The 281,318-nt window shown below is 45.9% G+C and overlaps 11 protein-coding genes and 2 long non-coding RNA genes across 19 annotated transcripts; 9 read left to right on the forward strand and 4 right to left on the reverse strand.

Moving 5' to 3' along the window:
* Window positions 1-31,145: 31,145 nt before the first annotated feature.
* SNX5 (sorting nexin 5) lies at window positions 31,146-48,069 on the reverse strand. Its single transcript, XM_065679596.1, has 13 exons — window positions 47,985-48,069; window positions 39,289-39,393; window positions 38,659-38,769; window positions 37,941-38,062; window positions 37,487-37,610; window positions 36,771-36,866; window positions 35,437-35,542; window positions 35,281-35,356; window positions 34,438-34,477; window positions 34,263-34,349; window positions 33,431-33,590; window positions 32,722-32,807; window positions 31,146-31,704 (listed from the first exon to the last, which is right to left on the reverse strand). Exons 1-13 carry the CDS (start codon window positions 48,015-48,017, stop codon window positions 31,657-31,659), a joined length of 1,194 nt encoding a protein of 397 aa, XP_065535668.1. The 5' UTR covers window positions 48,018-48,069; the 3' UTR covers window positions 31,146-31,656.
* Window positions 48,070-48,188: 119 nt separating this feature from the next.
* MGME1 (mitochondrial genome maintenance exonuclease 1) lies at window positions 48,189-54,253 on the forward strand. Of its 3 annotated transcripts, none has more exons than XM_065679597.1 (5): window positions 48,189-48,487; window positions 50,247-50,856; window positions 51,745-51,967; window positions 52,438-52,570; window positions 53,800-54,253. In XM_065679597.1, exons 2-5 carry the CDS (start codon window positions 50,310-50,312, stop codon window positions 53,998-54,000), a joined length of 1,104 nt encoding a protein of 367 aa, XP_065535669.1. In that variant the 5' UTR covers window positions 48,189-48,487; window positions 50,247-50,309; the 3' UTR covers window positions 54,001-54,253. The 3 variants fall into 3 exon arrangements, with proteins under 3 accessions (XP_065535669.1, XP_065535671.1, XP_065535670.1); XM_065679599.1 differs by lacking the exon at window positions 48,189-48,487 and adding an exon at window positions 48,501-48,582; XM_065679598.1 differs by lacking the exon at window positions 48,189-48,487 and adding an exon at window positions 49,046-49,159.
* A 4,788-nt stretch (window positions 54,254-59,041) lies between these two features.
* Window positions 59,042-67,475, reverse strand: OVOL2 (ovo like zinc finger 2). 2 transcript variants are annotated; one of them, XM_065679601.1, is made up of 5 exons: window positions 67,407-67,475; window positions 67,033-67,124; window positions 66,224-66,414; window positions 63,908-64,097; window positions 59,042-59,820 (listed from the first exon to the last, which is right to left on the reverse strand). In XM_065679601.1, exons 3-5 carry the CDS (start codon window positions 66,272-66,274, stop codon window positions 59,510-59,512), a joined length of 552 nt encoding a protein of 183 aa, XP_065535673.1. In that variant the 5' UTR covers window positions 66,275-66,414; window positions 67,033-67,124; window positions 67,407-67,475; the 3' UTR covers window positions 59,042-59,509. The 2 variants fall into 2 exon arrangements, with proteins under 2 accessions (XP_065535673.1, XP_065535672.1); XM_065679600.1 differs by lacking the exon at window positions 67,407-67,475 and having other exon boundaries at window positions 67,033-67,251.
* Window positions 67,476-77,571: 10,096 nt separating this feature from the next.
* Window positions 77,572-79,662, forward strand: LOC136014688 (protein PET117 homolog, mitochondrial). Its single transcript, XM_065679607.1, has 2 exons — window positions 77,572-77,906; window positions 79,501-79,662. Exons 1-2 carry the CDS (start codon window positions 77,580-77,582, stop codon window positions 79,648-79,650), a joined length of 477 nt encoding a protein of 158 aa, XP_065535679.1. The 5' UTR covers window positions 77,572-77,579; the 3' UTR covers window positions 79,651-79,662.
* A 261-nt stretch (window positions 79,663-79,923) lies between these two features.
* KAT14 (lysine acetyltransferase 14) lies at window positions 79,924-99,226 on the forward strand. 2 transcript variants are annotated; one of them, XM_065679602.1, is made up of 10 exons: window positions 79,924-80,179; window positions 82,815-82,933; window positions 84,988-85,109; window positions 87,038-87,219; window positions 87,760-88,179; window positions 89,478-90,049; window positions 90,576-90,712; window positions 91,217-91,392; window positions 94,330-94,520; window positions 97,497-99,226. In XM_065679602.1, the coding sequence occupies exons 1-10, from the start codon at window positions 79,924-79,926 to the stop codon at window positions 97,668-97,670; spliced, it is 2,349 nt and encodes a 782-aa protein (XP_065535674.1). In that variant the 3' UTR covers window positions 97,671-99,226. The 2 variants fall into 2 exon arrangements, with proteins under 2 accessions (XP_065535674.1, XP_065535676.1); XM_065679604.1 differs by having other exon boundaries at window positions 87,763-88,179.
* Window positions 99,227-102,275: 3,049 nt separating this feature from the next.
* Window positions 102,276-104,215, forward strand: LOC136014689 (baculoviral IAP repeat-containing protein 5-like). Its single transcript, XM_065679608.1, has 4 exons — window positions 102,276-102,443; window positions 102,534-102,643; window positions 102,791-102,908; window positions 103,610-104,215. Exons 1-4 carry the CDS (start codon window positions 102,327-102,329, stop codon window positions 103,691-103,693), a joined length of 429 nt encoding a protein of 142 aa, XP_065535680.1. The 5' UTR covers window positions 102,276-102,326; the 3' UTR covers window positions 103,694-104,215.
* A 4,894-nt stretch (window positions 104,216-109,109) lies between these two features.
* On the reverse strand, window positions 109,110-124,770 carry DZANK1 (double zinc ribbon and ankyrin repeat domains 1). Of its 3 annotated transcripts, none has more exons than XM_065679606.1 (16): window positions 124,650-124,770; window positions 123,869-124,022; window positions 122,943-123,060; window positions 122,414-122,510; window positions 121,530-121,654; window positions 120,898-120,983; window positions 120,120-120,237; window positions 118,641-118,754; window positions 117,495-117,587; window positions 115,838-115,957; window positions 114,878-115,042; window positions 114,010-114,238; window positions 112,771-112,874; window positions 110,683-110,757; window positions 109,675-109,771; window positions 109,110-109,546 (listed from the first exon to the last, which is right to left on the reverse strand). In XM_065679606.1, exons 1-16 carry the CDS (start codon window positions 124,756-124,758, stop codon window positions 109,416-109,418), a joined length of 1,935 nt encoding a protein of 644 aa, XP_065535678.1. In that variant the 5' UTR covers window positions 124,759-124,770; the 3' UTR covers window positions 109,110-109,415. The 3 variants fall into 3 exon arrangements, 2 of the variants coding, with proteins under 2 accessions (XP_065535678.1, XP_065535677.1); XM_065679605.1 differs by having other exon boundaries at window positions 118,641-118,766; XR_010612829.1 differs by lacking the exons at window positions 109,110-109,546; window positions 109,675-109,771; window positions 110,683-110,757 and adding an exon at window positions 113,318-113,426 and having other exon boundaries at window positions 112,841-112,874; window positions 118,641-118,766.
* A 2,283-nt stretch (window positions 124,771-127,053) lies between these two features.
* On the forward strand, window positions 127,054-136,182 carry POLR3F (RNA polymerase III subunit F). The gene is made up of 9 exons (XM_065679610.1): window positions 127,054-127,174; window positions 128,087-128,204; window positions 128,692-128,759; window positions 129,738-129,805; window positions 130,866-130,978; window positions 132,951-133,094; window positions 133,842-133,949; window positions 134,691-134,882; window positions 135,529-136,182. The coding sequence occupies exons 1-9, from the start codon at window positions 127,119-127,121 to the stop codon at window positions 135,604-135,606; spliced, it is 945 nt and encodes a 314-aa protein (XP_065535682.1). The 5' UTR covers window positions 127,054-127,118; the 3' UTR covers window positions 135,607-136,182.
* A 4,192-nt stretch (window positions 136,183-140,374) lies between these two features.
* Window positions 140,375-157,149, forward strand: SEC23B (SEC23 homolog B, COPII coat complex component). The gene is made up of 20 exons (XM_065679609.1): window positions 140,375-140,458; window positions 141,375-141,610; window positions 143,070-143,127; window positions 143,760-143,846; window positions 144,057-144,293; window positions 144,566-144,651; window positions 145,286-145,430; window positions 145,920-146,078; window positions 147,145-147,260; window positions 148,432-148,555; window positions 148,651-148,731; window positions 149,062-149,151; window positions 149,974-150,080; window positions 150,265-150,418; window positions 151,783-151,860; window positions 152,137-152,298; window positions 153,800-153,886; window positions 154,798-154,953; window positions 155,785-155,850; window positions 156,675-157,149. Exons 2-20 carry the CDS (start codon window positions 141,390-141,392, stop codon window positions 156,762-156,764), a joined length of 2,304 nt encoding a protein of 767 aa, XP_065535681.1. The 5' UTR covers window positions 140,375-140,458; window positions 141,375-141,389; the 3' UTR covers window positions 156,765-157,149.
* Window positions 151,825-157,586, reverse strand: LOC136014694 (uncharacterized). The gene is made up of 3 exons (XR_010612830.1): window positions 157,454-157,586; window positions 155,261-155,435; window positions 151,825-152,306 (listed from the first exon to the last, which is right to left on the reverse strand). It is a non-coding gene; the product is annotated as an uncharacterized LOC136014694 (long non-coding RNA).
* On the forward strand, window positions 157,335-159,198 carry SMIM26 (small integral membrane protein 26). The gene is made up of 2 exons (XM_065679613.1): window positions 157,335-157,508; window positions 158,551-159,198. The coding sequence occupies exons 1-2, from the start codon at window positions 157,393-157,395 to the stop codon at window positions 158,741-158,743; spliced, it is 309 nt and encodes a 102-aa protein (XP_065535685.1). The 5' UTR covers window positions 157,335-157,392; the 3' UTR covers window positions 158,744-159,198.
* Window positions 159,199-159,940: 742 nt separating this feature from the next.
* On the forward strand, window positions 159,941-169,302 carry DTD1 (D-aminoacyl-tRNA deacylase 1). The gene is made up of 6 exons (XM_065679612.1): window positions 159,941-160,079; window positions 161,513-161,603; window positions 163,721-163,956; window positions 165,502-165,599; window positions 166,750-166,926; window positions 168,696-169,302. Exons 1-5 carry the CDS (start codon window positions 160,037-160,039, stop codon window positions 166,903-166,905), a joined length of 624 nt encoding a protein of 207 aa, XP_065535684.1. The 5' UTR covers window positions 159,941-160,036; the 3' UTR covers window positions 166,906-166,926; window positions 168,696-169,302.
* A 20,637-nt stretch (window positions 169,303-189,939) lies between these two features.
* Window positions 189,940-239,342, forward strand: LOC136016002 (uncharacterized). The gene is made up of 3 exons (XR_010613448.1): window positions 189,940-190,065; window positions 237,566-237,620; window positions 238,962-239,342. It is a non-coding gene; the product is annotated as an uncharacterized LOC136016002 (long non-coding RNA).
* Window positions 239,343-281,318: the final 41,976 nt, after the last annotated feature.

The raw sequence follows: 281,318 nt of genomic DNA on the forward strand, positions 1-281,318 counted from the left end.
ATGTTGTAAACTGTACTTTGACTCTGTGTACTCAAGGGAAATATTTACCTTGAGAGCGACAATGTAAAGCTTGTCTGCAGAGCTACCTCTGCTCCTAATTGTATCCCACTCTGCCAGCCTCTGAAATGCCAATCACCACACTCAAACCTTCGCCAAGAAATAAGTGGCAGATGCATAGAATCCCAGACTGGTTTGCACTGAAAGGGACTTGAAAGCTCACCTAGTTCCAAGCCCCTTCCATGGGCCAGCTTGCTCCAAGCCCCGTCCAAAAAAGCCCCATGCAAAAAGGCTGTTCCTCCCACAGGAGTGCGGGTCTGCTTGGAGGGCTCAGAGATGCTCAAGGGGGAGAGGGGCCTGGTTTAAAAGGTGGGGGGGTTCTATCTGGTTCCCAAAGTTAAAGGGCTGGATGAGACACATTTTCCTAGAAGAGTCACTTTTCCATGAATACCCATAAAAGCAAGAACAGATACTTGTCAGCCTGCCTGAGTTCAATGGGAAGAACAAGTTACACATTTGTTTGCAAGTCTGTAGATATTACTAAGGGCACTTTGTTCCAAAGAGCAGCCTTGGGATTAAATGCACCTTGGTAGCAATTCAAGGCAGGATCATCAAAGCCTTGCTCAATCATCAAGCACCTGGGGTTGGAAGTGGCACAACCCCCCCATTCTGGGAACTGCAGTGGGGTGGACTGTCTCCATGATGGCTCTCCATCATCTTCTGGGGCTCCAAGGAGCAGGACACACAGGCAATGCAGGGGCTTAGCCCTGCTCCTCCCCAGCCTCTGCTCTCCAAATCACCCCCCTCTCACTTTGGGTTCTTCTAGTTTTAAATGTCAGGCTCTGTTGTTCTTCAGAAGGTGCTAACACCTAGAGGTAGAGCTGTTACTAGAAAACTTCCCTCATTTATTAGTGTTATGTTGGAACTGGAAAAGGGAGGAAAGGGTTTGTAGCATGTATCCATCCATGCTCATTTATTAATTGAGTGCATGGATGAAGCCACATTCATTAATCCAGGGAAGTGTTCTCCCCCTACTCATCCTACTCAGGAACAAGGAGCTTCGTGCTCAGGTGTTCCCATCTTCCCTGTAGAAATGCCTACTGTTATATGGGAAGAGGCAAGGCTCACATGGAGATTAAGGGGCAACGGCAGGCAGGGATCAGCCTGTGAATAGACAAGTAGTAAACACAAAGCAAACACATCTTCTGGGGTACCCGTGCCTGTAGGAAAAACTGTCTGAGACCCAAAAGGAAGAGAAAGATGTTAATGATGCAGCCTGACACTCCTGAATCGTCTTTATCCACACCAAATGGTTTGCAAGAAGCAAGCTTGTAGTGGATCGCGTGATGCTGTAAGAGTTACATGGGGCTAGATGGAGAAGGGGACAGCCAGGGACAGGCACAGCCCATTTTGAAAGAGCAACACCGCTCCTGTAACCAACAGCTGCCGGGAACTTGGTGCAATCGAATGGCAGGAGGTAAAGAAAAAAGCAGCCTGGCAGTAAATAGGCTCAGCAAATTCAAACAGTGAGCGAGTTCCAGGAAACAGAGATAACCCTGTAGGCACAAAGATCCTGATCCAAAGCCGGTGGAAGCCAGCAGGAAAGAAAACCATGTTAGCTTTTCGCAGGCTTTGGAGGAAGCCCAGGGAAAGGCAAGTAAGTGACCCAGTCCCAATGACTTCGTGGTTAAATAGCCACCCTAATCTCACACACCTTCCCCGGCAGCTCCTCCCCTGCAGGTTGGCCCCCATCTGGGAGTGTGCACTGGGGGTTCTCTATACATACTGACCTATACATACCTATACATACTGACTAATACTGGGTCCTGCTCTCCTGGCTGCTCTCTGCTCCCTGCAGCTTTGTCATGAGACCGAGCATTTGGTGTTTCTCCTTGAGCCTCCTGCAGTTAAAAGTGTATCTGAAGATTCTAAAAGGCAGCAAACAAACACCTTCCGCAGGCTTAGAACACAGAATCCAAAGAGAGAAAGTAAAGTCTCTCTTTTAAAGAGGACAGCCTCAATTTTCCCAAGGGCTGAGCAGCCCACTCTCTGCTTTGGGGCGCAACACCCTGGTTTAAGCAGGGCCCTTGTTTGGGCTGCTCAGCAGCCAGAGCTGAGCTCAATGCTTTACTTTTGTAATAAAAATGTGGAGGTTTAACTGCAATTGTCTGGATTAAAAAATGAGAGCAGTTACACAGTGGCTGCTCCAGAGACCACTGACATCAACTGCTGCCCTTCTTCAGTGGGTTTTGAATCAGAACCTAAAAATGCAGCCCAGCCCATCCACATCTGCAATACCGCAGTCAGAAAGGAGCTCAAGCATCCTAGAAATCCAGAGAGGCAGGGAATAGAAGGTGACATCTAGGAAAAGAAATGTGCCGCAGGTCAGCAGCTGCGTTAGAGCCTGAGGGGAGAACACAGAGCGGGGAAATCACAGTGTGGAGTTAAGAGGGACAACTGCCCTGTTAATACCAACATCCAGGCCACTCAGTTGCTCCATGCTGACAAGTTTTACTGTCCCTGGGCTGTCAGGGCAAAGCTAAACAACTGTTTTCCAACAGAAAGAGCCTTGTCAAAGAAGAAGGTGTCTTCCTAAGAGCGGTATGTTTGTACGAGAAAATACAGAGATCTGATTTCGGAGGACTCCCTTCCCCCACTCGAATTCCTAACATTAAAATGAACTGGATTGAAAATAAGGCTGTTGGGTTTCTGACTTACAATATTTATCAAAGAGAGGCTTTCATGGCTCTGGAAAGGAAATCGAGTTGAGACTTTGGAAAACTGTTCCTGGAAACAACTCCTTTTTTCTTAAAACGGTTTTAGCATGGTTTCTTAAGGCCATTAAAGCTTAAGCAAGAGCTTCATCTGCTCATCATTGCCCCTCTTTTAACATCTTAATCCACTGAAGCCTTTTAAATAGATTTGATAGAGGGTGAGAGCTTCTAAACACGGTTCCAGTGATTTCTTTGGGAAATGAGCTCTGGAGAAGAGCTCCTACAAAGCCCTCCCTCTTCACCAGAGAGGCTGGACCATCAATACGCATCAGAGAATCCATGGCATGGCAGAGATCCACAGAGACCTGGCACTCCACTGGAGTGGCACAACCATTTGGGATGGGTCTCTGTTGCAAGGGACAGGAGCCTGGATGGGCTTGGTGGATTTTTGCCTGGGAGCAACTGGGAGGGAGCTGAGCTGCAAGGACATGGGGCTTTGCCACCCACCAGACCCACAGATAGCATGTGGGCAAGGAAACAAATGAAGGCCGGATGACACAGTCTCCTTCAAGGCAGGGATGGTTTAGGTTTTCCATGCCTAGCGTCAGCTCCCTGGAGGTCACATCCTCAGTGAATGAGGCAGGCAGGGGGTTGTGACCCTCGTGCTTCCCACCCACATGCCAGCAACAGCATGCGTCCAGAGCCAGCACCAAGAACCATCCCTGTTCAGGATTACAGCCAGTAATGTAATGCACCCACTGCTGTGGCATGACCTCTGGGACAGGGATGGACCATGCCCTGTGCTCTCTCTCCCGGAAGGGTTTGGGCTTAGGCCAGGTCTTTGTGTGACAGTGTGAAGGTCTAGGCTGGGTTGTGCTAATGATGCAGGCTCAGCACTTGACTCCAGAGGAACATCCCTTCATTGCCAAATCAAAGGCAGCAGCTCTGACGGGATACAGAAGGAACAACACTGTGCAGTTCCCGAGGCTTGCTTACCTGTTTGAAGATAGCAGGATACCAGCTCCTCGCGGCATTTCAGGGAACCACAAGAGACCAGCCTGCCTGCAGCCATATCTCTGCCACTCTGTAAGCTGATGTTCTTCTGCTCATCCACCAGATCACCAGAGGAAGACCTGGTCTGCTCTATTCTCTTAACATTTTTTCCTCTTTCCCATAGCATTTTGAAGTGTCAGGAGGTTTCCTTCATACATATAAAATAGTGGGGTTTTCCCCCATCCTTGGGCAGCTCAACACCAAAGAGTAATCCTTTTACAGAAGCCTAATGGTTTAAATTACACCCTGCCTGTTCTGATTGTCATTAACAATATTGGATGACCTGCTCTGTGGCTAGACCTGTAAGGAGGAGGAGGTCCCATCATGCCCAGTGCTACCCAGATGCATGTGCAGACACAGGACCCTTGCCACTGCATTCTCTGGGAAGCTGATCTGAACCAAGGACCTGTCCCACAGCAACTGGAAGTGCTGTACTATCCTCTGAAGCAGGTTCATACTCTGCTCCTTCCAGCGGTGTCAGAAGAGAGTGGAGTAAATAGCACAAGGTATCTCTCAACATTAGCATCCTGGGCAGAAGCTGCAGGGAAGAAGTGCCACGTAGCAGTGTGCTGGACGCCACATCATCACAGGAAGATACACTCATTTCTTTTTCCAGCACCGACGCTGCCATCTGTCCATCTCCTGGGGTTTTCCTGGCCACTCTGGAAGGCCTCCGTGCTGCATTAGCCAGCACATGCTCTTGGGTTCAACACAGCATGTCATCAGGGTATATTAACCCCCTGCTGCTGCAGGCTTTTCTGGCTCCCATGGACATCCAGGGCATGCAGCAGCAGCCCCACAGCGCTTGGAGCCTCCGCTGCTTGGGAAGCATCAGTCAATATTTTAGGGCTGATTTTCTCAAAGGGATTTTAGGGGCTCATGCCAGGGGTGAAAGACATCACCTCCTTCCCACATGGACAGCTTGGACCAGCTCTCGCTGCTGTACCTGCAATGGACAGAGCAGGGTGGCTGCAACCAGGATGGCCTCAGGATGAAGGCGAGACTGTACTGCCCATGTTCCTGCAACCATGGGCTCTCCTGAGATTCCTGTTCCCTGGGGCTCTGCCTAACTCATGCTCTCACAATTTCCTATTGGCAAAAAAAGAGATGGATTTAAAGTAGGCCTGAGGGAAACATCTTCTCCTCCTCACCAACTAGCCAAGAACAGGCAATAAAAGGCCAGTTCTGCCTGCTCCCTGGTGCTCCATTTTGTTTGTCTTTCCAAGACTTTTGGCCGGATTTTCAATACCCAATGGAAGTATTTTGAACGGCTGAACCTACAGCCTTTCCTAGTTTTCCATAGGGGGGAAACACTAAATCCATCCCTGGCACCAGCACGTGCATGGAACCCCCACCCCCCCTCTTCACACATCATCATCTTCCTTGCAGTTAGAAGTACTTACCCAAACCTCTGCCTAAACACCAGCAAGCTCGTTTTTGTCTTGGATTTGACGATACCAGAAACTGCAATACTAGCTCTGAAAATGAAGCCCCATGTAGCATGTCCTGAACAAAAACAGCTTCAGAGATGAATGACAGCAGCGCTGACTTGCAGATGGGACAGGAGACAATGGCACAAGGCTCCGGCTCAGCATGGACTCCATCACCCTGGAAGACAGCTCCTGCCACAGCTTGACCGTGTCACTCAGCACGTACCACAGACACCCAGCTGGGAGGCCTGAGGAGAATGGCAACAATGGCCATGAAGGTACAAGACTTCAGGATACTGCAGAGAGGTGTACGAGATGGAAAGCAACACCCTACTTGTTGGGGAATGGGAAGATGAAGCAAGAGCTGATGGCGGATCATCAAGATAGCGAGTTGGCTGGTCCACACTGCCAAAAGTCTTGACCACCAGAGATCTGTAGCACTGTTGCTGGTGTTCCCATGAGGAACTGGCACATTGAACAAGAACCTTCACATAATCACGCAGCCAGCCCAAATCCTAGCCTCAACCCATAGTCACTGACTATGTCACTGACAGTTATAGCGATGTGCCTTTCCGGAAAGAGGAAACAGGAGCTGCAACAAGAACCACATCACTGCTGGTAGCCATTGCTGGCTGCTGAGCCCATTCCCTTTCTGTGCTACAAAGGAACAGGCAAACCCAGAGGGGCCAAAAAAGATGTGACCAAGTCCAAATAAGCCTGCCAGCAAGCAGGTTACCAAATCGGCAAGGCCACCCAGCAAGAGAGCTTGGGCACCCTGCCCAAGGGCAAGAGCAAACCAGGCTGGGGAAGGAAGTCATGAACTAGGAAGAAGAGAGGTCATGGGGAAGGGGAAGCATCCTCAGAAACACAGAAAATAAATTTAATGGGAAATAGTCGAGTAATGCAGCATTTAATGACAGAGTCCCGGGCTGGTTTGGGTCAGAAGGGACCCTAAAGCTCATCCAGTTCCACGCCCCTGCTACAGGCAGGGACACCTTCCACTAGACCAGGTTGCTCCAAGCCCCCGTGTCCAACCTGGCCTTGAGCACTGCCAGGGATGGGGCAGCCACAGCTTCTCTGGGCACCCTGTGCCAGTGCCTTAGCACCCTCACAGGGAAGAATTTCTTCCTAATGTCTCATCTCAATCTCCCCTCTGTCAGGTTAAAGCCATTCCCCCTTGGCCTGTCACTCGAGACCCTGTCAAAAGCTAGCAAAAAGCACAGAAATGTTTCTGCTTGGATATCTATAAGCAGCAGGGAATACTGCCCAAATACAAATTGCAGGTTACACCTGATAAACAGAAAAGGAAGCAGGCACACTCCCACTGAGAATCTGTCAGCCCCTAAGACAAGCCTGCCCTGTACCTGTGCATAGCCGGGCCATATCCCGTAGGTGTGAAAGTCTGAAACTCACTTTCTGAAAGCACAACACTCTGCGTGAAGAGAAGCCTCCTTTCTGGAGAAAGCATGCCTTTTTCCTAGGTGTGAATGAGAAGACCTTTACTCCATTGCAAATTCTCCCTCAGGGGCAAACATATTGGAAGGGAATACAGGTGTTCATCCATAAAGCATCACAGCAGGCACTGAATGGACAAAGAGGATTTGCATCAGTAAGGAGAGCCTGCCCTCTGCTTGCTTGGAGAAAGAGGGGTCCCTGCAGGTATAAATCACTGCTACCCACTGATGCTCGGACAGCGATTTCTGCCTCTGGCAACAGGGATGGCCAAGCCTGGATCATGCAGGGGCAGAGGTCCCCCTCACACCACCTTTGCTCAGGAAAAGCTTGCTTGGCAAAATAGTGCTGGCGAGAGCCTTGCTGCTGGGACAGGGGTGAGTTTTACCAGGGACCAGCACTGGGATGGCTGGAATTAAACCTTGCCAGAGGAACGTTGCCCGTAAGGAACTCTTCCATCCTGTGCTGCTTTCGGCGCGTGCTGAAACCCACAGTGTGCGCCAGCACACCTGCAGCAGAAATCAGCCCCCATGATGGGAAAGTCTGAAGGTCACAGATGCAAACAAATATTTGGTGAGCCGATACAAGGCAGCCTTGAACAGTGCACCTCCGGCAGCAGAGGACCCTCCTCCGCCGTGCCTGCGTGTGAATGCCCTTCAGCAAACCACCCACACCACCCCTGAGCTGCCCCGCTGCCTGCGCACCGCCGGCTTCGTTAATGTTTAGACTTCCCCTGAGAGGCCTGTCCAGGCTCAGCGAGCAGGAACCGGGGACATCAATCAGCTGCAGGCAACGCATTGACCTCAAATGCTGCTATCGCCTCTTCCATAGGTGCAGGAGCCACATTTGTGCTGAGCTTCTCTGGGTGACCTTTCCTCCGCAGTCACCCTCCCCTGGGATTGTCTGAGCTACAGCTCACCCACTCTGGATTTGGCCACCAGAAAGTGGATCAAGGGACATGGAGCTGTTGGATTGAGTCCAGAGGAGGCCATGGAGATGCTCTGAGGGCTGGAGCAGCTCTGCTCTGCAAACAGGCTGAGAGAGCTGGGTTGGGTCAGCCTGGAGAAGAGAAGGTTCCTTAAAGAGCAGCTCCAGTGACTAAAGGGGTGACAAGAAACCTGCAGAGGGGCTTTTGACAAGGGCCTGTAGGGACAGGACAAGGGGAAATGGCTTTGACCTGACAGAGGGGAGATTGGGATGAGACTTTAGGAAGAAATTCTTCCCTGTGAGGCCCTGGCACAGGTTCTCTTCTGAATTTTGTTGCAGGAGATCTGCAAATTGCATGTGCCAGTTCTCTCACCTGAGGGGAATCACCTTCCTGACATGAAGAAGAAGAAGAAAGCATTTTACTGACACCTGAGACCTGAAGGGATGGAGCTTAGCTCTTGTCTCCTGACTCAGCAAACCCCCATATGCCCCAAGTGACTGCTTGCTCTGCTGGGAGTTTTGTGGAAAGCTGGGAGAGAGAAGATGATTTAGAGTTTCTTTCTCTCTTTCCCTACCGCCCCCTAAATGTTTATATGGACAAATAAACCTGGCCATCCCACAGGCCCTCCAGCCTAATTTACTGCCCCATCACAGCATGGCAGGAGAGCGTGAGACCTACCAGCCCTTCCAGCTCTCCACCCTCAGCACAGCTCACCCAGCTGGCGCAGACTGAGGGCTCTGCCACAGCTGTGCTGGAGAAAGCCTGGTTTAAAAGGAATTAAGAGGATATTGCATCATTTCTACAGGATTAGTTTGACTGAGATGTGAGCCACGGACAGCGATGAGCTCCTCAGAAGGAGGAGCCTGTAAGACAGACCTGCTTACAAATCCCTCACAGAAGTCATAGTAAAGACAAGCTGATCCACAGTGCCAGCTTAAAACTCCCCTCCTTTCTCAAGAGCTCAGCTTTCATCACCCAGACTCCATGTACCACCTAAATCGAGAGCCACAAGATGGTACTTGCCCTGGTGAGCTGGGATCCCCCTTGCTGCAGGAACTGAGCATTTACTCGCACCAAATTCCCCCAACCCTCCTCAACATGTAGCTGCAAGAGCAGCAAAATGCCCCATTAACTATTCTTTCCCCATCATCTTCCCAGCAAACAAGGTTTGCAACAGTCTTTGTTCAAATTCTCCAGCTACGTGGCCCTTTTTAACACCCGGCTGCCCAAGCATAGCCACAGGGCTCGGTAAAGCAGGCTGAACTTTCAGCCTTTGAGGTGGTTTCGGACCTAAAACACCTAAAAGAGGCTAAAAATACACCCTCCCGCTTTCGAGAACTAAACCGGTGCCCAGTAGTCATGTCAATTTACCTGTTGGCCTGGCATTAGCATCCCCATATGTCTGCTAGGGAGCTATTTCCCATTTAAGAGGTGCGTTGTCTCCTGTCTTTTTCCATTTTTAAGTCTTAGCTTATCATTCACAATGAAGGGACCATTTAAAAAATAGCATCATACTCTCTTGCAGCAGTTTCGGGTGCTCTATTTCCTCCCAGCTGTGTGGGTTTCTGGGCAGAGGCCCATGCATAGTAGCTATTTCTATAAAAGCCTCTCAAAAATGCCAAGGGGTGGCCCAGCACCAGGATCTCCAGTCCTGCAAATGGATTTGGTCCAATCCTGCTGGCCTCAAGCACTCCAGGTATGGTGCCTCCCACCTTGGCATGGGGTAAACCTGTTGGTTGTGGACCCTGCGCAGTCCAGAAACATCTGGACTAACCTGAGACTTCCTTCTGTCTTCAGGATTTCCCCTGTACATCAGAGCCTGCATATATAAGAGGGCTGGAGCTGCTCTGCTCTGGAGCCAGGCTGAGAGAGCTGGGCTGGTTCAGCCTGCAGAAGAGAAGGCTCCTTAAGGGGAGACCTTAGAGCAGCTCCAGTGCCTAAAGGGGTGACAAGAAAGCTGGAGAGGGGCTTTTGACAAGGGCCTGTAGGGACAGGACAAGGGGGAATGGCTTTAACCTGACAGAGGGGAGATCGAGATGAGACATTAGGAAGAAATTCTTCCCTGTGAGGGTGGTGAGACTGAGGCAGAGATCAATGTGCTCATGGCCAGTGGGGGAGGCAGCAAGGGGGACTCTGGCCATGGGGTTTCCCAGCAAGACACCCTCCACCAACACATGAGCTGTGCCACACAGGAAGAGGCACTGGGAGGAGAGATGGGAGAACATCTCCCGCTCTTGCCCACAGAGAAATAAATGGATAAGAAAAGAGTGAGAAACCATCTCCAGAAAGAGTAATCCAGAAACTTTGGTTCAAGCAAACCAAAAATTAGCATCTTGGTTTGAGAGCCAAGCTGTGGAAGTCATTGTCCCCACAGCTGTCCCTGTGACCGAGAAAGCAGCTGCAGAGCATTTGGTGGGTTTCTTTTGACATGAAACCGAGCAGCAGAAGTGTGAACAAAAGCCTTGCAGAGATGAGATTTCACATATTTACAGGTAATAGGGACTCCTGGCAAGGCGTGCTTCCCTAGAGCATCCACCCATCGTTACTGGGACCTCTGACACCAGCTTCCAAGAATCATAGGATCAGCGGGGTTGGAAAAGACCTTCAGGATCATCCAGTCCAACCGTGCCCCAGCACTGCCAAGGCCACCACTAACACATGGCACTGAGGGCTTCATCTACATGGTTTGTGAACACTTTCAGGGATGCTGATTCCATCACTGCCCTGGGCAGCCTGTTCCAGTGTTTTACATTAGCTCTGACCAGTCAGACCTTGCCATGCCCTTAGGCAGGCATTAAGCATCCCTGGGGTCTTGCTTCCTGGTTCCAGTCCCTTCAATGGACCCCATCTTTCTGCTCCCCACCTCCCACCCAGCTTTGCCTCCACCCCAGGACCACATCACCCCCCACAAAGAGGGGCCTGTGCAGCAGCCAGGGGCTCAGCCATGCTGAGGCATCATAAAGCTCCTTTTAAGCCGGTCAGCACAAAGCCGAGCCTGTTCAGCCGCAGGTTGGGGCCGCTGCCTGCCCTCCCTGCCTCTGCCAGGCACCGAATCACAGCCCTGACGTGGGGCTGCCAGCCCAGCGCCGGCGACAGGAACCTGCCCCGCTCACCACTGCAGGAGCCAGGGCTGTGCCTCAGCGTGGTGCTTCTTCCAGAGATACCGAGAGGAAATATTATGGAAAAGACCCACGTCTGGCAGGGAAAGGGGCAGCCATGAGGAAGGGTCATGTGAAATCTTCCTCAGGTTTGGATTTTCCAGCACAAACCACTTTCAATGCTCTGTTTGGCATAAAGAAAGAAGGGAGGGTTTCTATCTGCTTCCTTTTACAAGGCAAGGGAGGGGGACTACTAGAAATCTGGAGAGAGGCTTTTGACAAGGGCCTGTAGGGACAGGACAAGGGGGAATGGCTTTAACCTGACGGAGGGGAGACTGAGATGAGACATTAGGAAGAAATTCTTCCCTGTGAGGGTGCTGAGGCCCTGGCACAGGGTGCCCAGAGAAGCTGTGGCTGCCCCATCCCTGGCAGTGCTCAAGGCCAGGTTGGACTCAGGGGCTTGGAGCAACCTGCTCGAGTGGAAGGTGTCCCTGCCTGTGGCAGGGGCTGGAACTGGGTGAGCTTTAAGGTCCCTTCCAACCCAAACCAGTCTGGGATTCTGTGAAAGTGGAAGATATTTTCCAGCTTGCAGCACTCACGGTGGGAGTTTCCCTCTCAAAGACTCATCGGCCAGAGTTAACACGGCAAAGAAATCTCTGCTGTTGTTATCTAAGGCAGCTCCAATACAAGAGATGCAGTCCTCTGCCACAGAGGATAAACACATGAAAATTCAGAAGTGGGTTTTGGCAATTTTCCAAGTTTTTTAAGCACTTTCATGACTCTGAGGAGTTCCTCTTTTTTTGACCCTCTGAGCTGGCAGCAAAGAGATGCTCACAGGTCAGGGGCTTTACTGGAGCCCAAGGAATCAAGGTGCTGGTTCTCCTTAGCTCCCTTGGAAAGTATAGTACAAGTTCTCTGAGAGCAAATGGAGATGCAAAGCCTCCTGAAGAGATTTAATGCGTATCATTAGCAGGCAGGGAGGAGAGCTGGAGATACACATCTTGATTTCAGTCTACCAGCTCTTAAACCATAGCAATATATAGACTAAGTAATGACAGGATAAAGCTGGGAAAAGGATCCTGCTCAGAGCCAGGAATATGAGGTAGGTTGGAGAAATGTACCCTCGACTCCTTTCCCCTGCCCATGCCTCTGATCCAGGGGCTCCCTTAAAGGCCAGTTAGCACCAGCAGGAAAGAGCCAGCAGCCAATTTCAGTGGAGGGAAAGAAGAATAAAGCCCTTGAGCACCTCACCTGCACCCAGATGTGCGAGTTCAACAGCTGGAAGCCCTGGGCTGTTCCAAAGGCTGAATCACACTCCTAAATACATCCCAACAGGCTGGTTTCACTTAGTAATTGCCTTTTTAGATCGAAGAGGGTGAGGGGGAAGACAAACAAAACAGCTTATAAGTCTGCAAGTCAAGAGAGAAATAACTTCAGCACAACCGAGATGACTCAATGCAGGCTGCAGATTCATCCTCTCCACTTATTATTTGTCTTCCTGACTCTGCCTTTCCTCTCCCTTTGTCTTCCAGGTTATTCAAGGTATGCTAAAAGCAAAGCCTCAGCCACAGTCACCCCCCATGTCCTTCTGAAAGTCTAACCCAGGGCAAGTGCCAAAGACGATTTGCTGAAACCAAACTCACTCCATTTCTGCCTCCATAGATATCAGGGGCTTTCTCCATCAAAGAAATGTTTTCCATCTGACACCCTGACGAATCGTGCCATGATCCCCCCTGGACTCACCCATGGGACCTGTTGTTCTTACAAGCATCACAGATTTTAGTATTGACCTCCCTGGTCACAACAGGCAGACCAGCTCCAGCTTTTATATATGTGCTGAGCTGATCGATGTGCATTTGGTCTCCAAGGAAAGCCAGTGGCAGCAGGCTCTGAAGGGATGAGTGGACTTAATCAGTGCTTGAATTGGCTCAGCTTTTTGTGCTAGGATAGGCACAGGTCAGCCATGGTGGCCCAAAAGCTCCAGAGCCATAAAGGGAAGGGATCAGATTCCTAACAAAGTAAAATAAAAGCAAAGTCCTGCTGTTACTGCTGTCAGGCAGAGAGAAGAGGCTCCTCTCCCCTGCAGGGCTGGTTTCCTCTGCAAAGAGGATGGGTATCTTGGGCACACTGGGATATCCCAGAGGTGCTCGCTGCTCCGACTCAGCTCCGGCTGGTCCCACATGTAACGACACCAGTCACTGCATCTCCACTGCTGGACCAGTGGCCACAGAGCAGCCCTGTGCCTCTACCCACCCTCAGGCCTGTGGAATGAGCCCTTCACCCCCTCTTTCACCTGTTTTCTTTGTGTTTCTTAACTGAAAGAGTGGATTTTGCAGGGACAGGGGCTGGAATGGGTCTCACCAATGAAGCTGTTTTAAACTAGGCTTCCCTTTGCTGTCCAAGGGCCAGCAATTCCCTCCTCCCAGTAGGATGCTCTGCCCACGCAGCCCACAATGGGCTCAAGGCACAATGGGGAGGAAGTGCTGTGAAGCCGCTGGGACTCCCAGCACAGCTCTTGGCTCAGTTTCCCCTCCCCAGCCCCCCGCTCCAGCGAGCCCTGGGGACTCTGGCCCTGGCTGGAGATGTCCAGCTGCACACGTGCCTGCCTGAAGATCCCTTAGCCCCTTCATCTCAGCCAGCTGGGAATGGCATCCCCTGAAACACATCTGGCAAATCCAAGCTACAGTTTCAGGTGGACCAAACCAGGGTTTGCCATTGAATAAGCTCCATCAGGAGCACTGCAATGTGCTGCAGGCACTCAGCTGAATTGCCCCCTAGATGCTCTCCCATCAGCCCTGAGCCCTTCATTTGCCTGAGGACCAAATGAACCTCACTGCAGTCCTTTCCCTTCTGCAGCTTCTGGAAGTCACTGTGTCCCACTCTGCAGCTCCCGGCATCCATCTCCCCCAAGCCTCCTCTCCATTTCCTTGCAAGGAAAATCCCAGGAGAATCTTATCCTTTCCCTCTCTTTAAACACACTCCTGTTTAACTTCATAACCCTGTCAGAGCTCACTGCTCTCCACAACAGATCCATGCAGGTATTCCCACCTCTAGGCAATGTGTCACCTTACAGGACTGATCTAGGATATTTTGCAGGGTGGTCTATGCTACTTCAAGCCAGGCACTTGCTAGAGGAGAGGATGGTTTTGGTTTCTCAGTCAGTTTACTCTTGCTGTAAGTGAGCACTTGGTGATCAAGTTTACATTAAAAAGATCCTTGATTTTGGTGGCAATTCTTTCCTTTTCTTAGTCACAAAAAGCCAAGCCAACCCCCGCTGCGCATGGAAGTCACTTTTAACACCTCAGGAGCAGGCTCACATGCGTGTCAAACTCCAGCCACACACTATACACAGCAGTCAAAGGGGAAACTGCTGAGGGGAGCAACAGGCACTGGTTCCGCACCTGGCTGAGCCCCCTGCAAAGCCCTGACCTGCAGCCTTCACCCAGCACCGGCACAGAAGCGCTGCCAAGCATCAGTAACTGCTCCTGACAGCCTCTGGGTTGGAAGGGACTTTAAAGCTCATCCAGTTCCAACCCCCTGACAGGGGCCAGTGCCCCACCTGCCTCGCAGGGAAGAGCTTCTTCCACCCCAGAGCACCTCCTCCAAACCCCACACTGATCGTTTTCCTTCTTCCCCCATTTTTTCCCCTAATCTTGACTTTTTGCGCAGTCTCACCCATGCTCCCTAGGGATGCTCTGGCTAACCAAGACCTCTTTGGCAGCTCAGGCGCTGTCATGGCAGTGGGAAACTCCATCTCCAGCAGAAATGGGATCTGAAAAGAAGCCATCATATCCCCTGCAAGGGAGTGGAGTCTGATGGGACATGTGTCCAGTGTCTGACGGATAGCCTCATGTATGGCAGACCTCACTCTACTCTCTTCCAGATTAGATAGTATGAACAGCCTAACTAGGATCCTTGGCCTACAGAGACCTTCCTGCTCATCTCCTAGGTCAAGGGTGTTCCTGCTCATAACCCAGCCTCCTTGAAATCCTGCTTCTGGGCACCAAGTAGAGCGGGCGGATGGGAGCAGGAGGCAGCAATTCACCCGCTGTGGGGATATGCCCCGTTGCTGTTCCCATCTCCAGCTGCTTGGAGGTGAGAAGGAAGGACTGCAACACACAGTGCCTGTGAGCCAGAGATTTCTCCCTTCCGCATCATGTTGACGTTGGCAGTCATCCTCAGCCTCCCTCCTCCTTCATTTTTCTCTCTCTTTTAAAGATTTCCCCCCCCTTCCCGTCATTAAGGCCCCAGAGGATCTCTGTGACCCCTCTAGGTGGTAGGGGGACCACAGGAGGGGTTGAAGGCAGTGGGGCAGAGATGGCTTTTCTCTGCACAAAGGTGCTTCTGCAAATCAGCCTTCCCATGTATTTCACAATAGGCAGAGAGCCACCAGCAAATGGTGCAGTGAGTGCCTGCAATCCCGGCCCAGAGAAGACAACGGAGTCTATTTGGCCTCAGAAGGATCACAGGATGTATTAAAAGAGCTTGTTAAACTCACTTTGGTCATGCTCCAAAGCATGTTCCAAAGCTCAAACATGTTGAAAGTCAGGGGAGACTGACCCATGACTGGGTTTTGAATGGGGGCTGATACCATTAAACTGTGTACTTGGGAGCTGCTGCAAAGCCAGCCAGCCCTATAGTTATTACACTGTGTGTAAGCTGTCCCTAATAAAATGAAGAAGACAAACTGGCCTCCTGTGTTTAATAATCTGCAGTGACTAATGATTCATCTGTGTCTGTTAATATCCATCTCTTACACAGCCCTGTCGTTCCCTAGCTAGCGCCCAGCCTGTCCTTCCTTACTGCAACCTCAGCCAGCTTTCCTGCTGAAGGTGAATTCCTTCCTGAGTTACATTTCATCTGCTGCAAGCTACCCCTTTAAATCCGGGCTTTTACAGCCAGTGACACCAAGACTGTGAGGACTGCCTCCCTGCTTGCTCACTGAGCCCATGTAGCCTTTTTTGGACAGGAGGAAGCATCCGGGAGGGAGGGCGCATTTTTCCCTCTTTGAATCACAGAAGGAACACCACAGCTCATTCTTCATATCCAGGCCGCTTAACCCTTCCCATATCCAAGCACCCCTCAGCAGCTCCTCCTGGCATTGGAGCCTCTCGCTATCACTTTGCCTGCTGGTCTGAAAAGCCATGTATTAGGGAAACAAAGGCGTGGGGTTTCCCCATCCTCTCAGGGCTAGAGCCAAGGCCGTCTCTCCCACCTCAATCCCGTGACACAGACCACAGTCTGACATGCAGACCCATAGAAAACCCAGAGGGATTCTTCTCTCCAAAACAAGGAAAGAGTGTTTTTCCCTTCCCACTCATCTAACAGCTGATCTCCACTGGCTTTACTGTACAGCCCTCCGGCTTAGCTGGGTTTCCAAGCGCCCTGAATCTGCATCCCTGCCACATGAGAGAGGCATTAAGCCTGCCCACACAGCTGGCAGAGAGCTCACTGGTATAAGTTTGGCTGCAGGGAACGACTTTCTGATCATAACATTACTCAGAGATTCCCCTGCCCTCTCCTCCTCCTCACACTCCCATGGGATGATGTGGCATGCCAGATCACTGGGCTGGAGAGCACATGGAAGGTCAGAGCTGTGGGACTCGGATTTTATGTATACACAGATATCTTACCTCTTCTTTTTTCCCTAGTGTTTGAATACAGGCTCGATTATTCACAGAGGCAAAGGCAAGGGTGAAGCAAAGCAGATCACATCTTCTCTCTGCCACGGCCTGGAGAGTGATGAAAGCTGGTCACAGTCAAGGATGGCATATAAAGAATTCAGCATCTCTAAGTTAAAGCATTCCCCAAGCTGACCTTTAGATATACTTTTTTTAACTGAGCTGGTGATAGAGATGCTTGCTTGGTAATAGCCCCGCTCTTCATAAAAAGAAAATCCCACATAACAAAACACTGAAAACATCCAAATCTGACAGATGTGCCTATTTGGAAGGCAGGAAGGTGAAATTACGTAGCAACTATTTTACAGTGGAAGAAACAATTGATTTCAGATGCTGCAGACTGTGGGGACTCATGGAATTATCACATCTCAGCTCAGCCACGTCAGCATCTGTCCCTGCACCCTCAGCAGTGGAGACTACCCCATGATGGAGCATCTCATCTACCCCAATTCAGGATGACACCCAGTCTGCTGTCCCAGCAAGCTGTGCCAAGAGCATCTAAGTGCTCAGGCTACGCTTCCACCACCAGAAACAGAGCGTCTGTGCACCAGACCGCTCACCAGCATCCATTGCATCTCAGTTTTGCATGGGCAAAACATTCACTTCCTACCCAATTAGCCATGGTGGTGGAGTTTATGCTGTCTCTGCACAGGGAAACAGGCACTACGTGGTCCAACAGTTAATGGGCCACAGAGACAGGCAGCTTCTGATGTGGGACAAGGCTCTGCAGTCAGCCTGCCAAAACCAGTTAACAAATCTGAACCAGAAAAGGGAGTTTGCATCGGTCATTAATGCCTAGAGTCATGGGGCTGGGAGATCTTTTTGATGCGGTTACCGGGAGCCCTGAAACCACAGCCTCCAGCCCTGGGCATGAATATGGCAAAGGACAGGAGGCAGCACAGGATTCCCCACGTGACGAGCAGCACCAGTATCCTTACCTCATTCTGGAGAGCAGAGCCTTGAAATAGTGTAGAATTCCAGACTGGTTTGGGTTGGAAGGGACCTTAAAGATCATCTATTTCCAATCCCCTGCCACGGGCAGGGACACAATAACTATGGTTGTATGAGGACCACACAGATGAACAGACAAATCTCAGCTCTTCCAACACACTGACAGAAAAGCAGAAGAGCCTGAGAAACTTAAAATACGACAGCAAAAACACAGCATGAAAAGAGATCTACACGGGTTAGTGGTAGCCAAGATGCTAAGGCAGCAGCTGCACAAGGGAATAGGAAAGCACTTCTAAAGCGACCAGACGCACTTCTGCAGTTGTGATGATTTCTGCACATGGTCAAAGGACAAGAATATTCCGTTTCCTTTGACAGCTTCATCAGCCTGCGTGTGCGCCAGGACTCCCAGCCACTCCACCACAAGTTCCATGTTCTCCGAGGCCAGGAGCGCTTTCTGCAGCACTGTTCAAGCACGCACGGCAAGGACAGCCCTGATCCCAAGCAGCTTACAGGCTGAGAACAGATGGATTGTGTTGTAAGGAATTATCTGGGAGCCGTTGGAAGAGAGCAGAAGACAGCAGCTGTTGACACAAGGCTTCTTTGCCCAGCACTGGAATACTTCTGCCTCAGGGAGGAGCGTGGCAGCTGCTTCTGCAGAGACCTTGGTGCAGCCACAGCTTGGAGTGGATGGTGGCAGCTCATAGCGAGATGCAGCAACATCCCAAGAAACCAAAGACTTCCCAGCACAGACACCAGCACATATTCACATCAAACCACAGCCTGCCAGAAGGGTGACAGCCCATTGCCCAACGACCAGTACTCCTCCTTCCAACTCAGCAAAGCCATTTGTGTTCAAGGCCAGGTTGGACACAGGGACTTGGAGCAATCAGTTCTAGTGGAAAGTGTCCCTGCCCATGGCAGGGGGCTGGAACTGGATGAGCTTTACGGTCCTTTTCAACCCAAACCAGTCTGTGGCTCTGATTAATGAAACTGCTATTACAGTCAAAAGAACAAGCACTTCCTGAGGAAGTGGGAATACACAGGGTGAAAACACACAAGTGGAGACACAGGGACTTACCAGTCAAAACACCATCTGCCTCCTGCCTCTTCGTGGGCTCACACTGGGCAACCCCTTCTGCTGCTCCCTGCCCTTTCTCTGGGTTAAAATGAAGAGTTTCTGATCCCTGTGCCAGTGTTACACCTCTCTCAACACATGCAAACATCTCCCCAGCAAGTCAACCAGAAAACAGAACATCATCAAACTCAGGCTGCTGCAACATTCACACTCATTTTGTTCCATCCTGGGGGTGATTCAGGGTTTAGGTCTTTCTTACTCTGAAATTACTACCTTCAAGAGCCAACACATCAGCAGAAGGAGCATTGTATTTCTCAAACCGCCTCTCTGATACCACCAACATTGTAGCTGTTCAGGTGAAAAGTGCCTGCGCTCAAAAGGTTAGAGCAGTTCTGGGAAGTCCACCTGCCTTCTCCGACCATGGCCATGGTTTCACAAGCAGTGTCAGCAGCAACACACAAGCCACCAAGTTTTGCTGTGTTATTTTTAGCCTGGGTCAGCTTCCCTGCTGTTTTACTCCTGGCTCCACATTGTGGCTAAACAGAGAGGCAGGAACAGGGACCATTGCTTAAGCCTTTATCGCTGCAGAGAGAATACATTTGTTTGAGCAGGGAGAAAATGGATATTCCTGAACAGCATCAGGAAATAGGCTGGAAAGGAAACCCTGTCAGGCAGAACCTGCAGAAGTTAATTGCACATTAACACCCAGGGATATAAGCAGGGGTGCTTCCCGTTGCTCCCAAGGGATGTGGTAAAGAGCACTGGAGCAGCCATCCTACTTGGGATGCTCAGTGTGGTCCAGATTGCTGCAGTCTGCACACCAGTCTGTTTGAAACCAGCTTTGTCCGAAGACTGCAATGTAGACATGCCCTTAAGGTACAGGTCTCAACTTCTACGTCATTGCAGCAGTTTAGAGCTGAGGAAATTAAGCTAATTACTTTCACTGTGCCTGGCTTGTCTCCCCAGCTATCTCCCTTTTAACATATCTGAGCGGGCTCAGGAGTCCACCAGTCTGAAAACTATCAGACACTTCATGGTATGGTGGAACAAAGTTTGTCTGGAGCTTGGGAGTTCAATCGAGGATCCATCAGGAGTGAAGGGGGCTTTAAGCCAGAGTAGATCCCTGGTCCAATCCACCATACAGCCACTGATGGGGCAAGGCTGGGCGGAAATCACATGGGTGATGACCCTCATGCTGTGGAACCAAAGCAGTACGGATGGAGAGGAGAGTGGCATTCAGGCAGGGATCACTGAGAGAGGCTCCTAAGGAGTTCAGGCTGCCAAAACACCAGAGAGAGCCCCAGTGCCTCCCTTTGCTCTAAGCAGCAGCACAAACGCTCCTGTTGCACTGGGAGTGGAAGGAAAAGCAGCGTGCTGCAGATCCCAGAGTGGCCATGGCAAACAGTGCCACCACTGGGCAATCTGGCCACAGAGAGTGTTAGAAAGAAGAAAGGTTAAATCTGCAGCCAGTGGAGCTGGTTGACTCAGGAAAGCATTAAAAGATGAGAGATTAGACACGTCAGTTTATAGAAAGCCCTGGCTCGCTGTAGAAGCCTACAAGGTGTTTCCAGCTGAAAGCACCTCTTGCTCTGTGGGCAGTCACTAGATAAGCTGAATGCCTCATAAACCCCCAGATGAACACTTCCGAGACCATGCCCCTTGGCAGCACGACACAGCAGAAGGGAACACCACTGCTTCCTTCCCACCAAGCAGCCCTCCTGCTCAGCTCCTGTGGCCAGGCTGCACACAACATCAGTTCTTCAAACATCTGTTACCTTCTCCCTGTGCAAATACCAGGCTGCTGATGGACGAGGCAGCCATGCAAATATTGACAGACAAGGCGAAGGTGGGAGCTCTGCCAGGCATTGTGCTTTGCCGGGCAGCAAACGGAGCAGCCAGGGTGCCTGTGGCATGTGCCTGCTGCAGGGACAGAACACCCAGAAGCACCAGCAAAGTGCTTATTTGGGGGCTGGTTTCAAGAATCTTGGTTTAAAGCAGAGAAGCTGGAGGCAGCCAGGGGTGCAGGAAGCAGTCCTATTGCTGCCAAACTACCCTGGTTAGGTACACAAGGGTCCCCATCCTCCCTGTCCAGACCAATGGACTCCTACTGGATCAAAGGAAGGAAGAAGCAGTTCCTGGACAGACTGGGAACTGGAGCTGAGGCTGTTTGGATGGTCCCTGGTGTGGCTTCAGCCCATGCCAAGTAACTTCATTCTGCAGGTATCCCAAATCCAAGAGACAGGATGGACCAGGCAGCACTTCCAGCAGGCAGCATGGACACGGCATGACTGTTCTGAAGGCAATTTACAGACAAACCCGGCCATAAAACACTCCTGCATACCTTCAATTTCTTTATGGCAACGTAGCCCCCTGCATTTCTCCATTTGGAGAGCTAAGGATGAGCACCCTGGGGCAGGTGGATTATCTTCCATTCCAGTTTTTGCAGGCCTGCTCATGAATCCCTCTTTGAGTTGACCTTTGCAGCCATCCAAAGCACCAGATCAGTTTCCTGGGGTTTATCCCTTCCCTAAAGCTGGAAAGACATTTTTGGTGGTTAGGGGAACACTGGCCAGGGAAGCAGAGCCTACCTTTGATGCTTAACAGGGAGAATCAGCTAGCCTTGCTTTGGGAGCATATTCCTCCCAAATATACAGCAGGAGCCCATAGTATGGAAACACGCACACTAACTAGGATAAGACTCTCCTGCCTGCTGCGGAGTCTTTGTCACAGCTGATCACCCTCCACTTGCTGCTTTTCATTTCCCAGTCTAGTGCTATGCTATGAGCAGCATCTCACTGAAACATGCCACGGTGTTTTTCCAGTCTCTGTCCTTACCAGCCCCAGGAAATGGGCCATGATATTGCTTCCACAGATCAGATTTCTGGCCTCGCTCATTCACGGCAACCAAAACCATATGGTGAGACCACATCCTGCAGAGCCCATCAGGGAGGCACAGGAGCCCAAGCCAAATCGCCAGACAAGGATACAGGACACTGGGGTTCAGGGCAGGGCGAAGGTTTTGTTTACCTTCTCCTGCCCCCAAGCTTGTCCTCCATATGGGCACTGAGTGGCTGGCACACACTTAGGATACAGAGACATTCACTTCTATGTGCTTTGATAGGAAGGCTGAGGACACGTTATTCCTGCAGCCACGAGATTCTCAATTTATTCCAGCACTGTGAGCAGCACTAGCTGTCTCTCCGCTCTCAACCTGTACTTGTGCACTGCAGTGCTACAACTCTTCTCCTTTAAGCATCCCTGCAACTCCAGGCCAAGGGAATAAACCTGTTTTCTCTGGCCAAGGCTGCAGAAGCCTCTCCTGTAGCTAGCACAGAGGCTGTCAGCAGGCAGCCAAGACCCTGGCGGAGCCTCCTCCTCTCTCTACCACTCAGCACATACCTGGCTGTGGCCCTGCAGAGCAAAGAGCTCTGCAGGTTCAGAGGGCTTGAAAAGCACTTGCTCCCAGAGAGACCACCAAGAGCTGGGATCACCGAAGCTGTGGCTGCCCCATCCCTGGCAGTGTTCAAGGCCAGGTCGGACAGGGCTTGGAGCAACCTGGTCTAGTGGAAGGTGTCTCTGCCCATTGCAGGGGTTGGAACTGGATGGGCTTTAAGGTCCCTTCCAGCCCAAACCAGTCTGGGATTCTATAATTCCTACATCTTTCCTGCCATAGGTGAAGCCTGGGGAGGGAAGAGGGGAGGAAGCTGTCACCACCTCCTCCAAAGCAATCCGTCTCTCACCAGCCATCAGTCAGGCCGCCTGTCCTCCCAGCGTCCTTGCTCCTTCTTTAGTTGCTCTGTAGCCAAACAGAGCCAGGTGGTTTATTTACAAAGGCTTGTCCACAAAGACATAGGGAAGTGTGTCTCCCACAGAGGACTCCCTGTTCGCATTGGATCTCCCTCTGGTTGCACGCACCGAGGACGCTTTGGCAGCTGAAGGCTTGCATACTCACGCCATGCTGCTGCTGTGATTAACTGGTTACTGTAGGCTACTTCCCTGCTTTAGGAAAGTTTTTCCAGCCAAGCACCATCTCTCTTCCTCCAGCACGCATCCTGCAGCTTGCCATTTCACTTAAGCAAACATTACGTGCACCACTCCAAGGGCAGTAAATAAGTGTTGCATTTGCCCTCTTCCCCTCGGCCCAAGGCTGAGGCACATCCAAGCGCCACGTTCCATGTTGCACTTGACTTAAGCCATTCTGAAGGATTTTACCACGTCAGAATCTCCAGAGCTCCTCAAAGGGTCTGACAAAGCTCAGAGGCATGTGCATGCAGAATGTGAAAGATGGGTAGCCAGACACCCATCAGTCCTTTTGGGGGGCATTGGCTCTATTGACATTGCTTTCCTCCATCCTCCTGCAGAAGGCCAGACTCTGGCTGTCTTTTTGCCAACCCCTCCACAGAGGGGGAAGACACCATCTCGGGGTCTAACGGGAGAGATGATTCATTTGCTGTCCTGAGCCATGCTCCTCTGCCTCTTCTTTTAACAAAAGGATGGCCTGGTCCCTCTAGCAAATAAAAGACAGGCTGCGTGCTGCACACAGCTGCCACAATGGCTGTCACGGACAATGGAATTGAACATCAGCGAGATCAGCTCCGTTTTCATTTAACCTGACGGAGGGGAGACTGAGATGAGACATTAGGAAGAAATTCTTCCCTGTGAGGGTGCTGAGGCGCTGGCACAGGGTGCCCAGAGAAGCTGTGGCTGCCCCATCCCTGGCAGTGTTCAAGGCCAGGTTGGACACAGGGGCTTGGAGCAGCCTGCTCTAGTGGAAGGTGTCCCTGCCCATGGCAGGGGGCTGGAACTGGATGATCCTAAGGTCATTTCTAACCCAAACCAGTCTGGGACTCTATAATCCATTTATTGCCTTGAATCCCTCCCTTTGCTACATGTGACGGACAGGCAGAGCTTCACTTTTCCACATTGTCTCATTGAGATCAGTGAGTGGTTTCTGTGCCACCTTGCACGTTTTACATGCCACATACTGGGTTTACATAAACCCAGCCAGGCCCTACACCAACAGGCAAAATGGTGCCAGCCCAGCCGCAGGGCTGCTGCAGGCTTCTACAATAGATAGATACAAAGCCTAAAAAGCCTGGTCTCACGGTGGGGCAGAGGAACCTCATCACGCCGAGGTGCAGACCTCCCAGGCACACACCGTCAGCTGTAAATGGAAAAATAAAGCAGCCCAGAGGGTGGCACTTGACTTGTACAAATACACCTAGGGAGGGCTGGTGGAGAGAGAAGGAGATGGCACTCTGCGGTCAGTCATGAAAGGACAATGTGAGTCAGGTCACTGTATGCAGACTCCAGACAGACGTCACAACCTGCCATATTCCGGGCTAGGCAAAGGCTGCCAGAGAGCCCCATGGTGTAAACCTGCCATGCGTTCATGCAAGTCAACCCAAGGAGGCCAGGTTACATCAGAAGACACTCTCCCAACACACTGGAAACAGCACAAGAGGGTTGTTTGAACTAGGATTGCATCATCCTGCACTGCATGAAAGCTGGGCCGTGGCAAGTCTGGGAACAGCTGCCAGGGAAATCCTGGAGCAGCTTTAGGAAGGATCAAGGAGTTTAACCCCCACAATCACAGCCCTGGGATCCTGATGCTGCTCCCATAGCACCAGATGTCAAAGGCGTCTCAAATTCACCCGCACCATCCCTATGAGCAATTCCCAGGATGTATCCCCAGAAGCCTGGCCGGTGATTTAACAGCATACAGCATTAGGAACATTTCTCTGCTTGGAGAAGACACTTCCCAATCCAGTCATCCATCCACAGATGATCAATAACCATTGGTGTACATCAGTGGCAATCTGCTCGTCTGGCCTCTGAAGCAGGCAATGGGGAAGAAGGACAGGTACTGGTGATGGGTTAGGTATTCATGCCAAGTAGCTCAACTGTTACATGCCTTGATTAACCCACAGGCTTGTCAGGTCTCAGCTGCTGAAGGAACCGCATCCTCCCACAGAGCCTGGCACCACCATGTCCTGAAAGATGATCCTCAAATCTCACCTCTTTCCCATCTCATAAGGACAGGCCAGCCCCAAGCCTGTAGGCGTTAGCAGATACGGATGTCCAGCTGCTGGAGCTGCACACACAGCCCGGACCGGTGTCCCCACCGCCAGCAACAGCAGCCAGGACACACGTGGGGTTGCCACGTTGAAAACACAGACCCACCTCAGCAGAGGCCTCCTGCTCGAAGGGGTCCAAGGGAAGAACAGGCAGAGACCTTCCTCTGCAAACAGTAGAGGGAAACAGGAACAAGAAGAGCTGCACAGTTAAAAGGAGAGGCAGATACTGTATGTTGGCTAAGTGTCTTATCCCAAGCGAAAATCCCGCCTGCTTCTCACATTAATCAGGGCACTTAAACTAGTCCTAACCAGCTGCTCCCACGTCCTTTGGCCATTAAGAAACAGAGCAAACATGTGCAAAGATTCGCAGACAAAACAGAGAGCTCCGGGAACCCCCCCTCCCGAAGCAGGCACCCCTCTCCCAGCTCGGAGGCAGCTGTGCTTTACAGTAGGACAGCTTCCAATGTTTTCCTTCTCTGTGCAGACGAGGGATTTCCTGTCCTCCATGGCAACAACCTTGCAGTTACTGGAGGAGGCCGTGCCAATAATCTCCACAGCAGAGTGAAGTTTTAAAGCGGCACTGCCTGTTCGGTCGGGGCTTCAGCTTCCTGATGTGCTCCACACCCTGGCCCAAACCCACCCTGCTGCCTGCCTCAGAAGGGAGTGGGGGGAGCCCTCCAGCATGGCGCTGCCTGCACAAGGGAGCTGGTGTGTTCCTCAAGCACCAGTGATGGAAAGCTTTGTGAAGATGTCCACCACCACCAGCTCCCAGCACAGCTCTGCGCTCACTGTCCAAAGCTTTTTACAACAACAGGACCCAGGTTGCTCCAAGCCCCTGTGTCCAACCTGGCCTTGAACACTGCCAGGGATGGGGCAGCCGCAGCTTCTCTGGGCACCCTGTGCCAGGGCCTCAGCACCCTCACAGGGAAGAATTTCTTCCTAATGTCCCATCTCAGTCTCCCCTCTGTCAGGTTAAAGCCATTCCCCCTTGTCCTGTCCCTACAGGCCCTTGTCAAAAGCCGCTCTCCAGGTTTCTCATCACCCCCTTAGGCACTGGAGCTGCTCTAAGGTCTCCCCTTAAGGAGCCTTCTCTTCTCCAGGCTGACCCAGCCCAGCTCTCTCAGCCTGGCTCCAGAGCAGAGCTGCTCCAGCCCTCGGAGCATCTCCATGGCCTCCTCTAGGCTGCCTCCTGAAAGGGAAGCAATGACTGGACCAGTGCTGGTCCAACAGTTTCGAAGCAGAGCTGGGCTAAGCTGAGCCTCCCCAGCAAGGTCTCCCCCTTTCCATCTCCTCACACAGGCCTGCATGCTTCCCTGCTCCAGGAACATTGATTCAGTGCACTGACTTGGCACAAAGCCCGCCTTCGCCTTGGCCCATCTCATGCCATTTTAGCGAGTTACATCAGCCTGGCACGAAGCCACATGAACATCGGGGACCAGGCCGCGGGATGCAATAGGAACAAAACAGGAGGGGAAGTGAGGCCATTCCCTTGCAGTAGCAGCAGACTCGTGACAAAACTACATCCATCACTGTCTCAAGTTTAACCAGACCAGTTAACGTCTTTGCTAACCTGCTCATTAACCTCTTCTGCCTAATGAGGCTTTGTTTAGCGAGGGGGAACAGGTCAACGAAGAGCTGGAAGCCCCTGTCTCTATTATACCACACCTGAGGTACACTTTTGGGCTGAGCCACGGCTGCAGTCTAAACCTGCGCTGTCCTACAGAGTCAGGCTTTCCTTTTCATTTCCAGATCCCCCAGACAGGAAGCAGCGCAAACTCGATCCAAACTAAACCAAACACAATAAAGCAGCATGCTGTTTGCAAAGCAGGTAGCAGGCTAGGGTTAAACAGGAACCTTCAACTTCTTTCCACCCTTATTTTATACCAGTGAATCAGACTCTCAAGGGCATTTTCCCCACACAGAACAGGGTTAGGAAAGGTTTTAAGTAACAGCAAAGCACACGCAAAGAGCATGAGAATCCCTTAACTGATGGGGTAGACTTGCACAGCCTTACCTAAAGGAAAGGAAGGTGCAAGCAGCAAGTGCACACGATCCAGCCTTTGTGCACTTGCACACACTCTGCCTTTGAGTGCTGACAAGAAGCTAAAACGTCAGCAGAGGAGCACTCACGTTTCTGCCTCACTGGGACTCCACCACCCTTGTCTTGCACAAAGTGACCTTGCAGTTTGACTGCAAGGTAAAACAGACCCACAAAGAAGAGCACCAGGAGTCACTGAAACCGACGCGTTCCATCACAAGCAGAACAGTCACGCTGGCAGTTACCCTGCCTCCACAGAGGAGCAGTAAACCACAGCCAAGGGACAGCCCAACTACAAATCACAAGCACTCATTCGACTGCTTCCAACTGCAGCGGATGGAGACAGCAGGAGCCCCGGAATGGAATTTCAGACCCAAGTTTCTGGCTCTGACCAAAGCTCTCTGTGGAACAACAGGCAGGGCACCTTTTCCATGCTCTACCTGAATTCCCTGCCCTGTAGAGCAGGCACTGTTCCTGCCTGTCTGTTCAAGTTACAAAGCAGGCCTTGCAGGGATTATTTTTAGCAAGCAAGCACAAAAGCCCAGTGGAGCTGGGCTCTGATGTTGAGCTGGGCTCTGATGTCAAGCTGGGCCTTCTCGGTGGCTTTGTAATGTGGAAAGTAAACAAAGCCCAAGGCTGAGCTCACACCAGAGCTTGGCCGCAGCAATTAGACAGCAGATGAACCACAGGTCTCAGAACACGGCTCCAAAGCTGGAGCCAGGCAACAATCTGAGGGATTAAAATGGATCACCGGTGCCCGTATCCATTCGCTGGTGACCAGTGAGCTGCCAACAGACAGATTTCAAATCCATTACAGATATTCCACTGTCACCAGTAATGACGCAGGTGCTGAAGAGCACACTTTGGAGTAACGAATAACTGCCCTCTCAGACACAGCAGCAAGTGCTGGGATAGCAGGGACGTACTGGAAGCTGCAGCCAAGAATGGGAACTCTGCAGAGCTCTCTGCTTCACAGCATAAACAAGCAGCTCCTCCCAGTCTTCTGAGAGACTGCAAGTGCCAGAAACTATTAATACCTGCCGAAAAAACCTCCCCAGCTCCATGTTTTGAGAAGTCCACATATGCTGCTATCAGAAGCGTAGCACAAATTGCTAGAGGTCAGGGCTGCAGATTAGGGCCCCCCTACGGAGTGTGCAGTCAGGAAGAAACAGGATGGAACAGAAACAGGAGAGGAGCTGAAGGAGTTGGCAGCACATCCCAAGATAAGTGAGGCTGCACCTGAACTTCTGCCCCCAGTCACAGTGTTTAGCAGGGTTTCTCAGGCTTGTAAAGCCAGCCATAGCTGCAAACCACTGTGGGAAGCACAGACCCAGCAACAACTAGCATAAAGAGTCCATACTCACTGCTCTTCCAGGCTTTCTGTATCCCAAAGGCACAGAAACCATTCTGTTTAGTTCAGCAGCCTTAGCATCAGCAATGTGTCTTCCTAGAACCGTAAGTGCCTACATAAATCAGCTCTTTCTTGAAGTACACTCAACCCTTAATCATTCCCTTTCTATGGCTACAAATCTGTTTTATTTCACCACCTGGAATCACAATTTCATACAAACAGGACACATTTATGAGCTTCTCCTATGCAACCAGGTTGGTTCCCATCCCTAAGATGCTCTCATTTTAGTATGCGTGACCTGCTGCAAGCATCAGGACTGCAGCCTTCTGCACAGTTATCCTGTTGCTAGTCTCTCCTGGGTCTGCCCTGTCATCCAGATCCACTGCTTTGTGCCTATCTTACCTATTAGCTCTAGTCCCACTGGAGATAGCCATCACCCAAAGACTTGGTTCTAGCCCGCCTTGCCTGCACCACTACAACAGCCACTATTGCTTCTCTGTAAGCAGAGATGTGCTACTCCTGTCCAAGAACACAAATCACCTCCTTACTAATGCTGAGCATGCAGCCAGATTCCTCATGATCCTTGCTTCTGCTGGAAGGATAACAAACATCTGCTTCTCCCCAACATAGAAAAGAAAAAGCTAGACTCCAAACCTCATCAGAAGTTGAAGGAAAAAGGAAGGAGAAGAAAGCATTGTATCCTATAACACTCTGTGCAGCCCAGCAGAAACATCCTTCCTTGGAGGGCAGTTTCCCATCTCCTGTGACACAGGCCACAAGCATAGCACCAAGGCACAAAGTGATGCACCTCTGCTACCAGCTCTGGTTAGACAATATGCCCTTGACTACAGGCTGGAGATTCGTACCTGCTGGGAGAACCCCTATCCTCTCTCATGCGAGGCAAACTGGATTAGCAGAGACCTACTATTTAAACTCTTGGAGAAAACATGGCTGGAAGGAATTACATAGAACCCAAGTACTTGTGCTGCAGGCCAACAACTTGCTTACCTCTAGGTAGTAGCAGTATCTGCCTTCATTAACAACATTAGAGCCAGCTACTAACACACTTCAGTAAACTTTATCAAACACTAGTTTTCCCCTCTGACTTCACTGAAATGGACAGGAAAGAACTGACATCTCTTCACATCAGTTACCATCATAGTGATGAGGCTTGGTTTTGTTCTTGAAAGCCCATTTACAACCCATAAAGCAGAGCAACAAGTTTGTAAAGTTAAACTGCTTTACAGATGTGATCATCAAATGTACACTAGTCCATCCTTGTCTGGGACATCAATGAAACTCCTCTCACTCCCCCAACCAGTCTTTTAAATTCAGCTTCAGCAATATTTCCAAAAGCTTATATTCATGTTGATGCTAGCCTGCCTTATCACACTGATGTACTTGTGTGGATCTTAGTTCTGCTAAGGCTTTATTCAAGGCCCTGCTGCAAGGAAAGCCAGGTCCAGACATATTGCATTAGTTAAGGAAAGATTTCTGTCCTTTCTTAAGAGCAGACTGCCCACATATGCAGCTAATTTCTCTTCCAGATCAACACATGTCCAGCTGCCAGGTAAGAAACTCGGGTATGCAGCAGCCTTTCCAGTACCTCATTACAACCCAGTCTGAGTAAACACCGTGCAATTAGAGTTGCCAGCAGCCGCCCCAGTCCGCCACCCACTGGCCTCCAGCGACGGGATTTGTGCTGCTACTCGTATTTTCCAAGTCAACGCGGTTCAGATGTCGAAGCTGCCTGCAATGCACTCTACCGGCAGAGCGGACACAGAACAGCTTCAGAGCAGCTGTTACTGGCAGACCGCTTTCCAGCTACCGTTTCTTGCAGTTAACTATAGATTAACTAGAACTACCATACCTATCACATTAGTATAAAGCTATAATTACATCCACTAAGTCTTTTACATACTTTTTAACCTGATCAGATTTAATACTTTAATCTGAATCGAGCTATGCCAGGAATTTGGAGTGCAAACCATGCAAGAGCAAACATTTAATACTCTAAAAGAGTATTAACAAAGGGCATCTCAGCCTCAAATACATGTTACTGGCAGTGCATGAAGCCCACAACAGTCTAGACTGCTTCTCAAGTAAGGACAATATGTTGTTTGTCATGCCTTTCCCTGGAGAATATAAGGCCCTTGAACTGGCACACCAGCAGAGCCTACGATGAAGCAGCCAGAAGTGAGGGCAAGAGGCACAGTGGGCATTTCTAGGAAAAGCCAAAACTTTGCCAGTATGAATTGCCCAGCTTGGGACCACTAGTTGCCCCGGGACAAGTGTCATATAAACTCCTAGTCATCTGTCATAGGTGACAGTGATGCCACCTACCAGCTCTCTTCTATACAGGGGCCACATATCCACAAGCAATATGCTTGTATGGCTGCTGCTGGAACAGAGTTATTTGGGCAGAAGTTGAGCATGAACTGGAGAAACCTTAATCAACCACAAGTTGAAACCATTCCTGTCAAGCAAAGGTAAAGACAATTCAGACATTTTTCAGCTAGACTGCTGCAGGATAGTGCAGCTGCTAAGAGCTGCTCAGTTGTCATGGAATACTGAAAGAGAAAAGGCAATAGGTCATGGAAAAGTAAATTACCAAATCATCACATATACTGCTGCTGAGCTGCCCATTCTCAGAACTCATTAAAGCTGCTCCAGGCAGTCTGCTCAGAGCATAGCCACATAGGTTACTTTGAGCATAATTAGAAAAGTTCAGCCACAAGAAATTAGGCAAGGCTCAGATACTCATTCAGAAAGATGCCTTTAGAAGGTTATGGCTCAGTGACCTGTATCCACATAAGCCATATGACAGCCAGCCTATAGAAAGGACCATTTCATAGGCTGAGCTGCCTCAGCTACAGCAGCATATGCCCAGTTGGCCATACCAAGTTTAAAGAGGTTTATCTTACAGAAGACTCAGGGCTGTGCTTCCTGAAGTTGTGAACAGCCTCCTGTTGCTTGCAGGAGTGAAAAGACTGACAAAATATCAAGCACTGTAAAGTAATCTGAAGGAGTGCAAGCCACCTGTACAGATCAATGCTTTGGAAAAGCTTGGTTTCCTTTGTGTGCAGCAATTGGGAAGTAAAAGTTTAAAGACTCAGATATATCTTGAAGTCCCCATATTTTGTGTCAACACCCATTCCAAGAACAATCCTATGGAAGCAAACACTTATCTCTAGTGCTCTGAATGAAGGGCTGCAGGTGATGAGTGATTTGTCGTAGTTCTATGCCTGAAACCTCAGTTTGTCATGTTACTTCCCACACAAAGTGTTGCCATACAACAGCTTGTTCTATCAGACATCTTTATTTGCTGTATTGCCCAAGTGTACAAATACTGAATGTAGTTATAGAAATCCAAAATATATTGTAATAGAAATCTGTCTGGGAAGTGGAATGTTAAAGATATTTGCTTTATAAAATTACTACACATAAGTCACTCCCATTTGCAAGTTTTAAATATATCAGGGCTATGAAGAGACAGATAACTCTGATCCTGCAAAATAAGGGAGTTCTCAGGAAACATTTTCTGCTAGATGAAGTCAGTCAACAGCAAGTTGATTTCTTACATTTGACTCATTTTGAGTTATCAGCCAGGAGGATGTTAGCTACATCCAGACAATTCATACACAATTCTCATTTATACCAAGAAAGTCAATGTATCACTATCAATATATTTAAGTATTAGTCAAACAGAATCTCAGTGACAATATTTAAGCTAATGAAGTCAAGCCAATAAGTTGCCCCTGGCCATCGAGTGCAATTGATGCTTTTTTTCACATTTTCAGAGTAAGGCGCTTTAGTTCTTGAACAAGTCAATACAGCTTTGCAGGAGAGAGACGTTGTTCTGGAAAGGAAGAGAATTAGTTTCAAATGAGTACAACTGATCATTTAACAACCTGCTTCCCACACCAAAGTGACTTCCAAACCAGTAGGTCCATCCCAGGATTTTGTAGCCTATGACAATACTAAAGAGCTTAGACTGCAAAGACAAGCATTTAAGCAGTAAAGCATCAAAACCAGATCAGAGTCTGTGATCTGCCTCTTCCTGCAGGTCTGCAACCATGACTCAGTTTATGGTCAGAAGAGGGGCAAGAGAGTATTAAGGTTTTAAGGTGGACTACACTGAGCACTACTATTGTCAAGCCTTTATGTCACATTCAAGCTCAGCAGTGAAGTAGCTACCTGTGATGGAAGTCCAGGACTCCCAGGAAAGAGGAAATTAGAATTCTTCTAAGAGAAGCTGAGGATGCACAGTTATCTCTTCCTGAGCCTTCCCGCTTTGTTTCTACATTAAGTTAACAGACCCTGTCACCAGTGTACACTTTCCTGGATTAAGCTGGCAGTACACAGTGTTGTCTCTGCAGCCTACTCCTAAGCCTGCTCAGTAAAGCCTGGCAGAGGCTGCTACAAAGCCAGTGTCCCCTTTCACTGCCAAGCTGAGTGAGAAAGGCTGACAGCTAAACCACAAGCTGCAGTATGTGCTCTCACAGCACTCAGAAACACTTGAAGCAGCAGCTGCCCCTAGTACAGGAAGGGTCAACCGCCACAGATGAGACTGCCTGATGGGAAATGAGGTGAGCTGTTACATACTACCTGCAAATTGAGATTTCTCACTTCAGTGCAATCGGCTGGTCTTGTAGGAGTCACAAGCTGAAAACAATTTCTGCACATGACAGACAAGACTGTCTTTGTATGTGCTATACCTACAGCTTTTCACTTCCATTCCTTCCCCTCTTCAGCTCTCAGCTGAAGAGCCGCACTCTTCTATTTTAGATTTCTTAGCTTTAAAAAGAACCTAGCAAATTTTTCAAGTTACTCACTGCTCTAAAGCTATGCATATTAAATTCCAACAAGAACACACCTTTGCATGTTTTATTTCCAGTTCTGCCATTTCAATTAGGTTTTTGCGGAATGCTGCTATTCTCTTCTGTTTGAAGCTCATCAGTTCTGTAGAAAACAAAGACAAAACAGACACACAAAGTGTGACTGAACTTTCAGTAAAGCCTCTGATGTTTCATGAGTTGTTGTACGGTTCTAGTTACAGTATTCAACCACAAAGAGGTTCAAGAGTTAGCCATTCTGTTTGTAGCCAGGGATGCACTCATCACACAACACTGACATCTTGGTGAGGAAACAGCTGGTCTAAGACAGAGGTTTTGTAGGAAGACAATCAGAATAAAACAGAAGCAAACCACACATTACATGTTCTCACTGAGCATTTAACCAAGAACATTAAAGGAGTAGCATGTGTACCATGAAAGCGTGTTTCCTGTTTTATACTGTCCAAAGGTATCCAAGAACGAGTTTTTGAAACTCCGTATGAGACTCAGCTGTACTGGGACAGAGTAAAAGCCTGTTTGCACAGTTCTGATTGAGATAATCAGAAGCCTAAGTAGTCACCTTCAGATGGAGGCGGAAAACAACACTTCAGTCAATTCTTAAAAGCATTTAGCTACATTAGTTTTACAGGCATCTATATTGCCCTTAGACTACTTGCTTCAGAAGCCTTCAGTACTTAAAAGTCAGGTGGAGACTCAGACTGCATTAAGATCCCCATTCAGTACAAATACCTTGTTTTGCAGATTCTGAAATCTTTTCAAACTTCTGACAACAATCCTGTTGATGTGCCTCAGCCAGCATGACGTCCTTGCTCTTTAGTCTCGCTTTATCTAGAGCTTTGTTTGAGTTTTCATAGTCAACAAGAGCCCTTGTACGTCTGTACAGAAGATCCTGAAAGTAGACAGCAATAATGCATCAAAGCCTTTAGAGAACTACTTCCCAAACTGAGGTTCAACTATCTTAGCAGCAGGTTTCACTTCTTTCAGCACCAGATTCTCCTTCCAACATGATATTATAACTTGCTATGCTCTTAGCATGGTAACAGAAGCCTTTCACCAGTGCAGTGTCAAGTTTTCAGTACAGCCACTTATGCCTGAGCAAAAAGAAGCCTGAGGGCTACTGTAGGCCTCACTTCTTCCCTTGAAGTGGCTTTATCCTGTAAGGTGGGTCTCTCCACTTAGAAGGAATAGCACTTTCTGAACTCCTTCAGTCTACTTCTATTAAGGGAAGTGTCTCTGTCATTTAATTTGGTGGAGATCTAACAGACCAACTATACTAACCTAGACATGACAAGTAGTACAGGTCTCGGCACTAATTTCTTTCTAATCTAGAAAAACTGTTTGGAGATCTCAAACAGCCCTTCTGTAAGTGGGCTGGACTGCAGTTAGCCAATATATAGTTTCTGTATTCTGCTGTGGTTTAGAAGTGCCAGGTTGCTTCAGCAAAACAAGGGTCCAGCTTACTTTAAGGTAGACTTCCTGTCTTCTTAAAGCACAAAGAACACCACAAGTGAGTCATGATGCCCATAATAAAACTAAGCTTCAAAGAGAAAACTGTTCTCACCTTAGCAGCTTCTATATTGAGCATGTAGTATCTCAACAGTTCAGAGAGCTTTAAGTCTTCATCAGATGAAACTCTACTCTCTACCTTCTGCAGAAAAGATCAACTAGTTGGTATATAACAGGAAACAGCAACATTCACATTCAGAGATTTTCTCCCCCTCCGAAGCTTCTCTTACCCTGAGTTTCTCAAAGAGCTCAGCAACTTTCAACAAGTACCTACAAGGAAAAACAGCATAAGTAAGTTGTTGATACTTCTTAGTCTGATAAATACCACGATACACAGATCCCATCAATATCTTGACCAGAACTCAGGTCTAGGCAAAGACATAGACAAAAGGTTTAACAAAAGAAGTGCTGGATTACAGCTCAATAGACTACTACAGCTAAGCAGCTAAACACCATTTTAAGTAAACACTGACTTCTAGAGCATGAAGGTCTTGTAAAGAATTTCCCTGCTACTACCCTCCAAGAGGGATGAACCATCTTGTTTACTCAGCTATACACTCTGTTTTAACCAGGTATACTCTGTTTTTCCCAGGCTATCTATTTACCAGCCTTGGTAAATAGATAGCAAAGTTTAGGAAGGTGGAATAATTCACCTTAGAGAAGCTGACAATGTTTCCATAACTTAAAAAGTGCCCTATTATTCTGGAACTTCAAAAGTCCAGAAGATAATACAGGTCCAGTGTAAGCTGTGGTTGTATTTAACAGCACATTAGAACAGATGCACAACCCCTTCCTCTCATATTCTCTGGGAGTTAGTGACCTGGAAAAAAATATCAAGGAGACTTCTGTTTAAAAGAAGCTTTGATGACTAGCACAATTCAGCTCTAGGGCACTACTGGCAAGAGATCAGCTAGTTAAGAATCACCAGGAGCAGCAGAGAAAAGAAAGTTTCAAACCACTTGCTTGCAATTCAAGAAACCCAAACCAGCTATGACTCAATCCCCTGGATTTTGCAGAAGCAACTTGATATTCCCAGACTCGAGGTATGCTTATGGACAGTTACAATTGCTTACTTTTTGATAACTGTAGGCTCTTCTAATGCCAGGCTGTTCAAGCAAGCTGAAGTATAAATGTAGTCATCTGCAACATCTGCAAGAACAAAGGCAAGGCTTTCAGGCTTAAATCAGCAAGACTGCAAGAACTTTAGGAAGGTCTTTGAAAATACTCACTTTTATGAGATCTTGTCATCTTATCTGCTTTTGCACATGCATCCTTGATTCTGTTGTAGTAGTTCACAAGAAAAGTCTTCTCTTGTTCAAAAAAGTCTTCTACTTCCTGAAAGAGAGAATGACCTGTTAAGTCAGTTATATTACTGCAGAATACAAGCACATCTCTATTTTGGAAGGGGCCAAGACATATAACCACAGCCACCTGAGCATCTCAAGGGAGACTTTATAAACAGTCTCCCACTGCCTAAAGGGGCTGACAAGAAAGCTGGAGAGGGGCTTTTGACAAGGGCCTGTAGGGACAGGACAAGGGGGAATGGCTTTAACCTGACAGAGGGGAGACTGAGATGAGACATCAGGAAGAAATTCTTCCCTGTGAAGGTGCTGAGGCCCTGGCACAGGGTGCCCAGAGAAGCTGTGGCTGCCCCATCCCTGGCAGTGTTCAAGGCCAAGTTGGACACAAGGGGCTTGGAGCAAGCTGGACTAGTGGAAGGTGTCCCTGCCTGTGGCAGGGGTTGGAACCGGATGAGCTTTAAGGTCCCTTCCAACCCAAACCAGTCCGGGATTCATTATGCCCATCAACCTCTACTGAAGAGCAGAGTTCGAGACAAGATCCTGAGCCAAGAATTTGACAAACCAAGCTGTCCAGCAAGTTTCTTTACCACAGTGAAGATGGACTTAACACTCAAATATTCAACACTGCAGGTTGTCTGAACCAACCAGTAAGCTGGTATCAGACAGCCCTCTGGGATACTAACGGTTGGTATTTCCCAGGCCTGCTACAACACAGTAGCTAAGCAGCTTACAAGCTTGCTTCACATCCACACCAAACATTATACATACTGTAATGTTTCCTGACATCCTGATTAGAACAGCACGTGTATTAGAAAGAGCTACTGTGGCAGCACCATAGAATAGCTGAAGCTGGACTAGTTGCAGGAGTCTTTGGTAGTTGATCTTGTCTAGTGCAAGCACAAACCTGTAAAATCATGTCTGTTCAGAGCTCCAAAGCAGACAAGAGCCATAAGCACATTTGCTGAAGGTGTAGTTCCTTCCTCTTCACCAGTATCAGGTGTTAAGGCAATTTTTCTGCATCCACCAGAAACTTTTAAATATGCACTTCAATTTTTAACAGCCTATAGCTTTATTGTCTTATTTCTACAAAAGACAAAATTAATCCATGCTACTCCACCCAACGTGGGACAGCAGTAACAAGGAAGGTTAGCATTAGTAGCTGAGACTTACATACCTCAATCCTAAAGCAGACATAACTAACCTCCCTAGAGCAGGAAGTAACAATCAATGAGGGTATGCAAGAGGTAAAGCAACTACCTTACCTTGACTCCAGAGAAAAGGACTTCATCAGCACTCTTTACCATGCTTTTCAAAAAGCCACCAAACATCTCTTTTGTGTTTTTCCTCCGAACACTCAGCTGCAACAGAGACCAAAACGGCTTTAAAAAGTTATCCCAAGGGGAAAAAAGTGAGGATTTTGACATATGCAATGAAGTAACATCATTTACATCTAGCATATGACAGAGCAGGCTGATTTCCCAGCTCTCCAGAGCACTTGTATAAGATGTATGAAGAAATGGCTTGACTAGAAGTTGTTCAACTATTGTGTGCCACAGAGTTTTTCCCTATTCTCAGAAACAGCCCAGTTTTTCCTTACATATCTTAGATCAGCATCTATCCCTCATCACTGAGTGCGACAAAACTGATGCAGCACTAACTTTAATAGACCTCCATTATTCCATTTCAGGACCATGCAACACACAGCACAGCTACACCTGAACCATACTTGTTCCTAAGATAAAGGCATACAAAGCTGACTTCCTAACCAACTTAACTAGAATTAAGAAACAAAGATGAGATTTATAGCAGAAAGAGGTCTAAAGGTCAGGCTGTTCACCCTTTTATCATCTCACAGAAGTACTGGCAATATCTTGCTCACTGATGCTGCACATAGATTTACATAACATTCTGACTGTGCCAGAAAAAGGGACACCTCTAACATTGTGCCTCATTCAGAAAGGAGAAAGAAGTGACTTACATCCTGGTCGTACTCCAGGAAAACATGAAAATTGCGATCTTTGCTGAGCACAGGATGAGAAGAAATCCGCTGAAGGAAGATCTCATGTGATGATACAGTCTTCTTGAAGACAGCAAGGTATTCACTGAAAGGAAAGAACACACTGAGATCTTCTCTTGTACTGCCTTCTTCAATATACAAAGAATTGCTTTAAGTTTATCCAGTGAAAATATTCATCAGCATGCCTCTGAAATAGCTAGTGGTGATAGAGACGCTATTTTCAATCCTTTTAGCTAGGAAGTTTTCCAGTTTGAAAAGAAACTTTTAGCAACTCCCAGCTCTAGGATTTTAAAGACTATGCAGCATCAGACACCCTTCAAACCAGTCACACTCAAAATCAGTTATCACCAACTAAGTTGCCCTCCCAGGAGGATTCTCAAAGTGCAGCTTTTGGCAGCAGTCTCATTCTACTTACGCTTCTAGCTCTTGCTTCATTTTGGCAAACTCTTCTTTTGTCATGGACACTTCTCCTTCCCCCAGCTTCTGCATCTTCTCTCTGGGACCATCAAAGTCAGGCTTTGAAGGTGCTGGAGGTATCTAGCCAAGGAATTTGTTAGTGATAGTGCTAGCAAATAAAGCTTTCCAAAACTATTTCTAGCCTTCCCTGGAAGGAGGCCCTTGTACCTGGTCATCACAAGCCAGGGAGGCTTCACACCCAGGAATTCTAAGGCCATTTTGATGTCTGGGTCCCTGCTTGCTCCTTCCAGCTCTGTGCTACCTCTGCCCCAGGAAGGAAACCAACCAAGAGGAACAGCTTCTATATCCACCCTATAGTCAGCCATCTTCTATGGCCCACAGGGCCTCTTAGAAAAATCATAATAGGAAAGAAAGACTATATTAAGTAGGAGTCTTTCACTGTATCATCTTCCAGCACCACCAGAGAGTCAAAGACTGCCAGAGCACCAACGTTTTTTTTGCTGCTCCAAGCTATATCAACAGCCATAAGTTCATAAGTTAACATAAGAGCCATACCACTCAAGCTGTTTGGGAATTAAGGCAAGAGGAAGTATAGGGAATACCCAAGTTATTAAATGCTAGTAATATTAATAAAGCAAGCTTCATGCCCTTACTAATATGCATTTTAAATCACTATAGTCTTTTGCGTGGAATTAAGTTTTTTAGGAAGTACTTACAATGAGTCCTGCATACTCCTCAGTTTCAGTGAGCGTATCGTGCAGCCACACAAAGTCTTCATGCTGCCTTGTAACTGAAAACTCAGGGTTTTGAAAAGCTGGCAGTGTAGTCTGGAAAAGAAGATATAGAAGCCCTACTGTTTTGTAAATTAGTAGCTTTTAGAAACAGTTCTGTCCCTTTCCAAAGGAAGCTATTTTGCCTAGTAAGAGCCTCGCCTACTCCCTTTTAGCTGAGCTGGCACTCTTTTCAGAGCCATACTCCCAAGGAGACTATTTAAAGAAAAGGCACTGTTGTGAAACAGCATTAATGCAGTTTATTCTATGAAGTTTCACAGTAACTGGTTTCTCTACCCCTACTCCCCAGTTTCCTGGTGTCAAGCTAGGATTCCTCAGCAAAGCCAACCTAGTGTACCAGCTACCTAGTCTCTATTTAGAGAGTGTTCAAGTCTCAGGAAATCTGAAGTTTCTGCATATATACACACGCACTCTCAGGCCACCTTTAAGTGGAAAAATCTCCATCTAATTAGATTTCTTTCATTGCCAAGTCCATCTTTACAGGTATGCATATTACAAATACAAACATTACTTGCATAACATTTATAAAGACTTCTTTCTACCCCATGATCTTACCTTAGTATGCACAGTGAACTTCACTCTGTCTTTTTCACTTAGGGCATCAGGTATATCAATTTGGAGAGAAGGATCAACATTCAGGTCTACCGATACAGACCTCAGCTGCAACAGAATTCACAGTATAAGCCTCAGTTCAAACATCAAGTAGGTTTAGTGAAGCTAGACTGGTCATCAGCTATCACCAAGAACCACACTGCACTAACCTGCTGTCTTCAGGATCAGCACATATGAACAAGCACAACAGACGTGACACTACCTGCAGATCACTGTGGCAAGCTTTCCCTTCCAAACACAGGAAAAGACCAAGGCTTATTAGCTTAAAGCCTGAAGAACCAATAGAACCAGTTGGTAGAACTGACACTACTATTTGGAAATACCTGCCTTGAAAAAAGCATCTTCCTTCAAGTACTTCTCCAGCTTGTTTACTTGGAACACATCAAGCCAGAGCCATTTGCCATTTAAGCAACAACCAAAATAGTTCTCTCTTCATTACCCTGGGCCTCCACGATATATGGCAGCACAGCTCCCAAGAGCCTAGTCTTGTGATCCGTTTCCTCACTCTTAGATCAGAGAGCTGCTTTAATCTAAGGCAAGAAGAATTACATGCTTTTATCTATCACAAGTAGCAAGCCCTAGGCAAGAGCCTGATGCTTCCTCACCAGGCCCAGATTGATCACTACTGCCATTCCTACCTCCCAAAACTACTGCATATATTCCACTTGCTGTGCTGACAGCTGCAGAGGATACACCACTTCTGATCTTGGAGAAAAGTGGGGTACAAAACACCTTTAGGCTCCCATAAAGTCTAAGAGCCAACTGGTTGCCAGAAACAGGGTCAAAACCCAAGAACACTGTGGCAGTAGCACTATTTGATCTTATTTGCAGGATACCTGGCATCATATTATTCATTGTGGCTTCAATTTCCTGAATGACCTCAGAAACAAGCAAAAAAAGTTTAGGCCTATCCAGCATCACTTAAGAGGAATACATACTTGCAGTTCTTACATCAAGCAGAATCACGTGTTTAGATACCAAGAAATAGACCTTCACAAGCTATTAAACACTAGTGATGATCACAAGCTTCAGTCATCTGTAGTCCGCAAGCATGGAGGAACCTCAGCCTAGCACAGGAACCACCATCATGTGAAACAAAACCAGTCTCCAAAGAGGCCATCCCTTCAGTGCTGCAGCACTTACTCTCTGCAGAAGGAAGAAGCTGCCACAGATCAAGGTCACAACACAAGAAGTTTGCTTAAGAGTGACCATCACAGCCAGGCTGAATCCCAAGGTTATCCTTTAGAGATAATTCTGAATGCCTTCCCAGGAAAGCAAGCAGGAGACTGATATCATTTCACCACCCTGCAGCATACAAATAAATACACAGAACCCACCAGCCAGGAGCTTGGCCTTACCTCCCACTAAGCACAAGCTTCAGCATCAAAGCCCACAAGCAAGCAGTGCCAGACAGCATCTAAGCAAGGCTGTCATGTCACAGATAGCTTGAAGGCTGCCTTCAGTTCTTATGCAGCTTTCCAGAAGCTTTTGAGGGGTTGCCCTTCATATGGTGAAGCTTTACATCCAAAAGCTTTGGAAACTGCTTTTCCTTAGTCTGGTCATCTGTGTGCTGCAGCCCAGATCTGGTGGAAAACAAGTCTCTGGCTGCATGCATTTGCCTCCAGCCAGCCTGTCCCTGCCTCAACTCCCACTACCACTGCTGGTTACTGCTATCATCTATAATCAGAGTCTCACACCTAAACAAGGGATAGCCCAGTCAATCCTTATCCTTCAAGCCATGCTAAAGGCTTCCATCTCCCACTTCAGCTAGTAGTTGAAGCTTGTGATTCTATGACTATGGAAAGACCATGTACACAGCACACTGAGCTTCCCATTCTGGCTTCTATAGGACAGAAGACTTTTATCCCATCCTGGGTATTGCTTTGGCAACAAACAAGAATGTTCAGCTTACACAGCATGCCCTGAAACACAGTATGCCCTGGAACACAGTTCCTAGCAGTCCCAGCACTGCTCACATCCAAATGGACACAGTGGGACTCTGAACACTACAGGAACTCCAACAGCAGTCGCTTCTCTCCAGTAACCCCATACGACAGATCATCATTTTATCCTACAGGCATGCAATTCTGATACTTACTAGGAAGGCATAGACCAAACAGCCCACATGTGCATGGTTCAGAGGTCACTGACACTGATTCAGGCAGAAGCTGCCCCATTCAAGCACTAGAGGAAGGACAGATAGAAGGCCACCATTTAGGCATTAGTCTCACTGCAAGTACAGCTCTGTGTTGGCCAGTGTTTCCCAGCCAGATAACACTAGCAGTCAAAGCAGTGACAACGATGCAGACCCCAGTGTTTTACATCCTGCTTACTTATCTTTGCTGTCCAAACAGGCTCAGCAGTGCTAACAATATGAACTGCTGAGTCTGGAAAGTATGATAAGCCAAAGGAAACTGCTTCCTCTCAGTTAAACTAAGGAAAGGATTACACCAATCAGCCAGTCCAGAATTTGTGAGCTTTCTTATTAAGTCTTGTGGAGAAGGTAAGCCATGATTAAGTGCTGTCTGCACCCCCTTCCATGCCTAGTACTTGGCTGCACAGGAGATGGGCAGGTATGGACACAGGATGGTACTACTCAGTCAGGTTAAAGCAGTTCTTGTATCACAGGCATTTCTCCCCACACACCAGGACTATAAATCGCAGAGGCAATGAGCAAGAACAAATAACCTCCAGCTTCAACAATCCCCAGGGATGCTGCTGCAAGACAGCTTATTGCCCCAGTGTGGCCTCACACAGAAACAATTGGGAGTCAGCAGCAGTGCTCAGCTGTGCATTCCAGAGCAGTTGTACTATACATAGTGCCCAAAATGTGAGAGCAGCCCAGAAATAGGAATCAAGAGCACCCCTACATCCAGTGGTGGGTTTCAGCCTCTCAAGCCTACATGAAGCCACTTGCTAAAATTAAAAAGTCTTGGTCCTCTATTACCCTAAACATATGCTATAAGCATACATGGCCCCGTATTGTTGAAGGCCACTGCAAGCTCAAGCATTAAGCACATAACTGTTTGAAGACAGTTATATACACAGGATTATCACCTCAGCACTTCAGGACTCTGGAGTTCAGTAAAGGACCTGGAGCTGTCTGAAAGAGAGAATCAAAACCACCATTCTATTTTATTCCTGTGAAGGTCACTGTGGCCTCCTAGCTCCAGGCCAGAGACCTTTAGGATTACACAATCATGGCAGCAAGGCTCAGACTACAAAGAGAGCATTCACAATGTCTGACTTTGGGAAGATAGAGCTCTTCCTTTCCCTACAAGAACATGCTGGAGCAGCATTTCTCCACTGAATTAGAAACAAGCAGCATCCCCCCCCACCTCATCTTGTTACCACAGCTCTATAAGGCACTAACCCAGCAGACACCTAAAGCAGATGTTCCACACCAGCCCTCAGTCAACACAAGCACCTGCCTCCTGTAGCATTAGCAGCTCATCATTCAGGACCTTTCATTCCACCATCTCTCTTACACCCACCCTACAAGCACAAATGAAGACCACCTTGCTTATGATCACATGAAGGCTGTGCAGAACAAAGGAATTAAGCTTTCATCATCAGGCCCCAGGCTCATTTCTTTACCATAACAGGCATCCAACCCAAGGCCTTCCCATGAAACCACTCCATCCTAGCTCTCTAGCCTGCCATGTCTGGCAGCTCCATCTCTGGAGGCATTTCTCTGCTAGGACATCATGGCTTCTTCCATGCAGTCCAAGCAGGGGGCAAGAGAAATGAAGTTTCTCCATCCCAATTACCAGAAACCACCATCACCCCCATGCTCTTAAGGGTATATAGACCAAGCTCAGCAGCTGGTAAGAGATTATTCCTTACTTGGAACTCATGTCCAGAAGAAGTAAAGGATGGCAACTCCTGGAACAGCACAGTGGGGAAACAGCAAACTGAAACACTCACTCAAGCTCAGCACAGTTCCTCACTTTCACCTCTTATTTCCCTTTCTCAGAAAAAGCTTAGACACTTCTGTTTTGCAGTGACCACAGCAACTGTTACAGCTGCTCTGACACCTTCTAGCTTCATGCCTGTAGTGACTTGTGTTGGGATCCAGTGGGGTTTGTGAGGATTGAAGAAAAACTTCTCCCTGCTCAGTAAAGATACTGTCCACCACACTCTGACCTGGAAATTAAAACAAGACATAAGCAGAGCCCTCCAGAATAACACACAGTCATCCTATTGATCCATGCTTCTAGGCACCGGGACTAGAAGACTAAAAATAGTGTCCTAATTGGTACCATAATTATCTATCACCTTATCAGGAAGCCCAAGAGAAGAAACAGCAGAGAGCATTACTGTGACCAATCCAGACACAGTTTTACAGCACTTTTTCCATTGCTTAGGGATACTAAAGGGTTGGATCATTTAAGTACAACCCATCGATTACCATCACCTGCCCTGGCTTTAGCTTGACAGACAAGTTTCTGACCAGCCTCACCCAATGCAAACACACCTTCACATTCACAGGTACCCAGGGGAATGAAATGCCCTCACCACTGAAGCTGCTTCTTTCAAGTGGCCTGAGCTGCTGGCAGTTTTAGCATCAGCTCTGGATGACTCGATGTTACTTCTGCATTCTAACAAAAGAATCTGCCAGTGCAAGCAACTGTGTACAATATCCAACTGCTAGCAAAATAAGAATCCATGTTTGTTTAGATTAATGCAGGGTTTTCACACATAGCTAGGCTCCCAGAAGAAGCAAGGAGCCCTTCCACAAGGGCTTGCATATCACAGAGCTTTCTGCTTATTGTCAGCTACCTTATAAGAAAACCTTTCTTCTTACTGATCACTTCCCTGCTGTCATTCAAACAACAGCCACAAACAAGAGTGTAGTGATTACATCTGCCACTACCCAGAATTCATTACTTTTATACAGAGCAGTCTAATTAAGCCAGTTTAAGTGCTCTCCAGAGAGCACTAAAAGATCATGATCTTTCCTGGCAGTTTATATAGAGCCCTCAGAAGGACTTGTTTCAACACCCAGGAGTTAACCAGCAAACATAGAGTAACTGGCCAGCAAGTATTAGCGGCATTATTTGCTAGAACTACGTTTTAGTCATATTTGATACAAGTGGCCTAAGTTTCCCTTTAATCAAGATACTAAAAATACATCAAAGTACACTGCACACATGCATCAGTGCAGATGCAATACAGTAGATGTGAAACTTTGATTTTTCAGCCTTTGTAACAGATACGCTGTTTGCTCTCTAACATGCAGGTGAAGCAGTATAAAGTTACATCTAGGCACTGAACCAGCCTTCTTGCACTCAGTTTTTATGCTGCTATTTACGATACAAAAAACGCTTCCCCAAATTTGTGACTTTGGACCACAGAACTCCAGCAATGCAATGGTTTAATTACTTTTGCTTAAAACAGATAAAGAGGAAGTAACAGCTCAATTTAGTCACTGCAATCACATTTCTCACCAAGTACAGTGCTTGCCAAGTAAGCAGAAGGCAGCCACTATTACCACTGGCTGTGCAATAAGCTGGCCTTGATCACTTTGCTCTCCTGTCAGAGGGATCTCTGCATCATTGCAGAAACCAAGCGGTCACACACCTTTTTACAGAGGGCAGGACATTCAAGGATCCCATATTCAAAGGAAAAGTTTCTCTAGCTCATCTTGCTCCACCAAGGAGCACATGGACACCTCCACTCAACCCACTTCTTCCTCAGCTCGAGGGGTCAAGAAGCAGCTTTGGCAGCACAGGCCAAACCCACCCCACTGCAGCAGTCTGCTGGCAGAGCACAGCCCATGGCTAAGCACTTTTAGCCAACATGCCACCTGTAACATGATGCATGCCCAGCTAAAATTGGAATCAGGCAACAGAAGCAACCCCTAAGCCACAGTCAGCATCTACAAGAATGTTTTGCTGACCCCTGCAGTGAGGACGGAACCGGTGGTAGGGTGTTTCAGCAACGCAGCCTCTCACCATGCTCTCCTCATTTCCCATGGATTTGAGATCAGATCATTAGTGCAAACAGGACACAGGCTGAGAGAGCTGGGCTTGTTCAGCTTGGAGAAGAAAAGGCTCCACAGAGACCCTAAAGCAGCTTCCAGTGCCTAAAAGGGCAGAGAAGAAAGCTGGAGAGAGGTTTTTGACAAGGGCCTGTAGGGACAGGACAAGGAGAAATAGTTTTAAAATGACAGAGGGAGATTTACAGAGGGGACATTAGGCAGTTCTTCCCTGTGAGGGTGCTGAGGCCCTGGCACAGGGTGCCCAGAGAAGCTGTGGCTGCCCCATCCCTGGCAGTGTTCAAGGCCAGGTTGGATGGGGCTTGGCACAACCTGCTCTAGTGGAAGGTGTCCCTGCCCATGACAGGGGTTGGAACTGGATGAGCTTTAAAGTCCCTTCCAACACAAACCAGTCTGGGATTCTCTATGTCCTTAACAGTACATTATATTTATCTGGTAGCTTTCTCCTTGCTGGTAGTTCATCTACCCCCTTGCTTTCAGGCCCAGAAGGATGCACAAGCAGTTTTCCTGCAGAACACAAGCAAGATCTAGTAGGCTCTCATTTTTCCTCTGTTTATAGAACATATAGAAGCTGTCTAGCATGGAGAAGTGCTGTTCAGGAGTAATAGGAGCAAGTCCCAGGCTATGGCATACCATTTTTATCTCTCTCACTGACTGTTCTGAGAAAAAGGGGCTACAATACTCTCTCAGTATTTCAATCTAGAGCAGTTTAACTGCAGACTGCAGCCTTTAAAATGCTATCAAGCCACTGACATTAAAAAACACTGAGCTTAGCTTGGCAGTCCCACTACTCACTTCACTTTCTGAAGTGCCTTTTCCTCTCCATGACAGATTACACCATCTTTCCCCGCTGCACTTCCAGTCACCCTTCTCCTACTCTTCCTCCCTCTTCCTACATATCCTGAGCCTCTCCTGCTTTGCCACCTCAGGGTCAGTTTTTAGTTTATACTTACCAATGAGTCCTATGCAAGGTTAATACCTAATGAAGTTTCCTTTATAGGCATAGGCTTTATCTACTGGCCACACACCAGTTCCACATGCTGTTTCCTTACCTAAACAGGAACAGACAAAGACAGGAGTATTTCTATTCTCCCCCTTGCTGCCTGAATCCCAAGGCAGCCCTACTACCTGACACAAGCTGGTTAATCTTTGGCCATTGAGCATTAGAGCTTAAAGCTACTCAAGCCCTCACTGTAGGAACATTTTCCCCTCCCCCCAATATTCTTGTTAAGTTCAAAATGACATACAAACACTCAAAGTTACCAATTGCTGAAAGACAGTTGATATTTTACCTTCCCCAGCAGGTCCTGCAAGCCTGTAAAGACTTAGATTCATTCTCAAGTGGCAGACACCACAATATTAAGAGATTCACACACAGCAGGAAAAAGTTAAAGCACTGGCTCATTCATAGCTCAAAACAAGCAACAGGAAAACACTTGCTCAACAAACATTTGCCTATTCTGCTGGATCAAGATTGCTTTAAAAGTCATATGGAGGAGAAGTTGTACATATTTAAGTTGTCCATATGCAAGGAAGTTACCTAGGAAAGTTGCAAGTAGGTGTATTCCTAGCTCTCAAGTCAGCCAATACACATCTTCCAAAAAACTAGAGAAAACACAGAATGAAAAGACTCAAGCTCCCTTAACAGTGTAAGGCACATCTCATCTACCCACAAGTGAGTTAAGCTTAGTCACAGTGCAAAGCTACTGCACCAATATGAAAGTCAAATAGGCAGCTCACAGACTGCTACAGAACTGGCTTACCTCCTATACAATGCGTGTTGGGGGTAGTTATTAAACTAGGTAGATTAAGCCAAGCAGCTTCCCCAGCATAGGGAATAACTCCAAGCACTGCCAACATACATGCACATTGATTCACAAAGTTCCCATTTTTGCATTCAATTTGCATTTCCTCTGCAAAGTTGAGAGTCTTCACGTTGAGCAACCCCCACACACTCCCTCAAAGACAAGACATAAGCCTCCTTTGCCCTTAAAGCTTCAACACTACTACAGAGAAAGGACAAATGAAGTCAGCTACCGTTGTGGCAAGCAAAGGAAAGCGAGTGGCCCAACCGAAGGGAGAGCTGACAGCCTGGTGAACACAGGCCACATCACCAGGAAAGCTGGGCACAGGCACACGAGCTGGCCTGCAAGTTTAAGCACCTCAGCAAAAGCACCTACAGCGTTTCACTGCGAATGCCCAGCCACAGAGCCTGACGAGCAGGTCCAGCTCCTCCATCCCCAGCAGGCCCAGGCCCTGCCTGTCATCCTGCTCCCATCACCACCAAGGTGCTCCACACACAGCCTGCACTGCCTGTGGCAGCCAAAGCCCTTCCATCCTTCCCGTTCTGGCTTTAATTCCTCCCACCCCTCTTTATCTTTCTCTGGGCACCTCTTCCTTCAGGGGCAACACCCCACGCTCACCCCGACCATGCTCACACAGGACCTTGGGTGCAGGGAACAAGCAGCACCGGGACTAAGGAAATTAACACTTTAAAGGAAACCAACCAGAAACACCCCAAGAAACCGAACCGAAGTAAAGCTCCGGCGCTGCCGCAGGCGGGACGGGAGCTCCCTCACGCTCCGCGGGGCCAGCCCGGCCGCACTCCCACCAGCTGGCCCCGGGCCGCCGCCCTCACCTTGCTCTGCGCGTCCTCCCGGAGCAAATCCATCCCGCCGAGCCACAACCCAGCTCACCGCCCTCCCCGCTACCGCCGCCGCCGCCTCATATAAGCCCGGGGCGGAGCCGCCCCCGCCTCCCGCCGCCGGCGACACACCCCCACCGTCCCGGCGGCCCCCGCGCGGGGCGGCGGCCATGTTGGGTGAGGGCAGTGTGCTGCTTGCCTTCATCCAAGATGGCGGCACGAAGTTAGTTGGGATTTTTTTGTCTTTTTTCCTTACTTTTAGAGATTCGGGTTATTCTCATAAACGGTTTTCAAAAAATAAGGCTAAAAGGAGAAAGCACCCCCTCTGCCTCTCAGCACCGCACTCGGGGACTCCACAGCCGAGCCCCTGCGAAGAGCGGAAGAACTACAAATACCAGCAAGCCGCGGTGTGCACATGTGCAGTCAGCGTGCTGGCCGTGGCTGGACCGCGCCTGCGCACCGGAGGCCACGGCGGTGGCGGGAAGTGCGTCTCTGAGGTAGCGCTCGCACCCGGTTTTCCTTCCCGGGGCTGCTGCTCGGGACGGGGCTGCCAACGGGGCTGCCTCGGCGTGGGGACGGGGAGAAGGCGAAGGCGGGCTGGGGCTGTGCGGCTGCGGTGGGGAGGTGAAGGGGCGGCTTCTCAGCCGCGGTGTCCGCCTGGCCCTGGGGAGCGGAGGGCATGCAGCGGCCTGCCCCCGCAGCTGGGCCTGCAGCTACCTCTGTCCGTGGTCGATCCCTGCACCGCAACCGGCAAGGGTGTGCCCACCCGTGCCCCCGGTTGAAACCGAGCGGGCCTCATGGCCGGACTCCCCAGGGCTGGGTGGGCATGGCCGCGGAGGGGGGCAGGCCGGCCGCGGGGGCAGCCCGACTACGTCTCCTTATCCCTGGGTGGATTTAGATGAGACATTAGGAAGAAATTCTTCCCTGTGAGGGTGCTGAGGCCCTGGCACAGGGTGCCCAGAGCAGCTGTGGCTGCCCCATCCCTGGCAGTGTTCAAGGCCAGGTTGGACATGGAGGCTTGGAGCAACCTGCTCCAGTGGAAGGTGTCCCTGCCCATGGCAGGGGGTTGGAACTGGATGAGCTTTAAGGTCCCTTCCAATCCAAACTGGTCTGGGATTCTGTGTCTGCACCCACACGTTGGTGTCACTGCAGTTCTGCTTGAGCACAGGGTTTGTCCATACAGGATAACTCCTCCTGGTATGTTTTTGTTGTCTCTGGTGCCTATGGCTTGGGCAGTGTGTGAAGTGTTGGTTAAGAAGTGTGGGAAAAACAACGAGTAACATTTAAGTGTTGTCAGGAACAAAATTCCGATGATAGTTGGCAGTGATCGCCTGCATTTTTTGTTTGTAGTGGGTGGAAGGGAACTTTATCAGGGTAAGCAGATAACTTTAAGTAGGAGAATGGGGCCTCAATTCTGCAAGTGTTTGGTGTTGATCTAAATGCCACTACTCAAGTGTTCACAAGTGCATAAACTTTTATAGGACTTAGCACAGCAGTTCCAATGCAGTGTTGAAAGCTATGCTGGGTACAATACTTCTGGTACACTGGTTTTGCTTTTCAACTTTTAAGTGTCCTGGCACACAGCCACATTTGAAACTGAGTTTAGAAAAATACTTTCCTATTTTACTCTGATTTAGTGGAATCTGAATATACTTGCAGCCCATCCTGTTTCTTTGGCTTTCCCAGTCTCACATCTCCTGATTTCATAACACATACTGCTGCTGTCTGCTTTCTCCTGGAGATACAAAAGTAAAAACATTGTTTTGTTCTCCCAAAAGTACTTTGTTGCCACAATCCCCTTAAGCTGGGCATCCACTATAGGCTTACATGGTTTTAATACCTCACAACAATGAATTTGCTTCGTTCTCTCTGCATAGCCTTTTTATTTTATTACCCTCACCCTCCTTTTGGGGGGTTGTTTTTTGCAGATCAGCTTTTTGTGTCTACTTTCATGACAGTTCTGATACTGTTGCTGTAAGACCATCCTCTACTGCAGCTTTTGCTACCTGAAACAGCTTTATACGTTTGTTCTCTTTCAGTTCTGTGGACCAGCACCAGTTCATTTCAGGATCATTTCCTCTTTTCATTGCTTATTGGTTCTTTCTCTTACTTTATTACTCACCTAAAGGAGTTTTGGTGGCATGAAGTGTATGAAGACACTTTATGACCACAGCAGTTCTCTGTTAGGCAAAGGGCAAAAATAGGTTGGTGGCAGAGTTTTATGACTCTGGAAATCACATATTTCTTTTTCCACAGGGTGGAAATACAGTAACCTACAGACTGTTCCTAACAGCAGAAAGAAAATTCCAACTACTCACAATGCTTCCTGTCAGAATGAAATTCCTACAGCTACTGTACATGAAAACAGGGAAACTAGAAACACTCTTTCAAATAACTTCTTGCCAAAAGCAACTCCCATTTATGTGTCTGGCTACCTCCGCATGTCTTCATAGTAAAAATAAAAAAGTGAACAGCTATGAACTAGTTGACCAGGAAAAATACAATAATTTGGTCTCCTCTGTGACCTCTTACAAAACCAGTGCCCAAACACCAGAGACAATATTTGAAGAAGACAATTTTTTATATGGGCCACCGAAACAACACAAACATCCAGTTAAACCTGAAACAAAAGCTCCAAAGAATTGGGTTCCTTTAATAAACCCGAACAAGAGGATTCCCCTTCTCAACAGTGATTCAAACTTCCCCATGAAAATTCCCTTACAAGAGAATAACAAGACAAAAATGCCCAGTGTTACCCATATTCTTCAACAAACTATTTCTCCACAGCAAGCCTTTTATCTAGAAAGATGGAAGCAGAAAATGATACTGGAACTTGGAAAAGATGGTTTTACAGAGTATACTAAAAGTAAGTCTAACCACAGTGTGATTCCAAAGCAGAAGCAATGTCTGGACAGCGGGTGTGCTAGCATAACTGCAGTGTCTGTTGCTACAGATCTAGTGTTTTGGAAATTTAGGGCTTGGAACAATCTGGTCTAGTGGAAGGTGTCCCTGCCTGTGGCAGGGGGTTGGAACTGGGTGAGCTTTAATGTTCCTTCCAGCCCAAACCAGTCTGGGATTCTGTGATTCTATGATTCATTTCATAAGACCTACAAAGGTGACTTCCTCCAAGCTGTAGGATTGGTGGGCATCTGGGAGGACCTGGGGGATAGAAGGTAGCCTCTTGTAGGAAGATTGACAAACACCAGAATGCTCCTCACATGAATTATTATGCTTTTTAAAACTCAATATCCTGTGTTTGTGCTTCTTGAGTTAAGCACTTCAGTGAATAATGTGGCATAACTAACCTTACATAACTATTTAAAATTTATCTTTCTTGGAATCATTTCTGAGATAAGCCTTTACTCCTAGGACTCTGCCCGCCCATTTCAGGAGGAGATTTAATTCTATTCAAATGAACCAATGCAGCAGAAGAAGCAAAAGCAGCCTAGAATAAGATTTTTAATTCACAGAAATTCACAAATGCCTTCTAATTAACAGTACATTTAAAATCATACTTTTGTTTCTGTGTCATTAGAGAGCAGAAAAAAGTAAGCATTAATATAAGAGATACTGATTTCACTGTTGACATTTCATTTGTTTTTCTGTCTCATTCCCTTTCCTCACCATATCCTCAAACTTTCAGTCCATAAACTAGGACTGGTTTATGAGCTATGTTGTGTAATATCTAGAATACAAGTCTATCAGGTATTATGAGTAGTGTGTAAAATGTGGGGTTTTTTCACATTTTTCTTAGATCTTTTCCTCCAAGGACATCTCTTTCATGCCACTTTGGAATCTATATTCCTGTCTAAAGAGATGGTAACTAAGGAGCAGAGAGAAGATGTCACTGTTTCTGGCTACTTGTCGAGTGTGGAACATGTCTTGAAAGATATCAGCGAAGTGAGAGCTCTGGAAAGTGCAGTTCAGCATGAGGCTCTTCAGTATCTGGGACTGGTAGACTGCGTGGCTAAGTATCGGTGAGGTACTGGTTCTCTAAGAAACCTGATCATGCCAGCGTGGTGTGGTGCTGCGTGGTGTGGTGCTTCGTGGCATGGGGGAGGCTGTGTCCCAGGCTGGAGCTGGTGTGTCTGGGGAGGGGGAAGCTGGACCAGATCTCTAAGAGAATAGTAATAGATGAACTCCCCTGGATGAACCTGATGTTAGAAGCGCTGTTGTGGAGAATTCCTTTAGGGGAGCAGAGTAGGAGTAGGGCAGGGTTAAGGGATCCTCAGCAGCTGGCGAGAACTGCAGTGGATATTAGTTAAGTACTCATCTTGGAGATCTACACTACCAAAATGTGGAAGAGACTTGCTTAGGCATAATCATGAGCAACATGCCATCGGTGAAGCGGGCTGAGAGCGATACAACTTTGCTGTTTCATCCCTTATTTCTTACTTATGACTAAACTGAAGTTTAAAACATTGTCATATCTTGCTCTCTTATGCAGAGGCCAGTTGTGTGTGATTGACTGGAAAACTTCAGAGAAACCAAAGCCATCTTTGAAGAATACTTTTGACAACCCTTTACAGGTTGCAGCATATATTGGAGCCATCAATCATGATGCCAATTATGACTTCCAGGTCAGTAGCCCTGCTGCCTGCCAAGACAAGCAGCAGCACCCATGTTGTTTTCATTTCTTCCCACCTACTGCCTTTAGCACTTACTGTCCATCATGGAACTATTGGTAGGATTTGTGATAAAGCAGCTCAGTCTTAGATCAGGTTTAGCTGCCATACTGTGAAATAACTCCACTGCCCTTGCTAATCCTGCTGCCTTTGCCTGTCAGCAGTCTATTTTCAGTGGTTTTAAGGAGCTGCTCAGTGGGACCGAGGGATACTCAGGGGGTCAGATGAACTCACAGTGACTTGTCATCTGGGCAACCCCCAGTGCTTAGTTCTGTGTGGTTTTTGTTTATGTGAAGAGTAGGAAGGGTGAGAAGTGAAGCAGAAGAGCCTGCAAACAGGGAAATGGGGTGGCAGGGCATTGCTAGCATCATGTGTTGCTGTATCCCACCAGCAAAAGAGGGACTGATTTACTCAAGTGTTTGGAAGCTGTGCAGTGTTTTCTCAGAGGAAGACTGTGTGTTGTCAATCACTTAACCACAGAAGACAGTGGAATAGTGTTTTTAAATACTCCAAATGCAATTGTAGCCAGGCCTGCTTGGTCTGAAGAATTGTTATTTCAATACAAAACACTGAAGGGGGAAAACAGCAGAAGAAAGCAGAGTAATTCATAGGCTGTGCAAAGAACTTTTCTAGGATACTGTAGAGGTCAGTAAACACAAGCACATAACAGGCATGATTCTTGCAGAGTGAAATATAGGCAGTAATTCTAGAATTCTGCTATTAGCCTTCTGTCCCCCACCACTTTTCACCCTGGTGGCTGTTTTGGGTTTGGATTAGATGTTTGTCAAGTATGAATGATGTCAGAGTATACCTAAGCAACCATTTCTATTCAGACTGATGCTGGAGAATGGCATCAGTCTGGTTATATGACCCTAGGCAAAACCTAGTCAGTAACTGGGAATTCTGTCAGCATCTGCAAGGTTTAAATAGACCTCATCACTCTGAGACTCAGAATTCAAGTCCTCTGGTTTGCACTGAAGTCAGTTAGAGCTTTGGACTCTTGAGTCTTCGGAGCGTTTGAACCTCAGTCTCCCAGTATTTTATGGTGAATTATTGCTCTTTCTTTGTTCCTTGTTTCTTATTTAAGATGCTTACATGTTAAGATGGGGTTTAGTTTGTAGAATTCCTGATTGAAGTTGTATCTTCATGTTGGATTTCCAACAGCTTTCTGTTTCTACCTGTAGGTAAGCTGTGGACTCATCGTGGTTGCCTATAAGGACGGCTCCCCCGCGCACCAGCATTTCATGGCTCCTGAGCTGTGCTCAGAGTACTGGAATAAGTGGCTTTTGCGCCTTGAAGAGTACGCAGAGAAAAAAACACCCAAATTAAGCTGTGCAGGGGCAAGTGGTCTGAGCACAGAGCCAGAGCAAGAATCCTGTAGTTAAATCTGTGATTTTGATACATACCTTTTGTTGAGTAACTTCGGCTAATTTCTTTATATCGGGTTCACCCTCCCTAAAAAAGGAAGAAAATTTGGAATGGGGAAGGGGGACTGTGTTTTTAATTGTGCTGTAGGTGACTGGGGTGGACCAGCCAGGACAAAGCCAACTTTATTAATCTCTGCTTTTCCCCTCATAGTTTATACAGCCTGAGGTTGATAGGAAAGTTTCTGTTATCAAGTAAAAAAGTTCAATCAAATCATCCTTCTTTTGTCATTTTTGAGACAAAAAAAAACAACTGTTGTGGAACTGAGGCTTTCAAAATGAAGTTAGTGAGCTAAAGCAAAATGACATCTGCATTGTCTTGAGCTGAGAGAAATGCAAATGATAAACAAATGAATATAGCAGACTGGGTTTCAGTCAGCTTAGTTCTTGCTCATCTCAAAGGTATCTGTTAACAGGCTTGTTGCTATTTGTGGGTTTTCTTACAGCAACAACTGGAAAAACTGTGCTAAGAATTAGAACCAAAGTTGTCATAAGCACTTATTTAAAATACTCAGGCAAGTGGTCATTTAACAGAAGTGTTAAAAGGTGTTACAGTGGCAGGTAGTGGCAGGATAAGGCTCTAAGTTGACAGAGGGTAGATTTTTATTAGAAATCAGGAAGTTCTTCCCTGTGAGGGTGCTGAGGCCCTGGCACAGGTTGCCCAGAGAAGCTGTGGCTGCCCCATCCCTGGCAGTGTTCAAGGCCAGGTTGGGCAGGGCCTGGAGCAACCTGGTCTAGTGGAAGGTGTCCCTGCTCGTGGCAGGGGGTTGGAACTGGGTGATATTTAAGGTCCCTTCCAACCCAAACCAGTCTGTGGTTCTAAGTGTCTTATCAAAAGAGGAGCAGAACTATAACCAATACAGCAAGTGTTCCAAAAGTTTTGCCTACTTACAGTGGCTCCTTCTGCAGAACTGTGAGAGGGTTGACAGGCTTTGTACATCAGGATGTGAGGCTTTGTGCAGGCCAAGGCTGCAACTGCCTTGAGCTCTCCTGACATCACTGTGGGTCTGAGCTGACGAGGGGCCTACCGGTGCGGAATGATCTCCAGTGTGAAGTTAAAGCATTTGTTACTGCGACTAAGTTCCTTTATAAAAGCAGGCTTATGACTTTGAAGCTGGGCCTTTTGAGGAACCAACTGCTGCTGGTTGGGTTTTGGGGGGTTGGGTTTTTGAGGCTTTTGTGTTGGTTGGGGTTTTTCTCCAAATAAGTTTTTGAATAAGTGTTCTGAAAACAGAAGTAATTTTGAAGCTTGTTTCATAAAATCAAATCTCTAAGACACAGATTAAGCCTTGATAATGTTAGGCAGTATTGCTTTGTGTGCTGCACACCTGGAAAGCTTTTTTCCTCCTTTTCTTTATTTTCTCTGAATGGTATGTGAGAGTTTTCATAATACCACTGCAGATTACAAATAATATGCCCAACCCATCAGCTTCAAGAAAATCAGCCAGAATGGTATCTGAAAACCTCAGTGGGCAGGCTTGCTGATGAAGAAATATAAATCTCCATAGTGCTTAAACCGCTGCTGCTCCAGAGAAGTGAAGTATGGAAACCTATGGAATGAAACTTAGTGGTAGTTGCTTATTCAAACCCAGTCTGGTGATGTTATGATTGCTCTGAGCTTAATTAGATTTCTGTCTAAAAAGACTAGCCATGGAGACTGAGACACTGGGTTTGGAGATGACTAACCACAGCAACGCTGCATTGCACGCTAAGTTCTACCTGTTCTACAAGTCTCTTCCCACATCACAGAATTTTAGCAAGTGGGTGTTTCAACATCACTGAATATGGTCAATTTTCTGTGAGAGATAGCTCCATGGATGCAAAGAGGGTGGACATAAGCAAGAGGTGAGATGTCCTTTGCGGAAGCAGGAGGTAATAAAACATGCTGTATTCCCTGGGTTGATTGAGATTGGATAAATGGGGAGAGTGTGGAACAGTTGGGCAGTGTTTGGGTGGGGTTACCTTCACCATCAGTACATTGTTTACTCTGCAGAAGAGAAGGCTCAGGGGGGACCTTATCACTCTACAACTACCTGAAAAGAGGATGGAGCCAGTTACTAGGTGGCTGGGCCCTTCTCCCAAGGAACATGGAACAGAACAAGAGTATATGGCCTCAAGCTGCACCATGGGAGGTTTAGACTGGATATTAGGAACAATTTCTTCCCCAAAGGGCAGTCAGGCATTGGAACAGGCTGCCCAGGGCAGTGCTGGAGTCATTGTCCCTGGAAGTGTTCGCAAACTGTGTAGATGAGGCCCCCAGTGCCATGGGTTAGTGGTGGCCTTGGCAGTGCTGGGAAGCGGTTGGACTGGATGATCTTGAGGGTCTTTTTCCAACCTAGGTGATTCTGTGATTATACAGCCATTAGATGTCTCTGTTCCATACAAGATTTCAGCCTCATCCTCCCTCCTAGGAAAAGAGGACAAGTCTGGAGCCTGGGCAGTGTGGGTTCCTGTAGGTTTCACTTGGGTTCATTTGTTTAACAAAAGCCTTGTCTGAGGGAGGCTGCCAGCTTCACTGGCAATGTCACTCTGTAAACCTGTCTTTAAGTCCTGGGCGAGTCTGTACCGTCAGAGAACCCAGAGAAGACAGACAGGCTTCGAAGACAGTGGTGGATTTTACTTATGTCTGGCACTTCTGAAAGTGTCTGCCTTGGGCATTCCTGTGTGAGCTCTGGAGCATCTCTGTGGAGTCACACACTTGTGCCAATTTTGCCCCATAACAGAATTGGCAGATGGCTGTCGCCAGCGTCATGCAAAATCAAACCACTTTGTGACCAGTTTAAACTAACTTGCCAGACTGTTAAATTGACGTGCCCAAGGCATCTGTTATAGGCAATGACTGTCCTCTGCAGAAAAAACCAGCCCATCAGGGCAGTTAGTCCAGCTACAGCATCCTGCTTGTCAGAGCTCTGCTCTATCTAGTGTGGTTTTAATTCTGTGTGCTTTTACCTGCTGCTTTCTCTGCTGCTGTGAATGTTTGCTTTGGCTGAGATCACATAGATGAGCCACCTCATGGTTGCTGTAGTTCTTTTAGCAGGGACATGCTTTGGCAGTGACACTGGAGGGAAATCAGAAGCAATGTCTGCTACAGGAGGAAAAGAAGAAAACACACACACATATAAATGCATCTCCAGTTAGACAGGGAGGGCTTCAGCTGCACCTCCACTGCTTCAGTGAAAAAGCTGAGGTTTCAGCAGAGCTAAGCACACGCATCCTTTGCATTCAGGTGAGTCATAGAATCATAGACTGGTTTGGGTTGAAGGGACTTTAAGGCTTATCCAGTTCCAACCACCTGCCACAGGCAGGGACACCTTCCACTAGACCAGGCTGCTCCAAGCCCCATCCCACCTGGCCTTGAACACTGCCAGGGATGGGGCAGCCACAGCTTCTCTGGGCACCCTGTGCCAGGGCCTCAGCACCCTCACAGGGAAGAATTTCTTCCTAATGGCTCATCTAAATCTTCTGTCATGTTAAAGCCATTCCCCCTTGTCCTGTCCCTACAGGCCCTTGTCAAAAGCCCTTCTCCAGATTTCCTGTTCCCCCTTTTAGGCACTGGAAGCTGCTCTAAGGTGTTCCCAGAGCTTTCTCTTCTCCAGGCTGAACAATTTAGCTCAGATGCTTTTTTTCCATGGACTTTGCATTTATTAAAGTATCCTGCTTATTTTCCCATGAAACAGGATGACAAGTTTGTTTATTACAAAGTAGCATCACTTTACTATCCTTGTTTTTAAGGTCCCAAGCACCAACAGTTGTGTTGTATAAAATATTGATATCATTAGAAATGCTTTAAAATCCACGAGAAGCTTTGTCCCCACAAAACCCCAAGCAGATGCCTGTACAAAACTGAGGCAGTTGAGAAGATTTTTATGGTTCTTGCAGAGAATTTCATAATAATTTTAGTAGCAAGGACTACAAAGGTCCTAACTGTGACTCTTGTTTTAGGTGGGTTGCTTTTTAGCTCTTGTTTCAACACCTATAGAATACAGCATATCCTCCCCCAATGTACAGCTTTGAGCACAAAATGGATTTGAGGACTTTACAAATGAAATCCATTCATTGATGGGCATTTAAATTGATGTAAAACCCTTTTAGCAGCTGTGTCCATTAAGAGACAGATGCATAATGTGCTTGGACCAGAGAACTTTGTGGTGGGTTCACCCAAGTGCTCAGTAAAGGCTGCAGCAGCTTCTGAAAAGCTTTAAAGTGTCAGGCAACATGTTATATGGACATCCCTCTCCTCTATTTTTAAATCCATAATTTCACACTCGATAGTCCCTATAGGCTACCTGCTTGGTTGTCCCGGAGCAGCTGGAGCAGGACCATAGGGGAAGTGTAAAAGCACAGAGATGTAATAGAGGTCCCTCATCACCCTCACCACCTCCATCCCTTGTAGCATCAACTTCTCTAGGAGTCTTCTAAACTGATGGTGGTTACAGATGAGAGGCCAAATTGCTGCCTACAGCTGATCTCATGAGGCACAGACAGGCCAAGCCGCTCTTTTCACTACATTGCACTGCTCCTGTTAGTGAACAGGCACTTACTTGGTCAGAGAAAAGAAAGAAAACTCCCCAAACACACACACATGCACATATACACCATAAAATACATGCAAAACTGCATTTCATCACAACAGAAAATACAAATCTTCAAGTCATTAAAGTGTTCTCTTTGGGTTTCTGGGTGATATTGACGTAAGTTAAAAGGAAGTGGGAATAGCCCCCCAAAGTGAGCGTGAGAAGTCCAGGAACATCAGAGTTATGGTTACACTTAAATCTAAACATGACAAAAGTAAGTTCACAGCTTCAAGTACCTAAAGCATGACTGTAAGTCTGCCCTGGGATAATGTCATTTGTCAGTGGAGAAGGTTTGGGAGGAAAAAGCTCTGCATCATTTAAAAGAAGTTTCAGCTTACTTTGGATCACCCTTCCATAAATCATTAGTGTTCTGCACAGGGGAGGGTTATGGTTATTTGCACATTTTAACTATTTACCCATACAATGCATTCCTTAAGACCATTTTAATTAACTTTGCATAGAACAATGCATGAGTAGCTGCACTTACACGGCACTTTTCACTCAAAACTCAGAAGTCGTTTGCACAGGAGGTAATGGTTATGATTTTTACAAAATACACCAGGGAAAGGCAAATTATTTGTCAGTGGCCTCTTGGATGTGTGGTAGAGTCGAAACAGAAGACAGGTTGCCTGGTTCAGTTCAGAAAATACTCCATCGAAGAGGTGACAGCCTCTTCCAAGCTTTCAATTTCCTTTGGCCAGATAAAAACGTCCGATGCTCACATCGTATAGGGGAGTATTTCTTTCAAGTTGAGGTTCTACCAACATCAAGAGAGCCCCGTTGGCGAAAGCATCCCTTTCATCTCAGGGATTCCTTTCCAAATTGTTTTAAAAAAATAATATATATGTAGTCCTACATGTAAACTTCATTCCTTTAGACCACTGTAATCCATTGTGTTACTCATCTTTGTCATCATCTTTGGAGTTCCTCTGCAAGACAGGGCTCAGTTTGTTTTGCAACACGGCCGCCAGTTTTTTTGAGGTCTTTTTCAGAAAGGCACTTCCAGGATGCACGTTGCTAACGTGCAGGTACAGGTCCTCCTGCGTGGGTCCCGTGTAGCCACAGTCTTCACACACATAAAGTTTATCTCGCCTCTGTTTGTAGGCATATTGCTGCTGCACACCGTGGATCTTCTTCAGGTGGGACTCCAGGGAGCAGCGCTGGGTGAAGGCTTTGTTGCAAACCTCACACTTGTAAGGACGAATCCCTGCAATGTTAAAGAGACAGAGGTTAGCATTCTGCTTTATGTTTCTTAAAACCAAGTGAGCAACCAGCTGAGAGCAAGGCTCTGGCATCAAACCAATTGAACTCAATACTCATTGAACCTATTGGCTCACTCACCATATTGAGCCAATATTTACTCTCTACAGCTACCTGAAAGGACAATGGAGCCAGGAGGTGGCTGGTCTCTTCTCCCAAGGAACAAGGGACAGGACAAGAGGAAACAGCCTCAAGCTGCACCAGGGCAGGTTTAGACTGGATATTCGGATATTAGGAGTAATTTCTTCCCCAAAAGGGCAGTCAGGCATTGGAACAGGCTGCCCAGGCCAGTGGTGGAATCACTGTCCATAGAAGTGTTCACAAACCACGTAGACAAGCCCCTTAGTGACATGGTTTAGTGGTGGCGGTGGCCTTGGCAGTGCTGAGGAATGGTTGATCTTAAAGGTCTTTCTAACCTTCTTGATTCTATGATATCGAGCAAATACCTACCAGCAGGGAGCTACTAGCCTGAGGAACTCTCTGTCCAAATAAAATATGTTACTTTCAGGCTAAAACTGTCAGGAGCGGGTTGATGTGTTTAGGCATAGAAAACCTCAAAAAGATTGGAGCAGGTGTAGGCAAGCACTGAGGACAGCAGGTGCCCATCAGCAGCTTGCTCCTAAAGAAGAAGTTATTAACTCCTGCAAAACTGGTTCCTTTAGACTCGACTTTTTGCAGTCCTGTCATCAGGTGAAACCATCGGTTTCAGTTTGGCTTTTATAATGAACACAGTATCTCAGTGAGATGTTAATTTTCCTCTTTTAGTGACCAAGCCTCAGTGAAGGGCAGCCCAACACAAACACGCAGCAATCTTAGTACTTAAAATGAGTGAGAGTGTTTTCGTAGCATATGGATTTGATGACTGAGATGACAAGCTCAAGTTCCAGATGAGAAGTGCATTGAGACAGAAGAAATATGTGTGTGTCTCCAGAAGAGAGAGAAGGGGCTGGCTTGCAATGTGAATGTCCAAGGAGTTTTGTTGAGTACAGACAACCAACATTACAAAAAGACTGAGCAGCAGAGTACCCATTTACCACCAACCAACATGATTTAAGAGCAACCCCCAGTACTTGAATGACAAACAACTGAGAGCTCAGCAATGCTTTAAAAGACAAAACTAGTTGTGATTTGACTTACTGGACTAGCCCAGTGAGTTTTCAAGAAAAGGCCAGCCTTAAAACTGATGCAAGGAGTTACCTGAACTCTTTTCCCAATGAAAGGTGAGACGAGTATGTGGAAGATCAGCCCTACAATGAGCCAGGCAAGAAAGGGCAAAGCACACACACCCACGCTGACAGATGTAACGTTCTAATCACACTATGTTAAGATCACCACTCTGTCGCTGAGCTTCCGACCAGAAATCCAAACTAGAGGTTCCAACAAACAGCATTGCAAATGCAATTATCCCATTGCACCAGCTTAAAAATATCAGGAGTAAAGTTTTATAACGCCTACTGCTGTGAGACTGCTTCAGTCACATCAAAATGCAGTTGGAAAGAAACTCCAAATCTTCATTAGAATTGACACGCAAAAATGTCTCTTTTACAAACAGTATTTTGGGAGCAGTTTCATGCTCATCTGATTGCAAGTTGAACCAAGTTGAACCACTGTCCTGCTGTGGAACCATTGGTTCCTGCTGCCAACAGAGCTCCTCAGGCATGAATACAAGCACAAGACGGCTGTGGGAACCTCATCACTACTTTTATCACTTTAAACCTTTATTTTACTGTGTATATTAATTACTTTTTAATGTTGAAGTCTGCTTTTACCACGAGGCTAGACTGGGATGCTTGGCTTCCACTCTCTGATGCTTTTGCACAGTCTGGTTACAAACTGCATAAGAATTTCCCCTGGAATTCAGCAGAGCACACGTAGATGAGTGCCTGTAGCTACAAAATAAAGCCTGCACTACCACTTCCAGCCTGTCTGCTTTTTCATGTTCAAATACACTCCAGCTTTCCTGAACAGCAATCAACTTTGAAATAAAAAGAGCCACACCGCTTTAAGAGGTGCCATATATCACCCTGGGTAAGATACATCCAATACATCACTGGTACTGCTGCAGCAGCCAAGCCTTCACCCCCTCATGACCCAACAAACCAGGCAAATTCTCTGGGATTCAGTTTCTGAATTGCAAAGGATGAGGGAACAGATTGAAAACTCACTTTAGAAGCACCAAATCCACACTTCAGCTGTACCCCAGCAGCAGCTCCCTGCTGCAACAGCAGCTTTCCTTTGGACATGACAGATTTGCAAACAAACCAAAACAGCACAAAACATGTACTTTCCCATCGAAACCAGTGGCATTGTCTTCATGAGCTCTACTGCTAAGAAACAGTTCCTGCCAACCAACACAGGCCACCCGTGTGCTGGGCTGCATCCCCAGAGCGTGACCAGCAGGCCGAGGGTGGGGATCCTCCCCCTTTACTCTGCTCTAGTGAGACCTCCCCCTACAGTCCTGTGTCCAGCTCCAGGGCCCCCAACACAAGAGGGACATGGAGCTCTTGGAGCAAATCCAGAGGAGGCCATGCTCTGAGGGCCAGAGAAGCTCTGCTTTGGAGGCAGGCTGAGAGAGCTGGGCTGGTTCAGCCTGGAGAAGAGAAGGCTCTGCAGAGACCTTAGAGCAGCTCCAGTGCCTAAAGGGGTGACAAGAAATCTGGAGAGAGGGCTTTTGACAAGAGTCTATAGGGACAGGACAAAGGAGAATGGCTTTAACCTGACAGAGGGGAGATTGAGATGAGACGTTTGGAAGAAATTCTTCCCTGTGAGGGTGCTGAGGCCCTGGCACAGGGTGCCCAGAGAAGCTGTGGCTGCCCCATCCCTGGCAGTGCTCAAGGCCAGGTTGGACACAGGGGCTTGGAGCAACCTGCTCGAGTGGAAGGTGTCCCTGCCCATGGCAGGGTTTGGAACTGGATGAGCTTTAAGGTCCCTTCCAGCCCAAACCAGTCTGAGATTCTATGACAAAATACTTGTGTCACCTCCAGCCGTTTGCCTGGTTGATGGTGCCTAAGCCAAAATACGGGCACTGCAGAGTGAGCCCAAATAACCAGCAGGTAACCACAGACCTGGCAAGTTGGAACCTGCCCAGGAAATGTGGTGGAGGTGGTTTAGGCCAGTGGTCAAACAAATCTGGATGGCTAGATCTGCAGAGGGAAAGAGCTCTGAAAAAGGACTGGAGGAGCTGGTAGCCTGAAGCAGGCAGGATGCACAAGTCATATGTGCCTGGTTGCCCTAAAGAAGCTGGAGGTACAGCATGAGCCACACACACCTCCAGCTGGTGCCAAAATCAAGCCATAACCCCATTCTGCAGGACAGCCAGCAGGGAAGCTTCCCAAGAGCAAAACCCCAAGAAACTGCTGCTCATTGCCTCTAGAGGGCAAAGCATTTTCATGCACTGCCCGCCTCTGCTCAGCCCTACACGCTGGACTTGAGCAATAACAGGGTGAGTTATCCCAGTGGGTTTATTGGAAGCGTTAACCTGGTCTCGCTGACCAGCACAGCAGCATACAGCTGCATCTACAACACATCTGGATGTCAGCCCAGGCACCCACACTGCCTCACACTGATTTCATTAATGGCTTTAACCTGACAGAGGGGAGATTGAGATGAGACAGGAAGAAATTCTTCTCTGTGAGGGTGCTGAGGCGCTGGCACAGGGTGCCCAGAGAAGCTGTGGCTGCCCCATCCCTGGCAGTGTTCAAGGCCAGGTTGGATGGGGCTTGGAGCAAGCTGCTCTAGTGGAAGGTGTCCCTGCCCGTGGCAGGGGGTTGGAACTGGATGAGCTTTAAGGTCCCTTCCAATTCAAACCAGCCTATGATTCTACAATTCAGAGAAGTCCTCAGACTTCATTAGTCCCAGGACTTCCATCTGTCCGCATTCATATCTTTCCCTTTCCTCCACTACATCCCTTCTCTGCTAATGTATTTGTATTATTTTCTTGCTGGGTTACTCACCCTCTCCTCATCCCATCTCACCCTTCTTCCACCTCCTGCTACCCAGAGCTGCCCACAATGCCCCCGGGAATGCGTTCTCACCAGTGTGGGTCCGGACGTGTCTTTTCAGATCGAAGGTGTCATTGAAGCCTTTCCCACAGAAGGTGCACAAGTGCCTCTTCACCTGGCTGTGACACTTGATGTGACGGTTGAGCATCCGCTGCAGGCGAAAGCCTTTGCCACACAGCTCGCAGCTATGCACCATAGCATCGTTACAAGTGCCGGTGGTGAACTAAGGAATAAGAGAGGATGGGGTGAGTGGGCATCGAGATGGCAAGGACCAGCAGGCAACAAGCAAAACAAGGAGGGTGACTTATTGTGGCATTAAGATTTTCTTGGGATGTATTCCAAATGAAAAGTGAAAGCATTCGGAGACTTTTGCTGGGTGAAACCTTCACGCTTCCCTTGAGATCAAGCGGGTAACTTACAGTGCACAGTTTGGGATTAATGCTAAAGCAAAGCCTATGTAGTGGCTACCTCCTAGGAGCAGGCACCCTTGTCCAACTGCATCCATAAGCTTTAAGGTCCCTTCCAACCCAAACCATTCCATGATTCTATGATTAACCTCCTCCCGTTGGTCTCGTTAATTAACAGCAGAGTGTCATTAGGGGTTACTCTCCTCATTCCCGCTCCTGACACCAAAATACATTGCGCCAACACCATGACCTAACTTGACTAAGGGAGACACTGATGATTCAGCTCTTGGGAAGAGCGCTCCTCAGAGGGAAGGCTTAATGTCTGGACGATGCAAATACTTGGCTATTAGTTTAATTACTCGAGGAGAAGCGGACGTGCTCGGGACGTGCGCAGCCACCAGCGCACAGCACCATGCGCACGCGTCCATTGGCCCTCGTGGTGCTTTTGGGGAGTTTCTGTGGCACGCTGAGAAAACCCAACTCTGCCAAAACGAGGTTTCGCTGTGACAGTTAATAGGCCAGGTTAAATTATAGGTTAAGGCTCTTCCCAAAGGAATATGTTTGGGGTTTCTCTTTCCTGAAGAGCCAGTTATTTTTCCTGATCCTCCTCCTCCGCTTACTACCAAAGCAACGCTACTTGGAATTATAAAGGTTAGAGAAAGAAGTCAGCCGTGAAACCACGAGGTGTGAAACCAGAGGGGAGCAGCTGGGAAGTATCTGTTGGGCAACAGGGAGGACTCCATCTCAAGTGGCCACATACAACTAGGGTGAAAACCTACTTTTAACCATTATATTAATAACAGGGTGACTACGGGGCTGTCATCCCAGAGAGACAGTGGGAATTTTTACAGCTCCATCCAGCAAAGCAACAGCCAGGGTTTTAACAAGGGGTTAACTAGCCACAGGTAAACATGTCTCCTTCCTAGCACAGGGGTGGCCCCTGCTGAGGATGTTCAGAGAAGGACAGTGGTCCTTCCATTCTACCTGCATCACTACTGTGCTTTGGGAGCTCGATCTTGGGTATCAGGAGGGATTTGAGTCTGGAGAGGGGCTTTTGACAAGGGCCTCTAGGGACAGGACACGGGGGAATGGCTTTAACCTGACAGAGGGGAGACTGAGATGAGACATTAGGAAGAAATTCTTCCCTGTGAGGGTGCTGAGGCCCTGGCACAGGGTGCCCAGAGAAGCTGTGGCTGCCCCATCCCTGGCAGCGTTCAAGGCCAGGCTGCACGGGGCTTGGAGCAACCTGCTCTAGTGGAAGGTGTCCCTGTGAGTTGCAGGAGTTGGAACTGGGGTTGGAGCTTTAAGGTCCCTTCAGCCCAAACCAGGTTACGATTTGCCTTCCCAGCCTGGGAAGGGAAATCACCGCTCTGCTGGCTCTGCCCAGGGGACACCCAGACAGCAAGAGCTCCGGCGCATGCAGCAGGGAGGCTCTGCAGCAGAGTTAATGGACAGCTAATTGCTTCACTTCACCCAGCCTGAGGGCCCACCTCAAGGTGGCAATGGCCTTTCCCAGCTTCAGGGCAGGACCTTTTCCTAGCTGCTATCTCGACAAGCCAAGAGGGTAGGGGGGCAGCGGGACGATTAAGGCCTGACTACAACCTCGCAGGCGGCCGTTTAAGGAGGCCCCACGTGAAGGTGTGCAATCCACCCAGGCGCGGTGGGGCAGGACTCCCAGCTGCCAGGGCTGGTCCTTCCTGGATGGGTTCAGAGCTCCTGCGGGACCCAAGCCAAACAGGTCAGGGGCAATATGTCCGAGGCAGGGATATAAGGAAAGGCAAAGGGCACTGGAAGATGACGATACATCGCTTACGAGGCTTGTCCTGCCACCCTACGGTGTGTGGGACGGCTGCTGTCACCTCTAGAGCAAAGGGAGCCCAAGGGACTGTTGCCACCCGGTGTCCCCAGCCCTTGAAGCGGGGAGGAGATGGTGCCTGGTTACCTTGATTTTCGACCTGGCCACGGGGCGCTTGACAGCCAGGTCCAGCAGCATCCCCCCGGCCGTGCCCAGGTCGCCGGGGACGGGCTGTGGCGTCGGGGGATCGCTGGGCTCCGCGTCCCGGGTGCCGCTGCTCCCGCTGCTCTCCAGGCTGCAGCTGTCCTCGTAGCCCAGCAGCACGCAGCCGATCCCGCCTGTAGCGGGGGGATGCGGTGAGGACATGGGGGGGAAATACGGGGGCAGGGGGGACCACGGAGCCGCCGGGCCCCGGTGTTTAACCTGCGGGCGGGCCCGGGCGGCGGGGGAGGATCCCCGGCTCCCGCTGCAATCGGAAACTCAAACACGAACGGTCCCAAAGTTCAAACAAGCCAGCTCCGCCGCCTTCCCGTTATACCCCAGGCAAGGGCAAGAGGAGGAGGAGAAGAAGAAGGAGGAGGAGGGGGAAACCATCACCCCCCTACCCCAGGACGTTTCTCCTTCTCCTCTCCCCCCGCCACCTTTCTCATGCAAACGAGGTTTCCCACCTTCCCGGACACACACAGACACCCCCAATGCCCGGGGGCTCCCCGGGTGGGAGATGATAGCGGGCATGGAGCCGGCCCCCGGCACCCATCACCCCTGCGTCTGGGCACAGAGGGTCCCCCCGGAGCTCCCCCACAACCCCCTCGGGGCTCCCCCAGCCCCTTCCCAACCCGCGGGGGAGCGGGGCGAGGGCTGGGGTCTGGCGGGGACCCCCCCATCCCTCCCCTCCGTGTGTTCCTTCCCCCCATCCTCCCGGCGGTGCCGGCGCGGGGCCCCCGCCGGTGCCGTACCTGGGATGTAGGTGTCGGCTCGCTCCTCGTCGGGCAGCCCATCCCAACTGCGCACCGCCGGCTGCGGGCTCCGGCGCTTCACCAGGAAGGCTCTGGGCATGGCGAGGGCAGGGGGGGCGGCTCGGAGCGGAGCGGAACGGAGCGGAGCGGCTCCCACCGCCCGCCCGCCCGCCCGTCCGCGGGGAGCGGGACCGCACGCACCGGGGCAGAGCCGCTGAGGAGCGGGGAGGGGAAGGGGAGGGGAAGGGGGAAGAGAAAGGGGGGGTGAAGGAGGGGGGGGGCAAGTTTCATAAGGTGGAATAGAAAAATGCACCAGGAAACTTGGGCAGGAGCATGCGTGCTGCCAACATAACGGTGTCAACAAGTCTGCTTACCTGTCCGACCGGTTGGAGCAGCTGAGCTTTGTTCCAGCCCTTCCTAAGGCATGAATGTTTGCAGAAGAATTTAACGTCTGGAAATTAAAAAGAGGGAAGCGAGGAGGGCAGCGCTGCTGCTGCCGGGCTGCACCAGGGGACCCCCAGCACGCCAAAGGATCCCCGAGGCACATGGGAGAAGCCGAAGCTGTCGGGCAGAGAAAGTCGGTTGATGGTGACTTTCCTTCATGACAAGGCTTTCTTCTGTTGAAAACCCAGCGCTTTATCCTGCTTCGGTCACTGATTTGAAATGAAAAACGTGCCTCAGCCATCATCCCCCCCCCCCCCCCCTTTATTTTTTCTTTCTAATTTGCTTCTTGTCCTCTCCCCTCTTCCCGAAGTGGAAATGAAACAAAAGACGAGAGGAGGACGGGGTGGAGGGGAAGGAAGCAAGAGAAACAGAAGAAAACCCACAAAAGTGCACTGCAAGCCTCTGAGCACAGCACATGGCGCGTCCCCACGGCTTAAACAGTGCCCGGGTCCCTTCTCCTGCCTCACGCCTACTCTTCAGTCTGCTTTTATCACTAAATGCAGTGGAAATGCGCTCGGTGCCTTCATCCCCAGCACATCCTCATTGTAGCAGCTGTGCACAGCGCTGGGACTGAGCACCAAGAGCTGTCACCCCACATGAAGGGGTTGTAAGGCACAGGGGAGACCTTATGACAGTCTTCAGCGCCTAAAGGGGCTACAAGAAATCTGGAGAGGGGCTTTCGACAAGGGCCTGTAGGGACAGGACAAGGGGGAATGGCTTTAACCTGACAGAGGGGAGACTGAGATGAGACATCAGGAAGAAATTCTTCCCTGTGAGGGTGCTGAGGCGCTGGCACAGGGTGCCCAGAGAAGCTGTGGCTGCCCCATCACAGACTGGTTTGGGTTGGAAGGGACCTTAAAGCTCACCCACTTCCAACCCCTGCCACGGGCAGGGACCCCTTCCACTAGACCAGCTTGCTCCAAGCCCCTGTGTCCAACCTGGCCTTGAACACTGCCAGGGATGGGGCAGCCACAGCTTCTCTGGGCAACCTCTCAGCAGGTACCGGGTAAGAAGCCACCTCAGCTGCCTCTGGGCAATACCTCAGCAGTACCACACGTAAAACCTTCTCTGTCTTTCTCTCTCTTTAAGGCTATGCAATTTCTCTGTTATGTCTCAGATTTTGCTCCGGGTCAAAATGCAGCTCCATGGGGTTTAATTGATTTTTTTTTTTTTTTTTTTTTTGCAATGCTTTCAACTCGAGGTTTCTTTCATTTTAACCACTCCTTGTCTTTTAAGCCAAAAGAGGTAGCAAACGACATCAATCACAACTCTCCCGAACCAAGAGCTTGCTGTGACCACTTTAATGTCGTCTGGGCTTTTCAAATCCCGCTTTGAGGTTCCCGTTTAGCGAGGTCCTGGAGCACACGCTTCCCTCTGAGTGCTCCAAGCCAGACATGCACTTACAAGCACGGCTGAATCAGGAACTAAATGATTATTGTTATTATCAGCTCTGGAGCCTTGACATGAGTGGTCAGGGCTGTGGTGTGCCCAGCGCCGGCAGAGGCACAGGTTGGAGAGAAAGACCTGAAGCACCCCCAGCAGCATGAAGCAGAGCATCTCCTCGGCAGCGGGCTGCCTTCCCCTTGAGCTAGAGGGTGGAAATGCAGGCCCGTGACCAAGTCTTGGTGTTGCTTCACCATAGGCTAGAAGAAAACCGTAACACCTCACCTAAGAATACCACTCCTTGGTGTTTGCAGCCAAGAGGAGCATGCTCACAGCGTGGCCCCACATGCAGCACCACATCGTCTTCAGCCCATGGACACATCACTGGGGCGGCCATTGGCCTTCTCCATACACCCACAGGAGCAACGCTGCACACAGAGCCTGAGCACCATCGTTGCTCAATAAATAACAACACCAAGGAGATAATGGCACCCAACCTTGCTGTAGGATCTTGTTTAATTTTCGGCATTAGTTGGGTGTGGGAGAGAATCCCAGTACGTTTTGGGTGTAAATCAAATTAAATGTACAAAATGCCCTGTAGGGTCAGAGCACAATGGGACCCACCCTTACAGATTGGACTACTAACATGTGTTTCATTCGACTCGAATCATTTGGGAACGAGGAGGGAGAGATTGGATCAAACAATGAATCAGCCATGTGTCCCTGTCGCAATCGCACCCAGCTCCTTCCCAAAACTAACCCCGCAGGGGAGCAGATTGATGGGGCCAGGGGGACTTGTCCCTTTGGGAGGACACCCTCTCACTGACAGCCTCCCCCCCGGTCCATATAGCACATAGAAGGTGCTTAGGGACAAAGACCTGGGTGTAGGGAGTGAGGGAAGGAAGTGAAGAAGAGAAAGGAGAGGAGAGGAGAGGAGAGGAGAGGAGAGGAGAGGAGAAGGGAAGGGAAGGGAAGGGAAGGGAAGGGAAGGGAAGGGAAGGGAAGGGAAGGGAAGGGAAGGGAAGGGAAGGGAAGGGAAGGGAAGGGAAGGGAAGGGAAGGGAAGGGAAGGGAAGGGAAGGGAAGGGAAGGGAAGGGAAGGGAAGGGAAGGGAAGGGAAGAGAGGAGAGGAAAGGAGAGGAGAGGAGAGGAGAGGAGAGGAGAGGAGAGGAGAGAAGAGAAGAGAAGAGAAGAGGAGAGGAGAGGAGAGAAGAGAAGAGAAGAGAAGAGAAGAGAAGAGAAGAGAAGAGAAGAGAAGAGAAGAGAAGAGAAGAGAAGAGAAGAGAAGAGAAGAGAAGAGAAGAGAAGAAGGAGAAAAGCTCCAACTTTCCTTCCACCTGGATGCCTGCCCTTGGTCTCACAGCTCAGCATCAACGGGCAAGGAGCCAACGTGCTCCCAGGGGAGTCACCATCCCTGGAAGTGCTCACAAACCGTGCAGACGAGGCCCTCAGTGCCATGGGTTAGGGGTGGCCTTGGCAGTGCTGGGGAACGGTTGGACTGGGTGATCTTGAGGGTGTTTTCTAACCTCACTGATTCTATGGTTCTGTGGTTCCCTCACCCTGCCCTGTGCCCCGTCGCACACCTGGAGCACTGTGTGTTGCTGGAAGGGGTGCCGTTGCCTCCGAGGGCAGATTCCCACCGGAAGCATGGCATCTCCAGCGGCAATGTGTGGATGAACACTGGCCCATGGTGCTACAGAAGTCACGAGGGGTGGGTGGGTGAGCATCACCGGAGTGGCACAGGCTGCCAGAGCAGAGCTACCGCCCTGATCACTCCTGCAACACCGCCCTGTGCCACCAGCTATGGGGTCAAGCCCGGCCGCCAGAGAGCTCTGCTTCAAGCCAGGTTTTGGCAGCTCCCAGGTCCGATGCGGAACTCCCTGACCGCAGCGGATGGAGCCAGGGTGGCTCCACGCCAGCTTTATCTCAGCAGGAGCTCCGCAAGCAGCCGTGGTGAGGAGCGCGATCCTGCTTTCCTCGGCCGCGCAGGGGAGGAGGGATGGAGAAGGTGCCGGTCGGGGGACGAGGGCTCGGCAGGCTGCGGCAGAACCTGCCCTGCCTGTGCTTCACAGCACCCACCGCGCTGACTCACCGGGCTCTGTCTCCCTGCCTCCCACGGCCCCTGCCACTCCCAGCGCCTCCCTGTCTTTCTCCACCGATACCTCCGCTTCCCCCCGGCTCCGCTCCGCTCCGCTCCGCCGGCTCGGCGCTGTCTCTGCAGCCACCCACTCGCTGCGGCTCCGCTCCCTCGGGGCGCCCGGCGTCACCCCGGCCTGCCCGTCCGCTCCCCACGGGAATGGCTCCCAGGCAGCACCACGGAGGCCGTGCCGGTGTCTGACCCCAGCAGCATCCCCAAAGCATCCTCCTCGGTGGCACCCGCAGCCCTGAGGCTTGGGGGAAGCGGCTGCCCAAGGACCTGTGCACCCCGCGCCCACCGCACACGGAGTACAGGGCGATCCCTTTGGAGAGGTGTCCTCCCCCCTGGGGTGTCAGCAGAGCCCTGAGCTCGCAGACTCTGCCATGAACCACATGAGCACTTGGCTCTGGAGGCCCTGGAGCACCTGCCCCAGCTCTGCCTGCACTGCCCAACTCTTCCTTGTCACTTGGTTTCCCGTGATCCCGCTGCCTGCCCAGTGATTCCTCCCTGGCAAGTTGGGTGTGCTCCTGCCAAGCCTGATACAGCAGCAGAGGCTGCAAAGGTGGTGAAATCCCAGGAGTTTCCTGCAAATCAGCAGCTAAATAGAGGACAGAAAGCTACTCCCTCTTAATGCTCCCGCTGTGCTTAAACATACGTCATGCACACAACCTTTATTAGACACTGGTAAATCCATGCAGGCTCTGTCGGCAGATCCAAAATCATGGAATCATAGGGTGGTTTGGGTTGGAAAAAGCTCACCCAGTTCCAACCCCCTGCCACAGGCAGGGACCCCTTCCACTAGAGCAGGTTGCTCCAAGCCCCTGTGTCCAACCTGGCCTTGAACACTGCCAGGGATGGGGCAGCCACAGCTTCTCTGGGCACCCTGTGCCAGCGCCTCAGCACCCTCACAGGGAAGAAAAAGCCACATCGCCTCCAGCAGCCACTCAGTGGTGATGGTCCTCGGTCCCCAGGGTTCCTCTGATGTTATCACAAGAGACACCTCTGTCTGCACCAAACCCAGCAGCTGTGTGGGCAGTGAAGGAATGGGACAGGAGCCACTTGCCCTTTTTGACCGGCGGTTTGGATTTGGGGCTTTCTCTGGCAGGAACTCATGGAAAGCTTCAGCCAGGCAGGTGTTGGTACCTGTGAAGATGAGCAGCTTCCCTGTCTGAGCCCGACTCCATCTCCCAAGGGGGCCCCAGGTACTTCTGGAATGCAGTGGGAAGGCCAGCACCCTATGCCCTGGTTTCATCCCTGAAAGGTGTTTGCCCTCTATGTCGTGATGCTCTGCTTCCAGCACCATGTTCCCATTTCACTGCCCAGCTGGTGCCTGCTTCAGTGGCACGATCCATGCAAACAGGAGGCATTGCCCTGAAAAATACACATTTTCCTTGCCATCAGGATGCACTGTATGTTAGGATGTGCTGCCATTAGGATACACTGCAATTAGGGTGCACTGCTGTCAGGATGCATTGCTGTCGGGATGCAGTGACATTCGGCTGTGCTGCCATCCGGATGCACTGCCGCTGAGACGCATTGCTTTCAGGTTGCACACTGCACACGAGGATGCATTGCTATTGGGATGCGCCGCACATAAGGATGCACTGCCATTGGGATGCCCTGCAATCAGGACGCACTGCTATTGGGATGTGCCGCTGCCAGGATGCACATCACATCAGGATGTGCTGCACATGCTCTCAGAGGCTGGGAGCTCAAGCTGCGAATGTGAAGCCCGGCTGCTGGGCAAGGCCAGCCTGCCCTGTTAGCTGCCGGGGACCACAGCCCTGTGCCTGAGACAGCCTCTCCCTGACAAGGCCGGCAGCGCTGCGTGTGTGAGCTCTCACCCCGGCACTCGCTTCCCAGGTTCCTAAAAATAACGAGCACACTTTCGAAACGCCTTTCACCCCCCTGCACACAGCTGGCAGAGGCTGATAAGCCACCGGGGGCTGCGCTCGCCCTGCCGCAAGCCCCACCAGCTCTGACATCCCCCCTCCAAGCTCCAGCTTTGGTGGTAGAAAGTCCTTTGTCCCCTCCCCAAGGACCTGTGGGGCCCCCCAGGCTTCCTCATTCCTGGCAGATGACTGCTGCCATAAACCCATTGTATGCAGAAGGGGTTCATGCGTTTCTTTACCATTTCAAACACCTCCCGGCTCGGTGGTGGGTGCTGTCCCGGCCATCCCTCTCCTCTCTGGGGGATAATGGGATGATTAACAGCCTGATGGAGCAGTGATAAGACATAGAGGAGCAGTGATGAGCAAGGAATAACTGTCTCGGGTTGGGTGCTTGGGGACAGTACCACCACTGCCACCCGTGGCCAAGCAGCCTTGGAGGGGAGTTCCATGGGGATTTTGGCAACAGTAAAAAGGGAAGGTGAGATCCATTTGGATTCCTCCCAGCTCCTGTCCAACAAAGAGGCCCACCAGGACAGCCCTGGCCATAGGCACCAGCCTGAGCACAAGCCTGCTCCAAGCCAGGCCAGGGGACAGGTCAGGATGTGCTGACCCCTGTTCAAACACTGCTGTGTTAAAGATGGACCCTTCCCGCTGCCCATCCTGATGCCATGGGTGCATGAGGTCAGGCTCCCAGAGGGATCCCATGCTGCTGCCGGAGGGTCCCTGCCCGTCCCTCCTGCGCTACGGCAGAGATGTGCTCCAACACGCCCAGGGTGAGTTAAGCATCAGGATACGCACCCGCTGCCTATGCAACTGCCCAGGGAGCTCAGTGGTGCTGCTTCCAGACAGGATCCTTTCTCTACAGCTCTGGTTTGACAGCTGGGGGGTGGGCTCAGTGTCCGCTGCAGCACCCATGGGTGCCTCTGCCCCCTCCACACCCACCCCGCTGAACCCCAATCCCTTTTCTCCCTGAACCCCTGCAGCACAGGAATCCCAGACTGGTTTGGGTTGGAAGGGACCTTAAAGCTCATCCAGTTCCAACCCCTGCCACGGGCAGGGACACCTTCCACTAGAGCAGGTTGCTGCAAGCCCCATGCAGCCTGGCCTTGAACACTGCCAGGGATGGGGCAGCCACAGCTTCTCTGGGCACCCTGTGCCAGCGCCTCAGCACCCAAAGAAGCCCTTCTCCTCCCCAGGGAACCCTAGGAGGGTGGGGGCCAGTGGTGCACCCCACGGGGCTCACCCCACTTTGTGTCTGTGACCCCACGCACATCCTTGCAGGTACCGGGGCAGGGTTACCTTTGCCATGCAAGCTGCAGGGACACTGCTTGCAGAATTACTCCGCCAGTGTTTTGGGGGGTGCTCAGCACACAGGTTTTTATCTCCCGGTGCCTTTTACAATGTTTGCCAGAGGAAAAGAAACAACCGCCCCATGTGAGCACTTCTGCCCTCCACTCCTGCCGCAACTCCTGCTCCGCGGGCAAGGGTCTGTGCGATTGCCGTCAATATAACGATCAAGTGCTGGGTGCACGTCCTCTGCTCACCGTGTGCTGGTAGACTTTGGCCTCTGTCTGCCTTTCAACTGCCCATCCCTGCTCACGGGACAGCAAGGGCAGCAGGGTTGCAGCTCCCTGCATTGGGATACCCCTGTGGCACCCCAAAACAAAAGGCATGGACAAGGGAACAGTGGAGTGAGATGTTGGAAGCGGAGGCAGCATCTAGATGTCCCGCCTCACTTCCCACCATCCGGGGGTGCTGGGGAAGGATCCCGATCCTCCATCCGGGGTGAAACGAGGCCGCAGCAGAGCCCACACCTTGGTTTATTCACCTGGAGGTGACCCGCTGGCATGGGGCTGGCTGAGCTGTAACCACACGTGGCCCTGCTGTAAAACCAGCAGCTCTCACATAGCGGCTGCCTCCGGCTTCTGCACCCTCCCCGCTGGAAGGAGGAAATCCAAATCCAAACTGTTTTGCCGGCTGCCCTGCCAAAGGGAAGGGAAGTTTCCCTCCTCCTTTGCTTACGAGGGAATAAAAGAAAGGTCTGTCCCTCCAGGTTTTCTCTTTGCTCCATCTCAGGATGATGCTGCCCTCCAGTAACCTGGTCAAAAGAGGGCATTTGTAATACATATATTTCATTAATCACATTGTTTTTTGAGTCCCTGCACACAAGGAAGCCCCCAGTGACCCTACCTTGTAATTATAGAGGAGGGACACGGGAACTTTAACCCATTTTCCATTTTTCTCTCTGCATTTTTCAGTGTTTTGAATGCCAACAACATGACACACACCCTCTGCCACCGAATCTGGTAGAGACGTTCACTGTGGGGCCACGGCGGCTGCATCAGGATGACCAGTGCCTGCACTGCCACAAGCAGCTCTGCCACTGTGGGACTCACCATGAGCTGGCAGCTGGAGGGAAGAACTTCCTAATGTCTCATCTCAATCTCTTCTCTATCAGCTTGAACCAATTCCCCTTTGCCCTGTCCCTACCTGCCCTTGTCAAAAGTCCCTCTCCAGATTTCTCATCACCCCTTTAGGCACTGGAGCTGCTCCAAGGTCTCCCCTTAAGGAGCCTTCTCTTCTCCAGGCTGACCCAGCCCAGCTCTCTCAGCCTGGCTCCAGAGCAGAGCAGCTCCAGCCCTCAGAGCATCCCCATGGCCTCCTCCAGACTTGCTCCAAGAGCTTCATGTCCCTCCTGTGTTGAGGGTGCTTCAGCACGACCTAACCCTCGTGAGGGAAGGGGGACGAGTGGGAACACCTCAACTACCACGGGGAAAACTGCAGACTGTGGAAGCACGGCATGAACGTTCCTCAGCTGGGGTTTTAGTCCTTCAGGGATTGATGTCAGGCTTGGGTAGAGGCTCTCAGCTTCCAGCCGGGGGGAGCTGCACCCTTCCATGGAGCCATAGGTGCTGCGCTGGCTCACACCTGCCTGCCTCCGGCTCAACTCTGTTCTTGGCACTCCAGTAGCCTTGGATGTGTTACAAACACTTATGCATAAGTCTTAATAACAGTAAACACACCGATGTAAGCAAAACTATTAGACACAATTGAAATACTATCATTCCCACTAATTTTGCCTTTCATTTTAATCACGTTTATTCAGCAGGAAGATGAAAAAGATTATAATGAGGAGGGATAAGCTTCACACGATTGGTTTTCCTCTTCCAGTCCGGGCTGGGGACGCAAACCCCACCATCCCCTCAACGGCACCCACTGCTCTGTAACTCCTCTGGAAACATCCAAGCCTGGGTCTGAGACAGGGTCTGTGGTACCTGCTGCGGTTGAGGCTCCCTGTGCCCCACCATCGTGCCTGGCAGCGAGCTGTGGATGGCTTGGAGGGAAAAGGGATGCTTGGAGGGAAAGAAAAAGTAGAGGAAGGTGCTGGGAACCAGCCTACCCCTTTCACAATAAACCTCCTACCTCCCTGTTCACTTGTGGTTTGAGGAGCTCACGAGACACGAGCAGCATCCCAACATCCAGGCTGCTCCAGGAATCTGAGCAGCTCCCTTCTGTATCCGCAGGTTACATTCAGCTTCTGTAGCACCAGGAGCAAGGACTTCCACAAACCCACCCTGGAGTGGGGCAAACGATGAATGAGTCTTGCCTGACCTCCTTCAGGGCTTTACAGACCTGGTGGCACATCCCACCGCCCCACCAGCCATCCTTGCGTCCGATCCAGTCACAAGAGTCACTCCCCTGCACCGCTGACGTGCTCATTCGGGTGGCACACAGCACAGCGACCGCTGACAAGCTCCCTGCTTCTCGGGAGCGTGACCCGAGCCTGTCTGCTCCACAGTAGCCAGGGGGAAGTTTGAGTGTTGGGGGGTAGGAGTGCCCTGAAAGGCTGAAGTCCTGCGGCCTGGAGCGCATCTGAACGTGGTGGATCAAAGTCATTCACGATAGCCATCTGTTGCCCTCACACGGGAGCACAGGGAACATAAATCCTCCCTGTCTCTAAAGCACTCGGATACTTGGGTGAGGAGGTGCCAAGGAACGGCCCCCGGGGACAGGAATAATTCTGTCTTCAGAGCACGAAAAACTGCCAAGCACGAGGCCTAAGGCCACACACTGAACAATGAGCAGAAACCAGACAATTGAAGAGCTGCTTTCTCCAGCTGCTTCGGCTGTGCAATCCGGGTTTTCTGGGCAAGGGCAGTGCAGAACTGGAGCTCTCCACTCAATAAAAGCGAAGAGGAAAAATAACCGGAATCTTTCTTGAACTCAGAAGAAACCTTCCCCCTTTGTTTGTTTTTCGGCTCCGCAGCCGCGCGGGCAATGCAGGCGCACGCCGGCACGAAGCTCCACCAACACCCCCTGAGGACAGGCCCCGGGAGCCGCCGCTCTGCTCCCTCCCTCGTGGGCTCTTCCCCCGGCAGTGCGGATGGGGCAAAGGCCCGGTGAGGAGGGTCGCGGCCTGGGCGGGGAGCCGGCCCGCCCGCAGCTCAGCGGTCCGCCAGTGCGGGCTGGGTGTGCGCACACCGCAGAGCCACGGGCTGGTCGGGGCTGGAAGCGCCCTTCCAAGCCCATGCAGACCCAAGCGCTGCCATGAGCGGGCACATCTCCAGCGACGGGCCCCCGACCCGGAGCCGCCTCAGCCCTACGGCACAGGGCCGCGACCTGCTTCCGCCACGGGCCTGGGGCTGGCCCCTGACAGCCCCAACCAGCGCCGCGGGGCGCCGAGGCCCCTCCATGTGCCACACAAGCGGCGGCAGCGCCCGGCTCTGCCGCCTGCCACCAACCCCGCCCCGGGGCGCGGCTCCGGTCCCCCCCAACCGGGCTCGGCCCAGCCGCTCAGCGGCGCTCGATTGCTCTGGCCTGGCTCGGCGCTCGGCTGGGGCGCCTGCTCTCGCCCCCCCACAGGGCTCGGCGCCGGGCCTTCTCGCCGCGGCGAGCGGCAGGCAGCGGCGCGCTCCGCCCGCGATGTCGCGGAGGTCCCGGGCCGTGCTGGCCGTGTCCGTGCTGCTCTCCGCCGCCACCGTGGCGGCCGTGCACGTCCAGCAGCGGCGGGAGCAGGAGGTGAGTGCGGGCCCCGCCGCAGGGCGGGGCGGGGGGGGGGAACACGATGCGCGGACAGCCCGGCTTCCACCCGCAGGGCAGGCCACGCCCCTTTCGCGCTAACCACGCCCCCTCACCTGGCCGCCTGGCCCGAGGTGTGCAGTGGAGCCACGCCCCTTTCTGCGTTAAGCCACGCCCCTTTTTGCGTTAAGCCACGCCCCGGCCCCTCACCTGCCTGTGGCCCTGTCGCGCCTGAGCGCGGTGGGAGGCCCGGCCGCTCCTGAGGCGCTCCTCACGCTGGGCCCGTCCCGGCCCTTACCGCGGGCCCTGCCGCAGCTCACCGCCGGCGTTCCGCTGTCCACGGACTGCCCCTTCCCCGCCGTTTGCTGCCTTGGTGTTTGCCCTTTCCACGCTCTCTCGCTGTGGCAAGTGGGCCTTTGGGAGGGTGGGAGCTTCAGGGTGAGGCTGATGGGCTTGGTGGGGCTGGCTTCATAGAACCACAGGCCGGTTTAGGAGGGCCCTTAAAGCTCACCCAGTTCCAGCCTTTGCCACGGGCAGGGACACCTTCCACTAGAGCAGGTCGCTCCAAGCCCCATCCCACCTGGCCTTGAACACTGCCAGGGATGGGGCAGCCACAGCTTCTCTGGGCACCCTGTGGGTAAAGCAAGGAGCAGCTGGGATTTCAGAGCTTTCAACACTCATTGGGGCGCTCACCCACTGGTTTGAAAACTGATGGTCTGTATTGCACAGGTTATTTTTAATCAGCACTTTGGGTAAAGGGGATATTTTCTTTACTGTAGTGCTTTGCTTTTTCACAAGCTTGGCATAAGCAGGTTGTGGGACTTTTATCAGCCATGCGGCAAGAGTTTACAAGGCTTTTGGAAGGTACTGGGGGTTGGAACTTGATCTTAAGGTCCCTTCCAACCCTAACTCTTCTGTGCATTTGTTAAGACTGAGGCATGTGTAGGAAGAAGCAGATGAACTGGAATCGGTTGCCCAGGGAGGTTGTGAGTGCTCCATCCCTGGCAGTGTTCAAGGCCAGGTTGGATGAAGCCTTGGGTGGGATGGTTTAGTGTGAGGTGTCCCTGCCCATGGCAGGGGGGCTGGAACTGGATGATCTTGAGGTCCTTTCCAACCCTAACTATTCTATGATTCTATGAAGCCATATGGCAGTTTTTCTTAAGATAATTTCCACTTTGCCACAAAATCATTTCCAAGCAGAGGAGAAGCTCTGGGGAGATCAGCTTGAGTTGGTCAAGATTTAGGACAGAGGTAACAGGGGTTTATAGATGGTGTCCATCATGCGTGGCATGGGAATTACAGGTGAATAGCATCTATTTGCTTGATAGCTTTACTACTTAGTTTACCCACCCACCTGAAGTGAGGACAATAAAGCACTTTTTGGTCTAGTACCATTAGCTTATAGGTATTGGGTATTGGCTCCTGTGGTTTTAGGTTCAAACCCCGTTAAGTGACTGTGGCTACAGGTGATGGCAGAGGACTTGCAAAGGCAGCATAGCGTGGTGAACCTGCAGGAGGGGTTAGAGCCTGGGTGGGGGTTAATCGCATTCAGCATCCAACAGGCTGTGATAAACCCTGTCTCTTGTGTTTGCAGAGGCTGCACCGTGGAGTTCTCCAAGATCTTGAGCGTCAACACCAGAAAAAGGAGAATATTCGCCTCCTAGAAGAGCAGATTGCTTTGACAAAGCAGCTTATGGAAGAAAGAGACAAGGCCCTGGTTGAAAAAGGGTCCCGGCAGTCATAGGCGCAGCCCTGAGTCCTTAAGGGTTTGATTAAAGATGTTTGGGGATCGCTGCGATCTAAGTATTTGCAAGGATTTCAGCAGGCAGAGGTAATCAGTGAAAGACTGGGGTTTTTTGTATAGGTTATAATTTACTCCCAGAAGCTATAGTGTGGTTACAGAACATTTCCTTTGTCATTGGCACTTTGACTGTGGAGACTTTGCTGGCACATCCAGTGTGGGTGTATTTGTCAATGCATAACAAGAAGTTATTCCTCCCCACAAACACCATCTAGGATGGCTAATAATGTCCACATGAGTGGGCTGCTGAGCCGTCATGATGATGAAGCCACCAGGACCTCCACCTCAGAGGGCCTGGAGGAGGGTGAGGTGGAAGGGGAGACTCTCCTGATTGTTGAGTCTGAGGACCAGGCCTCAGTGGATTTATCACACGACCAGAGCGGGGATTCTCTGAACAGCGATGAAGGTGACACGTCCTGGATGGAAGAGATGTCCTATTACTGTGAGAAGTGCCAGAAGTGGATACCAGCAAGTAAGCTTGCCCGTTGTTTTGTGTCGCATTGCTTGCATTGCTGTGGTGGTTGTTTGCACGGTGTCCTGCATGCCTGTTTTATGGGGCATCCTTTGTTGAGCTGTATTTCATCTGATGTTGGAGGAAAACAGTGTTCTGCAGTGTACCCTTGCAGCCCAGAAACCAGCCGTGTCCTGGGCTGCATCTGCAGAGCATGACCAGCAGGTAAGGGAGGAGATTCTCCTCTGTGCTCTGCTCTGGTGAGACCCCCCCCTACAGTCCTGTGTCCAGCTCTGGGGCAACAACACAAGAGGGATGTGGAGCTGATGGAGTGAATCCAGAGGAGGCCATGGAGATGCTCTGAGGGCTGGAGCAGCCTGCTCTGGAGCCAGGCTGAGAGAGGTGGGCTTGTTCAGCCTGGAGAAGGAAAGGCTCCAGGGACACCTTAGAGCAGCTTCCAGTGCCTAATGGGGCCAACAAGACAGCTATTCTGAGAAAGGCTCTCTTGGCATTGCATGGAGCCCTTCCAGCCTGATGCCAGCCAGCAGTGTGTGTTAGGCACTTCTACCCATGAACTGCATGCATGTCAAGAGCTGTAAAGAAATGGGATTGTCTTTAATTAGTAGAGAACAAGGGTAGGACTTCAGAAACATGCACACCCTCCAAAGACCTCTCACTGGTGTGTTTAAGGAACTTTAGCCCAGCAACTTGGCCTCTGCTTACTCAGATAGTGACCCCTGCTGTGAAGCTCTGTAGGGGAAAAAGGCTTTAAAAGGGCTTTGGGATGGGGTTAGTTGTTTTTTGTTTGTTTGCTTGTTTGTTTTGTATGTGATTTTTCTGGTCAGTTTGTCACATCTGTGGAGCATATGGCTAAATCTCAACCTTAGTGGTTTCCTGATACTGTGAATTTTAGCTAGCTCTCACAGAAGTGTGTCCAGCCTGTAGCAGGTCACTCTAGGAGGCATTTGGAGCAAACTGCAGAACTTGATCCCTCTGTTACTGCTGCTTGACATAAGATACATGCTGTTAGGAAGTAGGAACATGACAGACCTGACTTTACTTTGTAAATTCTGGATTATCAGGTCTATTATTAGCTCCAAAAGTTGGATATGGGTACATGATGGCTGGGGTTTGTGGTGGTTTGTGGTTGGTTTTATTATTTTTTGGTTGTTGGTTGGCTTATTTGTGGCTAGAAATAGTGAACTTTTCAGGAGGTACCTGCCTTGTGGTTAAGTCAGAGCTGTCCTTTTTGTCACCTTAGAGTTTGCCGACAGTCACAGTTGTAGAAGTCTCCACTTGGGGTGTTACTGAAGGTTTAGATGTTAATGTAGTGAAACCAGCATTATACTATTAAGATAGTATGCGGTTAAAGGGAGATACTAACTTGAAATGCATTAATAAAAGGAGCATTAAAAGTGGCATTGGGGCACTTGATGTAACACTCATTTTGTTTTATTTTGCAAAGGCGTTCCTCTCTCTTGTTGCTGTGGAACAAATCCAAAGAGCAGAAAATGCCAGTCACAGAGCAGGGGTAACTAGATACAAATGTGTCAAGTAAATGAGCTGGAGAAGGGAAATACTGTTCTCTTTGCTAATTGTTCAGGTGTCAGTTGTCACTTGTGAACATCAGCACCATGCTCAGACAAATGATCGCTTTTACATTTAATTGCCATGTGGAACTTACGTTAATCTACTCAGTGAGGGTTTTCCTCCCTGATCAGACGTAGGCGCAACTCTAATTGTCAGGTTCTGCAGTTCCCCATGAAAGCAGAGGATTTGTGTATTACAAATGCACTATCCGATGTTGTTGTACAGTAAAGGAGTTGTCATCCTGTTAGAGAAAGTCCTGATTCAGGTGGTGGTTTTTGCTCTACTGCGGAAACACCAAATTAATACCTGTACCTTTGGGTGTGTGGGATTGTTAGGGTTAGCTTTACACAGCAAAGCATGTGCTAAACTTCTCTGCTGATTTGGGATCTCACATATCAACTACAGTAAAGAGAAAATGTTTCCTGATAATGTTGGGCTGTTCTTTTGGCTCTCAGTCTGAGAGAGCTGTAAAGACGCATAGCAGTGAGTGGAAAGATGACATGGAAGAGAATCCTTGTATATTCTGATAGCCTTTGCACTCACATACTGTTTTTAATGGATCAGGTTTTATTTTTTTAGAGCAGAGGGGGAAAACTGTTATTGACATATGTAGAATCATAGAATAGTTTGTGTTGGAAGGGCCCTTCAAAGCTCCTCTAGTCCAACCCCCCTGGGGGGGACATCTTCAACTAGATCAGGTTGTTCAGAAACACATCCAGCCTGGCCTTCAATGTCTTCAGGGATGGCACATCTAGGTTATCCCGGGGAAGCAGGAAAGAGAAGTGCATCAGAGACAAGGAGATCCTTGGCTTTGTACCTGCATTCAGATGTTAAGTAGAATGCCCCTTTTTTGATGCCTGTGTTTTTCAGTTGATCACTGCTGGCTGCTGTGGCTGTGAAATGAATCCATCATAGTGAGTTCTGATGCTTCCTGTGAATTGTCTGGGTCTCTGGACTCTGGAAGAAAAAAGTGCTTATCTGCCTGATGTAGGAAATCCAGATCTCCTTTGGAGCACTTCTTCCTATAAAAGGACCGAGAAACTGATTTTTTGCCTATTGATTTTAGGTCAACTGAGAGAACAGCTCAGCTACCTCAAAGGAGATAACTTTTTCAGATTCACTTGCTCTGATTGCTCAGAAGATGGGAAGGAGCAATTTGAACGGCTGAGGTTAACGTGGCAACAAGTGAGTAAAACGTTTGTGCCGGCAGAACAACCACAGGACATTGTAAAATTGCTGTTTGTTGTGTATGTGCTACCTAGAAAAAGAGGATCCAGGTACAGGTAACAATGAAACATGAATGAACTTCAGAAATGAATTAGCTAAGGATTGTCTGCGTATTAGAACTTGGGTATTTGGCAGGTAAATGGCAGGATAATCATACAAGCCACATGCCTTGTTCTTATTTTCTTTTTTTTCTTGCCCCTTATGTTATTCATGAGTTCATGGCTTCAGGCAGGTTTGGGAAAGCAAAGTGAATGCAGTTTGGCTGCAGGGCATGAACAGCTTTTTGTGTGTATGAGCAAATGTAAAACTAGTGAGGTGGCAACATACAAACAGAAAGCTTGCCAGCTCCCTCAACACAAAGCCCCAGCCTGGCTGCTTACTAGCAACAGTCCTCGCTGGAATTTGCCATTTCAGTCACTTAAATACCTGATCAATCAAATTTGCAGTATCAGCAACCACCCTTTGGGTAGGCTGATGCAGGTCATGGTGCTCTAAGCAGGGCGCTGGAGGAGCAGTCTCTTTGGAGTGGCATGGGGAAGGGACGGACAAAATCAAAATGGGTGAAGAACACTGACTAGTGAAGGAACTGTCTCCTTAGGCTTCCAGCAGCCAGAGGTGCTGCTGCTTCCAAGTATGTTAAATTGAGCAAAGTCACCAAATCAACTTCTGTGAAGCAGGAAAAATGGGGACAGTGATTTCTGGATTTATTTGGTTTTTGTTGTATGTGGCCTCTACAGATCCTTAGTTTTGGCCATTTGGAGAGAATGGTTTGTGAAGTCCTTAGACCGTGTCCCACCTGAATTAGAAAGAAAAAACAAAAAAGAAACCCCTAAATCGTCAGTAAACAGTTATCAAACTAAAAGGGGTTACAAGGCAGAACTAGAGTACAGGGGACATTAAAGCTGTCTGTAGTTCCTCATTTTGGCATCTTCAGCAATGTATTCCAGAAGGCTGGGGCCCACTGTGAGGAAAGCCATTTCCCTGAGCAAAACACATTCAGACTTTTTGACAGTGAAGAGTAGGTCCCTGCTGGAAAAAGTGTCCACTAAAGCTGTGTGATGGTTGAAAAACCATATAATCCCAGGCTGGTTTGGGTTGGAAGGGAACTTAAAGCTCATCCAGTTCCAACCTCCTGCCATGGGCAGGGACAACTTCCACTAGAGCAGGTTGCTCCAAGCCCCTGTGTCCAACCTGGCCTTGAACACTGCCCGGGATGGGGCAGCCACAGCTTCTCTGGGCACCCTGTGCCAGCGCCTCAGCACCCTCACAGGGAAGAATTTCTTCCTAATGTCTCATCTCAGTCTCCCCTCTGCCAGGTTAAAGCCCAGCTGATTTTAGTTGTATTCAAATAAATTGGGTAAATTGGGTAATTTTAAATTGGCCCCTTAGAATTTGCATAATGAGATGTGATACTTTTTAGACCTGCCCTTTAGTTTAGGTGTTCAATAGGTCTAGCTAAATTTGGTTGTGAAGCACATGAATGAGGTGTAAATGGATTGTGTTCAATGAAGATCACCTGGAGACAAACCAAATTCTTTCAATACCCTGAACAATGAGCAGATGTGTAATTTTACAGAGAGTTTAAGGTCTGTCCAGTTTGAAATGTAGTAGTAAGTGTCTAGAGAGATCGTTGTCACTGTGTTCCTGATGGATTAGGTAGTGGGATTACTTGTGACCCTTTTTTGGAAGGACTTTTCTGTACAGGCCCCAGTTGTGATATAATTCATTTATACAACCACTGCAAAAGCTTGGATCTCAGTATAAACCTGCATAACTAGGCAGCTTGTTATTCCCTTGGGGTGCAGAAATCTCGGGGGGGAATGTGCATCTTAACAATAGAAAGACGAGAATGGGCAGCATGAAAGCGGGAGGAAGATGGATTGCAGGAGTTGCCTGTGAGATGTTGCAAAAGTGACTTATAAATGAGGGAGCGTGTGTGGCAGCTCTGGGGGGCCCGTTCAGAATGCAAAATGGGAAAGATTTTCACTTATGTCCAATGCTTTCTGTTCCAGGTTGTCATGCTGGCGATGTACAATCTGTCACTGGAAGGAACGGGCCGTCAGGGGTACTTCCGATGGAAAGAAGATATTTGTGCTTTTATTGAGAAACACTGGACTTTCTTACTAGGGAACAGGTAAAGATGTGGTGTTTCCTGAAGGTGGTTGGTGAGCCACAGGAATTAAAACGTGTTACACAGACAGACAAGAATCGGGGTGAATTTGGTGATGTCTCTGTTGAACCTCACTAGTGGGGAAATTGGAGGATTTAACATTGAGAACCTGAATGTAGGCATAAGGGGTACTCTTGAGAAAGAATAAGTATAGCGAGGGAAAACAACCCCAAGAATGTCACATAAAAGCAATGTAAGTGCATATATTCTTATCTTCCTTCAGGTAGCATATGGGGAATGGCTTTAAACTGACACAGGGGAGATTGAGATGAGACATTAGGAAAAAATTCTTCCCTGTGAGGGTGCTGAGGCCCTGGCACAGGGTGCCCAGAGAAGCTGTGGCTGCCCCATCCCTGGTAGTGTTCAGGGCCAGGTTGGATGGGGCTTGGAGCAACCTGCTCTAGTGGAAGGTGTCCCTGCCTGTGGCAGGGGGCTGGAACTGGATGAGCTAGTGGTCTATGACTGACTTCACAGCTTTTCCTCCCCAGGGCTTTCTCTTCTGTAAGTTCTAGCCTTTCTCCTTAACTGGATTGGCTCATTGGCTTGCTTTCATTGCTTGTCTGTGCCTCCTTGCTCTGTTCTCATAAATGTTAGTACTTGTCCCTGCTGGAAGCCAGGGGGACCCTGGCAGGAAGGCAGCTGAAGGCCCCTTGTCCCTCACTTAGGGAGCCATCACCTCGCAGGGTTTGCTGCAGCCTTTTGAGACCTGCCCTGGTGACTGGGCACTCCTTGCTCTGATTAAAATTCAGATGCAGTGATTATTGGCCTCAGACATAGTTTTCCCACTTTCCTGGACAAGCCACTGGTGGAACAGGGACAGCTGAACCATGTGTAGCGGTTCGAGGCATTCAATGCTTTGCTTTTTTGGCATGTTAACGAACAGCTTATCCAGACTTACTGGAACACTCCAGACTGTGATCTGAGGCACCAGAGTTTAATTTCCCACATTTTAAGGTCGGTACCCCAAGATGTGTAATTGCAACGCTCAGAGAGCAGTGAATACTTGCTCAGTTCAGCCTAGCTTGGTACTGATGGTTTTCCCAGTGGTCATGTGCAAAGACAAGAAGGAATCCCGAGATCCTGTGCAAATACAGGTTTAGACTGTACACCATGAATGTGGTTCTCCAGTTACCCGAGAGGTTACCTCTGTTATTGGCTACAGGGGCAATTTTTTAATGTTTCTTTTCACTTCCTGCCTAAACAACATCTTCGTCAGCACTTAGAGGAACAAAAAGTGCTCAGATACCCAGTAGAGTACATGGTCCTGCAGAGTGAAAGGCTTAGAAAGCTGGGCTTGTTCAGCCTGGAGAAGACAAGGCTCTGAGGACACCTTAGAGCAGCTTCCAGTGCCTAAAGGGGCCAGTAAGAAACCTGGAGAGGGGGCTTTTGACAAGGACCTGTAGGGACAGGACAAGGGAGAATGGCTTTAACCGGACAGAGGGGAGATTGAGATGAGACATCAGGAAGAAATTCTTCCCTGTGAGGGTGCTGAGGCCCTGGCACAGGTTGCACAGAGAAGCTGTGGCTGCCAGCCACATAGATTGTTTATAGGCTGGTTTGTATTGGAAGGGACCTTAAAGCTCATCCAGTTCCATCCCCTTGCCATGGGCAGGGACACCTTCCACTAGAGCAGGGTGCTCCAAGCCTCATCCAGCCTGGCCTTGAGCATTGCCAGGGACGTGTCCCACCACCCACAGGGGGTTTTTTGGGGGGGGAAAAGTGAGGGTATAATCAGCATTGGCTGCTGGGTCTCTGGTGCAGTGTGGATCTCTCTTCTGTAGGCTTGGTGTGCACCAGCTCATTCACAAAACAGTAATTGCACTGTTACCATCTTCAGGATGAAAGCAGAGCTGACAAGTGGGGACCTAACACTTGTTTTCCTCTCACCATAGGAAAAAGACCTCAACATGGTGGAGCACAGTCGCTGGCTGTCTCTCTGTTGGGAGCCCCTTGTTTTTCCGCTCAGGGGCACAGGAATTTGGAGAACCTGGATGGTGGAAACTGGTTCATAATAAACCCCCGACAATGAAACCTGAAGGAGAGAAGCTGTCTGCATCTGCGCTGAAGGCAAAAGGTAACATCTTTCCCTGATGGTGTGTAGGATCCTGTCTGGGCCAGAGCTGACAGAACTGGAAGGCAGCAGAAAAGCTTACTTAAACCCATGTGTCTGTGTGCATGGTCAGTTTCTTAGTTTTGCTGTGCTCTAACAGTAGACTTAAGGAGACTGTGGTGCATAAACTGTAGTGTGAGAAGGCTGTTAGATTTTATTAACCTTTTGCATTGTAATAGGTGATTTACAGGGTCTGGAGATTTGTGCAGGGTTTTTGTTTTAGCTGACATCTACAACTTCTCTGCTCCCCTTTACCTGGGGAGGGTTTTTTATCTTACATCACTAGGTGCAAATCCCCTTCTGTGCAGAGGAGCAAGATGGGGGCTTTAATGAGGCTTTAGTGGTGCATTGGCTTTATCCTGTGTGTCCCAGAGTGGATTTCTTGGATACATTGAAAATGCATCCTCTAAGATTTGTAGTGAATGTGTTTTTCTGACTGTGTAGAATGCATCCAGTGGCTGCAGGAGCTCAGTGTCTGTTATAATAAGCAAACTACTTCTTTAGCAGCTTCCAAGCCGCCTCTGGATCCCATCATTACGGTGGAAGGACTCAGGAAGCGGGTAAGCCGCAATCCAGTTGAATCAGCCATGGAGCTGAAGGAGAAGAGATCTCGCACTCAGGAAGCCAAGGAAATTCGGAGAGCCCAGAAGGAGGCAGCCGGCTTCTTGGACCGGAGCACCTCTTCCACTCCGGTTAAATTCTCCAGTCGAGGCCGTCGTGCTGATATCGTCCTGGAGAAAGGAGAAGTGATTGACTTCTCCTCCTTGAGCTCCTCAGATCGCACTCCTCTGACAAGCCCTTCTCCTTCCCCATCTCTGGACTTCTCCGCTCCTGGCACCCCGGCCTCGCATTCAGCGACTCCCAGCCTTCTCTCAGAAGCAGATCTGATCCCAGATGTCATGCCACCACAGGCTCTGTTTCACGGTAAGAGATGCCTTAGGTTTAGTTTAATAAACATAGAATCCCAGACTGGTTTGAATTGGAAGGGACCTTAAAGCTCATCCAGTTCCAGTCCCTTGCCACAGGCAGGGACACCTTCCACTAGACCAGGTTGCTCCAAGCCCCTGTGTCCAGCTTGGCCTTGAACACTGCCAGGGATGGGGCAGCCACAGCTCCTCTGGGCACCTGTGCCAGGGCCACACCGTCCTTACTCTGAACTTGCTCCAACAGCTCCACATCCCTCTTCTGTTGGGGGTCACATGTAGCTGTTTAGGAAGCTGTTAAAAAAAAAGTAACTTAGGATGAGCTGCAGGATCTTTTCAAGATAAGATGGAAGGTAACTGGTAATAGTCTGTCTTGGCTGCATGTAAGTCTTGATTAATTTTCCATGGCTTTATTGCCAGCTTCTAAGGACAGAAGAAACAACCATTATTGTCTTCTGAGGGATCCTGAATAAACAGTGGTAGAAGATTTCAGCATTTCTGCTGCATCACTCAGCAGAAGCATTGTGCTGCAACACAGATTACACTGTTAGAAAGCAACTCTGATTTTGTCTGTAATGGTTTTAAATGCAGAAATGTTTTTCTCGTGGCAGTAGTTCCAGTAGTGTTATAAGTTTGAGCATCCCAATTAACAGATGTTGGATTCTAGTTGGGTTGCAAAGCAGTGATGCAGGCTGAATGCTGTTTGTTCCTGAAGGAGCCAGGCCTCAGTCTAGTTGGTAGAGTAGAGAATAAAGCACTTCTTTGTGGAAGTGATGGATGGAAGGATGAATGGAAGGAAGAATAGTCAGGTTCTGCAGAGGGACAAATCGTGTGCTTCAGTAACTTTGAATCATTCCCTTAGATTAAGCAGAACTTCTCCAGGTTATGCTCACTGAAGATACATCTCACCAGCTGGAGCATTTGATCCTCAGTCTACAGGAATTGTCAACAATTCAATGTTTGTCCAAGAGCCTGAGCTTGCAGCTCAGGAGTGCTGTGTTTTCAGATGCCAAACTGCAAGACACCTTAGGAGGAGGTGTCCTGAAATCGGACTCCTGATGGTGTCTCCTGTCCAAAATCAGGAGGGCCAGAAGTATGTAGACCTCCATATACTTGTACATATACTACTACATGTGGAGTGTGTTGAGTAAACCTGCGTTGTTTCTCCTTAGTAGAGAGGAAATAGGTGCTCTTTAAGGTCCAGCCCTAACCATTCTGTGACATGTCCTGTGACAGCCTTTTTGAAATGGGGCTTTGAATTTACACTTTTAACCTGGGCTATTTTTCTCTATTGAACAGATGATGAGGAGATGGAAGGAGATGGAGTCATAGACCCAGGAATAGAGTATGTGCCCCCTCCCAGTGGGACAGGCGGTGCTGGCACTGTGATAGCAAGTAGGAAAAAAGTGAAGACAGTTGAACAGATCAAGCAAGAGGTGGAGAGTGAGGAAGAGAAAACAGAGAGGATGGAAGGTGACAGTGAAGATCCTGAAGAGTCAAATTCATCGCTGCAGGTGAGGGGACGAGACAAGAGGAAGCCGCAGCTGGAGAAGGATGCTAAACCCAGAGCTCCCAAGCACACCTCTGTTAGCATCTATGAGGAAAAGCTGCTGCTGAAGAGACTGGAAGCCTGTCCCAATGCCATGAGCATGACCCCGGAGGCCCGGAGACTGAGGCGCAAGCTGTTAGTCAGGCAGGCCAAGAGGGAAAGAGGGCTGCCGCTCTTTGATTTGGACCAGGTTGTGAACGCTGCGCTGCTCTTGGTTGATGGGATTTATGGAGCCAAAGAAGGAGGTGTTTCCAGGTCCCCAGCAGGGCAAGCAACATACAGAACTACTAGCCAGGACTTCAGGATCTTGGACAGATACCAGGTGAGTGTTTCCAAATCTAAGTGAGCTTTTGGTGCTGACAGGTGACATTGTCACCTTGAGGTTATCTGACTCCCAAAGTGAAAAGGGTTATGAGCAAGACTCATTTTGACCTGGGGCTGTGTCCCCACCAATGCTGTCACAACCCCTTTTCTTCCTGGGACATGCTCGTACAGCACAGCTGTCTGTCAGTGTCAGCACCACAAATGTCTATGTAGTTGTACTCCAGCCCTGCCCAAACACTGATGGTGGAGGCCTGGAAGCACTCAAATAAGCAGTTGATCTTTCATGTGATACAGGAGGAAGATCACTTGCAGTGCCATTCTGAGTGATGTGTGTGGTCCATAGGTTTGGGTGCTGAATCCAGGAATGCCAAGCATAGTCCTCTGAAGTGGGACCATCATGCTGTGGCTCCAGTCCATCTGGTCACATTGAAAGGCCCTTGTACCCCCTCTGTTGATGCGATTCCCCTGTGTTAAGTCATTGACTGATCTTCCTGAGATGTTCTGCACTGGTTTTGTACATACAGACAATGCTGCCTGCCATGAAGGGCTATCGACAGCAGACCACAAAGTTCCTGTATCGACTGGTAGGCTCAGAGGACCTGCTGACAGACCACAGCATCGTCAGTCCTTACACATCCCGTGTGCTGAAACCTTACATCAGGTACAGGGGGTCAGAGGCGGAGTTTGAATTTGCTCTTGGCTTGTGAACAAACAGCCCACAGAGGGGACACCGTGGCCAGTGCTCCTTGCTCATCCATATACAGCCAGTCATAACCCTGAAGGGATAGTTTTTTGTTTAGCTGAGGGTTTGAGCTGGCTCTGCACTGGGAAGGGGAATCTCCAAGAGAGAACAGATGCAGGGCTGTGAGGGAGTCACAGAAGTCTTGCAGTGGAAGTTGCACCTGCTTTTGGGTCAAAACTGTGATTTCCTTGCTCCTGCCTGTTTAGGGGAGGCTGGCTTGGCTTGCTGCAATCCAGAACATGTCCTGGCCTCTGACACAAGGGTGGTTTTGCTGAGCTGGGTGCCGTTTTCCCAGTTGAATGAAGAATCTGTTCTTTTGTTCCGAGTTAAGCGTGTCAGGAAGTATTTCATGGGCAGAACCCATTCAGCGGCAGTTACTGTTGCTCACTCCTGTTTTGTGTTTGCTTTTCATGTTACTGGCAGGCGTGATTATGAGACAAAGCCCCCAAAACTCCGGCTGCTGGCAGAAATCCGGGCGTATCCGCACAGGAATGATCTCAACTGGAAGGCTGAGCCAGAAGCACCCGTCGATTACTGCTACGTTCGCCCTAATCACATCCCCACTATAAACTCCATGTGCCATGAATTCTTCTGGCCTGGTAAGATTCCTTCAGTGCTTGGTTTTCAAAGAAGGAAGTGGGTTTGTTCAGAAAAAAAGTATTCTTGGGCTCATTTTTGCTTCAGTTGGTGTCTGGCTCTGTTCTTAGAAAACCATTATCTGATGTCCTAGGAATGCAGCTGAGATGGAGATGTGGGCTTGGTGTCTTTGTCTTTTGAGATCATTTAGAACTGGGCAATTAGGCCCGAATTAGCAGAGTGCTTAAAGAAATAGGTTGTTTTGAGTAACACTGTTGATGGCAATAGGAGTAGTCAGTTAGGAAAACTAGGCATCCAGTGAAACAATTGGGGCTGAAGTAACCAGTTTTATACCAGAGATCTACTGCTCATTAGCTTCATGAGAAAGTTTCTTCCTAGCAACCATAAGTTGGATGTGTTGGAATGAAATTTAGGAATTACACTTCAAACTGCAGGCTTTACTGTGGTGTCCTTTATTTCTTCAAGCCCCAGTATTTGCAAGGTAAGGGAAAGCTTGGGTATCGATTTTTGTGTGTCATTTCTTGAACTTAGGCTCTTTGGGGCAGCGTCTGCCCTTTATGGGGGCAGTTATGAGGTGTAGTCTTTACTCCTGAAATAATAATGGTGATGTTCACATACTGCATGGATCAGTTTCTGATCAGCAAACAGCACGGCAGACTAATTAGAAAAGCCCAGTACAAACAGTACACACCTTTCTTCCAAGTAACTGTTTGCTTTGTGTTTTGATTCAGCAGATAGTGATTCAACAGGGCTTGTAGTTCAGCAGTGCTCCTGCTGCAGTCAGGATGGGCGCTCTTTGTGGTACTCACTGTCCAAATTGTACCATTGTGGGGGAGATAAGGAGGTGTATCTTCCCTTTCACAAGCTTTTTGGAGCTCGCTTGCAGTCCCAGCAGAGGCTGAACCCCTTTGTCATAGTCTCTCCTCTTCTGATAATGCATTTGAAGTTCTGGCCAAGTTGGGTCGCACCTTCGTTAAGTTCTTCAGGACTCACCCTGTTTTATTTCATGTAAGAAGCGTGGGTGTGTTCCACCTGACTGTGAACTGTTCATCATTAAATCAGAAGCTGGCACTCCCATCGGCTTTCAAACGGGAATCGGGATCTCTTCCATGGTGTACGTTCTCTGAGGCTGGGATTACATGATTTATTGCACCTTGGTTCTGTTTTAGCAGGAGAGGTGAGCGAGGAGGTGATACTTCAGGAGATAAAGCGCAGTGCCTTTGTTCAGGGTTTAGCTCCACAAGGGGCTGGTACAAATGAGGGGGCTGGGATATGCAGCAAGCACTGTTCAGAGAAATAGCTGTAATTCCACCTAAGTTTAGGCATCCAAAGCATGTGTGCTTGGGGATGCTATGGGCAGTGAATGACTCCTTAGGTGTGCTCAGTTGCCTTCTAAAAGCGATGCTGTAATTGACTGAATTCTTAAGTTTTGGGTGCTTCACCAGGTGTGGTGAGCCCAGACCTCAGTCCTTCTGCCTGTCCTAATCCTTCCTGTTAGAGCTACTCTTGTTTCTTGCAAGGCAGAAACAAGCTTGCAGGTAGTTACTGCAAATGAGCTGATGTGAAGCAAGATTCCCCCTTGTCTCTCACGGTATCTTGTGCCTTCATGCCCTAACGGGAAACATCTCCCCAGCAGATGAGCGGTAAACCATACTGAGCTAAGCATCTTCCGACAGGAATAACTGCGTGCTGAGGGGACGGCACCATTCCATAGACGCCAGCGTGCTCAGGGCAATGCAGTGTTCCTGTTCAGACATGCTGTGAGGCACTTCACAGTCAATTGCAGCCTTGAGATAATTAACGTGGCTCCCTATTGCCAATCGATTCCTCCCACTCACTTCTCCCAGCTTACTCCCTTATTTGTGCCTGGTGCCTTATGGAGTCTTGCATCTCATCAGGAGTGATAATAAACATTACTGGGAAACACACTGTGCTGCTTTGTTATCCCACCTAGATCTGTGATGGCCAATTTGAGGCTGAAACTAACATTCTTGGAGCAGCTCCGCTATGTATTGCACCTCATTTAGGGCCTGTCCACACAAATTACCGAGCAGTCTTCTGTGCCTTGAACTGTACTGCTTGGCCTTGACATGCTGTGTGAGTGCTGCCAGGCTGCTATCTCTTCTGATAGCATAGAAAGCTGTGGTCAGGTTCACAGTGCAGCTCCACGAACAGCTGAGTGTGCACAACAGGAGGCAGCAGAAGATCAAGGCCAGGTTACTTTAGGCAGTTGTGCTACCAAAGCTGAAGCCCAGTTTCATGTCTGCTGCATCTGGAGAGAGTTTGCAGGAGGAACAGGATGGTTCACCCGGTGCATCAGGCTCATGCACTCTAAACCAGCCCCCTTTGCTTGTCTGCAGGCAGGTCCTTGGCAGCTGGCATAGCAGTGGTGTACACCAACCTGGTGCTGGCCCAGCCCAGGTGAAATGGAGAACCAAACCCCTATCATTAATCTTACTGCAGCCCTTAAGAGCCCCAGGCAGGAGGCACAAACTTGCTAGGACCCAATCCAGCAAACATTTGCACATGCGAGTACCTTTATCTACTTGCATATTTACAACTGGGTCCTTAGCAGAGCTTGCTGATACAGCTCAGAATACAAACCAAGGAAGAGGAGCTGGATGCTGAGATTGTGTGATCTTCATTTTAAGCCATACTGTTTGAGAGAAGGTGCTTTCGAGTTTTTAGTTTCATCCTCAAGTCGTTTGGGAGGAAAATCAGCTCTGTTTAATTTCTCTGTGCAAGAATCCCCGCTAGTAAGCAGGTCTCATTTTGTCTGTGTGTTTTGCTGAAGCATCGCTCAATGTCAGAGCTTTGAAATTAAGGTGAAAGGAAGGGATCAAGCGAGTGTTTCTAAAAGGCCTTACGCCCCTGAATTTACATGCAAGTGTGACGCTTTTGGTTTGCAATGCTTCCACCTGCTGTTTCTCTCTCCATAGGAATCGATTTGTCAGAATGCCTGCAGTACCCAGACTTCAGTGTTGTCGTCCTTTACAAGAAAGTGATCATTGCCTTTGGCTTTATGGTGCCAGATGTGAAATACAATGAAGCTTACATCTCTTTTCTGTTTGTTCACCCTGAGTGGAGAAGAGCTGGGATTGCAACCTTCATGATTTACCATCTTATTCAGGTAATGAAAAAGTCCCATGTTTCTGCTAAAAAAATGGCTCTCCCTTCTTCCTTGTGTGCACATATGCAAATATTAGAGTAAGTAGTGTTGTGATCTTCCCTTCTGGCTCTTCCCCTTGCCCTTCTTCTGCTTACATTGCACACATTATCAGCAGCCCACGTCCTATGGGGAGAAATCACTTCAAAATAGAAACTACGATGTATTTAATAGAATAACCATACTGGGAGCTAGTGAGATGCTGTAGGCTTTGACTGTTGGGATTAGCTTTGTGTTCTTCAGTGCTCAACAGTTCTCATAACAGTAATACCATAAATTTGGGGCTTAAAGGAGAAAACGTGATCATATGGGGATCTTCAGTTAGAAGCTATTGCAGCTTTCTTGGCTGCACCTGGATGTTTATTCCGTGACCAGGACCATTGCATTAAATCACGTACTGATCTTAATCATTCTCTTTTGCTTTCAATACCCTGGTTCAAATCCAGCTGCATTGAAGATAAAGAATAAGTGTTTGCAACCTCATTCAAATTTGTTCAAACTAGCTTGTACTGGGCTTTGTTCCATAGGGATACTTGGGAAAATTAGTTGGAGCTCACTAAACAGGTGGAATTAAAGTAGTTAAACTTCATTAAATCTCTGTGTGACTACTGTTATTCAGGTGGCCTTAATTCCTGTCACTTTCTTGAATTAAATAGCAGGAAATCCAGCTTAATTCTGAGTAAGGATGCAGACGTATGTCCTGTTTGTAGCCAAACTGTGCCTCTTCAGGACCCACAGCTTCACCACTCCCTGAACAATCTTGGCAGAGCTGCCGATACGAAACATTTCTTAACTTGTTTTACTCCAGATGAGCTGCACTAGCATAAACTCGCCATTCAAACTGTTTTTCCTCGTACTCATTTGGCTGAAGAGAGGTAGGGAGTGTTGGCAGACCCTTGGGAACAGTCATCTGTACCCTGGAAAAGCAGATGCCACTGAGGGTGGCTCTTCTGGGCCACCTGAGGGTAACTCCTACACATCTCTCTGCAGTATCCATCTCTCTTTGCTCTGTGTGTTGATGCAGGCCATGAACCAATCTGCTTGAAATTCACCCCTCAAGTTTCCCAAGCATCTCTGTGTAAAGTGTTTAAGTAAATCTCCCTCAACTGTCGTCTGTTGATGTGAGATGTCAACACCTAGTGAGAACAGGCGCAAGCAGTGTGCCAGGGTTTGCAGGGATCCAGCAGCTGGATCATGTCTCTCCAGCAGAGTTGGGATGTGTTGGCAAGCAAGCTACAGAAAATCATCACAGCTTTTTGTAGGGCATATCACAGCCAATGAACCCGATTCTGCTTGCAGGTACATAGCATGAAGTTACCGGAGGGGCTGGAACTAGATAATCTTCAGGTCCTTTCCAGCCCTAACTATTCTATGTTGAGGAGAGGGCCAGGCAGGTTTGAGGCTGATGAGGCTCGCTAGCAATGAGAGATCACCACTGTATGTTCAGCTCACACTAAGTTTGTTTTTCCATTGTGAGCTGTTTGTCAGTGGTAGAAGGCTTTCAGTCACTGAGGAGAAGAAATGGTTCTTCTGACCATTTGTTCCTTGACCCCCACATTGCAGGTGGTGCTTCGCAGCCTGTCTGGGCTAACACTGGGGTCTGCTCTCTGTAGCAAGAGCCACTGTCATACACTGGGATTTAGGGTAATGCTCTGAATACCTGAAAGGAGGTTGTAGTGAGGTGGGGGTCAGTCTCCTCTCCCAAGGAACAAGGGACAGGACAAGAGGAAACGGCCTCAAGCTGCACCAGGGGAGGTTTAGGCTGGGTATTGGGAACAGTTCCTTCCCCAAAGGGCAGTCAGGCATTGGAACAGGCTGCCCAGGGCAGTGCTGGAGTCACCGGCCCTGGAAGTGCTCACAAACCGTGTAGACAAGGCCCTCAGTGCCATGGGTTAGGGGTGGCCTTGGCAGTGCTGCAGAATGGTTGGACTGGATGAGCTTGAAGGTCTTTTCTAACCCAACAGATTCTATGACTGTGATTGTCTTTTTGGATCAGTGTGCTGAGTTTGGGGATGAATTCTTGGGAACAACATAATCTAACAGCAAATGCGTTGATGCAAATGGTGTCTTGATGATGGGCTTGTTGTAAGAAGCTACCTTCTAATGCATTTGGCCCAGAGGACCAGACTGCATCTTCTTAATGATCTCATTCCAACTTCCCTTCCCAAAAATGGCCTCCTGATTATATTCCCCCCATTAAATCCCTATGAGAGCTTTCCCTTTAAACGATTTACCTTGGAAATTTCTTAAGGGGTGGTACTGTTCCCACGCAGACAGTAGTGTACACAGAATGCTATTAAAACGCTAGATGAAAGCAGGACAGCTTTATTATATCGGCATCTTTATCAGAGAGCTGCTGGTTAGAGTAATCTGAGATCTTTTAGGTAACTTTAGCTGTGCCATTTGCTGTCTGAACTGAGTTCCCTGCCTTCTCAGGAGTGCTGTGCCCTGAAGGATGGGAGAGGAGCTGGGTGGGATAGACAGGAATTCCAGCGTGACAGCCCAGAGGTGTGCTGGTTCCAGAGCTCGGCTCTGCTGACAGGGAGGAGTGGAGCGCCTGATCCTCTGGCGTGTTTTGCCTTTTCTTCAGGCCATTGTTAATAAGTATTAGAGACCTTTGCTGTGCACTGAGGTTGCTTTTAAGTAACAATTACTTAGCAATTGACAATGGAAAGCTGACAAATTGTAATCCAAATGCCTGCTTTCATTGTCGGGGATTCCACATTTCCCAGAAACAAAGGAGCGGAGGAACAGCAGCGCTCCCTCTGCTGTTGCTATGTGTGGTAACTTCTGTGTTGGGGCCTGCAGTTTTCTCACGTTTCCTCAGTAACCTGAATACCTGAACTGATGAATCTCTTCACCTCCGCATTCCCCCAGAGGCTGTCTCATTCTGTTGCTGTGATACTTCTTTCTTTTCTCCCCCTTCTCCTCCCTTGGCAGACCTGCATGGGCAAAGACGTAACCCTTCACGTCTCTGCAAGCAACCCTGCTATGCTGCTCTACCAGAAGTTTGGATTTAAGACTGAAGAGTACATTTTGGATTTTTATGACAAATACTATCCCTTGGACAGCAAGGAGTGCAAGCACGCCTTCTTTCTCAGGCTGCGGCGCTGATCCATGTCAAGGGGCTGTGGAAAGCCCAGTCTGTCAAGCAAAGAACTACCACAGCTTTCAGTGGAGGATGTTGGCTGCCATGTGGGAGCTGGAGCACACCGATGCCTTTATCCCTAGGACGTTGAATGTCAACAGTGTTGTGTGATAAAACTGCAAAAAGAGGATTTGTTTCTATTGCTCCGAGGGCAGAGGCCTGGAAATGTCAACTGGGACCTGCTGAAACCACTGGAAGACTGAAATTCTTTATGGAGAGGTTTTGTGCCGCTGTTATTTTGGAAAACCCTGTTGTCAAACAGAAAACCCCGAACAAAGAATGGTTGTCACTTGAGAGGGTGTCAAGTTTTGAAACCTGCCCAAAAATCGCCACAGGTTTTTTGGGTTTGTTTATGGGAAATGAACATCTGAACTTAACTCATCCGGTGTTTCTGTGATTTGATTGCTTTGTTAGGAACCGTGTCTTGAATCCGTGAAGGGAAACAAGATCCTGGCGCCCCTAGCTGGAAGCACTCTTTAGGAAAGCTCTGCACTTGCCAGAACAGCAGTGCTGGAACCATGCTTTAGGAATAATGAAGAGCGTGTGAAGTCCTGTTCTTCCCCAGTGCGAGGCTCTGTGGGGTGTGTGTCTCCCGCTCCTTCACGACTGCCTCCCTTTTCCCTCGTCAGCCCTGTGCTCACTGTGAAGTTGTTGTCGTGCCAGTGTTCGGTGTTCAGAACAAGATGTCAAGCGGGTCTTGCTGCACATCAGCCCCTTGGGCACACCTCTAACCACAGAGCCAGCCTTGCAGCTCCAGCGCCCACCTCCTCCTGCTACAGGTGCTCTGGTAGAAGGAAACCCAGAACAGAAGTCAGTGATGACGGCTGAAATGCAGGCTCTGGTTTGTAGAAGCAATCTGCAGCTTGGAGGGAGGGAAGGGTTAGAGGTAGGCCAGTTCCAGTTTCTGGAAGCATCTTGGCTGGGATTTCATGGCTGTAAGTATAAGAGAAGAGCAAAGAATAAATAGGAATAAGCAAGAATTAAAAGAACACACACCCCAGACAGTTTCTCTGGTAGTGGGGATTAGTCCTTTTACAGTTTAGCAGCTTCTCTCTCTCCCTGACTCTTATTGCAGATGAACAGCAAGCAGGCAGTGTGCTGCCTGACCAAAGGTCAGCCTGTGCGTTTTCAATATGATTCACGTTCACTGTTCCATTCCTTCCACATCAAGCCTTACAGAGATCTACACAAGAAATGTGACTTCTTTATTCTTAATCCATTGTGTATACCTGCCTGTAGTAGTAGTTGCCTTAATGAAGCCTTCATTTTGGTAACAGCAGAGACAGACACACAAAGTGTGTTTTTGTGTAGCCTATGTACATCATCACCAAAACAAAAACAGTGTTAGTAGGAGGGGAAAGGAACCCATCCAAGTGTTATGTGCCCTAACATCTGTGCACATTTCTGCCTGCTTTATGATTGTGTGAAGAAATTCGGTGTCACTGATGTTACGAGTTAGCTGTGCTTGGAAGGAAAAAGTAACTGTCTCTATGAATGGAATTAAATCCCTTCCCTTGGAAAATCCTACCTGCAGTCATGCTGTTTGTTAAGCTGTGTCTCCATCAGCTTATTTGACTGAAATCTGGCAAACCCGAGGGTGCAAAGCCTATGTACGGGCAGCAGATAGCAAGAAACCCCTTATTCCTTTTCTGGGCACCCACACAGAAATCACACATGTGCAGGCCCCAGTAGGGTGTTTCCTTGCTAGCCAGGAGGAGAACATAAAGTCTGAAGAAGATGAGATGAACGTGATGTTCTGCATCGTGTTCTTAAAGGTGGCCATGAAGATTTTGAGGAGCTTCTTGTCCTATGCTAATACCTCTGTGGCTTTGTCTCTCAGAGGGAAAGTGCCAAGTAGAGAAGGTGTAAGAACAGCACTGGGATTCCTGCTAATTTGCTTGTATTTCTTGGAAAATTGGCCCGTTAACAGCTATACCTATTGTATCCCAAACTCTTGGGGCTGTGAGCTTAAGTTTTGATCCCTTAGTGTTATCTTATGTGCTTTTGTAAACTCCACACCCTGTTCCTTAGCACTGCCTGTGAAAAATGCGGCATGCCTTTCAATTGCTTACCGTGAGATCCTTCCCTGTTGATCCTAGTGGATCACTTTGCTGATGGTCTGGGTGAAGCTGAATAGCTGTGGCCCAAGAAGACTTCCTGACTTGCAAAGGGATCCCAGCAAACCAGGACTGAAGGACACTGGGGAAGCCTACCTCGCTGGTGTAGGACACTGGTGTGGTATCTGTGTGTTACCTCCTCTCAGCAACTCACACTGTCTGTAAGAGGTGATTTCTTCTGCTCTGCTGGCTGTATGGGTGAGCACAGAGGCGCTGTTCAGCGAGCAGGAATTCAGCCCCTGCTTCCAACAAGAGTCTTCTGAGGACAGGAGGTTGAGGCCGGGCTGGTACCTGGCAGCATGTGAAGTCAGGTGTGTGATCTGATAGGAGCTGGCAGCGCTGGGGCAACACCCAGCCTTGCCAGGGAGCAATGCCTGCCCTCACGAGGTCGGCACCAGGATTCGGCAGCCTTTGGTGTAGCTGTAAAATAGCTGCTGCAGCTCCAGATCTCGTTTGTGGCTGCACAGGGACCACTTCCAGCCTCCTCTCAGGAGAACGTTTCTTCCCCAGCATGCTGACTAATGAATAATTCTTAGCAGGTTAAGGACACTGCTTGAACAGTCACGTGCAGCTGGCTTTCAATGCAACGAATGAGGCTCTTCCAAGGCACGTGGTGAAACAAACTGTGTGCTCTTAGCCCTCTGCTTCCCTCCTCATCACGCTGTAGAGACCAGCATGATGAGTTATGTTAGCTGTGATTGGGAAGCCAGCATCCACCCTGCTTAATGACACAATTACTCCACGCTTCCCTGAGCTGTGCAGCGACCCTAGCAGGGATTACAGTTGCCAAACACATCCCAGTTTAGCAGAACAAAGTTTTCCTGCAGAATAAAGGTGGGACCTCACCCTGTCCTAGGAAGGCAGCAAAGCCTGAACCTTTCCACCTGCTTGTGTGAGCTCTGATACTTCACAACCAGGAAGCTGCCGGCTGTGGTCAGCTTTATCATGCCCGTTGATCTACAGTGTCTGAGCTGGGTAAATACTGGGATCATGCTGCATAGTTGTCAGTAATTTTGTAGCAGTCATGCTTTGCAGGTTACTTTGAAAGAGAAGTCTCTTCCCAGAGAGTCCTGAGGCTGCACACATAAGTGCTGAATGCTTCTTTTCAGGTTAGATTCAGTCTAGGGGAAGAAGCAGGAGTCTGGTGTTTGTTGCCACCTACGGTGTATGGATGTGCTTCTTCACAGCCCCACCTGCTTGTGAGGATGAGCTCTTAGTGAGCAGTCGAGCTGAAATGTCTTCATCCCTCATCTCTGACTCCCGCGCTCACATCAGGTTGCTGCAGAGGTAACCTGGGAGGAGATAATCTGGAGGAGAGACCTCTGAGCAAACACCGCCTGCCACGTTGGACAGCGCAGGAAACCCAGCCCCTGCTGCTGCTGTGATGGATGAGTAGCTGGTTCCTCCCCGCAGAACCAGCTGCCTCTTGCCGCCGTGGCAGTGAGCCAGATTGCCAGGTCCCGCTTCCTTCTCCAGGCAGAGACTGAGCTCAGCCGCTCCTGCTGCCCGCGGGAGGGGAAGAGCAGCGCTCTGTGCCAACAACAGGCGGGCACCGCCACCGAGGAGTGGGAGCAGCTCTGTGCGGGTCCTGCCTAACAGGACCCTTCCCGCTGTGCTCCTCTGCCGGCTCTGTCTGCGTGGAAACCCAGGGCACCTTCTTAGGAAACGTAAAAAACAGGAAAAAAAGGTCAAACTGGCAAATTTGTCCTCTTCCCTGATGGACTTGTGCTGGAGGCTTAGAGCATCATTTTTCCAACTGGCTCACACTGTATCATAGAATCGCAGACTGGTTTGGGCTAGAAGGGACCTTAAAGCTTATCCAGTTATGGGACACCTTCCACAGGAGCAGGTTGCTCCAAGCCCCTGTGTCCAACCTGGCCTTGAGCACTGCCAGGGATGGGGCAGCCACAGCTTCTCTGGGCACCCTGTGCCAGCGCCTCAGCACCCTCACAGAGAAGAATTTCTTCCCAGTGTCTCATCTCAGTCTCCCCTCTGTCAGGTTAAAGCCATTCCCCCTTGTCCTGTCCCTGCAGGCCCTTGTCAAAAAGCCTCCCTCCAAATTTTTTGTCGGCCCCTTTAGACACTGGGAGCTGCTCTAAGGTCTCCCCTTAAGGAGCCTTCTCTTCTCCAGGCTGACCCAGCCCAGCTCTCTCAGCCTGGCTCCAGAGCAGAGCAGCTCCAGCCCTCAGAGCATCAACATGGCCTGCTCTGGACTCGCTCCATCAGCTCCGGGTCCCTCACACCTCAGGCTCCTCGGGAATTACAGGGCTGCTCCTTGCCTGCCCTTGCCCGCAGCGCTGCGTGCGGCGGGGCTCCCCGCCTGCCCCGGAGGAAGGGCAGTGCTGCGGGCGCGGGGCTCGCACCGCACGGCGGATCACGGGGGCTGCGGGGCGCTGCCCTCAGCCGCCACGTCAGCCCCGGGACTACAGCTCCCGGCCTGCCCCGCGCCCAACAGCCGCTCCCGGCCTGCCCCGCGCGCCTGCCCGCCGCCATTTGAACGGAGCCATGGTGGTCGGGGAGCTGGAGACGTCTGAGGAATGGCGCTCGTACCTCGTCTGCACCCGCGCCGCCACCTTCCGCAGCTGGCCCTTCATCGAGGGCTGCGCCTGCACGCCCGAGCGGGTGAGCCCGGCGGGGGAGCGGAGCGGAGCGGGGGGCAGCGGGGTGCGGGGTCGGGGCTGATGGCTCCTCCCGCCCCGCCTCTGCTCGCAGATGGCGGCGGCAGGTTTCGTGCACTGCCCCAGCGAGAACGGCCCCGACGTGGTGCAGTGCTTCTTCTGCTTCAAGGAGCTGGAGGGGTGGGAGCCCGACGATGACCCGCTGTGAGTGCCGCGGCTGCCCCCGTCCCCTTCCCCCGTGGGGTAGAGCTGGGCCCCCGAGGTGCCTGTGGTGGGGGGGGAATGGTGGCGAGTGCCCTGTTGTGAGCTGCTGCCCTTTGGTTCTCCTGGTTTTCTCTTGGCTCCTTCCAGCGAGGAGCACAAAAAGCACTCTCCGCGCTGCGCCTTCATCTCCCTTCAGAAAGATCTGTCCGAGCTGACGCTGCAGGAGTTCTTGAAGCTGGATAGAGAGCGAGTGAAGAACGCAATTGTATGTACATGTCGGCCCTGTGATGTTGCCCGCACCCCTGTGATGCTGGCAAAGTCATTTACAAGTTTCTATTTGTGTCATCTTTTCCCTGGCCCATTGGTTCCTTGCCTCAGTGTTTCCCGACTGGTTCTGTCTCCTTTCCTAGTTCTCAGCCTTTGCCTCATGGGAGATGTAGAATCCCAGGCTGGTTTGGGTTGGAAGGGACCTTAAAGCTCATCCAGTTCCAACCTCTGCCATGGGCAGGGACACCTTCCACTAGGTGCTCCAAGCCCCTGTGTCCAACCTGGCCTTGAGCACTGCCAGGGATGGGGCAGCCACAGCTTCTCTGGGCACCCTGTGCCAGTGCCTCAGCACCCTCACAGGGAAGAATTTCTTCCTAATGTCTCATCTAAATCTCCCCTCTGTCAGGTTAAAGCCATTCCCCTTTGTCCTGTCCCTGCAGGCCCTTGTCAAAAGTTCCTCTCCATATTTCTCATCACCCCTTTAGGCACTGGAGCTGCTCTAAGGTCTTCCCGGAACCTTCTCTTCTTTAGGCTGACCCAGCCCAGCTCTCTCAGCCTGGCTCCAGAGCAGAGCTGCTCCAGCCCTCAGAGCATCCCTGTCCTCTGGACAAGGCTTTAACATAGCTTGCTCTCCCATCAAAGCTGAACGATGCCAAATTTAGTGGTGGACAGTAATGTCGTTATTTTTATTCTCTGCAGAAAAAAGGAATTTCTCGGAAGGTGACTGATGTTCGAGATGAAGCCAAGATCGTGCGTCGAGCAATAATGAGTTTGGCTTCCTAAGCTCCTGTGGCTTCTCGCTCACCGGTCACACCTGTCTGATGTGTGCTCTGGCACTGCTGCTCTGATCCATGGCTGTTTCCTGGACTGCTTTCAGAATGGCCATTCCTGTCAGGAGCAGACTTCAGCCTGTCTGGGAAGTCCCTGGGATCTGATGTGCTACATATATCATATTTCTTTTTAATGCAGGGGTTCTCCTGTCCTTCCTTTTAAGGATTACTACTTGTCGTTTTCTTTCTTTCTTTCTGTTTTTTAAACTCGGCTGTTTCTACTATAGAGTTCCAAAACCTTGTGTTTCTTGCAAGGGTTGGAAGGCACTTCCATTTTTATCCTGAAAACACCAATGCTTTCAGATACATTGAGGGGAGGGAATTTAAAAAGTCCTTTGGGGGTTTGGGATTGTGGCTAATTATGTCTATCATGCCAAATCTTAGTGTGCCTGGTATTCTTGTAAACCTCTGCTTGTAGTTGTTTCTGACTCATGTTGATGCATTTAGAAATTAAAGTTGAAGGTAAAAGAGCAAAGTGGTCTTTACTCAGTTTTCTGGTGGACAATTTAGTGCAATGTGATGAGCTGCACGAAATGCACTGTGAAGTTCAAAGTGGGAAACAAGCTAATGAGAGTACAGCTTGTAGTGCTACTCATCTTTCTTGTGTACCCTTCAGGCACTGGAAGCTGCTCTAAGGTCTCTGTGGAGCCTTCTCCAGGCTGAACAAGCCCAGCTCTTTCAGCCTGTCTCCGTAGCAGAGGTGTTCTAGCCACCTACTGCTCAAGTGGATTGTCAGATCTCCTTATAATGACCTTGTGTGTTGGAAGGTTTGGTTGGTGCTTCTTCTTGCACAAGTTTGGAAAGAAATCTTGCAGAACAGAGCACAGTTGGTGAAGAATTGTGCTCTGAACTGCTGGGGAGGAATAGGAGGGATCCTGTAGAAAATACATGGCTGTTAGAAGGCCTGAGTTCTTTGTACAGCGTTGGTAAGTCTGTAGACAGAACAGGATGTGTGCTAAGGTGCTCCCATTGTTGAAGAGCCTCCAGCCCCTTCTTGGTGGGGGGGAGTCAATCACAAGCTGACATGACCAGTGTTTTTGGGTTTCACAGATTTCACCACTGTTCCTTGTCTAAGCTTACTTGTGAACAATGAAATTACTTCATTATTTCCACCTGTAACAGCCAGATCGTATGCTGATTGCCCTTCTTCCCCTCTGCTCTGGTGAGACCCCCCTCCCACCCCGCAATCCTGTGTCCAGCTCTGGGTGCAGCAGCACAAGAGGGATGTAGAGCTGTTGGAGTGAGTCCAGAGAGGCCATGGAGAAGCTCAGGTTGCTCAGAGAAGCTGTGGCTGCCCCTTCCCTGAAAGTGTTCAAGGCCAGCGTAGTGCCTGCGTAGGTGCAATAGCAATGTACCCATTACCTAGGGAAGCTGTGCTGGTACTTGGAAAGTGGTCTAGCAAATTAAACTAAAAAAATGAATAGGAGGATATAGAATATGTTAGGAGTCATGATGATTTAGGTTATTTTGGTAAGCTTTAGTGTGGTTTATTGTATTAAGTTAAGGAGTATTGGGCAAGGAGTTGGATAGAACCGTAGCTTTCCTAAGAGAAATTATGAGCAACTTTCAAAGCTGGCAGCTGCAAAACCTGTGAATGCTATTTTCTTTGCTCATTTGCAGGTTGTTATTTTCAGATTTGGCTTTGAAAGGAGCTACAGATGTGTGGAGGAGGGGTGAGAGGTTAATCCTCTCTAAAACTGGAGTACAGGTGCTTTTTTTGGGAACACTTCCAAAGACCAGAATGAGTGTTTGCTTACGGTCCTGACTGCTGGTTGATGTCAGCACCTTTCTGCACCAGAAGGGAGATGGCTTCCACATGCTTGTTAAGGACAGCAACGGTGAGAGCAGGTTGGTCCTCGTCACTGGTGCAGTTTGGGTCAGCTCCCTAGCACACACAGGAGAGGGAGGGTGAGCTGTTAAAAGCCATTAAGTTTCTTCAGCTTTCATCTTGCTTTAATCGTAGAATCACAGAATGGTTTGGGTTGGAAGGGACCTTACAGCTCATCCAGTTCCAACCCTCTGCCATGGGCAGGGATATCTTTGACTAGAGCAGGTTGCTCCAAGCCCTGTCCAACCTGGCCTTTAGTGTTATGCCAGCTGAAGTTGGCAAATGGACTCCTATGCTCAGGACAGAGAAATATTCAAGTTGTGTGGTATTGTTTCTTTGTGTTTCTTCTGAAGATATTTCTGGTCTCCTAGCTCAAAGCCAGAGTAAATGTGTATAATAAGTGTGTCAAACTAGATCCTGCAGTCAGGATGCACCTTACCATACAGCAAAGAGGTAGAGGTTTACTTGCTTTTGCTATACAGAGGGCTTGACCCTAAACTATAAAATTAATTTATCTATCTTTAATTCCGTATGCCCTTGAGGAGATGAGGAGGATGCCTTACACGCTGTCCAAGTAGGAATTTGCAGAAAATGTATACAAATGTAAAATAGACTGTTTCTTCTCTAAAATGCTCTTTTAATCTGAAAACAGTCAGTTGTATTGCAAGGATGTTGCTCCCTAAGCATAAAGTTTTTAACCAGGCTAATATTCGTGCAGTAAATGGCCAAAGAGTTGGAAAAGGTAACTGCAGCAAGCAGTGACTTACTTCACGAAGTAATTGTTCTACCAAGGGGATTCTTCCTTTCCTATTAGGACCCAGTTCGTCCAGTAGTTGTCTGGATTCTGGCTGTGGAAACACAGAAAACAGCCAGTAGCATTTTGCGCAGTGAAAATACAGCAAGGTGGGCCCTACTCTGCATTTGAGTAGAGGTGGAAAATGCACGCAATGGCATGAATGCAGTGTAGCTGATCCTCAGTAATACTAATCCATGTCCTTTCTTTGGGAATGTCTTTCCAAATCTGAGGAAGTGTTGGGTAACCCAGGCTAGCATCTCACTGTTGACGTCTTGATTCAGTAAATGTGTCTGCAAATGACCAGCTTTACATCAAGGCAGCTCTCAGAGCTGTACAAAGATCTGATTGCAATAGTGAATTTAACTTGAGCACAAGTTCTTTGCTAGAGGATTAAAGTTTGAGGCTTCCAGAACTTGTGGAAGTATTTTACTTCAAAAATGAGTATGTTTTGCCTCACAGAAGTTCATTCACTAAATCCTAAACCAGCGAAAACCCAACAAAACCTAAAAGCTTTTCCTTGTATTTCTTCGCAGCCTTCCACCTCATTCTTCTCCCCTTTTGAAAGCCCAGTCACTTGACCAAGCATTTTTTATCTCTGTACTCACACCACAAAGCTTATAGCTTCCTCCATCTGTTGAGTTGGCAAACTGATGTCAAGCTTAGATTAAAGTACATTTCCCTTTTGAAATGCTTCATGCCATTGTTGACATAGTAGTAGGCAGTACTTCTAAGATACATGGTCTGTAGTGGCAGTAAAGCCTTGCTTCTTGCAATAAACTAGCCCTCAGTTGTGCTGACATCTCAGCTTGATGAGAAATCTGAGCTGACTTCAAAGCTTGTTGATTAGATCATCTTCTGCCTCGTTCACAGTCTATGTGCACAGTAGTTCCAGCACAGCCAAGGGTATGTCCTATGGAGTCAAGCGAAGTAGTACGATCAAGGGAAGACAATAATGCCTCCACTTGATTTTGCTTCTGAGAAGAACCTGTAACAAAATCAATCTGCAACAGTCTTTAGGCCTAGGGCTGTGCCAGTAAATCAGAATGGGTCCAAAAAAAAAGAGTATCAATGTAATTAAGCTTCTAGTAGAAAATAGTTATTTCCAGTTCTGTAATAAATGCCAGTTACCAGTGTTCAGGTTTTATATTAAATTGGACTTTTGTCCACTTCCCCCACCCCCCTGTCAGTGTTAAAACCTTTGTAGTTTTACCCTTGGCTGCCCTCCATGCTAGCGCTGCTCTATAGAGAGATTTTCCTGTACTGGCAGAAGATACATACAGGGAGATTATCTTCTTTTTCTATAAGCGTTCTTGACTTTGTTCTCTGTATTTTGTCTCTTGAATGGAAAAGATTACGATCGTCTTTGCCTACCAGAAAGGGAAACAAGTATTAGTTCAAAGCAAAGTCAGTATCCTAACAAGAACTTGGGGAGAGATCTGGAAATAATTTATCCACAAAAATATTTAATTTTGTGTTGAAATCAAAGCAATATTTATCAGTTTTCTACAAGAGAAAGTGATGAAATATCTGTTGCAGATCAGACTGGTTTTAACAAAAGCTTTACACTTAAGCAGTCATAAAAACTTGCTATTTTGAAACGAAGATTCAATGAGATGCAGAGTTTGAGGAGGTTTAGTCTTTCTGTTCTTTTTTCTTTAACTAGTTGCAGCTATTCAACAGGCTTGACTTGGAGTCATGAATTGTTTTGATCAAATACCTTACAATTTTTCAGTGCTGTCTGGCTCCCAAATACTCCAGAACCAGTGGACCTAGAGTAGACCTGTTCATCCGTTATTTTAAAGAGACATAATCTACCAACATGCAGGAGGGTTGGTAAGGAAATTAGGTAGCATGTATGGACCCTTTGAGCTGGTGCTACCAGGGTGTCTGGAGTCACAGTCATTATTGATACTCCCCAAAAACCCAGCTCCTAGTGCCCTGGCTACCTCTTGCAAATTCTTAGACTGAAAGCACAAAGTGGATGAAACTTCCATGTGAATTGAAGTATGTCAAATGTCACCATAGGAATTTCTGACTTCTGATCTTGACTTCACAGCTAGTTGACTGAAGGAAAGCTGAAGTCTAATGTGAGATGCCTAAACCACTGAACTCTTAGTGACACTAACAGAAATGCAAGTTGAGCTTCTCTGAAAACTAGGTCTAGAATGAATGTATTTCATCATTTCTTAAGTTCTCAAAATGTGTCAAAGCTGAAGTCCCTGGCACAGCTCAAAAGCAGAGATAATACTGACATCCCTGGCAGTGTTCAAGGCCAGGTTGGATGGGGCTTGGAGCAACCTGGTCTTGTGGAAGGTGTCCCTGCCCGTGGCAGGGGGTTGGAACTGGATGAGCTTTAAGGTCTCTTCCAACCCAAATCAGTCTGGGATTCTGTTATTTATGACTCCTACTGTAAAAGAATATGCAAAGCATCTAAAGTTTTATCACTATAACAAAACCACTGCTATAAGCTGTGACTGTATTTACTAGCCTCTTCAGCTGTCTTTTAGTGAGGAAGCATTTCTCTGAGTTTTTGACAGGGTCCATATGCTGCTTAAATCTCAACTTGGCCATTTTGAGACTTAAAGATCAACTTAGTTAGGCTCGGAATGTGCCAATGTTTTAGTTTGGATGCCTCAGTATCTGACCTGCAAAAAAACTACTTCTGTATTCTTGACTATTACATTTAACATGAATGTTACTGCAAAAGTTGGCTGGAGAAACTCTCTAAGACTCAATTTGGAGTTTTAGAAAGCAGGCATTCTTTATTGCAGAGCTGTGAGCACACATGAATAGTTTCACAAAGGTGAGCATGCCCGTTACTTGCTGACAGCAGCTCTATATTTAGCATGTTCATGCATATTCAGAACTTTCCCAGGAGCTAATTATAATATTTGCATCCTAATTAGACATGCCCTTTTGTGCTGAGTGGGGGTCTCTGGTGGTGGCCAATAGTCTTCCTCACTGTATTTACTGGATGACCTCAGTGCTTGACCATGCTTGTAAGGTCCTAGTGCTGAGTTAGCAGTGGTATGTCATTGCTTCTGTTCTGTTTCAGTCTCGCTCCACGCTGGGCGCTGCTCTGCTATCATGAAGGCTGGCATCCTTGGTCTTATTTACTGTCTCCTTAGTTGTTATCAGTCCTGTGATTTTCCTTCCCCTGTCAGCCGAACATTCGTTTCTCTCTGCATGTTAGCAAGTTAGAACAGTTAGCTGCATTCTACTATGTTAAAGACACACACTATTCTTAGTTTAAATCTAAAATTTAAGCCTACATAAAGATGGGGGGAAAACCAAACTCAACCAAACTCACCCAAACTAGTTTGACTGCCATCCTGTTCATCTCTGACTTCTGTTGCAGCACTCAGGTAATGATTGCTGAACTTCACTGGCTTATTAGTATGAATATTCTGTAGAATTATCAAATGGAGGTAGGTAGTAAGGTTATCAATCACCTAAGGCTGTTAGAATCTTAGTAGCACAAAACAGTGGTGTGGCAGATGAAAAAATATACAGGCTTTTAATATCAGTGTCAAATTAGCACAAGACAAATTGTTATATGTAACTGAACTCTGTTTTGAGGCAAAATAATGTAGCATTTTTTCTAAACCTTGTGGTAGTATTTGGTTTGATTTAGAAAAACAAAGTGACACAACTTCACCTAATGAAATGAAGATTCTCATCCAAATGAACGTGTTCTACCCCTTGAGAGATCTGATTAACTCCTAACTTGTGAAATGATGTGATACACCTTTTCAGGCACCACACAGCAAGGTAGGCTTGTTCAGATTCTACACAAGAAATACAATCTGAATTTTGGATCTTTCAAATGGAGGATTCTCATCTCTGAAAAGTTGGGAATAAATATCTGGGTGGGTTTTAGAACATAGTAATTCTGGAGCTAGGGATTTCAAGTGTTTGATACAGTTAACAGGAATTCTGGTAAATGTTATCTCCAAACTACTGAAAATTACTGAGCTTGTTCTGTCAGAACACAATTTGCACACTGAAGACAAGGAGCATCTAAGCTCAAGGTGCTAGGATCATCAAACAACATCAGCTGTAAAACAGAATGTTAATAATAGCAAACTAATGAAATGCAAGACGATAGCAACATAACCATGAAGCCTGGCTTAATCAGGTGAAGATACCTGTTCAGCCATTAGAAAGATTCCTTTCTCTGAAGTGATAAGTTAATACCCTCCCAACAAAAGAATTTATGGTTTAGACGTGAATTTAAAATATACAGGTGTTACACTCACTGGTCTAGTGCCAGCTTTAGACCAGCTGCCTAACAATGGGCCTCATCCCCCAAACTAACCTTGTTAATAGCAAGAGCATAATTCAGTGTAATAGTGACTTCATAGTCATCCTCACTGATGGTAGCAGAATTAATCTAGAGGGAAAGAGCCACTGTTAGTATCTAATACAAACAATACACAGAAACAGTTTTAGGAATAAGTTTTGCTTATGATGTTTGTTTATTATGGAGCCAATACACCAAATCACACATGTGGCCTTTGCCTACTTGTGATGTTATACCAACACTCCCCACCTCACTGAGGAACGGGCAGGTGGTATTTTGAGTAACTGGAAATATCAAAATGACTGACATGCCAAATGAATGCAAAAGATGTAATAATGCTATGCTTCATGCAAGCTCAGTCATTCTCCACCCAGGTCTTGCAGCTGCGTGATAGACTGTGCTGCTCTTAGGACGCCCTGCTCCAGGAGAACTGGTTGTTGCTTTAGTTGCAGCAGCCTGTAGAGGAATAGTCTGTAGTAAAACTTGCATGACTTTCTATATGCTTAAGTGGGTTCAGAGAAGGGCAACAGAGCCGGCGAAGGGTCTGGGCACAAGTGTGATAAGGAATGGCGGAGGGAACTTGGGGTGTTTAATCTGGGGAAGAGAAGGCTCAGGGGGGACTTCATTGCTCTCTACAACTACCTCAAAGGAGGATGGAGCCAGGAGGTGGCTGGTCTCTGCTCCCAGGAAACAAGAGGAAACGGCCTCAAGCTGCACCAGGGAGGTTTAGACTGGATATTAGGAACAATTCCTCCCCCAAAGGGCAGTCAGGCACTGGAACAGGCTGCCCAGGGCAGTGCTGAAATCACTGCCCCTGGAAGTGTTCACAAACTGCGTAGATGAGGCCCTCAGTGACATGGGTTAGTGGTGGCCTTGGCAGTGCTGGGGAATGGTTGGACTGGATGATCCTGAAAGTCTTTTCCCACCCAGCTGGTTCTATGATTCTTTGATTTTTATATCAGTTCACTGAGACAGTACCTCTGGCAAGAAGACTATTGAAGTTATACAAAAATGAGTGCACGGTGGATTATAAAGAAGTGGAATGAAGCTGATGAGGTTTATATTGCAGCAAGCAGAGATTTTTGAGAGAAAGTTGCTTATATTTCTAAGTCACATGACAATCAAAACCAGCATTAAACCCACATAGCTGGCATCTGCTTTGAATCACTTCTGTTACTTTTTCTGCTACATTTGTACTAGCACTAATGGCCTATTTTTTCCTCTTGAGCTATTTTTAGCCTGGGTCAGTCCCTGATCCAGTCCACAGGACATTGCCCCATGTGCTGGCAGCACCTAGGAATTAGTGTGAGGGGATTCAATTCCTTAACCCAGCAGGGCTGCCAAAGCAAGCAATACAGTGCTGAGCTGAACGGCAAGGATAATTGAGCACAGAAATGGACTGCCTGGGGCAGTTGTGAAATTCCATTGTTGGTGAGTTTGAAAAGCTTCAAGGCAAACATCTGTCAGGAACTGTTTAGGCAGAGTTGATCCTCCCTCGGGACAGGGACCAAATGATCTCTGTCATCCCAGCCCTATCTTCTAGGACTACAATCTCTAGTTTCCACCTTCTTGGTATCACCCCTTTAATCATTTTAATGCAGTTTAGTGACATCCTGAAGACTACATCTCCAGTAGGAAAAACAATACCCTGTTCCTGTAAGACTGGTATTGTCTACACTAGAAGTAGATGTTATAGCCAAAGATTTGCTGCTATCTGCTGGTATTATCCAGCCCTGAACAGAGGCAAGCATATCATCTAAATCCCATTTCTAGCAGAGCTTATTAAACTGACCAACTAGTGATCTCTTTTTCTTGATTGCCTGCTGTAGGATACTGTAAAAGCAGCTGAGTAAGGGCTTTCTCACTTCCATCACTTCTCATACAGCTTTGAGGTGAAAGAAGAGAAGCTGCCATTGGAAAGAAAGCAGAAAAAAACCCTTCAGTAAAAGACTGAGCAGAATATGGAAAACAAAACAAGACAAATTACACAAACAGGTCAAGGTCTAAAGAAAAGGGAGGCATTTATTTTTCCAGCGTTCCTGTAGCAGCCACAGCAATCTTTTCTTGACACTCCATAGGAAGATATTACAAGCTCCTTCCTACCTTTCCCATTCGAGGTTCTCCAATCAGTGCTCTAAAGTCAAGATGGTTCTGAGCATAGCTTCTGAGGTGAGCACAGACGTGATCCAGCTGTTTTCTCCAGTAACCTGATCAGAGAGAGTTAAGCAGGAGAAAAAAATCCTGAAATGATGCTTAACATTTCTTCTCATAAATAATGATTTAAAAGAGCTTATTTCCACTGAGACAAAAAAAAAAATAAAATGGATTTGGATTTTTATTTAGTAAATTCATCTAATCAAGAAAATGAGAAGCAAGCTATACCCTAAAAAAGGTTAAATGCTGTCTTGTCCATAATTAATTCTTAGGGTAGCTCTATTCATAATAAAACCATGCTTTGGAATTGTTATTGGGAATCAAAACTGGCCCTGTGTGAAGGGAAATCTCACACTATTCCACAAGATTGAAAACCAAGCAAACCCCAATATTACAACTAAACAGTTGTGCGTTGTTGAGCTGATTTGTAGTCGGTTTGAGATCACTGACAGGTAACAATAAGCCAAATCTGGAAACTGCAGACATAGAAACTTACCCTATACATCATTCTGGTCTGTGTAAGTTATTCCCCAGATGAATGCCTTTTAAGTATATCATAAAATCACAGAATGGTTTGGATTGGAAGGGACCTTAAAAACTGAAAACTGAAGTTGAAATTTTGCCAGGATAGTAAAACTAAAATCTCTAAAAATTGCAAACTTTTTAATGACAGCAAAGTGATTCCACAAATAACTAACTGACCAAACCAGAGACTGAAGCAAAATTGTCTGCAGTACTGATACAGGAGCGTGTGCATGGACAGGCTCTGCAGTGAGTGATGTACATGTACTGATACCTTTGCAGGGCTTGAAGATGGGGCCCTACAAGAGCCCTCAAGGTTTCTACCAACCCTGTGTTTTGTAATACTCTTTAAGAATCCCTTTCTCTAGTTTACTTTCCTTTGCTTCCAAATTCATTCCACAACAGGACCCCAAACAAGTTCTTCACATGCAAAAGCCTCATCATATTTTTTAAGAGCTGTGATCTATTGCTGTTGTAGCTGTTGATGGAGATCAGTGGCTGAATTCTAAGGCACTGCATTTACAAGTGACTGGTGGGAAGACAGACTTGCAAAGATGTAAATCGGTGTCCTACCGATGGCCCATTCCATGATTATAAAATCTTCCAGAAAAACCAAGGTCATGCATTGCATCTTTGTACAGAACACATAAAATCAAAACTCCTAACCTCTTCCAGGACTAATAGCTGTCAGGAGAGGCTTATGATCACTCATCTTTTCCAGTTTTTCTTTTTGTGAAATCAGCTCAAGCTCCTTCTTTTCCAACAGTTTGCTTGATGGGTAAAAAAGTCCAATGGTTTGAGTTCCTTTATCTTCTCTGTCTTTTAGTTCTGCCCTCGATTTGGGCAAGGAAATAGGAAGAGGCTGCCAGGCAACTTGAGCTTGAAATCGTTTAGGCTGTGTGTGGGGTGGAGGGGAAGGAAAAGTGTATGTAATATAATTAGATAGATTGCAATGGCTTACAAGCAAAAATTGCCTAGAACAGTACACAGAATTGTCCAGGAATGAAAAAGCTAGCAGGAAGGATTGTTAACAATTCCTGACTTTAGTTACCAGTCTATAACAATGATGTAACTGGACACAAATATTCAAGCAAAAGCAAAACTCTCCACCATTGCCAGCAGTATATATGCTTTTGCAGGACAAAAGCTGGCCTTGGCTAAGTATTGTGTTCTTTCTCAAAGCAGAGTTTTAAAAACAGTGTTACATGTGCATGAAAGAATACCCTGTATTAGCAGGACACAAATAATTCACAGGTAGTAAGATAAAAGTACTTAAAGAGCTAAGACTTTGAAAAGCTGATTGTTTCTCACTTTGCTATTTACAATAAGGCTGGATTAAGGCCTTTGGCTAAAGCTACTATTTGGCAGAAAGCAGTTCTCAGTAGAAACATATCCTTGTTTTCGCCCTCCACAGGCTCATTGGCCACAGCCTTGTCTCAAAGAGGAAATGAATGGGGTTCTGCTGATCTCCACATGCAGTGGACTAGGCTCCTAGCTGTCTTCAAACCTGGCTTTGTAGTACTGTGTGTCTTACCTCAGAAACCCCCAGGGAGTCCCCAGCATCCATGAGACTGCTCTTGGGAGAACCCACCCTTGATGGGGGCTCTATATAAACACCACAGGACCCACAGAAGTGAGCGTATGGATGATTGCTTGTACCACACTTGAAACAAGAAAAGTAGGATGGAGGAGGTCCAGGCTGGAAAGTTCAATGAAACACTTGTCACTACAGGAACACCTGATGCATGGTTCAGGAATGATAAAAGCAGTGGCGTGAATTAAAAGGAAGTAAAGTAGCACTATCAGAAGCTATTAGGTAAGTAATATTAAGCAGGATAACAGGTTGCTAACACAGTGGTAGATGCAAGACACCAACTTTTCAGATATCTCGGCATTATGCTACGGAGGCAAACATTTTTCAGACAGATCTACCACTATGGTATGTTATTTAAACTGAAAAAAAAAATACCAATTTTCTTTGGCAAAGTCCTGTAATTACTAGTCTGGTGCACTGATACTGAATACTGACTGCTATTCTTTCCAGTCCAAATCTACCACTACCTCCCCGGAGTGCCCACAGTACAGCAGAGGACCACTGGTTATGTAGGCAGAGCTGACTGTTTCAAGCTTAATGCAGACTCAGCTCATAAAGAGTAGCTATGGGAGAACTTGCATTAGGTCAGTCTATACATTGACCTTTGGCAGATCAGTTACTTTGGCATAACACACAGCTATTGCCTCTCAGGTGAGCTGATGCTTATTGACCCATGGTAATTTGTTTACATACCTAAACCCTTCAGTCACCTACTGATATGGGAACAGGATGTCATCTAAGCCTTTCATTTTTCTTTACATAATCCTATGTGCTTGAAGTACTTTGATAGTAAAAAGCTGTATACTAACTGACAGAGTTTTGCAAAGAGAAGTTTGAAAATGCTGCAGGTCACGGATGAGTAGACAGAGATTTGTTAGCACAAAGATGGATAGCACGTGCCTTGGCTCCACACCAGTCACAGAAACGGACATCACTTTGATTAACACGATGGCATTTTGAGCATGAAACTGTCTTGCTTTGCTGGCTGTGGTAAGGTGGGGGGGTGTCTCCGAACATGGGCTAATTAAAACAAAACAAGAATTAGAGAGAAAATACTTCTTATGAGAACAGGGTCACAAGCCAAATAAGAGGGAAAGCAAGCTACTTTGATAACATTAATTGTCAACCTAAAAGAATTATTTCATAGAAGCATCACAGAATCCCAGACTGGTTTGGGTTGGAAGGGACCTTAAAGCTCATCCAGTTCCAGTCCCCTGCCACAGGCAGGGAAAACCTTCTACTAGAGCAGGTTGCTCAACTGAGAATAAGCATCAGACTGACTTGGCTCTTGTTTCATTACAAACCCACAGTAAAACGTGGCATTTATTAATTTTAATCTATTTTTAGTAGAACTAAGGAAAAAAACCCCAACCTTATCAAACAGTGTCCTTTTACACTGAGTGTTTCCTAATATGGCCCCAAGTAGACTCAGCATTAAGATGGAGGTTTCCCTGTTGATAAACACAAAACACAACCAGTATTTTTCTTCATAGTTTTCTTTGTAGTAGTATGGCAGGGAGAGTGTGTTCAGACAATGAGTTTTCTCTCACTTTGATATTTGCTACCTAAGGCTGGTTTGGGTTTTTTCATTTTGCACTTTTTAACCTCATACAAGTTATATATTCCCTAGCTTCTACTACAATTAACTTACATGGGTATGCAAAAGAAAATAGATTTTTCAGCTGAAACTTCTAGAGGTTGATTATAGAACCTAGTTAGGACAAAGAGGTCTTAAAAACGTTTTGTTAGGTTTTGCCTCAGGGCTTACGCTGTGTATTTTCTCTGCAAATCAGGAATATGGATAAGGAACAGACCCCAGGAAAATTATTCTGATTGCAGACACCACAACAGCAAATAAGCAAACAGGCAACAGCCCTATTTTCATCTGCGGCCTCAACTGCAATTTGATGTGAATTTGGGGTTCACTTGGAAGATCATATTTACAGGAGCACAAGTCTAAATACGCTCTAAATCTAAATTATTTAATAGCCATTAATAGTAATATCAGATTTGTTACTAATTATTAATTATTCAGGAAGTACTATTGGTTATTGCTAATTAACCGTTATTAGTAGTAAAATTTCTGATTATTATTAGTAATTCTTTGTAAGCGTTTAACTTTCTCCCTCAGCTACTACAGGTCTCACCATTCAAGGCATATGCCTAACTACATATGTAGCTACGTCTTAATATCTACAACCAGTGAAGCACTAAGCATATGCTTATTTTAGGTAAGTACAACTTCCTACTGAAATTCACTGTGAAATAACACCTCAGTGGTTGTACAAGAGACCTTTGCCTCTAGCTACTGACAGTTTTAGAGCTCAGGATGTTTGTGTTATAATCAGAAGATTTTAAACTCACAGATACACTTATGTTTAGCTGGACATTTGTGATGGACCATCTGTGGGAGCACTCAGCTTGAATATCCCAAGGGGGAGGGAATCTCTGTTTTTGTAACATAGGGACACAGGGATATGGCTTCAGTTTTCCAAAGAAAAAGCATGTTGTGCTTTGGTTTGATTAAGCCTAGTGTGATTGATGGAAGAAGCCTTACCATCTGTATTTCAGGCAGCCTGCTTTCACAAGTCACACAGTGTTTATGGTGAAGAGGATTTCCTGTGCCACACGCCTGACAAATTACTTTGCCCTTTTAAATAGAGAAAGAATACATTTTACTCAGTATTTGACTTGATCGTGCTGTGGTTATTCAGCCCTGCAGGGATAAGAGATCCTGAAAGTCTGTGTGTGGGCTTCAGGTTTTAGTTAGGCCATATTGCTTGCTCATCACACATCTATGGCTCCTGATGACAATTTAAACTATGGTACAGGTCCCTCAGGAGACCCAGCGTCAATACCTCTAGATCTTTGCAGGTACTAGTTTACTTAGTCACTGCATTCGCATAACCAGAAAGTCTAGTATCTACAAGGAAAATTATTATTATCCCCCTGAGGGTGCCCTAGCACAGTCACTATTAACAGCGGGTTTCCAGCAGAGCTGAGAATAATAAGTCTACTATTTTGATTGTTGCCACCAAACAGTTTCGGTCTGCCTTTATACCTACATCAGGGCTGCCATAAAACATCATATTTGGGGCAATGTCTATAATCTACCTATTGTGGACATGCAGTATCAGTTATCTCCTCCTCACAACCTTTTCCCTGACCGGGGGGGTTGAGGAGGGCCCCTACGTGCATCCACATACCCTTGGGTAGGGAGTATTTTGTAGGGCACACTTTGTCTATTTGAGACCACCAGCACTTTTAGATCACTAAGACTGTGCTTGAACATTTTGGGTATCTACCCACTGCTGCAGTCCTGCCAGCTCACCTGTGCTAAGCACTTACAGTTAAATAAGGTAAGCAGAGTAATGAGGACATACTTAATAAACTTAAAATGCTTAGTAATACTAAGGCCAGAAATTATAGAATCATGGAATATCTCTTTCCTGAACACAAATGCACGTGTTCCTGTCATTCACTCTGCTACATCATGTGCTCTTCAATATGCCTTCCTGAGCTTATCTGGTTTACCTTTAATGATTATTTCCATTCAAGGTGGTTTTAATCCTACTAACTCTTAAATCTGTCATAATGAAATTACACAAAACCAAGCTGGCACAAAATAGTTGTAATGAAGTCATGTTAGAAAAACGCATGCCAGGAGGTAAAGTGCTATTTTGTTAGATTTATTCTTAATTACCTTTACACACATGTTGGTTTGGGGCTGCAGCTGTGGAGCTATTGGTGACTCACATACAATGCAAGAGGGTGTATTCATTGGCACAAGATGTCTGCATTCAAGACATGGCGCCATCTGAAAAAAAAGCTACATCACAACATGTCATAAAGGTTATAATGAGATTTTCAGTGTTTTCCTGGTTAGAGTTTACATCAGCAGCAAAGTCACTGGAAACACAGCAACTGAGAGCCACAGATGCTGATGCTGATCCTTAAAGATAAAAGGCTATCGAGAAAATATGAAGACAACTGGAAAGAGTGACTTTACTGACAATTAAAATATGCCAGAAAGATACTAAGTTCATTTTTAATAGAATTAAATAGCTACTATAAAATGTAGTAGCTGAAATCATGCTAATTATGAACCTAATCTAACGAGGTGGTGAGTATTCTCAGTCATCACTTGAAACTACAGCATTAATCCAGACATTTTTCTTATGATACAGGAAAAAAAAAAATTACACCACTGACTTGTTAGATCAAGTTATTATCTCTTGGGAAGAGCTTAGAGAAGACAGTTACAGGCATCACTCAAAACTTGGTGCTCTTACATATATGCCCACACATGCCACCATGTAAGGTTTCAGGCGTATTAGATGGATCTTCCACAGCAATGACATAAGCACTAGTTAGCACTGGAATAAGATACACATGCAGGTCCTGAAGATGCAGTGGTGGTTCTTGCAGGATGAGAGGAACCTGAATTTGGTAATGTTTCCTGACACTGGCAAATAAAACGCAGTTTACATTTTCATTGTTTCACTTATTAAAATATATGGCATTTGAAGGAATTTATGGTTAATTTTGCCCATTATTTAAGAATTACATTGGATCCAGTGATAAAAGTATTGAACAAAATCATAAAATCACAGACTAGTTTGGGTTGGAAGTGATCTTAAAGCACATTCAGTTCCAGCCCCCTGCCACAAGCAGGGACACCTTCCACCAGACCAGGTTGCTCCAAGCCCCATCCAACCTGGCCTTGAACACTGCCAGGGATGGGGCAGCCACAGCTTCTCTGGGCACCCTGTGCCAGAGCCTCAGCACTCTCACAGGGAAGAATTTCTTCCTGATGTCTTATCTAAATCTCCTCTCTGACAGTTTAAAGCCATTCCCCCTTGTCCTGTCCCTACAGACCCTTGTCAAAAGCCCCTCTCCAGACTTCTTCTTGTCCCCTTTAGGCACTGGAAGCTGCTCTAAGGTGTCCGCAGAGCCTTCTTTTCTCCAGGCTTAACAAGCCCAGCTCTCTCGGCCTATCTCAAGAGCAGGCATGCTCCAGCCCTTGGAGCATCTTTGTGACCTCCTCCAACAGCTCCACATCCCTGTTAGGTTGGGACCATGAAGGAGTGACTAATGGATTTTCCAGCATTGCATGTGTAATTTGCTGAAGAATTTGTTTTCTCCAGGGATAATTTGTTGATTGTTATGATGTTTTGCTGACCTGTGATCCTTCAGGGGGTGGAAAGCAGCGTACTGGCAGAGGTGGGATAGGACATCCACATTCCTGACAGAAGTGAGCCAAGGGGTCAGACAAGCGAGGTGCAGAGCAGCATGCACATCTGAAAATAAGAACAAACTGACTGAGCATGTTTTGGTATTGTATTGCTGCATAATAACGTATAATGTGGAACTTGCTGTGACAGGGCTTAGGCCACTGATTTCTCAGTTGCCGTTTCCAGGCTGTGGTGGCCATCGGACTATGCCCCAGCATCCATGACATGAGGTTCTGGAATATAAACAGCTTTGCAAGGCAGAAAGCTCTCTGGCTGCTATGGAGGTGAAGTCTCCTGACATAGAATCTGTATCACGTCTCGCTGCTGCACCATGGGGAACCACTGATGTAGATCACAGAACCCTTTTAATACTGACAAGCGCTAAAGTTCCGTGGGACTACTCCCATGAGCAGTTTTTACCTACAGCAGTGAGGGCTGTACTCCAATTTGAAAAGACAGCTTTTCCTCTGATCCTACAGGTGCTAGGAATATTCTTTTAAAGGCTGATAAGATAGTTGATAACTGTTTATGGTGAAGTGTAAATAAAACTATACGCAAGAGAAAGAATTTTTGAAGCCTTACCTAGATCATATTATCCAATTATGACCCAGCGTCTGTCTTTGCTTTCCTCATTTTCACAGAGCCCCACAGCATTACCAACTTAGTTGCAAAAGGCAATTGCTCAGTTACTTTCCAAGGACAAACACATTACCAGAAGTCACTTACTTGAAGAAATCTGTCTCCCTCTGGATCCTTGACAGCTGTGTGCTTGCTAAGCTTTTCCTGCTAGTCACTGCAGGAGAACTAGCAAACTGAAATAAAAGTTATTCTTTAGCCTGAATAAGCAAATATTTGCAAAATGTATATAAGAGTAAAAAATCAGCTAAAGATGTTATTTGAGGCAAACTGCACTGAAATGTATTGCTTTCAGGAATATCTACTACACTTGATTTCCCATTAGCTGCATTAAAGAGCCACCGCTTCTTCCAATAAAAATAAATCACTATTTACTTCCAAGACAGCTTTACTGAATATTAAATATCAACTTGCGAACATATAGCAATAAGTATTTGCTAATTGCAGATTCAGTAAAGAATTAGAAGAAAATTAGTAGGAATCTAAGTATTGTTGATTTGGTTTTCCTGGTTTTGTCCTTACTGATACTTGTTTTGCTTTGGGCCTTCCTATTCTAGCATGTCATTACCAGCAAATTTAAATGAGTACTGTATAATATAGCCCAAAGCATTAATTTCTGAGAGATTATATGAGTATGATCACACCTCTTCATATCTGTATTGTTTTGGAGCTCAGTTTTGATGACAGCCTTTTACAGTTTTCCTCAACACCTACTTGCTTACCTGCAATGACTCTATAGGCGGTGCTGAGACGGATTCCTCACTGTACTCTGCTGTTTCCGAATGGCTGGCAAGGAGCTGTGGTCCTTGCAGGGACCTGTGAGTAGTCTTTCTTTCTGCTTCCAAGTCTAAAATTACAATAGTGTTATTCCACTATCATTAACTTCATGCAGTTAACATATATCTTAACATGAATATTACATGCCCTTGTCATTTTAAATTAAAATAGCTGAGCATATTTAAAAGTGTATTTGGCATCCAGATTATGGGCTCAAATAAACTGCATGGAATTACAGGATATTAACCTAGAAGAAACCTCATGCTTCTCTGAAAGAGCTTACTTTTGTATTTTTCTCTATTTACAGTGTACTTCCTGTCTGCTCAAAAAGAAACCCATCTCCTAAGAGAAATTAATGAGTAAACATTAATACAACTCCCTGCTCTTAAAGAGTCCCGTTGCTGTTACCATGGAACAGGTTTTATCTATAAAGAAAATCTGGGTCAAGCTTTCATTTCTGCTTTGTACATTTATTTGGGAATCTTACTGCAAGCAACTCCCAGTAAAAAACTCTACAAAGGATTTGCAATCCCATCAATTTAACAGCATTTTCTGTCACAGAGGGAAATATTGACTGGGCCTTATCATGTTGCTGAGAAATGAATGACATTTAAATATGGCTTTATGAGGTAATGTGAAACGTATGGAAGGTAATCTTTGTTCTCTATTTGCAGCATTGAGCAATCTAAATTCGAATTCCCAGAGGATGTTCTGTCTTCTGAGATGGTTTTAAAATTACCCATGTTTTACCAGTGATACAAGAGGAAAACATTACACTATTTTCAGCTAAGACAGAAGCCTGTTTCAGCTTTATGAAGCAATACTACACCTTGAAAATCTTGGGGTGCTTCAATCCAGGCAGGCTTGATTTCCACATTGACTCCATTCTTCTTCAGTTTTGTAATAAATACACCACCTTTCTTTTCCTAAAAAGTAATTCCATTTGAATTCAAAATGAAATTTTTGGTTTTGCTCTAATCCCCTCTTGCTATATTTATTTGTGATGATTTTCAAAGTACATGGTTAAGGTATTTATTCTGATGCAAGCATTTGAAAAGCTTAAATTCTAAGTGTATTTTTTAAAATATTTGACCTGAACTGGTCATAAAAAAAAACAGCAAAAAAACCCACAAACAAACAAAAAAACCCACAAAAAAAAAAAACACAAAAAAAACCCCAAAAAACCCCCATGTCCTCTTGAAATTTAAATATTACAAAAAGGACCAACGCAGCAAAGATGGGCAAAGAGAGAAAATAAAATGTATTAAAAGTATATGCAGTCAAGGTTTAATCTCTAAGTTGTATCATACATACAACATGCTACATTCACACAAAGGGTTACAATTTCTAAAACTTACCTGAGTGATGATATCTTTTAGGAGATTCTTGTCATCCTCTCCAACAGAGGAAAGGGCGTTCAGTTGTTTGTACTCTACCAGAAACACCTTTGTTACAACTGTACTCTCCCTGAAGTCCCTGAAAATCAATTTTCACAAAGCTACAGACATCTCACAATTTGTTGTGCAGCAACAACTGAACCACTGATGGACATAGCTCATTTGCTGGAACAGCGTTTCCAAGCTTACATACAAGTTGGTAAGTATAATCCTGGGCAACACTCTCAGGAACTGCTCCTTTGTTTTGTTCTGCTTTCAGTTTAGAACGTACACGATAAAAAGTTACCAATAAAACATACAGATACTTTAATCCCTCAACAGCTTTTACACATAAAATTGTGTCCCAAAATTGATATTCCTGTGTCTGCTTTCTGGAGTGATTGTGTTTGCCAGTGTTGCTGAAAATAGAGGAGGGCAAAATTTTTTTCCCTTTCATAATACCTGCCATGATAGAACAAGGGGGAATGGCTTTAACCTGACAGGAGATTTAGATTAGACATTAGGCAGAAATTCTTCCCTGTGAGGGTAGTGAGACCCTGGCACAGGGTGCCCAGAGAAGCTGTGGCTGCCCCATCCCTGGCAGTGTTCAAGGCCAGGTTGGATGGGGCTTGGAGCAACCTGCTCTAGTGGAAGGGGGTTGGAACTGGATGAGCTTTTAAGGTCCCTTCCAACCCAAACCATTCCATGATTCTATGATAATCCAACTGCACAAGCACCTAATGGATAAAGTGAAGTCAGTGCAACCCATGCAAATCACTTTGATTGCAGACTGGCTGGGGAAAGGGACGTTTGCGAGGTATGGAATGCTTTAAACAACACAAATTGAGGCCATGACTAGGATGTCTGTCCCTTGCCAAAACACAACCGAAATAAAACAGCACACATACTTTGTAACTGCAAGTGCTTTGACCATTATTTTCCCAGCTGGCAACATGATAGGACCCTTATATTTAAAAGTGTTATGCTCTCCACAGCCTGGTTTTCTAAAGAGTTCTGGCTTACTTCCATCTAAAGTGTAATAAATAGAGACTTCAGGTGTATCTGAAAGACACGGAGGAAGTAATTAGTCAAACTATATTCAACCTGTGAAAAACAAGCTCTACACTTCAAAGTACTCACTTCTGGGCTTGATTTTTCTCACATAACAAAATAAACAAGTTCCATAAATGTCCGAATGTCTGGGACCAAAACTGTTTATCCCATGAAAAATGAGTTACTCAACAGACATTTCTCTTCACAAAGTAGCTGTGCAATGGCTTTGCATGAAAATATTGCAATGACTTGTCTGTTCTAATGACAGAAAAGGTATTTGCTCACATGGTAAAAGGTGACATTTCAAAAATTGGAAGGAAAATCTTTGGGGTAAGCCTGGCATATGATACTTTCACACACTGTTTTTGCAGTCAAAGCAAAATGCAACAGCTTAAGAGCCTGATCTTGGAAGCAATTAAGACTGCTAATGTATATGAAATAACTCATATGTCAATAATAGTTTGAATGCATAAAATTAAATTTATTTGGTGTATCAAAGCATGTTGGTTAATTCTGTGAGTTCCTTAATGAAATGCTCCCTCATAAAAATAATCCTTAAATACAAACAAGAGCCTAAAAGTTTCAAATGAACACATAAGAAAAGTTTTCACCCGGAGTCAGAGCTTTTATTCATACCTGATTTTATTTCTACAAGAGTATTTGTGTCTATTTCATGTTTAGCCTTCCCTGGAAGAGGGATTCGAAGTGGTATGACCTGAGGAACTGAGACAGAGCCCGCCGTCATTTTTCTCCACAGTGATCTTTGAGAAGAAAAACAAAAAGGCAGACAATAATTTTTCTAAACAGAAGAATCCTTTGAGAGATACTTTGAATGTGATTCCTGTCTTCATTTGTTTCTTTTAAAAGAGAGAACACTGGATTAATTAAACTATTAGTTCTTATTAATACTTGCATGATTTTCACATTGAAAAGGAGCAAGGTCCTAACGACCATCCCAATTCTAATTTATTCTCCTGTTTTAGAACTGTGAAGAAAGCTTGAGGTGAGCACTGTTGCATTCATTTCACTTTAACCTTCCTTGTCCAAGCCTGATTTCTATGTATTCCAGTGAAACAGCTTTATCATCATACATCAACGATACATGGTAGGACTGAGTAACAGGGAAGCATCTCCACCCTAATGGCAGTTTGGAGCCAGCCTCTTATTTCATTGCAGCCATCTGAATATACACTAAATGTCTTGAAAAGGGCTAAAGCAAGACAGCTACTGCTTAAGCTTATCTCAGCTATTGTGTGCACTAAGAATATACCCATAAAACAGGTGCCAAACATGATTTATCATAATTTGCATAGTCATTATCATGTCACACAATTCAAGAATGAAAAATTGCATTTGGATACGATAACATTTTATAGCACAAAAAGAGGTACTCTAGATCTTGGGAACTGATACTTAGGGCCAGGAAACATGTCTACACTAGAAGCATTTTGTTCTGTAACCAACGCTTTAATCCACCAGGAACATCTCTTACGCTATTCATCAATGCAGACAATAATGATTCAGCACGGGAGGAGTTTGTTAGTCCATGCTCTGACTGGGGCTATGCTGAGGTAAGCCACAGTGCTGCCTGTGGGTGCCCATCTCCTTGGCTGGCTTGCCTGAAACAGTGGTTAAGCACTGTGGCAGTTCTCAGTTAGACTTTCTTGGGCTGCATGCAGTAGCAGGGGAGACACGATGAGTTTTACCTGATTCAAACAAGCAAAGAGTATCCTTCCTCAAGGACCAGCCTGCTTTTGGGACACCTGGACCAAAAGTACAGGACTTAGTTTCAGCCTTCTGGGAGCCCACTACTGGTGGGACACGATCGTTCTGCTGCCACCTCCAGCACGCCCAGCCCCTGCCCTGGCCTGGGCTCCATCCCTGCCTGCCCGGCCAGTCCCCACTTCCAGCCCACCCCACCCCACCTTACCCCACCCCATCCCTGCTGTACAGCATCTGGCCACCCCACTCCATCTTGTATTACAGCCCTGACCACCCCACTTGATCCCATAGAATCAGAATAGTTTGGGTTGGAAAGGACCTTAAGATCACCAAGTTCCAACCCCCCCTGCCATAGGCAGGGACACCTCACACCAGACCATGTCACCCAAGGCTCTGTCCAACCTGGCCTTGAACCCGCCAGGGATGGAGCATTCACAACCTCCCTGGGCAACTGATTCCAGTGCCTCACCACCCTAACAGGAAAGAATTTCCTCCTTATCTCCAATCTAAACTTCCCCTGTTTAAGTTTTAACCCATTACCCCTTGTCCTGTCACTACAGTCCCTGATGAAGAGTCCCTCCCCAGCATCCCTATAGGCCCCTTCAGCTACTGGAAGGCTGCTATGAGGTTTCCACGCAGCCTTCTCTTCTCCATCCCACAGCCTTGACCACGCCACCTGATGCCTGCTACCAAGCCCCTGCTCAGCCCTGGCCACAGCCTTGCCCACCCCAGTTGATCCCACTCCACCCCACAGTCTTGCACGGGCTACTTGATCCCTACTACTGAGCCCCTTGTCGATCCCACCCCACAGCCCTGTCCACCCCACCTGAGCCCACCCCACAGCCCTGTCCACCCCACTCTACCCCGCCCCACAGCCCTGTCCACCCCACCTGATCCCACCCCACAGCCCTGTCCACCCCACTCTATCCTGCCCCACAGCCCTGTCCACCCCACTCTGTCCCGCCCCACAGCCCTGTCCACCCCACTCTATCCCGCCCCACAGCCCTGTCCACCCCGCCCCACAGCCCTGTCCACCCCACTCCACCCCGCCCCACAGCCCTGTCCACCCCACTCTATCCCGCCCCACAGCCCTGTCCACCCCACTCCATCCCGCCCCACAGCCCTGCCGATCCCGCCCCGCAGCCTCCCTTACCCGCTGGATCCTCGGCCAGGCCCCTCGACCCCCGCCCCGCTCCCCGTTACCACAGACGCCGCTCTCTTGGCCCCGCCCCCGGCCCCGCCAGCGCGGCCGCCCATTGGTTAGCGTCCCGCTCCTTAGCAACCAGCCTCTACCGCTCTTCTTTCCGTCGCGCCGGCTCTGACGCCAGCTCTCCGCGCCGCCCGGTGGTGCTGTCGCGCCTGGTGGCTCGGTCCGGCTGCGCTATGGCGGAGGTGAAGGTGAAGCCGGAGGTGCCCGACCCCATGGATATCGAGAGCAGGTGCGGGGCGAGGGGAGGAGGGCCGGGAAGCGGCGGGACGTGCTGGAGGTGTGTGCAGGCTGGCAGGGAGCTGAGGGAGGGTCCCGAGGGGAGGCCAGGAAATAGGTCTGGAGGAGAGATGCGGCGCTGTCGGGGGCAGCGTGCGTTTTGTGTCAGGGCAGAGGTGCTTAGGCGGCAGTGAGGGGTGGTTCTGGTTACTTTCAGCTGCTCTGGAGGTTTTCTGTTCTGGGAAGGGGGGATTGTGGCTTTCCTGCGTTCTTCTACAAGGTATTGAATCAGTATTTGCTTTCTCTCATGCTAGTGTAGTACTTCCTGACAGAGCCTTTTGTATAGGGGAACTGTAGAGGGATCTCTAAATCTGTGGCGTTAATAATGAGACCAACGTCAAAGTAAAGCGGAGCACCATTTTAAGAGTTGTCACAGGGGAAAGGCGGTTTGTCCAGCAGGTGCAGCAGCGTGTTTGTCAGCACGGCAAATAGATGCCAAGTTCCCTCAATAGATGTGACCAGGAATGTAGTCATAGGACAGGGAATGGTTTTAAACTGATAGAGGGAGATTGAGATGAGGCATTAGGAAGAAATTCTTCCCTGTGAGGGTGCTGAGGCGCTGGCACAGGGCGCCCAGAGAAGCTGTGGCTGCCCCATCCCTGGCAGTGTTCAAGGCCAGGTTGGACGGGGCTTGGAGCAACCTGCTCGAGTGGAAGGTGTCCCTGCCTGTGGCAGGGGGTTGGAACTGGATGAGCCTTAAGGTCCCTTCCAACCCAAACCAGTCTGGGATTCTAAGAAGTGATTCATGAGTGCTTTTTCTCTAAGCTGTTCTTTTTCCTGTCTTCTATTCTGACTGCAGTACCATTTGGATTCAGGTTTGGATGCAATAGAACATGATTTTAAACTAGCTTTTCTCCTCCCTTAGGATTATTGAGCTGTGTCATCAGTTCCCTCACGGTATCACAGACCAGGTGATTCAAAATGATATGCCTCACATGGAAGCCCAGCAGCGAGCCATGGCGATCAACAGGCTGCTCTCGATGGTAGGGGGATCTCGCCTTGTGTTATTTCAGCCAACCCAGAGCACTCTTCATACACACAGTCTGCTTGGTAGCAGCCTGTTGGGCAGGGCTAGCAAATTAATCCCTTTGGGTGTAGCGTCATTTGCCATAATATACAGTTACCATACCTTACTTTTGGTTGCCATAAGCACTTACCATTGCCAAAGCAAAGGAAAGCTTACCTCAGCTTACAAAACTAACATTAACATGTATACCCATATGGATTTCTAGGTGAGGAAGTTACTATTGAGAAGTACTTTTGTTTGTTTTGGTTTTCTTTCCTGGTTATTTATTGGGGGAAAAAAAATATTCTCAAGGGTATTATTGTTTCCCGCGGTAGAAATGTTAGTTCTCCCTTTCCCCAATTGACATGAAATAAGATTTTTATTTTAAAAGTTTAGAAGATTCTTGCCAGGTTCTGAAACAAGCTATTTGAAGAAAAATAAATGCATGTGCCCACCTCTCCTAGGGGCAACTGGATCTTCTCAGAAGCAATGCAGGTCTCTTGTACAGAATCAAAGACTCTCAAAATGCAAGGTAAGCCTCCTGTTTGCTGGATAAATATATTTGGGACACAGTTCTGCAGCTCATGTGCGGCCTTGCTGAGAAGACACAGCAGCATAATATGGATTCTGTAACATGGATGTTATGAGACATAACTGCTTGTTTCAGGAGGCACATTTAAATCCCCTGAGCCGATCCTGACAATTGTTTTGGGTGTAGTGATTTCTACTGAACAGAGCTCTCACTTCCTAGCGGAGTTCCTGATCCAGATGACTACAAAGTGATCTGTGCAAATGTATGTATATACTCAGGTGAAAGCTGGCTGAAGCCTGACCAAGCCATCGGAGTGTGGTCTTCCTTACTGCTCATGTTTCAGGATCAGCAATCACCTTTACAGCTGTTCCGGGGGGCATGTGATCTCTTTGATTTACTGAAGTGTACCTTCAAGTCATGTTTTGTGATGCCTGTGTAAGTCTGAGTAAGAGATGCAGAGGCATACTTCTGAGAAGAAACATCCTTTCAAATTATCCTCAGTGCAGGTGTCTCATCTTCTCTTTCACATGCTTTAGAAGGAGACTGTCAAGTTGAGGCTTTCTCAGACAAGTGAAAAGACATGTTTGAGAGTTGGGAGCATGCTACTATTCTTTTGAAGATGCTCTGTCTAGAGACAGATTATCTTAAATTATGCTCTGTGCTGTGTTTGGCCTTCCCCAGCTGCCTTAGTACGTGACCCCAAATTCCCCATTGTTATGACACATTGAATAACTCCCTCTTTGCAGCTTTTCCTTCATACTGTGCTCTTTTCTCTTTATTGTGGCTTCTCACTGGCAAGCTTGGCTGGATCCAGAGAGATTTAGTGTCATGTATTATATTGGCCAATGGCTGGCTTATTGTGTAGAGGTTCTATTTCGTGTGTTGGTTCTTTTCATAGTACTTGTTTGCAGTTTAAAACAAATTCAACTTTCAAATTTTGGGCCTTTCAAAAACCCTGATATCTGTCTTATTTTACAGTAAAATGAAAGGCTCTGACAATCAAGAGAAGCTGGTTTACCAAATTATAGAAGATGCAGGGAACAAAGGTACTTTAATTGTGAATGTTTACTTATGGAACCATTCCTGCCCAGACTTTAAATGCTTGTGCAGATAATACAAATATGAAATCTGGAGTCCCCAACCCAGGTCTGTAGTTAATGTTCCATGTATCTGCATTTTAAACACTGATGAGAAGATAACCTATTTCTCTATTAAAATAACAACCTATCCTGGTTGACTTCTGGCGGGGCTCTTGCAGAATACTTGGAATATCTTTCTCCCTCTCTATTCTGCCCCACCCCCCTTGCAGTTCTTTGTCCAGCTCTGGGGCCCCCAACACAAGAGGGATGTGAAGCTGTTGGAGTGAGTCCAGAGGAGGCCGTGAAGATACTCTGAGGGCTGAAGCAGCTCTGCTCTGGAAACAGGCTGAGGAAGCTGGGCTTGGCCAGCCTGGAGAAGAGAAGGCTCCTGGGAGACCTTAGAGCAGCTTCCAGTACCTAAAGGGGCTGCGACAAGAAAGCTGGAGAGGGACTTTTGACAAGGGCAGACGGGCACAGGACAAGTGGTTTTAAGCTGACAGAGGGGAGATTTAGATGAGCCATTAGGAAGAAGTTCTTCCCTGTGAGGGTGCTGAGGCCCTGGCACAGGGTGCCCAGAGAAGCTGTGGCTGCCCCATCCCTGGCAGTGTTCAAGGCCAGGTTGGACACAGGGGCTTGGAGCAACCTGCTCTAGTGGAAGGTGTCCCTGCCCATGGCAGGGGCTTGCAACTGAATGAGCTTTAAGGTCCCTTCCAACCCAAACTATTCTATGATTCCATGTATTCATGTTGGCAGTAAGATGGGGTCCACTTGTAAGAGCCCTCAGAGCAAAGCGCAGAATGACAGCATGGTGGTTGTGGTGTGTTTCTTGGTTTTGTTAGTTGTTTGTTTTGTTCTGTCCCCTTCTGCCCATTTTCTCCCTTTTGTTGGGAGTGGTAGGATTGAGGATACACCCTGTGGCTGGCAAGCAAGTCAAGCAGTCCTGTGATATGACTTTTGGTGTGTGAGTATGTACAGAAGCAAGTGGTTTCCGTCATTAATTTCTGTTCACTTCTCTGTTTTTAAACAGGTATTTGGAGCAGGGACATTAGATATAAAAGTAATTTGCCTTTAACGGAGATCAACAAGATACTGAAAAACTTGGAAAGCAAGAAACTAATTAAAGCAGTTAAATCTGTGGCAGTGAGTATCTATGCCTGCTTTTTTGGGGTGTTTTGTTTTTTTGTTTTAACAGTTTCCAGCATTTGCTGCATGTACATTTGAATGGGATTGTGAGCAGAGAAACCTCATTCATTCTGCCTCCAACTTTCTCATTGACTGTACACCAGTGTTTGACTCTCTGCTTTAGTATACAGGTTTGGGGTGCAGTGATACAAGAGGCCATAATGTTTATTAAATAATCAATATACCACTAACAAACTGATTTAACTAATAAACACATGACTAGTAATATACAGTCCTATCACTCTTCCAGCGTTACTAATTACACATGGTTACTAACAAATCGCAGTTCTAGATCTCTTAATTCTTTATTGCACACAGCTGTTTTAGTTCTGTTACCGTTCACAAAACCCTCTCTCTGCTTGCTGCTGATCTCCAGTTATGGCACCCTTTTCTCTGCACTTCCACACCTGGTCTTTAAGACTTAAATATAGGGAAGGTTTTGGTGTGTTCTCCCCAGCATCCTATGGGCTTGGATTCACAGATCTGCTTCTCTGCTGTCTGTATACATCCATTCTCCTGCTGGCTGCAGATCCTGCCCTCTATCACTATTATACCTTATTCTCCTTTTCTGTTTCTTAATTGTTTTTTACCACTCTTATTTCTCCACGCAATGTCCATGCAAGTAAGCAACCTGTCTGTAATTCCTTTTTCTCCGTTGGTCCCGATGTTGCTGTACCACAGTTTGGTATTTCTGATACTGAAGCAACCTCGGCCTTTTACATGGGACGAGTGATAAGGTTACTTAGCTGCAAGTGGCCATGCAAGGTTCCTCTCTCCTGGAGATCCTGAAACTCCCTTCAGTTATCTGGTTCATACTGAATTTGTATTGTTTACCTTAAGCAATTCCTAAGACATCTGATTCTGTTTTGTCTTGGTTCCTCTACTTTGTTCCAGTTGCTCAACTACTTTATGTGCAAACAGTTCACGTATCAGAATAGGGCATATCCTTTTCCATGCTTTTTCCTCATGCTCTTATAATGCTCATGCAGCATCTGTTCTCCCTTACCTGCTTAATTACAAATCATTAGTATTGGCATGTTCTTTGGACCCTTTCCTGGTTTTCAGCAGAGATTCTGTCTTGTTGCAGGGCCTGGTAAACCAGGAAGTCTACTTGTTTGTGAACTTGAAAGTTTTATGTTGTGTGCTTTTATTGTGTGCCAATCTCATCTGCACTGTGGAGGCAATACCTTGTTTTGTGTATGTGCATTTGTCAGGGGGAGTGAGAGGTGAGGGTAACTTCCTGAAAAAAGTGGATATAAAGAAGTTTGACAAAGAAAAGCAGTAGCTTTTTCATGTTCTTATGAGAGATGCTGGCTTCATCTAGTTATACAGGGGACATAATGCTGCTAAAATAGCTTCAGGGGTTGCTGAGTTAGTCCTTTGGATGACCATTGTCCTTTAACCAACTGACTACTACTATCAGGACTGAAGCAGCATTCCCATTCACCCTGTCTAGTTGTGGCAGCAAGGAGTGGGCTCGCAAGGGCTGACTAGCTGCAGGGTTTAATCATGCAAGGGTGGTCCTGTCATCATTGTACAGGTTGAACCCTGCAGAAACAATTGGAAGCTTTTCCATCGTTTGTCTTTGCTGTCTTCTGGAGATGCTTTCCTGTCATCTTTCAATTGTGGAGGGGAATTAGAGTCGATAGGCTATGCTTAAGTTCTGTGACCTCCTTCAGTGAGGTTTATATTGTGTGCACATTGCTGGTATTCGGGACTCTCCTAACATTAATATTAGGAATCTAGATATATTAATCTTTATCTCCATGCTATCTGAGGGTCAAACATGTTAAGGATAGCTTGAGTCAGCTGGATTGCTGTGCCCTGAGTTTTAGGAGTAATGAACCATCTCTTTGGCAGATATAATCTTAAATCTTCCTTTCTTAAGGAAGACTTCCTGATGTTAAGAGCTGCATGTTTTCTCCAACAGGCCTCCAAGAAGAAGGTGTATATGCTATATAACCTGCAGCCTGACCGCTCGGTGACTGGTGGGGCTTGGTACAGTGACCAAGACTTTGAGTCGGAGTTCGTGGAGGTGTTAAATCAACAATGTTTTAAATTTCTACAGAGTAAGGTGAATGCCACTGCTAAGGTCAACTTCCATTTGTTTTGTGCAAATAATTATTCTCTTTATAAAACCAGCGACAGGCAAGGCTTAAGTTTTCCATAGTGTTTTCCATAAGTGTTGACTGTTGTTAGAACCAGATTGGCAAATCTGGACTGGTTTATTTTTGTCACAGCAAGTGGGATGGTGTTGTGTCTTAATAATGCATATTTTCACACCCTGTGCAGGGAGTGAAGCCTTCTGTCTCCAAGATCCATTGACAAGCTAGGCAGCAAAGACCACAGCACCAAAAAATCCAGCAAAAATCACTGTTCCCTGCAGAGCTCCTAATTTCTGAGAGGTTATAGGGCACTTAGATAACAATTTTCCCTAGTTTACCTGCAGGAGAAGCCTGCTCTTGCTTAAATAAGTCCTATGCAGATTGCATCATTTCTCTATTCCATTAAAATATATTTTAACAGAAAATAGGTACTGCAGGGACTTTTCTTTCTTTGCCAACAAAATGCCAAATGCTGCTATTCCTTCATAGTTACCTAAATCACTCTACATTTTGACATATTTCCTGTGATATTCTGTTTGGTTGTGCACTGCATTGTCTCACAGTTTTAAGGACAGCTTTAAACGCTAAAGAAAAAACATGCTGCAGAAATAGTGTGGAAATAAACTTTTGTATTTCAGTCTGCCTGAAACCGAACCGTGAAGGAGGCTCTTGACAGTGGGTACTGACTGTAACTCATCTTTGCTTTCTTTTCTCAGGCAGAAGCTGCTCGAGACAGCAAACAGAATCCCATGATACAGAGGAACAGCTCATTTGCCTCATCCCATGAAGTGTGGAAATACATCTGTGAACTGGGTATCAGTAAGGTCAGAATAGATTCATTCTACTACTATCAAAATTGTCAGTGCATGACTAGTGCAGCTAGGAGTTGGTTGGGTCCTGCAAATTTGGTGAGGGTTCAGTAACTGCTTTAGTACCCTATGGTTACTGCACTGGAGGTGGGATTTGCTGCTTGATTGCTTTTTGAAGAGGGTCATTGATGCTGCATGGGACTCCAGGATAGACTGTACCTGTGGGTTTTCAAAGAGTTACAAAAGAATTAGCATTCATGTCCTTGTGGATGAAGTAAAACTGAGTTCAAAGTAAATGCTTCTTTAACAGTCTCAACCAGTTTATAATTTCTCTCAAGTTTGCCTATGTACTTCAAGCAGTTCTAGGGGTGGGGAAAAAAAAGGAGGGGAAAAAACCCTTGCAATTATTCATCATTAGGTGTATCTTCAGCAGGCTTGTCTTTTTACAACAGTTTTCCTCTAAAACTGGAAGTGTGTAGTGTTTGGATGATATAGACACTTGAGGTGCATAGGGAAGCTTTTTGGTAAGCCAAGGCTAGTATAACTCTAAAGTGCTTGGGAGGTAGGAGGTATTGGTCTGTGCTTTTCTTTTTGTATTTGCATAGCCTCATAAAGTGCCCAGCATCATCAGTGCCTTCATCTGGGCTAGGTTAGAACCCCTAAGGATTTGTTACTCAAGGAGCTGGCTCATTTCCCTCTTGCGGGCGTTGCTGGCATGTATCTTTACTAGTATTTATTGTCCAAATTGTTTCTTAGGTAGAGTTGTCAATGGAAGACATAGAAACCATTTTAAATACGCTCATATATGATGGAAAAGTGGAGATGACTATTATTGCTGCAAAGGAAGGGACGGTAGGCAGTGTGGATGGACAGATGAAGTTGTACAGAGCCGTTAGTCCTCTCATACAGCCCACTGGATTAGTCAGGACACCCTGTGGACTCTGCCCTGTAAGTAATTAATTCTGTGTATGAATAGGTGGGTGCATCCAGATTTTCAATACAGTCCTGCAAATGGCCAGCAGGCACACTGCAAGGTTATGCCACGCGTGATCCTTGTGGCGTTCTAAGCCAGCTACGCTTAGGAGCGTTAGCCATGATGCTTTAGCTATGGTGCAACAGGCAGGTTCTTCAGTTTAGACCAGGATGCTTCTCACTTACAGCTGTCTCTTCCCTGGACTGTATACGAAAAGGTACTCTCAAGTGCAGCCCTTTCCAAATTATATTATTTTCCGATCCCAAGTCCCCTCTGAGCCTTCTCTTCTCCAGACTAAACCCCCCCAGGTCCCTCAGCTATTCCTTATCCCACTTGTGCCCAGACCCTTCACCAGCTCCATTGCCCTTCTTTGGACCCACTCCAGCATCTCAACATCTCACTTGTTGTGAGGAGCCCTGAACTGAACACAGTGTTTGAGGTGTGGCCTCATCAGTGCCAAATACAGGGGGATGATCACTGCTTTGCCCTGCTGGCCACACTGTTGCTGATACAGGCCTCTATTAGACTACTGCTTATCTACTGGAGAAGGAGCATGTTATTCCTGTCAGATCCTGCTTGCTGTATATAATTTCTCTGCTGACATGGGGCTTTCTTTTGTAGGTTTTTGATGATTGCCATGAAGGTGGTGAGATTTCTCCATCAAACTGTATTTATATGACAGAGTGGCTGGAGTTTTAAAGTGAAACTGTAAACTGGACTAATGCTTCACAGCCAAGGTTGACCAAGCAGCCTGCTTTTTAAAAAGTGGACTTCCTAAACTTGTGAGCAGCTTCAGGACATTGGAGTGACTTTGTTTTTAATGAAACATAAAGCAGCAACACATCAGTTGTCCAAGCAGTCCTGTGAGTAGACTGGAAATCAAGTCAGCACTGAAGATCAAGGCTGAAGTGGAAATGTAGACCCCTTCTTGTACCAAAAACTGGTTGTGGGACTTGACAAGTGCCATAGAACAGCTGGGTGGTGATGCACCACTTCAAGGGCTGTGTTGAGTACTCCACAGATGCTTATTCTGAATGACAAAATAAGTCATCAGCTGATGAGTGTTGCCAAGAAGGAGATCCCAAACTTTGCTTTCAGACTGATGCTGCCGGTGGGTGCTTGAGTCCTAAAGCTGACGCTTGTCTCCCATGACAGCTACTATCTAATTGAAGTATCTTATGTGGGAAAGACCTCAATACATCAAACAGAACTCGGTCTTTATTATCTTTCTTACCTGCTGATTTATCATTAAACCCCTGAGTCTTTTCTCATGTACATTTGTGTTTCATTTCTTCCATCGCCTGGTGATGCATCTGTTGTATTTATCCCTTCATCTGACAGCTACAAGAGCATCATCAAATCTGTGCTGGTGTGTTCTGGCAGCTGCATCGTGTATGCGGTTATGAAAATTTTGAGTAGATGTATCCTGGGAAGATGCATTTTCCAGAAGAGGTAAGAAAGAGTGTGATGGTACAGGGAAAATTTTTATTGATGATCTGAATACCCTCAGGGTTGGAAACGATGTCAGTGACAGTTGTTGGTACATAATATGACCTCTGGCCTTGGTTTGTGATCTGAGAAAGGCATGATACCGGCATATCATCAAAAAGCACAATCTTCTCAATGTTATGTGGAGCCAGTTTCTGTGTATCTTGTGTGACCTCTCTGGCTCCTCTGTGTGACTGGAATGATGAATTGGCAATTGTGTGTTACAGTCTGTATGTTACAGACTGTGGTGTTGCCATAAGCCTCTCAAGAGCGAGCTTTCTCTAGATTCCGCTGGTTATTGATGTCCATCTGGCAGTTGTAGAGGGGTTGTGTTGACTTAGGAAAAAAGCAGATTTCAGATCCTGATCTGAAAATGCAGGTTCAGATCAGGGAAGCGAACAGATTCTTGTACCAGCTATGTTATGCTAATTAGAGATTCCACCTCTTCCTTAACCTATAATCAAGCAACCTCTAGGGCAAACCAGTCAGCTTCTTTCTCATAAGGGAGAATGTTGTGCATGTAGGGTACAGCCAGTTCCACAGTTAACAGAGACTGAGTGATGTACTAGCAGGAGCGCACTGTGCAGACACTCTTCTCCCAGTACAAGTTGCTACCTGTGGCTTCATCTTGTTGCATCCAGGCTGGATCTCTACTCATCCTCTTCACAAACAGCTTCCCAGCACTGGGCAACAATGAGTGGGCCAAGCATAATGCTGGACCTGTTGCATCTAGCTATTTTCAAGATTCCCTGTCTGAAAATAAGCCCTCCTGGGCACTGTGTTGAGGGGGCAATGGTCAAGCACTTCTCCAACAAGTGAGTTACCAGCTTGCCGGGTAATTGGACCACAAGTAGTAAGCAGTTGAGCTGACAGAAATTTTGGAAGACAGTTTACCTAGTAAGGGTAGGAGTCTTTACATCAGCTATTTCAATACTGTCCAGGAGTTTGCACCTTCTTAAAGCAGACTGGATCTCATATAGAAGTGTCCAAGTTTTCCTTGACCCTCACCTTCCTACTTACATCGTGGGTTGTGGACAGAAGGTAAGTGTTGAACAAAGAATAAAACAAAAACATGGTTTCTGTCCTGTTCAGGGAGGGTGAAGATTGAGGCAAAGGCTCCTTGTTTGTGGGCAGCTGGGCATGCTGTCTCCAGCAAACAACTAGTACTGATAAGCTGAATGTGATTGTTTACCTCGTGTGAGCACCCACAGCCAGCTCTTTCTTTTGTTGCAGAGGTGACAGGGATGCATTATCTCTGCAGAGGCAGAAGAGCTCTTACAAAGAGTACTGGGATTTAAATGATGAGATGTTTATTCTTTCTCAGCCACTTTAACCACTCAGCACACTTAAGCCTGAGGAAAATGCTGCTTCAGATACCTGTTATGTGGCCAAAGGTAATCTCATTGGGGTGTGGGGCTGGGGTTGCCTTTTGTCTTCTTGTGTTCAAAGAGGACCTAACACAATGGGATCCTGAATCTTCCTGCTGGCAGAGATAACCCGTTGTTTGTGCTCTGCTGCAGCTAAAAGATAGCTTTCAGGGAAACAACATGTCTTTATCATGCAGGTATGTCACTTCATGCAGTATAACCATATTCACTGGCAATAGGAAAACACAGAGCTTGTCTGTGAACAGCTTTAGGAAGCAGAGAACTGGTTTATTAAGCTCTCTAAATTCTGGCTCTTTTGTATAGGGTTTACCTGGTTTAGATGACCTTTGTGGTCTCTGAAGCTTCCTGGTGTTGCAGCTCTAACAAAGCTTCTCAAATTTGGAAAAACACATCTATGCCTATAGAGAAAAGTAAAGCAATTTCACTTGCCTATCTGCAAAATAGGAATCCGATCTACTTATGAATGAATTGGAGAAATGATCTGTCACCCTGGTTTGTTGCAAACCTGGCTAATCTATCAGCCTGTAATTCTTTCTTTAAAAGGGAGTAAATGCTAAAAGGTAACAGTATAGTGGGTTTTTTTTTCCACCTGAGTTGCCAGGTAGAAGACTGAAGAAAAGCTGTCCCTCATACAAACTGATATGAGATGGAACCTTTTGAGGAAGCTACAGTACTAGCTCTAGTACTGAATGTGAACACACTCAGCCGTAGAAAGCTGAGAGCTAAAGTTAACCCTCAAAAGATGGATGACTGCTTGGAAGCATGACATGCTCATTTCTTTATGCAAGACTCCTAGGAGAGGCTCCAGTTGTGCAGGACCACGGGTACCTCCTGGGTTGGAGAGCTCACCCTTGGTTTTGTGAGCCCTGGGGGGTGCAGACCCTGCTGTGAACTTACCAAGCTGCTGGGAGCTGTTTCCTCACCAGTGGTAACCAACTGTCCAAAGGCAAGTGGAGGGTTGTCACACCCCAATGCCATCTCCATATGGGATCAAGTGCCAGGCTGCTTTTCAATTCCCGAGAGAAACAGTAACTTCAGTAACAGGCTGTATTGTGAACTGACAGAGGACAGCTAGCAGGAGCTGTCTGACGTGTCTAGCCTTTACAGTCCGAAGTCTAAAACATCAACGTTAATGGCAAGCATGTGATAGTGAAACCATTCACCCCATGGCTGAAGGGCTGTTCGTTTCTCATGCTTCTCTTTGTTTACTTTGCTCGTAACTGCGGTTGGAGGTGTTTAGAGCGATGGTTGCTCATGTGGTGCTGTTCGGGTGCCCCCTTCTGTCTCCTCCTGGTATGGCTTCCATGTGGCACAGAAAGCGAAGAGAAAGCTCTAAACCCTCGCCCTGGTTTCCTGTTTTGCCTCCATGTGCAGGGCGCTTTTGGGGAAGAAACGATCCCGAGTGGGGACAGCTGGGTTTCCTATCGCTGCCAAATACTTTATGCTTTGAAACAGAGTATAGACACCTTAAACAGGGCATAGACACCTTAAACAGGGCTATCTGCTGCACGCAGCCTTCCCGCTCCTCAGGAGATCCTGAGCCGAGTGAGGAAAAGGGGAAGCAGAGCTCCAAGCGTTCTCTTTCAGTTGGTAAGCACAAAACAAGTTGGGGCTTATGTAGGCAGCCGGCAGTTTCCCCCCACCTCTCACTTTTTGAGCAAGCTTGTGATTCTCCCAAGAAAACAGAAGGGGAAAGCTTTGACATTAGTTATTTGGTCTATAAGCACTAGGCAGAAGAGGCCTTGACTCTGTGTGAGCACTGCTCAGCACAACTAAAACCTAGTTGTGATGAAGCCTTGGGTGGGATGGTTTAGTGTGAGGTGTCCCTGCCCGTGGCAGGGGGGGTTGGAACTGGATGATCCTGAGGTCCTTTCCAACCCTAACTATTCTATGATCCTAAATCCAAACCACGGCACTGCACCAGCTACTAGGAAGAAAGTGGAGTTTATCCCAGCTGAAACCAGGACACAAGCTCGCACCAGCTGCGCAATGCTGTAACCTAATGCTAGCAGCGTGTGTACGGCGTGGCCTCGGAGCCCTGGGTCCCAGTTACGGTGCTGTGCTTGTGGCAATGTGAGGAAGCTGTAAAATGAGGGACTGCGGAGGAGCAGATTTGCTTTGCCTCTCACTGACAGTGCTTGGAGAGCAAGTGCTGGGTGTGAGGACATTAACAGTAGTAATGTAAATATTATATACTTTAGCGTTTAAGCATAGGTGGTTTTCCTCTGTGATGAGTGATGAATCCCTGTGGCCTCAGCCCAGCCGTGAGGGTTCAGCTGTCACGAACGCGACAGCACCCCCGAAAGCTGCCGAGCACCCTGACAGCAGCACCGCTCCCCTCACCCCGTCGGGCCGCCAGTGACAGCGCAGGAAGGCGACGCCTGCCCCGCCATCTTTAGTAGGGGCACCCCGTTTGTCTCCATTCCAACGCTGCACCTGGCACCCTTAGTGAAGATGGCGGCCGCTGCCTCGCCATGTTTGATAGGGTCGCGCCTCTTCCCCTCCTTCAGTCCGGCGTGCAGCGTGCCCGTAGCCAAGATGGCGGCGGAGCCTCTCCGTGGCCGCGCGGGGCGTGCCGGTGCCGCCATCTTGCCTGCGGGCAGGCCGTACCGCTGAGCTGGCCTTGCCGGGTGCGCGGGGCCTGCCGGGAGACAGCGGCGGCGCGGAGCGGGCAGGTGGGTGCTGTGGGGACGGGGGGTCCGTGCTGTCCCTGTAGGAGCGCGGGGGGTGTCAGTGGTGTCCCAGATGGGAGAGGCTGGGGGCGTTCAGTGGTGTATCCTATGGGGGAGGCTGGAGGGGTCGGTGGTGTCCCCTGTGGGAGGTGCTGGGTGTCGAGCAGTGGAGAGGGTTAGGGCTTTTCCCTATGGAATCGCCGTAGGGGTCGGAGGTGGTCGCTGTGGCTTTGCTGGGGATCCGCGGTGTCCCCTACAGCTGTGCTGAGCTGTGGCTGGGTGATCTGCGGTGCCCCCTGTCACACCGCGAGGAAGGAGCAGGGGTGAGCAGTGTGCCCCGTGGATGCTGGAATACTACCACCACTCATCTGCTGAGGGTTTGGAAGGGTCTGGCCTCTCCCCACCTGGAGCACTGCATCCAGCGCTGGGGACAGCAACACAAGAGGGACATGGAGCTGTTGGAATGAGTCCGAAGGTGTTTTTTGGCCTTTTTGTGATGTGCTCCTGTCCATCTGTAAGCGGGTCTGGCTGGCAGCCCGGTGACACTTGTGATGGGTGCTTTGGCCTTCTTTCCCCCGCCAAGGTTTCAGGTGAAGGCTTCAGAATATGTTGAAAATCTGTTTTTCCCTTACCTGAGTCAGGCAGGATTGCCTTGAGGCCAGTATGAGGCTGAGTGGGATGTTAATTGTGGCTCACAAGGGAAAAACCCCTCACATCTAGCTTAGAGTGTCCGATTGCCTTGTTTCTTCTTTGGATTTGATGGTGTTTTAATTGCCTGGAGTGTCTGGAAAGCACCGGACAGAAGAGGTTAATACAGTCACATTGTCCATTTGATAATGGGATTAACTCATTATAGTGTATTGGCTTTGCCCTGCAATGTCTTGTGTCTACATACAGTTTGTTGCTTATGTCCTTTCAGAGCTTCTGCAGTCCCATGGCGACGTACCTGGAGTTCATTCAGCAAAATGAGGAGCGTGATGGTGTGCGTTTCAGCTGGAACGTGTGGCCCTCCAGCAGGCTGGAGGCCACGAGGATGGTTGTGCCCCTGGCCTGTCTTCTGAGCCCACTGAAGGAGCGTCCTGACCTGCCGCCTGTGCAGTATGAGCCGGTGCTTTGTAGCAGGCCGACTTGCAAAGCAGTGCTCAACCCACTCTGGTATTAATTTCTTGGCTAGGGATGTTAATAGAGGATGGATAATACCTAGTTTTTATCTGAGCTTTGCTGCTTCCTTATTCCTCTATTTCTCTGCCTAATGCTTGGCGGCCTCTTTCAGTTAGATGTTGTGGCTTTGTTGAAGTCATACAATGATAGAATCCCAGACTGGTCTGGGTTGGAAGGGACCTTAAAGCTCATCCAGTTCCAACCCCCTGTCATGAGCAGGGACACCTTCCACTAGACCAGGTTGCTCCAAGATCCACCCAGCCCAGCCCTGAACACTGGAAGGGATGGGGCAGCCACAGCTTCTCTGGGCACCCTGTGCCAGTGTCTCAGCACCCTCACAGGGAAGAATTCCTTCCTAATGTCTCATCTCAATCTCTCTGTCAACTTAAAACCACTTTGTCCTATCACTACCTGCCTTTTTCAAAAGCTCTTCTCCAGATTTCTTGTTGCCTCCTTTAGGCACTGGAAGCTACTCTAAGGTGTCTGTGGAGCCTTCTTTTCTCCAGGCTGAACCAGCCTGTCTCCAGAGTAGAGCCGCTCCAGCCCTTGGAGCATCTCCATGGTCTCCTCTGGACTCACTCAAGCAGTTCCACATCCCTAAAATCCATGCATGCATTATGTTGAATGCCAGCCTGTTACTAGATTTGCCAGAACCAGAGGAGAGAGGAGTGCCTTTGGGGAGGCTATTAAGGCAGACATGATATGAAAATGGCCAAGGAGTTTGTGATGAATGATGAAACTTAAGCGAAGATGCTGATTGTACTGATACTGTTCTCTGGGCTGTGATGTTCACTTGGTTTCCTGCTGCCTGTAGGTCAGCTCCCCTATGAGCATCACAGTTGTCTTTGAAGTTTTGCTGATGATTCAAGAGGAACAATCTTGGTCCCAAAATCATGTGATGATCATACATACTCGGAGATTAGTGTTGGGCTGAGAAAAAGTAGGGAAGGCCAGTAAGAGGAAGCAAAAAGAGATGAAGCTCATAAACCAAGAGTATCGCCAGGCTTTACTGCATTTTCCAGGATGTTCTAATGAGCTAAGTAAACTCTTCAGGGCAGGGAACAGCCTATTTGTTCAGTGTTTGCGCAGGATCTGGGTGAGTGGCTCCTGCTGCTTTGTGGCTGCAGTACTTGCATGCTACAGCTGTACAAACAATAAGATGACTGAAATAAGTCCAAGTGTAGTGAAAGAATGATTAGACCTGAGTCTTTGTCTGCCAAACCTATGCTCCAGAGAGCTGTCAGTGGTCTGTCATGCTCACAAGCCTGGAATTGCAGGGCTGGGTGAGCTGATGAACTTTCTGGCAATAGAACAGGAGTTTGAATCCCTAAATCTCTTGTCATTCGAGTTGAGTGTATGGTATTCTGTTTCTTCCTCAGTGCTGTGAACCAGCATGAACTGTGCTGTAAAATCGGTCCTGTGGTTGTACTAATGCTTCATCTTTCCCTTGCAGCCAGGTTGATTATCGGGCCAAGCTCTGGGCTTGTAACTTCTGTTTTCAGAGAAATCAGGTAAGTTGGAAAAAGCATCACCTCTTTTCAGTGAACAATCTTATTGAACATCCCTGGCAAAGGATGTTCAGCATAAATTCCACTATTCTCGATTCCTTCCCTTGGCCTTTTCTCCTGATGAACCCGGAACAGAGTACTTGGTAATGGGTCTGGTTTACCTGACATCTTGTCTGGCTTGAGTTCGGTTTTGCCAGCATGCAGAGCATAGGAAGGGGATAATAATGCTGTCTTTGTCCCGTGTTGCATGTGTTCCACACTATGTCCCGTGTGTTCCCAGTGTGGTTTTTACACTTGACGTTTACTGTTCTTGTCGAGTATGAAATTCATTAGATTTGAGTAGACTTTTGCCATCAGAACTGTCATGTGGCTAAATGAATTCCAGCTATCACTGGTTTAGTCCTACCTTTTATTTACACTGGGTTGAGCAGCTGTCCATACTGCTGGGAACTTGTCTGTGCTTTGGAAAACAGCACTGTGGGTCTCTTGTCATGAGTTAATCAGGTTGCTGCAGTGGCAGTAAATAAAGAGTTGAATAACCACGTCATGAGCAGGGCAGCCTCTGTACTGCAGAGGAGGGCCTACATTTCTGTCCTGCAACTTCCTTGTCCTGAATTTTTTGTTCTCTTTTTCAGTTCCCTCCAGCATATGCAGGCATCTCTGAAGTCAATCAACCAGCAGAGCTTATGCCTCAGTTTTCAACAATCGAATATACCGTGCAGGTACGTGAATCATAGGCAAGTTTGAAACCCCCAGAATTGTCTTATTTGTGACAGATTATGTGTGTATTAGATTTCCTTAAGATAATGCAAATAAATAACATTTCTGCAGCGTGCTTAAGGTAGGGCTCATTTTATTCCTTGGCTGGAGGCATTATGAAGTGTCACCTGGCATATGTACACACCCAGTAAATGCATCTCTTTCCACATCAGCGAGGTCCACAGACACCATTGATCTTCCTGTATCTTGTCGACACGTGTTTGGAAGAGGAGGACTTACAGGCACTGAAGGAGTCCCTCCAGATGTCCCTGAGCCTGCTGCCTTCTGATGCTCTGGTGGGGCTTATCACTTTTGGCAGAATGATCCAGGTTCATGAGCTGAGCTGTGAAGGGATTTCCAAGAGCTACGTGTTTAGGGGCACAAAGGACCTGACAGCTAAGCAAATACAGGTATGTTCTGCCATGTCTTAGGCATGACTTGTGGCAGTGACTTGTTCCTGTTGGCTCTGCTGACACCACTGCTGGTCTTTCAAGAACTGGGCTCCTGTCCTTTCTTCTTGCCTTTGAAGCTTGTCCAAAATACAGTTTGTGTATCCCACATATGGGCTCATTGATCCATTCCTGATGGGAATACAGAGATTAATTACAGTATTGCAACAATACTGCAAATAATGTTTAGTGTTTTAATAGTACATCTCTGCCTCCTCTTTACTATTCTCCAGGATATGCTTGGGCTTTCAAGGCCAGCTGTGCCCATTCAACAGGGAAGACCTCTTCAGACTCCAGAGCAACCTATTATTTCAAGCAGGTAAGCTGCGCCAGCACAGCAGAAGAGCAGGGCAGATGTTTTATGTCCTTTTGGCGTCATGCTTATAAAGCTGGTTTCCCAAGAAGAATCTTTGTAAGAAGATTTAAATAGCATTCTCTTATCACAGCTATATCTCTATTTCAGGTGACAGGTATGGATGGGATTTATCAGAGCTGCTGGCGGTGTATCAGACTTACTGTAGTGTCTTGGGCTTGCAGTTGCAAGAACACAGTTGACATTCAGTCTGGGTTTCTACTTGAAAAACAGAGTAGCTGTCTTTGGAAAGCACATTGCTCAGGAGTTGTTTAGAGCAGGGGCTTGTCTTCTTGATTGAACAACCAGTGGTGGGGCTGGTCTTAACAATCCTGCATACCACCTCCTACCCCTGGCCCAGCAAAGTCCAAAGTCTTTCTTATGCTTGATGTGACTTTGGCTTGTTGTCAGGTCCTGATGTCTTGCGTTGATCAATTCTTGTATTTTGCAAAGGCTTTGGGAAGTGTGGATGTAAGAAGGGCACATGCTACGTGACTTTTTGCTTCTGATAACTCAGTGCAATTTAAGTGTGCCAGGAACAGAGAGGTACTTTCTTCTCTAAATTTCTAAGCAAGAAAACATTTTATTTGGGTTTTTGCAGGTTTTTGCAGCCAGTACATAAGGTTGACATGAATTTAACAGATCTGCTTGGAGAACTGCAAAGGGATCCATGGCCAGTGACCCAGGGAAAGAGGCCTTTACGTTCCACTGGAGTAGCTCTTTCGATTGCAGTTGGTTTACTGGAGGTACTTTTCTTGATGCTGCTGTTGGAGAGGAGGTGGTCAAAGTAAGCACCTGTCAGTCTTTGCTGAGAGGCATGCAGGTGTCAGTCCAGCTTGGTTTGTGGCCCAGTTGCTTTGGCTGGAGAGGTGCAGTTTGTCTCTACGACATTTGACATGTGGGCTGGGGGTTTCCATCTAATGATAAATACACAGGTGTTTCAAGGTCTCTGATTCTTGTGTGTGTCACCATGTGGAGGTGATAGGATGCACTGGGTTTATCCGACCATCATCTAAGATGTCAGTAAAAAGAACAGAAACTGCCTGTTTCCTGTTACAAGACATGAAGCTTGACGTAGCTTGAGTCTAGACATGAGAGTGCTGTGATTGTCAGGAAACGCATTGCTATTTATTGAGGTGGGCTCTAGCAGAGACAGGTCCCTAAAGCATTGGTTGCCATTTAATAATATTTTCCTTCCCCTCCCCCCTTAACATAAGTCTTTATTTTTATTTTAGGGCACATTTCCAAACACAGGGGCCAGAATAATGCTGTTTACAGGTGGGCCACCAACACAAGGACCAGGCATGGTGGTAGGAGATGAGCTGAAAACACCCATCCGTTCTTGGCATGACATAGAGAAGGACAGTGCAAGGTTCATGAAGAAGGCCACCAAAGTAGGTGCTAGTGCCTGCTGGGAATGTTTAAAACCAAAACCTGAATGTTGTGTCAGAACACTAAATGAGGGGAAAGTACATAACACAAACCTATGCTGCTGTTTTGACAGCTGCTCAGTGTCCTTCCCTACGGAACAAACATATTCCATTCTCTGGATGTGGGAACTGTATGTCCAGATATTTGCATGGTTGTCCTTGAAGTGTCTGAGCCTTTTGTGTACGTTACATTATGAGAATGGTCAAGGGAAGGGTAAAACCCACTTCCTTCCAGTTACCTCCCCAGTACAGTCTTGTGCCTTCTCAGAGAAAGAAGTATTGCAGTATAGTTTCTTAGCTGATGGTGGGTGGAGAGTTTGTTCATCGACATCATTGTATCTCTTTCTGGGGAGGGGAAAAGCTGTTTTCTAAGAATTGGTCACTTCCAAAAGTGTCCTTTGTCTTCTTGACCTATGACTTCCAGTACCTAAAGTAGGCCTGCAAGAAATCTGGAGAGGGGCTTTTGACAAGGGCCAGCAGGGACAGAACAAGGGGGAATGGCTTTAACCTGACAGAGGGGAGATCTAGATCACATAGTAAGAAAAAATCCTTTACTGTGAGGGTGATGAGGCGCTGGCACAGGTTGCCCAGAGAAGCTGTAGGTGCCCCATCCCTGGCAGTGTTCAAGTCCAGGTTGGATGGGGCTTGGAGCAACCTGCTCTAGTGGAAGGTGTCCCTGCCTGTGTCAGGGGGTTGGAACTGGATGAGCTTTAAGGTCCCTTCCAACCTGAACCAGTCTGGGATTCTATGAAAAAAAACCAACCAGTTAAAATGGTACAAATGTCAGACATGAACGTGCCTGTCAGCTTAGAGAAAGCAGTATGGCACCTCTGACATGCAACTCAAGTGCATCCAAGGACAAACTTCCTTGGAGGGAGAAGTGTGCTCCAGCAGTAAGAGCAGAACTGTTTAGCTACCAGAGCACGTAATCACATCATTTGAACCTTGTGTTTCATGGGTTAGCCTCAGCTGGAGAGCAGTATTAAAACTGCCCACTGCAGCATCCTGACCACCATGTGTGTTTCCCCAGCACTACGAGACGCTGGCTAATCGCGCTGCAGCCAATGGGCATTGCATTGACATCTATGCCTGCGCCTTGGATCAGACTGGACTGCTGGAGATGAAGTGTTGTGCAAACCTCACTGGGTATGTTCACAACAGGAGTGCACAAAGGTGGCACCTGTGCTTTATTTTGTTGTTGTTTTGGAGGGGGCCAACAGTTCAGAAAGCAGTTAAGTTTGCAAAAAGGTGAGATTTTTACCAGTCTTTTCTAAACTGTGGTTTGAATTTGCCAGGAGTTATATGGCAAACCTCACCTGATCCCAAGTCCTCATTTCTGAAGTCTCAAAACAGCATGTGAATTAGCACTGTTGGTAGAAAACTCCATGTCCTGCTTTGAGAAAGGTATTCTAAGCATGGTGCAACATGTCCTTTGCAAATGCTTCCTGCCTCCCTGGGAGATAGCAAGTATCCTTTCCAGAATTTATGGGATAGATCTGCCGTGCTTTGTGATGTGTGCATGACTGAAGTGCCAGCAGAAGAGCAGACTGTCAGGTGCTGTGGGTAGAAGCTTTCCTTGTCTGGGCCAAATTCTCTCCACTTAACAGCTCACTTGTGCTTTCTCCAGGGATTCTTGGCTTCCCCGGGTCTAGTTTTAAGTGACATCTCTAAGGGGTACATGTCTTGTGTTCTATATCACTGAAACCAGTTATGATCTCTGTGAGGATGGCTGTGTGCTAAACCAGGCCTTTTGGGTGCTCAGCATGTCTTATCAGCCATTACGTCTAGACAGTCAAAGGAGGGTTTGAGCAAGGTATTTGCAAGTTATCATGTAGTGTGGAGTAAGCAGCAGATTGTTTGACCTGTTGATTGTGTTCCTAAGCTCCATCTGATCAGCCCTGGGTTTACCAAGGCACTGTGGGGAGGCACAACACAGACCCATGCACCTGCAGGCATCCTATCTGTAATGTGGCTGGTTCCAGCCCTGATCCAGGAAAGCAGGCTGAGTGAAGCTCTGTCCTTAGCTGAAGTATTTCTAACTGGTGAAACATGAGCATTTTTAAGACAGCTAAAGGGATGGGCAAGAAATGTAGTTGAGAAAGCAAGCTGGCCAAGATGGAGCATTAACATGTCTGGCTTTGGAGGAGGCTTCCATGAATCTGCACTCCCTGATGTGAATTCTACCTATGCACAGGCATGCTTTAAAACAGGTCTGCATGTGTTTGCATGCATAAGAGCTGGAGAGACGTATTCTTTGTGATTTACTTCCAGTTCCCAGTTGCTTCAGTTCCTTTACGTTTTGTTTTTCCTTTCCCAGAGGACACATGGTGATGGGAGACTCCTTCAACACTTCCCTCTTCAAGCAGACCTTCCAGCGGGTGTTTAACAAAGGATTCAATGGGGAATTTCGGATGGCTTTTGGTGCATGTTTGGACGTAAAGGTTAGAGATTAGTTTCACTGGATGACATTAATTGGGAAAGAAGAGTGCTGGTGATTTTAAAAACCCAAACCACTTTTTTTTTTACCTTGTTCTAGACCTCTAGGGAGCTGAAAATTGCAGGAGCTATTGGACCATGCATATCCCTGAATGCTAAAGGGCCATGTGTCTCTGAAAGCGTAAGTTTCTGACATGGAAAAACCTTTAACAAAGAAGTAAATGAACAGTGCAAAGTTTCTGTCTAGACCTACAGCTCAGCTAGAATGTCAGAGTTTTCAAGGAGAAGAACAATTTGGAAACATCCCTAGGAACAGACAGTCTTTCCTAGATGGAATTCTTGCCCCATAAGGCTTTCTTTTAATTGTGGCCTTCAGTAGCTTGATTCACACCCAAAAGATAACAGATCCAGAATGCCTGCTATTACTTGTACCTCTGCTCAAAGTACAACACAAGCTTCCCTTACCTGCTGCTAGAGATAAAAAGGCTGCTTTCTTTTTGATCCTGTGCAGGAGCTTGGAATTGGAGGAACCTCTCAATGGAAAATTTGTAGCCTGGATCCCAGCACAACTCTGGCCATTTACTTTGAAGTGGTAAATCAGGTCAGTCCTGGCTTCTCTAGGTTTTTGGTCTTTTTCTTTTCACACACCAAACTGTTTCAGGGTCAGAAAGTGCAATGACATCCCCTGTGTGGCAGATGGGTGGCTGCAAAGCAACCAAGTATTTTGTGCTAAAGAAATAGTCTCTGAAGTTGTTTTCATATGCATAAATTGTCTATTTTTTTTGTTCTGTACAAACCCTGAATTCTTTCCTTGTCTTCTTCCTATAGTAGTTATTTAACAAAGAAAAAATTGTCTTTTTTTGCCAGTAGGTGCTGTGGAGAATATAAATACTGTGGAGAATGAAATTACACTTTTAAATAGCAATGGAGACTTGGTCCTCCAAGTTGTAATAACTTGATGGCTTAGAAGTAACTTTTGGCTGGAGAAGGTTCTGAGCATGTGGCAGCTGGAAGCTACAAAAGCTACCCCAAAGGAATCCTGTTCCACATGTCTGTCTCTTTGTCTTCTCTGCTGTGTGAATTTGTTACTCTTTGGAATAGGATCGTAGTCTCGCAGCACCTTCGCTTAGACCTTCTACTGCCATTCTTAAGTTCATTGCTATAGAGATGACAAGTGGCTGCCATCCTTTAAGGGACAAGCTGAGTCAGTGTCACATCCAATATTAAATGGGCCCAACACCCCTTGATTCTAAGGGCTGCTGGAAAACACAATGCTAATAGATGTGTCTCTCTTCTCTGGTCCATCTCTACCTTCTACTTAACTCTGTGACTGCTCAAATGATTCCCTGCAGTGCAGCTCTCTGTAGCTTACTGTTATGGAAAAGCCTCCCTGTTTTGAAGGCTTACCTTGTTTTATTTGCAGCACAACGCACCGATACCTCAGGGAGGACGAGGGGCAGTGCAGTTTGTCACTCAGTATCAACACTCCAGTACGCAGAAACGCATTCGTGTCACCACCATAGCCAGAAAGTGAGTGTCTCCTGTCAGTCCTTTGGCAGAATGGGAGAAACTTAACACGCAGTTTGTGTTGGAATTTGTCTAGCATTTTGTTGCATGCATTGGCTGTAGAGTATTTGGCACCGGGAAGTTGAATCTGGTTTGAGTTTTGCTGAAGGTGAATGCATGTAGCACTAACCCTTTACTAACCCTATAGTTGGGCAGATGCACAGAGTCAGCTCCAGCACATAGAAGCTGCATTTGACCAAGAAGCAGCCGCTGTGCTGATGGCACGACTGGGAGTGTACAGAGCTGAATCTGAGGAGGGACCTGATGTTCTGCGGTGGCTGGACAGACAGCTGATCAGACTGGTAAGACCCAAAGACTGCAGTTGGGTGCATTCTCGATTCTAGTAAAAATGGTCTCTGGAAACGGGAACAGGATTCTCTTTCCAGACTGACTTGCTTCTTCTGTGCTCTGATTATGGTCATACAGTTGCAGTACACAACAGCTCAGTAGCCAGTATGATCAGCGAATTTGGGATGGGGTAGGTAAGCATCCCATCATGCTGAAAGGGTGAAAGTGAGATTACAGAAGTGACAGTGAAACACAGAATACTGCAGGTGGGAAGGAACCTCCAAAGGTCTCTGGTTCAATCCCGCTGCTCAGAGTAGGCCCAGCTTTGAAGTTAGAACAGGTTGCTCCAGCTCTTGTTCAGCTGAGTTTTAAAGAACCCCAAGGACAGAGTTTCTCTTGTTTCTCTTGACAACCTGTTCCAATGTTTGATTGCTGTGATTCCCATCCGCTCCCTTTCCCCCATCAGAATCTCCACTTCCCCAGCTACCAGACAGCAACATGACTCCCTAATCCCATTCTTCACTAGGCTGAACAAACCCACCTTCTTCAGCCTCTCTTTCTGCATGAGGTGCTACAGCCCCTGACCAGCTTGGTGGCCTTTGCTAAAGTCACTCCATTATATCCATGCCTGTCTTACACTGGGGAGCCCCAAACTGGACAGAGCATTCAGGTGTGGGTTCACTGGTGCCAAGTTCGGGGTAGTAATTACTTCTGCAGCTTCATACTGTCTTTTGCTTTGAACTGCACAAGCCTGATTGCCTAAATTAGTTCTGGCCTTGTCCAAACACCCACATGGAGTTGATACTAACAGATCAGATACTAAAAAAGCCAGGGCCAGTATCAAATAAAGATTTGAGTGTCAAAACACACATGGGCATGATGCATGCTGAAATGACTGTGGAGTCATGTATAGTTAAATTCCTCAAACCATTTGATGCTGCTTATTTTCAGTGAAGCAGTTGGTGAAATGCAGCTGCTGCTGGTCTAGAAGGAAGCGGAGTAGCTGCAGAAGTGTTTCACAGTGTACAAAGCAGCTTAGGTACGAGACAGTATGCCTCATATAATGGAAAAAAGAAATGGGTAGTACTAGCAGCACTATTTCTTTCATTCTTAGATAGTTTCAAATCTCCATTTAATATATGTAAATAGATAAATAGATCACATCATCATTCTTGTTCCCGGAAGACACAGAAACCACTGACTTAAAGAAAAATAGGCTTTAAATTTTATCTTACTTGCTGTTGTCGTGTTCATGCCTTGGTTACTCTGCTTAAAAACAACCAAAAGAACACCCTTTAAAAAAAAAAAAAAAGTGTAAATTCTAAAAAAGAAATAAAAAAAATAGAAATAACCAAACTATCCATTTTGCTTCCAACAGTGCCAGAAATTTGGACAATACAACAAAGATGATCCCAACTCCTTCAGATTGTCAGAATCCTTTTCTTTGTATCCCCAGGTAAGTATGTCACTTCCCACAGTATGGGAAAAGCATGCCAGGGTGGGTGTGAGTGATGATAAAAGATCTTGTATCATTTATCAGCTTCAAGATGGGAGGCACAGATGCTTTTTTAATTTGGTGGGCTGCTCCTGCAGTTCAGTGCTACAAATGACTGAGAAGGAAAGAACTCTGAGGAGTTAGTAAGGGGATTTGCAGTTCAGAAAGACTGGACTTGGGTGCAGACGTTTTGACAACTTGCTGAAATGTCTCCTCTCACTCATCTTTCTGGTGCAGTTCATGTTCCATCTGCGACGCTCCCCATTCCTGCAGGTCTTCAATAACAGCCCAGATGAATCTTCTTACTACCGTCACCACTTTGCTAGGCAAGATCTGACCCAGTCTCTCATTATGATCCAGCCCATCCTTTACGCTTATTCTTTCCATGGCCCTCCTGAGGTGAGTCCCTGTTTAACAGGAAGAGGTGGATCAATCCAAAACAATGAGTATTCAGTCAGAGTAACAGTATTTCAGTAAAAAGGCTCTTATGTTATTTTTTAATCGAGGTAATTATTAAAGGATGGGATGGAGCAATGTGGAATATGAATTGTGTTTTCAGTAAGTTTACAGCTTGGATTAACTTAATATCCCAAAACACACAAAAAAAACCCAAACCCATTCCTCTCCCCCTTGCCAAGCCACTGCTCCTGCCTCCAACATCCACTGAATGTTTTAGTCTGTTTCCACACACTTTTGCTTCTTTACCAGAGGCTGCCACGTCCACTTTGTAAGTCAGCAAGCCTCAGCCCTTCCAGATCATAATCTCTCACCAGCTGCTTGTTTTCAGTTGTTTAACTATTCAGTGAACAGACAAGGATTCCCTTAAACTGACAGCTTTCCCATCAGACACACTGGAAGGAACGTGTCTGGTGGGAAAGAAATGCAGGAGCTGCTGAAGTAACTTAAAGCTTCCTTGGCAGCATTTGTCACAGGTCACACATTATTTCTTCTTATTTTTGAGATACTTTTGTTCAAGATAATTTGAAATTAAACATGGATAGCCATAGGAATCACTATCTTGCATCCTGTGCTTCAGACAGCAGCTGATAACTCACTGCTCCATGCAGATACGCTCCAGGAGGCTGACCACGCTCTGCAAGGTGTTTGCATGGACTGAGTAGCCTTTGCTGGAGTTACGTCTATACGGGCTCGGCCAAGCAAGCTGTTTGGCCAACTGTGAGGGTTAATACAGTTCTGAGGGCTTAGTGGCACCTCCAGTGTGCCCAGGCAGCCAAGAAGACCAACAGCTTCCTGGCCTGTATCAGCACTAGTGTGGCCAGCAAGGCCAGGGGAGTCATCATCCCCCAGTACTGGGCACTGGTGAGGCTGCACCTTGAATCCTGTGTTCAGTTTTGGGCCCCTCACTACAAGAGAGACATTGAGGTGCTGGAGCAGTGTCAGAGAAGGGCAATGAAGCTGGTGAAGGGCTTGGAGCACAAATGTGATGGGGAATGACTGAGGGACCTGGGGGAGGGGTTTAGTCTGGAGAAGAGAAGGCTCAGGGGGGACCTTATCACTCTCTGCAAAGGCTCAGGGGGGACCTGATCACTCTCTGCAACTGCCTGAAAGGAGGATGGAGCCAGGAGGGGGCTGGGCTCTGCCCCCAAGGAACAAAGGATAGGACAAGAGAAAATGGCCTCAAGCTGCGCCAGGGGTGGTTTAGACTGGATATTAGGAACAATTCCTTCCCCTAAGAGCAGTCAGGCATTGGAACAGGCTGCCCAGGGCAGTGGTGGATTCACTGTCCCTGGAAGTGTTCACAAACAGTGTAGAGCAGGCCCTCAGTGCCATGGGTTAGGGGTGGCCTTGGCAGCCCTAGGAGAACAGTTGGACTTGATGATGTTGAAGGTCTTTTCCAACCTAGCTGATTCTATGATTTTGACTTTGTTCATTTCCCCAGCCAGTGCTTTTGGACAGCAGCAGTATTCTCCCTGACAGAATCCTACTGATGGATACTTTCTTCCAGATAGTTATCTACCTTGGTGAGGTATGTTGAAACACATTGTTTCTCTGTTTGCACACCTTCGCTCCTGCCATGCATGCAGACAACATCACTGAGAGAGCCAAATAAGTTGCTTGCAAAGCCCACACTAACATAATGACATCACATATGTGCTGCCAGTTTTAACACGATTTCCCTCCCCAGTGTCCTAACAAAACATCCAACTGGAGTCGCTAAGGATGTGTTCTGCACTGAGATACAGCTCTCGTGCTAGTTTGGTGTCCTGTTTTCTGATGGGATAGAGTTAATTTTCCTCCTACTTCCAAGTATCCATTACCAGGACACTTGGTAATGAAGGAGGTCCCTTACCATACCTGGTAAAGGCCAGAAAAGCTTGGAACTAAGCAGGGCAGAGAGCTGCAGTTTGCTATGCAGATCCAGTTTGATTTTCAGCTATGTGGCATACTTGGTTACTGGGTTTTGACACGTAAATACTGCTGTTCTTAAAGAAATGGGTTATGGATTTTTCCAGGCTTTGCTTTTAAATACTGGGAAGCATTTTAACTCTTCCCTTTGTTTTTGAACTGAGCTACTTCACTCATATTTAACAATTGTTATTAGGATACTTGAAGTTGGGCATGCTAGTTTGTGGCAGCTCCATTATTAGCTCCTGACTTCATTCCATGAGGTTAGTTCCCTTTGAGAGGTGTGCAGGGGTACCCGACTGACATGAAAGGGAGTTGAACACTTGAGTCAACAATGACAAAGAGTTACCTTAAAGAGTTTCTACATGTTGTTGGAGAGCAAGACACTCAGCAACTGACAGACACTAAATAGTGTCATTGCCAGAGGTAGTGAAAAGTGTGCATTCTGCTGCCTCAAAGCATGCAGGTTAAAAAGGGGAGGCTTGAAGACATCTCTACTAGTTTTATATCCCCTTCCTGTCCTGTCAATAGACTATTGCACAGTGGCAGAAAGCTGGTTACCAAGAGATGCCTGAATACGAAAACTTCAAGCACTTATTACAAGCCCCACTGGACGATGCCCAGGAAATCTTGCAGACCAGATTCCCGATGCCGCGTTACATCCACACGGAACATGGGGGCAGTCAGGTAAGGAGGTTTATTGAGGAGCTCTTTCTGTTGTTGAGTAGAGCAAATAGCTGTCTTTCTGCTTTACTTCAGAAGGATGGTTCTGTAAATACAGTGGTAATTTAGCTCTTTGAAGTACAGAGCTTGCATATTTTCTGATAAGCTTTTACTACAACTTCATCCTTTAATAAGACAATCACCTGCTGGATATGCTTTTGAAATATGAGGATGAAAAAAAAAACCCAAAACCCCCAAAAGCCAGGTTAAATATCTTTTTATTCTGCAAAGAGCTGGGAAATAAATGCTTTGGGTATGTATCTAAACTTACCCAAGACAGGAGTGCAGTTGGCTTGCAAGGACAATGTGACCATCTGTTCCTTTAGTCTCCAATGCCAAGTGTAGATATAAAATACTTCTATTTTTGCTCTTCCTGGAATTACAGTTGTGCTGTGCTTGCCTGTGCCTGGTTTGTTTGTAGCAGTGAAGAGACAGGAATTGACGCTCTGAAACAAAGATTTGGTATTCATTTTTGATGTGACCATGTTATGCTGTTCCTACACTGACCTCTTTGCTGAAGAGCAGATGGGGGCACGTGAGGGACAGTGCTGGTGACATGCCTGTGTCGCATGGAACCAGAGCTACCCTGCCAGGTGAGTGCCCCTTGGAGACAAGTTGTCTGTGGAGCAGGACTGTTTCTGGACTTAAAACCCACTTATGTTAAATAAGTCCCTTGCTTGCAAAAGCAGAGGGACATCACTAGTCATGGACCTAGGGCAGTAAGAAGTCTTGAGGAGCTGAGAGTGCTGTCAATTTCCATCTTACATTTACTTCTCTAACATTTTGTCTTAATAGGCCCGGTTCCTCTTGTCTAAAGTGAACCCTTCTCAGACCCACAATAACCTCTATGCATGGGGACAGGTAAGCAATGGAAGAGCTGCTCATGTTTAGAATGTTGTAAAATAATGTACGTTTACAGATTTGTCTACATAGCAGCCAACCCAATTCACCACATGGCACAAACCACAAGCAGGTTACATCTGTTCTCTAGTTCTTGCCTAAGAGATTTTGCAGAAACCTGAGTGGATCTGAAGATCTTACAGTGCTTTGCAGTGCAAAGAAACAAGGTTATTACTGTGTGCTAAAGGATCTGGTAATGGAGTAACCAGCTTAGGAGGTTAGGTTTTTATGCAACTGGCAAGGTAAACAGTGGCAGGAGAAGAGTAGTGTCCACAAAGAGTGCTTTGCCCCTTTGATATCTCTGTATCCCAGCTACATGTGGGACACAGGCAGACCAGGAGCATTTTCCATGGTGGCTGCTATTGAAGCGAGCAGCTACCTTGATGTACAGTATGTTCTTACAGGTTTCAGATGACCTGATGAAAAAATTTATCTGCACACTTTCCCTATGACTTAAAACTCTTAGGTCACAGTGTATTTAGCATTCTGGAGAGAGTACCTTGACTATAGATACATATAGGTGTATTTTACCTGAGAATACTAGATTCTTATAGCCTCCTTACCTTGTTTTGGGCAGCAAAATTCCTAATGCTTTAGAAAGAAAAGACTTTCTTTTTGGGATTGCACTAGAGGACAGTGTCAGAACTGCTGCCAAAGAGCAGCATCTTTCCTCTTGCCATCTGTCCTTTGCAGGGAAAAAGGTGGTTGATTTAGCAGGGAATTACTTCAGAGCACTGACATCTGATTTGCTTTCAGTTAGTCATTCTTTCTTTATGTGTCTGCAGGAATCGGGAGCTCCAATCCTGACGGATGATGTGAGTCTCCAGGTATTCATGGACCACCTCAAAAAGCTGGCAGTTTCCAGTGCAGCGTGAGTTTGATCAAACCCAGAAGCAAGAGCAGAAGTTACATAGATCATGTGGATAACGGAAATGGAGCGATTAATTTTACATTTCCTTCTCTCTTTTAAAGGTTTTTAAGTATTAAATGAAAGAAATATGCAGGGAGAGTTTTTACTTGGCCCTTCTAGATATTAATTTATTTGTATTCTTTTTTGTCTCCCCGTTTTTCATACACTGTAATTATAGAGATACAGGATGTTTTAGCCAGTACAGATTTTAACAGTCTTTATCTTGCTTTGTAACGGTGCGTGTACTTAGTTGTCTTTTTAGCAGCCAGGGCCTGTATTAATTAAAAATGAAACTGGGTGAGAGCATTACTGCTTAGTGCTCCCCCCAGTTCAGCCGTATGTGCAGTGGACTTGGCCTTTCTCCTTTCTATTTGTAAAGACGTTAACTGGGGTACGTGCGTCCTGCTGGAAACACGGAGGAGCGCAGATCTCGACCGGGTCCGCCAGTCCCCTTCACTGTCCCATACCGCCATCTTGCTGCCCCCCGCCCGCCATGTTGGGACCGTTTTCACCTTGCAGCCAGGGCGCATGCGCGCACCGGCTCTCTCCGCCCCGTTGGCGGCAGGGCCCGACCAGTGAGCGCGGGCGTTGCTATGGCTCGGAGTAAGTTGCGGCTGGCGGTGTGGAACGCGCGCGCGGCGCTGCTGTACTCACTGGGCGGCTGGACCGCACTGGGAGGCATGCTGCACTACACCATGACCAGCGGCGGCGAGGGCGGGGACGCGGCCGGTACGGGCGAGCTCGGCACCGGGTCCGGGGACGCCGCCGGGGGTCACCTCGGAGGGGCGTGAGGTGGCCGAGGGTGGGCCTGGCGGAGGGGCGGGGCTTGGAGGAGGGGGCAGCGATTGGCTGAGGGTGTTGGCTGGGGACGGGGATTGGCTGAGGGAGGTGGCTGGGGGCGGGTCTCGGGCACCCTCCGCGGCCCTGTAAGACGCTGCCCACGTTTCGGCTGTTCCCTCGGCCGGGGCCGGCCGAGCCGGGGGCTGTGCGCCCAGCTCTGGGGAGAGGTGGTTGCCGGGTGCGAGGGCTCTGCCTGGGGCCACTGAGCTGCAGGGCCCGGCAGGGTGCCCGGGGCGGGCTCCTGCTTGGCTCGGTGTGAGCCCAACGGCGCCTGGCGTGCCGAGGGGGATCGACATGAGGGAAGCGAAGTCCCGCGTTGAGGGAACAGTGTGCTTCGTCGCTTTGTTTGCAGTGTGGCAAGGATTCAAAGCTGCACCTGGGGACGTTCAGACGGGGCATCAGGAAGCATTTCTTTATAGAGAGGGTGGTCGAAGTCTGTCAGTGTTTATTTGGGCAATGCCTTTAATAACATGCTTTAACATTTGGTCAGCCCTGAACTGCTCAGGCGGTTGGACTAGGTGATCATTCCTTTCCAACTGAGATAGTCTTTCGCATCCTTTCCTTTCGCATCCTATCAGCTCTGTGTTGCTCTTGCTCAGCATTCTGCGCCTTATTAAGGTGTAGTAGCATGGAGGTAGCTGTAATGTGGAGAACATGAAGGCTCTTTGCAGTTGCTGCTGCTGTAGTACCAATGTTAGTCCAGCACCAGTGCAGCAATGTAACTTACCCTAGTGAATCCTTTTTTCTGTCCATACAGTCAGCAGATCCTTGCTATCTATTTCTTACACCTTGATAATAAGCAAAGAGAAGCCCGCGTGGCTGCTGTTCGCAGTGATGAAGGGATAAAATGTTTCCATTGCTATGCTTTTTTTTATTTATTCTTTTTTTCTTTTTTTTTTCTTCCCCTTTTATTCCTTAGAGAATAAAAGTGATCCTCAGGCAAAACCAGCACCCAGGCAGGAAATACACACGACAGAAACAGCTTTAGGATTTAAAGTGACAACAATAACAACATACAGGGAAGTTGAACCTCCTATTACTCGACTGCTCAGGCGTGTGAAGTCATACTTTTTTCCTGATGACAGCCCTCCTCCCGAAAACTGAGCAGTTTGCAAGCTCAGGACTTTGTGCTGGTACCTCCAAGAGTCATCCTGGCACCAGCCTGTCAGTGGAAAACTCTTCTCCTGCATGGCTAAAACGACAGCTCCATTTGGGACACAGCTCGGCAGGACTTGCAGGCTTTGCTCGGATCGTCGCTGTTCTTTGCACGTGTATCGAAGTTGCTAACCATGAACTGGGCTCAACTAGCTGTGCCGCCAGGTGTGGATGAGGCTGGTTGTCACCTTGGTGTGCTGTCGCCAGCGGTCTGACCAGGTGGCCCTGGTGGCTTTGCTTGTGAAGTTGGTTTGTGTGCAGGATGTACCTGTACCCAGGATGGCTCCTCTGATCACCTCTGAAATGGATGATTTAAAGATTAGTAAACGGGAAGGAACGTGGTTTAATCTTTCTGGTCCAAGAGTTGTTAATCATCCTTCAAATAAAAGCTTCCAGGAGATGAATTACAAGTGCAGAAATACTGATGTAAGCTGAAAACTTACTGATGTAAGCTGAAATCTTCTCTGCAGCATGCCCTTGTTTCTATAGGGGCTTCCCTGATCCTTATACCTGCTGCCTCCTGTTTGTAGGGTACTGCTACCCAGACACTGTGTCTGTAACTCACTCCCATTCTACAGGGTTAGATTCTTATGGACATTGCCTCCTTCCCTTTAGAAATCTACTCCTGGCTGCTCTTTCCTCCTGGTGTTTTGCCCAACTTCTCCTCCTGCTGACCCTTGTTGCTACAGAGGCTCCTACCACCTATAGGGGCTGCCCCCAGCCCCTGCTCTCTACAGGGGCTTCCACCAGTCCCTATGGACATGGAATCCCTTTTGAGGAGGCTGACCCAAGGCTCTGCACACACACGGCTTCCTTTCTTAGGGGCTTTCCCCTTCAGATGCCTCATTGTTTCTATGGGGGCTGTCCCTATAGCCACTTCTCGGTCTGTCAGGTCTACCTGCAGCCTTGCAGATGTCACCTCACTGCATGGAAAGTTGTGAGCACTTCTGCCCGTACCGCCAGCTTCTGTGGGAGCTTTTGTCCCGGGCACAGCCACCATCTTTTCCAGAAGGTACTATCAGATTCCTATGGGCTCCCCTCCCCGTGTCCCTATAGCCATCCCTACGGAGGTCACGGCTCCCCACACCAAGCAGCGAGGGGGTGCTGCGTCAGCACCTCCCAGCCGACAGGGGGCACTGTGAGCGGCGCGGTCCGGCAGGGAACGGCCGCCGTTGCCTAGCGCCGCCGCCTTTTCCCCGCACCGGTAGGGGCGCCGGGCCTGCGCTGCGCGGCCGCGCCGCCATGAAGGCCATCGTGCAGCGGGTGGCCCAGGCCAGCGTCACAGGTCGGTGTGCCGGCAGCGGGGGGACAGCGGCGGCGGGCGGACGTTGGAGGGGATCGCGGCGACCCCCCCACGCCGTCCGCTCCTGGCCGGTGTCCCACTCCGGCCGCCCTCCCGCAGCGCGGCTAGGCTTGCTCGTTGTCCGCGGTGTGTGCCGGCAGTGTGGCGCGGCCGCCTCCTCCCGTGGCTCGCGTGTGTCGCCTGCGTAACGAGAGCTGGCTCCTTGCGAGGCGTGCACGGGCTGGCAGTGCGGGTGCAGTCGTTGTGTGGTTTTGCGTGCGTTGACACTACGGTCGCAGGCGTCTTACACTCCTTGCGTGTGTTTGCAGCGCTGTTGTAGCCACCTTCTGTGGCTTGCACGTGTCGGGCACTGTAATTTACCTCTTTGCATCTCTTCCGTGTGTCACCAGTGTCAGACCATTGCCAGGGATGTGGTTTGCAGGCCTTGGCACTATAGAGTTGCTTCCTTGCATTGCTGTCGTGTGCTGGTACTTCAGTCGCGGTCGTCTTGTATTGCTTATGTGTGCTTTTGCCTTTGCCCATGGTTTGCCTTTATAATGACAGTTTCTTCCTTGCATGGCTTGGGTGCACTGCTGTATGGCTTGCATGGTCCCTCCTGTTGCATTGGTTGGAGCTTCTGTGTTCACGATGCTTAAAATCCCCAAGATGTTTACATGGGAGTCCTGCATCTGCTTTCAGGACTAGGAAAGTGATCATCCCCCTGTACTGAGCACTGGTGAGGCTGCACCTCGAATCCTGTGTTCAGTTCTGAGCCCCTCATGACAAGAGAGACATTGAGGTGCTGGAGCAGGTCCGCAGGAGGGCAGTGGAGCTGGTGAAGGGTCTGGGCACAAGTGTGATGAGAAACAGCTGAGGGACCTGAGGGGGTTTGTGTGGAGAAGACTCAGGGGGGACCTTATCGCTTTCTACAGCTGCCTGAAAGGAGGATGGAGCCAGGAGGGGGCTGGGCTCTGCTCCCAAGGAACAAGGGATGGGACAAGAGGAAACAGCCTCAAGCTGCACCAGGGAAGGTTTAGAATGGACATTGGGAACAATTCCTTCCCCAAAGGGCAGTCAGGCATTGGAACAGGCTGCCCAGGGCAGTGCTGGAGTCACCGGTCCTGGAAGTGTTCACAAACTGTGTAGAGGAGGCCCTCAGTGCCTTGGCACTGGTGGGAAGTGGGTGGATTTTATGATCTTGAAGGTCTTTTCCCACCCAGCTGATTATGATTCTATGAAATAACTCATGGCATCAGGAAGACTTGAAAGATGGCTTCTCTATGACCTTCTCTAAAAATCTTAAGATGGAGAAGAAGGGTTTAGAATAATGTTTTCTCTGGTGGTTGTACAGTTGCCAGCTGACACCAGTAGCTAATCTGTGTCGTAACCCAAGACAGTGCATTTAGCCTCACTCTTCTTCCCCTCCCCTTCCCCAGTGGGTGGTGAACAAATAAGTTCAATAGGACGAGGCCTCTGTGTGCTGCTGGGCATTTCTTTGGAGGATACGCAAAGAGAGCTGGAGCACATGTAAGTCACATTTCCTTTTGCCTTGAATTCTTTTATTTGTGCATTTCTCACACTGAATCAGTGATACTTGTGCAGTAGGCAAATAAATGGAGTGCCTGTTGGGAAACTCAGGTTTGCCTATTAGTCCCTCTTCATATTTTACCTTGAATACTGGTTTCTTTCTGTGTTCCATTGAGAAAAATCTGTTTCATTCCCTGTGTGTTTTATTTTATCTGGAACAGGCTCAAAAAGGAAGAATCAACATATTTACATATTTGGCTTTTCTAATCTTCCTTTTTAAAATGTCTTTCCTCTTTACTGGACAAATTTACCTAGAGGGAGTAAATCCATTTCTCAAGGATGGGCTGTATCGGAAAGCTCAACTCTCATTTTAGCTTGCACATAGGAAGTTTTGTTCTTCCTAAAGGCTGGATAGTCTCCTCAGTTACATTTCTGTAGAAGTGAATCAATTTTGGCAGCCTGGAGGACTGGCTCTGGCCATCTGTTCCATGGCCACAGAATATGTTGATTCAGCCAGCAAACACATGCAAGAGAGAGTTCTCCAGGGGCTGCTTCTGCCTCCTTCAGACATTGTTCTAGGGCTGACCTCAGTTCTTATGAAAGCAAAGAAGAAACGGGTAATAGAGCTGACTGATGTCAAGAAGAGGAAAGGCTCAGGCAGTGAAGAGAGAAGAAGAGGGTGTGAGGGTGAAAAAACCCTTGACAGATGTGGAAGAGAGAATGGGGATGTGCTAAAGGTGTGTATGTTATGACATGCTCCATTGGCTTGCCTTACTGTGTACTTCTGTTGTCGTTTCTCATTCCCACTTTGGTGAATGTGAAAGGTGCTTCTGAATGTTGCAAGCAGGTGACCAGTAGCAGCTGTGCTTTCAGCACCAGGTTGGTTGGATGACTGACACAGGAAAGGCAGGAAGCCAGCAGCTGAAAGACGAATGAGAGGAATCAGCTTAACTCTTCAAGTCCTATTAAAGGAAACTTCAGTAATCCTGTAAATGAAACACAAACATCTTTATCATTAGAACACAGCAGTGCCCATGATCTAAGCCTGTGCGCTGGGGCCTTCCAAGGCTTTTAACCATTCACTTCGTGCAGGAGTTAATTGTTTGTTGCTGACACACACACCAGTTGACAAGGATGATTTTGTGAGTGCGCCTTACTGATGGCAAAGCCCTGAAACTACACCGTAATGAAGTCTTGGTTTTATTTTATACTGTCTCCCTGCTGGTGCAGCCTAAAATGTCTGGCTAACAACTGCAGTTGAAATGCTTTGCACTTCCTGTGGTCCCTTTATAGTTACTGCAGATGTGGACAAGCTACAGGAAGAAACAAAGACAGGAGAGTGGCAGGCATGCAGGCTTATTATCAGTCAAAATCCAACCGTAGACTGGGTTGCAAGTCTGCTTGCTGCTTTACAAGTTCTATTTATGAAAGTCCTCTTATTCTCTGAGTATTCAAGCCACTGAGCCCTACCTCCACAAATCAGCCCTAATACAAATTCAGAGGACAAGTCCCAGTCATAACTTTGCTGCACCTGCAGTTCTGTGCTGCTCCCTGCATTCCTCCTCTCTTCCTGATGAAGAAGTACTGTCCTCACGTGGCTTGCGGGCCTGGTTTGGAGAGAGAGCTAGGAGGTAGCAAAGCTGGAGGGGTATATGTGAACATATTTGGAAACAGCTCTGGTTTAGGATGATCTCATTTCATCGTGACTGTGATTTCCTAGCGTGGTGGGAGGGTTAAAATTCCCAAAGCTATTCACATGTTAAATAGTGTTGTGGCACATAAAATCAGGTAGTAAAGAGTGAGCTTTCCTAATTCCTATGCCATCTTTATGTTATGCTGTAACTTGTAATTATTCTATCCTGATCTCATGCCATATGGCCTGACAGTAATGGTCTGACAAATGTGTTGTCTGTAAAGACCTTCTTGGTTATGGCTCTGCCTAATGTGATGAGATTCCTGTGATTTAGGAAGGGAGGGACAAAGGGATATCATGTTGTGTGGAGGCAAAATGAGTATACATCTGCGTTCTCCTTTATCTCATGCTGTGTGATAGGCATGAACTTGTACCTGTTGATCCTCTATGAGACAATTTAGGAAGTATCTTTTTCTCCTTTTAGGGTTCGAAAGATCTTGAACTTGCGAGTATTTGAAGATGAAAGCGGGAAGCACTGGTCCAAAAGTGTGATGGATAAACAGTATGAAGTGTTGTGTGTGAGCCAATTTACTCTCCAGTGCATCCTGAAAGGAAACAAGCCTGACTACCACATGGCAATGCCCACAGAGCAGGCAGAGTGTTTTTATAACAACTTCCTAGAGCAGCTAAGAAAAGCCTACAAGCCAGAGCTTATTAAAGGTAAGCGCGAGAGGCTGGTAAGGTCCTTGGTGTGACCAGTGGACCTTGTTTGTGTGCACTCTTCCGTGATCATTATTTTCTTTATTCTATGATTTTCTGTTTGCCTTGCAGAGGAGCTGTCTTTATGTGGCAGTAGATGAGGGGATGTTATGGCATCTTTACTAAGCAGCCCAGCAGGGTGGTCATTCCTGTCTTCCTCTAGCCAAGCCGTTTCCTGGTGTATGACACATAGATGTTCTTATATTGTCATTGGCTGTACAATGTGGTCTGGGTTCAGCAGTAGCAGTCATTTTTCTCCTTCCTAGCAGCTGGTGCAGTGCTGTGTTTTTCACTCTCAGCCTGGGAACAGCGCTGGGAACAGCGATGTTTTTAGCTGCTGCTCAGTAATGTTTACTCTGACCAAGGACTTTCTGAGCCTCGTGCTCTGCCAGGGAGGAGGGGAAGCCAGGAGGAAGCAGAGACAGGACACCTGACCCAAGCTAGTCAAAGAGGTATTCCATACCACAGCACATCATGCCTAGTATATAAACTGGGGGGAGTTACCTGGAAGGGTGGGATCACTGCTCAGGTCGGGCTGGGTATCGGTCGGCAGATGGTGAGCGGTTGTATTCTCTTCCCTTGTTATTTCCCTTATCATTATTATTATCAGTGGTAGCAGCAGTGGTTTGTGCTATACCTTAGTTACTGGACTGTTCTTATCTCAACCTGTGGGAGGTACATTCTTTTCATCCTCCTCCCCATCCCTCCCGGAACCAGGAGAGGAAGAAGTAGGGGAGAGTGGGTGAGTGGCTGCGTGGTTCTGAATTACCGGCTGGGCTTAAACCGTGACACAATGTGAGCAATGACCCTAACAGCGTAACACAGAGAGGCTGCAGCCATGAGAACAAGCTCTGTGCCTCTCAGCTGGTGTGCTAATAAATGCCATTGATAACAAATGACAGACATTTCTGATTTCAGCAGTGTACTCCTGTGAAGTAGGCAGGGTTGGAGCAGTAGGTGATGTCTGTCTTTCCACCCTTTTGGCCATACTCTTGTCAAAGAATGACCTGGGCTGCAAACAGGAAAGAAGAAGGAGCTGTAGCAGATTGGGACTGAGCTGCGCACCCTGCTTAGAGTATTCAATGTCAAAAGCTCCAGAGAAGGCTTCAGGCCTTTTTATCTTCTGCCAATATATAAGATTTCCTCAAAGCATTAACTGGTTAGCTGGACTGGATCCCTAGGCTTAGTTGTTACCTCCTTTAATATATCATCTCCTGCCTGCACGAACTATCCTGCCTGTCCTGAACTGTGAGAACCTTGATTATCTGGAGACTTGGTTCGTTTTGTTGACATTTCTGTACTTAGGCTTTATCATCTCAGTGTCAGACCACGTAGCTGGGTGCACATACACTGGTATTTTTCTTTGTAGCTTTCTGCAGTTTGTTAGTTGGATGTGCTTTTGTGTATGTTTTTTTTCAGTTGTTTTTAGTAGCACATGTGGTAAAGATTTTGGTATGTGTTATCCTTGCAAGAGCCATAAGCACTTCTTGTATCTTCTCTTTGCAGATGGCAAGTTTGGGGCCTACATGCAGGTCCACATCCAGAATGATGGTCCTGTAACAATAGAATTGGAGTCCCCAGCTGCTACTGTTGACCCTAAACAGGTAAGTGAGTGTGTCCAGAGGAGACCATAGAGATGCTCCAGAGGCTGGAGCAGCTCTGCTCTGGAGCCAGGCTGAGAGAGCTGGGCTGGTTCAGCCTGGAGAAGAGAAGGCTCTGGGGACACCCTAGAGCAGCTTCCAGTGCCTAAAGGGGTGATAAGAAATCTGGAGATGGGCTTTTGACAAGGGCCTGCAGGGACAGCACAAAGGGGAATGGCTTTAACCTGACAGAGGGAGATTGAGATGAGACATTAGGAAGAAATTCTTCCCTGTGAGGGTGTTGAGGCCGTGGCACAGGGTGCCCAGAGAAGCTGTGGCTGCCCCATCCCTGGCAGTGTTCAAGGCCAGGTTGAACGGGGCTTGGAGCAGCCTGTTCTAGTGGAAGGTGTCCCTGCCTATGGCAGGGGATTGGAACTGGATGAGCTTTAAGGTCCCTTCCAACCCAAACCAGTCTGTGATTGTATGATTCAATGATGTAATGTCCCCCAAACTTACTGCAACCTGTTTCTTTAGAAAATGGAAAACAGATGACAGCTGATGCAACTTAATTTGACTCTTAGTAGCACTGAAAGCATTACTACTGAGAGGCTGCAATGCAGTGTTAGCTGAGGGCTTTGTCCAAGCTGATTTGAAATGGTTATTCCATATCCTAGGTGATGCTAAGGCTCATATGTGTATTTTTCTTTGGCTAAAGAATAAAATAAGTTTATTCTTATGTGCTGGATGACTGAACTTGTTGTTAGCAACTTTGAAACTACAAAACTGCCACATAAGACCCAAAACAGAAGAGAAGCTTGGTGGAATCCATCTTTCCCTTTTGGTCCTTGTGTTCTAATCTTTCTTAGATTTGCAAATTGTGTTGGGTGAAGGAACTCTGGAAAGCAGAGGGTAGTCCTTTGAATCTGGACACTTCTCTCTTAAACTCAGGGGTGATCATGGTGGCAGATGATGATAATTCACTGTCTTATCCAAATTTCTGAAAATGTAAGCCTTGGGCTTTTTAGTTTTTATTTTTTCCTTTCTGTTTCCTTGATGTTGGTGTGAATCTGAGTCACAAGTTTTGTACAAATGCTCACATTTACGACCTTTTAGAAACAGTCTTCTGAAATAACTTTATTTCATGAAGTGTTTTCTTGCTCTCCTTCGTGAATAGCTGACGAAACTTGAAAAACAGCAACAAAGAAAAGAGAAGACCAGAGCCAAGGTGCCCTCTGAGTCAAGTAGAGAAAGAAATGCTCCCCGGAACAAGGATGATCCCAGTGCAAGCAGCGGAGCAGAAGGAGATGTGTCTTCGGAAAGAGAGCCTTAGCTCATCCAAAGCAGGCCTCAGGTTTGGCTTTTCCACTTCTCCATATGGCTGTGTCCTGCTGCTTGGCAGTCTCTAACCCTGGGTGCTTTACTGAAGCAGCACATGCAGAGAATTGCGTTAGGAATACTGAAAGGTGAAATGTGGTAATCTTGCTGGTGGCTAACCTCTGCTTCTGCAGGTGGCACACCAGAATGGAGAAGTGGGTGGAAACCTTTTCCCAGCTATGTGCTTGGCTGAAGGTGTGTATCTGTGCGCCTGGCCCAGCCACCACTGTCTCCAGGTTGACTCAGGAAATCTAAAGTTGTGGTCTGATAGCACAGCAGTGGCTTAACTCTAAATCCTGCTTTGTATTCTTCATGGTTGTGTTTCTTTCTCAGTCTTTATGTATCAAGCAGGTTATTCTGGAACAGTCCCCTTTTGCAATTACCATTTGTAATGCCCAAATAACACATAATCCTTAGCAATGGAAGTGGAAAACATGTCAGAAATTTGAGACAGGCCAGAACTGCAACTTCATATTATGGTTCCTACCCCTCCTTAGGATGTTCTTTCCCAGGGTGACTTAGAACAGGCTGTTTCATACACCTTCACCATCTAAGGAGCACATTAGGCCAGGCATTGAGAGCTAGTCTTCCTGCTTGAATTCAGTAGGAGAACTGGGATTTTCTTTCCTTTCAGGCACTTAACCTGCAGGACATGCGTGGACATCAGTGAAAAGAATTAGATCGAATCCTGTCATGAGTTATCTACATATGTAGATACGTATTTACCATACTCTTCCAGTCAGTTTTAAGTCTACGGGACAGAGCTTTCTTTACCTTCCTTCTCCCCTCGTCAGCTATATTGCTGAGTTTGAACTTTCAAACATGTCCAAGCTCTCAAGAAAGTATTATTTCCCTCATCTGCACAACTGAAGCCCTGAGTTGGCTATGCAGTTCACTTACTAACACCTTTGCAAGGTTAAGGTCTAACCTTTCTTTCCTTTTCCTGCCCCTAGAGTTCAGTCTGGCCTGTGATTTGTACCATTCAGTATCTTGCATTGCTCAGAAAGTTGCTTTAGAAAAAGAGAATCCATCTATTTCCCTGGTGGTCAGACACTGGGGGCTGATTTCTGTTTTATAGGAGTTCATGTTATCTGTATGGTACTAATGTAAATGAATTTGCATAAGGCATTGAATAGATTCCTTGAAACTTGGTTTGGATTGACCTGGAAAAGGGATCAAAGCGACTTTCAAGTCCACATGCTTCTTACTCTGGCCTCTTGAAGAGCAGCTTCAAGACTGGAGTGAAATGGTTCCATTCATTAACTGAGTTGCAGTCAAAAGCAGATTGTTGTGTCAAACAACAGCTGGAATCACAAGTTCTGCTCTCTTTGGCTTTATGTTGGGCACACCTTCCTGCTTCAGTACTGGAGATGAGCAGGTATATAGGGAATAAGAACATGTTCTTAGGAAATGAAGCAAGGATGTGCTTTCTCAGCAACTGTTGGCCTTGCTGCTGTGCTGCAGGAACGTGAGGTTCCCCCCACTGTTTCTATGTTGTGTGTTGAAATAAGAACGTTGTGAAGAGCAGCAGTTTGCAGAGTTGGTGTGCTTTGGTCAGTCTGACCTTTCCAATAGCATTTAAAATTCTGTAGAGCTGAAGAGATCAAAAATATGATACTGATAACCTAGCATTCATATGCATGCTGTGGCAATAAGTAAAGATACTTTTCTCCATAGGATTTGAAGGAATCCGATTCTGTTTCTACTCTACTTATAGTAATGTTCCCGTTTGTTTGCCTTCCACAGTTTCTCATACAAAACCTACACTGGATTCTGGAAGAGACCCAACATTCACCTCAGCACCACTCTTCAATGACTTTGGAAACGAATGGAATGGGAAAACAGAACTAAGACATTAGAAACCTGTATCATTCTGTATTGAAACAACCAAAGCAATGCTCTCAGATCCAGTTGTTACCGTGTAGTATCAGTAGTAAAAAGGACTTGTAACATTTTTGTGTATGTGTTTTCACATGACTGCTGAGTAAGGGATGACTATAGGCAGCTCGTAGCAGAACATTTACTCTCAGTACATAAGCTCCATTTCAAAAAGAAATCAGGGTTTTTCCTTAAACTTACACTTGAATTCTGAAGATTATCCAAGCAGGCTTGTATATTGATTCTCACTCTGTGGTGTCATGTGCTACCTGTTTTCATGGCAGCCTGTAAATCTGTGTATATTTTGGTATGTTCTTCAGCTGCTACGTTACACCAGGGTAGGCAGTCCAGTCTTTCTGCATGGATTAAGTTATTAAGAGGAGAGATCAGCTGCTAGTTGTTTATTCTGTAGAGCACATCTGTCTTGTAAACTTTTTCTAAGAACAGAAAAGACTTTATTAAACAAATGATGCTAGCTGTCTGCCTGTTGGTGTTTGTGTATTGCGTTCCCTCAGATTGAGCCATGTGTGTAACAATGTGTGACACGAGGCAAAGGTTACAAGCCAAGAAACACCTACTGATGTAACTCATCCATATCTCCTTTGGAAGTCAGGTTGCTGACCTGAAATCTTTGCTTTTTCCAATACTTCTGAGTCCTTTAGTTACTTTATGGTGGCCATCAAAATGCTCCACATGCTGCATGACGTGCTGCTGACATTTCTCTCAGATCCATCAGAGGCAGAACTGCATTTAGAAGCTGCCGGCAAGCAATAACATCTGAGAAGCAGCTACAAAAGTGCTTTCCTGTGGGCGTGAAAGGAAGTTTCAGGAGAAATAAAAGACTGCAGATCCTCACACCTTTGATTTCTTTCAGTATAAAGGATGGTGGTACCCTTTATACTGGCTATTCTCCAGGCCTGACTTGCCCTTAGCAGTCTTCACTAACTCTCTGCTGTGGCTGTTAGGAGAGCCAGGATGCTTACTGCACAAATAGGGTTATAGGGCTAACTGATGATGGATGTTCTTCATCCAAATGTGTATTGTATTTACAATCATATAATCCCAGACTGGTTTGGGTTGGAAGAGACCTTAAAGCTCATACAGTTCCAACCCCCTGCCATGGACAGTGGCACCTTCTACTACAGCAGGTTGCTCCAATCTCTGTCCAACATAGCCTTGAATACTGTCAGGTACGGGGAATGCTGCAGACTGCGTTATCACTGTGGCTTCTTTTTGTGTGTTATTTTTAAGCTTTTTCTCTTGTAGCTGCTTGTTCAGTAAAGTATCAGTGAAACCAAGACAGGGTTATCTGCAATTTAGCTTGCCTGAAGTCACAGCCTTACGGTGTTTCACCTCCAGGTACATGTGTTGTATCTTGCCCCTTCAGAGTTTCCCTTACCTGGGATTACAGCCTGATAGTTTGCTGTCAGATTAGTACTTAATTGGCTGCAAAGAGCAAATTCAGTCCCACCTCTCAGGTGCTGAGCGGCCTGTTGACCCACCAACCCTCAGACCTATTTCACACAGCTGAACTGTTCTGCTTGCTCCAGCATCTGTGAAATCTTGTCTTCCACTTTGCAGCTTGTCCTTAAGAAGATAAGTGAAGAAAGTACCACAGCCTCTGCACGCTGAAAGGTAAGTGGATGGAACCCCAAACTACAAATAATAAAAAGAAGTATCATAAGTATGTCTCAGGGGAGGCAGGAGGTGGTACAGGAGGTGTTACAAGGGAGACCTTGTAACAGTTCCAATACCTAAAGGTATTGGCCTATGAAAAGGGCCTACATGAAATCTGGAGAGGGACTTTTGACAAGGGCCTGTAGGGACAGGACAAGGGGGAATGGCTTTAACCTGACAGAGGGGAGACTGAGATGAGACATTAGGAAGAAATTCTTCCCTGTGAGGGTGCTGAGGCCCTGGCACAGGGTGCCCAGAGAAGCTGTGGCTGCCCCATCCCTGGCAGTGTTCAAAGCCAGGTTGGGCACAGTGGCTTGGAGCAACCTGCTCTAGTGGAAGGTGTCCCTGCTCGTGGCAGGGGTTGGAACTGGATGACCTTTATGGTCCCTTCCCTCCCAAACCACTCTATGATTCTATCAAATATTGTATATTATAATAATGAATATGTTGTAACACTGGTGTACAGGGAACGTGGCTCAGTTATGATGTAAGGAGAGGAGCTTTAGTCTTTGGGTTAGATGGTACTTGGCTATTGATGCCTATTTAGGTTTTTTCCCTCTTGTGTTACCTGGGGCATGTTAACCAGTGCCAGCTGAGGTATGCTGACAAACTTTCTTTTCCTGTTAAGAACTGGGATTTATTTCATTTGAATGATTGAAAAGGAGCGAATATGTACCTTTTTATTACTCCTTTTTCACTAACACAAGTGTATGCAATGATGCACTTGGGGGTAAATAGTTCATGTGTCACTATGTCAAGGCTGAACCTGTGAAAGGATTCCGCGGCAGCTCTTCTAAAACATTGAGTGTATTGGCTTGCAGTAATAGAAATGGCAAATCTTTATTCCTAGAGGCTGAGGTATGATGTAGCTGGCAGAGCAGGAACACGGATGTTTATTGCTTTAGGACTCTGCCTGTGCGCCACCAGGCGTCAGCAGACCCTAAGAAACGGAAAACCACTGCAGTGGATTTAGGCGGTTTTCACTGGAGTCTCCTTCCTTAAAGGAAAATGTTCACTTCGGTGATAGTTGAGATAGTTGTTTTCTTTAGAGTGTATGTATTTGCCTGTAAGTGGGACCTGTATCCTTCTCCAGATAATTGCTCTGTTCAAAACCTGTGCAATAGAATAATTCCTTTTCCTGTTAGTTTAATATAGGTCTATTTTTAACAGGTCTAGCAAAAGATATTATGGCTGGATTTCCATTTCCCCACCTCTGTTTTGGGGAAGTCCATGTTGCTCTGCTGTAAAACTGAGTAGGAGTATTACCGATGGTAGGAGGAATTGTATATTTTCCATTATGCTCCTTTGTTAAAAGTATATTGAGCTAACTGGAATGTTTCTACAGATAATTACAGTGAATTATAATGCATTATTGATTAAAAATCTTTAGAGAAAAATGATCAGAATATCTACCTCCAGACTAACATCATCTGCTTAAGAGAAACTGTCCCTGACGAGTTCATGGAGCATGTATCATAGAATAGTTCGGGTTGGAAGGGACCTTCAAAGCTCACTTTGTCCATCCCCCCTGCAATGAGCACAGACATCTTCAACTAGATCAGTGTAGCCCTGTGCTGATAAGAAAACTATCTTGAAGAGCAGCACAGTGCATTTTTGCAAGAATAAACATGCTGACATTAAAAGTGGTACTGGTTACGTTGAACATGGCTTAGGAAAAAGGTTTCAAAACTCGCCCAGAAATTTTCACCACAGCCTTTTGACTTCAGCATTGAAACTTCTTTGTTGTGGTCTGGATTGGTGTTTAAACTTTGCTCTGTGTTCTTGCGATTTCACTTGTTTCTTCACCTGTGCCAGCACTAGAAACCTTTCACTGCAAATAGGATCTCAGGTCAGGAGAAGCAGTGTTGCTCCTGGTGCAAGTACCACTGTTGCTTATCTTCTGATCTATGCTAGAAAAGGCAGAAAAAGGTTGTGTATGTTATTATCCCAGACTGGTTTGGGTTGGAAGGGACCTTAAAGCTCATCCAGCTCCAACCCCCTGCCACAGGCAGGGACACCATCCACTAGACCGGGTTGTTCCAAGCCCCGTCCAACCTGGCCTTGAACACCGCCAGGGGTGTGGATGGTTGCTTGTGGCGGTCGCTGTGTTCTGAATGATGATTTCTATATTTTTGTCATTGTTAGCAGGTGATTTTTTCCCTAACCTATCTTGACAGCTGTAAGGCAGTCTAAATGCTAATGGAGTTGAAATGCACTAAAAGAGCGTATTGAGACTACATCAGATGTGAGGAAGCAGTAATTATTCAAGTATTATAAATATTGCATTTACTTATGAGTTCATTTGTTATATTTTGAAAGTGAATCTGTTATGAGATTTTTTGAGAAAGAGTCCTGTTTAGTATCTCTTCATAAGCGAGATATATGATCTATTTCCAGAACAGAACTACGTTAGCTTGATTGTTCTAATCAACTAATACAATTTCCATTTCTGTTTATTGGGTAAACTAGCAAATGTGAAAAATTGTTTGGCTAATTTGTTCCACCATTAATTTTTCAGCTTATATTTAAGTATTGAATATTGACAATAGAATCATAGAATAGTTAGGGTTGGAAAGGACCTCAAGATCATCCAGTTCCAACTCCCCTGCCATGGGCAGGGACACCTCACACTAAACCATCCCACACAAGGCTTCATCCAACCTGGCCTTGAACACTGCCAGGGATGGAGCACTCACAACCTCCCTGGGCAACCCATTCCAGTGTCTCACCACCCTAACAGGAAAGAATTTCCTCCTTATCTCCAATCTAAACTTCCCCTGTTTAAGTTTTAACCCATTACTCCTTGTCCTGTCACTACAGTCCCTGACAAAGAGTCCCTCCCCAGCATCCCTATAGGCCCCCTTCAGGTACTGGAAGGCTGCTGGGTTGGAAAGGACCTTAAGACTATCCAGTTGGGCAGAGACACTTCACACTACACCATGTTGCCCAAGGCTCTGTCCAGCCTGGCCTTGAATGCTGACAGGGATGGAGCATTTACCACTTCTTTGGGAACCTGTGCCAGTGCCTCACCACCCTCACAGTAAAGAACTGGATAAAATACATTTGTCTGATTTGTGTTCGGGATGTGCGTGTGCATGGGGGGAAATAGGTTTTGTCCACTTCCCAGTGCTTTTTAAGAGGAAAAATATTTATTTTAGGGGTACACTGAAAAAAATAAAAATACTCCTGGAGAAAGGAGCAAGCAAGGAATGTGAGGAGGATTTTGAATTACATGTCTGTTTGTTGCTGCTCAGTTTGGAAAGCTGGAGAGCTTAAGAAAGCTTCTATCGCCTGGTAATGGTTGTTACGCATTTAACTTGGTTTTTTAGACCCGCATGAATTGTCGTTGGATACAGGTTTACAGTTTTAGTTCTAGTTTTGAACACTAATGTCAGATTTCAATATTTTCAATTTAATGTTAGTTACAAGCAGGTATGCAAATCGTTATTGATTATTTAAATCTTTTTGGTTTGGTAATTTGATGTATCTTGTCTCAATTAATAGCAAGAAACAGGAAATCCAAGCTGTGAATAGATAGAAGACCAATATTCACGATATTAACTATCCTCAGTAGTATGAGCAAAGCAGTTTGATTCTGATGACGTTGCCCTTGTTATAGGATATTGTTCAGTTAATATAATCTCTCGTTGGTCCTGAAGTGACAGCAATAGTTTCATTCACATGGACATATAAAACTTCATCACAATTATTCCTTTCAACCAAAATTAAATTGGTTTCTATTAAACCTGGGGGTGTCTTCACCTAACCAGAGAAATCCTACAAACTGGTCTGTCAATAGGTGTGGGGGAATACATATTTAAAACCCCAAAAGTATGGTAAAGAAATACGTTTCATCCCATTGCCTTTCCTGCCGCATGTCCACCAGTTGTTTATCTGCTGTTGCCCTGCACTTTCAGGGAGCTGGACCAGTGCCCTCTGGTCTATCTTCTTTCAAAGCAGGAGCAGAAAACCACACCTAATGCTTAAGTAGGGTTGTAGATGCTAATAAACCATTATAATGATTTATAGTTCCACTTCTTACATATTATTATTAGCATACAATATACCGCTAGCAATTTGCGGCTGTATGAACCTAACAATCTGTCAGCTGAAGAAGATTATTGGCATATTGAATAATGGCAGCGTCCTTCATGTGGAGAAAGTGGTTTTCCTCTGTAGTATGTTATTTTAGCACATTTTTAATAGTGCAGCACAAATAACTAATACCAAAGGATTACTTTTTTTTTGTCTTTGCTGCAGTGCATGTTTTAGTATTTTATAAACTTAGAAGTAGGCTGATGGATATGGTGTGTTTCTGCAGCAGACCATTATAATCATCTGAAGAAGATACACAGCCCCAAATCTTTAGAATACTGTCTTTTAACTGGAAGTTGGTTCTTTACTATGTAGAAAATAGGAAACCTGTTGCCCTAAGCCACACACAGGGAAGTCAGGAAGGTCACTTGGCTATGCTAGTTTGTCATGACAGTGACAGCTTAAACAGCAGCAGCCGCCTACTAATGGTTCCCTTATTACTATGGACAAACTGCTGAATAGTGAGGTTGCTCTGTGAAGTCACCAACTACCAGTTAAGGGTAATTTGCTGTTTATTTGGTGCTGTGTAATGGTAGTGATTTACTGTGCAGTGTATTGGCTGTTCCATCAGGTGCAAGCATTAACTACCAAGCCCAGGAGAAAGTACACCAGCCTGTGGACTGTGGCATGGGATGGCCATGCCAAGGGGCAGATCCCGATCTCACAGACCCCTGCTGTATTTACGGGTATGCTCAATCCCCCCCAGATAAGCAGTTTTTGCAGCAGAAAACCAAGAATGGAAAGCAATTCCCAGAGCAGCAGGTCACTGCAGAGAAGCTTCTCCCAGGAGCCCTGTGATTCGTGGTTGGCAGCACTTAGAAACAAAGGTATTTAATACAAACTAAAGGCTTTTAAAACAGCAAAATAATCAGCAGATGTTTGATCTTAACTGTTAGCTGAAGGGGATCATCAGCTAAGCTGTCATTGAAGCTGTGTGCCAGACTGAGGACTTCTCAGGCTGATGAGGCAGTCAGGCTACAGCAGATACTGAGAGTGCTGCTTTTTTCCCCTTCAGCTCTTCAACAACAAAAGCCGGGTTGGCAAAGTTGTCATTACCAAAAAAATGTCTTTAAATCAAACACTGCCTTCGAAGCTTTTCCAACAGTATGTAGCTTGCATCCTCTGGGCATCATCGATAAATCCGAGTATCAAAAGAACCGGTGTTTGTACACCCATCCTTGTCAGCTGGGGAAGGATGTGGGTCACAGGGGTCAGTTATGAAATAAGATGATTTTTTCTGCTTCAGTGTCTCAACGAGTGCTGCTCACCAGAAAGAAATGTTCATTTTGGCTGCAGCTCACACGCTGCAGCTCTTTCCCTCCAAACTCCAGAGAAGCCTGAATCTAAATGCATGCCACTGGCACTTAGTGTTGCTGTAGAAGGGATTGCTGGGTAATATCAAATATCTGTCTGTGGTTCTAATTAAAACATACTTATTCCTTGCCTTCATAGAATAATGGAATACAAGATTTTAGAGGTACCTGAGCCTGTAGGTGGCAATGTAAGTTGTACAGCCAGTCAGGAATGTAAACCACTGCCAAAACACTGTTATTAGCCTATTATTGAATGATAAATGTCGTTCTTTTAAGCAAACTCAGCAGTGGTAAAAAAAAAAATAGGTAGGATTTTTGTTCTTAATGACCATATGAGAAATAACCAGAAAATTACAATGCAATTGTTCCATAATGTCTCACAAATAATTAGTTGACTTTAAATATTTGCAGCATTCTGGAGTTGCTAACGCTGATGTGGTCTGTGACAAAGGAGCAGAACAAGTGAGCCCCATGTGCTCAACCACTTGTGGTGGTGATGGAGGATGTTTGGAAATGCTACTTAAAGGAGTCTCCAGCCCAGATGCTCAGAAGTGCAAAACCTCTGGCTGCAGATGACATGCCCGGGCGTGTGATTTTCCAACAGAGTAAGGTTACCTCTTATTTTGAAATTACTCATAACTGCGTTGGCCTTTATTTTACTTTACTTTTTTGTCTGTTTGTGATACGCGGATAGACTCCACAACTCGTTAAAGCTGTAACGTAGGTATGCTTTTATTCAGCGCTCAGGCGCATGGGCGCTCCTCCGAAGGCATGCGCACCTCACCGTCGTTTCCCCTTTACATTTATCCTCTAAAGTTATACATATGCATGAGGTTGCACAACATGCCTATACATATTCATGTCCTTTCCCTGCTTCATATTATAATGAGCTAAAAGGTCCTTTGCGCTTGCGCAGTGCCTGCTGGTGGTCGTGGGCGAGGATCTCAAGATGAAGTAGACGAGTCTTCCTCCAGCCTGAACTTTTCACCCTTAGTCGTTACGCATGCTCCCTGGAGGCTTGGTTATTGTCCAAACCACAGAACCAATTTCGGCCGGCCTGGGGGTCCAAAGGATGGGAACCAAGTCACGGTCCCTGCCTCTTAATAACAGCCATGTCCTTACATCTTGTTCTAGCATACACGGGGAGTACGATAAGCATGAACGAGCAGTAACATTGTCAGACAAGTGGCTTAACCCTAACCCTCCTGTACATTGGCTCACCCTTTGCATCAGTTTGCTCATTCAATGTGTTTTCCTCCCTCCTTCCTTAGCTCTTGAGATCACCGATCTATACCTTTAGTACCTGGATGATGTGCAGGGTTGGGGGCAGGTGCAGAAGCTAAACAACCTTGCTGAAACCTGCTTTGGAAAGCTCAGGTCTTTGAAGAGGACTCTTGTAGAACATAATTGCAGTCTAGTTTTTGTGCTTTCGAAAGGCCTTATCAGCCCACCTTGGTTTTCTGGAAACTTCTCTTGACGCTGCAATTCAGTCAAACAGACTCTTAATCAGTTAGATTCTTTTGAGTAACTATGAGTTATTGAAAAAAACTCATTTGCTTTCTCTGCATGCCAGTGTTATGCAGGAAAACAAAGCTACGTGAGTTTTAGACATACTTTTATAACTGAAACAGGGCAACAGCCCACAGAAGCAGTCATTTGCAAAAGTGGACCTATTTTTTGTTGACTGTAGCAACTAGTGAACAGCCAGGAGTCAAAAGGACCTGAAGAAGAGACCTCAGAGCAGCTTCTAGTGCTTAAAAGGGGTGACAAGAAACCTGGAGAGGGGCTTCTGACAAGGGCCTGTAGGGACAGGACAAGGGGGAATGGCTTTAACCTGACAGAGGGGAGACTGAGATGAGACATTAGGAAGAAATTCTTCTCTGTGAGAGTGGTGCAATCAGATCTTCCTCTGCTACTTTAAAAAAGTAAGCTAGACTGGAAGAAGAGGTATATTACACATATATATCCTCAGTACCAGGCAGCACTCTCCTCTGCAGCATTTTGTTATTCCACATAAGCACTAATAAGGTCTTCTCTTACCAGGGCATTATAAGCAATTCCAGCACCTTTGGAGAAGAAGAGCAACAACAAAAATCCAGACCTTGTATATTTAGTTTGTTGGGTTTTTTTCCTTAAATACAGAATGAACAAGTGTTTCAAACTCTCCTTCCACCAGAGATTGCGTTTGCACCTATTCAGAAACCGGTCTGACTTACGTTTCAAATCTTCATGATATGTGAAGACCTTTTAAGGATCACTTAATTGGGTTTGAGCAGCTCTTAGGGTATTATGTATGATAAAAAGCCATGTAATTTCCCAGAACAGCTGCCTGCCTAGATGTATACATTCCTGAATTTCCATCTAAATGGGAAGCTAAATGCTCTAAGTGCACAAAAAAGATCAGACCAAAAATCTTCAATAATTTGCTTTCTTTTCCAAGAGATTCATGTCAAAGGTTATTTTATGCACTTTCTAGTGTGGTTTAAAAAGCTTATTTCCTTTTTCAGCATTAAGAAATTTCATGTTTGAGTGCAACCAGCAGAAAATAATAACTTTTCATGCAGTTACCACAAAACATACAGGGGAGAGCCCCAGGTGCCCAACTCTCTTTAAGCTAGGTAACAATGCCATTGGAACTGTCAGTGCCCTACATTGTCCAGTACAAGATTGTACAACCACTTTGCACAGTGAGCCAGGCAGTTAATGAACCACATGCATAAACATAATTTATCATCTGTAATTGCTCTGTTATTTTCCATGATGAAGCATCTAATATTGCAGTTGAGCTTAGAAATACATCAGTTTTCTAGCTTATGATAGACAAGAATTGCAAGTGGAATTGCAATTGTGCAGTATGTTCACTTCTGCAATGACACTTAGTCTTTTATATATATATATATATGCTCTATTTATATATATATATCTAGCCACAGATTAACCAAGTTTGAAGTATGCTTCCTTAACTACTGCTTAGAAAAGCGTGAATGCCAATAGATGACAGAATTTCTCTACATGCAAGTAAAACTACAAAGAGTGTAACTACAAACTCTTATAAACGTTTTTAAATGTCACTTTTAGCTAAAGAAGGTTTTATTGAAATACATTTTCACATCTTAATGGAATCTGAAATAAAAATCAATATTTAAAACTTAGTAAATCTTGAAATCCTGCTCTTTTTATATAGTTATATAATGATTTTAATGACATTATATATCTTAAATTCTTTTGGTAAAGGCTCATAAATATGGAAGTTTAAATATATTTTAATGGATAAAAAAACCCACAAATACTTCCTCATTTTAAATACAAATTTAATTCTGTAGGGCCTGATTAAGATCTAAGCACTACCATGAAGTTATTTCTATGTGGAAAAACCACAAAAAAGAGAATAATATTGTTACCTTGTTTTATTTCACACAAACTCTAACTGCACCCATTTCTGTCCCTCCTAACACTGGCACAGCTTCACTTTACTTTCATCTCCTATCTCTTCAAACCTCAACTCGCCACCAAAATCTGTCAACTCACTGGTGCTATAGCTGTAGACAAAGCTCAAAACTCCCCAGAAGTGGCTGAGATTTGATGCTACATCTTGATTCGAGCTGTGATCGTATTTAATCCTTTGAATAGTATTTTATTGAACCTGTTTTGTAGGAGGACAAGGAGAGCTCAGAGACAGCAACATTTCTTTAGAGTAATACTGTACTTTGCTATGAATTAATTCCTTTAGAGGTAAGAATGAGAAACTGTAGTACTAAAGGAAAAGTCAATGATGACGTGAAGGCAGCTGACTGACCTACCATATGTATAGTCATATAATTACAGAATGGTTTGTGTTGGAAGGGACCTTAAAGCTCATCCAGTTCCAACCCTTGCCATGGGCAGGGACACCTTCCACTAGAGCAGGTTGCTCCAAGCCCCGTCCGACCTGGCCTTGAACACTGCCAGGGATGGGGCAGCCGCAGCTTCTCTGGGCACCCTGTGCCAGGGCCTCACCAACTCACTGTCTCACTGTCTCACTTTAAGATTGCCTTTGATGGTTTTCTGTCCTTAGGATGTGGATTGGTAAGGATTTGCTAGAAAACAGCAACGCTTTCTGTGTATTGTTCCCGTTACTATTTTTATGCTATTGTCTAAAACTTTAACGTTTTAGGGGAGTGGTTTGTTTCATAGGATTTACCTCTTGAATGGGGATGCCCTTAATTTCACTCTAGAATTAATGAGCTGGGATGGATTCTCTCCATCTGTGGAGCAAAACCTTTCAGACCACAAAGAGAACGTTGCCCATATTGCCAGCAGCCCCTTTGGTGATCAGCACAGTTAGCAAAAACCCCTCTGCATACACCAGTTTCCAGAATGTAAGTGGCAAGTGGTTCTTTGTGCTAATGCACAATAGCAACAGAAAGTTAAATAGTTGATAGTAATTTCATGTCCAGAACTTGGGCAGCAGAAATAGCAGTTACCTTTGTAGAAAACCCCATATACTTGAATGTATTTCACTGGGGCAGTGAGTGTAAAGTAGCACTGCACCTTCCTGACGTGATTTGTTCAGCCTCTTGGAAAATTTAAGAGAAGATAATTAATATTGTTTGATTACATTTTATAGGCCATGTCCCACTGACTTTGTTTCTTAGTTTTGGAACTTGATTTGTATTTATAACACGGGGTCTATCCTGCTGCTTTAGCCCTTGGTAATTAAAATACGAGCTACAGAAATGATAATAATAAATATTTACAGCTCATTGTCAATCCTATAATCAAACTGAGGTCAGCCAAAAAGTTCGATAGCTGTTTGTCTGCAAATGCCACCCTCCAGAAAAGCAGATTCAGCACACGCGCTTTGCCATATGACATACGTATTGTTACTGAGAGGTTGTGCTCCAGTGCCTTTGGCACTGATTCATTTCTAACAGAATTCTTCTTTGAAAGGTACTGAAATTCTGTTAAATGTTATTAAAGAAGAGGCTCTTTGGAGTGTTACATGTAATGCTCATTGGCATAAGGGTTTTTGAGTGACAAAGGGGGTTGCCTGGGGAAATCTAATTAGAGTTCTTTGTTTCCTTTCCTGTTTGAAACTCTACATACAAGTATGATGATTTACACTCCTTTTTTGGTGTGTGTGCAAGTCGCCCACCTCAGTGCACAAAAACCACGAGAGGTTTTGTTAGGTACAGAGTTAATCGCAGAGAGTCTGTAATTGACATTTTGAAGGAATGTGCTCTATCAGCAATAAGGATGTGGTGGGCAGCAGGTATTGCCCTGGCTTTTGGGAACCATCCTTGGTAGTCTTACTGAAATTACAGCAGATGAGCAGCTACATCATTGCACAGCGGGCTCAGCGTCCGTTAACCAAACAAAACCAGAGGAGGCAGAGAGGAGGGGGGAAAAAGAAGTCAAAAGTTCTCAGTTTTTCATTCTTTCAGCCAAGAGCAGTCAGGGTAGGCAACCCAGGAGATGCAGCCTTTCCCACTTGAAAAGTACTGAGTTGAGATAAGCTTGTCGCGTGGCTGGGCATAGGAGATTAAAGATGAAGGGTTCATGCTGACAAGTCCAGGAGCTGGCCTTCACACCTCCAGCTGATGCGTGCCCCTGGCATGCTGGGTTTGCAGCCCAGCAGAGCTGCACATCTGCTGTCCTGACCCCTCCGTCCTGAACCAGCACATGCTCTTCACCAGCGCCTTGCACCAGCCTGAGGCAATCGCTCATGGCCAACGCGGGCTCTGCTGTAGCGAGGATGTCCGCAGATCCCTGTGTATGTAGTTCACGTTGTTGCAGCCTTTCCTGCCTGGACTTGGCACCACTCAGGATAATGGGAAGGCAGTGACCCCTGGAGGGGTGGATCCTTCAGTTGGCTAAGGAGCTGTGTGTAGCCACATGGCTCTGTGTGCAGACAACTCAGATCCTGTGTTGTTTGTTATCTCTGGAGTGTGCTGGGCATTGACATCCCTGTCCTGGCTCCTCCAGAGCTACCCAGCGTGTCTGCCTCAGCTGGTGTGCATGGAGCTAGCAAACATCCCAGCTAGCCAGCCACAGCGCAGATGGTCATCCTCTGTCACACACCAGACGCAAGCTCTTAGGCAGATACTCACTTGGGGTCAGAACATGTAAAATAGCCCAAGGAAGAATGGTGATGTTGATGCCTAATTCTCAAAATAGCTCAAAATTACTCCTCTCTCCCCTGTTTCATCCTCTTGGTTAGGAAGTGAAATGAAAAACATGATTTTAAAACAAAGAATTGAAGAAATGTATGTGGGTTTTTCTTCATGCTTTGAATATTTATATTTTCATTTTCTCTGGGTCTAGGAACTATACTTACACGATCCATCTGAGGAGCTAACTTTTTAACGCATGCATATACCAAATGTTAGATAACATGTTCACCAAAAGGGTTGTCAGTCACTGGGGCAGGCTGCTCGGGGAAGTAGTGGAGTCACCGTCCCTAGAGGTATTTCAAAGATACGGTATTTAAAAGCTCATTCCACGGGATGAGCTTTCTCACTCAGTCAGGGAGACTGGCTGGACCACAGCGGGCTCCTCTAGCCTGAACCATAGAAGAAGTAAACTAGATTTTTTCTAAAGTGAGGCACAAGTGATTGCAGTAAATATTTTAGATTACTTTGGGATAATCTAAATGGGGAAGCAGTTCGAGAAGGGTTTGGAGGCACTGGAGTGGTTGTTGGTGTTAACTGCTTCCCAGAAATACATAGTGTTAGGCTTGTGCACGACAAAAGCGTATATATACACACAGATGCTATTTTCAACAGAGAATATGCATTAAAGACTGCCGGTTTATTCTTGACTCGTACCATATGCTCTAGTTTTTGCTCAGATGTGAAAGTAATTTGTCATGCCTGGAGTAGTATTTCAGGAATCAATCTTCTTAATTTTAGATCATAGAATCCCAGACTGGTTTGGGTTGGAAGGGCCCTTAAAGCTCATTGAGTTCCAAGGCCTTGCTACAGGCAGGGACACCTTCCACTAGACCAGGTTGCTCCAAGCCCCAGTGTCCAACCTGGCCTTGAACACTGCCAGGGATGGGGCAGCCACAGCTTCTCTGGGCACCCTGTGCCAGGGCCTCAGCACCCTCACAGGGAAGAATTTCTTCCTAATGTCTCATCTCAATCTCCCCTCTGTCAGGTTAAAGCCATTCCCCCTTGTCCTGTCCCTACAAGCCCTTGTCAAAAACCCCTCTCCAGCTTTGTTGTCGCCCCTTTAGGCACTGGAAGTGTGCTATAAACTCTCCTTGGACCCTTCTCTTCTTCAGGTCCTTCTGACTCCCGATTGTTCACTAGTTGCTATGGTCAACATGAAATGCAAATGACTGCTTCCTTGGGCTGTTGCAATGCCAAGGGAGAAGGTGCTTTCCCCACCCAGGGAAGCAGGCAAACCAAGGACTGTCACAGGGTGGTCCATATGTATTACTTGCCCTGACCTCAGGAAAAGAGAATAAAGGAAAGGCTGCAGCCAAGAGGAAAAGGAATCCAAGGGAAAGATTATTCTAAGTATTATACTTCCCGGTGCTGTATGTTGGAGGCAAGGGCAGGGGCTGTCCCCCTCCAGCATGATGGGAATACATTGAGTCTGCTCGAAGTAGAAAGGACTTTGGGCTCATCCTATGTGGACATAGGGGACATAAATACTATTTTGTTTTCCAATTAAATCCTCAATTATATGCATTGTTGTACTTTATAGATGCTCTTGTTGCTCTGCTGCACTCCTGTTCTTGAAGTAAAGGTCAGGCAATTACTTATGGAAACCACGTAATGACAGACCAGACATTTAGGGGAATGGGTGGTGAAGATGCAGTGTGTGATCATCAGTTGCTAAATAGGCAAACAAGAAGATGAAATACCACCTTTTAATAATGAAAAGGTTATGTTAAACTCTGATCAGAAATTGTTTTTATTTTCCTGTTGGCCAGCAGACATGAAGTAATGTCTGCACCTGAGTATTTTGCTAATTAAATTAACCTTTTCTTCCGTAACTTGCCCCTTTGTCAGTTCACTGAAAGGGCAGAAGCTGTCCTCTGCTACTCTTGATGAGTTCTCCTCTAGTTTCTTTCCTTCTTATTTGAACTTTTCTTACATCCAGGCTCTCTTCTCCAGAAACACTGTCCCGACACCTTTTGCTGGTTCTCTTGTTCCCCTTCTTCTCTCTCCCATTGAATGCTGTTGGCAGAAAGCCCGGAGATTCCTTTAATGCTTTTCAGCCTGCTTAAAGTTTAGTCCATTCTATGTTCTTTGTTACTGTATAGCACATATAACATCTAAAGAAACAGAAAGCTCCTTTGTAGGCAAGTTTAAAGCAAGTCTCCCTTTTCAAATGACCCTTTTTTTCTTCCTGCAGTCAAATTTAAATCAACTTCCTAAAATTTTTCAGGTACATTTAGGAAGAACTTGATGATAAAGTTTCTTCGGTATATGCTCCTTGAAATACATTCATGTTCAAAGTGTTAAAAAGGCTTGGCCTAAGATTCCTGATAAGGTTTAAGCCCTCACGTTATTAAAGATGCAGTGTTCCTGTGGCTGACCACAACCCTTTTGTACTGGCAGAGGGATGTGAAGCGTTTGACTCTAAATGGGAATTGGAACTGGACATGTTGATCTCTAGCAAGAGGCTTCGTAGATGGTAGTGAGAAATGAGACTTCTCTGGGGAGAAGTCAGAGGTGCAAGTGGAAGAAGTCCATGTAGAGACTGAAGTCTGGTGAAGCTTTGCTAACTCTGCTGTCAGGACTCTCTGACCTTATTTGAAACCAAAATGTCAAGCTTGCATTAGGATGTTCAACTCCAGAATATTAAAGCTTTTATCTTGAGCGGATGCACCTTTACAAACATGTTTGTGGATTTTTAGCATACTGTGTACCTGTTGCCCAATTATTTAGCAACGTAAGATGCAATGAGAACATCTGGCATTATACATCATAAGACCAAGAGAGAAAACGTTCCCTTGGAATTGTTTCTAATTTCACCTTGAAGCATGCAAGCTAACATGATTTACATTCTGTACAAAATGTAATTAAGAGTCTTAGCAGGTTTTAATACACCAGGAGAAGTTACATTAAAATAACTAACAATAATAGATCATAGAATCCCAGACTGCTTTGGGTTGGAAGGGACCATCCAGTTCCAACCCCATGTCACAGGCAGGGACACCTTCCACTAGACCAGGTTGCTCCAAGCCCCATCCAACCTGGCCTTGAACACTGCCAGGGATGGGGCAGCCACAGCTTCTCTGGGCACCCTGTGCCAGGGCCTCAGCACCCTCACAGGGAAGAATTTCTTCCTAATGTCTCATCTCAATCTCCCCTCTGTCAGGTTAAAGCCATTCCCCCTTGTCCTGTCCCTACAGGCCCTTGTCAAAAGCCCCTCCGCAGGTTTCTTTAGGTCCCCTTTAAGGTATTGGAAGACTTAGGTACATAAAGTCAGGTGAAATAGCACTAGCAATATTATTGAATGGATTAATTTATCTTTCTTGCTCTGTTGTTTGCTACCCCCATACGGCAACACAAAAATGAGGGAAATTTCCTTGGGATGTTCCTTCCTAGCTTCCCAAAGCTGGTCTGAGTTTTGCCGGCACATGTAAAGGATGCACGCCAGTCGCGCACCAAAGAGCGTTTATCGTTTGCAGTTCTGATCTGTCATTCTGGGTGTGTTGTATCTTATTTAGTGATGATCTCTTCTATCCCTTTTTCTTTAAAGCAAGATGATAGATAATAAGGAAAGTAAGATGCCTCATCAGTGGAGAACTGGGGAGGTGGGGAGGATATGAAGCTAACGTTGTTTCTAAATCCTGCAGGTTGTCTGATGCTCCAAAACGTGCAGTTGTGGTTGTTATCTTAACGGTAGTATTAGAGTTATTACAGATGTATTAAGGACAACATAAGGAAGAAGACTCTGTAGGAAGAATCTCAAGACAAAATGGGGCTGCCATGATGTGCAGCCAGTAAAACAAGTCTCAGAATCTGAATATAAAGCCTGTCTGTGGGGATGATATCTACTCTTGCCATAACATCTCCCGTGAATGACTCTAAAGCTTCCCCTTATATTCTTTTCCATTCCCTAATTGCCTTTACACTGCTAATGACAGGAGCAGTTTCATTTCAAGTTTGAATTGGTGCAGTTTTGTTTAGATTCCAGCCACATGGTTTTGCTGGTTCTTTGTGAGATTAAGAAGTCCCTTGCATCAGATCCTGTTTCCATCCGTAATTACCTATACACAATGACTGAGTCACCTCTCACCCTCCTTTTCAACAAGCTGAATAAATTGAACTCCACTTTGTAAGACTGCAATGAAGGAAATCCCCAGAAACGTTTTTGTTTGACACATTTAACAATGTCAGGGCAGACAGAAGCTGCTCTGGTTGTCATTGATGGATTTTCTTCTGTATGTTCTTCCCAGGTAGCGTGTTTGTACACACATTTGGAGAGATATTTCAGCAACATCTCCCTCAAGGTATTTAAATACACCTTAAGATGCCTGCACTGAGCATGTTCTGGTGGGACAGAGCTGGACCTTTCCTGTGATTATGGCTTCAGCAGCTGGTCATCCAAACTGGGACCAGAGAGTCTTCCCTGCGGCTTTTGTGGAACTTTCCAAGCAAGGAGAAGCTGCTAGGTGTACCATGGAAGGAAGGACCAGGCAGGTAAATGTCTGTGGCACAGATCCTGCTGATTGTCCATGTGGATAATGATGGAATTTAGTTTTGATTTCTTATGAAAATCTTGAGAGATACGTGCACACAAATGTATTAAAAATACTTGGGGATGAAGGAAGAGAGAGAATAATGTGGTAAAATCAAACATTGAAGGTACTGGGAAGAGGCAGACCCTGTTTACCTAAGTCCTCTTTAGTTTCTCTGAAGAAGGCAGGTCTCTCTTTCATCTAGGTTTTCTTTGGAGCTCAGTTCTCTCCCTCTATCTGCCTGGGGTTTGACCATGGTGTATGGTTCTGAGCTTTCTTGCCCTGTTATTAGAAAAACAACAAAGCAGATCCAGGCAGCAACACAGCAGAAACTAAGCAACATGAACAAAACACCCTACTGTAGATCACCAAACCCAATCTGCATGTATGCGGGTACAGGCAGCAGGTAGGAATAAAATGTCTCATCAAATGTCACAAGGAATAATGTCCAAGAATAATTTGGGGCTGGACCTGGTTTCTGAATTGAAGCAGTCTTCACTTTTTCTCTTTGCTGCCTCCAGTGTCTTCACTGTGATCACTCCCAACCCAGGCAGCTCTCACTTACCCATCAGCAGACAGTAGACTTTGTGAGAACGACATGCTCTGCAGAAGTCCTGTGCCTGCCAGCCGAGCATTTAAAGCTAATGAGAGTGTTATTCCTGTGTCAGTCATAAAAATTATATGGCTTGTTAGCTGTTAAAATTGCATATTACAAAATTTAAACGAGCCCGTATAGTTGGGGTGTTACTAAAAGGCAGGGGCTGTTCTGGGTGTAATCCCTCCTTGTACCAGGGCTTGGTTCAGCTCTGTTAACTTCACCGTGAGTCTTCCCTGTACCAGCTGGGCCCAAAAGGGAAAGAAGAAAGCCCACGAGTGTAACCCACCCTCCTTAATCACTGGCTGCCCTGTAAGCTGAGCTCAAATGAAGTCTGAAGGAGTTGGGCTATGCTTTCAGAGCAGATGCTGCAATGCTCATATGAAGAGCTATGGTCCGGGAGGCAGATGGTCACTGACATTCCAGCATCAATCTGTGCTGGGGCACCTTCAGACATCAGAGCTTTTCATTGTCTCCTTTGGAGAGCTGGTGGGGTCAAAAGAGAAAGATTTCTTGAGGCAGAAGAAAAGACTAGCTGTGTTTGTACAAGAATGAAATAAAAGCACAGACCAGGGAATCCAACACTCTGTTGGGTCCATAATAATCCTCATAAAGACAGACTGACACAGCCCTTACCTGTGGTGTTCAAACTGCAGCAGGCAAAGTGAAGTGAGGTTTCATAGGAGAACTATGTGCAGGTAAGGACTTAAGCAAGGAACCTATCCAGTTCTGTGGAGGGACTCTGCTCAAGCCTTCAAACACTGCAGTGGGTTTGCCATGCAGAAAGGTGCCTTCTGAAGAGCATGAGTGAAATCTCAACCCTGCTAAAATCCAGGGAGGTTTTGCCACTCATGATAGGATCTCAGAGTTCATTCCAGGTTTCTCTACAACAGCAATACTGCCTTTCTACACGGGAATACAACAGTGAACTCACAGCTCAAACAGCTTTTATACAACAGCGGTTAGGAAACAGCAGACAGGATCAGCAACATTAACCCTAGGTAACTGGAATGAGCTCTCTTAATTCTAGAAGCAGTGAGGAGCTCAGCATTGCTCCTTACTGGGTTAGGCAGAATAACAGTGTTCACAGAAAAAAATAGCACCTTCTCAGACAGGAGGGCAAAAGGCTAAGGAGAATGGCTGTGCATCGCTTTCACCCTCCCCACCTCTCTGCCCCGCAAAACCTGAAATGGCTTTGAGTTCCTGCTGGTTTTCTTTTTCTTAAATGCCAGGTTAATATTTTTCTGCCTCTTTCTTGACCTTTTGTATTTTCAGAGAAGGAAGATGCACTTTTCTGAATTAGGGTGAAACTGCCCTGACCTGTAGCATGCACAAAACCTACACCAAGTGTTTGGAAAACAGAGGGCAGCTGTGCTGTGGCTGTGTAGCAGAGAGCGTATCAGAGCATTTGGCCTAGGGAACACGTTTGATGGGGAAATAATTTCTCCCTTCTTTTCTCTGTTCAGACAGTGTTGGTGTGAAGGATCACTCCTGCATAGCTAGGAGGGTAATCTGTCGTCTAGGGTCAGATCTAAACATGGGCAGGACCCTATTGGTTTCTGTGGGAGCTGGATGGCTCATAAAGGCACCTTTTGTAGACATGATTTGGTATTCTTGGCTCTGGTCAGTGCTTTCAAATACTTGAATTTCATTAAATGAATAGTGTGTTCAAAGATAAGATGGTCTTTACTAGTTCTGTCCTCATCTCTGGCTGCATAATCTTGAACAAAGCATGCAGGTCAGAACCTCCTATTTTGTATTTGTCGGTCCATTTTCAGGTAACATCACTGAATCTTTCGACTTCCCAAGGTGTCCAACACCCTCAGGGTAAGATTCCTGTATTTTAAAACCACGAGAGTACACCTTCGCTCAGCAGACACTGCGTTTGAAGGGCTGTTCTACATGCTCCATGCTGTACACATCCTAAGGTTGGTTGCTTGGCACACAGGGATGGTGAGCATTTCAGCTGGGGGGACCCTGTGAAGGGCTGAGGTACCACACTGCAATGTGCTTGGGAGCCATTTGATGCTGTGTGGGAAATCTGTGACCCTGCACCCACAGCTGAGGGTGTGCTGCAGGGAACAGGATCGTACCTCGGTGTGCTGTGCAGTGCTTTGCACTGGTGGGAAGCCAGTGTGATAGGCCTGTGCTGCATGCAGGCTTCACCCCGTGACAGTGCCAGAGCTTTGCTGCTTCTTGCGTTGCCAAGGAGATGAGAGATGAGCTCAGTGATTGAGGTGAGGGCATCTGCACCCCCTCTTCCAGCAATGGACGTGAGGAGGAGGGCTTGAAGGATGTTTCAAGGATCTTCAGCCTGCAGAAGGCTCAGGGGACCTTATAACAGTTTTCCAATACCTACAGGGGGCTGACAAGAAACCTGGAGAGGGGCTTTTGACAAGGGCCTGTAGAGACAGGACAAGGGGGAACGGCTTTGACCTGACAGAGGGGAGATTGAGGTTAGAGGTTAGGAAGAAATTCTTCCCTGTGGGAAGGGTCCCCATCTTCTGAAGACTTGTTAGTTTTTAGCTCTGTTGGGTCACAAGGAGGACGGCTGCAGCTCTCCCCTCAGCTGTGTGAAATGGCATTTCACACCTCTCATCTATTAAGCAGAGCTAAGGCTCTCCCAGCTGTCTCATATCACTCTTCAGTGAAGTGGGCCCTAATTAGATAAAGACATGCAGCTGTGGCAGCTCTTATTGCCACGCACCTGCGAGCACCGCGTCCGGTAGTTGCTGTGCTTGCTCTTGCTAGAAGGTGAGAGAAGTTCTTCTAGTCTGCATAAGCTGCCCTATAACTGGGAACCTCTATACCTTGGTTTTCTGGGGGTGAAGGGTGCTGTGAGCTCAGGAGGTGGCCCTGCAAGCTATGGAGCGAAAGGTAAGTTCTCTTAGTGAATAGCTGTTGGAAAAGACAATGTGTTACAGGGTGCTTGGAGGGGGAAGCTGGAAGAAGGCTTCTGTGTTTGAAGTCAATGGTGCTGAGAGAGTGGTGGTATCTGCTTCATTGGGCATCAAAACTGTGCTGACCTTTTCCTCTGTGTTCTGTTTGGGTAATTGAGGACAGATAAGAGTTGCATTGACAAGCAGGTTCCTGAAGCATGAGCTGCTCTGAGTTGCAACAGACCCTGTGTCTATGAACGTGTCTGTGGGCTTGGCAACTTTGCTGGGTTCAAAGTTAATGTTAGCTATGTAACACTCACATGAGTTTACTCAGCCTTGTAGGGAAAGCCCCTTGAAAATGGCTGTACTTTGTATGTGGCTGTAGAGCATCTGTGGTTATGGCTCTGTGTGTGTAGTTGCTCCAGCATACACGTGTGGTTTTGGCTGTGTAGTGCTGCCTCGGGAAGAACTGCAGCATGTGTGGTTGGTTAGAAAATGCAGCAAATTTTATAGGTTATCTCATTAAGTTACAACTGTTCTACTCATGGGATAAGGATGTGATTCTCTGACGTACTATACTGACCTGTATGAAGTCTTTCTGGAGGTCTGGTACAACATCCTTTGCTCTGTTAGATAAGGAGGCAGCCGTAAGCAAACCTGTGCAGGTAACAAACGTGGCATTCCTTGTTTTAGGTGGGCATAGGGAGATAAAAGAGATGAAGTAAAACTAACGTTCAATTTCTGTTCTTCTGGTGAAAATCCACCTCTATGTAAATGGTTACTACACAGTCCATGTACAACTCACAGCCCCGTATACCCCTGTATCTTGGCAGTGAGGATGCAGGTATGCTATGGCTGAGGGTGATGCATCCTGTGCTCCGGAAAGCTGGAGTTCCAGAGTTTGCCTGCAAAGCCATGTGGAATAACTGCTTCAATGGCATTTCTGAGTACAAGCTTAGGGGGAAGGAAGGATGGTGAAATATTCGCAGGGCTGATAGTAGAGCCAATGGTACAAGCTCTGCTGCAGTTACTGGAGAATGGTAGCAGGTTCTTGCTGTTAATCCTTTAGGATTTGGTGAGGTGCCAGGTGTTGGCAGCTTGTCTGGAGTGGTTAATGGGCTTTATACTCTTTACTGTTGGAATTTTACCAAACTTGCATGAAATTAGTACCATGTGGGTTACTCACAGTAAAAAAAGAACAGTGTTCCTTAGGGAGGGGAATAAGAAAGGAGAGGAAATGAGGCACCAACAAACTGGAAGGTATTTTTAACAGATAAATAAGGAATTTTGGAAATCTAAACTTTCTGGGGGAGGGAAATTATCTCCTGTTACCAAGAAAAACCAAACCTGAAACCAGAGTGACCCTCCTGCCCTGCTGCATGGACTGGTCCTAATCGGACAGATCCTTTACAGGTGCCTTCCCACTGATGTCCTGGAGGAAAAGCCTGCAGCTTCTTGCAGCCTGGGAGAGCACATCATTGGCCATGTTCAAAACAGCCTCAGCCAGGCCCAGTGTGGATTTAGCTTTCAGCACATGCTTCGTGTCCCATTGGGGCTTTGTGTGCATGAGTGCAGGTACTGCTGGGCTTTTAGCTTCTGCTACAATGGATGCTGGAGTGCCCTGCTGCATGGGTGCGTTTGAATTGTGGCTCAGGAAAAGAGAGTGTTCGATCTAATGCAATATCCTGATTGGTGAGAGGAGGGGCATAATATTTATCTGGGTATTGCTGGAGTCGGGTTAATCTCTGCATCCTTAAATCCTTGTATGAATCTTTGCGAGACTTTGGGCAAAAAGACCCCTGTGCTCAGGCTGTAAGAGTGCTGCCATGTGAGGACAATTATCCATAGAATCCATTTATGTTAGGGAGCTCATATGATGCATTTAGCAAAGTAACAAACCCCAAAGTTGTGCAGCATGGCAGTTCTGAGGTAAGCAGGCAGTCTAGACACCTCCAGCAGTCCCATAAGGATGCATTGAGGGCTCATTAATATTTCACAAAGCAAGGAGATGTTGTATATTAAAGTATTGAAATACAATGTTAGCCATTTAGTTGCCTTGAAATGGAAAACAAACTGCAAGAAGACATCTCGTAGGGAAAAAACATCAGGGTAGACTTACACATGAGGGCTTTGCTGGTATGAAAAGGGTGCTAGGTATGAGAAGGGAAGTGATTTTCTAGTTTTCTAGCCATATATACTTAAACAATATATTGTACCCTGGGATACACCCACCACAACTTATTCATGTGCATTCACACCAGTAATGACAGCTGTGTTCAGAGGTTCCTGAAGGCAGGATTACAGGCTCGTTCTTGGAGCTGTTGGCTCTGTGAGCACACGTAGCTGCTCAGCAGCTGAAAATGAAGATGCTTTAGCAGGATGCTGATATTCCAACTGCTCAGTAGTAACTGAAGCCAATGGGGTTACTCCTGTGAATGACTGTTCCCTGTGTGAAGCCTCAGGCAGGGAGGGCTGAATGGTTTGTCTCTGTCCTTTAGAAGACACAAGCTGTAGCACAAACCAAGCTTCATCCCAAGTGCAGGGCACCTCTTCAGGGTACTGTGGTGAAAATGTGCCTTGTTTGGAACGAAATACCTTAAGCTGCTGTGGCCTCTTCCTCTCCATGTGGCAAAGGAAGTGACTGAGGAAAACAGAGAGCTTCTTCCTTATTTTTGCTTTACTGGTGATTCACAATTGAGATTTGTCAAGAAAGACTAAGAGAAAAGCAGTAAAACTAATTGGTTTCTGTGGTGCTCACTTTGTTCTGAAATTAGAGCTCCAATTTAAAGCCAAGGGGGTTAGATTTAAACTACTGGATTTGAAAATAATGTTTTCTCTTGTCCTAGGCCTATAAATAAGAGAGGAGCCTTTGCTGTTCGTTGTTATTAAATATGAGATCCCATCCCTGGAATCTCCAGGGGATTCAAAGTCCAGATCTGATTTTTGCAGTATTGACCTGTGTTTGATACCAATTTCTGTCACTTGCTCATTTTCCTCAGTAGTCATGGGGGAAGAGTAATGAAATATTAAACACTTCGCTATGTTTCTGACAGCCTAGGGGTTTTACATTTCTAGAGTTGTTTTTAAACATTGATTCAGTTCAAAACCATCAAGGCCTATTCCCTCCATCATATACGTAGTGACACACGTGCGAGTGCCACTCATAGAATAGTTAGCGTTGGAAAGGACCTTAAGCTCATCAAGTTCCAACCCCCCTGCCATGGGCAGGGACACCTCACACTAAACCATCCCACACAAGGCTTCATCCAGCCTGGCCTTGAACACTGCCAGGGATGGAGCACTCACAACCTCCCTGGGCAACCCATTCCAGTGCCTCACCACCCTAACAGGAAAGAATTTCCTCCTTATCTCCAATCTAAACTTCCCCTGTTTAAGTTTGAACCCGTTACGCCTTGTCCTGTCACTACAGTCCCTGATGAAGAGTCCCTCCCCAGCATCCCTATAGGCCCCCTTCAGGTACTGGAAGGCTGCTATGAGGTCCCCACGCAGCCTTCTCTTCTCCAGGCTGAACAGCCCCAACTTCCTCAGCCTGTCTTCATACGGGAGGTGCTCCAGTCCCCTGATCATCCTCGTGGCCCTCCTCTGGACTTGTTCCAACAGTTCCATGTCCTTTTTATGTTGAGGACACCAGAACTGCACACAATGCTCCAGGTGAGGTCTCACAAGAGCAGAGTAGAGGGGCAGGATCACCTCCTTCGACCTGCTGGTCACGCTCCTTTTGATGCAGCCCAGGACACGGTTGGCTTTCTGGGCTGCGAGTGCACACTGAAGCCGGCTCATGTTCATTTCCTCATCGACCAGCACTCCCAAGTCCTTCTCCGCAGGGCCGCTCTGAATCTCACTCTGAAATGCTTTTTCAAGCTTTGCCTCACCAACAAGTGAAGCCCCAGACCTGTGGGGCACTGCTGCTACTCTGGGCCAGCAGCAGGTCCTCCTGCCAACCCAAAATGGATCCTGCACAGTTATCCCCATCACCAGGAAATTGTCAGCTGAGAGCTACTGTTTTCATTTGATTTGTGTACGCTGAATTGCCTGCTTTGTGCAGAGGTCGGGGCAGACTTGTCCTTTATTTGTTGCCCAATGTTATGTTTGTTTCTCAGTCAAATGAATTTTTGTAAGTGCAGTTGTATGTTTGGAGTAAGACAGTTGAAGGCTTTAAAGCTGCGATGTTTGGAGGAATGGGGTGCTTATCTTCATCTCCAAATACCATCTATATATATTTGAAAAGCCAGACATCTTGGGAGAGTTTCATGTATGGAAGTTACACTTTACTTTTAAAAAGCCCCAGCACCACCAGAGAACATAGGTAAAAAGCAAGTCTCTCTTTCTGGCTTTGGAAATACACTCTGCGAGCAGTTGAGAATAATAGCAGCCTCTTCAATAGGTGTCTTCTTCATAGGTCCTGAAACACTGTATGAAAATAGTTCAGTGTCATCAATTTAGCAGTCTTACGATACCTAAATCTGGAGAGGGGCTTTTGACAAGGGCCTGTAGGGACAGGACAAGGGGGAATGGCTTTAACCTGACAGAGGGGAGATGGAGATGAGACATCAGGAAGAAATTCTTCCCTGTGAGGGTGCTGAGGCGCTGGCACAGGGTGCCCAGAGAAGCTGTGGCTGCCCCATCCCTGGCAGTGCTCAAGGCCGGGTTGGACACAGGGGCTTGGAGCAACCTTGTCTAGTGGAAGGTGTCCCTGCTCATGGCAGGGGGCTGGAACTGGCTGAGCTTTAAGGTCCCTTCCAACCCAAACCTATCTGTGGTAACTTTTTGTCTTTAGGTAGAGAAGCTGAGGTGGTGCAATGTCTTCATCTGCTGGTTGCAGGTGTTGCTGGCTGCAGGGTGAGAGATACGGCGACTGCAGCTATGGGTGACTTTGCCATAGGAAGGGAAGTAGCCTGTACACCAGGCCCTGCAAACAAGAGCCTTCATTGTCAGTAAATAATTTTGATTTGTATTAGTTCCACATTAGTTCCACATGATAAAACCCCCTTCATACAGAGAAATGATGGAATCGCTTAACCTTGGTTCACTTCTAGCTTTACTGGGGAATGGCTACGCTGAGGTCTTACAGGTTACATGTGTGTGAAATTAGATTAACACGGTGGTGGATAGGTCCTTAAAATAAGTAATTGGGGGGAGGGAGGGACAACAACAGAGTTTATCTTAGCTTTTGGCAAGGAGTTCCTTTGAAATAGTGGAAGCGTTTATACTATTTTATTATATTAGCTCTTGTAAAGTGCTTTTCATCAGTGTTTCAGGGTAAAAGTGTTCTGTAAAGTGCTTACACAGATAACTAATATTGATTACAATCGAAGTCTCTCATTTGAAGATGATTTAAGGCATGACAAGAGGCTGTTACTATGTGCTTGATACACATTTTCAATGGCTAACATTGGCCTGTAGCTGTTTAAAAAAATCTCATAAACAGAATGCATAAATGCCTTATATGAGTAATGGCCACAGTCTAGAGAACTTGGTACTATTAATTCATTGTTGTTTGCCGTTTTTAATAACAGACATGGTTGTGTTGGATTTAATATACAAGCAACTTGAGTAAACATTGTTTATACATATGGAAGTATTGGTATATTTTTAATTTCCCTTCATCTTCTGAATTAATGCCATGCATGTATGTACGTGTAAAGTCCACTGTAGGTTGTGTTTAAAACTGCTAGGTAGGCAAATGAGGTTTCGACATTTAATTCTATAGAAGATGCCCCTCAAACATAATTAAATCTGATCTCTCTTACTTGCAGACAAATGAATATTTCATGGAGCTTAGGCGTAATCAGGTTATGTGCTCTCTGAAATTCTCAGATGATGTGCAAAGGTTAATCTTTATATTACAAAAAGAAAAGCCTGGATGGTCGTATCTCTGACCTGGGTTGCCTAGGATACCATATTAAAGGGGACGAAAGGTTCAGGGTATGTATACGTCCTCTTCACGCAGAGTCAAACACATCGCAATATGTGTTTAATCCAATAGATGTATAGATGTTTATGTACGAATAACTCATTATTTTCTCTTGAAAACCAAGACATACAGCAATGAGGAAGGGATGGGGCTAAAAGGGGAAAGGAGAGTGATGGGAATTGGAACTGAACCACTGAGAAATGGCAAACGCCCAAGAAGGCAGAAGGAGAAAGAAAGAGAAAATGATGAGGCTGGGAGGAGGAGCAGATGCCTGGTAGCTTTAGAGAAACCTGATGTGGATAAAGAGGAATTAAACTGATCAGTTGGTTGTATACATGTAGCAAACAGGGATTACAAGGCCTGACAGCCCTTTTTTAACACCTCGCTGTGTTACAGCAGTATAAAATCCTAGAATCCCAGGTTGGAAGAGACCTCAAGGATCTTCTGGTCCAACCTTTCTGAGGCAAAGCATGACCCAGCACCCTGTGCACTGAATCTTAAAAGTGCCCGGTGCTGGGATATCCACCACTTCCCTGGGGAGGTTATTCCAATGGTTGATTGTTCTCATTGTGAAAAGTTTTCCTCTTATGTCCAGTCAGGATCACTCTGGCAGTAACTTGTGCTCATCACCCCTGGCCTTTTCCTTGTAAAAAGGGAGTCTCTGTCTTCTTTGTAGCCACCCTTTAAATACAGGAACATGATGATAAGGTCTCCCCTGGGCCTTCTTTTCTCCAGGCTGCACAGAGCTCCGAGCTGGTTTTGCACTTGATGTATTTGCTCGAGTCAGCTGAGCTCCACACTGAGCTTATTGGAAACTGGTGTCTTAAACTCCTTTTCTAACTGGAGAATTTCCGGGTGCACGTTTGGCTAGGAAAGGGTTGAGAAAGGGAAAATGCCTGTGTTGTATTTTGATGACTTAATTATTTCTTATGTCTCTGGAACTACTTCTGGGTCACCTAAACCATCCTGTTCCCTCTCAGTCTGACAAGTCTTTTTATAACGAGACCAGATTCTTGAGCATGCATTGCTCTTTGGAGTAAAGCTCAATTGTTTTCACCCTGAGAAGCGGAGTCGTACGAATGCTCAGAGTAATGCTGGCATCTGGAGAAGAGAGAAGCATTAAATGCATTTGCCATGGGCTGTGGTGTTTTTCCCTCCTTGCTGGATGGGTGCTTCATATCAGACAAATACAGACCGCTTCCTTCTGGCACAATACCACTGCATCTACCGAAACCACTGCCTGGATTTTGCATACTGTAGGTTTATAGCAATGTGGTGGCTGGGTTTTTTTGGGGGTGGTGGTGTTTGGTTTTGTGCTTTTCTATGACTAACTGGATCTTGCTGCTAGCACAGCTCGGTAGCTGTAACGAGTAAGGCATAAAAGGTGCTAGCCTGTTGAGCATCCCGTATTATTGCAAGAAATCATTTACTGCCTTGCATCTGTGCTGTCACTGCTTTCTGCAGCAGAAGTGAAACCGTAGGGAAATCTGGAGATCAAAACCTTATTTCCAATTACCTATATGCTGAATAACATTAGCCTGAGATCTTGCACAAACAGGAGAAGTTACCTGAAATGAAAACACCATGTAATCCTTTCATACAGGCATATGAGAGGGTTCTGACAGTAGAAAGAATTGAAAGCTTCCCTGCAGTAGCTTAGCCTTGCTGTCAGTAGACATGTAATACAAATGAGCCCTCAGTCAGGGAACAGCTCTTCAGTTTCTGGCAGCAGAGCAGTGTTAAATTTCTCTTTTGTATCAGATTTTTTCTACTGGCAGGAACTAAATTTCTTTGCTTAGGAAACAAACACATCTCCTCTGTGGAATTAGATTATAAAGGTCTGAGATGAAAATACCTTTGAAGGTTGAATTAAGTCAATAAGCTTCCCAGCTGGATTTTTCCCCTTTCAATCCTGTTTCTTAGGTGCATCACAAGTACCCCTTTGGCTGCTGTTATGGGATGGAGTAAGTTGGCAGGGAGGGAAGTGAAGAATGTTCATATTGCAAAACCAAGATTGCTAAAGGGAGGAAGCTTTGTCTTCACAGCCCTCACATGTGTCATGAGATGTTCTCTTACTAGTCACGGTCTAACGCAAATGTTTGTGTATTGTTTATTCAATATATGGATAGTTATTAATATCCCTTTCTGTTTTCCTCAGTTGTGGTTCAGCAGAGGAATCTTTCTGTGGTGTGTGCCCGTGCCCTGGCAAAAATCAGTTTTCCTGGTATCCCAAGATGCTGCAAAGAGTTGCACAAACATTATTTTGTGTATCTTGTGTGTGACAACACAGTCCTGTTTTGCAGCCAGGAGACTTATGGACTGTCGTTATTCACTAGGTTAAAGTGCTGAGCTTTAGATGTTGAGTGTTATCAGTTAGAAATGATGCTGGAAGTGTAGCAATGTAGCAGGTGTGGGTGTTTGACCATTCCTCTGCTGTGTGGGCACCTCAGCAGGGCTCAGATCTACTCCCCTATTCATTAACCAGTTGACAAGCTTGGTTAGCAGAGCAACTCCTTAGCTATGCAGGAGCTCTGTTGGAAGAGAGATACTGATGTAGTAAGAACTTGCTGTGATGCATATGCAGTGAGGGGTTTTGTCATCTTTTGATGCCGGATCTACACTCAGATGTTCATTTAAATCAAGACTTTTGATCTGGAGAGAATTTCCAAAAGAACAATAAATAAAGGAAAAAATCTGTGCAGGGTCAGGAGGTTCTGGCCCTTGTGGTCATGTTGTAGCTGAAGAGATGTTTGAACAATGAATAATGGTAACGGGGATATTGAATGCTCCCTGTATTTGACTCAACTAGAGGAAGACAAAATATATTCCCTTCCTGCCAGTAGACTTCTTATCAATTTATTCCCAGCAAAAGGAAGTAGAGACTTGGTGGGCCTAAATTCAGCTGTAGTCTTTGGAAAGGAGGGTGTCCGAACTGTTAGACTCTTACATTATGACCCTAGAGCAGGACATATTTGGTAGATCCTGTGGCAATAAAAATATCTTTTTGTTCTCTAGTTGTCAAGAATTTCCAGTGTAATTCACTTAAAAGCATTCATTAAATAACAAGATTAATTTCTTGACTTTTCATACAATGTCTTGATCTAATATATCAAGAGTGTTTGAAAAGAAACCGAAACAACAAACCACCCAAACGCTTGACTCTGCAAAATCAGAAGGGCACAGATGGAGACACTAAAATAGCTTTAACCTGGACAAACTTCATTAAGTATTTCCTCCTCTGTATCTAGGAGAGTTGGCTGTAAAACCCTGAGACAACTTTCTGTGCTCACAACCAAGAGAAGCAGACATTAAATTGGCATGTTATTTGTTTGCATTATCTCTGGTCTCTGAAGCAATTACTTCTGCATATGTTAGCAGGCCTGGAAGTCTTTCAGCTTGCCTGTTTTACAGGATGGAGACAATAGCTGCAAGGTCTGATCCTCAAAGAGCTGAATTAGTACAAAGCTGACAGGATCAGGCCAATGCTAGTTTGTGTGTGTGTGTTGGGGGGGGGGGTTAATCATTAAAAGCTACTTTACTTCCAATCATGGCCCTTTCACTTCATTCTTGTGGCAGTAAGGCTTGTGCATAAGTGTTGCCTATTGTAGCCTCTAGGAATTTGGTGTTAATTTCATGTGGGTGGTTTCACCGCCTAGGCTGTTAGTGCTTCCTTATAACTACAGCGACATTTCCCCCTTTGGTCCAGAGATTGTTCTGGCTATTTTCTCTGCACAAGAAAATCTTTGTAAGTGGCTGATAACAAAGTACATAGACATCTAATCACCCAAATAAAGCATGATCCAGAAGCTCTCCTCCTGCCTGCCCTCGCTTCTTCACTGCAGTACACAGCAGGTAGAGAATTCAGCCAGTGAAGGCAGTCCTAGGATTTAATTTTCTGTCTGCTGGAGGACTCTGAATACATTTTCCACTTCTAAGTGAACCTGGCCATAAGGAGTCCTAAAGTGGGCTTCTTGTACTCCCTTTCTTGCTGAGAAGAGCTCTTTCTCCAGGGTGCTTAAGTACCAATTGCTCCAAATAGCAAGAGGAGAAAGGAAAGCCTTGTGTCAAACCCATCGGTATGCCCTCTGAACTGGTGAGTGTATGGGATTAAGCCATAGGTCTCCCATCCTCCCTAGTAGGGGTGGCAATCAGTAGGCATTGGAGTCAGTTTCCCTCTCCCACTGAGGGAGAAACTGATGCTTGGTGTCTCCCATCTTCAGCGAGCACCAGCTCCTGGATGGACAGCAGTGCTAGCTGAAGTGGGAGATAAAGGAATTGTAGGAAGATGGTGTAGGCAGGTAGATGTAACAGCACTCGGATGCTTTCTATGCTGCAACAGGGTCATCTGCCCTCATTTGAAATAACGATCTTCACTCTGAGTTTCAGGTGGAATAAGACACCCAGCAAGCAGCGTGCGATCAATTGAGAATAGATACAGCTTGCGTCTGCAGATGCGCACAGGCAAATCTGTGAGCATCAATATTTCATTAAATCGAGAGCAGTGTTTGTACAGACACTTTGATTACAGACATTATTTAATTTAGAGGGGTTTTTTTTGAGAGGAAGGGGTTCTCAGTGGTTGCTGCTGTGAGCACAGGCAGCCCCTCGGAAGAGGGAGGGTTTAGAGGAAGGTTCCTACAATTGTTTCGGTATGCTACAAGAGGGAAGCAAATCCTGGGGTAATGGGAAAGAAAGCTGCAGGGCTGTAACATCCTGTACCCTACTGGAGATGGGACTCGGGACCCCTCAGATGAAGAAGGAATATATGGTTCCTGCATGTCCAATAAATGGGGGTGATGCTCTGACTGGAGTAAATCTGTGAATAAATCTGACTGTGAATCCCACACGGAGGTGGTTGCTTCCCTCTGGTCCAGAGTGAATTCCACTCTGAGCCTAATGCCAAGGTAACTTGCTTGCCAAGTTTTGCGGGTCTTGCACAGCCCCTTTCCTATGTCCATTTGAAACAGGATTTAGCATAAAAAGTGGAACTTTTGGATTCCAGTAGATTTTTGTGGTACCTAAAAGTTAGGGGTTGCAATTCCCTGCTGGAAACAGAGCATCTGGAGGACAAAAAGCACTTCTAAGCCATAGAAATACAAAGCTCCAAATCATATCATCACAGTCTGGTTTGGATTGGAAGGGAACCTCCTCTGCTTCCAGCATGTCTCATCAGCTCTCTGCCTTAGGACAAGAAGGTGGTGGTGACTGTGAATGCATGAGATGCAGGATATGCTGTGCACAGGACCCTGATCTTGCATCCATCCACTTGCTCTTACAGCCTGCTTGGACCATGGGGTTACTTCTTGGCAGAAAGAGTTAGTCCTGCTGTATACCTATTCCTCCACGATTTTGGAGTAAAAAAACACTCATTTGCTGGTGAAAGCAGTAGAAAGAAGATGCTGACATTATAATGTTGGTCACTTGCTGCACACTACCTACTGCATTATCCAGTTGTTTTGCTGAGGTGGCTGAAAAGACAAGTAACCCTGGTGAAAGGTGCCCCGGTATGCCTGGAGGGGAAGGCAGTAACAATTTGGATGAAACATTTAAAGCTATTTATCTCTGAGCCCAGAAAGCTGAGGCTCTGAGGTCAGCTATTTCAGCCAAGTGATCAGACAGTTTAGCACCAAATCCCTGTGCTCTCATATCATGCTGAGCCTATCTCAGTGTGAAGTGTGGTACCCCTTCTGTGTCAAGGAGCACAGAGGTATTACTCAGGATACCACCCATGGGGTGATGGAAAGTAGGCTCACCAGGCATGGGGAGTGTGAGCAAATGAGCTCATCTCATTGTTTTCTCTCTTCTCTCCAAGGGTTCTGCTGCCTTGTGCAGAATCAATTATTTAGGTTTCATGAATTAGTGATTGATTGATTAAAAGCCTCATTGTGAGTCCAGCAGTTCACTAAAACCCAGTCCTTTCTCGGCTGAAACACTTGCTCAAATACCAGTATAAGGGACAAGCCTTATTTTCTCAGCCATTTCTGTTAAAGAAGGCTCCCCACCCCGTTCAACCTTCCCCAAACCAAGGATTTGGGATGGAAATGAAGAATAACGTCTGTTCTGCAGACATCCTCATATGAGAGGCATGGAACAAAATTATTCTGGTCTGTTAGCACATGCTGCTGTGTCCTGTGTGTTGTACAGGGTCCTGCTTTTGCCAGTATCTGTGCTTGCTTGTGTATTGAGGAGGAAAAAGATCCATTAAATACAGTTACTGCAGCCTTTATGGACCATCTCTAACGGCAGCATGCTTAACAGACCACCTGAAATGCTACAGGTCTAGTTTTAAAATATGACCTTAACATTTTTGCTATAGGAGATACATTTCAGCTAGAGCAGATAGTGTTTTAGCTTGTCAGGAGGTATGCAGTACCTCCATGAGGCCAGCCCCATGGAGCAGGCAGGGCTTAGTCATTCCTGTGACCTAGGGGCATTTTGCTGCTTGCTATATTGGAACTATTTGTTCTTTAGGGTTTTATCTTTTGTTTGCCTACCCCTGCTTGCTTTGGAAACAGCTTTGTAGCTAACCTTCAGCTCAGAGCATCCTCGGGGCAGGACAGACATCCTGTTATCTGTCTTCCAGATGTGCTGTTTTTGGAAACTGGCTGTATACTTTACATTTGATCCTCTGACTTTAGCACTCGCAAGGTAATTTTAGTTATCACAATCTTCCTAAATCCCAACTAATGGGAAGAAAAAGTTGCATCAGGGCCATGTTTGCTTCCTGAGCCCAGTGCTTGCTGTCTGGGGCTGAATTTTAAATCCATGCAAGTGAGCAGTGCTGGCGGTGCACTACACTGACCATTTGTCTGAAGTGCTGAGCAGAGTTACCTATGAGGAAAATAACTTTATGGGAGAGAGGCCATGAATAAATGCTTGGATGTGTTTCTGGACACTAGGATACTTACTGTGTAATGACTCCATACTGAAGAAGAGTATGCAGTAAATAGCTTCTGCCAGCACGTACAAGTACTCCAAAACCAGCTGTTGGACTGAATCTCAAAAATAAGCTTTCTTGGTTCGACTAGCTTATCCGTAGAACTGTGCATGTTCAGTGGTGACCAGCCATACATAGCAAGAAACACGTTTCTTGTCAACTCTTTTCTTCCTGGCCTCTTGGAGCTAGGATTTCAGAACCCTTGTGCTCAGCAGGTTCTTGAATTTGTTATCCTGCTCTTTGTGCCTGGAATTGCATTTTTAATACGCTGGCAGACAGTGTTAGAACGCTTAGGAGTTTTTCACCCACGGTTCCCTTGGTGCCAGTTGGGCATTTCTTCTAAGGAGCATTTCTCTTTTCTAATTCCACCATACTGCAGGCTTCCTTTTCCTTTTCACCCAGCAGTAGCGTACCCTGCAGTTTTGGGTATGTTACCGCTACCCCAGTTTGGAAGGTGGAAAGCACTGACTTTCAAAGTTGTTGCCCTTGTCCTCTTTCCCTCTTAGTTTCCAGTAATGTAAAACTCCATTAATGTTCTTTGCAACCTCTATCTCCAAGTGGTTCACAGTTACAGTAGAGAGGAAGAGATTGGAGATACCTTAACTGGTTTGTGGGCAAAGTCTCAGTTGTACAGATTGTCCACTGAACAAATAAGCCTACAAGTTAAATCTGTCAGTGTGCTAGACCAGGTTGCTCCAAGCCCCGTCCAACCTGGCCTTGAACACTGCCAGGGATGGAGCAGCCACAGCTTCTCTGGGCACCCTGTGCCAGCGCCTCAGCACCCTCACAGGGAAGAATTTCTTCCTAATGGCTCATCTCAGTCTCCCCTCTGTCAGGTTAAAGCCATTCCCCCTTGTCCTGTCCCTACAGGCCCTTGTCAAAAGCCCCTCTCCAGATTTCTTGTTGGCCTCTTTAGGTACTAGAAGACTGTTAAAAGGTTTTCTCCTCTCCGGGCTGAGCAAGCCTCTTGCTGGGAAATGCACCAAGGGCTATCTAGTCATCACAGGCCCATCTCGGAGAGGATGATGATCCCAGTCCAGGCCCAACTGATGCTTGTGCCTGTATAGTTTATACCTGGCTCCTCCTCTGGTTCTTCAAGCTATGACCACAGAATCTAGGTGCCAGGTTGGGCAGCCGCTGTCCCTGCAACAGAACCGTAGCTGTAGGGGCATCTGTAGTCGCTGTCTGGGGGCTCTGTCCTGCTAGTGAAGAAATGCCCTTTGTTTTTTAAGTCAGCACCCCAGTCGTGTCTTCAAATGCACATTAAGTCTGTGTGTAACGTGTCACTTGTACATTAGGTAATAAGTGGAGCTGATAGTAAAATAACAGTTTTACAACAAACAGGGAAAAACTGGAATTAAGATACATGTGGGCTTCTTCCTCCCTTGCAGTGTTTGCATTTCTTTGCTATTTCAGTTTTCCTACTGTATCTTATTTAAGCCATTCCCAAATAAGATTATGCATGTTAGAAGCAGGAGGTTAAAGCTATGCTGTGTTTACTTGGTTTTATTTATTCTGGATTTAGGAAAAAAACACCTACCAAACCCTTTCAATAAAGGCTGTATATTCAGGATTTTCTGTTACATATTATGAAGAATGCTACTATGAACAGTTAGTTCCAAATTGGGATCATGCAGAGGTAGCCTTGGGAGAAACATTACTGGATTTCTTGCTATCTATAGAACTTCCTTGAACAATAGATCTGTGAGAATCAAGAGCTTTAAAAGCATCTATGTGGAGTTATTTAGTGTTACGGTCATTTGTCTTTTGTCACTTGCATACTTGTGCTACTGTCTCATTCTGGAACTGCTGTACCAGTCTGGGGAGTGGGGGAGATAAAATGGCAATGATGGCTTCAGGGGGAGGATGTGCATGTTTATTGCAAGCAGTTTTTCTCTGAAATGTTCTTCTAGCACCTGAGCTGTTATGAATGAGGCGGGAGAAACTGGCATTTGTGTGTTGTGGTAAGGTAAAATTACACAATAATATGAATTCTTTTCAAGTATGGGGCTAATATGTGCCAGCTCTTGCCTATACACCTCTTCATCATTAATGGATCAAGTGCTCATCAATAGATCCTGATTTACACCATGTCTTCTGAGCCATAAAGTGCATGTTATAGTATGTGTCTTAACTCCCTAACAGTGAGTTAGTCACACCATGGCCTTATCCTATCATGACCTTGGTGTCTTCCTTCTTGTTATGAGTGGGGAATGATTTGTGTTGATGCTGAGATGTGGGACTTCTGTGTGTCTCCTCTGTCATCTCCTGCTGACAGTTATTCAGTTACCAATTGGTTTATGTTAACATTTTAGCAGCGCTAGTGCAGGAACTGAAGTCCATGTGAAGAAGGATTTGGAGGTAATTAAAAGGAAGGCAATGCAGAGGAATGGGACAGGAATGAGGAGGAGTAATTAAAAGGAAGGCAATGCAGAGGAACGGGACAGGAATGGGGAGGAGACGACAGTAGGGAAACTTCCTGTTTGTAGCATGCTGCCTTTGCTTGATCTTGTCGGCTGTGTTGCTTGGGTACTGAGCCAACATCTGAAGGGAATAAAAGGGTTTAAGTTCTCCCTTGTTACTACAGAGTTTCTGCTCCAGGCTTCAGCTCAAGCCACCTGTGGCTGGCTGCTAAGGTTTCTCTACAATCTGAAAGTGGTCTACGACCCTAAGCTTCAAGCCATATTCGTCGGCTGTTATAAGAAGAGGGATATTTGGCTTCTAAATTACCACACCTCATCTATTAGCAGTGATCTGAATTCCCAAGCACTTCCTGGAGTTAATCACACGTTTATTCTGGAAGAATGACTTCTTTGTGCCTGCCCGATTTCCAGCTCAGGCTGCTGATTTAGAATCACTTGTTTTAAAAACACTCATTTTCCTTAACTATAAATGCCTTTAGAAAATCCTCGTAGGGAGATGCTTGGGGAAGATAAGTGTAATACCACGTTACTGTTATTTCATGGCATTTTTCTGCCAAGTGTACTTCTGTAATATAGTTATTTCTGTAAGACTCTGAGCATAGAGTGGAATCAACAGATGTAATTCAGTAGAGTTCTTCCATTACTCAAATGATGCAGATTTAACCAATGCTAACTTTATAACCTTGTAAGTTTATACGCTTCTGTTTAGAATGAATAAACTCTAAAATCCAACTACTGCATCCCTTTCAAGCCTAATGGCCTGAAACAAAGGAAACATCTACATTGGTCACTTCTCACTTTCAGCATCAAGTTGGGCATTTGTGAGTGAATGATACGTGATACACATGAATGATACATGCAGTCCTTCCAAGGAAGGTGTGATGTTCATAACTGTTCTCTGCAAACAAAGTGTGTAAGCTTACACAGCAAGAGGGAATAGATTTTGATATTCTTCAATAATTTTCACTTGTTTCTACCAGGCTCCAAACAGATTGACTTAGATTATTAGAATTATAATATGCAATGGCACTGAAATCCCTGCTTTGTAGCTTGGGGGCAACCTTTGAATCTGCCACTAATTAAACACACACAGTGTGATTGTGCGCTCCCCGGGATCTGAACTGCGTGGCTGAGGTTTTTAGGTATGGCAGAACAAGCCGCCAGGGTACCAGGTGCGCATCCTGCAGTGAGGAAGGTAACGAGGGGGATCACAGGGGAGCGCAGGAACAAGGCTTGAATGTTTCCTGTTCTCTGGAGCTGGGAGTTTGTGTGGCTTCATCCCCAGGGCCCTGCCGGCAGAAGGGAGACCCCCTCAGCGGTGCTGCTGTCACTAGGTGGTGCCTTCAGCCCAGCAGTGAGGGCTTGGCAGGCAGCTGCAGGGCTTCAGAGCCTGCCGAGGCAGCTCCCTGCCAGCCCCGGGGCTGGAGGTGCGGGCTGCACTGTCAATGCAGCTCGGCACCGCTTTTAAAAGCCCTGGTCGTTGGCCTGAGCAGAGTTTCCTCCCATCCTCCCCTCCCCTCCTTCTGAAGATGCTCCTTCCAGGCTGTTGCCCCTGTTGGCAGATGAGGATGGATGTTAAAGTGTATTCTGATCCTCCTTAGTTTCTCTTGGAGTCCTGGGAGTGTTATCCCTCTGGAGTTGCCACCCACCCCTTAGATTGCACTGGCTTTCTAGATAACTGGATGTAAACTGATTTCCCTGGGTGCTGGGTTTGGCTGGGATAGAGATCATTTTCTTCATAGTGTCTGGTACAGGGCTATGGTTTGGATTTGTGCTGGGAACAGTGCTGATGATGCAGGGATGTTTTAGTTACTGCTGAGAAGCTTACACAGAGTCAAGGCCTTTTCTGCTTCTCACCCCACCAGCATGTTGGCTGGGGGTGCACAAGGAATTGGGAGATGAAACAGCCTGGACAGCTGATCCCAACTGACCACAGAGATATTCCATCCCATGTAGCATCATGCTCAGTATATCATGGAATCACAGAATGGTTTGGGTTGGAAGAGACCTTAAAGCTTATCCAGTTCCAACCCCCTGCCACAGGCAGGGACACCTTCCACTAGACCACGTTGCTCCAAGCCCCTGTGTCCAACCTGGCCTTGAACACTGCCAGGGATGGGGCAGCCACAGCTTCTCTGGGCACCCTGTGCCAGGGCCTCAGCACCCTCACGGGGAAGAGCTTCTGCCTGAAAGCTCATCTCGACCTCCCCTCTGTCAGGTGCTGGAGAAAACTCCAGGAACAAACTTGCCAACAAAGGTTTCAAGCTGACAAGCAGGTATTCTTTATTGCGGCGCCGGGAGACACGGGGGAGAGCTCCTGCTAACGTGTGTCTCCCTGTTGCTACACAAGCCATCCTGATACAGTCCCTGGGCATACATACATTACATCATGTTCCAGAAAGTTCCCTGCGTGCGCACAGAATTGTGGTGGTGTTCTCTGAGGGTCCTTTACTTCTTCCAACAATCTTCATCACTTCTGGCAGCCTTTGGAGCACGCGCAGTAGATGCTCATACCAGTTTAATTGTTCGTTAGCACCAGAGACATAATAATCCTCCTGTCCTCCTACTTACCAGTTAGTTGAACTGTAGCCCATCCTGGACACCTGCCATTCCCAGATACTCCTCATCCCTGTGTCCTGTTCTTCTAGACTGTTTTTCTTAAAACTATGTCAACTCTAACGATTTATCTTGTACAAGAATTCTCAGTGTGTTCTCTAGCTGCGCTCTATTTTTCTCTATGTATCTTGCACCTCAGTAATTTTCCATTGCTACTGTTACAAAGCCATCAGACTTAACATTGCTTAAAACCGATTCTAAAGGTTTATATATTCCATTTTGTGATTTTATGCCCCCCCCCCCTTTGTCTCGGAGGTTAAAGCCATATAAAGCTGCGGGAAGGAGGAGGAAGGGGGTGGACATTTGGAGTTACGGTGTTTATCTTTCCAAGTAACTATTAGACGTGATGGATCAGTGTTTTCCTGGCGATGGCTGCTGATGGGAAGTGGTGAAGGAATTCCTTGTTTTGCTTCACTTGCCTGCATGGCTTTTCCTTTACTTATTAACCTGTCTTTATCTCAACCCACGAGTTTTCTCACTTTTCTGATTCTCTCCCCATCTGAACATGGGGGGAGTGAGTGAGCAGCTCTGTGGTGCTGAGATGCTCCCTGGGGCTAATCCATGACTCTCCAGAAATGCTTTTCACATCTCCAAATTGAAAACCTGCGGTATCTTGGCTAGTTACAAAGTGTGGTTCCAGTGGGCCTTGCTCCTCCACTGAGACCTGCTGCCCAGACAGCTCAGGTCTGGCTTTGGCTGGTGCAATGTTTGTTATAGGTAGTAGAATACTCAGCTATACTAACACCAGCTTGTGGAAGAAAGCAGTTTATAAAATACATTCATCTACAGAAGGAAGAAAAACTACGGGAATTATAGGTGGATTTGCATCCTGAAGGCAGTAACCTCCAGCTGCAAGTCTGTCACCAGCAGTGACAGTGCAATGTGTGTTTTGGAGCAGCAACGCCTTGTCAGTGACAGCAAATTAGTAACGCAAAGTTGTCAAGGCTCCCTTTACTGATGCTATAGGCTGTAGAAGCCCAAAATATGACAGCTTTCCCTTTAGTACTAGCATATGGCTGTTTGTTCATTTCCATCTCTTATTCTGAAAGGACTTGCCATGTGTGTTTGAGGCCGTCAATCATGGTCTAAGTTTTAGAAACAGAAGTGAGCTATGAATGTGAAATGCATGTTTTGACCTCCAGCATGTGATGGCAAGTTGATGTGTGGGAGCCTTGGGAGAGATGCACAGTAGTCTTAGTTGCTTTGTGTGGCTCTCTAATGTTGTTTGAGAGTGCTAAGCTAGAAGCAAGCTCGGGAGTAAACTGGTTTTCCAGAAGCTGATCAGCAATAACCTGCTGAAATTCAGGCCTCCCAAATGCGTTTGAAATCAGGTGCTAAAGTTGGTTCTTTACAGATCTCAGATGTGCTGATTTTGGGGTTTTTGGCGTGTTTCAAAACGGTCACATTTTCTTTCTATTCCCAAGCTCTGAAACCCGTCTGATGGGTGCTTCTTGCATTGGTTTGAAAGCGTTCTTGACCTCTTCAGATCAGTCTCACTTTCTCTCTTGTGTAAGAAGAGCCAGCCTCTTAGGCCGAATTCCCTTGCTGAATGACTTCTGGCCCCATGTGAGTTGTGAAACAGCATCAAAACATGCTTTTAGTAAATACCTGAGCATAAAAACAATGTTTTCATTTGTATTCACACTTACTGCAGCAATGCAATGAAAAGAAATTATGACATGAAGGAACACCTGCCTGTGCTTTTAGACTTGGGCAGGTATTCTTGTACTTGTCACTTTGTTTAGCTCTATCAATACCTTTGAAAGGGTTTCAATGACCTTAGGAGCTTGTCTTTTTAAACAAAGGCTAAAATACAGAACAAGTGCCACTAGGAACTGAGTATCTGGGTAGAGAGTGATTGTGTATAGGCCTTGTTTCAAGAAGTAGGTGGTGTAACCCACAGTGCTGCAGCATTTGTCTCGGGTCACTGTACAGCGCTAAACAGTAAAGCACAGCTTGGGATTCAAAGAAAGGATGTGGTTGCTTGCCTGGTCCCATGGCTTCTGCTTGCATGGAAATCCTCTGTAACCTTTTATTAGTTATGGAAAAAGGAAAGAAACAAAAAGTGCTTGAAAGCTGAAGAGAACTCATTTGGGGGAGGGGAGGAGGGAGATCTGGTTGGCAGCTTTTTGAAGTCCTGCTGTTAGCTATTGTTATCTCTCGCCTTTGTCTGCAGAGCACTGAGAAGAAAGTGAGCTGAAGCACCTGTTGCTAAAATCCCACCTTGCTTTTCTGAGACCAAAACAAGAGAAACAAGTAGAAACAAAAGAGAGAGTGAAAGGATAAGCCAAAGGCAGGAAGTGGAGCTTTTGTTCAGGTCGCAGGCTTTTTGCCACCCATTGATTGGGAGGAGGGGATGGCATAGTACGTCTTTGATTTGGGCGAGTAATGGAGTGGCAAGCAGTGATTAAAAACTGCTCCTCTAATTCCATCTGATCTCCTGAATGATTGCCACTGCCCTTCTTTCACTTAAGCGTTATGTTGTGCTCCCCAAAACCCCCCAAAAGTGGGATGGGCCCAGAAGTTGTTTTTGGTTAGCAATGAGGTCTAATATCTGATTCCTGAATTGCAGTCAGAGTTTTTATCCTCTTGTATTTTACGTTTCCAGCCGCCGTAGTAATGTAATGTAGCAGTAAACCTTTTGTCTGCACTAATTTAATAATCTGGTTTTCTTTATACAACTCCCTCAGTGCTCAATCGTTAAAATTATCTGTGATGCTCTAGGAAATAACTCTTGTTTCAATGCTACAGCTGCTGTGTTTTATTTCTGCAATGGTGGATTAGGTTTTGTTTAAACAAACTGTTGGTTCGCCTCATTTAGTCTTCACTCCTATCAGTTTCTCCCTGTTGTATCTGGAGCTCAGTAATTTAGTTGAGCTAAAAGTTGCCATTCAGAAAGCACCCTGCTTTTTGGTACTGTCTTAATTTGGGCTATTCCTTGGGATAAGCTTTTTCTAGTGGATAATGCCTTATCTGTAAAATATGCTTTGTCTGTAATCTTAATAATCTGACTTAATTTGGCCTGTTGCTTTTGTTGTATTTCTCTCTTCTAGATGGAGAAAGGCCCCCCCTTAATACCTAGTATTATCCTTGAGAAGGGGCAGTGTTGAAACTGGGAGCTAAGGGTTGTTACTGGCCTGAGAAGCAGGGATGGGGCTGTAATATGGGTGGTGAGGGCTCATGCTCAGTGCAGTGCTGCACTGGTATCGCCTGATGGGGAAGCAGGAGCAGCATGTTACCTACAGTGAAAGGTCCACCCCCTTTTTCCTTTTATCCCTGTCTACCACCATTAGTTTTCCTGTCAAAACTGGAGTAGGTAGTGACCCAAATATGCCTGACCTAGTGCTTATGCAGATATCAGCCTTCCAACAGAGCAGTTCTCATCGTAAGCTTTGCAGATACTTACACCTCATGGGAAATGGAGAGGCAGAGTCTTGTTTTGGTCATTGATATCTTAATTTTTTCACCACTTAGGTTTTAGTGGATAACCGTGCTTTTTGCTCGGTGCTTGCAAGGAGATCTCCTGTTGAGTCTCATTTAGCCTCCTCCTGGCCCTTCCTAATGATACAGGAAGAAAAAATTGTGGCTAAGTGCAGGTGATTGGTTAACTGGACTAAATTCTATATCTAACCTAAGGGAAAGACCACTTTTGTTACACTACTGACGCTGCTGTGCTTGTTGCACTACATGCATTTTGCCGCTGCTCTCAAATGCAGATGTTGCATCATCCTTATGCTGGTCAAACATCTATTGCCATCCTTTTGGAAGCAAAAGGTGTTTCATGTCTCTTGCTGGGGTCAGATGAATTTACTTTCTGAAATTAGGCTTAGGTTTAAGTGTAGGTGAATTGTTCTGGGTACCTAAAAGGGCTGAGCTAAGACTTTTAGGAGGAGGTGGTTATGGTCCCTGTAGCACCTGTAAAACTTGGGGATGTTTTCTTCTGCAAAGGCTATACAACTTTCTGTGAGGTTCATTGTGGACTTTGAGGCTCTCCTCTGTTGCTCTGCCTGTGAAGGAGCTGCTCTGCAAGGCAGGGGATGAGCTGGGAGCAAAGTGAACCTCTGAATCTAGGGATATGGGTAGGAGAGGAAATAGTGTTTGAAGCCGGGTGGAAAAAAGGAGGGTATATTCATTGCAGAAGCATCAATTTGGCTTGTAATTGCAGTGGGTATATTTTGTACTGCTTCTTACTCTTTGATTCATTGTTTGCAATTACAAGCCGCAGTTAACAATTCTAGGCTATTTTGCATGCAGGATTCGAACCAGAGCACCGGGCTCGCCTCTGCGGAGCCTGATAGAATAGGTAATTATTTGGGTCATCTATATTCCAAAGAACAAAGTACAGGCAAGGAAGGAACAAAGCTATTTTGGTTATCGCTAGTACAATGTAATCCGTTCTACAAATAATTACTGGTTTCCACCTACTTCTCTTGGGGCTTAAACTAATTGCTGCGTTAGCAGGCTACAGGCTGAGTTCAAAAGGCTGGTGCTTCCGCAGCTGGTTCTGGAGGCAGTGAAAAGGAAGGATTTTGGGGATTATATTGCTGCAAACCCTTGACATGAGCAGTCTAGTCGATTTTTCAAATGAATAGCTCTTGCAGGTTATTGAGAGCTGCCTTTTTTGGTTTGTCAGCCATTTTCTGCACCCGGTAAAGTGTTGCTTCTTGCTGGCCTTTCGCATAGTCCCTGCCAGGCGGGTTACTGCTTATTTTCAGCTCTCCAGTAAGCATCTGCTGAGCCTTAGTGACATTAAGATTTTACAGGGCACTGCCAATTTGCGAAGCAGGAGCTAAGTGCCAAGCTCTGCTGCTGAAGGGATATTGTGTGCTGCAAAGGCAGGGAGCAGAGAAAACGTACAGCAGAAGCAGCAAAGATCCAGAGAGGAGCACATGGTGTAAAATACACCAGCTTTAGCTGATGCTATCATGCATCTCTCAGCAGCATGGGTATACTCAGGGGTTTGGGATGCAAAGGAATCACATCCACGCTTGACATGAAGGGTAAATTTTCCCCAAGAATCCAGCACTACCTCCATAGTCATGAAGGGCTTTGTTTGGAAATGGTGATGCACCACCAACATGGATCAACACTTGTACATGGTTTAATCTGGGAAAGGGTGGAATACTGTAGTAACTTGGGAGCTATTTTGGACTCTTGGATAAACACCATTTAGACTTGTGTAAATTTGTAAGTGGTATTTTGACAAAAGTACTGCTTACCCAAGTGAATGTGCTTTATTTTGGTGTGTGCTTTATATGCATTTGATCAGTCTGCATAGTTTACTTAGACTGTACCTCTAATGCTTTCAAGACATCTAGACCACAGCTTATAGTGTATTTTCAGTTTGATCTCTGACTTAGGCTCGAGACAGACAGTGCTTAATGGATTGAAATCATCTAATGTGAGTAACTTTGAGTGGCAGATTGCCTGACCTACTTCTCCCTAGAGTAAGGATAGTCATACGGGAGAGAGACCTTAGATGTTTAACCCATTGGGTTAGGGGCTCTCTGCTGAGGGAAAGGAGTATATATGCCTGGGGTAATAGAATCATAGAGTGGTTTGAGTTGGAAGGGACCTTAAAGCTCATCCGGTTCCAACCCCCTGCCATAGGTGAATATCGTTTTCAGATGTGTTATTTGGTAGGTTTTTGGGACGCTGCCCCTCACACCTGTGTTAAAAAGCCCTTGCTAATATTTCTGATAGGTGCTGCTCTGTATTCCTGTGATTACATTTCCTACTGGTGGCCCTTGCATTCCCCCGAGAGTCAGGAGTAGTCTGTTTAACATCCAATGACCATTCTTGGCAGTATAATACTTAGTCATCTAATGAATATAGCAAAGTAATTACTAATTACAGGTCAGAGGAGGTGGCAAGTAATGGTAGAATTCACACTTTGTATTTGGTTTTGGTGTGTTTTGTGCCCATGTCAGTGAATAAAGGACACCAGAATAGTCCTGTCCCACCCCTCGCTCTTCATCCCTTTTATCCATAGAAAACGGCATTATTTTTGTTCCCAAGAACTCTGTAAAGTTTCAGGGTTTTTTTTCTGATTTTGCAGGAAGTTGCCTGGGAAATGCGCAGCAGGTTTTGGTTGAACTGAACTGTGTTCATTTAGCCCAAGTTCCTCGAGACTCCTTCACCCAGCCTCTGATTTCAGAGCTTGCTTGTCCCTGTCCCTCATAGTTACCCCCATTTGTGTCTCTGCAACTATTCCTCTTTGTTGGTTAAACTCATTTTGGACTGATTGCAATGGGAGTAGAATGAGGGCTAGTAGACAATGCCATAGGAGACAGCTCCTCTGAATGGCTCTGCTTTGTATAATTTATTGCTTTTCAAGTGTTTTGTGCATGTGAGAGATAAAAAGGAAATGCTCTGTGGGCTGTCTCTTTGCTTGGTTTGCGAAGAGAAGAATTGGGTTCAAAAGGAAAAGGTATAGTCAGCCTATGGCTAAAGCATCCAGTAGTAGCTGCTGATGACAGGTAGGAATCAGCAAGTGTTTCTCTACCAGCATTAGTAGGTACTAATTTCTACCATTTTAAGCAGTCATATCTTTGTCTTTTCCCTCTGTTGACATGATCAGACAAACAGCAGTAGATCTGTTCCTGTTTGAGGTTGCATCAGCCTCGAGTGATGAGACTCCAAAGGTACGCTGTCTTCCAGGGCGCAGCGATGTTAAAAATAACTCTCAGAGCTGCCTCTTCACAAGCTTTATTGCTGATGACACAGCAGCTGGCACCGTGGTTCCTCAGAGGGTGACGCTGTGAGAGGTGGTTGTTGTGTGAGGTGTGATGGCAGGCTTTCACAAACCGGGCAACCCTGGGCTGCCTCACGCTGTGCTGAATCCTTGGAACACCAACTGAGGACTGGTATGACTTCATGCTGCTGAGACTGCCTGTGTGGGGTTTGCAACCCCCATGAGGGAATACATGAGTAAGACACCAAACAGAGGAAAAGAGTCAAATATAAACCAATGCCAATTAAATAACGGGACAAATCTGGCCCCGACATCTCTGGCTCATGAGAAAGCAAAGCAGTCACTTCACTGTTCAGCTGTCAAATACCACACTAAACAGCTTACCAAAATAGCTCAGTAGTCATCTGAGCCTCCGAAGAGAGGCTGACACATCATGGCGTGTGCTGAAGCAATTAGGCACTTGCTCCACTGAACTGTGCTATTAGATACTGAACCATGAGGTTGGCGAATATATGACATGGTGCCTCGCTAGCTGATGAGGGGAGGAGCTCACAGTGAGCGTGGAGGCTGTGCTGCTGCAGTTGTGGGCTGTTGGGCAGGTGCCACAGCTGTATTTCTAAGGTGTTGGTATGGCTTTAGCTCCCCGTGAACCCCAGCTTTGAGGCAGACTGGGATGGTGGAATTCTTCTTTTAAAACATAGAATGGTTTGAGTTGGAAGGGACCTTAAAGCTAATCCAGTTCCAAGCCCCATCCAACCTGGCTTTGAACGCTGCCAGGGATGGGGCAGCCACAGCTTCTCTGGGCACCCTGTGCCAGGGCCTCAGCACCCTCACAGGAAGAATTTCTTCCTTATGTCTCATCTCAATCTCCCCTCTGTCAGGTTAAGGCCATTCCCCTTGTCCTGTCCCTACAGGCCCTTATCAAAAGCCCCTCTCTAGCTTTCTGTCACCCCTTTAGGCACTGGAAGCTGCTCTAAGGTCTCCCCTCAAGGAGCTTTCTCTTCTGCAGGCTGAACCAGCCCAGTGCTCTCAGGCTGTCCTATGATGTTCCTGTGATTCTCCAGCAGTTTGGGGTTTTTTCCTTCTTGTCTCCTAACACCGTATTTCCTGATCTGTGCCCACCTGTGGTTTTTGCAGAACTCTGCCTGGGAGGCTGAGGGAGGCTTTGGGAAAGGAGGAACATGACCTGAAATGGCAGGGACACACAACTTTAGATATATTGATGGGGCAAGATGGAAGGCTCAGCATGGCTTTTGTGGCTCAGGATGGCTTTTGTGTGTGTGAGATGCAGCTTTGCTCTGGTCAGACGTTTGGGCAGTGCCAGCTGAGGACAAGTGATGGGAGGTGATAGCTACAGGGCCTGGAGCTGGATCAGAGGCAGGAGGTAGGAAGTGTCCTGGAGGGAGGTGTGAGGGCTCTGAGTCAAACAAGATGTATTTGGGAGCCTGAGCTGTCAGGGGTTGGGTGGAAAGAGAGCTTAGGAAGAAAGAGCAGACCAGGTTTACCTTTTTGTGTGTGTTTACCTGGCTTTTGGGGTGGTGGGGTGGTGGTGAAACAGGCAGTGAAGGAAATGGAGTTGTGGATGTGGGGAATGGTTGAAATAGAGTAGTGAAAGTTGCAGGAGTATGGATGATATCCAGGTTTTAGGTTAAGCTCAGTGCTGAAGTGAATTCCAGATCAGCTTAAGAAGCACTTAAGTGTGGCCACCACATTTTCCACGCCCACAGAGCAGTCTGAAGTTCCTGGGATACCTTTCAAATCCAAGAGCAGTGAAGTAAACACTGAGAGCAAATCATAAGCAGCAGGTTTTTGGCATGTTTTGGAAACCTCTTGTAATCTCACTGGTCCCTTTGCAGTTTTAGTCAATACAGCCTGTGATACCACCTCTCTGATGTCCTTGCGCACTGTGTGAAGGCCTCTGACCTTCTCAGACCAAAGCAGCTGCTGTAAGGGCACTGTGTACAGAGATGCTGGTTTCAAACAGCCCCATGCACACAAGCAGCATTCCTGATGCCCTGCCAAGCCCCCTGCTTTGGTGGCATCATTCTTCCTGACAACATGCAGCAGTCACAGAAGGGATGACATAGCGTCTTCCTGGGCATCCCCCTGCAAAAGGTTTTATAAACTCCATTTCCTCCAGCATAGGCTTGTAAGGGTTTTAAATAAGATGACACATCCCTGTCCCAGATGGATCAATATTTGAGTTGCTTTTGGGTCTGCCTGTCGCAGAAGAACAGGTAGATAAATGGCATGGATTTCAAAGGAATATTCACAATGCCAGCTGCCAAGGATGTCACTTCTGAACACAGCATCTGCTTGGGTGCGATGCCTCCCTTGGAGACCTCTGAGGTGTGGGATGTGTGCATATGCTGGTGGGAGCCCCCGGTTCTGAAGTGTGTGTTTTAAGTGAAGGAGTGGCACCTTCAGGGCATTGCAGCACAGGTGGAGATGGGGATTGCTTCCAGAGGGGAGCGTTGGCTGCAGTCTGTGAATTACAAAGTCCTCATGGGGAGGAAAAACCCCCAATGCCTGCTAGAGCTATGTCTGCTTCCACTGATAATGTGCAAGGTATTAGGTGTTATCTGTGTGTGTATGTGGGGGCGAAAGTTGTAGAATTAGAATCCCAGACTGGTTTGGGTTGGAAGGGACCTTAAAAATCATCCAGTTCCAACCCCTGCCACAGGCAGGGACACCTTCCACTGGACCAGGTTGCTCCAAACCCTGTCCAGCCTGGCCTTGAGCACTGCCAGGGATGGGGCAGCCACAGCTTCTCTGGGCACCCTGTGCCAGGGCCTCAGCACCCTCACAGGGAAGAATTTCTTCCTAATGTCTCATCTCGGTCTCCCCTCTGTCAGGTTAAAGCCATTCCCCCTTGTCCTGTCCCTACAGGCCCTTGTCCAAAGCCCCTCTCCAGATTTCCTGTAGCCCCTTTAGGCACTAGAAGCTGCTCTAAGGTGGCTCCAGAGCCTTCTCCTCTCCAGACCGAACCATCCCAGCTTTTTTAACCTGGCTCCAGAGCAGAGCTGCTCCAGACCTCAGAGCATCTCCATGACCTTCTCTAGACTTGCTCAAGCAGGTCCACATCTCTGCCTGGAATAGCTGTAGTAGAGTCCTTAAAGAAGTCTGTGATGCTGGGCAATGCATTTAGAAGTCTTCAAAAGTGATGTGTGGTTTCTGTTTTTTTCAGTATTACTGTAATACTCTGTTGGTGAGGATACTTTGGGCTGTTTCGTATCACTTGATCTATTCTCTATTGAGAAGGTTTCCTGGGCTTGGAGGTGGGAAGCACGGGCTTGACCAGAGCTTGCTGAGCTCAGTGGGAACCCCCATGTCAAGTTCAGTATGACTGTGTGTGTACGTGAGGTGCTGGGAACAGGGGAGAGGTGGGTGGCAGGGAAATGTGGGATTTGCTTTCCTGTTCATCCTTGGTAGGCTGCTGCTTCATGAAGCTTGGATTGCAAATGTATGTATTTGTATGGACGCGTGCATCTTAGAAGCTGCTTGACAGCCTGATTGCCTGTAGTCCTCTGGTATGTTTGTGTGTCACATTAAACCAATGGCTTTTGGGCTGGAAATTGCCCCAAACACACAACTACATTTATAACTCCCTGCTTAGGAAATGTGAATCAATTTGAATTTGAAATTTGGGAAGGGTAATCTGCATTTAGCCTGACAGGTGATGTAGTGTTGCTTGAAATAGTCTTTGTAACGAATAAAGCGCGTTTGGAAAGGAGTAGATCACCATCTGGTTTGAGTTTTGAAGCCTGGCACGCATTCCTAGCAGGAAGTGGATGCTGTCCTTCTGGTTTGATGTCTCGATTATGTCTGTGTAGCAAGGTGAGCTCTGAACTTGTAGTCAGCTTGTGTTGAATTGTTTTCCCCTGACCTTCATCTGCACTGGCAAACAAATACAGGAAGAAAGAAAAACTACTAGGAAAGAACCAATCCTGGAACAGCTGTAGGAGAAGGAGTTTTGAATGATGGATGCTAAAGGCACTGTGAGCTTGCAGTTGGGTTTATTGCAAACCTGTTTAAACTCGGGAATGCTGTCCCTCCATAACCAGCACTTCAGCAGTTATGAAGTTTGTGATGACCTGGCTGCCTGTATGTCACCTGTCTGTCAAAGACATGAAGGTGATTTCAAGATTGAGGTTACCTCTCCCAGCTGTTGCCTATGAGTGTAAGAGTGTCTGTGGAGCTCTCAGTTGGTTACATGCTTTTAGCAGATTTAAGGCTGTACCTTTCCTGAGCAGGGAAAAATGAGAAACGTTACCTCCTCACTGTATCTCTGCGTGTAAGGAGGGTGCTCTTCCTTTGGAGCAAGCTGCTTGATTCTTTGACTTCTTTCTGTAGCCAGTGTGTGGGGCAGGATGTTTGCAGGGCTCCAGTTAGGACGTTAAAGCTGGTCCAGATCCATGGGGTACCTTCTCAGGCACAGGGATGGTTGCAGTGCAGTTGCAGTGTAGGTTAAGGGAGATCAAGGACATGAGCCTCAGTGTTAAGCAGTTCCCAGGCAAAAGGGGAGAAACCCAACCAGGGAATCTCCCGGCGCTTTTTCCAAAGCAGCTTTTACCATGGAGCTGGTCTTGGGCAGCAAGCTGAGCCAGGACTGTTGGGCTGTGCAGCTCTTTCGTCAGCCTTTGATAAAGACCCGAATATTTACTTACTGATTTCATATCTCTGTATTCAGCCTATTTCCTTTCAGTTAGCTGATACATGTACCAAAGTAATAGTACCACTTGTAGCAATGATTTGATCCCGGATCCCAGCATTTTTCCTTACTGCTACGTATCAGCTCTGCTTGCTTCCCAAAGAGCCCTGGCATGCTGCTCTGTAGGACAGAGGCAGAGGCTTCTTCCTGAAAACAGGTTATTTCTGTACTCAGCAGGCTAATTTGTCACACATCACTGGATGTAATGTAAAGGGAACAAAACTCTGCTCATCTACCTACCCCTTAAAACATTGGGTGTTTTTTTGTCTTTTAAGCCTAAAAGTAAGAGTAAACTACTCACAGGCTTACCTAGAAGGCTGTAGCTATTAGTAAGTCATTAGTATTCCATTTACTTGTTTTATTCTTTTTAAGCAATCATTTTATCTTACTGGGTCATTGGTTTTGGAGCAATTTCTTGCCTCTAAAACTACTATTCTCTTTCAGGCACATTCATTGCATGTATCTGATATTCTCAAAGATGTAATTGTTAGAGAAGCAGACAGTGGCATTTGCTCAGCATTTTTCTTTGCGTTATTTTTCTCCTAGCAGTGCAATAATTACTAATTATTGCACTACTTGAAGCAATTATTCAAGGGTTGCTTTCCATTCCTAGCTGGCTGATTTTGCAGCTCATTCATTTAGCTATTGAAATTCCACCAAACCTACGGGAGTCTCCTGCTTTCACAAGCTGCCCGTCCTATTATTCCCAGGGTATAAATGGCCTTTTCTGTACAGAAAACAAGATACCTCTATATTGCTAGAAAGCAAATTAGAGAAAATTAGAAACAACTCTGATTTTGTTATTTCTTTTTTCCCCTGTCTGATTCCTTGTAATTGTTTTTTGCATAGAACAGCCCCCTCGGTGCTCTGCATTGAGAGTTGATAGTTCCTATAACCCTGCAATTTTTTGCAGTAAGAATTTGAGATGAATGTCATCAAGTATCTGTTTCAGGAGCTGGAGACAATATTCCACACAGACCAGCCTCTCTGGGGTCTCCTGCAGCTGCATGGGTCTTGTGATGGGCTGAGCTGTTCCTCAGGGAGAGAAAATTGAAGGGACAGCCATCAGGACCTCTACTCTTTGATCTCCGTAGTCTTTCCAGGGCATTTTCCAGGTATATATCCTGGGCTTTATCAGTCTCTACTGTTGCTGAGACTTTCCTTTGCTTCCCATCTTTTGGTTCCTGCCCGAGCTATTTGCTGAGATCCTGCCCTCCTGTATAGTACCCCTTTTTATTTCCTCGTTCCTCCCTCATCACCACTTTGTTGCCTCACCCTCCAAAACCTAGCGTAATCTCTCTTTCCAATGAGCCTTTAAGAAGAAAACTTAGTCGTATAGATGCTTATAGCTTCTACATACTAACTACTAGTATGGAATAATAATTAATGGAGATGTGTGCGTGGTCAGGATCACTCATCAGCCAAAAATAAATGTTTATAGAATCATAGGGTCAGTTAGGTTAGAAAAGACCTTCAAGATCATCCATTCCAACCATTCCCCAGCACTGCCAAGGCCACCACTAAACCATGTCACTGAGGGCCTCATCTACATGGTTTGTGAACAGCCCAGGGATGGCGATTCCATCACTGCCTTGGGCAGCCTGTTCGAAGTACTAGCATGAATGGATTTGACACTGTCTTAGCTATGACAGTGTTTCACAAGTCAGGAGTTCCTGCTCTGGTGAGTGACCTATTTGCTTGGGCTTGTGCACATGACGTGCAAAGTGTAGACAAACTGTAAGCCTCAGTTTTACTGCATAATCTGAAGCTCTGTGCCAGTTTGGGTTTGGCACATATTGCCTACCCCAAAACCTTGAACCACTCGGCACATGAAGAAAGCACTGCCAAGGCAGCTGGAGATGAGCCCTGGCCACCTCACCCTAAACCCTGTTAAGTGCCTCTAATAGCAAACTGATTAACCATCACAGTTTAGGCATTTGTATTGAACTGCTGACATCCCAGGTGAATGAACAAGTTAATAAGGTTTCCTGATTTATGTATTTGTCTGTGTATTTTACATATGAGCCTTTTATCTCCATGGCATTTCAGTTGCCTCAAAACAGCACTGTTTCGCATCCTGTATTTACAGGCAGCTAATTAGTGTAGGAATTTCTTATACACTAGACAACTGATACATCACTTCTGTCCTTATTACAGAATCACAGAATCACAGAATCCCAAGGGTTGGAAGGGACCTCAAAAGATCATCTAGTCCAACCCCCCTGCAAGAGCAGGGTAACCTACAGTACATCACACAGGAACTTGTCCAGGCGGGCCTTGAATATCTCCAGTGTAGGAGACTCCACAACCCCCCTGGGCAACCTGTTCCAGTGCTCTGTCACTCTTACAGTAAAGAAGTTCTTCCTGATGTTAACGTGGAACTTCCTATGCTCCAGTTTACACCCATTGCCCCTTGTCCTATCACTGGATATCACTGAAAAAAGCCTAGCTCCATCATCCTGACACCTACCCTTCACATATTTGTAAACATTAATGAGGTCACCCCTCAGTCTCCTCTTTTGCAAGCTAAAGAGACCCAGCTCCCTCAGCCTCTCCTCATAAGGGAGATGTTCCACTCCCTTAATCATCTTTGTGGCTCTGCGCTGGACTCCTTCAAGCAATTCCCTGTCCTTCTTGAACAGAGGGGCCCAGAACTGGACGCAATATTCCAGATGCGGCCTCACCAAGGCTGAGTAGAGGGGGAGGAGAACCTCTCTTGACCTACTAACCACTCCCTTTCTAATGCACCCTAAGATGCCATTTGCCTTCTTGGCCACAAGAGCACATTGCTGGCTCATGGTCATCCTCCTATCCACCAGGACCCCCAGGTCCCTTTCCCCTTCACTACTTTCCAGCAGGTCAACCCCCAACCTGTACTGGTACATGGGGTTGTTCTTCCCCAGATGCAAGACTCTACACTTGCCCTTGTTAAATTTCATCAAGTTTCTCCCCGCCCAACTCTCCAGCCTGTCCAGGTCTCGCTGAATGGCAGCACAGTCCTCTGGTGTGTCAGCCACTCCTCCCAGTTTTGTGTCATCAGCAAACTTGCTGAGGGTGCACTCAGTTCCCTCATCCAGGTCATTGATGAAAATATTAAACAGCACCGGTCCCAGCACCGACCCCTGAGGAACTCCACTAGTCACAGACCTCCAGCTAGATTCTGCGCCATTGACCACAACTCTCTGCCTTCTTCCTTTCAACCAGTTCTCGATCCACCTCACTACTTGATCGTCAAGCCCACACTTCCTCAGCTTATCTATGAGGATGCTGTGGGAGACAGTATCAAATGCCTTACTGAAATCAAGAAAAACCACATCTACCGCTCTACCATCGTCCCTCCACCTAGTCACTTCCTCATAGAAGGCTATAAGGTTGGTCATACATGACTTCCCCCTCATAAAACCATGTTGGCTGTTCTTAATGACCCCCTCATCCTTGATATGCCTAGTGATGGAGTCAAGAATAAGTTGTTCCATCATCTTTCCAGGGATGGAGGTAAGGCTGACCGGTCTATAATTACCCGGGTCCTCCTTCTTGCCCTTCTTATAGATTGGTGTGACCTTTGCCATCCGCCAATCCTCAGGCACCTCGCCCATTTCCCACGACTTACCAAAGATGATGGAAAGTGGCCTAGCAATGACCTCCGCCAGCTCCCTCAGCACCCGTGGGTGCATTCCATCCGGACCCATCGATTTACAGATGTCCAGTTTGCATAGCTGATCCCTAACCCAATCCTCATCTACCAAAGCAAACTCCTCCTTTGTCCTGACTCCTTCTGGGGCTATAGAAATCCGGGGCCCTCGGGGAGAGTCTGCAGGAGTAAAGACAGAGGCAAAGAAGGCATTCAGCACCTCTGCCTTCTTTATATCCTCTGTCTCCAGGGTACCCACTTCGTTCAGCAGTGGGCCTATATTGCCTCTTGTTTTAGTTTTATTTGCTATGTATTTGAAGAAGCCCTTTCTATTGTCTTTAACCCGACTAGCAAGATTGAGTTCCAAGGAGGCCTTAGCTGTCCTAATTGCCTCCCTACATCCTCTAACAACTGTCCTATATTCCTCCCAAGCGGCCAGCCCCTCCTTCCATAATCCATAGATTCTCCTTTTCCACTTGAGTTTGCCCAGCAGCTCCTTGTCTAACCACGCCGGTCTCCTAGATCCCTTACTTGACTTCCTACTCATTGGGACGCTCCGATCCTGAGCTTGGAAGAAGCGGTCCTTGAATGCTAACCAACTATCTTGAGCCCCTTTACCGCCTAGTACACTTTCCCATGAGACTTCCCTTAGCAGTTGACTGAAGAGGCCAAAGTTGGCCCTTCGGAAATCCAGAACTGTGGCTTTGCTAGGTATTCTATTCCTCCCACACAGGATCCTAAACTCCACCATCTCATGGTCACTGCAGCCAAGGCTGCCATTGACCGTCACCACTTCGACCAAACCCTCCTTGTTGGCGAGTACTAAATCTAGCAGCGCTGCTCCCCTAGTTGGTACGTCCACCATTTGCATTAAGAAATTATCATCAATGCACTCGAGGAACCTCCTAGACTGTGAATGACTGGCTGTGTGAGTCTTCCAGCAAATATCGGGGTAATTAAAGTCCCCCACGACGACTAAGGCATGTAGTCGCGAGGCTACTTCCAGTTGCCTGTAGAAAGCCTCATCAACTCCTTCGTCCTGATCAGGAGGTCTGTAATAGACCCCCACAACTGTATCACCCGTGCCAGTCAGCCCCTTGATTCGTACCCACAGACATTCCACTTGCTCCTCATCCGACCCCGGACAGAACTCAATACATTCTAGTTGCTCTCTCACGTAAAGAGCAACTCCACCACCTCGCTTCGCTGACCTATCTTTCCTAAAAAGGACATAGCCATCCATGACCACATTCCAGTCATGTGAACTGTCCCACCATGTCTCTGTAATCGCCACTAGATCATAACCTTTAGCCCGCACACAGACTTCTAACTCCTCCTGTTTATTCCCCATGCTGCGTGCATTGGTGTACAGGCATTTCAGGGAGCCAGTCCTAGTACTCTTTTTCCCCTGCGGGACAGGGTCTAAAGAGCTATCCTTTCCCACAAGTGAAACAAGAGATTGATAGTCCTCCTTAGCCCGCCATCCTTCAATCCCTAGCATGTTCCTCTTGGGCTTGTCCCCAACAGGCCCAGTTAAATCCCCTCCCCCCTTCCTAACTAGTTTAAAGCCCTGTCAATAAGCCCTGCTAACTCCTGCTCCAAAACCCTTTTTTTTCTCTGGGACTGGTGTATCCCGCCTGTCACCAGCAAACCAGGTGTCCCATACAGCAGCCCGTGACTGAAAAACCCAAACCCCTGCCTTTGGCACCAGTCACGTAGCCATACATTAACCTGCAGAGTCTTCTTATATATCCCTTCACCCTCGCTTGCAACAGGTATGGAGGCAAACACCACTTGCGCTCCAGACCCTTTAACCAGCCGTCCCAGGGCCCTGTAGTCTCTCTTCATCGCCCTTACGTTCCTCGTAATAATTTCGTCACTGCCAACCTGAAAAACCAGCAGTGGGTAGTAGTCAGACGGCTGCACCAGTTCAGAGAGCTTCTTTTTAACATCTCTAATCCGAGCCCCAGGCAGGCAGCAGACCTCCCTGTGGGGTGGATCCGGTCGACAAATGGGCCCTTCTGTTCCCCTCAGAAGGGAGTCACCCACCACAATTACTCTTCTTTTCTTCTTGGTTGGGGAAGTTCTGAGGCATGTGGGTGAGTGACTAGCCCTGGGTGACTCACTAGATAGATTTGCCTCACCATCTCCATTCACCTGGCCCTGAATTTCCAAGACCTCGTACCTGTTATTCAAGGGCAACTGGGAGGGAGGAAGGGATTGTGAGGGTTTTCGCTTACCTCTCCGAGGAGGAACCTCCCTCCATCCATCCTTGTCCATTAAGCTCTCTCCTTCTGTCTGATGGTAGGAGGGAAGGGGATCCATATCTTGTTGAACCACTTCCCTCTGCCCTTGCCTTAGGGTGTGGTTCCACCAATCTATTTCACTTTCACACTCTCTAATGGCTCTCAACCTTTCTACCTCCTCCCTCAGTTCAGCCACCTGCCTGAGCAGGTCATTTATTTGCTCACAGCGAACACAAGCAGTGTCACTGGCTCCCTCCAATACAAGTGCCAGGCTCAGGCATTCGCTGCAGCCAGAGACCTGCACAGCTGCATGCCTGCAGGAAGGCTCAGTCTGGATACCCACATTAGTACTCACTACAGCTTTCGATCGTGTTGTAACCATGATCTATCTGGTCAATCAATCCGTCTACGTCCCTCAGCACTCCTTCCCCCTCCTGTACTCCAGGCGAGTCCTCTCGATGAGGCGGATGGAACGCTTCCCTGCCCGCTCGCCTGCCCGCTCGCACTGCCGCGCAAACTGCCTCGACCCTCTGCCTCGACGCTCTCTGTTTGCCGGCTCTGTTCGCCGCGCTCCTGGTCGCCGCGCTCCCTGGGAAGGTTTTTTAGCCACTCCCAGCTGGTGCCACTCCTCCTGGCTCCGCCCCCTGTGAGTCAGCCCCTCGCGGGAGCTGAGCTTCCGAGTCCTGGGCAAGTCCTGTTGAGGACTTGAGGCTCCCTCCTCAGTGGCTCTTGTCGCTCTGAGGTGAGGCTCCTGGACGCTGATCTCTCCCCTCTCCGCTCCGGTGTTGCAGGCGTCCTCTCTCAAGCTACTCACCTCAGCAACTGATCGAGAGTGGCCCTTGATGGCCGGTTTGAATCTGACACCGAGCCTCCTGGCTCCGCCCCCTGTGAGTCAGCCCCTCGCGGGAGCTGAGCTTCCGAGTCCTGGGCAAGTCCTGTTGAGGACTTGAGGCTCCCTCCTCATTGGCTTTGTAGATCTATTTAGGCAGGCATAGATTTCTACTTGTGGATATAGAGTCAAGTAGGTTGCAAAAGGCCTTTAATATGACCGTGTATTTCAGTGATGACGGTTCTCACTGTAACTGTTCCTGCAGCTCGGAGCTCTGCCAAACAGACTTGAAGTCATCTTACTGATGTACTCTGCCACTGATACCACTAGCATGAAGGTCTTGTCAAAAATAATGAAAACATGCCTGCTTCCTGCACTATGCTCCATGCAGTACGCTCCGCTCAGTATGTTGCTGATGATATGGCAGTATTAATTACGTATAAGTGAGAGCTATCTTTGTTATATGGTCTTATTTTAGCTTAAAGGGAAATTCTTCTCAAGCTGAATCTTTATGACTTTAAGTCAGTTGCTTCCATGTTCCAAACATGAGTTTCTTCACAATTATTATAGTTTTGGAGGAGAGGAAAGAGGAAGCTTTCAAGTTAAGAAGTTGGAGGGTTTTTTGGTTCATTGTCGTGTTTTGTTTTAGTTTAGGAAGAAACTTTTATTGGATGCAACTGCTCAATTACCTGCGAAAACCAGCAAGAGCTGCAGACGATGCTGATCTGCTGTGCAGTAGCATACCCTCTGTGCCCTCCGCACCCAGTGTAGCTGGTTTGGGATTCCTGGCTCGTCTGTCCTGCCTGAGGTAGACTCGGCTATTTCATATTCACCATTGCTTTAAGAGGTTCTCCCTGGATTTCTCAGGCTGAAATAGTTAAAGTGATCCTATGCTGCTTGATACCATATCTATTTGCTAAATCCCATCTAAAACTCTCCTTGTTTACAAGCCACCTTGCTTTCTAGTGCTGCAAACCTAAAATGAGAGTGAAAATTAGGCAGTTCTTAAAATTTCCATTCCTGATGCCCTCCTGCTAGTGAAGACTGTGAGCAATTCCCATGTGCCACCTGAAGCAGGAGCATTCAGGTGGGCTTGGAAACGCACGCTTTTGCCTTGTCAGTCTGTCATCATGTCTGAAAGATTGACAGGGTATGGTGATGAATAAACATATGGCGTCCTGATGTAGTCTCCTTTGAATACAAAGCATGCAAGTAATTCCTGAAATAAAACAGAAGTGTGGGAGGGGAAAGATGGGGGAGTCAAATCCTGATTCGGAGGAGTTTGTTTCCTTAGGGAAGGAGCCAGGCACTGTGTAAACAGAGGCAAAGGCAGGTAACAAAGCAGAAAATGGACACTCCATCCAGCTTTTTGAGGTTTTGTGGCAAAGCTCCAGTTGATGTCCATGGAAGGTTGGGTCAGTCCACTTAGACCAGCACTGAAACCTTGCGATGCTCCGGTAACCGGTTGGTGCAACATTTTAGCTTATGGAACTAAAAACTTGACGAAGAACTTCTCCCCAGACAGGGAGGAAGGAATCACGGATTTTTCTCTTACCCATCTCCCATGTAACAATGAAGTGGCTGTAGCTGCTTTGCTGTGTTTCAGCTCGGAGTAGTAGTTTACATAAAATATACAGATTACTAGATGGGTAAGGCTGTAAGAAAAAATCACCCCATGTCTTAACACAGAGGGCTGCTGAGTAATCCCTTACAGGCACACAGATAAGACTTGTAAAATAACCCTCAGTGTGTACATTCTGACTTTCCTATGGAAATCTGTTCTCTTTTAATTTCCCCAGAGTTTGCAGGTGCACCACTGCCATTTTCTGCAGATAAGCCCACACAGTTGTTCAAGGGGAAATTGATGGTGAAGGTAAATGTCCTATGGTGAGCTTCTCAATCTGCTACGTGTGACCTTATCATTAGAGCTGGATTCTAGCTCTGAACCTTCTGCCCAACCCTCAGCTTCTCTGAGGCCCATGGCTCGATGACTTTCACAGCTCAAAGATGTACGGATTTAGCTGGAGCTGGTTTCTGTTGATGCTTTTTTGAATGTGCTCTACAGAAGAAGCCTCTGTTGCATAAGGCTGCAACTGAGAGGCACGTGTAGTGTGGAAAAAGCCCTGTCCTGCAGTCTGAATGCTCTCTCCTTCAAAATCAATAATGGTTTCCTCAAAATGCTTTCTAGAAGCATTAAGGGAAGCTTCTCCTGCTCTTTTAGGACCACGACCCTCTCCATTTGCCATTCCATAAACCCTCACCTCTGTTTGCTTTCTAGGAATGTGTGCATTATTTTAGGACTTGCCCTTTAATGCCTTCTAGGGCTCTATCTGTTTCTTCCAGGATTCTCTCCCTGCTTTTTGATTTCTAGGAAGCTTTCACAATCTGTAGGAACCCATTATTTTCGCTTCCCTAGGAATCCTCCCCTTTTGCTTTTCAGCACTGCTCCTTGGTGCGTTCTAAGGAAAGATGAAGCATTCCAAGGCTCCCATGACCTGTCTGTAGGAATTACCCACATTTTCAAGGACTCTGCAAGTTTAATTTCTAAAAATCCCTCTTGCTTTACAGGAACTTTCCAGGATTTCTGTGGATGCAGCTGGTTTGTGTTCCAGAAATCACCTCTGGCTTTCTACAATTTGCCCCTTAACACTTCCTAGGACTTTTCCACACTTGAAAGGAATTCATTTACTAGGAATACCAGTCCTTGGCTTTCTAGGAATGGCTCTCCTTTGTTTCCTAAGAAATCCCCATGTCTTCTTTGTGCATTCTCTATCTACCTCTTAAGAATGGCCCTACCTGCTGCCTGTGAATTTTTCTTCTGTTTTCCAGCAATTTCCCATTGCTCTTTAGGCCTGCGTACACTATGAAGTAGTCCTTTGTGCTCTTTAGGCTGAGTTCTTCGTTGGCGTTGCAGGAACGTCTTATTTGCTTTCTAGTAATATGCCCTCATCTTCCTATGGATGGTCACTTGTTTTGAGGAAACCTTGATTTGATTCCTGGCACTTCTTCCTTTCTCAAAATTCCCCCATGGCCTTACAGGAAGTGCCCCAGTCTAGGGAACCCCTACTTGATGTCTAGGAAGACGCCCTCTTTTAGACAAATTCGGGCTTACTTCTGGGAATTCCTCTCCGCTTTGCAGGATTTCCCTGCTGCGCTCTCAAGGAAAACCCGTCTTGTGCAAGGAATTTTCTCTTTCCATTCTAGCAGTTCCCCAGTGCTTTCTGGAAGGTCCCTGCGTTCTCTCTAGACTTTATAAACAGCATCTCTTGGAGTGTGGCTTGCTGTGAATTCCCTGCTGCTGTCAAGAATCCATTGCTGGCTTTTCTTAGAAAGCCTCATCTGTTTTCTAATAATTCCCCTCTTCCCTTCTAAGAATTCCTCATCTGCTTTCCAAAACCTTTTGTGCTCTCTAGAAATTCATTCCTTGTTTACCAAGAGTTCTTCATTCGCTTTCTAGGAACTCCCTGATTATTTCCTAGAGTTTTCTTTCCTGGTGTCTAGTAATTCTCTGTTTGCTTTCAGGAATTTCTTGTCAGCTTCCTAGGAATGACAGATCTGCTTTCTGTGAGTGCCCCAGTTCCTCTAAAAAATCCCTAATTTCTTTCTAGGAATGTCCCAAATGCTTTCTAGGGATTCCCTTGTGCTTTTAAGGAATTCTCAGTTTGCCTCTTGGGAACTGTGCAGTGCTTTCCAGGATTCTCCAGTTTCTTTTGTATGACCTTTCTGCTCAGCTTTGTAGGAATTCCTCTTTTCCTGTGAACTTTCCATGTTTCTAAGAAATCCTCATCAGCTTTCATGGAAACTTTTTTCCGAACTACCTAGGAATCTTCTACATTTCTTAAGAGTTCCCAAATCTGGAATATTCCCAGGAATTCCCCCCCCCCCCCTTTTTTTTTTTTTTTAAAGAACTTTTATCTGGGGTTTGTAGAAAGTGAACTCCTGTAGGAATTCTCTGGTGTCTTCTGTATAGGCTTTATACAGAGATGGGGGGGAACCCCAAAACCAACCCCCCCGAAACATATCATAGAGTATATAGAATCATAGAATAGTTAGGGTTGGAAAGGACCTTAAGATCATCCAGTTCCACCCAGCCCCTGCCATGGGCAGGGACGCCTCACACTAAACCATCCCACCCAAGGCTTCATCCAACCTGGCCTTGAACACCGCCAGGGATGGAGCACTCACAACTTCTTTGGGCAACCCATTCCAGTGTCTCCACCCTAACAGGAAAGAATTTCCTCCTTATATCCAATCTAAACTTCCCCTGTTTAAGTTTGAACACGTTACCCCTTGTCCTGTCACTACAGTCCCTGATGAAGAGTCCCTCCCCAGCATCCCTATAGGCCCCCTTCAGGTACTGGAAGGCTGCTATGAGGTCCCCACGCAGCCTTCTCTTCTCCAGGCTGGACAGCCCCAACTTCCTCAGCCTGTCTTCATACGGGAGGTGCTCCAGTCCCCTGATCATCCTCGTGGCCTCCTCTGGACTTGTTCCAGCAGTTCCATGTCCTTTTTATGTTGAGGACACCAGAACTGCACACAATACTGCAGGTGAGGTCTCACAAGAGCAGAATAGAGAGGCATCCTTTTGATGCAGCCCAGGACACGGTTGGCTTTCTGGACTGCGAGCGCACACTGCCGGCTCATGTTCATTTTCTCATATATATATCTTCATATGAAGGTACACTATCCTTATACTGAGGATAAGGGATCTATGCATATCCCATGTATGGCCAGACTCCTAATACTTTACAATGCATTTGCTTTAAGTTCTGGCTTGGTGGTTCTGGGAATTCACTTATTGCAATCTGGCTGCTGTGAGCTCATCTTTTATGCCCTTGTTTTTTGTATAGTGGAGCCTCTTTAACTTGAAGCAAATTTGGAAGTCCACACTGAGGCAGCTTGTTTGAAATGTTAACGTTCCAAGGCCATTTGTAATTAAATTGCTTAGGTAAGTCCCAAATACAGTAAGTGCTTGGGTTTGTAAGTGTGCTGCTTATGTCTCTTTGGGGCATACTAGAAACCAATAAACCAGTCACTCCAAGTACTTATAGGCTGCATTAATTTAGCTGGGTTTGTGAAATCCAAGCAACTCAGTAAGTAAGATTAAATGCCTTGGGGTAGCAACTCTGTAGAAAGTATAGTATCTTCTAATCTCCTTTTCTGATGGACAGTGGTATGTCTTGCTGCAGCATGGGAAATGCGCAGGAGTTGTTCACGAGCCCTGAAACCACAGTGGAAGACATTTAGGACTTTGCATTTAATCTAATACCAAACCCATAGGTTTTCAAAACCTGACCCTCGTAACGCAAAGCCATAACAAGTTTAAGTGTTTTCCTCCCTCATTTCTTTGTCTTTTATTGCTTCAGACGTTTAACTTGAAATTATGGAATGACAATCAGAAAGGTCAAGGGAACTTTTTGTTATTCACCTGATGCAGTTTTTGTTGTGTTGACATCATACACTGACCACATTGTCAGCTAAAGATAAGTTTTTCTTCATGCACCGTTGTCAGCTAAGCCTTCCCTTATCATTTTGCTCAGCTATTTGTTTGGTTATATTTAAATTATTCAGGCTTGGGTTTGTTGAATCTTTCGGGTCACTGCTACCAAAAAAGATAAGGAAGTTTATTAAGTGCGTGTATACAGTGATGGAAGAGGGCGGGGGGGGTGGGGGGTGGTGATAAATGGAGAGTGTGCAGCTTATCTTTATTCATGAAGCCCTTGAGGGTGATGGAAAAAGGGCACCAGGAATCCACGCAGGCTGGTGACTCACCCAGCCATATTTAACTTTGCTCATCCTGGCTGCCTCAGCTAATGCACACGTGAGGCTGTGCCAAGCCTTGTTCTTTGCCTACCTTGCATTATTAATGTTCCCAGAAGGGGTTAGATTTGTATACTGCTGGCTGAGGTGAGACAGGCACTGCTGCATCTCTGCTGGGTGCCACATGTGGGGCTGTGACATTGCAGCTCTATGAATGTTAGTACTGAGCAGGCACAGCTGGGGCAGAGCAGGTTCTAGTGTTTTCCAGTGCTGCCAATGGCTGTGTTCCAGAAATACAGCCCTCCTGAATTCTGGTATATTTAATTAGGGAAATCATGACAAATGCACAGATAAAAAACCAAATCCAACTGCTGCTACACATACTGTGGCCTATTTATGTTAGGGAAGAGACAGATGATCCTTTGGAAGTTTAGGTAATGGGCTTTCTATTTATTTACAAACACAAGCCTCCTGCTACATAATACTTTGGAATAGGTAACAACCTTTGGATATGAGGTTTTCATAGTCAGGTTATGCAAAGGGTCTGTAGGGACAGGACAAGGGGGAATGGCTTTAACCTGACAGAGGGGAGACTGAGATGAGACATTAGGAAGAAATTCTTCCCTGTGAGGGTGCTGAGGCCCTGGCACAGGGTGCCCAGAGAAGCTGTGGCTGCCCCATCCCTGGCAGTGTTCAAGGCCGGGTTGGACACAGGGGCTTGGAGCAACCTGGTCTAGTGGAAGGTGTCCCTGCCCATGGCAGGGGTTGGAACTGGATGAGCTTTATGGTCCCTTCCAACCCAAACCAGACTGGGATTCTATACATGTAATGCAATAATCCTGTAATATATTTGTGCAAGAGTATTATGCTTGATATAATTCCAATAAAGGCAGATGAAGGAGGCAGTAATGTAAATCAGAACAATTCCTTCTAATTTAAGAGGAATCTGAAGCTGCCCAAAATGCTGCCTCTCCAAGAGCACAAACTATGAGCACAATATGTTCAATAGGTTAATGCAAGACAGAACCCTAGTCTGCAGGCCTTTCCCAAAAGAGTTCTGAAGGAAACCAAGAGGATTACCTCCATGTCAGTACAGTACTGCCAATGTCAGGCTTTCCCAGGTCACAGGAACAGCTTTCAAGTCAATACAGTTGTAGTGGGGTTTTGATTTATTTTTCTTTTTTTCCCCAAGAGCTCTCTCATAACAAGTGGTTAGTTTGAATTTTTAACCTTTCTCCACAATGAGGTTTACAAATACACCTTTTCTTTAACAAAGAAAGGAAAAAACAGATGGGTTGGTAACAGGCCTCAAGGAAGACACAAAATATGAGGTGTGATAAAAATGGGGGTAGCTGAAATGCTGCCCTTATTAGTTTTGCGTGTGCATTCCTTTGGGTTTAAAATATACCAGTACTTGTCAGAAATCCAATTGCTTGGGCTATTGTGAATCTGAATTTCACCAGCACTCTTTCCCCCCTCCAAGGCTGATGCTGTCACGTTGTTAGATATTTTGTTATTGGGGGCTGTGGCAGGCACAGGCACAGGACTATTTCAAGCCATTTCTCTATACTACTGCAATATTGGGTCTTCTAGATACAAGAAGCAAATCTTTGCTTGTCTTTATTTCACCCCCATCTGTTACTAATGTAAAATGACTGAAAAAGTCGATTTTTAATTAAAAGTGAAAAAACAACAGGGTCGATATGTGTTAAGATGTATTTGGTTTAGGTCACACTTCAACCAGACATCAACGTTTCATGCTGAATACTCAATGGCTGCTATTGTGTAGCAGATCAGCATGTCTTAGGCAGTGATTTTGCCTAATGAGGTGGGTAATTCAGATAAGAGGTAAGTGGTCAACCAGGCAAGTAACAGCCTATTTTTAATTGCCATGAGAAGTGTTAACAAGATTACATACATCAGAGGGCTATGACATGACATGAGGCTTTGAAGAAGTGTGCTCCATGAAACAAGCCTATGGTCTTCTTGCAACAGCTGATATTGTCCAGGCTGTTCAGAAGGTGAGTTGTGGCTGCCCCATCCCTGGCAGTGCTCAAGGCTAGGCTGGAAGGGACTTGGAGCAACCTGGTCTAGTGGAAGGTGTCCCTGCCTGTGGCAGGGGGCTGGAACCGGGTGAGCTTTAAGGTCCCTTCCAACCCAAACCAGTCTGGGATTCTCTATTTTTAAAACAATAGTAAAATCAACCGTCTTTCAAACAGGTGCTAAAGAACATTTGGCTGTTGGTCTTTTGTGTTTATCTTCCTTTAAAACGCATGAGATTCCTTACCTTGCAGTGAAATGGCCCCAGAGAGCTTTGTGGAGATGATGCAGCTTGTATATGGAAGCAATAACTATTAGATATTAATGGGCTGATTTGTCATTAGGTGATTAGTACAGTACACCCCACTTGTGACAACCAGATGTTTGTCACATCCCCGCTAGCATACTTTGCCTATAAGGTAGCAGGAAGGGAGGGAAGAACAGTGAGACATTGCTGTGGAGGAAAACAGCTACTTCATATTAAACAATTATAAATGACCTGCTAGAGTGAGTGCCTGTCTCCCGCTTCAGCCTGAGCGTGCTTCTAAACCAGTGGTACAACAGACTCCCTTCCTGTGCCAGATTCTGTGTGTAAATTAAGAACAGAAGTAGCATTGATTATAGAGAAAATAATAAAGCTTGAAATTACTCTGTGTGGATCTGAGCGCTGCTTGCCAGCAGTGCGAACACTTGTTTTAGGCTGAATCAGGCCCTTCAGATCTGGCCTGACAATGAAGGACAGAACTAGATGATCTTTAAGGCCCCTTCCAACCCAAACCGCTCTGATTCTGACAGTGAACACATCCAATGTGGGTGACTAATCATTTCAAACAACCTTGATAAACCTACTAAGCAATTATTACAGTCGAAGTTGACCCCTCAATATCCTTTCCTGCTCACCACCAAGGTGATGTCCCCATCCTTTAACTCTTTTTCTTTCTCCAGCCATTTTAAGTTGGCTCTGCAGGGCTGAGTTCAGGCTGTGGGGCACCACAGAGCTCTTGCTGCTGTGACACTATTGCTGGTGTAAATGATGGGTGGAAGAATGATGGTTGCTGCAATTGGTATGCAAAATGTTTGTCTACAAGCTGAGTGACTCATTAATTACAGGCTATAAAACGCTACTTTGCTTCTCCTGCCCCTCTCAATCTAATTTGTAGGCATTTAACTCAGCCTTCTCCAGATAATGCATGGATGCAGACAATGAAAAAATACTCAGTAAAATCACTGGTTTAACTCTGCCAATTTGCCTCATCTCTGAAATGACCCCTCAGGAGCGCAGCTGAAATATAAAACTAAGACAGGGGAGGGATTGTCATTGACAGTTTCTGATAGATGAGGATAGTTTGTGCTGCTGCTTCTTTCTTATTGCTTGAAAGTGGGATTACTTTTGTTTACATGCTAAAAATGGGTTTGATCTTGTTGATAATTTATCTATGTTGCCATATATTATTTTTGCCTTGAATTTCTTGGAGGGTGAAACCTCCGCAGCATCCCTAGGCAACCTGCTCCGCTGTTTGACCACTCTCACAGTAAAAACTGATTTGTGTGTTTAGATGGAATTTCATGTCTTTTGTGCCCCTTATGCCATGTCCTGTCACTGGACACTACTGAGAAGAGCCTGGTTCCCTCTTCTTTGCTCCCCCCTATAAGGTATTAATAAAGCCAAGATCCATGACCCAACAGTCCCAGCTCTCTCAGCCCCTCCTTGTAGGGGAGATGCTCCAGTCCTTTCCTCATCTGTGTGGCCCTTTGCTGGAATTGCTCCAATAAGTGCATGGACCCAGCACTCCAGCTGTGGCGGATTACTTTACCTACCTTGACCTGCTGGCAGCACTGGTTATGCAGCCCAGGCTGCTGTTGGCTGCCTTTGCCAGAAGGGTGCATTGCTGGCTCTTGGGCACCATTACTTTTTGGACAAATTGCCTTTGCTGCTGCTTCTTTCCATTTCTACATCTCTTCCTGGTCTAGATGAAACAATGGGCTTGTTTGTTTCACGTCATCGTCCTCATGTTTTTGCTCTAAGCTTTATGCAGCCACTGAGCCTGGTTATCAAACACAATAGAACTCAGCTCTAGTAGAGTCAAATCTTGATGTAGGAAGCGACTAAATGAAGCAGAACACACAGGCAAATACCCATCACTAGGAGAATGGAAAAGGGCAGCTTCTGAGTGATTGTATATTGTTAACTCTTTTTCTTTCCTGCTAAGTTAATGGAAGTCTACATGATATAGTTAATTAACGCCTATCAAAGTAGCTTAAAAAGGGCAGGGTGAAGGATCTTTGAGTAGCATCATTACTCAGAAACTTTGAACACTGAAGTTTGTCACAAAGACCTCACCTGACAACACATGCATGCTGTCTAAGGTGAAAAAACTGCAGTTTCACTTGCAGTAAACCAAGAAAGTCTAGTCAGAGGTGAATTTTAAGATAAACTATTGCCTTCAAGTGTTCTTTATGGGCTCTTAGATGAGCACAAGGTACTAAAGTCAGCAAGTCTTTATTACTTCTGATGTGCCATTGTGTTAGCTGTGCACAGGGAGAGTTTGTGCTGTTGTCTCCAGATTGAGAGGCTCCATCCCCACAGGGCTGTGCTGCTGTGTGTTCCATAGCTGTAACTCCTTAAGGTGAATACATATTTTGCTTGAATCTAAATCTTGCCAGAGAGATCAAAGTAAAACCAGCTTTACTTAGTCTTTCTTTGCTGAAAATCAAACTGTAAAAGTACCTATGATTCGTCTTGGGTTGCCAGATGCTTATATTACAACAGCGTGTTAGAGATAGTAGTGCATTTAGGGTACAAAAGGGATACAGAAACTTGAATGTAACTAGCAAACATCTGTCTGGTTCACTGCTTAGCAACAAAAAAAAAAAATCAAAGAGCTCAAGACTTTGTGCTTGTCTATCTGAGAATCAGAGCATTGTTCAGGTTGGAAGGGTCAGCAGGCTGCCCACAGTTCCGTAGATGGAAAATCTATGTGGTCTCTGGGAAGCCTGTTCCTATGTTTGACCACCATCACAGTAAAAAATAAATAACACTTATGGATTCTAAGAGGAGAAGATGGAATCAAGAGACTTTTCCCTTTGTGCTTCTGTAGCAAGTTCTTTGTTTTGACTACATTTGAATGTCATTCTTGTTTCTTCAAGTAGGAAAAGTTACAGTAGATCCACTGACAGTTATCAAGTATAACTGAAAGGTAGTGCATAATTTCTAAGGTGAAGATAAATGCTTGGAAAACTGTGTGAGAAGCACTATATATACAAACAGTTTTTTTCTGAATGGATTTTAGAGCTAGCTTTAGAGGAACTGTACTGATTTCAGGCCCAGTTAAATGGAGTAACAGTCTGAACAGATTAAGTGTTCATGTCCTTTAAGATAAACTCATGGCAGTATTGCTTGTACTTGTAACCTTCAAAGTGGGACAACTGCAGAATGCTCAGAGAAGCTTTTCCAGTCTATTTCACTCTCATATGTGCTAATCCCTCTTGTTTACTAACAGTACTTTAAAAAAATGTAACGAAATGGGACTTTCTCCCTGTGAGAAAGGCCAGCTCCAACTGAGAAATCCTTGGGTCTTTTAAGAAATAAAACCCTACTTTTTTTGGTGGTGTTTTGGATTTTATAGAACAATGTATGATTTGTGTTCATATCCCACTTCCATTCATTGCCTATCAGCCTCATGAGCTTCCAAAGAGGAGAGGAAAGACATGGTTCCCTTCCATTTTCTGAGGTAATTTTGGACAACAAAGTTGGGCTGCACTGGGCTTCTCATGGACGGGGGTGATGCTCTCATGCACTGTGATTTTATCAGGGGAGGTTTTATAAACTCATGCTGCTCCAAGCCAACGTAGCCCTATTGTTATCGAGGGCACTGCAGCAGGGATCTACTGCAGCTGAAATCTGGGCTCTTTTTCTTTTATCAAATAGATTGCCACATCCCTCAACAATGGCTATCAAGAGCTTATTCTTTGAGAAACAAAATGTGTCATTTGTGTGTCAATGACAACATGTGCTGCCTGCATTTCAAAACTCCTCAGAAGCGTTCAGAGTTTCTGGGTGAGAAAGTCGTGCTGATAAATACAATGCACTCAAAGTTCTGTCTTGCAGGAGGAACTTGATGTCCTGTACATGCGATGTTCTTTATTACTGATGCTCCTGGTATTTTGAGGCATGCCACATTCTGAAATGCTGATGTATAGGAGGAATTTATCTCTGCCTGGTTAAGAATGGTACATAGGCAGCGATAGGCAAATGGGTGAGGTGGAGTCAAGACTGACTGCTTGGGATTATTTTGGATATTAAATGTACAGCAAACAGGAAAAAAATGCTCTGTGGGGTGGTGTTGGCTTTTCTCCTGCACAGAAACAGGACCCAGTTTCAGTCTGTTTACACAGGAAGTACAAGCATGCACATAACTACCATGTATTTGCAACAGGAGCAGAGGGTCAAATGAAAGATACAAAACTATCATAAACTCCACTATAAGGCAGGGTGGCATTTGTGAGCGTGAAGCTGGATTCACATCAAGGTCCTTCTTCCTAAGGGAGGTAGTTAAAGCAGCGAGATTCTCCCTTTGGATTTCCTCTTTGCGTTCCAGTATTTCAATGTTGGTGCTGATTTAATTTGCTAATTTAAAGTTTTGATGTAAGCGCACTTAGTTACCTGATAAAACAGATTTCCTAGTGATGCACACTCCTTTCTTTCTCCTCTGTGTGCTGATCTTCCTTCCTGTAAGCCGTACAACTGAAGCAGACAGCAAGCAGATTTCCACCTAAGCTCCAGCTTTCCAAGGAAGCTGTCCTGCAGTGACTGATACCGGGAAATAAAGGGTTAACATTGTGCCTGCTTGCTTAAGTCACTGTGCTTAGTGGAGCAGAACCATAGGAGTCAAAGTTGCTAGAATGGTGAAGCAGAATTGCAGGGGTAACAGCTGCTAGGCAGAATTGTAGTAGATAAGATTCATAGCTTAATATTTAAGACATTCTTGTTTAAATAGTATCTGTAGAAAGAAAAGGAACAAAAGATAGCCAGAGTAACAAAATTTGTGAACTTGACAAGTTTCTGCTTTAAGATACATAAAACCAGCTTGTACCGAACCTGAGCTTTGGAGAGGAGCTGAAACCCCATTGAGTCTGCGTGAAAGCAAGAGGTTACTCACAGTGATGAAGAGGAACTAGAGGCCTTCATCCTCATGACCCCCTAACGACCCCCACCAGGAGGCACTGCGCAGGCGCACAATGGGACAATGCCAGAAAACTAATTATAATACTAGACGGGGATAAGTTTTGCATATGTATTAGGCGTGAAGCAATCTCATGTTTAGGTAATCATTATATGTAATATAAACAGTGGCAAAGGAAGGGTGCACATGCCTTTGTAGGAGTAATCCCCATGCGCCTCAGTGCTGAATAAAGCATACCTACTTTACAACTCTAATGAGTTGTGGAGTCTATCCGTGTATCATGACCAGGTCTAATCACAAAGCCAAAGGCTTTGTCACACCAGTGGAAGTGTTTCACCTCTGCCCAGTAAACACTGGGAGGGTTGGGTGTGAGGTAGGACTGGGGCAGTCCTAGTTCTTCAGTCAATTTGGATCATGTGAAGGCATTGCTTAACACCCTGTGGGCAAGAAAATATCCCCAGGCACAATTGTTTGTTCTGTGACATTAAGACTCTTAATGTAGCTGGCATTATGTTTTCAGGAAGATTCAGCAATTCATAAACTAGAGAGAATGAAAAACATAAGGGCAGGTTAACAAGCAAGCTTCCCAGTCTGCAAATCCAGATGGAGTGATAACTGGGCTGTGTCTTTCCCTGGTAATGTGAACAGCCTGCACAGGGCTCTCATTGCTGTATTCCCAACATTTATGTCTCTTGTATGTGACTGAATAGGAACAAGGGACTCTAAAGCCAGTATTATAGGTATTGAAATGCTCTTTATTTTGTCTAGAACAGTCTTTCCTATAACATATTCTTGATGGGGTCCTGTGGGTTGGACTATATTTCATCCATAGCTGTACAAAAGGGAGCATTACAGTCCTTCAATCCTACTAGGAACCCCTGAGCTACAAATTTATGTTCCAGAGTTGTTGAGAGGCAGGTTAGCTCCATTTGGTGTCTGAAAAACAGTGGCTACCTGATGACTGATTCACTGCATGAAGTCCTTTCTGTGAAACAGCAGAAAGTCATGTGGCATGCTCAGCTTGATTAGTTCAGTTACTTAACCACAGTGGTAACTGCTGAATGATGATGGTGAATACAGCTAGCTTATGCATTCAGAGAGTCACCTTCTAAGCTAATAAATACATGACAAGGGTGATTCAGCTACCGCTAATGATGTCAGAGCCATAAAGAAACGTCTATCGGTCTAATGTATGTGTGCTGTTCAACATGAAATTAAAAAGTGTCACAAAGTCACAGAACCACAGACTAGTTTAAGTTGGAAGGGCCCTTAAAGCTCACCCAGTTCCAGCCCCCTGCCATGGGCAGGCACACCTTCCACTAGAGCAGGCTGCTCTAAGTCCCTGTGTCCAACCCGGCCTTGAAGACTGCCAGGGATGGGGCTGCCACAGCTTCTCTGGGCGCCCTGTGCCAGTGCCTCAGCACCCTCACAGGGAAGAATTTCTTCCTAATGGCTCATCTCAGTCTCCCCTGTTTGCATTTGAAGGATGCTCAGAGGTGGGGTAAAACAAAAAAGAAGAAAGAAGGTGGGGCTGGGGAGTGAGGGAACAGGAATGGGGATGACACTCAGTGAACCCCAAAGGCCCAATAAAGTATTCAGCTAACTAAAACCCCAAAGAGTTTAGAATAGCATGCTTCTGTATGTGGACTTATGATGTCAAGGTAATGTACAGAAATGAATTGGTCCAAAAATGTTTTCTTTCAATTTATTATTAGTAGTTGCATTTCAAAGCAGTGACATGTATTTAGAAGGCCAAAATCCTATCTTTTTGCTGCCTCTGTGTGTTGCTGTGAAGAAGGTGCTTCCTGCAATATTCGCTGCTTTTTCCTGAGGCTTTCTTAGCACAGCAGAGATGCAGACACAGGGCAGAATTTCTCCCTTAGCTGTGGACAGCAGCATGACTTGCAGAGCTCCCAAACCACTTGAAGTGTTATACCCAGGCTAAGGCTGACAAGGCTCCTAGATTTGTGGTCCATGGCAGGGAGTGCTTTTGTCTGACATTAATTTCTTTGGGGAAAGAGAAGCTTTGGCACAAGCCACTGAGAGCTGGAGATGATGATCTGGCTGGAATTTTTTAAAGGCAGTTTTTAGCCAATTAGTTTTATTTCCCCTGGAAATAATAGATATTCAGAGAAATACTAATATTTCTAATCTTTCATTCCATTTTAGAGTACAAGCTGAGACTTGATCCAAAATATTGGCATTTTCAGAGGAATGAGGAGCACTGTTGCTGTTTTCCATTGGCTGAGCTCACCATGGTCCTTGCAGCTTCCTCTCTACTGCTTCCCCTTTCCTTTCTGATTCGGTGCTGCCCTAATAAGCACTGCCTAGTGCAAGAGATGCTTCTTTCTTCTCCCAATTTTCTCTGTAGCCTCGACTCCTCCATATTCAAGCATTCTGTGCCCTTGCAAATGGCATAAGCTGACCTTGTCCCACTTGGAACTGAAGCTCATTTGGGTTTACTCATAACTCTGCCATCTTTTGCTGTTGCCATAATTCTCAGTTTTTTTTCCTATCCTGAACTACATGGTGTGTCAGTATGTCAGTTGTACATCAATTCTATTCTTCCACTGGAATGTCAGTTCCATTGGTATGTCAATTCTTCCATTGGAAGAATGCAAACGACTTGTGTACCTGATCACAGTGCTGTGGCGTAAAGAGTCTGTGGCTTCGCATGTGTCCATTGCCAGTGTGAACTAAACCATATTAAGCACTATTAGTTTGATTGCGTGTCTGAGAGTAGAAATGACTTGTCTTTGCAAACATCCAGAGTTGTTTAAGATCTGATTACTTCCTGGGTACCTTAAAACCATTTACTGGTTATTCCTAGTCCTGTCATATCAGGGCTGGCTGATCCCTGTCCCAGTTTTTTTCAGGGCATTTCAAAGTTACTGAATACGGACCTGCATTTCTGTCACACTTAGCTCTGGGGTCACTGAAGCTTTCTGCTTGGTGGCAGATTAAAGTTCAGAGTGAAAGCAGAAGAAGGGATTGTGTCTTTACCCTGTGTGGAAGCTTAATGGTGATAGAACTTCCCCAGTTCCTACTGAAACAAATGAATCTTGTTAGTAAGTGTAGGAGCAGGCCCTGGAGATGTGTGATCCAGGCTGGGAAGATTTGAAGCCCCACGTCAATCAGTTAAAAGTTTAGAAAACTGCACTAAAGTGCTGCTGTTTGGTCATTTCAGGATCCTCTTGTGAGGTGTAGCTACATTATTTGTGTGATGATTTCCACAGTGGTGGTGTCTTAACTTTGGAGGCTTCACTGAAGTGTTGCATAGTATTTTGAGGTTTAGATTGCAAGAAGTATTAGAAAAATACAGCTATTTGTAACATTGGTTTATTATGTAGGCAGTTAAATTTCTGTTTTATCAGATGTCTAGTACATATTGTTATAGTAGAATTGTGTATCATTATTGTGCTGTACAACTGAGGAATGGTAGTCGAACAAATCAGTTTGATAAGCCACAGTTCAGTTTATGCTTAAATACATATTAAAAATAACAAACTTAAGATGAAATGTTCCTTATCTTACTACTGATCTAGAAGCCACTTTGTTTATTAATGGTAACTGCTGTTTACAAGTGTTTCTGGCATCACAGCGTAGGGAACCAAACTAAAAGGTTTTAATATGCGTTTGTGCATCTGAGCTATATGAAAGATGATTTCACAGAATCATAGAATTGACTTCAGAAGACACTTCTGTGCAGCTGGTAAAAGAACTGTGTGCATTTGTCTGAATCATTCTGGTGTAGGGACTGAGCAAGAGACTGCTATTGAAAGAAGAAATTATTTAGTTCTGTGTAAGCAACAAAAGCTTGGCCAAGGGCTGACTGGAGCAGGAGAGGATTTCTTTAGGAAAGCAAGAGAGAAAACTGTTTCCTCTAGCAAACTTCCAATTTAATATAATTTGAAAGGAAGCGTGCTTACTGACTTTCAGTAGGGACTTGAAATCTTTATCAGTGATTGATGAAGAATATGTTGAACCTACTGAGATTGCAGGTTGTATTTCCAAGCATTTTAAATTAACTAAGCACAATTCTTTTTCTGGTACTTTGTCTCTCTTCATAAAAATTCCATGTATATGTGTATACCTTCCAGAGAGGAACTGATTTGTAAAGAAGTTCTATACAACCAGCTGAAAAAAAGCAGCTTGGCTAAGATGATGTGAGGGAGAAGGAAACGGGGGCAGAGCAGATAGCTTCTCTCTGTGGCAAAGAAAATACTCCAGCTGAGAAACTCAAGCTTTCTGTTCATGATCCAAATAAAATACACTTCCCATCTCCTCATGAGGTTAGGTTCAAACTTGTCTGATGACATTGAGAGAGGTGCCTGCACCACTGCATGAGTCATGCATATCAAGTAGCCGTGCAGCCTCACTGGCATCTTTCCCATTAACCTTTTATTTTTAGAGTCAAAATTGATTTCTTGGGATATCTGTATGTTTGTGCACACCTGCTTTTAATAGACAAACCTTAGACCTTCATGCCATAAAGCTTTGGCTTTAAGCATGTTTCCGTCCTCTATTCCTTCCCCCTCCTGCTGAATTAATATAGGTTTGTGCAGTCTGTTTTCCTAGGTCATGCAATATTAATGTAGAGCCCTTCCATCTACAGCTTCTTCTCTCTTGCTATCATCCTTGCTTAATATTTGTGCAGTATGCTCCTCGTTCGTAGGTGTCAGCATGCAAATTCAGCGCCAGAAACATGTAGTGTTAATTCCAGAATAAGCTACTCCCACAAGAAAGAGCTAACTTGCAGGCAAAAATCTGACAAAATAACAGATTGTATTAATACTGAGGAAAAGTATCAGACCAAAGTCTTTTTAAGGGATCCCAGATGGCTGGAAGACCCCTATTAGAAACACGCTGCCTGTAAAATGAAATCAGAAGAGTGAATGGCTCCCAGAAACCTATTAGGAATAAAGCTGTCAGAAATATTTGCAGAGGCACTGCAAGGGCTTTGTCCCAGGGACCATGTGCTGTGTGCTCTTTGCCTGAATTTCACACTCGGGACCTTCAGCTAAGAATGTTTTGCCTTAATCCAGTCTTGACTGATCCACCAATGGAGTTAAAAAGAAGTATTGGCTAATAATCAAGGAGGGCATGAGGTATAGTGACATGTCAAGAACAGCTGCTTTGAAATGCAATAGAAGTAATGAAGAGTTCAGCAGCAAAGATAGACATAATCTTGCATCCTGGAGAAGGCAGAACCTGACAGTGATTCTACGAAAGTATTGTGATTTCTTAAAAGCTTGAAAATGAGAAGTTGAAAGGTTTTGGTGATCAGCCACATTTCATGAATGGGTATAAGAAAGAGCTATTTCTGGCTTTATACGCAGCAGGAAGGAAAAGCTGTGACGGTGTTTGCCTTTCAGGACAGAGTATTGTTGAGAGAAAGATGTTGTGTTCTTCTGGTAGATGTAATAAAAGGGCAACAACTTTATTTCCTATTTGTGTCAATGAAAATAGAATGAAGAGCTCTACTCTCCATACAACACTTAAAGAACTGCTGCCCTTTGAGTTTGGGATTCTGATTCTTGAAAGTAGGTCTGCTGTTCAGGCTTTAATCTGTGCCAGAGATATCTTGGGAGCAGAAGCAGAAATATCCTTTGGAAGCATTGGATATAACATTAGTTTGAGTGGGGATGGAGGGTAGTAACAACTCCTGAGCAGTTAGGAAAATTCTGGAGGACGGTAGTGCAGGGCTGCACATTCAGATCTTGGTTAGCGCTGTTGGTTCAACCACACTCTGGAAATGGTTTGCAGAAGGTCAGAAACTCGGAAAGTATGTGTGTCTGTGTACGTTTCTGAGAGGCAAGCATTGTTCATACCATCAAACCCAGAAGTGTTGGAGTAGTAGTCTCTGACTATTACAGGAACTGTGTGGGTTTATCTTAAAAATCATCTGCTGGTTCATTTTTATGGGTTACTAGTCCCTCTGGTGATCATGTGAAATGCAAGATATTTTAGCATCTGCTTCTTTTAGGTTCATGGTCTATCCTGATTTCTGGTTTTAGTTCTCTATTCTTCTGTATTTTCTCAGAAGAACTTCTCCTTGCATGCTGATGGTGGCAATGCGCTCCAAAGGAGGAAGTGTTTTCTGAACACTTGGGTGTTTTCTGTGTTTCACCTTTCCAGATGGCTCAAAACCCTGGACACTGGTATAAGGTATTTTCACAGAGGAAATTATTTCATTCATTTCAGCGTTTCTGGTAGCACATTATATCTAGAGTTACAAGCTGAAAATTGCCTGCCCTGAATAGTCCAAACTTTGATCTTAAGCTTTTTTAGCTGTTATTCCTGTGGAGTGCAGCTACTTTGCTGCCTCATGCTGATAACCCCGTTCCATGTAAAGGACTCGTAACCTGAATAATCAGTTTCCTGGAGATGTACCCAACAAGCTTTGCCTTAAAATTTCACATTTGGAAAAGGGTAGAAAAAAATTCTCACACTGGAAAGTATTTTAAATTAAGAGTAATAGGGATGTGTATATAGGGACAATGGGAATATCATTCTAGTGCCTTGATAAATGAGCACTGCCAGGATGCCTCTGGCGTTTAGTCCTATAGCACGTGGAATTTGTGTGCTTGGCTGGGTATGCTGATAATCCAGGTGGTTACAAGAATTTTCTAGGAGATAATCCTCCATCCTATAGAAAGGAATTTAGTAACCAGAATCCAAACTAATTTATCTGCTTTGAATAGGGCCATAGTGTCCACAAATTTCCATGATGTGGTTGAGCCGAAATCTCTGCTCTAGATGAAGAGAAAAGCAGTTATTAGGTAGTTACCCCCTTATGATAGCATCACACACTAATATTGAAGGTTTAACTGAACCACTGTACAGCCTGAAGGATGTGCTTTTAACTGATAGAGAAATAGGAGGTACATTCTGGCTTATGAATTGGAGGCTATCAGCTGAGGTGAAATTCCTATTTCATTCATGGATGAATGGGGAATAATTTTTTGTAAGAGAATAGTAATGTATGAATCAAATGTTTTTACTCTTACTGACAGGACAATCTCTATAATTACAGCTGGGTTGTGCTTCAGTTGCCTTGCACTTTCAGCTAATGATACTGAGTATTAGTGATTCTGTTGTATCTGCAGAACTGCTTTGAGGCTGCAGTTCTGCAGAATGACTGCGTATCCTGGAGTCTTGCACTGCTAAACTGAAGTCTTTCTGACTTGAAAATTAGGTCCCTAGTGCTGCAAGTGATTAGTGCAGAGTGATTATTTGTACCACAGAAAAATATGAATAAACTTGTGACAACGTGATTTCTTTGACATATTGTCTGTGTATACAGACAGCAGCTATTTTAGTATGAGATATGGGGAAGAAGTGTTTTGGGCTTTTCGAAAATGCTGGTATGTGACAGAAAGTGAAGGCTTAAGGGTATTAAAAAGGATATTTCCAAAGATGATGATGCAGTTGGGGAAGAGGCAAGCTACATAATATAAAACTCTTAAAATGACAGTCCTCCTTCAAAAGAACTCTCCAAAGGGCTTATAAGAGACAAAAACATGATCTATGCTAGGTCTCAGAAGAGATGCTCCAGTGCACGGAGCACAGTCCAGGACCAGAAGGCAGGAAAGGGAAGATGCAGGGGTATGCAGTGGGAGGGTGATGAATAGAAATTTGATGCTGGTGGTGACAGATGCTACTGCAGCAGGGACAGCATGGGACTAGAGCTGCCTAATTGTCAGTAAGGACCTTTAACCGCAATGCTGAATGCAGGGGGCTGAGCAGATGCTAACAACTTCAGCATTAACTTTGAACTGCAGGCTTATCTTTATGAAGTTTGCTTTCTGGCTGTTTAAAAAATGAAATAGCTGACCTTTTATTTTACAACACTTAAATTCTGAAAAAATACCATGCTTCTGTTTCTATACTTTACTATAAATTGTGTAAGTACCTTCCCATCCCCTTTTCATATTGGAGCCCTCTCTTGCGAACAGACTCTTACCCAAAGCACGGGGAGCTCCTTGTCCCTTTCTTGCTTTACCTTTGCCGTTGACTATTCTGGGCTCTTTTTTTCAAGCTGTTCACTGCATCTTTCAGCCAAGCTGCTTTCTGGTGGGTAATGTCATAGAATCATAAAATAGTTACCATGCACTTTTGCCCGTCAGCAGTATTGGTCTGCAGAAAGCTGCGCCGCTTGTCAGACTTTCTCCATTCGCTGCCATTCAAATAAAGTTTGATCCTGTCTGGAAAGCCTTTATTAGAAAGGACTGCCACATACCTGATAGCTTCAGAACCAGCTGGGAACGCTGAGCATGCTGTCAGCCTGCTTCTAGTGAGCTGGCCACCCCATCTGCCTTATGCGGAATATCATAAAGTGTTTGCTTCAAAAGTATTCCTCAGTTACTGATATCCAAATGGTTATGCATATTCTTGTATGTGATACATGTCTCTCTGGCTCCCACATCTGAAGCTTTATCTTAAAGCATGGTAAGGTGTGTTTGCACATATATACTCATTTCTAGTAGCTTTAAGAAGCTCTGCTGTAAATTGTTGTTTCTCCTGTTGTAGTGAGTTTATTTATATATTTTTAAACCTGTTTTTATTCCCCCTTCTACATTCCCCACTGAGAAGTGGTGATAATGGTCACGAAATTGCCCTCAGTATTTGGACAAACGTCACTGCTGATCCTGGGTGCAGGATGCCAGGCTATACTGAGATACTGCTTTCTCATTATCACTGCTATTAGTTAGACAAGCTAACAGTAAGTATGGAGATGTCAATATATATTGAAATCAGGAAGTGTGATGACAATGCAACTCTTGCCTATCTCTCCCATGGCATTGGGAGCATGTGTTTTTCTGCTCACCTGTCATGTCAGTTCCTTTGGACACACATTATTTGTCTTTTACTCTGTGCCATTTGCCGATAGATGAAATGCAGGTTCTTCACAAAGACCTCTACAGAGCAGGCCACTGATGACTGCAGAATAAGCTCTTTAGCACAAGGACTAGCTCCTGAATACAGACTTCACTGACAGAAGCATCTTGGTATAATAGATTTTTTTGGCTTAGTTTTTTGCATCTGAGTGCATGAAAAAACCTGTGATCATGCTTTTCTGGTTGATACAGGTTATAATTTTCAAGACACATTCAAGGAGATAGGAGGATGTTCCTGTCTCTAATAGAGCAGCACTTCTGAGATGCGAGTTGGGACATTCTGTTGTTGCTTATGAAATATGACAATCCAGCTTTAATGCAGCCATTGGATGTAGGTCATTCAGTTGGACATGCACAGCTGAAGACATGCTACTCCTGTTGCAGTAAATGGTTATGGCTTTAGTGCTTCCACATCTTGGAAAGCAAAAAAAAAGATGATTATTTGGAAGAGTGGCTGGATGAGGATAAAGACAAAAGAATTGTTGGCATAGGAAAGTAACGGAAACTTGGCTGCTGCTTCCTACTCTGGTTTCTCTCCACTGTTTTCATTGATTAATCACATTAATCACATTCTGCTCATAACTGCTTCCATCTGGAAGCGAAAAGAGTAGAGCCACTTCTTAGGGCACTTTCAAGTAGTCATTTGTCTGGCTTAGAGGTCCATAGGTTTTATCATCTCTATAAAATCTCTGTAAATGCAATCTTTGTGGTCTGGGTTTTATTTTTTTCCTGAGGTGACTGTAGTTCTTAAACCCCAACAGTTATTTGGGACAGTCCTTGCCATGTGAAATTCACTGTCTCTCTTTATGCTTCTTAATTTCTATTTTAGAGCTCTCAATCCTACCTGTGAGAGTGGTTGTATTTTTAGAAGGCGTTTGCTTATTGCTTTTATATTCCTATTGAACTGCATCAGCTTCTGCTGCCCTTAAACTTGACCAGGATGGATTTCAGTGATACACCTGCTCTCTCTTAAGTGTTCTTCTTTCTGTAGTGGGCTTTTTCATTAATCAGTGAGGCAAAATTGTACATCTGTAGTTGTTTGACATTGACATTCGGAAGCTTGGCTTTAAGCTAAAATCCTTTGTGCTCTTCCTTCAGTTCTTGGTGTGTCCAAGTACGGAATGTTAGATAACATCTCTCTGTGGGTTCGGTGTGAGATCCTAACATCATTGCCCTTATCGTGCTATTAGACTAGCAAACAATGTAATTCGTTGGTTACTTTGACGCCGCAGACATTGCTTTATTATGTAGACAAGCCAGTGAATATTTGGGAAGCCAGACAGGCTTGAGAGGAGCCGCGGCCAGAAGTCAGACGCCTGAAGCAGGAAGGGCTGCCGGGTGCCTGACTCCAGGTTTCAGGCACCGTTGTCTGTCGCCTGCCTCGCTGTTAGCTGAGTGAGCTGGCTGAGTACCAGGGCACCACGATGTACCACCGGGGAAGAACAACAAAAAAGACAGGAAAAGCAAACGCAAAGTGAACATTGTGAACCCGCGGCGCTCTTCCCAGAGGAGCCACGTGCGTGTCCTGCGGCACTAACGCGGCCTTTCCTTCCTGGGCACCACATGTTATGGCCGGTGTCCAGGGTGAGTGTGGGGCAATTCGAGGGCAACTTCCCTGCGCGGCTGTGAATCTGGGCCTGGATCAGAGGAGTTTGGGTCTGAATTTGTCCCAAACGGCTGGAGAACACAGAGCTAGTGCGTCCTCATCTGCTCCATTACAGAGCCAAAGGATGTAAGTCGGAGGGGTGGGGAGAGAGAGAGAGGGGCAGCCATGAGGGGAGAGGAGGGGCGGCCATGATGTAACATCGTGAGGGGAAAGAAGGCGCGGCCATGACAGGTGAGGGGTGGTCATGTGTGGAGATAGTGAGGAAAAAGAAGGGGGCAACCATGAAGAGAGCTCGTGAGGGGAGAGGAGGAGCAGCCATGAGTGGTAAGGGGATGTCGTGAGGGGAGAGGAAGGGTGGCCATGAGGAAAGATCGTGAGGTGAAAGGAGGGGCAGCCATGAGGAGAGATGACAAGGGGAGAGCAAGGGCAGCCATTGGGCATGAAGAATGGCCATGACTGGTGAGGCGCAGTCATGAGGGGGGATCGTGAGGGGAGAGGAGGAGGGGCCATGAGGTGTAGGGGCAGCAGCTGTGCAGTGTGGGCAGCTATGGGGGGCAGATGAGGGGTGGCTGCGAGTGGAGATCATGAGGGGAGATCAGTTTGCCTTTAGTGACATGGGTTAATGGTGGGCTTGGCAGTGCTGGGGTAACAGTTGGACTTGATCTTAAAGGTGTTCTTCAACCTTGTTGATTCTATGACTCAACTGCTTATCTACCTGTTATACCCATTTTAGCACATACTGCAAGTGTTACATTCGCATTCGAAGAAACACTTGTGCCTTAAATATTTTCTTGATTCCATGTTGAACTTCCATCTCTAGCACACTTTTGACTTCTTTCTGTAGTGCATTACACTAGGATGTGAACGTTCACAATGTGTGTTTTGAGGGGAATGGAGCAGCGAGTATGCACGGGCTTTGATAGAACACTCCATCAGTAGGCTTTGGAGCTTTAACATAGTAAGCCATCTAGTTCATTCCCTTACAAATCCTTAATGATGGAAGCTTTCATGCTGTTTAGACCTTTTCCCTTACTTTGTGCATTATGATGCATTAATCTCTCTTTGCAGTTCTCTTTTTCCCTAGGTTTACACCCCTGGAAATGCATTCTCAGGCCAGTTGCAGTTGATACAAGAATTAGGTTTTGCCTGACATGTTTCAAATAATTTACCTAAGGAGCAGGAATAATATCTGGAGCTAATTTCACTAATTTCACTGCTATCACCTAGGGCTGCATATAAATCACTGTTTCACTTTTCATTTCCTTGACCGCTAATTTTGCTGTTCTCTCTGGAAGCGCTGACTGGTGCCAGAGCAACCATTATCCCAGACTTTCATGAGACAGTTTGTTATTTTTACTTGAAGCAGGATCTATGATAAATTAACTTCATTAACTTCAAGCCAGTGCCCAGCTTTTGATTTCTAATCACTTTTTTATTTTGCTCAGAGATCACTAGCTGCTAAAGCATAACGTCAGTCTTCAACCAGAACTGGAATTCATCTCCCCTTTTAGAGCTTAGGGGCAAAAGGTCTGTTGTGAAGCAACTTTCCCATCCACTCTGGGGCATAATTTGTCCCAGAGAAAACTTGGGAGAGATAAAGATGTGTCCGTTGGCACTGATTGTTGATGTGGATTGGTGCAGGCAGTGGGGAAAACTGTCCAGTCTTGGGATACTCTGCAATATTTATGTGAAATTTACCCAGAGTGGCTCTTTCTGCTCTCTCGGGGGCAATGCTGCTCCACACTGGTACTGATCCACTGCTTCTGTCTCTAGAGTGTGCAGCTCCATCCTAAAGAACCTGGAGCCAGATCCAGGCAGTCAATCTTAGCCACACTGCAGTGGCCAGCTGGGTTCAAGCACAGTGTCTCAGCGCAGACTTGCTTTGCCTGTAATTTGCACCAAATAATTAATTTGAGTTTAGTCCCTTCTTACCTGATAACATCTGCAAGGATCAAATTTTGAACAGAAAATTTTTCTTGACCTTCTTCACCCATCAACAATTTATTGCAGCTTGGTCATGTGAAAGAAGCCTTGAGTTCTTGTGGGCAAGGCTTTGCTTTGTTGGGAAGGTATTCTTGGAATTGCTGTTGGCCCTTACACCTTGTCACTAGCAGGCTTTTAACGCTCTGCCTAACCTCATCTGGGACACCATGTCACATATTCTGCCCAAGGGCCTAGGGGTTTCATTGAAGCTCAGGCTTAGAGACCCAGTCCTTGCACCGTGTTGTGGATGTAGCTGTTCCTAGGTCTGTTCCTGGATTGTTGTTTGGGTTTTCTGAACTAACCTTGGGCCTGAATTGGTCCTTTACATCTGCCTGGTGATCACAGGACCGTTGATAGGACATGTTGCTATCACCACCCCATTCTGCTTGCCCAGCTCTGGTGCTGTGGTGCCTGTCGATGGGTTTACTGCCCAGCCTGCATTGTGGCCACTGCTAGCTCTTGGCTCACCATCACCTTGCGGGGCAGCTCGCTGACAGTTATAGAGTAATAACAAATAAGATTTTATGCCTTATCCTGTAACACTTCAAAGTGCTTTGTAAGAAGCAACAGGAGTTTGTCTACTTCTGAGATAGGGAGGAAATAAATGGGTGATGGTCATGCAAGTGAAGCAGAGATGCTGATCAGGAGCAAGCACCTACTTCTGATTTACCAAGTAACAAGATATCCATGATGACAGGCTGAGCTTTATTTCTTGTGACCCTGATGGGTTGGCTCTGATGGGTTTTCACATCCTCATTTCCCTCTTGGTGCCCCTTTCCTTCTGGCACAGGAGAGATGGGATGCTGCTGGGCTCTGTCATTGCCTCTTTGCTGATCTGCTGAAAGGTGATTTGAGAGATAGAAGCTGTCTGCTCTGTGACTTGAGTCAAACCCAATTCATTAAGCTTTGGTGCTGCGTTCCTTGCAGTTGTTATTTAGCAGGGCTCTGTTGATTTAACAGTAAATTTAGCTCTTTGGCCTCTGAAAACCACCATTACAAAACAGGTGAAATTTTTAGGCTGTTGGAGCTGACTTTATGGCAATTGGGTCTGTAGCCTAATCACTAATCCTTGGAAACAAAATAATCATTTTCAGTTCTAGTAATGGCTTAAATAAAACATCTGTATGCTCTGCCTCTTTAACATTACTATGATTTATCAATAGACAAGTAGAAATGGATGTAGTCAGTATCCTCTGGGATTCATTTGGTTGTTTTCTTTAACTGAGCTGTATGATTTTGCCCTAGGTTCTAGAGAAAGTCTTGCTGACCCTGTAGGATGTGAAAGGCCAATAAACTGTCATTGTGTGAGATGTATTCTGTCTTCATTTTGAACAGAGGATGCATCTGAAGGAGGCAAGCCTCAGGAATGGCTCTGTTAGTATATGCTGCATTGGATAGTGCTTGCTATTAACACCCTTGCTACAGGAAGTTAATTCTGGCAGTGAAGACTGAGGCTGTCAAAAGAATCTTGGGCTGTATTAACCTCCCTGAGGAGGTAGGAGATAATGCAGGCTTGATCCTCCAATTTTTGGAACTGAGTGGGAGCTAGATTATCCTGCAGCAACAAGATTTGGGTTAGTTCTGCTGTTCTGTGTAAAACCTCAGAGAAATGGTACTGCCAGAAGTCCTCATCAAGATGAATAACAGTTGTTTCAAAAATAGATGGATGCCTTGTGTTGACATACACTTAAACCTTGATCGTGTCTTTACCTTTGAATGTGCTATAAGATCCTTAACACCACCACCACCACTACCACCACCACCACCACCCCCCCCAAACTACTTTTGAAAGGAGGTACCCAACACAGATCTTAACTAAGAAAGAAATCTTGTTGAGACACTGGATCTTTCAGGGAGGTGACACTAAGCTGAGAGAGGTCCCTAGTTGTTTTGGTTGGAAGTAATGTAAGTTATCCTTGTTTTACGGTCTCTCAGTCAGGGTGCTGATGAGTAGTGAGGGATGTTGCTCTGGTATCTTCACTCTGCAGGAAGGTGGAGCAAACACATCCCTTCGCATCTTGAGCTGTGGAAGCTCACTGCAGACATGATCATTGAGGAACTTCTGTTAACATAGTGTGTGTGGGAATCAGAAGGCTTATTTATTAAGGCTTCAAACACTTTAAAGTTGTGAGCAGATGAGATCAGGAGAGACTGTTAGGCTTTCATAACTGACAGAATAGAATTATTTAGGCCATTTGCTAGGCAAAAGGTTTAGATCTTACACTGCCTAGCAACTTAAAAGGTCTCTGTATCCCAGACAGCCGTAAGATCCTGTGGAGCCAGACGAGTCAGACTAATCCTGCAGTGAAGGGCAAGGGACATTTCCTTAATTAAAAAAAAGACTATTTTTTTTTCTTGTTATATTTCAGTCACATATTATCAGGGGAACTTAAAAGGACATTGTTACATTAACCCCATACTTAGTTCTTTGTGTTGAACACTTTATAAAGTTCAATCTTTTATGTCTCCTTTATAGTATTTTATGGATTAGCAATGTAAAAAAAATATTGTGCCTGTAACAGGACCTTATCGTTATCTGCAAAAGCTCATGGAGAAGAAGGAGGCTTAAAATTGGAGTGAGGCTCAGAATTATCTGGGAGAACTTGGGTCATGGTTATTGCTGTTACTGTTGTTGAACTTCCAGCCTTCCTACTGGCAACTGGGAATCTTTCAACCCCAATTTACCTTGGAAAGTGTGACTCACTAGATCTAAGCTTTCAACAAGCTTTTACAGCCTAATTAAATGAGATGGGGATATAAAGGCACAGCACAGGGATGCCACCTACTCCAAAGTTCATTAAATCATAGACTGTAACATCTTTTTGGCACTTGTAAAAGAAACTTCTGTTTCCCAGCTTTTGAAGCTTTACATCCAATGGATCAGACTTGATCAAAACAGTCACTGCCCAGTGAATAGGATTTGTGACATTCCTAGTCCAAGGCTTCAGGCTTTGTATTAACATGATGATGTGAGGGACTCTCTAGGATTGCTACAGCCAGGCTGGCTTTAGCAGTCCAGCAGTCAGGTGATTCCAGCATCATTTAGCTTCACTTTAGCTTTATTTTATAGTAAGAGCAAGCAACCATTTGTAAAGATAAAAGATTGTGTGGCAGAGTGAAAAGGCAAGGTGATATTTGGGGTTCCAGTCAGCAGTCATTACAGGAGAGTTGTCTTTGGTGAAGAGTTGCCATTGGATGAAGCCAGTGCAGAGTTAACAGCGAATGACCGAAAAATACCGCAACAAATAATCGGGAGCCAAAGGAAAGAAAGATCATATAGACAGACTCTTGTCAAGAAAACATGAAAATGATCCTTAGTAGATTTGAGGACTGAGGAGGAAGAAGGGGCTGCCCCTGTGAACACTGAACTCCTGATGACAAAGACCTCAGGATGTTGATGTACTCTCACTCTGCTTGAGGAAAAGTGGAGGCATCAAACAGATGGACACTGGAAGGATGAATTTAATATCATGAAAAGGTGCAGATAATAGATGCTACTAAGAGTGGGTTTTAAGTATGTAACAGTTTTAACTGTATGATATCTCTATTATTGTGGACTGAGCATTAGGATCATAGAAAACTTGAAAACAAGGGATCTGAGTGGCACAGGTCCAGAAATTCCCCTTTTCATCTTGGCTGTCATTCTGTCTTGATCAAAGCACATGTTCTGACATACTCTCTGATACTTATCTAAAGCCGCTGCTTTTTTTCCTTTAGTCTCATGCTATGCTGCAATAAAGGGGCAAACAGAAAAAGTAAATCAAAATTATAATTTTTGTTCACATTGTTTGGAGTGAGAAGGAGCAGATCTATTGCCCCTCACAGCCATGCTGTAGGTAGAAAGATCTTTCATATTTTATGTGTTAAATTGCTAATTGAGTCACAGCACTTTCTAATGAATCTGGAGGACAGATTCAGGGGAGATATCAGGGGAGCCATAGAAGACTCAAATTCTGCCCAGGGCTTCCTAAGGCTTTTGTGGGTGCCATGCATCTGGCAACAGCAGTATAAGTTTCTCCTGCCCCCTGAGGATTGACACCCGTCAGAGCTGCTACCCCCAGTACAGAGCAGCAGACTGATATTGAAACATGTCTGGCTCAAAATCTGTTGCCTCTGCTCAAATCTCTTTTTTTAGTCTCTGTCACAGACTGAGATACTGAGCAGACAGCAGCATCTTAAATGGCCACAGTAAGGTACCCCAGGTGCTCATCAGCTATGGGCCAGGTTGTGCAAAATTTATTGAATTCCAGACTTCAAGCAGCTAAAGATGCCTTTATGACATGGTTTCACACTGGGCAGATATTGTTGTTTTCCAGGCTGTGTGTCGGGGCTTTTCTTTCCATTCTACCAGAGGCTATGTAGTCACTGTGATGAATATATAGTGACAAATACATAGAATCCCAGACTGGTTTGGGTTGGAAGGGACTTTTAAGCTCATCCAGTTCCAACCCCCTGCCACAGGAAGGGACACCTTCCACTATAGAAGGTTGCTCCAAGCCCCATCCAACCTGGCCTTGAACGCTGCCAGGGATGGGGCAGCCACAGCTTCTCTGGGCACCCTGTGCCAGCGCCTCAGCACCCTTGCAGGGAAGAATTTCTTCCTAATGTCTTATCTAAATCTCCCCTTGTCCTGTTCCTTCAGGCCCTTGTCAAAAGCCGCACTCTCCAGATTTCTTGTTGGCCCTTTTAGGCACTAGAAGCAGCTCTAAGGTCTCTGTAGAACCTTCTCTTCTCCAGGCTGCCCAAGCTCTCTCAGCCTGTCTCCAGAACAGAGCTGCTCCAACCCTCAGAGCATCTCCATGGCCTCCTTTGGACTTGCTTGAACAGCTCCACATCCCTCTTGTGTTGTTTTGGTTTGGTTCTTTTTGTGTGCTGTACTTCAGCATAGTAACACTCAAGCCAGTAGCTAAAGTACAAAGTATCTTTCTGCTGCTCATGCTTTGTGCATGTTGGTGTTAATCCTTTGAGGGCAGGATGTGCTGTATTGTACTTCAGGAATTAGAGCTGCAAGGATTATGATTTTATTTTATGTCACTTGATTTGTTGACCTTAATTCAATGATTCTGGTTTCAGAATTAACTGTGGAAAAAAAAAATAATCGCAGAAATGGCCTCTTTCCTTGAAACAGGCTTGGCCCTCACAATGTGCATTATTCCATTGCCTCCTGTCAAGGACAACATCAAAAACTTATCCAGAAGCTGAAAGAAATGGAATGGCACCTTCAGTGGCCAGTGGTTTGGTTTTTTTTTCCCCTTTTAATTAAAGAACTATAGGAAGAGGGACATAACAGCTGCCTGGGACTTCATGAGAGGGATCTGCATACTCCCTGATGGCTGTAACTCACAAGTTAATGAGAAAAGGATGTGCTCAAAAAAACCCAAAGTGCTCACAGAACTTGATGTTCCTTCTTTCTCCTCCCTGCTTTTGGAGAGGATAAACTGCTATGTATCTGTCATATTAAAACATGCCTCTTGGTGATAGTCTGAGTGCTGTGAGCTATTTTAGTGTACCTGCATATTGCCATGGTGTATTTTGAATCTCTCTTGATCATCTTTGGAGTTTTTTCTTTCTTCATTACTGTTAGCAGTGTGGGGAAACCGGTTTGAAAAAACACGCCAAACAAACATAAGCCAAGGTAGGAGATGCAGCAGGAAGGAAACACAAAACATTAAAACTGCACTTTACATTAACTTACATTCTGGTAGGTTGCTGTGGGTTTATCACATAAGGTAACATTTAATCTGTAGGGAAAAACATAGAGCTGGTTTTCACACAATGACTTTTAGGCTGCCCTGAAAGATGGGTGTCTGTAAAGTGGTGGGTCCTACTCTGGGAAAACAAACATGCTCCTTAGGTAGGTCTGTAGGTTGTACTTGAACTGAGTGAGCTGAGCCATCTCTGAGGAATGTTTTCTCTGACCCTGCTGTCTCCTAGTAGTAATCCATGCAATCCATACAGCTCAATATTCAGTGACTCATTTCCCTGAGCTATGACAAGCACTAAGCTATTCAAGTGTCAGCCTTGATGATTTGCATCTTATTGTAGACCGAAAACCAGGTCTGTGACTTATCTGCATGGAGATAATGGAGTAGCAGACTGTGATAAGATTATGTTAGGGATTGTTGCTCCTGTTGTTTTGTAGTTATAGAGAGATAATTGCTTTTGTAAATCATTGCACTGGATTAACCATGCAGTTCATTTTCCCTGGTGTCCATATCCAACAGTAGTAGGCAGTACCAGGCACTTCAGATGAGTATCTAAAGAAAAGTAATGTACTCTCCTTTGATGCCATTCTAATCTCTAATTATTAGTCTGATTTATGCCTGGGGAAACCAGGGTTTATATACTTCCTGATTTTTGTTGTTTAACTGAATTAAATAGCAGAGTAACATGTAAGACTGGCACATATGCTTAAAAAACCTGCACTCCTTTTGCCTTGATGTGGTACCGAGCACATGTGTGAGTTACGACTGTTTCAGTGGATTTTAATATTTCGCACAAATACTCTTGGACAATGTCATCTCTCTGTTTATACAATCTAGATGGAACACAAAAGGAATTCAAGCTTTCCCTCATTGGCCTATCATTATGCCACAAATCATGAAATGCCAATTTTAAATGCAATTTTTGTGGGTTTTTTTAAAGGATTGCCAAGCTGGAATTGTGCCCAGTAGTGCTGCCTGCATTCTGAGTGTTCAAAATGCGCTAGGTTTGGTAAAAGACTGTAATTTTCTGCTATAATAATACAGCTGTTGGGAATTATGTGGTAGCCAAATTCCTATCAACTTCCCCAGGAATTAGAAATAGTCTTTCTCAACCCTAGAGACAATGAGGAATAAGAAGGTAATTGCTGGATGATCATACAGCAGACTGCTTTGAAATGATACCAAGAAGATATCAAAGATATGAAGCTGAACCTGACTCCATAATCCTGGTTCTTGATTGTCAGGAGAAAACAGCAAAAGGAAGAGCTGATAATTGATTCATGGAGGGTTGCAGATCACCACTGACTTGAAGATAAAGTAAAAATAGTGGGGAAAATGCAGGAAATCATCTTCATGATGGTGCCAAACAACAACCAAGTATAGAAAAAATAAGGGCCCACATTCAACTACTTTTTGTTTGTATGAATAACTTCATTTGATCATTTCACTTATTCGTGAAAAAGATTGTTTTTCTTTTTCCCAGCCTAACTTTGAAAATCAAAATGTTTCAGCCAAAAAAATATAAAAGTGGAAATTAAAAAAAAAAAAAAAGGAAAATAAGAAACACAATTTTCAGGAAAATATCTGCTGAAATGAGATTGTTTCAGATCCATTTCTGAGAAACCTCTGTATTTTCTTACTGGGCATTTTATTAGCATATACACCTATGCTAAGAAAATGCCCAAATACTTCAATGCTTTGCTGTACTTGTGATATGGATAGAAATGACACGGCTGGAAAATTTAAAAGGTAACAAAAGAATAAATGCAATGGGATTGGGATGAGCAGCAGAGAAGGCAGAGCGGAAACCTACTGTATTAAAAGAGAAAAGGAACGAAGTGGGTGAGGTCACTTTGTTAGAATTAAAAGCAAATATCTTACACAGCATCCTGTACATTAATTTAGCAGTAATGAAAATAATTGTTCCCTCCAGCTTGAAACTGTGGCTAATTACAATTAAGCATTCATTACAAGTTAACATAATTAGACCTTCACTATGCTTCATAAATACATGGCTTAAATTATGTAGGGAGGGAGGAAATGTCCTTTGTAGCACTTTCCTGTCGTCTTTTCCCGCTACTTCCACAGCTCTGTCTCAGATGATCCCACTGTGTGTGCTAAACCTGATTATTCAGACAGTTTCTTGCCAAGCCTGAGACACATTTATGTAGTTTGTACCTCATGTCAGGCAGGATCAGTAAGACCCAGTTTTTAGAGGATTTCAGGAGCTGCAGCCTCACTGAAGTTGTGCTTTTTATGCCTCTGATCCCAAATACAGATCCAAAATACACAGTTTAAGTAATAAGCTTTTGTAAAATGAGGGAAGAAGGCACTTGAAAAAAAAAGAAGGAAAAAAAAATCCCACACAAAAAAAAACCCAAACCCCAAAGATTTTCTACCTTTCTAAAAATACAGTTTTCTTACAATAAAACATCTGGTACTTTTGCTGATGTAAGCTACTGTGCCTGCAGTGGATTTATGCTGCTTTTTATTTTCCACTGAGAGCTGGAGAATAGCAACACAACAGTGCATTTCATTACTTTGGGCTAGAAGTTGCAATGTTCTGTATTTCCATTTGGGTATGAAATATTATTCACTCATTCTTCATCTTTTCTCTCCTACATCCTAATTTTAGACATAGGTTGCCTGTGAAAATAGTTCCATTTATTTAGACTTGTTCCTGTCTCTCTTTCTTTATCTTCGCCACCTTTATTTTCACTGAGTCATGAAACCAAAAAAAAAATTGGATTTACACTAGAAAGCAGTCACTAGCATTTAGAATCCCAGACTGGTTTGAGTTGGAAGGGACCTTAAAGTTCACCCAGCTCAGTTCCAAGCCCCTGCCATGGGCAGGGACACCTTCCACTAGAGCAGGTTGCCCCAAGCTCCAACCTGGCCTTGAACACTGCCAGGGATGGGGCAGCCACAGCTTCTCTGGGCACCCTCTGCCAGGGCCTCAGCACCCTCACAGGGAAGAATTTCTTCCTAATGCCTCATCTAAATCTCTCCTCTGCCAGTTTAAAGCCATTCCCCCTTGCCCTGTCTCTACAGGCCCTTGAAGGGCATTTAGCTGTTTTGATGGATATCTAGCAGCTGGGGGATATACCTGTTCTAGCACATTGCTGTCAGAGGACCTGCAGCCTCTCTGACCAGCTTGCAGGTGAGGTGGGGTGTCACCTGCATTACCACATGGTCCGTTCTGGTCAGTAGCTCTGGAAGAGCTGAAGGTGACAGACTTGGAGGTAGTTATGGCTGAGCAAGGAGTGCAGTGATGCCTGCTTAGGGAGAGGAATTGCGAGTGGAGAGCTAATTGAGTGTATAAACAGCGATGGGAAAGGCAAACAGAACTAGAAGCAGGGTGTGAAATGGCTGGAGATGAAAAGGCCATTCAGCAAAGTGAGCAAATTGCAAACAGAGGACATGCTGCAGGCAGCAATTTCACTGGACTGAGAAAAATGAGCAAAACTGAGCCCGGTTAGTAGGTGGCAGGAGGCTGCAGGGACCCTGGGATTCAGTGTGGCTTGCCCTTCCCCTGCACTTAGTTATTTGAGACCTTAATGACCAATTTTGTCAAAGCAGAGATTTGTCACCTCGAGTTCTGGCCCATTTTTAGTCTGGGCAATTCTGTTCTGGTGGTTGTCCTAATATTGTGCTCATATTTCATTTTCTAATGGCTTCATTATTTTGCCTCACCTCCTATCCAGCTGTCTTGTGTAGTGTTGCTGTGGACTCCTGAACTACTGTTGCATGTTGAGGTGAAGTGTCTTCTGCCACCTTAAAGTGCTTGTGGTTGTTTCCTGATGAGAAGCACAGGTCAGCCCAATCTAATAAAGCTTTGCTTTTGTGTAAGGCCTTTCAACCTGAGATAGAATGAGTGGTGGTGTTAGAGTAATGACAGAGTAAGGACTGGAACTGAGATAGCCTATTTTATAATTCTCTAGTTTGGGAAACTCTATGTAATTTCACAGCTAAGCTTGAAGATGAAAGAAGGGAATGTCTGTTACAAACTTTTCAAACAGCATATCCTGAAATGAAAAATCATAAAGGCGTTCACACTGGGGGGAACCTCAGGAGTTCTTTACCCAAACTTGAGCCCAAAGCAAGGTCAGCCGGGCAGAGAAGTTGGGCTACTCAGGACCCTAAAAATGTGCAGTAGTTGAGTCTGCACATCCCTGTACAATCTCCGTCACTGCTTAAGCATCCCAGGGTAAAAGAGTTTTTCCTTCTTGTTTCAGTTTATGCCTATTGCCCCTCATGCTCCCACAGCAGTGTGAAGGGCTTGGATCTGTGTTCTTTGGAACATTGTCAGAGATGGTGGCAGGCTGCTGCTCTTTCCCCCAACACCATCTCTCCTCTAAGCTGAACAAGCCTTCCTCCCTCAGCTCTCCTTGCAGAGCAAGTGCTGCAGGCACCAATCATCACAGCGGCCCTCCACTGAACTTCTTCCCATCTACTGGTGCCTGAGTTGTATTGGAGACCCCAGAATTGGATGCCACATTCTAGACGTGGTGTAGCAAGTGCTGAGAATCACTGCCCTGGACGTACCAGATGTGCTGCTGGTAATGCAGCCCAGGATGCTCTTGGCCTTCACTGCTGCCAGGGGTCCTTGCTGACCAACATCCAATGTGGTGTCTTCCAAGACCAAACGTCCTTTTTCCACAGAGCTGCAGGCTGCACCCTTGCGAGGGGATCCTCCTTCCCAGGTGCAGGACTTGGCATTGGTCCTTGCTGAGTTTCACATGATTCCTGATGCTCCAAACAGCAGTCCTGCCTTCGAGTGTGTTAACTGCTCCCCACCATGACACCATGACCGATTTGGTGCCCCATGCAAGCCTGATGAGAGTGGTCTCTATGGCTCCCTTCCTCAGATAAAGATGTGGAGGACAGATGCCAGGATAGGTTTCAATATTGCTTTGCTTGCTACCTCCAGGTAGAGTTTGACCCACCAATCTGCCCTCTGAGCTTGCCCATCCTACCATTTTCCATATATGTAGTCATCCATGCATCTCATGTAAGGTGTAAAACCTGAATATATGACTGCTCTGGGGGAGAGTGTCAAGAACCAACGCTGAAGTAAATGACATGCATTGCTCTCCTGTTGTCCCCAGATCAATTCGTTTTCACCTAGGTGGGAGATGAGGTTGGTCATGTGTGATTTATCTTTGGAAACACAACAGTGCTAATTAGAACAAGCAAAGAAACAAAGTATTTTTCTCTCTGCAAGAAACCCAGCTTTTCTTTTTATGGGCCTGTGAGCATTTTGTTACCTTTAACAATCACTTCTTTTCCTGTTAGCTTTCTACCTTTTGGAGATTCCTGTACATCAAAAATGGCCAAAAAGGGGAACCTGAATTCGCTGTCCTGGGCAAAATACAACAACCTTTTGTTCATTCAGTCTGTGTGCTTGACAGCTCCCAGCTTCACACAGGTGTCTGTGGAATATAATGCAAAATTCATAATTGTTTAGCTGGTTCCATCCCCATCAGCCAAGTACTCAAAGATGGGCTTTAAGAACAAAACCATTCATTTGGCCTGATGCCCTTGTGTGTGTTTGTGTGGTTTGAGCCTGGCACTCTGCTGATCACTGCATCTCCAGTGCTGCTTCTGAACGTGATGAAGTCCGAGTCCCGTAATTCCTCACGGATTTGAAGCAGAGCAGAGGTTAGTTTTCTTTGAGAGGCTGACCTCTAGTGTTTCAATATGACAAGTTCAAGAGAGGAGTGAAGGAATGAATACTCTAAGGAGTAATGCCCAAAATACATCTGTATTGACTGGCATCTTATAAGCCTGCCAGAGACTTCATATATTTAATAGTAAGAGAGGTAGTGTTGCTATGGTATCTTGAGGTGTCTTTCTACTGCTATAGCCACATAAGGATTCCAGGATATTTTTAATCTTTATTTTAATTACTGAGTTCATTTTTTTTTTTTGACATTGTAGGGGCCTCTTTCATTTTTTGATTACACAGTGTTATGCGAGATTGGAATTATTAATTGAAACAAGAGCTGCCTCGTTCTTTGCTGAGAAGAAATCAAATAATCTCTGAAGCCTCAGCTACATGCAAGATTTGATTAAAAGTCTTGTGGAGGTCACTGCAACAGCCACTGCTGAAACACGGTTATTTTTTATACATGAAAAGCATGAGCTTAGTATTAGAAGCAAGACAGAAATATTTATTATTCATGGTGGGTTTGTGCATCTGCCTATGCAAAAATCCCAAACGCAGGCAGGTTTTTATTGCTTCAGGTAAGACCCAATTAAGGCACCATGGTTCGGCTGTGAGGTGTCTTCTGAGTCCCCGTTGACTTAGCATCCTTCTGTGTCTACTCCTAGCCAACCTCTGAGTTGTGGAAAAGGTATTTGATTGTTTTGCTGATGCAAATGTGTTTCTAAAGCAGGTGTTTCTTGAGCAAAATGAGACGTGCTTCATTTCTTATTATGGTACTCCAGAGGAAGCTGCTTTGTTCCCTCATCTGATCACTTCCATGCACATTTTGTAACATTTAAAGCTTATTATGGATTTTTTTTATATGCAAATATATAATTTCAGTTGTGTCAGAGAACATAACTTTTTTAAATAAGGAGAGCTTCTCCAGAACTCACATAAAACCAGCACAAACATTTTTGCACAGCAAAACAATCTTAGCTGTTCTTGAAATTTCTGCTGTACAGACTTCCCCTTCCCCCCTGAAGTCTGAATGCTGGAGGAAGCCAGGACCAAAGCATGTTGAGAAGCCACTTACCCAAGCCCTGAGTTTGTTGACACACGGCTAGAGCAAGAGAACAAGACATGCTAGTGGGTTGTTGAGTGGTAGAGTGAAGGACCTGGAATGCTAATTCTTTTGTCCTTTGATTTCTTGAACATCATCTCCCATCCCCTGAGCCTATGCTCTCATTATGCTGGCTTCAGTTCTCTGGTACTGTGTCCTGCAGGTGTTTGTGTGAGCCAATTTTATATATGGGAAATAACACCCATGAACAAATGTACTGTTGGAGTTCTGGTGCACTGCTTTGCTCTGCAAAACACTGGCTTATATAAGGTCCACAGGCAAACAAAGTACCCTATGTTACTACAGATCAGGCACTGCTGTTGGGAAAGTCTTGCAGAAGGCTTCTTTCCTTTGCAGTGCATTATTCCCATCTCACCAAATAGTCTGAATATGTTGTATTTCTGGTAATGGTGCCAGACTTTTCCTTTTAAATGAGAGATGCTGAGAAAACAAATCTTGCCTGTAGGTCTGTGTACTGAGAGCATGTTTTGAAATATCTGCCTTATTTTTGCTGCAGAGTGGTTTAGTGGCCAGTGTTTTTTGGAGATGTTCTTTTAGCTTGATCATTGTGTTTTCACCAGGCGTCAAAGTGAGAGTTAGTTTAAGAAACACAGAATCATAGAATAGTTAGGGTTGGAAAGGACCTAAGATCATCTAGTTTCAAAGTAAAAGAGTAGACAAGTCAGGGAGTTCTAGAAATGCAGAACCAAATCTATTAATGTCCCCGGAACATCTTATACCACGGCAGTAGGACTGTGACAGAGAATTTGTAGCCTGAGTGGAAAATGTATTACTGTCACATGAAGGGGTTTGCAGTGCACTCTGCACTGGGGCAAGAGATCTGTGTTGGTTTTGCATGTCTGATTTCTCTGGAAATCATTACCTTTGTGATGATCTGTTTGTGCTGTAGTATGTAACTCCCTAAGGGGGGAAAATTACACAGGCCTACTCTTCCCTTTTATTCTTCCAGTATCACTCCATATCTGCTGTTAAAACAGACTGTGGCATCCTATTGCAGGCTTTTTTCCAAGGCAACAGGCACTGAGTAGATGACCAGAACTATCTCTCTTCACATCAGGAAATTCAGTTAAAGCATTCTGAAAATGAGCATGTAGAGGCAGAGGCGTCTCCACTTAATCACACACTTTCTGCTAATGTTCTTATCACTCTTTGCATGGTTCTAAGACAATGTTAGATGTGTACCTAACATACATTAGCTACATCTCAACCATGAAGGGGAAGCAATGCACGGCTTGGTAAATTGTTAATAGGAGTGAGAAATAACCATCATCTCTGCCAGTAGTTTAAATCCAGGCCAGTCTAGCATGGATAGCAGCAAGGTTCATGGTTTCAGTAAAGATAAATCAATTATCAGCTTCACAGATAAAATGAGGTCATGATGTTAATGTTGAACTCAGGAGAGACCAAGCATAAAATCATGGAATTAACCAGGTTAGAAAAGATCTTTAAGATTAAGTCCAACCATTATCCCATATGGGTACAGAAGATAATACCCCTTGAAGATGTGTTTTTGGAGAACAGGGAAGCTGCCTGTTGCCCATGCAGGATAGAATTTGCATTACTGGTGCTAGTGTATCACCTGTTTTGAACAAAGGTTTTTGGTATTGACTGTCTCTGGTTTAGGTGCATTTTATGGAAAAAAAAAGTTGCTTTTTAGAATCAGTGTGCATGAGTAAGATTTAATGAGAGTTAGGTATCTTATTCTGAAGGCCAAAATTGTGCTACAGATCCAGAAAAAGCATTTTGAATTTAAACTTTCTTAGCTTAGAAATTAGTAGCTGGTGATATTAACACACCTGCATGGTACTGATTTCTGACCTGTTCACAGTCGTCTAGTCTAAACTAGTCAACAGGTAAAATGTTGATGACCTGCATATTTTAATCCACTCTAAACATATAGACATTTGCATGTGGACATCATGGAGCTATTTCCATTTTGAAGGACCCTTTGCTGAAAAACACATGGAAAAAAGAAAATTTACTAGAGAGACATGATTCTGTCCTTTTTGGAAAAGGACACTTGAAACTATCCAAAATGGGTAGTTCTGTTCCTTATTCTCTTAATTTCCTTTCAGGCTGAATGGGTAGGGTTTAGCTGACCCTGCAGACATTTGGATGAAGGCTGGATAAATTAGACTCCTGTTGTAGTCAATGGGGAGAAATTGATTTTTCTGGTGTCATTTATTTCTTCTGAAGTATATACCTAAAATCAGGGCAATAAACTGGTACTTTGAAAGCACATATTTTTTCCGTTAGGAACAGAATTCCATGAAGTTTCACTTTACACTGATATTTAATTTTCTTTAGGGCTAAAAATGACTACTTCATTCTTCATAAATATTGCAGAAGATGCCCTGTGGGTTCTCCTTGGCTTAAATCTTGCCTTTAAGACATCATTTCCTCACCCTGTGCTATGACAGCCTCACTACAGGACTTCTGTAGAGTCTTTGACATGTTCTTCCTGTGTGGGTGTACCTGACCTCCTTTAGCATGACCTTTTACAATCATATAATAGTCCTGGCTCATCTTTGTGCTTCTCTCCTTCCATGTACTAGCTTTGGCAACCAGCCTTTTCTCATCCCTGCTCCATAACTCTCCACTTCTGGATTGTATATCTGGGTCTGCTTGCTTTCTTTTAAGCATGATTCAACATTTTTGGTTTCGTGGGCCCATGGTTACATAGAGAGCAATTTTAATTCTCAGCATAGTGCTTTCGTCTGTGAAGCTGAATCAAGTAGATGGGCCTCATCATCCACATTTCTCATCTGCAGATAAAGTTTTGTCACTGTTAGTCCCCAAACTTTTGGTTCAATTAAAATAACTCTCTCAGAAATTATACAGGCTTAAAAAGCAAGGAGGATTTTGGTATTTTTTGGTTACAGATGTTATTTCCTCCACCAAAAATTACCAAAGTTGTTGCAAAATATTTTGAGGAGAAAAAAAAGTGTGCTGCATTAGTAAAAATTCCTAAGTAAAATGCTGCTTAAAGACAAAACTGAAAAGTCTTCTTTTGTGTTTTATACTTTTAAAATGTGTGCATCAGTTAATGATCATACTGTAACCACCAAAATACAGAGGCAATTCTGGATGCCTACAAAAAGGGCTTCTCCATTTGAACACAAGACCCTTAAATTCTTTTTGAATGCTAAACCCTTAAAATCCACCAGTGTCTCAGGGATTTGAATACAAAGGATGGTTTTTTGCAAGGTATTTTATGAATTGTAGACAATTAAAAATTCTCCTTACAGCAATTTAACTTTTCACTTAAGGTCTGAACCTTGAGAAAAAGGGGAGCTCGTTACTGACTGAGAGCTGCTGTGAGCATGGACCTCTGCATTCACTGGATCAGTCCCAGAGTAATCTCTTGTTGCACAGAGGTGGTATGGTGTTAGCCTGCACTGGTTTTGAACTGAATCTAAATCCAGCCTGCTTTCTTTGTTATTAGCTGGGGGGTGATCTATTTTCTTTGCTTGCTGTCTCGGAGCTCTCTCTGGAAAAAAATTGATGATGAGGATGTGTTCCTGCTCTTTCTTTCTCTGTCAAGCTGTCGGTTTCATCAGCTCAATTTTTATGTTCCAGGCTGTGTGTGAACAGTTGTTGAATGCTTAATAGTACTTCCCTTTGCCAAGCTAATCTACTGCTAGTACTTAAAATTCAACTTCACATGAAATCTTTGGCAGCAGAAGATCTATGCTCAGTAGAACCTGTGATAGTCGACAAAGAATATTTTGAACTTTAGGCTGTACTCAGAGTTATAACTGCAGAGGAATTAAATCACAGGTTTCATCATCATGCTTTTTTAAGACAGAGGAATTAATCATAGAACATTTGTTTAAAGAAAAAAATAAATATAGATCATAGTGACAAGATCAGAGGGCTCTTCTAGCCAGGCTTTTTAACAGTGAAAATTATGTAGGCTATGGCTTGAATATAGAGTGGAATATAGCTGTAGCAGTTCGTCTTAATACTGTTGAGTTGCTGAGATGTTCAGGTACCTTGCATTGCAAAGTCTTTGATAAGTTTAAGCCCATGACAGGAGGCTGAAATAATTCCCCTGGACGAGTTATTGTGCAAGATATCATGACTTATACATATGGCTTAAAGGCTAAGAGCGCATATCTCACTGTCTTCAATATTTTTTTCTTTTGGAAGGACAAAATCCTCACATGATGTGGTGAGATTGCATACAGCAGTCACAACAGCCTCCATAACCTGTTTAGTTCCATTTTATAAAGTAAACTGTGTTTTCTGGTGCTCCTTTGCACTGGTGAGATGCTGGTGCCACTCTTCATTTAATCATGAACTACATGTCCAAGCTGGACCTCTGCCTCCATCACATTAAACTTGGCGCAGTTTGAAGCCGCACTGTTCCTTTGGCTCCCTGGCTGCTCCTGAGCTCTCAGCCAGTGAGAGCTGGCAGAGAGCTTTCTCCACTCGCTATTCCACCTTTGCAGACTTGCCTTTCATGCTTAGGCCTTCCTCTCTTGAATTTGCTCTTCTCAGCTCCTTATTCTGGCTGCCTTGTTTTGCTACTCCTAACATTTTAGTCATTAAGCAGTTTCCAGTTATTGCCAGGATAAATATAATACCCCTTGTCACATTTTACCTGTGTTTTTATTGCAAGGAATTGAGCTTCACAGAATTAATTTTATATGAGATTTGAAAAAAGGAAGCTGAAATAGAGGAAGGAGCCTAAGACTGCTCTTGAAATTACTCTCCTGAGGCTGTTGGGAAGTTGATTATAAAGTCTATGTCTTTGGCCAGTGGTGACTTACCTTGTTCCCTAGGCATCCAAACTGAAGGATGTGCTTTGGAGGTAGTCATCTTGTGAGGGATGTGCCAAGCCCCAGACTGCTCCAGTCCCTGAGCTCAGAGAGATCGTAGGGTTTCCTGATAGCACAGTGGGGCTGGTAGGGCCAATGAAAAGATTTTGCATCTTAAACCAAGCAGAAACCTCATTTTTCCAGAAGTTGTTTATCTACCAGGCAAGAAATAGCCAGGGAACTTAAGGGCTGTTAACAGCTCCAGGTGATGTCAGGTTACCCACCAGAAAGAACGGGGAACAGATTTGTCTCTGCTCACCGGATGGGGCTGCTTCTGAGAGTTTATAGCTTTTGTTTTTTCTGTCTGACCTGTGAATTGTATTTTCTTCAGACAGAATTTTTATGGCTCCTGTTGGAAGGGAGTTAGTAAGGCAGCAAATCTGGTGCAAAATAATAACTTCCCTAATTTACAAGTTTGAATTCTACTCTCTTGCTCACACAGCCCAGATTCAGCAGTACATTCTGTTTGAGATGTCAGTGTGTAAACCTCCTTGCTTTTAACATAGTATGACCAAAATGCAGAGAATTGTACATGGGAAGAGCAGGCAACCTGCCTTGGCCTTGTAACAGACAGAAAGCCTCCTGCAGCTCTCGGCAAGGAAGCAGTGCTGCTTGGCACTAGGTTGTATCATTTGACTTTGCCTCAGATAGAAATGTAATTCCCAGGGCTTAGAGTGTGCTCTGCTGGTGTGATGGCAAGGAAAGGTGGAGCTCAGGAGCTCTGACTGTTATTTACTTCCAGTCTTCCCCATTTTAGAAAAAAACCCCAAACCTTAGGCAAGAAGTTTTCCTGCCCTGCTCAGGTGGGATTTGAGTTCTTGCTGAAATAAGACTGTGCTAAAACTCAGAATTTGTAGGCGTGCAAATATATCTAATTGTTGTGCAGTTGCATGGGGAGTCGACACATCAGTGCCAGCAATTAAAGGCTCAGTAAGCAGTTGGAAATGTTTTTGTAAGTTTTCAGGTGTGTTCCCAAATGCACAGGTATGCCTATTATAGCATTTTCTTATGACTCCAGAGTGTACTGGGGAGCCTGACTTGAGCATGCATGGGTAGTTTGGACACTTTAGTGCCGTAGACAATATCAAGCATGCATATTTTATGTTTAGTACAAATTAGCCATGCAAAATACCAAATGAGTACCTGAGGGAGGTGCACTGTGTTGAAATTGGAGTCCACATGAAATCTGTTCAGTATTAAAACAGTTGAATCCTGAGCTGGCTTCTTCACTGGTGTCAATCAGTCTGGCTCCATTAACTTCAGAGGAGCTGTGCCTCCATCTCTGCTGGGGAAAAGGCCTACTCTGAATGTGTTGAGTAAACACAGCATAGTTCTGTTAATAGATGAAAAATGCTTTTCTGCAATATTTGGAATGTAAATTTACTCTCACAATTTATAAATAAACATTGAGCCTGGTTTGTGAACAGTTCTGCTGGGTCACTGCCTATTGTCATAAAGAGCTGCTGGAGAACAGGACAGGGTCTGGTGCAAAAGGAGAAGATCTGTATGGGGTCCAAGCAGGATGTGGTTAGATGCCAACCTCTACCCTGCACGTGGGCATGGGAACTGTACGTCTTTCCCAAGGGGAAAGCTTGCACTTAGAACATCCTATGAGCTATCCTTTAGTGGCTGCAAATCACACATTTGCACTCGGGCTGATGATTTCAAAATAGCTCCATGACTTGGGAGCTGGAGACATGTCCCTTGTCAGTCAGACTTAGGGTCCTAAATATATAAGATTTTTAATCATTGTTTCTTGAAGCCCTGAGTCCTGAAGATATTTTGAGTATCTCCCGCTCTGATATGAAAGCAAGAGGCATTTTCCAAATAATGATGATTTAATTAGCTGACCCTAATAAAAGAAAGTCAATCTGAGCATTCTTCCTGTCTGCCAGTTTTAATTACCAGAGAGGAAAAAAAGAGGCACAAAGACTCAGAAACTCATTTTGTCCTGTTTGAGTTTGATGAGCTCTCAAAATAGAGACCATCAAGCTTCCTGGGAGAGGGTAGAAGGTGTCATAGCACTTGAAGACAAGCCCTTTTTAATTAGAATAGTAGGGATTTTGAATGTTTGTTCTTTTATGACTTGAGTTACCATGGGGAAAGAACCGAAGAGTAACTGGATTAGAATTACGCTGTGAGAAGTGTTTGAAAGGAAAAAATAGATTTCTTCTATATCTAAACAGTTAGAGTTCCTTCATTAGACACCAAAGCTGCAATATGCGCACTGTGTCTAATATAATTCTGGAGTAAAGAGCTTCATGTCTTGCTGTTTGCATGTAAACTTAAATGTGGGCTGTACTGTTGTGGTAGGTGTTGCTTTTGGGGCTTTGTATCAAAAGCAAGTATCAAAGCATGGGGCTTTGGTAGATGTGGCAAATGATTCTTAGGTTTTAGTTTTGGATGGTTGATTCAAATCAAGACAGAGACCTTTGTATGTCAGCACAGAAACCTTCACCAGAGTCCTGTAATCACTCATGTCATGCACTGCATGTTCCATCACCCCAAAGCAACAGCAAACAGCAGTTACCTCTTTAACTGTTTATCTCACATTCTTGGAATTATAAATGCTCCCATTTCTTTAAAGGCAGATAATAAATAAATCATAGGTGCAGTATCTCTTTTCCACCTCGAGGTTATGTTTATTCTTGAAGAGCAAAACAGAGAATCATGAATGCAATAGTGACATCTTTCACAGATATTCAGCACAGGCCTATATGCTGCCTGTTAATTCCATTAATTATTGATGTGAAATAATCCTGACAAATTTGGCCAGGGTTTTTTAAAAGCGGAACCTCTGTTTAGTCTTCCTGCATGCAGCCCGCTGGGTTTTGCTTGAACCTGGGATATACCAGATTCCCAGGACTTGTCCTAGAGTGCTCACAGACTGCGTGGGGCAGCTCCGGGTGCAACTGCTGGGAGTAACTCCTTCACAGAAGGAGAGTTGTTCACTCTCTTATACTTGAATGTCTGAGGAAGCCAACTTAATCTCTACTATTCTCTCTTCTATCCTCCGCTGGCATCGCTGTGCAGTGACGCTGTCTGAGATCTCTCTACTTTCCATCATTGCTTCCTATAGTAATCACTGCAACCAAGACAACCAGTCTCAGGCAGAGACAACTGATACTTCAGGTCACTGCTCTCACGTTGTATTTTATTGCTTGAGAACGAAAGGATCTGCTTTTTGCTGTCAGAAGATATATAGAGGTGAGGAACCAAGGAGCATCACCGAGTTACTGCATTAAAATAAATACAGTGAGTTATGGCACTGCACACACTATAAGCTGTAGTTGCTTGCAGTTTATGAAGCTATTATAGGAAGCAAAAATCTGTATACAAGACTTTTCTCTTTCATTACATCACTGCAAACATTTTCTTCAGTATGCTAAATCCTACTCATATCAATGAAAGATTTAGGAACATAAAGTTCTGAATGGTATGGTAAAAGGCATAATACATGAACCTCAATAGCTAAGGTGGTTACTTCATATGCTAGTGAAATTAATTGAGGGGGTTTGTTCTTAATAGTCTGATCTGCATGCTTTGCTCTGTGTGGGAGCACCTGCATGGCCCATTGGCAGATGGCGAAGTGTGTAGTATTTGAAATATTAGAATAATACCCATTGGCAGATGTGGAAATAAAGTGGTATTTGAAGTATTAGAGTAATAATGAATTTAAATGAACCTTTTAGCTTCATTTTTGCAGATAATTAATATTGTGCATATCACCAGTTGCCATTTATCAGATAAGGGGTGGGAACCTCCTCAGAAAGTCTGATCTGGTTTCTTGCAGCTCACTTTCTACAAAAGGATAGCTGCCTGTCTAATTTAATTTTACATGTAGGCAATCTTTTATTAGATTAATTTTATTCAGTCCTCTTTCAGGCTGAATGCTGGTGTAGGGCTTTCAGGTTATGCCAAGAAAAACATCAGTTCAAATAGTGGAGCTAACATCCTAGATCTGCTTCTTCCATCCCCTGCCCTGCCTCAGCCTACCTCCAAAGCTGGAATCAGAAGAGCCTATCACCAATCTCTAAAGGCAGGATTTTATTAGAGTATCTCACAAACAAAAAGTGAAAAAACCCTGTGGATTTCAACAGTGCCTTTGTTTTTAAAATATCTGTTCATTATTAGGTGGCAAAAATGGATTTTTTTTTTTTTTGTGAGAATAATAGTTTTAATTTAGGTGGTGTCTTTGACCATCTTTTTCTCCTTGACATGATCACAGACTGCATAAAAGTAGTATTGGGTGAAAAGAGGTTTAGGTTTAAGCCTTCATTCAGCATCCTCCACTTGTTGGAAGTAGGTCTGGATTTTCTTTCATTTTTTTGGAGCATACATAACCTTAAGTGGCTGCTGAGGAGGTAGGGAAGTAAAACCATAATCAGCCTAACAAATGTAAGAAAGAAATAGGACCTGCTGTGTAGATTAAACTGCACTGGTGTCCAGAAAGGTTAATAGCCTCTGGAAAGCAGGCTTCAGGCTGAGCAGCCCCAGGCTGAGGTGTGTGGAATTGGAGGGAACTTATGGTGCCATAAAGAAAAGGAATAAGCTTGAAAATGATCAGTACAAAATCCATGGTATAAAAACCATGGTGTTGTAAAAGCAAGGTGGTGAAGGCATCCTTCTGAGGAAAATAAAACAGATTTCAGTGTCACATTTGAGAACACAAACCAGCCGGGAAATACTAATATTCCACAGCCATTTTATTCTCCATTCTAATCCTTCTTCAGCTGTACTATTTTCTGTCTTGTTAGAGAGCTGTCTATAACGGGTGCTTCTGATTGTCGCTTTAGTGGGAATATCTTTATTGGGCATTGTTTTTCCTCTCATTGCTTGGAGAGGTTTTCTGTGCGTGAGGCTCAGTGCAGACGGTTTCGTATCATAGCTGGGAGTCAGGAGGTGGATTCATTTTCTTGAGCAATACAGAACTGCTTTGCTTTGCTCCTTGGAGGGATACTGCAGGCTGTGGAGAAAGAGAAAGGCAACCATAGGCATAACGAGAGGAAGAGGTCAGCTTGTAAATGCAATGGTATTGAATAATATTCTGGGAGCAGTGTAGTTTTAATGTAACAATAACGTTGGTAGGGAAAGACTCGGAAGCTGGTCATTTTAAGATCTTGAAACCCAAAATACCTTAGGCAGTTTTACTTTAATTTGCTCTGCTGTGTGCATAGATACACACAGATACACAGAGCAGTAATAAAGCCAGACTAGCCTTTGTTTCAATGTGTCATTTAATCTAGTTCCTGAGTGTCAGGGGAACACAGAATAAAATCATTTTTGGGCTTCCAGAACAAAGACAGCACAGTTCTGTGTTATCAGCAAAATACTGGTATAAATGACAGCCCCCTTAAGGCTGTTCTGCAGGGCGAAAAGGAAACCCAGAAAATACCCCTTTTCCTTACAGATATAAATCAGCGCATTCGGTCCCTTTGCAGCTGGTTCTAGTTGACGGGGATGGAGGCTCCCTGGCACTTCCTTGGCTTTTGGTGCTCCAGATGTGCCATGCTTGAGAGAAGAGTTCATTCCCTTTCTGGAAAATCTGGCTAAATAACAGCTTGGGGTTTTTTATATCCAGCTTTCCAGACACATCAAATACTTTTCCTAAAGGACTGAAAAAATACAAATGTCACCACCTAATATCATAATTCAGAAATATTTTTTCTGTATTGATTGGGATCACAATATCTCGGCAGGATTTCTGATAGTGATATTACACTTGGAGAGACTGAGTTCATGTGCATCTGGTGGTTTTTATCTCTTTGTCTTTAAGTGGTGGTGGTGGTAAATATTGCTCCATTTTTCACTGAAAATTATTTTTCTATCCTAGGGAGTGGGTATAGTGCAAAGCTGAAAATCTGTTTCTCTTCAGAGGTCTTGATCCAAAAGCCCCCTGAATCCATCAGAGCAATCAGCTCTGTGCTTTGCCCAGACTTGTTCAAAGGTGGTTTTTTTTTCTGTTGTTGATTTTATTTTTCTGGCCCTTTCTAGGATTTTGCACTATAGCACCAGTGAGGCTGGACTCTAGTAATACAGGCTGAGTCCAGAGGAGGCCACAAACATATTCTAGGGGCTGGAACACATCTGCTATGGAGACAGGCTGAGAGACCTGGGCTTCGGGGACACCTTAGAGCAGCTTCCGGTACCTAAAGGGGCCAACAAGAAAGCTGGAGAGGGGCTTTTGACAAGGGCCTGCAGGGACAGGACAAGGGGCAATGGCTTTAACCTGACAGAGGGAGATTTAGATGAGACTTTAGGAATAACTTCTTCCCTGTGAGGGTACTGAGGCTCTGGCACAGGGTGCCCAGAGAAGCTGTGGCTGCCCCATCCCTGGCAGTGTTCAAGGCCAGATTGGATGGGGCTTGGAGCAACCTGGTCCAGTGGAAGGTGTCCTTGCTGATGGCACCAGATGAACTTTAAGGTCCCTTCCAACCCAAACAGTTCTGTGACTCCCCAGTACTGTCTCTAAATACAAGGAATAAGGAATCATTTTTTGCTAGAAATTTAATTCAATACTATATAGACTGCATGAACTTTCACGGAAGAAATGTTATGTGGTAACATAGCTTTTGAGTATTTTACTGCAAATTGGTACTCAATGAGAACAGTGAGATATGAAAATTTGCCATGGATGGGGAGAGATCATAGGCCAGTGCAATGAGGAGGGAGTGATTTATTGAAAACAGCTGGAAAATGCAACCTGCTTTAGACAAATTCAGAAAGTAAAAATTCAAATGTGGAGATAAGAACTTGAAAGAAGCAGCCAGTCCTTGTGTTGCGTTGTCAGGGTTTAGTGGGTCTGTGAAGCTGTTCAGCTGCCAGATTAAGGCTGTCACTGCACTAGTAACTTGGGTATTCCCACTGAGTTGATACACAAAATGAGCTGTATTATGAAAATAAAACCAATAACAAACCGAAACCTAAATGAAACCGTAAAAATGCAGACAGCATTGGACAAAACTCATTTAAAAAAGGACATGTGTATGCTGTTCTTCAATAATTTCAAGCAATTTCTCCTGATCATACAATAACTATGCAAATGCAACAAGCAAATGAATGCTAACTGACTAAAATGATTTGTCTTGTCCTTTTGTAGTCAGACACTGTGGTAGTGATAGCCCAGTTTTCAGAGCTGGTGTGTGCCCAGAGCACCCTGTCAGAGGTGTCTAGTTGTCTTAATTTCTGAATGGAAGTCCTTATCTGTTCAGATACATCAGAAAACTCAAAACCTTACAGAGGATCCAGAGAATTAAAGAGCTGCTATGTGTATGCAGAGTGAGAAACCACTGTGTCAGAAGTAAACAGCTTACGAGGTGAAGGGGGAAGAGTCATGCCTTCAGGTGAAAATCTGTCTTTTCCACCTCTTCTCCATGCTTCTAGCCCCATTAAGGCAAAGAAGTAACAATACAAATTAAGTAGTGTGATGTTGGATATTACTTGAACTTACTTCAAGTAATACATTGTTTTAGAGAGGCTCCTACTGTGGTCAGGATGGTTTGCACTTCTGGGTGTCTGTTCAGTGTCCCTTCTGGCAGGTTGCATGTGAGCCATGACTGCAGTCAAGGGTGGACTTGGTACTGATCTCTGATGACAGGGCTACATTTTCATGTTAAATGTATGATCAGGTTAGAGGTTAGAGGTCTTAGACTTAGTTCAGAAAACAGAGTAGTTTTTGTTGGTTTGTGGGTTTTTTTTCATATTTAATTTTAATACAGACTAGATACTTCAGCATTATTGATTGTGTAAGGCTGTCAGAATTTGAAGTTATTTTTGGGATGCAGAGAGTTCAGCTAATTTTAGAACACAAAGCTTTATTATGATGTAGATTCAATAAGCCTAAAATACTAACCTGAGTTAACAACCCAGAGACTAATGCATATATAGCTTGCAAAGGCTCATAAACAGTTTAGCTAATTTATTAGGAGGTTCTCTCCTCCAACCTTATTAACAATAAAATATTTTAAATATACTCCAAAAAATGATTGCAGGGTTTCTCCTGCTAATCCTTATGGCTGTTGTCACACTGCAACCATTAAAGTAATGGCATTTTAACGGCAATATATATGTATGCACATAGCAGTCAGATGCTTCGTTGTACAAGCACAATTATACATGTCTTCCAGTACAGAGATAAAAGTTACTAAGGCAATATTTTCCAGCTGTTACACTATAGTGATAACTGGGAAACTGAATGTTTTCCCAACAACAAAAGCCAGCTAAATCCCCAAAGTACAGGTGATCGTGTGTGAGGTGGAAGTATCTCTGTTAACACAGAACTGTTGCTGCAGTGGCAGTGTTACCTACAGACAGCAGCATGATACCTGCCTAAAGACCTTCAAGATCACCAAGTCCAACTGTTCCCCCAGGATTGCTAAGTCCGCCACTAAACCTTGATCTCAAAGTTTTGGAGTATCCAAGGAGCTACTCTTTCCAGTGGATAGAGAGGTTTTGCCTTTTTAATTTTATTTACTCTCTGAGTTTGGACTTTATTACTTAACTTAGCTGATTCACTGAATGATAGTTTGGTTTGTCCTCAGGATGGAAAAGCTTTTCCTTAAATGCACTTGCTGTTTATGCCAATTGCCTCTCATCCTCCTACCATGCATCACTGCAAAGAACCTGGTTCTGTGTCTTCCATAACCTTGTCATAGGTACTGTCATGCTCCAGCTGGGTCTTCCCACCAAAACCACCTCTCCTCTAAGCTGAACAAGCCCTGCTCCCTCAGCTCTCCTTGCAGAGCAAGTGCTGCAGGCACCAATCATCACAGCGGCCCTCCACTGAACTTCCCATTTACTGGTGCCTGAGTTGTATTGGAGGCCCCAGAATTGGATGCTGTCTTCTAAATGTGGTGTAGCAAGTGCTGAGAATCACTGCCCTGGACGTACCAGATGTGCTGCTGGTAATGCAGCCCAGGATGCTCTTGGCCTTCACTGCTGCCAGGGGTCCTTGCTGACCAACATCCAATGTGGTGTCTTCCAAGACCAAATGTCCTTTTTCCACAGAGCTGCAGGCTGTGCCCTTCCGAGGAGATCCTCCTTCCCAGGTGCAGGACTTGGCATTGGTCCTTGCTGAGTTTCACATGATTCCTGATGCTCCAAACAGCAGTCCTGCCTTCGAGTGTATTGACTGCTCCCCATGACACCAGCACCAAATTGGTACCCCATGCAAGCCTGATGAGAGTGGCCTCCATGGCTCCCTTTCTCTGGGTCTTAGATGAAGATGTGAAGGAAGGCAAATCCCAGGATAGGCATCAGTAATTCTTTGCTTGCTACCTCCAGGTAGAGTATAACACACCAATGCCTGCCTACCATTTTCCATCCTTGTAGTTGTCTATGTATATAGACTGTAATGTCCACATCTGGATACAGGACTATTTTGGGAAGGGTGTCAGAAGTTTTGAAAGTTGAGGTAAATTGTCTTTGTTGCTTTCCCCTTGTTCCCAAACTCATTTTCAGCTAGAAGGTGAGCAGCTTGGTCAGGGGTAACTTAGTCTTGGTAAATCTGTGCTGTTTTCAGTACTTTCTTCTTCACGTGCCCAGAAATGTGTTCCAAGAGTACCTGCTTCAGCAACCCCATGCATTTTTATAAACTGTGTGTATCCTTAAACAATCCAGAGTTCTTTGTACTCTTTATCAGTCACTGGGACTACACACAGTCCTTCCTAAAACTAAGCAAATCTGTTGTTGAACACTGTTAACTCATGTTGATTTGGCTTAGCAGCTGCTGCTGCTTTTATTTTCAAATTCCACTGAATAGTTAAAGTGGGCTTTTTTAATGCAGTTTGCTTGTAAATCAGGCAGGTCTGCTCAGCAACAGAAATCATTACTTTTAAAGTCTTAGACTTGATCAATGCCATGTTCCTTGGGGTACTGTTTTATCTGACATTTCACACTGTCGTGCATATCAAACAAAAAATGCATCTACTACTTTAAAAAGATCATGTTGTAGGTTTTCCATGCCCTGTGGTGTTTGCTTGTACATTTTTATTATGCATCACATATCCTGCATTCAGCAGTAACCGCTTTCTGAACTTCTGAAATTTAAAGCAGAGGTCGAAATAGCTTCCTATGAATAAATCAGATGCTCTCTGCTCTATGTAGTATCTTCTTAGTGTGGTACATTAACCTGAACCACATTAAATAAAAATATTGCCTCCAGATTTCGAGTTATTTTTGTGGATTTTGCAGACTCCAGAGTGTGTTTTGGATGTGTCTTGCATTACTAGTGTCCTATGGACCAAGCTGCTTACAGCATGGCAGTAGCAGTAATGCAGCAGAGTGCAATTTGGCACTTACAGATTCTTAAGGTCCCCAGTTCCCCATACTCTTCAATTCCTCCTGTCGTCTTAATGTGGACAAAACCAGGCAGCTTATTTCTCAACATAGCTGCCCCATCAGTGGGAGCTGTAGTTTACCACCTGGTGCTCGTTGTTACCAGTAAGTTGCTGGAGACCTTGAACCATCCAGAAACTGTTCACAGATATTTGAGGACCATGGAAATGGTCCTAATGATGTAGCACTTAAGTGAAATTTATATATATGAAGCAAGAGAGACAGAACCTCTAAACTGTTTTAGCATCCATATTATTGTGCAGTTGAGGTGGGGGTGAGGGGGAAGCAACGCTGGGTGTTGGTTTTAACTGTTAACTACTTCCAGATACCATCATCCAGTTACCATCACCAGACAGATCACAAGCACAAATGCTTCACATGTTGTGAAATGACAGAACACACCAAATTTTTGACTGGTTCTTTTGTCTGATCTAAATTCAGGATGTATGTCCCTGATGACTACTGCTTAACAGTAAGTGACAATAACAAGTGCCTGAGAAGGAGGTTAGGAAGTAGATCTCTGTTATCACTGCCATTATCACAGGATGGCCATGCTGTGCTTCTTCAGCATGGTTTAGAGACTCAGATGGAAGCTGCTAAGTCTCAATGATGCTCTTTGTTCTAGTATGGAAAAAAACAAATTTGTCCTGTCTTCTTTAGTTCTTAATCCAATAACAATGTCAATTTAAGACACCCATTGGCAAAAAATCATCATCAAGTAGTGCTTTTGTGATTTGCATAGTTTTGATCTGCTTGTTTAGTCTACAGACTCAGTGAAGAGTTGATACATTTAATATGGATTCTGCTGCACTGCATCTGCTAGGATGCAACAAAAAAGAAAATGTGGGGGAAAAATCCAATGAAAAATAACAGAACCACACCCCCCTTCCCACTCCCCCCCCCCCCCCCCCCAAAAAAAAATAACAGCAAAATAATACTGGGAGTATTTCCATGGAACTTTGGAAGGAATAATGCATGAATATTAAGGTGAAAAATCTCTGCTCCAGCAGGATTTTTATCTCTGAGTTAAATTTATCTTTGTAACTTTTGTCTCTTCTTATAAATCTCTTAGTTTCTCAGTAAGCACGTTCTTTTTTTTGGCTAAAAGGCTCTTCTGACATAGTCACACACATTTTGATTAGAAGTTCAATGCACACAAACCCCCCACCCCCCACCCCTGAATCTGGATAAATGAGAAATCAACATAAATTCAGAATCATGTGAAGTCTGCTATGGTTAGACTTGATGATCTTCAAGGCCTTTTCCAATCTAGTTGATTTTGTGTAAGTCTTGGGTGTCTTCTTGGAACCAGGCAATGGCTTTTACTGAAAAATCATAGAATCATAGAATAGTTAGGGTTGGAAAGGACCTCAAGATCATCTAGTTCCAACCCCCCTGCCATGGGCAGGGACACCTCACACTAAACCATCCCACACAAGGCTTCATCCAACCTGGCCTTGAACACCGCCAGGGATGGAGCACTCACAGCCTCCCTGGGCAACTGATTCCAGTGTCTCACCACCCTAACAGGAAAGAATTTCCTCCTTATATCCAATTTAAACCTCCCCTGTTTAAGTTTTAACCCGTTACCCCTTGAAAAATGCTGAAAACTCAATGACAGATGAATGATTGTCACTGTTATTGATGATTATGCATTTTTAACCTATATTTTAAGCCTATTTCAATTGAGTATGTGACAGCTAGAAGTCAAATGAGCTTCTGCAGATATCTGTGGTATCACAGGGAACAATAGACAAAGTTTTATAGTACTGCACTGTGAGGAATCCAATAAGAAATCTAAGGACATCTGCAATAATGCTTGATCCTAGTTTAATATGACTGAAGGCTAAAATCTTTAAGCAGTAGAAACACCTGAGGTAGGGGTACACACTTTAGAATGGTTAAGGTTGAAACGTGGCTCTGGAGTCATGCCTACACAGGCCAATACACAGCTCCCATATATGTTCCCATGTATGTATAGATGAATAAAGTGCAATTTTAATTTCAATTTTGATACTGAGTTGTAACATATCAGTGACTTTATCTGTAAATGCTCTATAGGCAGCAACATTTATAACAGTAGGGGTTTAAAATTTTCTTATT

The sequence above is a fragment of the Lathamus discolor genome, chromosome 5 (assembly GCF_037157495.1).
Source record: "Lathamus discolor isolate bLatDis1 chromosome 5, bLatDis1.hap1, whole genome shotgun sequence".
Classification (NCBI taxonomy): Eukaryota; Metazoa; Chordata; class Aves; order Psittaciformes; family Psittacidae; genus Lathamus; species Lathamus discolor.

What these genes read in the sequence shown, in the direction of transcription:
- DTD1 (XM_065679612.1), top strand. Translation starts at nt 160,037, where the DNA reads ATGAAGGCCATCGTGCAGCGGGTGGCCCAGGCCAGCGTCACAG. An exon ending in CAAGCCAGAGCTTATTAAAG is followed by an intron (nt 163,957 to 165,501) that starts GTAAGCGCGAGA and finishes TTCTCTTTGCAG; the next exon opens with ATGGCAAGTTTGGGGCCTAC. An exon ending in CTACTGTTGACCCTAAACAG is followed by an intron (nt 165,600 to 166,749) that starts GTAAGTGAGTGT and finishes CTTCGTGAATAG; the next exon opens with CTGACGAAACTTGAAAAACA.
- DZANK1 (XM_065679605.1), bottom strand. Translation starts at nt 124,758, where the DNA reads ATGACGGCGGGCTCTGTCTCAGTTCCTCAGGTCATACCACTTCGAATC. An exon ending in AAAGCACTTGCAGTTACAAA is followed by an intron (nt 123,061 to 123,868) that starts GTATGTGTGCTG and finishes ATTGATTTTCAG; the next exon opens with GGACTTCAGGGAGAGTACAG. An exon ending in ATGCTCTTGCTATTAACAAG is followed by an intron (nt 109,772 to 110,682) that starts GTTAGTTTGGGG and finishes ATAATTCTACAG; the next exon opens with AATATTCATACTAATAAGCC.
- SMIM26 (XM_065679613.1), top strand. Translation starts at nt 157,393, where the DNA reads ATGGCTCGGAGTAAGTTGCGGCTGGCGGTGTGGAACGCGCGCGCGGCG. An exon ending in TACACCATGACCAGCGGCGG is followed by an intron (nt 157,509 to 158,550) that starts CGAGGGCGGGGA and finishes CTTCCCCTTTTA; the next exon opens with TTCCTTAGAGAATAAAAGTG.
- LOC136014689 (XM_065679608.1), top strand. Translation starts at nt 102,327, where the DNA reads ATGGTGGTCGGGGAGCTGGAGACGTCTGAGGAATGGCGCTCGTACCTC. An exon ending in GCGCCTGCACGCCCGAGCGG is followed by an intron (nt 102,444 to 102,533) that starts GTGAGCCCGGCG and finishes CTCTGCTCGCAG; the next exon opens with ATGGCGGCGGCAGGTTTCGT. An exon ending in GAGCCCGACGATGACCCGCT is followed by an intron (nt 102,644 to 102,790) that starts GTGAGTGCCGCG and finishes GGCTCCTTCCAG; the next exon opens with CGAGGAGCACAAAAAGCACT.
- SNX5 (XM_065679596.1), bottom strand. Translation starts at nt 48,017, where the DNA reads ATGGATTTGCTCCGGGAGGACGCGCAGAGCAAG. An exon ending in TCCTGGAGTACGACCAGGAT is followed by an intron (nt 36,867 to 37,486) that starts GTAAGTCACTTC and finishes TCTCTGTTGCAG; the next exon opens with CTGAGTGTTCGGAGGAAAAA. An exon ending in TCCTTTTCTCTGGAGTCAAG is followed by an intron (nt 35,543 to 36,770) that starts GTAAGGTAGTTG and finishes TCTCTCTTTCAG; the next exon opens with GAAGTAGAAGACTTTTTTGA.
- MGME1 (XM_065679598.1), top strand. Translation starts at nt 49,046, where the DNA reads ATGGCAGGGGGTTGGAACTGGATGAGCTTTAAGGTCCCTTCCAATCCA. An exon ending in TTTTACAGAGTATACTAAAA is followed by an intron (nt 50,857 to 51,744) that starts GTAAGTCTAACC and finishes CATTTTTCTTAG; the next exon opens with ATCTTTTCCTCCAAGGACAT. An exon ending in ATGCCAATTATGACTTCCAG is followed by an intron (nt 52,571 to 53,799) that starts GTCAGTAGCCCT and finishes TTCTACCTGTAG; the next exon opens with GTAAGCTGTGGACTCATCGT.
- SEC23B (XM_065679609.1), top strand. Translation starts at nt 141,390, where the DNA reads ATGGCGACGTACCTGGAGTTCATTCAGCAAAATGAGGAGCGTGATGGT. An exon ending in TCTGTTTTCAGAGAAATCAG is followed by an intron (nt 143,128 to 143,759) that starts GTAAGTTGGAAA and finishes TCTCTTTTTCAG; the next exon opens with TTCCCTCCAGCATATGCAGG. An exon ending in TGTTGTGCAAACCTCACTGG is followed by an intron (nt 147,261 to 148,431) that starts GTATGTTCACAA and finishes TTCCTTTCCCAG; the next exon opens with AGGACACATGGTGATGGGAG.
- OVOL2 (XM_065679600.1), bottom strand. Translation starts at nt 67,132, where the DNA reads ATGCCCAGAGCCTTCCTGGTGAAGCGCCGGAGCCCGCAGCCGGCGGTG. An exon ending in AGCCGACACCTACATCCCAG is followed by an intron (nt 66,415 to 67,032) that starts GTACGGCACCGG and finishes CCCCCGCTACAG; the next exon opens with GCGGGATCGGCTGCGTGCTG. An exon ending in TGGCCAGGTCGAAAATCAAG is followed by an intron (nt 64,098 to 66,223) that starts GTAACCAGGCAC and finishes CTTATTCCTTAG; the next exon opens with TTCACCACCGGCACTTGTAA.
- LOC136014688 (XM_065679607.1), top strand. Translation starts at nt 77,580, where the DNA reads ATGTGCCACACAAGCGGCGGCAGCGCCCGGCTCTGCCGCCTGCCACCA. An exon ending in AGCAGCGGCGGGAGCAGGAG is followed by an intron (nt 77,907 to 79,500) that starts GTGAGTGCGGGC and finishes TTGTGTTTGCAG; the next exon opens with AGGCTGCACCGTGGAGTTCT.
- POLR3F (XM_065679610.1), top strand. Translation starts at nt 127,119, where the DNA reads ATGGCGGAGGTGAAGGTGAAGCCGGAGGTGCCCGACCCCATGGATATC. An exon ending in CCCATGGATATCGAGAGCAG is followed by an intron (nt 127,175 to 128,086) that starts GTGCGGGGCGAG and finishes CTCCTCCCTTAG; the next exon opens with GATTATTGAGCTGTGTCATC. An exon ending in AGAAGATGCAGGGAACAAAG is followed by an intron (nt 129,806 to 130,865) that starts GTACTTTAATTG and finishes GTTTTTAAACAG; the next exon opens with GTATTTGGAGCAGGGACATT.
- KAT14 (XM_065679602.1), top strand. Translation starts at nt 79,924, where the DNA reads ATGGCTAATAATGTCCACATGAGTGGGCTGCTGAGCCGTCATGATGAT. An exon ending in ACTTTCTTACTAGGGAACAG is followed by an intron (nt 85,110 to 87,037) that starts GTAAAGATGTGG and finishes CTCTCACCATAG; the next exon opens with GAAAAAGACCTCAACATGGT. An exon ending in GGATCTTGGACAGATACCAG is followed by an intron (nt 90,050 to 90,575) that starts GTGAGTGTTTCC and finishes TTGTACATACAG; the next exon opens with ACAATGCTGCCTGCCATGAA.